This window comes from Lynx canadensis, chromosome B1 (genome assembly GCF_007474595.2).
Source record: "Lynx canadensis isolate LIC74 chromosome B1, mLynCan4.pri.v2, whole genome shotgun sequence".
In the NCBI taxonomy this organism is placed as follows: Eukaryota; Metazoa; Chordata; class Mammalia; order Carnivora; family Felidae; genus Lynx; species Lynx canadensis.
The window spans coordinates 143,618,165-143,906,522 of record NC_044306.2 but is presented as its reverse complement, the minus strand read 5'-3'; the positions used below and the strand labels follow the sequence as shown (position 1 = coordinate 143,906,522).

The following is a 288,358-nucleotide window of genomic DNA, read 5'->3' as shown; positions in this document are numbered from 1 at the left end:
ATTTCTAGCTGGAAGTTGCAGTTATACTGATGGCAATTAATAAGACGTAGGGGACTGTTCCATAATATTCTGACCATCATTTCATTCCTAAACTTCCACTGTAGGAAGTTGAAACAAGATTTGGTAAGAAATTTTACATTAGCTATTTTATTGAGCTGATTTAATGTTTATAGAAAACTAATCTAGAATAGAAGCCAGCCTCTTGCTGATGGTTCATGGTCACTTAATGAATAACCCACCACCATAAAATAAGTGGAGAGAGGTTGGCTGGAAGGCATGCCGCAAACAATTCCATTGGAGTCACTTGGTTATTACTGCTCCCCTACATCCATCTCCCTCCTTACAGCACAGAGTTTTGAGTGATTGAAGTCAGTTTGGGCAAGGATTCCAGACAGGGAAAAGCAAATACGTAAGTCAGAGGTCAGAAGCAAAGAATAGGCCAGAGGGGGTGGAAGAAATGCTGAGCTGATAATTGAAAGATAATGGATGTGGGGGTGGGTCACAGCAGCATAATAACAAGGGGAGTCAGACACCCCCATGCTTTCTCAGGCATCTGCATGAGGGCCAGTGTTACAACTCATCTCAAAAGAAGGTCTATGGAGCATGGATTTCTAAACATTTGGGCCACCCAGCATGGAATTTTGGGAAGTGACCCTGTTGAGTAAAGCCATTAACAAATTACTTTCCTTTCAGTTCCTTCCCTGGCAGGCCCTGCAGTTGATGCCTCCTTAGTAGCAACTGGAAGGAGTAAATCTGCTGACAAGCATCCATGTGTAGTGGACTACTTGTTGGAAATTTCATCTTGAAAAAATGATCCCAGATGATTAGTTGAAAGATTGCCAGGAATCCCTGGAATCTAACCCTCAGTTGAACACATAAGTTTCACTTGAGGGTACAGTCAAGGTGAAGAATTTACAAAAATAAGCCATATTGATTTCTTTACTTTTGCAAATATTTGAATTTTGTAACAGGCATCCCAGCTTGCTCTCAACCAAATAGGAAGCTAGAAATCTGTGATGCAGTAGACTGGTTTTGAGGTTAGATTTTTGATTGGACACTTAGCTCCACCATTTGCTAGACATTTATGAGAGATTATGACTTAATCCCTCTCTGCCTTTGTTATCTCATCTGTGAAATGGTTATATAATCATCCTCATCTCATAGGATGTGAGGATTCAACCAAATAGTAAAGCAACTAGACCCTGGCCTTTGGAGAACCTCTAAGTTTAAACATGCTTTTTCTTTTCTCTTCTCTCTTTTATTCCAAACTCCTTCCAATCCCATGCCAGCAATTTTCTAATTTAGAACAGTCTTTGCTAAACTTATGAATAATGTAGGAGACCTGAAGAAAGAGAGGGAATGAGTCAGGTGGCTACCTGGGAGAAAGTGCTCCAAACAAAACAACAAAACCATCAAGTGCAAAGACCATGCAGTAGATGTGTACTTGGGCAGTCAGGAAATCTTAGGGAAGCCAGGGTGGCTGAAGTAGAATAACCCCAAGGGAGAGTGACAGAAGAAAAGGTCAAGGAGATACAGAGGGGGCAGATTGTGTGATTGTGTAGGACCAAGAAAGCCATTAAGAGGACTTGAGTTATTGCCCTGAGTGGGTTGGGAAGCCATTAGATGGTTTAAAGCTGAGGAGTGACATGTTTGACTTGTTTCTTCTTTTTTAAGTTTATTTATTTTGAGAGACAGAGAGCACGTGCACACACAGAGCCTGTGCACACACATATGCACGTGTGAGCAGGGGAGGGGCAGAGAGAGAGAGAGAGAGAGAGAGAGAGAGAGAGAGAGAATCCTAAGCAGGCTCTACACAGTGCAGAGTCTGATGTGGGGCTCAATCTCAGTGAGATCATGATCTGGGCTGAGATCAAGAGTCCGATGCTTAACCAACTGAGCCACCCAGGTGCCCTTGTTTGACTTAGTTTTAGAAAGGTCACTCTGGCTACAGTGCTGAAAATACATTATGGGGCATGTATGAAACCATCATGTTGTGCCCCTTAAACTTATATATGTTATATGTCAATAATATCTCAATAAATCTGGAAAAAATTAAAAAGAGAGAAAGAATACACATTATGGGGTAGGGATGTGGAGTGAGTAGGAAGAACATATGGGCAGAAGCAGGAATACCAGTTTGGATCCCACTAAATATCCAGGTAGGAGATGATAGCAGGTCAGAGATCAGTTAGGGGGTGAGAAGTAGTCAGATTGTGAACATATTTTGAAGGTAGCAATTTAGGCTTTGCTGAAGGATTCAATGTGTAATGTGAGAGCAACTTCTTCAAGGTTTTTGATCCAAAAAATTGGAAGATAGTGATGCTATTTGCCATAAAAGAACACCATGAAGATTCAGGAAGAATACCAGGAGTTTAATTTTAGCCTTATAAAATTTGAGATGCCAAATAAATATCCATCAGTAAGCAATTGAATATGTTACCCTGGAGTTCAGATTAGATATAGGCCATATATGGAGAAAAGGAGTTATAGCTGGGTAAGGAGGTAGGATTGGGAGAATTTAAATTAGTTTAAGATGAAGAAATAATAGAATGTTTTCCAGCGGTGAGAATAATCCAATAGAATGGAAAAATGTGATAATGCCTGAGAGGGGACAATTGCTGGAATAGTATATTTAAACAGATGACAAAGGATGGGATCTTGTGCACAAACCAAAGCATTGCTATAGCTGGTCCATCCCTAGTAACAGAAAGGATGACAAAATATATGTAGATAGACTGAGTCATGTGGTGGTATGATTTTGAGGAGTCATCTTCTGACTGCATGTATTTTCTTGGTGAAACTGGAAGACAAAGTCAATGTGAGGGTGGTGATGAGGGGTTGAAGGTCTCGGGAGAACGACAAAGCCATGATTGACCAGGGGAGTGGAAGAATGAATGGATTTGGGATTGCCAACTGAATGCATTTAGAATTGCCAAGTAGCATTAAGAGCTGACTTGAGGTTGAAGGTCATGGATTTAAACTGAGAGCAGCCACTTTCATCTATGTAGATAAAAGTGTAGAGAAGATGGAGATCTCAATTTAACCAAGACTGGGGTTTTCCAGTTGACTATAAGGAAGGGAGAGAAGGGCAAAAGAGCTGAGGGTTTATGCAAATAACTAATGATAATGATAACTAATGATAATGATAATGATTAAGAGAGGTAAGGAAGGAAGTGAGCACATGAAATGGGTGAGAAGCAGTGAAAGAGCCAGAGGACCATAGGCAGGTCTTTATGGAATCAAAAACTGGAGTCAGAATATTAAAACAAATGAACCAAAAAAGAGAGGAGGGGGAAATGCAAATCAAAACCACAGTGAGATATCATTGTATCCATACTTACCAGGATGACTATAATAAAAGAGATAATAACAAGTGCTGAGGAGGTTGTTGAGAAATCGGAGTCCTCATTCATCGTGGGTAGGAGTACAAAATGGTGCAGTGACTGCAAAACAATCTGGCAGTTCCCCCGAAATGTTAAACATAGAATTACCACGTGATCCAGTGATTCCATTCCTAGGTACAGACCCCAGAGGAATGAAAGCATACCTCACATAAAAAGACGTACGCAGTGTTTATTGCAGCATTATTCATGGTAACCAAAAAGTGGAAACAACCCAAATGTCCATCAACTGATGAATGGATTAAAAAATATATATCCATATGATACAATATTATTTGGCAACAAAAAAGGAAGGAAATTCTGATACATGCTACGATTTGGATGTATCTCCGAAACATGCGAAGTGAAAGAAACCAGTTGGAAAAGGCCACGTCCTATGTAATGTGAAATATTCAGAGTAGACAAATATATAGAGACAGAAAGTAAATTGGTGGCTGCCTAGCACTAGAGCAATGGGAGAACTGAGAGGGGTGGTGAAGGCTAAAAGTTATGGTGGTTTTTTGGAGGGGGTCGGATTAAAATACTCTAAAGTTCCTTGTGGTAATGGTTGTACAACTCTGTGAATACACCAAAACCATTAAATTGTATACTTTAAAAGGGTGAATTTTATGGTATATGTAACTCATCACAATAAAGCTGATACAAAAAAAGAAAAGGAGGAGGTGGTCAGAGAATGGGGTGCTTGAAACTGGCATTATGGAGGGTTTGCATGTTGGTAATGACAGGAGCTAGGGTCTGTCCATGGAAGTGAGAAACCGGGATGATCTAGAGTCAGGAAGTCTCTGGGGTGCTGCCAGAGTGCTGGAGGAGCACCCACGAGATAATGGGCATCAAGTATGGTGGCAGGAGTAATGTCAGGGAGGAGTCTGACAGTCAGCTGGTGTGGGGGAAGATCTTCGGGGAATGAGGAGGACGACCTGAGGGTTTGCAAGTGACTACAACAAAGAAGTATCAAAGCTAGTGGAAATCTGATAGCAGGCAGTTCAAAGCTGGGGTGGGGTTAGAGGGAATATTCTGGAATTTGGGTATTTGTGAAGGACTTAAAATAGCCCGAAGTATTAAGCACTTACTGTACCTTTTCCTTTCTTCAATTATTCATTCATGCAACTCCTATTTATTCGTTTTCTGGCACCTTCCGTACTCATTTGGCTGCAGCCAAGCACAGGAGAGATGACTCAGGATGGCTGCAGTGTCCCTGCCCCTGCTGCTACAGGATAGTCTTTTTTCATTGGGCTTCCCTCGAACCTGTTGGCCACCAGCAGAGTAGAAGGCTGTGCTGAGCAGTATGTCACCATTCCTTGATCACAGGCATCATACTGGCTGTCACTAACACAGTGAATGGCTTTATTTTTTTGAAGGGGGTGGCTGCTGCCTGTTTTAGAGTTGGGTGGGAGAATGAATGATGGGCTTTGGCTTTGGATGGATCTGGGTTTGGATTGTGGCTCTGCTATTTATAACTGTAAGCTCACTGAGTCTAAGTTTTGTTGTTGACAAAAACCTACCTCGTAAGCATAGGTGAGAATGAAATGGCTTCATGCCTGTCACGCTCCTAGTAGACAGTAGGCATGGGCACAAATGTCCTGTTCTCTCCCTTTCTTTCCATCCTTTGCCTTGATGCTGATGACGCTCCTACTGTTTGATTTCCAGCTTCCAGCAGTTCCAATATCTGGCTTCTAATCAGAAGCCTTTTTCTAGGCTTCTTAAAGTATTTCATGAAATTTTCCTAATTTCAACCTTTAAAATAACCTGTGAGGTATAAAAAGGAGGTATTAGTGTTCCTAATTGATGGAAGACAATATAAGGTACTGACAGTAACTGACATTTACTGGCTATTTACTAACTGGCATTTTTCTAAACACTTTATGTGCATTAACTTAATCCTCACAATAATCCTATGAGGGGTATTATTAACCTTATCTCATGGAAAGGGAAACAGGCACAGAGAAGTCAAATATGTGACCTTGTTGAAGGTCACATAGTTTCTAAGCATGGAGGTAGGATTTGAACCTGGGCAGTCTGGTTCCAAAGCTTAAACACTATATGGCTCTGATAGAAGGTAAGTAAACAAATCATTGTTTAGAACTCCTGAGTGAAGAAATCCTTTTGCCAGTTACTGCTCAGGTATCTTTCTGGCCTCCGGAATGTCATGTGGCTTGAAAATGTTGGTAATTCACAACGGTGACTAATAGAATACTATTGTTACCTTATACAAGAGGAGAGCCTGTATGAGTTTTATTACCTGACTTCCTTCTAGCTCAGCCACCCCTGAGAATTCTTTTGTAGAGACAAAGAAGTCAGTCCCTCTAAGATAATAGCAGTACGAATAGTCACCCTTGTCACGTTAACAGTTCTGCTTGTTGAAAGCCCAACTTTTCTCAATATTATAAATCAAAAAACCTAGGGGAAACTTTGGAAAACTTTGGGAAACAAATAGTTCATAAAGCTAAATGAACCTCATAATGATTCTCTGGTTCAGGCGGACCTTTCCTTGGGAAGCAGAAGAGTATATGGTCTGAAACTGTACCATTGGGCACTCATGAAACTCGTCTCAGAACCACAGGACTAAAGTGTCATTACTAAGTGCTAGAGGTCTGATAGCTAAGGTGGCTTTTTTAGGAGTGGATGACCAAACATTCAAAACACTTAGAGATTTGTCATTTTTCTTCCTGCTGCCACTGATTTTAGTTTTTGATCACTAGGATTTCTCCCAAACTGGGAGTAGAGAAAAAAAGAGAAGATAAAACTAAAGCCTGATCATTTTAGCATGTCAGAAACTTTGATGTGAATTTGATGAAGGACAAGTTGGAAATGGTTATCTAAAATGAGATTAAGGTTATATATATTTTCATTGTGTGCGTATATGTGCATTTAACTATTGTCCTGTGATTCCTATTTCTATTTGGTAAGAAGAAGTGGACTTATTCTGCATACTTATAAAATACATGAGATCATATGTAATTTATAGATTTTATTTATTTTCCAAAGATCTGAGCTCTCCATTGATGTGGTTAATAAAAGTCCTCCTTCTCTTATTTATAAAATGGTTTATATATACATTCTCCATATATGTGCATTTTAATAGATGTCCTATACATATATGTATATTATACATAATATACTATCTTTCCATGGATAAATACAGCAGAATCAGTCTAATAAATGAAAACATTATGACTTGAATGGAAACGAATGAGACAAAGGGTCTTTCTTAGGAACATGACATAACCATGCTAACTGCGATGGCTAAAATTATTTGAAGAATGGAGTAAAATATAAATAAATGCCTTAAATGTAAAGAAATGCCCAAATCTTTAATCTAAATGGAGCAGAGGGGGGACTTGAGGCTACCTGGGGTTCATCTAGCCCTGGCCTCCTGTTCTCTAAAGAGAACTTCTCTTTGAAGTTTGGTGGAGTTCACTGGGATGGGTCACATAATGACTGTGGGGACTTGGGAATTCAGTGAGAGGGAAAGCAATACCAGTACCTGTTCTAAGGAGGCAAAGGTTCACAGATGTGGATTCACGCATGTGGGCACACACAGGCACACAGACCCAAGCTCCAGGAACTGGAGAATTTTGCCCTTATCACAGCCTAGGGGTTCCCGGGGCTCCTCCACACATTCAGGTGACTCTGAAAAACTTGTTTTGAGCTAGGACTATCTCATGAGCCTCTTTCTATGACATGAGAGCCCAGTAGCTGCCTGACAGAGTTCAAATACCAGAAGCTCAGAGAACTCAGCTTGGACTGCGGTAGTCTCCTGTCTGTTGGTCGTGTTTGCTGGACTTGCTCCTCCTTCTGTGTCTTGAAATAGGGGTTGGGCAAAGGAAGAATGGGGGGAAAGGTAGGAAGTCTCTATGATGGTGCTCGTTCTATTGCATGTAACAAGGACGGAGGATTGAGTGTATAGAACCTCTTTACCTACTTCCCCCTGTAAATGATGATAATGATGATAAAGGCTACCATTTGTTGATCCTTACTCTGTGTCAGGTATTGTGATAAGCTTTCCATTTATTATCATAATTTACTTTCATTCTCTCCATAATTCTCAGGAGTAGGGACTATTATTATCACCTTCCCTATTTTTCAGAGAAGTAAACAGAGTTTTAGAGGAAAGGAATAAATTGCCTAAGGTCACACAGCTAGTAAGTTATGGTAAGTAGAATACCATGCCCCCTCCACCACCACCAACCCCCCTGCCAAATGTCCACACCCTAATTCTTGGAACCTGTGAATGTATCACATGGCACAGGTGAATTAAGGTTGCAGATGGAATTAAGGTTACTAAGCAATGGACCTTGAGTTGAAGGGATTCTCCCAAATTATCTGGGTGGGCCCAATGTAATCACCAGGGTTCTCAAAAATGAAAGGGGGAGGCCGGAGTGTCAGTGTCAGAGTGATGCGCTGTGAGAAAGTCTCAATTGGCCATTGCTAGATTTGAATATGGAGATGAGGGGTCATGAGCCAAGGAATTCGAGCAGCCTCTAGAAACTGGAAAAGGCAAGAAAATGGATTCTCCCTTAGAGTCTCCAGAAAGAACATAGCTTTGATAAGACCAGGTGTTATCCCAGTGAGACCCATTTTGAGCTTCTGACCTCCAGAACTGCAAGATAATAATTTGTGTTGCTTTAAGCCACTAAGCAGTAATAGGAAACTAAAACAGCGATAAATCTGAGGTCTGAAGTCTGGCTCTGGAGGTGGGGCCCTCAACACCACCCTTATAGTGCAGAGCTATGGGGAGCCATAGGAACAAAGAGTAGCACAGGCCTTGGTAGAAGAGAATAAGCCACTGTACTTAGTAGCTCCACCAGAAAGCCCTGGGCTTGAAAAGACTGGAGAAACACCAACCAGACCATGAACACCTCAGGAATGGCAAATTATCTGTCCCCATCAAATAAGGGAATGGTGGGATGGGCTAAGGGTGGGGCGAATAAGTTCTCATCTCATTCGAACACTGAACCCTCGCAACCTCGGCATTACATCATTTACACTTACTCTTCAAACACAGACTGAATATCTGCTAAGAGTAGGCACTGCGTTAGGTGCAAAAGATACCAAAGCAAGGAAGTTGTGTCTGGTCTTTCGGGTGTAACAGTCTAGTGGGGGACACAGTCAAGTAAACAGACAATTACCTTTCAGTGGAGTAGTGCTGAGATGTTGTATATGGAAAAGCATAGGAAAGGCATGTGACTGGTTTCAGGGGTTCAGGGATGGCTCCCTGGAGAAGGTGATCACTGAACTATGTCTTGAAAGTTGACTTTGAGGGATATGGGGGAGCTGAGGGTTGGAGAGGAGACCGCTGCAGGTGGAAAGTACTGGAGGCATCTAGAATATGGGTTACCCAAAAGCCGTACACAGGTTTGCTACAGCCAAAGGTGAGAGAGTAGGAAAAATGAGGCAGGAGAGGCAGACAGAAACCAGGAAGAGCTTTGATGCTGAGCTCAGGAATTTGGATCATCCTATGAAAAATGTGGAGCCACTGTAGGGTTTTACACCTAGAAGTGCTACAGTCAGACTTGCAACAGTTAGACCTCTTTGGTGGCCTGTAGAGGAACAACAGTGGATCCAGTGGCAGGGCAGGGACTAGACAACTGTCAGGAAGAGCAGCCAAGAAGTTGCTGCAATGCCTCAGTCCACCCTCTCTGGTTCCCTAACAGGCAGCTACATATAGTGCAAAAAGGACTTGACTGAGGTATGTGAAGAAACCTCACTGAATTCTGACCCAGAACCTCTTGGATGAAACTAAGGAAGTATAAATAATAAAACTCTTTAAAAGCCTAGAACTCTATCTTTTCCAGGCTTGGGTCCGTTTCCTAGCCTTAATCCACAGGATACTGGCTCCCCTGGGCCTGGCCAAAACTCATTGCCCTCAGTTCCCTTACCGTGTGGGAAACCCTCCTGCCTAGGGTTCTAGTCCTGGGTTCACTGCTCAATTCCAAAATGAGTGAACTCTCACTTTACTTTTTCCATCCCCGACCTGAGATCTGCTCCTGGATTCAAGCCTCAGCACCTCTCTGCTCGGGTCCTGGTTTCTTGGAATTATTGTACACTCTTCTTCATGTGTGTTGTTCCCCCACTCTCTTGCTTTCAGGGTTCCCCACTTTTTCTAGTGTCCATTCTTGCAGCCATTCTTATTTTATTAGCTGTAGTTTCTCCCCAAACAGGCCGTCTTTCTTTTATCCCTGCTTCTATATTCCTTTTATGATTAGTAATTTTTCCCCCAGTTGTTAATGATAATCTTTCAGTTTATCTCACTTCAATAAAAATATTCCCATTTCTAAAGCTTAATATACATTAAAATTATTCACTATATATACGAAAAGTAGGGACTCTCAGGTCTGCATACATCTGGGTGAGATGTACCACAAAATAAAGGGAGAAAAATAGGCTAGAGTACACATCAGAGATCCAGGCTTGTTCCTGGACCTATCTTGCCCAAATTATCCAGAATGTCATTGTTGCTAGGTGGGATCTTTATTTAGGGATCTGAGCATCATATGCAACTTGTCTCCACACAACTTTGTTTCATTTTATATTTTCTATCACTGACAAGATGATCTTTGTATCAGTCAGTAGAGATTAGATTATGCTGCAGTAACAAACAACTCCCAAATCTTGGTGGCTTAAACCAGAGGTTTGTTTCTTACTCATTCTATAAACTCATGGTGTATCTTCAGGGTGGCAGCTCATTTCAGTTACTCAGGGACCCTTGCTGGCAGAGCAGTCACTGTCTCAAACATTGCCAGTCATTATGCCAAAGGGAAAGGAAATGTTAGAGGGCTTCTGCCTGGAGGTGACACATGTTTCTTCTGCTCAAAACACATTGATCAGAAATAGTTACATGGCTCCACTCAACTACAAGAGTCCCAGCCTAGCACTCAGAGAAAGAGAAGCAACTTCAACTGCAGTCAAGGTAGAGACCCAGGAACACTTGTTGAACAGCATTAATGACCATCACTGTTTTCATTAGCCATTTAGCCTATGACTCTGTTAAGCCAAGCACAAAGTAGTTTAGAAAGACTGGTCTCTACTTTCTTAGACCTCTTACTAGCCACTAAGGGTCTTAAGTCTTCTTCAGTAGGAGATTTCAGTACTGTCATCCCCAATGCTCCACAATGATTTCCTGTTTTTATATTAATAACCTATGACTTTTCTAACTATGTTTCCATTTTGTTTTTGCTACAAAGAGGCCGAGAGCCAAAAATGACACTATCCTATACTCCAGGTGGCTTTTATTATCTATAAACAATTGTATTAGATTATATATAGGGGGAGCCTGCGTGGCTCAGTCGGTTAAGCAGTGTCCGACTTCGGCTCAGGTCATGATCTCACACAGTTCATGAATTCGAGCCCCACATCAGGCTCTGTGCTGACAGCTCAGAGCCTGGAGCCTGCTTCGGATTCTGTGCCTCCCTCTCTCTCTCTGCCCCTCCCTTGTTCATGTTGTCTCTCAAAAATAAACATTGAAAAAAATTTTTTTTAATTTTTTTTCAGATTATATGTAGTTTTAAAATAAAACAAACAACTAGGGAAATAAGTTTATTCAACCTTTTTAAAAAAATTAAGTTACAACAGCAACCATGTGCTAATCTTCAGAATGAAGAATTAATTATGTTGACTTTTTTGGCCCTAATTTTCTCACAAAATTTTAAGATCGTGCAATGTTTTAACCTTTATACTCTGCCTCATTAGGAAGATAGTCAAGTTAACTATATTTGCATTTTATTTTACATCCTGCCTCTTTTGAAAGATATTCTGGTTAACTATGCAATTGATTTGCATTTTATTTGCTTGTTGTATTGATGATTTGCAACCTCACATGCAACCAGACTGCCAAAGACATTGATATAGTAGCAGGAGACAGGGGCTAGTGCTTAACTACTCGAGTGAGGCCTTAGTGTCTCTTCACTAGTGAATATTTTATTTATAAATTATGAAGACTTTGTCTCCCTCTGAAACCCTGTAACTGTGGAGACCTGAATAATGAATACCCAGATAATGAGAATCCTCATGTATGTGATGTATTTCTCAAGGTTCATCTTAATCTCGGCTTTGATTTTATTTTAGTTTTTTCTTTTTGCTTAGATTCCTTCAGCTATTTTCTTTATTCTTTTGTATTTACAAGGAGTTTTCTCAAATCTTTTGTAAGATGAGGCAGAGCATCTATCAACACACGGAAATAAACACTGACAACTTTTTTATTTTTATTCATTTATTTTTAATGTTTATTTTTGAGAGAGAGAGACAGAACACCAGTGGGGGAGGGGCAGAGAGAGAGGGAGACACAGAATCTGAAGCAGGCTCCAGGCTCTGAGCTGTCAGTACAAAGCCTGATGCGGGGCTCAAACCCACAAACTGTGAGATCATGACCTGAGCTGAAGTTGGATGCTTAGCCAACCGAGTCACCACTCAGGCACCCCTATAACTTAACTTCTTAATTACCACCAAACTTATGGAATCATCTGTGTTGGGGGAAATGAAGTCTGGAAAACTTTCTGCAGGCAATGAAGGAAGTTGAGTGGCTGAGGTGCCTTTGCTGAAGCCTGACTTTTATCCTACTTTGAGATTGGTTTCCTCCACTCAGTGGGCAGTAAATCAAGAATTATGGGCATGTCTTGGCTTTCTGGGGCTGCAGCTCATTTGGACGGTCCATAGTGTGTCACTGGGTAACTTCCTGCCCTGGAAACTTCCCTCCAAAGGAAAGACTGTCTTCTGTTTCATATATAATTCAAGTTAACTTATCCTTATTCTTTGACTTTAAGAAAATAACCTCTCTCTTCCTCTCAGTAAGTGTCTTCCCCTTGGTCTCTGCAGTTGCTAACACATGATTCTTGTGGTGGGAACAGTCAGAAAAGAATTAAACTTATTAATTAAACTACAAACCCCTGCAATTCACTTGTATGGAGGCCCTGCTATGTGTATGGAGACTTCCATGTGTTAGTTCATGGAATCTTCATACTAACTCTGTGTGGTGAGTCTTCTTGTTCTCATACTTAGGCTGAAGAAACGGATGCTCTGAGATGGCATGTATTTTGTCAGAGATCATCCAGTCCTGGGAGTGAGACTCCTACCCATGTTGTTCTGGCTGTAGAACGCTCAGTCTTTATACACCACACTGCCCTGCCTCCAGCTCAGGGCTGAATGAACCTTGCATGGGAAATAACATACTTCCTATTTAGAAGGTAACAAAAGAAAGTGATTATATAATTTTAATAGTAAGTGTTATATGTGAATTCCAATTTCAAGTAAAACTATGAGATTTTCCCTGTTGGTCATTTTAAGTATAAGAAATACATACTTCCATTTCTTTTTTTTTTTTAATTTTTTTTTCAATGTTTTTTATTTATTTTTGGGACAGAGAGAGACAGAGCATGAACGGGGGAGGGGCAGAGAGAGAGGGAGACACAGAATCGGAAACAGGCTCCAGGCTCCGAGCCATCAGCCCAGAGCCTGACGCGGGGCTCGAACTCACGGACCGCGAGATCGTGACCTGGCTGAAGTCGGACGCTTAACCGACTGCGCCACCCAGGCGCCCCCATACTTCCATTTCTAAGGCACTGTCTTATCGTAAATGCACAGCAAACAATGTCACATATATTTTATAAATAATAGACTCATCTGGGGCCCTACAGATAAAAAGGGCCAGAATCAGGATCAGAGCACAGGATTCCTGAGTCCTAACCTAGGGTTCTTTCTTCTACTAATACATACACAATTCTGTAATCCAAAAAGGAATTTCCAACAGTATATACCTAATTATTTGGGATTAGATGAGAAGCAGGTGGAGAGAATGGAGGGGACTCACATCTGTACCCTCATGCCACTCAGTACAATCATGGGAGGGTTTCTCTGTTTTGTTTAAAGTCCAGCAGTTGAAATCTAGTCCTGGGTTCCAAAGAACGCTTACTAATTTCATAGGACCTGAGAGCCAGATAAAGTTCCAGGGAGGAACTTTGATTGATTTGACTTTATTTCATTATTCCCACTTTACATATAGTTTAAAACCAAGCTGTGAGTAATGATAATCCCAGGTAAATAAAAAACAACACTCAAAAGCTTTGCTTTAGAGATTCTTTGTATGTATATATTTAAGTTTATTTGTTTATTTTGAGAGAGGAGTATGCACACACGCACACACATACAAGGGAGCAGGAGGGAGGCAGAGAGAGAGAATCCCAAGCAGGCTCCATGCTGTCAGCACAGAGCCTGATATGGGGCTCAAACTCACCAATAACATCATGACCTGCTGAAATCAAGAGTTGGACGCTTAACCAACTGAGCCCCCCAGGTGTCCCAATATATTTTTTAATCTACGTATCTTTTTCTTTCTTTATTTTGCTTATTGCTTTAGTACAGTTTTTGTACTTACAGAGAATATATTTCTCTTCAAAACAGCAACTGCACAAAACAGCAAACAAATTGTACGTCACCTTGCATTGACTGTGAATTATTCAATTATCCTTTCCTCCCTCTCTTCTACCTTGTCATCCTGGAATGAAAGCAGTCAGGAAAGGAACAAAAAAAATCATTCAAGAATTTAGACATTAAAATGCAGGTGAACTTCATTCAGTTGTGGTAGACTTGTACAGGACGGGCTCAATTTTAGTTACAACTCCAGACAGAAATGCACGTACATGGACCTCCTTACATGTCCAGTTTTATGTGGCAAGGCCATCTTCCTGCCCCAGCAGTGGTGCACACCAACTTTTTCTATGGGTAAGCTGCACTCTGTTGACTGCAGAGTTCCCATAATAGTTTCAGAGTTCTTAGCATCTCTGAAAGAGAAGGGTCAGAACACAGAAGTACAGGATGTCAGATTTCTCAGGCACTTGAAGTGTTTAGCAGACAAGTAAAGAAGTGTTAGTTTAGGGACAAACATCTGGGGATCCTCAGAGGCAGCAGGCTGGAGACTGAGGGCCCTGAAGTCAAAATCTTGAATTCCAGTCCCAGCTCTGTTGTTTTTTTGACTTTGCAAACTTGAACAAATCATCTGGCTCCTGTGAGCCCTAGTTTTGGCATTCATAGAAAAAGGAGATTTTGGGGTGCCTGGGTGGCTCCGTCAGTTAAGCGTCTGGCTCTTGATTTCAGCTCAGGTCATGATCTCGCGATTGTGAGATTGAGTGCCACATCACTTCTTGAGCTCTGCGCTGGGCTGGGTATGGAGCCTGCCTAAGAGTCTCTCTCTCTCCCTCTCCCTCTGCCCCTCCCCTGCTCATACACACTCTCACTCTCAAAAGGAAAAAAAAATTATAAAAGGGAGATAAATATTTTACTGAGTCGTTGTGACTTTTAAGATGGTGCGATAGTTACTGGAACACAGAAGGCACTCAACAAATATTAGCACGTCTATGTGCCTCATGCTATTATGTGCACTGGGAATACAGCAGTGGACAAGACAGACCCAAATCCCTTCCCTTAGGAAGCTGACATTCTAAGTGAGGAGATGGACAATAAACAAGAAGCATAACAGAAACCTATAGTGAGTTTCTAAAAGCTAAAGAAAAAAATAAGGACAGGAAGGGAGATAAGCAATATTAGGGGAGGCTGAAATTTTAGAGGAGTGGTCAGGAAGAGCCTCCCCCAGAAGTTGAATTTGTGTAAAGGCTTAGAGTAGGTGAGGAGGAAAAGCAAATGATTACCTGGGGGGCACAGCAGGTACAAGGGCTGAGATGGGTGTGTGCCTGGCAAACTCCACATGCCGTCAGGAGGTGAGGAGGTGGGTGCTGGTGTTGAGTACGCAAGGAGGAGGGCGGTAGGAAGTAGAAAGGTAAGGTGGCCAAATCCAACAGGGTCCTTGGTGCACAGATAGGGAGGATTTTGATTTCTACTCTGAGTGTGATGAGTAGAGTCATGCAAGAAAGAGGGGTGTGACCTGATCTAATCGAACTTGTAACAGGGTCACTAGGTCACTGCCAAAGGCGTGCTTATAATTATGGTAAAGCTGAAACCAATGACATAAGATGGAAAATAGGGCTGGGGAAGCGGAGAGATGGGGCATTTGGGTTTGGAGGGCACAAACCCAGGATCGAACACAGGACCAATCCATAATGGCGGTGTCCTGGGGCACCTGGGTGGCTCAGTCGGTTAAGCGTTCGACTTCAGCTCAGGTCATGATCTCACTGTTTTGTGAGTTTGAGCCCTGCATCAGACTCCGTGCTGACAGCTCAGAGCCTGGAGCCTGCTTTGGATTCTTTGTCTCCCTCTCTCTCTGCCCCTGCCCTGCTTGCTCTCTCTCTCTGTCTCGCATTCCCTCTCTCTCTCTTTCTCTCAAAAATAAACAAACATTTAAAAAAATTAACATCAGCAAATTGACAGTGTCCCTTTTCTTCATTTAGCCTGGGCTAGAGGGGTTAAGGGAGAGAGAAGGAGATCCAGCTACTGACCCTGGCACACTGAACTCCTGCATTTCTGCCCATACCTGTGTTTTGAATATATTTCTATCATATTACGTATCGTTCAGTCCTGTATTTTTTTCTTTAAAGCCAGCCCCTTCACATTTGTTTAACAAATGTTTATCAATCATCACTATGTGCAGGCACTATTTCAGGTGCTAAATTTACAGCAACGTGAAAGATTATAAATAATTCAAAAGCCAATCCCTCACATGGTCGTCAAAGAAAAATCAACTTAATCCTGTCAATGTGGACTCATTTAGGATTTGAGAAAGAAAACGGTATGCTAATTTTTCAGGGGTATGCTCACCTTCTCCCTACTTTGTTAGCCTAGGGATTTCCCACCAGCTGTACATGGTGTATTATCTGAAGTCATTTAACCTGTTGACAATCACATTCTTGGAATAAGTAAGTTCTCGGCAGGTGAAATTGGACAAACAATGCCAGTGACCTTTTTAGCTGCTCAAGTATTGGTCCAAAGGTTTAAAATAATAAGCTTCATTTTTCACTCGGTCTTGTTGACAGACAGTATCAGCAGGGCTTGGAGTTAGAAGAAGTATAATCCTCTTTGATGAATAGTTCAGGAAAATTATTGTTAAACCTTTTGTAAATGTTTTTCTAAAGTCATAATAGTTATTTTAGATAAACTGTGTGAATAATTGACATCAACTTAAGATTTATGCATTTAGTTAGCCTCAGAACATTGAAATCAATTATATCATTGCCGGTGCATCAGCCAAAGTACCTCAGTATCTCAATTTATCGTTCCTGATAATAAATGGAGACAACAATATAGATTAAGGTAATTCACAGCCTGGTTTTAGTCAATAGTTTCACCTTTCTTGGCAACCACTCAATTACCTGAGTGGTAACAGAAAATCCACAGACAGTGATGGTACCAAAAAGAAAGTCGGTAAAAGAGCCCGTAGCAGCAAAGGAGGAGAGGGGAATATGGGCGTCCTGAGTGTTCACAACAGGAGAGTGGCCCTTAATCCGGTCAGCTGAAACAAGTTAGACCAGGGGGCTACACTTTGTGCCCACTGGCTCAATTCAAGGCCTCACATGGTCCTACTTGATCTCTACCTTTTGGAGTAGAGCCCCTGGATGTATCCTAGCACAGAGCAAACCTCCCAGGGCTCCCCTGATTCCCCAGAAATTGCCTGACCTCCCGGAGAGAGTTCTTTACATGGGTAAATTTCAGCACCCTAAGAAAACAAAGAATCCAGCCTTGTTTTCCCGCAGGCTCTCTGACCTACCTCAGTGCATGTGTGTGTTGTTTCATACAAAGGTATGCAATAAATTAAAAATATACTAGAATGTAAACTCAGCAAAGGAGAGAATACTGTTTCCTTCATCGATGTTTCTCCAGTCCTAGAACAGTGTCTGACACAAGATAGCTGCTCACAAAATATTTGTGAATGAATATGTTCACTAAGTTTCTGATCTGAAGGAGTTTAAAACCTAGAAGAAGGTCATAATCAGAAATCCCCCCAGCAAAGGTTGGGATTGTGGGTTGTTTTTTTTTTTTTTTTTCAACGTTTATTTTTATTTTTGGGACAGAGAGAGACAGAGCATGAACGGGGGAGGGGCAGAGAGAGAGGGAGACACAGAATCGGAAACAGGCTCCAGGCTCCGAGCCATCAGCCCAGAGCCTGACGCGGGGCTCGAACTCACGGACCGCAAGATCGTGACCTGGCTGAAGTCGGACGCTTAACCGACTGCGCCACCCAGGCGCCCCATTTTGTGGGTTGTTTTAAGACAGGTAGAAATCATTTAGAGGACAGAGATTCTGTCTGGGTTGAAGAGAAGTTTTGTAATGAAGGAGGGGTAGTTGGGGGGAAAAGGGGGAAGAGGAAAAGAGAAACTGAAAACACAGGATAGGGACTTATGTAAAAGATTAATATCATAGTCGTTACATTAATAATAATTAGTATTATGTCATTATGATATTGAAGTCATCCCTGGTAATAATTAAAGCCCCAAGATAGCATGAATCACAAAGAAAGAGTATGGAGAAATTTGACAAAGTAGAAGAGAATCAAAGTGCCCAACTTAGGTTTGATAAATAAATACCATTTCAAAAAGTCATCCCAACCTCCACTTTTTCTCAATCTTATAAATAATTATATTGATTGACTTTTAAAAAGTGAGCATTTTAAACCTCAAAGTTCTGCGCCAAGTGAAGAGATTATGAGAAGTTCTCTGTAAATACAGAGGGTCATAAATATAGTCGGTGAGAGCAGTGAACGACAGTGAAACTCTTTATGACCTTATCCCTCCTGTTTGCTTTCACATAAATCAGTCACAAGATGGATATAATGTAAAATATACAAATGGGCTTCCTTGACATCCTTTCTTGTAAGAAATCAATCATTTCCTCGGCCTTGTTTCATTCTCATTTTATTGAAAATGCTGGCAAATCATACAGGGAGCATTTGGCTCCACAAACCATAACTTGAGCAGGACTGTGTCTGTGGTGCTCATCATTGTACCCACAGCCTTTAGCTCCATACCTGGCACTCAGTAGACGCTCAGTAGGTACTTGTTGGATGAATCGATATTTCTGGAGGGGTCCTACGTGCCAGGCTCTGGGGAGGTAAAGGAGGCACAAGTGAAGATGGAACCACGGTTCCCACCTTCAAAGAGTTCACAGCTCCAAGGGGTGGTGAGCTGGGGCCGTGGGCAGGGAACAGGCACAGGTAGAAAGGGCTCTGCAATCAGGAAGACAGGGCGTGAAAACGACAAGCAGCATGCGAAAGTGGTGTAAACATAATAAACTATTTAGATGCCACTTCACAGTTTGTGTATTACTTTACTCATCTGATTCTCTAAAAATGGGGGAAAACGGAGTTACTTCTTAAAGGACAGATTGCAAGGGTAAGGGAATTGGGTGGTATGGATGAGAGATCTGGAAAAGCTTTGAGGAGACAGGATTTGAACATGACCTCAAAGGATGGGTAGAAATTAGAGGTAACCTTCAGTGAATACATGCTGTGTGCCGGGCTTAAGCACTTTACTTGCTTTATCAGTAAATGAGGAACTCGCTCCTCATGACAGCCTCTGCGAAGAGCATGATTTTCGTACGAAGGAGGAAACTGGGGTACAATAAAGTTAAATAAGCTGCTCAAAGTCTCACAGCCAGGGATAGAACCACGCTCTCTGGTTCCAGCGCACCAGCTCTTAACCACAATGGCATAATGCAGTTTTCATAGGTGGCTCAAGGGTGCTACAGGTGTGGAGAGCGATCTAAGTTGGATTTCCAAGAAGCAAAACTGAACTGCTACACCAAACCGCTGGTGTAACCTTGTGTTTAGAGCATGCCCAATGTGCTTGGAAAAAAGCACATTTACAGAAGGTTGACAGGGAAGTTTAGTAGGATGAGAAAGGGAGAAAGGCAGGAGGAAATGATCAAGAGGGGATGGCTACATACACTGGGTTACATTCACACCATGATGTTACAGTAGAATATTTTATGAATGGAAAGATCTTCATGCTATATGAATTATGAAAACAATAGCTACCACTTTTTAAATCTTACCACAGGCCAGGGTCTGTGTTAACCCATTCATGTGGCTTATCTCATTAGTCCTCACTGCAGCTTTCTGGGGTGGGTATTATTATTGTCTCTCATTTCGCAGATGATCAATCTGAAGCTTAGAGTAAGTGACTTCCCCTTACTCAAGGTCTCTGTTTGACTCTTCAAACTCTTAACCACCTCACTTTAATGGCTCTCTGTTAAGTGCCAAAAGATGATGGAGGAGGTATGGGTAGTGTGATATTATTTTTGTAGAAAAAAGAAAAAGAAATGAAATTTATAAACTAAACTGTAAACAGTGGTTACCTTTAGAGAGTAACATGGAGGGAGCAGGGGGAAGACTCACTGTCCCTTTTCCTCTTATGTGCTTTCTTATTTTCATCCTTTCTAATAAATTAATGAACATGTGATTTAAGAGTAAACTCACGAATATCATTTTAAGTTAGTTAAAGCATCGGTTTTAGCATATATTAATAATTAAAAACAAAGGCCAGCAAGGGCCATACTTACAAATTCAGTATAGGAATTTGGTCCATTTTATATATGTTAAGACCGATTGAAGGTTTATGAAAATGTGGGCAATTCTAGTGAGTAATTATTGAAAAGAGATAAAATATGGGTCAGGTTTTGTTTATGTGTTTTTTGTTTTCTTTTATTTTTTCCTTTTTTAAATCTCTTTCATCATTATGGACATTCCACAAGCATCCATTGGCATCCGATGACTGGACCGAGCAATTATTTTGCTCTGTTAGTTTCCAAAAGACATCATCAACTTCTAATGTACTACATCAGTTACTTGTTTTTTATGTTTAGGGTTTGCCTCCCCACTTCTACCCTAACCACCAGAAGAGCAAGGGTTTCTGTTTTGTCCACTGTTACACCCTTAGCACCTAGAACAATTTCTTGCATAAAGCCAGTGTTGAATCCCTTTGTTGAATAAATTATAATATTTTTTATAGATTTCACTTATTACAGCAGTTTTTGGTTCACAGCAAAATTGAGTGGAGTAAAGTTCCCATATACCTCCTGGGATACCTCCCATACCCCCTCCCTTGGATAGCATCCCCCATTATCAACATCCCCTGCCAGGGTGGTACATTCGTTAGTCGATGAAACTATACTGACTCATCGTTATCCCCCAAAGTCTAGAGCTTACACTAGGGTTCAATCTTGGTGTTACACATCTATGGTATAATGTCATGTTATCAACCTGTCTACTCTCACACAGAGTAGTTTCAATGCCTTAAACTTACTCATCCCTCCCTTCCCCCTAATCCAGGCAACCACTGATCTTTCTACTGTTCCCATAGTTTTTCCCTTCTGGGAGGTCATGTAGTTGGAATTATGCAGTATGTAGCCTTTCAGATTGGCTTCTTTTGCTTAGTAATATGCATTTAAGTTTCCTCCATGTTTTTCCATGGCTTGACAGCTCATTTCTTTTTAGTGCTAAGTAACACTCCATTGTCTGGGTGTACCACAGCTTACTTATCCACTGAATTATAATTTTAGATTAAAAAACGAGATAAGAAGAACTCAACTTGTAAAGGAACAAAACAGTTGTTTTGAGTGGACTTGGGGAGTTGAAGCTGGAAAGGGGTGGGGATCAAGAGCGGAATGGGATGGCTGCTTTTGGATGGAAACTAGTTTCACCCCTTTGGCTAATGTTTCCGAGCGCCCTCTGTGGGCAGGCAGGGTGCTGGGTGCTAGAGGGTGTGGAAAACAGGAGGCAATCCCTACCTTCTCCCCCCCATACCCTCGGGTTGGCTACCAGTGGGGCGTGGTCATAACCGGTCTGTCTGCTCTGCAGAAGTCCAGCAGGGCCTGGGGCAGCTTACCTATGGTTCTCTCTTCTCTCTGAGCAGATCGAAGAAGGGGGCAAAGCTGACTCAGTGAGCTCCAAGCTGCGGGCTGGGGACGAGGTGGTGCACATCAACGAGGTTGTGTTGAGCAGCTCCAGGAGGGAGGCCGTTTCCCTGGTGAAAGGATCCTACAAGACCCTCAGGCTGCTGGTACGCAGGTAGGCTGAGCCGGTGCCCCCACCCTGACCGACCTCCCTGGAAGAGCTGGGTTCACTACCTTGTTTTTTAAACCTCCCTGTGTGGATCCTTATGCCTCCCTGCCTCCACCCCGTTTACCGCCCCCGCACCCGCCCTGGTTTTTTCCATGCCCATCTTGTGGCATGTGAGGAGGAAGTTGAGTAAAGACATTTCAGATACCACTTTCTTTTCAAACACTGGCTTTCCCAGCAAGTATTGGCTTGGTAGAGCTCTGCCTCACAGTACTTCCTAAATTTCTAGGTGTAATGAAAGGTGACTCTAATCCCCGAGGTGGTCAGAGCGCTACGAAGCCTTGTCTCATTGTGGAACTAGAGAAAGCAGTTAGCTTGGAGCTTTAGGTGCCATTCCACTAGCCTCACCTATACCACGGCAGTCATCAAAACAAGCAAATTCCTTCTTTTGTTTGTGTTGTCTTGTTTTCCTGTTTGCAATTGTGGTGGCTCTTTTCTTGGAAAAGGTATGGGTTGTGATTGGTTATAATGCCTTAAAATGAGATGTTTCCCACTCCTGGGAAGCCAGCATCTTGGTGGAGGGAAGTATTTATAAAAAGGGATAGGGGTTAAAAAAATTTTTTAGCACTGTTACAAACCAAGCGCTACTCCGGTGTTTTACGTACGTTAGCTCATTTAACCTCATAAGAATCTGGTGAGATAGCCATCACTAGCCCCACTTACAGGCAAGAGGTTACCTAAATTACTGAAGGCAGCAGAGCTGATAAGTGGAAGAACCAGAAGAGACTCCAAATGCCCCTGGTTCTGCTTCACCGCACCACTTGCGAGTCATTACCTTGTCCTATTAAGCCCTATGCCTGCACGTTTTGCTTATTTGGATATTTCTTCACTAATCAGGTTTTGGCTGCCTCATAGGGCAACTATATGTTATGATATTTGAGAATGTTCAAGTTGGCTGGAACTCTAGGAGTCATTCATCATGCTGCACTGTTTTCAGGATGTGAAAAGTTACCTAATCTTTTCATCACTCATAAGAGACCCTCTTATGGGACCATTCACTCCTACATTCATTCATTTTCCAAACTTTACTGAGTGAGCCCTTACATAGGGGAATAGAGCAGCAACTCCCAACCACAAAAACACAGCCCTGGGTGTGGTCTCACTATGTTAGTCTTCAGTGCTGGGCTGTGTTTGGTTTCTCTTAGGACCATCTAAGTAGCCATTGCTTCTCTGGTGGCCAGGGATGTAGAGTGGCTCAAAGCACAGAGTTAGATCAGGCCCAGGTTCAAATTCCCAGGGCTGTCATCCAGCTGTGTGACCTTGGGCAACTTAGTTAACCTCATTGAAGATTCAGTTTCCACATCTTTAAGTGGAGATTAAAAAAATCTACTTTATAGGGTGATTGGAAAGGTGAAATGAAATACTCTCCATACTCATGGTAATAACATGGTTGCAACAGATGCTGCTGCTCTTTACATTATTATTGGCTAACTGTAGGCATAGGCTAATTCCTTACAGGTCATGATTTGAGTAAAGCAAAAGCAGTCATCCCAAACATGATGGCTGATTTCTCAAACGGATGCATAGGAAGACTCAGAACCATGAGGCCTGTTCCATGTGTTCAGAAGAGTGTTGAAGGTTTTGAACTCGCTTTGGTATTGAAACCCAAAGCCCAACTTTAGAACCCTGGCATTCTATCTGTTTAGGACCAATAGCGGAATCCATAGGCTTGATTTGTTTTGATGGGACTCTAGGGATATATTAACTTCTGGAGAAGGCTGCTCTGTTTTTTGCTATGAAAAGTAGTCATGCTGGCCTCCTGTTCTGCCTTCCAGTGGATGATGCCATGAGATTTGAATTATGTGTTCTAGCAGAACAGGAACCAGTCTCAGGGCTGAAATCTGGCCTTGTCATTTGCAAGCTGCATGACCTTGGGCTTCTCTAAGCCTCAATTTTTTCATTTATAAAATAGAAATAGAAATTCTTGCCACAAAAGCACATTATGTGGATTTAATGAATAGAGTAATAAGTACATAGTAGGTATGCAATATTTGATCATTATTATTCTGGATTGGGTTAGAGGGGCATGTGGCAAAATGGAAGAGAATTGCCATATTGCCAAATATGCTGATTGCCTGGTTATCAAGAAGCCCTCCTTACCGCTCCTCCCCTCCCCCCCCCTCCTTTATTCCCTTGGTGAATTTACTATCATTAAGGGGCTGGTCACCAGCCTTACAGGTACAGAACTGGTCATGACAGTGCCCAGGAGTTCGTGAAATTTAGGAATGTTAATTTATGTTATCCAAACTCACGAGAAATTGAAGGATGTATACCACAATGTTAATGTATTAACTCATTTTGCAAAAGATGACTCTAAGTGGAACAAGTATCCCAAGTGGTCCAAGAGCCAGTACTTTATTTGACAGGAAAACTAAGAAGTCTGACCATGGTGAGGTGAGATGGTTGCACGGTGATCTCTGTCAGGGTGAAGGTACAGGCTCTGGGACCCCAGCAAGTGCTGACATCTGCTCTGATGGCCAGATGGCCCAGCTTCCACTAGGGACTCATCTGCCAGGTGGCCCAGATGCTCTCACTGGTGAGTGGGGACCCTTTCCCCTCTGGACGGCAGGGAGTCATGCTGCCTAAGCCCTGCTCTCCAGTCTCATTTCTTCCCTGTGCCTCCACACCAAATCCCCTTTCTGATTGACACATTCTTTCTTTAGATATGCTAATGTAATCGATAAGGTTACTGGAGAGTCCTTGCATTCCCTGCTTCTGGTGTGGGAAACATTTCGTCTCTCAGATGTCTTTTGAATATGTCTTATCTCATCTATTATGTGTCGATTTTTATAGTTGAACTCTCAGAGTTTAAGGAAAAGGAGGCTGTCTTTACTTCTCACACATACTTAGAGATGGAGATTATAAACATGCTTTGGTAGACATGGATGGACATTCCTTCGTGACCTTTCAGAGAACTGGGTAAATGCAAACCCCTTTGCTCTGGATCAATCTGACTTTGTATTGAGTAGCGCTATCATTTTCTTGAGAAGTCTTGCCTTTCTACCTAGGCACCTGTCATGTCCTGAGATTTCATCTCCTTCTATTCATTCATGATAGAGTGACTTGCGTATATCATTTATTAAATTTCCTTCTTTTCCTGAGTGATCTCTGTAAGTTTAAAAAAGTTTGAGGTGGCTTCCTGGAAACATAACTGGAGGCTCTGTTTTATAGAGAAATCATTTGTGTAGTGAAAATTTACATAGCAGCAGCTCTAACTGTACCTGCCTCTTTTTCCATTCAAGTTAGGTTTGGGTAGTTGAGGGCAACAGCTCACATCCATCATAAAAATGCCAAGAATGTTGAGCAGAGAAGTGGTGTTTATATACGTTTTGAGGGTGTCTTACCCAGTGAGCAGAAACAATCAAACGTAGAAACACCTTCTTTAAAGGCTACAGTGACAAGAGAAATGCAGTCTCGAGTGAGTTGTGAGTCAAAGACCTTACAAGATCTGCTGACCCATGAAGAAGGCAGAGTCAGTCCTCCAGGAACAGGGAGTGAAGGGGCAGTGTGCTTGCTGCAGGGGCAGAGAATGTATTGGGTGCTGGGTATATAAAGAGGGAAGGTCTACAGCTAGTGATGGATAAATGGGAAAAAAAATGATAAAGTAAGAAGGCAGCCCAAGAAAAGACCTTCCAAAAGGAAAACAAACATCTTAGCTGAAGGAAAACTGAAGAAGGAAAACCTTTGTGGAATGCAGAGCATTTAAATTAGGAAAGCAGACATGTACACAAGTAAGAGTCAATACTCCAAACCCTCTTTCAAATCAATAGAGACTTTATTTGACAGATATACGTAAAATACAAGTCTTAGAGCCAAGTTAACTGTTAAAGTGGAAACAAAGGAAAAGATCTTCAGGTTTAACATTCCTGAGGGTAGCCACATGGAAGTCAGACTCATTCTTTCTGAGAGGATGCATGAGATGATGATGAAGCTTTAAGGCTGCCTGGATATGAAGTCTGATGGCATTAGGTACTAGCTCTGTGACCCTGGGCAAGTCATTTAATCTATCTGAAGGTTGTGAGGTTTAAAAGAGAGATATGTATATGCAGTACATAGCATGGTGATTAAAGCATGAGCTCTCCTGGAAATATAATGCATATTTGTTAAGTAAATTTCCTCTTGTGAGAAGTCTACTCTAATCTCTAGAACACAGCATGTGATTGGAGGTCCCAGTTAATAAGAGGACCATCTCCTTCTGCGCATAGGAGGCAGTATGCCTGATTCAAAACAGTAAGAGAAGGGTGGGGAAAAGTGAGCCCCTTTTCAGAATGAAATCTTACTCCCAAACCTTCCCAGCATTTCTGGAAATTTGAATAAGCATTTTCCCTCCCCATTCATGATTCTATGAATTGATGGTGTTGGAAGGGAATGTTTTGTTGTTGTTGTTTTTGTTGTTGTTTTGACTGACTATATGTGTATATGTGAGAAGTAGGAGTCGATCACATTTTACTGAAAAAGAGGGACAAAGGAGAAAGGGGGGTGGAATTAGCAGAAAAACATAAGCATCTGCCTAGAATATGTGAACTGCCTGGTGTAGTAGGGCCAAAGTGAGAATCTAGGTTTTGTTACTTTCGGTCCATGGCTCTGCCTAGAGGAAGAAATGACACAACTGCTTCCAAAGATGTGTAGTGACTTGCCCAAGGCCAAATGCTAGTAGCCTAAGTGAGAAGCTTGGTCTCTGAGAACACAGGTCATGGGGCCTCACGTCACTGCTTTGTGCACCCAGGTTCTTCATCAGCCTCTGGAAATAAAACCATTTGTTGCTTTAGAGTTGCTTCCTCCCTCGGGGCACCTGGGTGGCTTAGTCGGTTGAGCCTCTGACTTTGGCTCAGGTCATGATTTCGCCGTTTGTGAGTTCGAGCCCCGCGTCAAGCTCTCTGCTGACAGCTTGGAGCCTGGAGCCTGCTTCAGATTCTGTGTCTCCCTCTCTGCCTGCCCCTCCCCTGCTCACACTCTGTCTCTCTCTCTCTCTCACACAAATAAACATTTAAAAAAAATAGAGTTGCTTCCTCCCTCTAACAAAAATGGGGATGGAATTAAGTTCACCACAGCCCTCAGGACCACACTCCCCCCGTCCCCCAAACCCATCCCACATATCTGAGGGTTAGCAGAATAGTTCTTTTTATAAACGGGTGAGATGACATTATTGGAATGGAATGGGATGGGTGGCTCACACACTTGCTACCTCTGTGTCAGATTTCTGTGACACAGAATTCTTTTTCGTGTCTAGATTGAGTTGTGAGATATAGCTCATTTAGGATTTGCAAGTCAGTGATCTCAAAAGAAGCATCTGGTAATGAACAGAATGCATTTTAAGGCCTTTTTGTTTTATTATTATCATTATTATTATTTATTTCAGAGAGAGAATGCACGCAACAGGGGGGAGAGGGGCAGAGGGAAAGTGAAAGAAGAGAGAGAGAGAGAATCTTAAGCAGGCTCCATGCTCAGTGTGGAGCCCAATGTGGGGCTCAATCCCACGACCCTAGGATCTGGGACTGTGACCTGAGCCAAAATCAAGTGTTGGGCACTCAACCAACTGAGCCACCCAGATGCTCCAAGAGTCTTAAAGGATACAAAAAAAAAATGAGCTCTATTAACTATTAATTAAAAAAAAAAAAAAGAAAAGGATTTTGCGAACAAGTTCCTTTTTCAACTCACGGTTATTATTTACAAAAGAAAATAATTTCTTGGGATATGATCACTCTCCATTCCCTTCTTCCTTCACACTATTTTGCTATCTCCCCTCCCCTCCCTACTACCTGCCTGAGTCTGTTCCCTTAAAAACGTCTATATTCTTAAAGCAACTTACTCTGATTAACCATCTGATGTCTCTTTTTAACTTTTTAAAGGTAGTTTAAGGAAAGAATTTATTAAGAGCTTTAAAAAGTACAGAAGTCCCTATTTTCAAAGCAACAAAGTTTGAAGGATGGGTTGAACTTTTCTAGAACGTAAAAAGCCTCTGTTTTGTCCTTATAAATTGACAATCTCTCAACCAGAGTATGCCAGCATACTCTCAGGTGCATGCCAAAGGGGAGTCCCTATCACTTGGATTCCAATCTCCCATGGTATCATGGGCACAAATCAATCTCTCTGAGATTAAGTTGCTTCTTAAAATGGAGAACAATAATAATGTCTTCCCTACTCAGTTGCTAGAAGGGTAAAATAAGACAGTATATTTGAAAATGCTTCACTGTAATAAAATGTCCAATCATTATTCCATGATTTTGTACGGTATATATTATACAGTTCCAGCTCATGAAAATTTACCTGACTGCATTCTGTTTTGATCTATTTTTTTTAATGTTTAATTATTTTTGAGGTGGCGGGGGAGAGGCTGAACGTGGGGGAGGAGGTGGAGAAAGAGAGGGAGACAGAGGATCTGAAGTGGGCTCCACGCTGACAGCAGTGACCCTGACGTGGGGCTCGAATTCACGAACCGGAGATCATGACCTGAGATGAAGTCGGACACTCAACCAACTGAGCCATCCAGGCGCCCCGATTTTTCTATTTAATGCACTGACTTGATTTATTCGTGCAAATGAGAATCTATGAATTTTAAAGATTCCGATTATAACTTTTTGCTAGAAGGAAATTTAATTTTAAAGGACAGTGTCAACGAGGCGCAAATTCAGAATGGGATTTTTTTTTTTTTTTTAAAGACCATCTTTCCTAAAGAACTTACGTAAAAAGAGTTCTGATTCTAAAACAAGTCAGCAGTTGTGGCTCACTGGCGGGAGGCTGAACTACAGGAAAGGGCCCTCAGGCTGCAGACTGGGCTTTCTAGGAAGTGACTTTCATCTGCCCATGCATCTTTGTTCCACTGAATTAAATGCTTAGGTTATATAAGCACACGTGGCACAGGCTGAACAATTTGAAAATGTAATGTTCTCTAGGCGGCACAGCATGTGGCCTTTGGGAAAATTAGGATGTCAAAAGATAACTCGCAAGTGGGCAGGCAGGAGGAGTTGAGGACGATTAGAAAAGGAGCAATGATCTTTTTAGAGACCGTTGCAAAACTGTTCTTGGAGCTCCAGATGCTTGCCTCGGTGCACAACACAGGTGCCTTCCTCCCCCTTACCTGGACACAGAAGCCAGATGAGAAAGATGTGTGTGCAAGTCCCAAGATTTGCCTCTCGAGACGTGAAAAAGGGCTCCATGCTGTGCTCTGCGGCTAAGTCCTCTGTGGAAGTGTAAGAAGGGGGTGTGTTACACCCACGCCCTCTCAGGAGACCATGCAGCTATAGTGGCGGCCAGGATGGCAGGCGGTATCACTCTTGTGCCGTCTGTCTTGGAAGCTTTCCATGTCTTCCATATGATACCTCCCACCCCCACCTCCCCCCCAGCACTTGTGATGCCCCTCGTCGCCGCCCCACGCCCATCCCACGCCCAGTGACCCTCACCATGACTTCACTTGTCCTTCTGGCTCTTTCGCCCTTTTCAGTTCTTAATTTGAGCAAAGGGCTGGCACATAGCTGGATGTGAATACAAACCCCCAAGCTGCAGTATAGTCCGAATCCCGTCTCGGGACCCAGGGTTAGGCTTCCCCAGAGGGGAAACCAGTATAACTGAGAACTGTGGTAACTTACCCTTGAAACATTTTTTCCACTTGAGCAAGTGGTGGAGAGGAGGGGAAGGAGGCAGCTGCAGTGGCCTTTGACCCCCAGAAACTTTTCCAAGAGGCCTGGCATCATGGGAATTTGCTCAGTATGCTTTGAGGAGGTATTTCAATCCTGCTGGGACCATACTCAGAGCAGTTTTTGGCTCCCCTGGAGTCCTAGGTTTGAATGTCACTGTCTAGAAGTATAGTATTTGATTTCCTAACCAGTTGTTCCTTCCCATGGAAAATTCATGTAACACATTATTAGGTTTCCTAAGAGTGCACAATAAGACTCCCTTACTGTAATGAGAAAAGGGACATTTTTTTTTCCTGTAGCCCATAATGATAACCACTATTTTTATTCAGTGGATTACATATGCTCACTGGCTATGCACTGAACGCTAGCCGCATGCAAAGGAATGCCGTACCGCTTCCCAACGAAGGAGGTTTGATGATGAAAGACCCGGTTTCATTCCTGGGATAACATGGCTTGACTTTGAACAAATGTATTCCAAGCGGGAGTCACCACTCCATGCCCAACTATTAAAGAATGGCACTCAAATATCCGTCTGAGCCTTTATGAAGGATATGAAGTCTGAGTTCTGAGATCACTCAGAAGTTATGGTGGCATCCTTTCCCCCGGTTCCAAATGTGGGTTTATCAGCTAGAACAGATAAGTCTGGGTGATTCCGATTTAGAATATGAACCAAACGTTTGTAAATCTGCACCCCTGATCCAAAATGGCTTAAAGCTGCCCCCTGTCAAACTTGGCTACACGTTGGGATTTATATAGGAAGTTAATAAAAAACAAACCAATGCCCGGGTCCCACGCCTAGAGTTCTAATTGAATTGGTATAGGGTGTAACCTGGCACCGAGCATTTTTAAAGCTGCCTGGGTGATTCTGTTGTGCAAAGTTTGAGAACCACCAGTTTAAGCTGTAAGTCAAAGTGATAAAGGGAAACAACAAGGAGGCAGGAACTGAGAGGTGGAAGACAGACCCACAGAGTGGAAGGGGACATTAGGACAGGAGCAGGAGGAGAATCAGGAAGCAGACCAGGGGAGGCAAGGGCGGACCAGAGCCTTGTTCACACAGGGAACTGAAGAGCAAACACAAAGACCCCTGCTTCAGAGATTTCAGGACTGTCTAAGGTCTAGAGAGGGGTCTGCCGGGGAAGGGCCACCCCACCAGTGGCTCCTGTTCCTTGCATTTCTGTGAGACCTGTTTCTCATTGCTGCCATATGGAGGTGGAATTTTCTTTAAAAGCTCATTAAGAGATGTTGCTACTGATAAGTGGGCGTGGGGGCAGGGGAGGGGTTGTCCCTGGGCAGCACTTGTTCTGCCATCCGCCCCGGCCCCCGCCCGTGAATGTCTGTGGCCTGAGCTGTTACCACATGTCATTGAGTCGGGAGCTCATTTTTGCCAGCAGGTGTGGGGGCCATCCAGCTGTTCTGAACGGGTAAAACCATACCCATCATGCCACAGTTGCCACGTTCAGTCTACGTGTCGTTTCTGGATGGTGCCCCCAGGAGACAAACCACGAAAGAAAGATGGCTTGCTCAGTGCCATTGAACTTACTCGATCTAATGGGACATGCTCCATGAAGACAATGTCAAGAAGTAGTAGAGTTGAACGAGCATGTGAGCATCTATCTGTCTTCATGGGATATTCACTTATTTTGTCAGTCCCTGTTTTTTTTTTTTTTTTTTTTTTTTTTTTAAACCACACTTTGTATAGCCTTAGCACAAATCCCACACTTCTTGGGAGTGATGGGTAGAGAAATGGTTTCCAGAAAGAATTGTTAAATGCCACCCATTGTTAAATACACTACATGTGTCCTCAATGGGAAATCCAAGCTTGGAAGGTCCTGGCAGTTTTGTCCCGTTCTGGGTAATTCCACTGTTTTACTGTCCACTTTCCTTCTAGATGATATATTTTTATGTCTTATTTAATTATCATGGCTCTAAGATCACAGGTGTCCTACTAAAGTCCCGGGGAAGAGGCTTAAAATACAGGTTTTGAAGCACTAAGAGCCCTATGCAGACTCTTAGCCTTCAAAAGGCAGAGAAACCCCTGGGTCTGGCTGAGTTGAGATGACCCCTCGGGATCCAAAGTGGGCTCTGCACTGACAGGCTGACAGCAGCAAGCCTAAGGCGGGGCTTGAACCCACGAACCCGGAGATCATGACCTGAGCCAAAGCCAGACGCTCCACTGACGGAGCCACCCAGGTGCCCCTTTGACCATTGCTATTTCAGGTGGTGACCCCAAATAGGTATTTGTTACCACCTCCTCATGGTTCTGTTGCCTCCGGAGTCCTCGCATGTGGCAGTCTTGAAGAGACTTTTTAGTCCTTAGTAAAATAACCGCTCTAAGGTCAGCCTCTTTGCACGTTTGCCTCTGTTACTAAAACGTTTGTTCAACTGCCTCACGGTTTAGAGGCTCACTCTCTGCTTCCTAGCTGCAGGACTGCTGTTGTAGCAGAGTCAACCCTTGAACAACACGGGTTTGAACTGCTCCGGTCCACTTATGCAAGGGTTTTTTGTTTTTTGTTTTTTAAATAAGTGTAGTACAGCACTGTACATGTATTTTCTCTTCCTTATGATTCCCTTTCCTTTTCTCTAGCTGACTTTATTTTAGCAATACAGTTTGTAATCCCTGTAACAGGCAAAATATGTCAATAGACTGTTCTCAGTAAGGCTTCCAGTCAACAGTGGGCGAGGAGTAGGTAAGCTTTTGGGGAGTCAAAAGTTATGCACAGATTTTTGACTGTGCAGTGGCGAATGCCCCTAAACCCCGGGATATTTAAGGGTCAACTGTAACAGTTTGTCAGTGCATTTGAAAAATGCAAAATTTCCACTCCCCCTTTATTCTGCTGTCCGACTTCCTGTCTGATGTTGTTTGCTTAGTGGGTAGGAGGTGTAAAATTATCCATCCTTGGGGGGATGGTTGCTTGGTTAGTGTGTTTATTGTCTATGTAGGAAGGTTGCTACATTGTTTCCATGAGGACTGTGGATCTAAGGAGCATTTTTAAAATTTAAAAAAAGTTTTTTTAAGTTTATTTATTTTGAGAGAGATAGCACAAGCAGGGGAGGGGCAGAGAGAGAGGGGGACAGAGGATCCAAAGCAGGCTCTATGCTGACAGCAGAGAGCCTGATGCGGGGCTTGAACCTGTGAACTGTGAGATCATGACCTGAGCTGAAGTCGGCCGCTCAACCGACTGAGCCACCCAGGCGCCCCTCTAAGGAGTATTTTTAAAAGGATTCTTTGGAATGTTTCTTTAAGGGGGTCTGTTAGGAATCAGCCATTTTTATCTGTCACTTGTGAATAAGCAGGGCCCATGAGCCCTGGACACCTAAAACAGTATTTCATGGTGTAGTCACGGGAGTGAGAGATTTTCGTAAGCTTTTGTCCTTCACCTGTATAACTTAAAGGAGCAAGTGGTGAAAGAGAATCATTGTTTTTTCACTAGTGGCTGCATGTTAGTTAAGTTTTTTATTATTTTTTTAAAGTTTTATTTAGTTAAGTAATCTCTAAATCCAACGTGGGGCTCGAACTCATGACCCCGAGATCAAGAGTCACCGGCTCTTCAATGGAACCACCAGGTACAACACTTACTTTTTTAAAAAATAATTTTAAAAATTATTTATTTAAAAAAATAAGTTAAGGGGCGCCTGGGTGGCGCAGTCGGTTGGGCGTCCGACTTCAGCCAGGTCACGATCTCGCGGTCCGTGAGTTCGAGCCCCGCGTCGGGCTCTGGGCTGATGGCTCAGAGCCTGGAGCCTGTTTCCGATTCTGTGTCTCCCTCTCTCTCTGCCCCTCCCCCGTTCATGCTCTGTCTCTCTCTGTCCCAAAAATAAATAAACGTGGAAAAAAAAATTAAAAAAAAAAAAATAAGTTAAAAAAGTTTTTATTATACCCCTTTGACTTGCCCCCTCACTTCCTTTAGGTATTTGCTCAAATGTCAGCCTTCCCTGTACAGCCAATTAAAAATTGCAGCCCCAGGCACCTGGGTGGCTCACTTGGTTGAGTGTCCACCTCTTGATTTCAGCTCAGGTCATGATCCCAGGGTCACGGGATCAAGCCCCACATCAGGCTCTGCGCTGAACGTGGAGCCTTGGGATTCTCTTTCTCTCCCCCTCTGCACCCTCTCTAAAATAAAAAACTTTTTTTTTAATAATTTAAAATAATAATTAAAAAAAATTGCAGCCCCTTTCCTGCTGTATCCCTAACACCCCTTATTTTTTTATTTTTTTACCTATGAGACATACGCGCAAAGTTACTCATTCTGCTTCCTTTCTTTAGAATATAAACTCCATACTAGTAGTGATTTTGTTCAGTGTGGTGTCTTCAGTGCCTGGAATGGTTCCTGGCACATGATATGTGCTCACTGGATATCTCTGAAATGAAAACAAAACTCTACCCAACAGCAGCCGGGTGGCATGGTGGTTATGAGTACAGGCTCTCAGCCAGTTTGTGTGACTTTGAATCCCAGCCTTACCATTTGCTGGTTGAGGACCTTAACCTCTACCTTAGTTTCGCTGTCTGCAGAAGGGACGTAATGGCAATATCTCCCTCGCTGGTAGAGTAAGTTGCCATATAAATAAATGTTGGCTGCTATGAATTATGTCGTTAGACAGGGTAGTCCTTTTTCATACATTAAAAGTTCACTGGATAGGTTGGACTCACCCTCACTGCTCTCTCTGTTCCCTCATGGTTAAGAACTGACCACTGCGGTCACTGAACTGGCCACACTTTTCACCTGTATCCTCCACCCAAGAAGGATTGTATTTGAAAGGATATGTCTCCCCTCTGTGAAACAAGATGGGCCTAATTCACTCCCCTGTGCCTCCTGTTAGTAAGGTAGCCTTCTGGGGCTCTTGCCTGGGAGTTAGGTCATGGGAACTCGGCTTTCAGAATGCTTCTGGTGGCTTTTCTCTGTCCCACAGCTCTGCCGGCCTCACTGGAATGCGGGCCTTGCAGCCACCTTGTCACGTGGAGATTTAGATTCCTTCCCCAAGCCCCCTACTCCAGCGGCAGTGCTGGGCAGTGGTTAGAGTTCTGGCTTTGAATCTGACCGACCTTGGTGTGCAACTCACTCCTAACTCTGAGTTCTGGCCCAACTGACTTTCCCCTCTTACTTCCCTTGTTTTTCCTCTGGGAAGTGAAGACAATTGTCCCTACTTTGTATTAAGGCTGTAATAATAAAGACAACATATGCCAAGGAAAACAGTACGTGGCCCTGGGTTTGGTGCAATCCTATCCAATCACTGAATAGTCACCCAATAGATGCTGCACCTGCTGCTTACTTACTTCTTGTTAGGGGGAGGCATTCCCATCCTTTTCTTTCTTTTTTTTTAAAGTTTATTTATTCTGAGAGAGGGTGAGAGAGAGAGGGAGAGAGAGAGGGAGAGAGAGAGAGAGAGGAAGAGAGAGAATTCCAAGGAGGCTCCACACTGTCAGCACAGTCTGATTCAGGGTTCGATCTCACAAACCATGAGATCATGACCTGAGTTGAGACCAAGAGTTGGATGCTTAACCGACTGAACCGCCCAGGCACCCTCCCCCCCATCTTTTTCAAAGAGAAGTGATTTCCTCCCTGCTTTTAGCCCAATTTTTCTGCCCCAGAGTCCAGAAGATGTAGGTGAGAGAGCAGGACGCAGGGTGGATGGGGGCTTGTGTTTCCTGCCAGTGAAAGTCAAACAAAACTGGACAGAAATCAATGTGTCAGGAAAAAAAAATCAAGGGGAACAGGTGACCTGCTTGTGACTGTAGATGTAGAAGAACTTTGGTCTAGGAGTGGACGAGCAGAGCCCCTCTTCTGACCCCCAAGAAGAGTCATTCTGGAGAAACTGCTGCCTACCTTCTGTAAGTTGACGGCCCCAGAAATGGAAGGACTCAGCCTTAGGTCACCGGGCTAGAAACACAGGCCGAGGAGGAGAAGCCAAGTTTCCTACCACCAAGCCAGCTGTGTCAGGGCATACATATGTAATGACTCCGATGCCAGGGCTCTGCTCTGCCTCAGTCGTATGGCTTTTCCTTTCTGATAGAAAAGAACTGATCCACTTGGTGTGTTCATGTTTTATTCGATGATTTTCGCTTCTCACTCTTCAGCATCTTGCATGCTTTCCTATCTTCTTCCTGTAGCAGGTTTTTCTCAGTGTGTGAACTTTAATGTTTTTTGTTTTGGGGGGACAGCATGAGTGGGGGAGGGGCAGAGAGAGCCGGGGCTAGAGCATCCGAAGCTGGCCCTGGGCTGAAAGCAGAGAGCCCGATGTGGGCCTCCAACTCGCAAACCCCGAGATCGTGATCTGAGCTGAAGTTGGATGCCTAACCGATAGAGCCACCCAGGCAACCCTCAAAGTGTGAACTTTAAGGGCCTCAAAATCACCTGTTTGCCTGTTTAACATGCAGATGTCTGTACTCTTCCTTAAATCAGACTCTCAGGATTAGGGGTTGGGGGGAGGCCTGCTTTTTAACAGACTTGCCAAGTAACTTTGCCGGTAGCTTTCCTCTGCTGCGTCGGCCATTCCTATGATCTTCCCTTGTCCCTTTAGCCCACAGAAGACCCAAAAGGATGGGATCCCCTGGTTATTCCTTGGAATAAAAGACTAGCTTCATGCCCCTTCTTGGCCATGATATATAAGTAAAATTCAAAATTCAGATTTTCAGCTTGAGAGATCGAGGATGGTTCTTCTCTTTACTCTTTGACAAACATTTCAGAACACAACCCAAATGCACAGAAATGTTCCAAAATAGCAAGAATGTGGGGCTTGCCTTCTTTCCAAGGGCAGAGCAGCTTGCGGCAGTTTCTAAAAATAGACCTTTCTGGTACAGGTCACTAGGCAGGAATGGCCTCCATGTCACTCTGTTTACATAGTTTCACATCTGACACCTTCATAAAAACAGTACTGACTTGGTGAGGCGTGAGGACCGACATTCGTCTGTGGGAATTCATGGTAAGTGCGTCCCAGGGCTGCAGACCCACGAACATTGAACAGCATCCCTACTGAGACCAGCAGTGTTTGGATTAAGGGCCCTTTCAACCTTTGCTTCTTGATTCGTCATCCCCTTTCCATCACTGTCTCAAAGTCAGGGGCAGAGGTCAAAAACTCCAGGTCATTTTACGAGATACTAACGGACAGAAAAATAAACTCATGTTCAGGAATTTAAGACCCACAGTATTTTGTTTTGTTTTATTTAATCCGTCTTGCATTTTTCCTCTTTACAAACATGTCAGTTTACAAGGCATCGTATTGTTGCAAATTTAAGTTTGAGACCTTTCTGTAAAATGTTCTGAAAAGGCTGACTTATCCTTAACCCTTTTGGAACAGCCCTCCAATAGTGAGAGGTCTTTTCTTTTTGTGTAATAATTCATGGACACCCCTGTCTTGTCCCCTAAATGCAGACGACGTGGGTGGTATTAGAATTAAATTTTCTTGGGATTAACATCCCAAAATTAAGGAAAGAGGATAAAAGAGTGGGGCACTTGACACTGAATTTACATGAGGTGGTTGAACTGGACCAACTGGGCAGCCACATCTGTAAGATTCATAGTAGGTTCTGAAGATGTGGATTAATTCAGATCAGATATAGGAATCAATTCTGCTTTACGAGTTTGCCTGCTGCCTTTAGATAAAAAATTCTAGAAAGCTCTCACTTGTTGGCTCTGACTGTTCCAAGCATTTCATCCTCCCATTTAATTCTTACAACAACCCATGAAATGGGTGTTATTATTACGCTACTTTATTTATTTATTTATTAAAAAAAAATTTTTTTTTCAACGTTTATTTTATTTTTGGGACAGAGAAAGACAGAGCATGAACGGGGGAGGGGCAGAGAGAGAGGGAGACACAGAATCGGAAACAGGCTCCAGGCTCTGAGCCATCAGCCCAGAGCCTGACTCGGGGCTCGAACTCACGGACCGTGAGATCGTGACCTGGCTGAAGTCGGACGCTTAACCGACTGCGCCACCCAGGCGCCCCCTATTACGCTACTTTAATTGGCCAGGAACCAGACTTTCCATCGTGCAGCCTGGCAAAGGGGGCACATCTATTAAGTGTGGATTTGAACTCCAGTCCATCTGACACAAGAGCCCCAACGTTTAAGCCAGTAGGTGTTCAGACGAGCTGGTTTTCGGTAATTGCTCAAACCCCTGAAACACTGTGGATTCTTTGGCCTCTGGGTGACCGCAGTTTGATTCTGCTGGTGCTTTTATTTGTTTTGCTTTAAGGACAGTCGCACACTGCTGCCTTTTGTTTGCCCTGCAGTGTTGATTCTCATTCCCTTAAATAAATTAACCTTCCCATCTTGTCTAACTCATTTGATGGGATCAAGTTCACATGCCAGTCAAGACGGAAATGGGAGAAACAACACAGCAAGAAGGGAGAAGTGATGGGGGGGTTTTATGGTTATTAAGAAATCAATAGAGGGGCGTCTGGGTGGCTCAGTTGCTTAAATGCCTGACACTTGATTTCATTAGGCTCAGGTCATGATCTCACGGTTCATGAGATGGAGCCCGCTTGGGATTCTCTCTCTCCCTCTCTCTCTGCCTCTCTCTCTCTCGCAAACTAAATAAATAAACTAAAAAAAAAAAAAAAAAATCAGTACAGCCCAACATTTTTATTTTCCCCCAAAACAACACACCCCACCACTTGATTCCGATCACAACTTGTTCTGTAATTTTTAAATGGTTATGACACTTGTCTAATATGGAAATGTTGGCACATTCATCATCTTGTAAGAGAGCATGGAGCATGTATCACTTCTTTCCCACATAGTAGATGGTGGAAAAATAATGCTGGGTTTAAGTGCTAGCTTTATGAGTACTGACACGTAGCCCTAGAAAACTCCATCCATTGCAGAGTGACTCAACTGAGGTCTGATCCAGCTTCTAGAGAAGACGAAATCTGTCTTTGTGCCCTGTTCTTGCCAGCACCCTAATGAATCTCCTTGTTTCAGGACCCACTGCTCTCTGCACATCCACCCCGTCTGGCTCAAATTTTTCCTCACCTAGGAATCGTTCCTCCACACCTCTTTCCTGGTTCCTCATTCGAACTTACCTTTCCCTTTCTCCCTTTCTCAGAACCTTGCTGGAGGTGAGCCAAGCCCTAAAGACATGGCTAAGAACAGCTGAAGTCTTTTGAGAACAATATAATCTTACCCTAATACCAAATAGCAGTAATAAAACTATTATTCATATTTTTAAAAGTGATTTTGCAGGTAATCAATATGATGTTATCTCTGTGACACATTGGCTGGAGCCATGGATAGATAGGTGGGTCTTCTCATTAGAAGCCTTCAAGTCATGGGCACAAGGTGACCTCAAACTCAAAAGGCTGACCTTGGTCATGTCAGCCTGTGTGGCTGACACAGCTCTGAGGAGTGGCCAGAAACTGTGCCCTGGAGCTGAGGGTTAGAGGATACATCGTATATCCTCACGGAATAGCTGAAATGCTTGCTCATTTCACAATTTTGGAAATCATTTACAGGTGTATTATAACAATTCAAATGTGAATGTCCGTGTTTGGATGGACATTCATCTAAATGAATGTTTCTTTTCACAGTGAAAAGAAAGCCATTGGTATGTCTCAGGTTGAATTTGCCCCTTTGTAGATTGTCTACAGGGGGAGTTTTATGCTCAGCTAGTTCTCTGCTACTCCACTGTTTCTGAAATAATAACACAAGCTTGAAACCCAGGATTCACAAATTGGGATTTAACTCTTTGGCAGTTGCCCTCAAGTGGTGCAATAATGAGACCGTGTAACGATTGAGATTTGTGGATTGAAGTAAGCAGTGGGGCAAGGGGATGTTCTAAAAGCCACGTGCATGCACATCGTAGTAGGTCATATGCAGGGCTGACACATTTAGCGAATCAAAATGCAGGATGCCCAGTTATATTTGAATTTCAGATAACAATTTTTTAGTAAAAGTATGTCCCTGATTTTACCTAACAACCCTAGTCAAATGATAACTTAGACATACAGGAAGAAAAAAAAAACACAAACACGGTTCTTGGGGCACCTGGGTCGCTCAGTTGGTTAAGTCTCCTACTTCAGCTCAGGTCATGATCTTACGGCTGGTGGGTTCAAGCCCCGCCTCAGGCTCTGTGCTGACAGCTCAGAGCCCGGAGCCTGCTTTCAGATTCTGTGTCTCCCCCTCTCTCTCTGCCCCTTCCCTGCTGATTCTCTCTCTCTCTCTTTCTCTCAAAAGTGAATAAACATTTAAAAAAAAAATTTTAAACTGTGATTCTTTGTCAGAACTTAATCTGGTCTTCCTCACAAACTCATACCTGCTGGTTAGCAAGGAAACAAAAAATATAAAGTTTCATCCCAGCCAAATTAGAAGCTAGGCTGGTCTAATGGTTGGAATAGTCCCTTGAGGTAATGCTCAGTCTCTTAACATACATTGCCCTCTTTCTCAGATGTCCTCTTTTGTTTCAACTGCCTGGCTCCTTTGCCAAAATAGTGTCTGAGGGCTTGGGGCAGTAATGAGTGCAGGTCTTTGAGCGCGCTGTCCCCTGGTGTCTTGGCTGTGACCATGGTCTTCCGGTCACTGTGTTCAGAGCTGGCGTGAGCCCTGCCCCTGGGGATTGCTAGCAACTCCCACTGGCAGACTCAGTCTGCTGTGTTCCCATTCGCTTCAGACACAGCGTCTGCCAAGTTCCCCATCTCAGCAACGCCCAGCCCAGGGGTCTGCCCCAGGATCATCTCACACCTTCATAGCCGCTCATTCCAAGTCTACCAGCTGGCATCTCACGTCTGCCTAAATTGAGGTGGGCCAGGCACTCCTCACGGTGACCTTTCCCTAGAGCCTCAAAGGGAGTGATGGAGCCAAGAGTCCCCAGCTTCCTAAATATCCCCCTCACCCACCTCCTGTGCTTGCCATCTTCTCCCTGAGGCCAGACAGGCGAAAGCAGATGTGGTCCCCACAGCTTTGTTCTGACTTGCCACGTTCTACGCTTCATTCCCACAATACCCTGGGATTGCAAGGACTGGACTTTCTCACTATTCTTACTCTGCTCTGTGCCTCCTATCTTAGGTGGGAGGCATAGCCTTCTTGCACTGTGGCAAATATTTGGTGTTGGAATCCTTCAGGTTTACCTCCCCCCCACCCCCAATAGGGTACAGCAGTTCTCTAAAGCGTGGTTCACTGACCAGGAACTCTTGTGAAATTCGAGGTCTTTGGCCCCACTCTAGATACTACTATACTATACCCGATATTCTAGGATTTGGGCTTAGCAGCCAGTGGTTTACCAAGCTTCCCAGGTGATTCTGATGCACCGTGAAGAACCACAGCTTTCAGCATTTCAACAAATTTTATCACCCCCTTCGCTTATGGTATCCAAGCCTAAAGTCTTATTAAATACACAAGTACTCCTCCTCCATCTAGTTGATTTATTAACTTGCTAGATAAACTGGAAACACTTTACAGTTAAAAACAAGGAGTTTGCAGTCTTAAAGACGATGAAATTCCATGCTGCAGCGTGGACGACCTTGAGGACGTTATTGCTAAATGAAACGAGCAGGCACAAAAAGACAAATACTGTCTGCTCCACTTATGGGAACAGTAGTCCACGTTCATAGATATGGAAAGTAGAATGGTGGTTGCCAGGGCCTGGAGGGTGGGGGAGAGGGGCCTGGGGAGTTATTGTTTTATGGTTACAGAGCTTCAGTTCTATAAGATGAAAGGAATCCTGAACAGGATGGTGGGCTGTACTTTGTACCACTGAACCGCATCCTCAAAGACGGTTAAGATGGTAAATTTCATGTTATGTGAATTTCACCACAATTAAAATATTTTACTTAAAAATAAAATTAAAAAAAGTACCACGACTAAAGCAAAAATTAAAGTCGTGGGTTAAAAATGGCTTAACAGGTATTGATTTGAGGAAAGGTCGCGAGGCTAACTCAGCAGGTTGCCTGTGGAACATAATCCTGGATCTGAGAGTTCAGATGTAAATTTTGGAACAGATGCTCTGGGGAAATCTCGGTGTTTTACCAGATCTTACTTGAGTTTCGGAGCTACCTGAAATGTAGGAAGAAGCGAGTCAAACAGGATAGTTGCTCTCAGTGTAGCTATTGAGATAAAAAGTAACATATACTTGAAATTTTTGCATATCTGAGGCTAAAATGCGTTGGGCGTAACGTAAATGAATCCCTAGTGGCCTATATCCGTGTAGCTAAAAAGTATTGGCAAGCCTTCAACTTCTTCCCATTTGCCGAAAGGATGAGCCACTGGGAAGGGCCTGGCAGTTCTGTCCACTGGTTTGAATAGAAGGCCTCGTAAGTCCTCTTACTGTTCTACTCTTCCAATCACTTGGTTTCAGGTGAATAAGCCTGCCTTCTCTACAGGCAGCCATGAACGGTTGGTATTGGCAGATGACGGGGCTTTAGATGCCCGCCCACCTCCCAAAAACATATACGTGAGTTGCGCACCCAGTAAAATAATATTCTTTGCTATAAACAATTCACGTTTTCTCAATCTTGTTAAAAAACTAATGAGAACCGCTCCTAAGTGAAAACAACGAGTCTGCTACGCAGAACACAGCTTCAAAACAAGTTCTCTGCAATTCCTTTGCAGTCCACTCATCACCAGGAAGCCCCTCTTATAGGAAGTTCTAATCCCATTTCCATGCTGCACAAATTTCCCAAGAGAAAAATCTTTAAACATCCAAATCTGCCTCCTGTCTCAGGACTACATTTGTACAAGACACTGTTCTCATGAGTCCCAGGAAATTAGGTAAATAAAGCTAGGTAGGACATATGCTAATAAAAGGTAGCTGATACACACACACACACACACACACACAAAATGTGTAATACACACACATTATATATACACATACATATTTACTTACTGTGTTCATTCAGTTGTTTTAAAAATAAAAGTATCTGTGGGGTTCCTGGCTGACTCGGTCCATAAAGCATGTGGGACCTACATGATAAACATTGGCTTTCAATATGTCTACAACCATTACCAATCTTTATAATGTGAAGCATGAATTCCTAGTCACATTCGAAATTGAATAAGGTTCATTATGCCCCTGGTTAAGAATTGGAGTGTATCACACTCTCAGGGAAGAGTTAAGAAAACACACCATTTACTAATTTTAAGGGAGGCTGTGTAGTCCGGTGGATAAATACCTGGGCTTTGTAACAGCCCTGCCTTTGTACTGGCCATGGATCTAGCTCAGAACCTACTGCAAGTCTGGTTTTCTTTAGCTGTACAGTAGGTATAGATTTTTTCTCAATTGTATCTCAGAGGATTTTTGTTATTCTTAAATGAGATACTCTGTACAGAGTGACAAGTACATACTTGGCGTATGGTATTCACATAGAAAATACTAGGTATTGGAAATAATAGATGTGTGAAACTTTTTTTTTCTAAATTTTTTTCTAATTTTTTTAATGTTTATTTATTTTTTTTAATTTTTTTAAATGTTTATTTATTTTTGAGACAGAGACAGAGCATGAATGGGGGAGGGGCAGAGAGAGAGGGAGACACAGAATCGGAAGCAGGCTCCAGGCTCTGAGCCATCAGCCCAGAGCCTGACGCGGGGCTCGAACTCACGGACTGTGAGATCGTGACCTGAGCTGAAGTCGGACGCTCAACCGACTGAGCCACCCAGGCGCCCCTAATGTTTATTTATTTCTGAGACAGAGAGAGACAGCATGAACAGGGGAGGGGCAGAGAGAGAGGGAGACACAGAATGTGAAGCAGGCTCCAGGCTCCGAGCTGTCAGCACAGAGCCTGATGCAGGGCTCGAACTCACAGACCGTGAGATCATGACCTGAGCTGAAGTCAGATGCTTAGCTGACTGAGCCACCCAGGCACCCCTAGATGTGTGGAACTTTAAGAAGCCCTTGGCTAAATTAGTGGACTCCTTGATTTGGGTTTACCATGATTCTTTTTGGTTGTACCTTCATTTGTTTAAATCCAGTTTTATTTTGTTCAGACCTGAAGCAACTAAATCTGTTATCAATTTCTTGTGATTAAGATTTGAACAAGGCAATAACAGAACAAGGCAATAACAAAACAAATTAATGATGGAAGTTGAAAGTGGAGGGCTAGGGGCGCCTGGGTGGCGCAGTCGGTTGGGCGTCCGACTTCAGCCAGGTCACGATCTTGCGGTCCGTGAGTTCGAGCCCCGCGTCGGGCTCTGGGCTGATGGCTCAGAGCCTGGAGCCTGTTTCCGATTCTGTGCCTCCCTCTCTCTCTGCCCCTCCCCCGTTCATGCTCTGTCTCTCTCTGTCCCAAAAAAAAAAAAAAAAAAAAAAAAAGAAAGTGGAGGGCTGGAAAATTCTAGAAGGAACCTTATGCAGAAGCTGGAAATATTCACTATCATTTTTACCATTTGTGTAAGATTAGTGCATGTTACACAACCTAGGTTATGTCTATGCTACACATCTTAATACAAATTTTAAAAATGATTTGAATGAGGGGTCCATAAGGGTCAGAAGGTCTACATATTCCAAATCTACTATGAAAGCAAATTTATTTTTAAAATGCTACTCAGTGAATTTAATTAAGTTCTTTGGCAGAGCTTGAAAACTACATGTTGTGGAAATATTTGGCCTGCAAACATTTGTTTCATCTGTGTTCAAAATCTGAATGTTTTACGTAAGAATCTGGCTTTCTGTCTTCTGGAAAAGCATCTGATCTGGAAGCAGTGGCTTGGAACTCTGTGTACCCATTTCGGGTGAGGTGGGGCCCCACAGCTTCCTATGATCTTACACCCGCCATTTTGCCCATTTACTCTGCCTGGCCCAGTAGGCATTTGAGTTTGCCAGCCTGGTACCCAAACCCAGGTTGGCTAGCTATCTTTTTCCATCTCCAGCCCCTTGTCCAGACTGAGTCTTTTCCAGGAGAGGGATGGTTGACACTTTCTAATACTAAACTAAGGCAGGGAATTATGGCGTCTTGCTCTTTCTGACCTCTCCAGTGCCCACTCTGGTGAGCCCTCATGAAATGTTTGCCAAGTGAGTGAAAACCCCTACATAAGGTGCTGACTGCCTGCTCCTGTGTGTCTCCTGTCACATTTCGTTTCAAGGCATGCGGGCTCACTAGCCTCACTGTGATCCAAACTGCCTCTTTGTACTATGGCACAAGATGGAGGATAGGAAAGAGAAAGGGAAAATGTTCTCCACACTGTCTGTTTAAATTATGATTTGAAGCCGGTTTTATTATACCAAATTATCGTCAGGCTAATTGCTTGACAGCCTCTCTCGTTACTGCTGGCTGGCGCCATTGAACTGATCTTCTCTGCTGATATCTGGCTGGGGGTGGTATGGCATATTCTCCCTAAGGAGAAATCTGCTGGCTGGAAAAACGTCCCAAATTCCTAAACATTGTACACATCGCGTTTCTAAGTCATAACGAGTCTAACATATACAGTAGTGTGTAAGTGCATATATTCTCAAGTCAGGCTGCCTGGGTTCAAATCCTGTTACCACCACTTGCTACTTTTGTGATCTTGGACAAGTCAAAAAAAATTTTTGTTTTAACTTTAATTTATTTTTGAGACAGAGAGCGACAGAGCATAAGCAGGGGAGGGGCAGAAAGAGAGGGAGGCACAGAATCCAAAGCAGGATCCAGGCTCTGAGCTGTCAGCACAGAGCCCGATGCGGGGCTCAAGCTCACGAACCCGGAGATCATGACCTGAGCGGAGGTCAGAGGCTCAACCAACTGAGCCACCCAGGTGCCCCGCCTTGAGCAAGTTTTTACTCTCTGTGCCTGAGACGCTTTAGCTCTAATGTAGGTATTATAATAATAGTACTTTCCAAGTAGGGTTGTTGGAAGTTAAAACAAAATATGTAAAGTACTTAGTATCCTTCCTGATACATAGTAAGCACCCTGCTGATAAACTAAGTACATATGTAAGTATGTAAATGTAACTGATATTTGCTGTCACCTTTACACCTCATTCATTTTTTACGTTAGCTGTGTAATTTTCCTAGAACTTGAAACGACTCATCAATAATGCTGTCATTTGTGTTCTACAATGCTGTTTCTTCTGAATTCTTTTCATCCCAACGGTAAAATGTGAACCCAAATGTAATTCCTCTACCTGTTATTCTTAGCACTAAATGTTCACTTGGGGTTCCCTATCTGGGGTGTTGGGACTTTGAAGGTGTGACTGAGCTTAAGGCCGTGCCTTGCTACCTTCTGGCCACTAACATTCTTGTGAGTAAATACCTAGGTTTCCCCAAAGAACCAGAGAATGGGAAGAGAGAAAAATGAACAGGACTGATAGGTTCCTTTGGCGTGTTAGACCCTAAGGTCAAAGGGAGCACAGGAGATTCAGAATTTACATTTAAAAGTGTGACTCGCATGATTAAGACCAGCAGTGAAAAAATGTCATGCCTTCTGATTTCTGGTTTATGTCTGTCCTACAATTACTATACCGGGAAGATATTGTGTATTAATACTTTGGACTTAACTGACATCTTTTATGACTCTCAGAGGCCTACAGGCATGATCTCATCAACCTTGATGTTGGTGTGCGGTCAGACTGGGATAAAAAATGTTGAAGTACAAAGTGAGCATGGCTCAGCTGGGGGCGTGTCCGCTTTCCTTAAAGTGTCCTCAAGGAGCTGACTCCTTTAGACACACATGGAGTTCTCCAGCAAAGATAATTTCCCATGAAATTAAACAAAAATGGGCTAGAAAAGAGAAACTGAGCTTATTAAGTTTCTTTTTAGGCTCCCTGCCCAGTTTTCTTGTAGCCTGCAACTTCTATGTGGGAACTTGCAGAGTTGAGCTTAACTAATTCTGAACTCCACAAAAGTTTACTTTTTCGCCTCATGCATCATCATCACCTTGGTCATCATAATTATCCTTGCCAGTGTGACCTAGTCTTCCTTCTAATGAAACAGTGTGAGTTCCTTTTTTTTTAAGAAGTTTTTTTCAATGTTTATTTATTTTTGAGAGAGAGAGAGAGAGACAGAGCACGAGCAGGGGAGGGGCAGCGAGAGAGGGAGACACAGAATCTGAAGCAGGCTCCAGATTCTAAGCTGTCACACAGAGCCCACTGTGGGGCTCGAACCCACAACCTGTGAGATCGTGACCTGAGCCAAAGTCGGACGCTTAACCAACTGAGCCATCCAGGCATCCTGAAAGAGTGTGACTTCTAAAAGTGAGATGTGCAGGGTACTAGTTCTACCTGAATTATTTATGTGACTTTATAAAGTTTAATTTATTTATTGAATATACACTATATGTCAGTCATTGCTCTAGATGCTTGGGAGTCAGCCACGATTAAAGCAAATGTCTCTCCCCTTGCAAAGCTGACATTCTTGTGACCAGAGGAAATGAACAATACATACGATATGTATATAAGTTATACAGTATGTTAGAAGGTGGTGAGTGCTCTGTGAAAAGAAAGCGGGCCAGAGGCCAAGAGATTGTTTCTATCGCCTCCATTCATAAAATTCTTTCAATTCCTCCTGGGAGTATTGAGGACAAGCTTTTAATTTTTAAAAACATACTCTGTGTAGCACAACATAGAGAGAAGTTGAATCACTGGGTTGTACACCTGAAACTAAGGTAACATTGTGTGTCAGCTGTGCTCAAATTAAAAGATTAAAAATAAAATAATATAAAAATGAAAGCATACTCTGTAAAAAGTACTTTGAGCTCTGGAGCATATCATAAAAATATAAGGCCTGGCAGCTAAGTGCCAGGCAATCAAATACCTTACACATGGATGAGTCTAACTTACACTTCTGGAGAACAGTGTAACTATGATCCATAGCCAAAAAGAAATTGAAAATAAGTAAGGAAACCACATTTTCTACTTTATGTTGTGAGGCTTTTTCTCCACAGATCCCCATTTCTAACCGCAAATCACACCCCACAGGGACATGTGCGAATCATTAAGGAAAAATACCAGTGGAAATCTGGCATTCTGAGATCAAGGCTCTCTATCTTGATTTATCAAGAGTAACATAAAACTCTCCTGCCTGTGGGCTTGTTTTTAAAAAGGTAAACAGAAGAAAATAGGGTGTCCCTGAGTAGATGTACTAGCTTTTAGAGAAAAGGAAAAATAAAAATCCCATATTCCTTTAAAATCTCATCTAGTATTCTTTTATTCTCTCTTTACCACAGACATTAGTGCTGGAAGGACACTTAGTGATGTCCTTAGGATTAGAGTGAGGACTAGAGCCCAGAGACGATAAGTGGCTTGTTCAAGGCCACTTAGCAGGTCAGTGGCAGAACCAGAAGGGAGAGCCCAACCTCCGCCTTCTGGGTTCCATAGCATTGCTTCTAGATTAGACCATCAATGTGTCTTCAAACGTGGATTGCATAACCCTGTACCGCTGATTGCCAAAGAAGCGAGGTAGGAAATGAATAAGAAGTCTAAGGTGTTTGTGAAAGGGTTTCAGATTCTCAACAGAAATCTGAAGTAGAGTAAGCAGGAAATAGAAGACGAGGCTGAGAGCAGACTTTACCAGGGGCGTCTGTGAGGGGCCGGCCTGGCGTGGGTGCTCTCTCTTCTAAATGAGGGGGAGCTGGTTTACGCTTTTGTGTGAAGAACTTCCTACACGCCGAAGTAATGTGTGCTGACTATGACAGGTGTCACTTCCAGACCGAAGGACCCCAGACTCCACTGTCTTTCTGCCCATGAGTGGCCATCGGACCATGGCAAAGGGTGATGGGGACACACCGTGTGCTGTCTCCCTTCTGGTCCTGGTGCAGGTGGGAGAGTGATCATCCCGCCCATACCACTACTATTAGGTAACATTTGAGCTCTTCCCGAGGGCCAGACACCGTGCTAAGTGCTTTACTTACATTAATTATTGTGTTTGGTCCTCACGTCAGATGGATTCTATTATCAGTCCTATTTCCAAGGAGAGGACACGGAGGCTTGGAGAACTTTAGTAACTGGTCCAGGGTCACGAAGCTAAGTGAATACCAAAATCAGAATTCAGATTCTCCTTTGCGGAGGTCGGTGGTTCAAAGCGTGGGCTCTGAAAAGTCACATTGCCACAGTGTGAATCCCAGCTCGGCTGCTTGCGAGCTGGACATTTTCAACATATTCCTCAACCTCCCCAAGCCCCCCGTTTCTTCATCTGTGAAGCTGTAACAATAATTATAGTATTTATGGAATTGTGGTGATGATTAGAGAATGCAACATAGTAACTATCGACTAGTTGTATAGTACTTAGCTGTAGTTCAACTACAGGTTGACTCACATGAAATTGCTATTGCAGTAGACCAAAAGTGGTCAAATATCAACAGTTTAATGTGGTTCAGTCTAGTACTACATAGGTTTCCATTCTTTGTAAATAGAACAGCAATTCCCTTATTCATCTCATAATTTGTGAAAAGGCAGGTGATTCAGTGCTTCAGTAATATTTTTTTCTTTTACTTGCTTGCTTGTTTTAGCTTCTGTAAAGAACCACATGAAGAAATCTTCTCTTCTAATGTAACAAAGCAGCCATGAAGACCTTACACAATGTCCACAGTCCCCCGGAGCCACTAACCTGTTGAGGATGTTGCCACAGCGAAGTTAGAGGACAGTGGGTTTGAAGTGAGCTGGGGTTGGGCAGAGCAGGACTAGAAGAAAAACCCTGGTGAAATGAAGAGGGAGGAGACATCTGGCTCGTTTAAACCATTGTTGAGTGTTCTGCCATTTGAGGGAATGGCATTCCCATATTAGATGGGTGATTGTGATAGACAGATGTCAAGAGTAGCCAGTTGTCATTCTGTGCTGCGGAGGCAAGCTCCTGGTCAGCGGCAGGAGGTCATTAAATTTGACACATTCAAAATGAATTTTGTGGCCCGGCTGCTCTTGACCTCTGGCTTTGTGGGGGTAGCCTAGGAAGGAAGGACGTGCAATTCAGTTGTGGTGTCTGGGGAGGTTATAGAGTAGGGGAGGAAAACAAAACCGGGATAAGGATTTTGCCTTCTTAAAAGGATAGCTGGCGACTTTGGGAAGAACGCATGTGGTACATGATCCAGTGGGATGTCTGTCTTCTGCAAGATGATTTTCTGCCCCATCCTGACCACCGTTCCCATCTTGCACTTGCCTCAATCCTATTTCCTTAGAATTCACAGTATAGATACGTAAATAGCTCTGGAATTCAAGTGGAACAGTCTGGAGAGACAGCCCTTCTTGTTAATACAGGAACTGTCTTTAAATAAAATTAGTCTCACCTTTGAAATGTAACAACACCTTCAGGGATTCTTTCGACTTTCTTGGTGTCTGGAATGGAGATTACTACTGTATTTAGACTGTAATGCTTTCTGTGATTTCAGACTTCTGTTGTTTGAGTGTGTGTGTGTGTGTGTGTGTGTGCGCGCACGTGCGTGTGCACGCGCAAGCAGGTCTCTGGGGGCATGCTCCCTTTCCCTCTTCTTTTTTTCCACACCTAAAAAATAATGTAAAAGTCTTCTTACGAGTTTGTAGCAAGGTTTACAGATTAGCTGTGGATCCTATAATTTGTTTTTTCCCACCACAGCAGCTGTAAACTGATGAAAATGCATTTACATACCCGCGCACTCAGACACACTTGAAGACTGGCTTTTTCCGTGTGCGCTATTCCTTTTCTCTCTCTTTGTGTCTATGGTTACTGTTAAGCTGACCCGTACAGTCTGGGGCAAATACCAAAACTTGAATCAAGCACTACTTCTCCATACAGCTGCAAAGGATTGTGGCCTCAGAGGCTCAGATGATAGATTCAAGCAAAATTCCTTTAGCTGGTTGTAGTTTAGGAAACCTGTTAGGACTCCATCCACAAAGGTGAACTCCATGGCACTTCACTTGTGCTGAATTTTAAAACGCAGTGCTGTAATGTCATTGTTTTGCTTTATAAGCACTGTGTTTATACGTTTTTCTGTCGGAGGTGATTTTTACAATATTGAATTTTATTGCTGGACACAAGAGCCGTGGAAAGATTTTTCTTCTTATTTGATTCTCCCTTGCCTTCTCCTAGTTTCTATGAGAAACTGTTGCTTGCACAAAGCATAACTAATTAAAAATTGAACTTATGCAGCTGCAGAGAAACCCTAGTGGAGAATCGCAAGGGGAGGGAGGGAGCAGACAGGGGCATTCAGTGGTTAAAGCTACCAAAGCCATTCATTCTTCCTTACCTTCACTTTGTACTCAGGGTGCGTGGTGTTTATAGGTCAAAGGACCTGGAGAGACACTCTTTGGGGAAGGGCAGGAGATGGCTTGCCAGTTACCACAAGCTCCCCTTACAACAGTCTGACAAACAGCTTCTCCAGCGTGCAGGGCGGGAGCGCACGCGGGACCTGGCCGCCGCCGTAGAAACCGGTTCTCAGGTTCTGGCCGCTTGTACTTCCCCTTACGACAGGGGGCCTGCTGCTGTCAGGCAGGCTGGCTGGCGATTGGTTGGGAGGAGGGTTGTAATCTGAACTGCCTTTTGTACTTGCCTAATCAGGGCAGCCGTTTGATTGCAGGTTCCGAGCAGAGGTGCCTCGGTGGTGTCAAACACCTGTGTCTTAGCTCTGGCCTTCCTGGGGCTGGTGCCCGTGGCTTCTTTCCGTGCCAGAATTGTGCCTCTAGGTCACCTTCCCCCCAAGCCACTGAGCCCCCTCGGCAGGCCAGCATGGCCCAGTGTCATGCTGGACAGAGGTGTTCAACAGATAACTGAGGACAACGGACCTGCCCGCCTAGACGTCCTTAAGGTAAGTCCATTTTAAACCAGATATTTCTCGACATTATTTCTACATTGATCTTGACAGAAGTGCCAGTATTGGGAAGGTAAATGAAAGAGAGGTAGGGTCGTTGTTTAGTTTAGACCTTTATGATAAATCACTATGTTATTCGGCTGTCAGAAGCGTTGGCAAAGTGATCCGAAGGCATAAATAAAGATCTAAATGGGGAGGGGGGTACTCGACAAGTTGTTGTGACCCTTGCAGGCAGTTGACACCTCACTGTGCACTCCTTCCTATTTGATGAGACGCCCAAGTGATGACAGAATAAAGTAACTTTTAATCAAGGCCAGCAAATACACATGCCAGCTCATGCAATAAGATAAAGTCAGTTTGACTATCTTGGCTCCTTTCAATGATGCAACCCCAGAATTTATAATCTGATTCTAATTACCACTTATTTTTAAAGCTGTCTTTAACTTTTCCTTTTGCGATAACGAAAGCAGTTTTTCTTTCTAAGGTTTGTTCAACATGGTAGAATTAGTGAATTTCACTTCCATGAGGGGTTTGATTGTATTGCTTGGCTCGCTTCGCCCATCCTGATGTTTGAGGAAAAGGCAGTTTCTAAATTCAAGCACCTAAATTCGAGCAACAGTGACATGCTTAGGAATATTAAGGTCTGTCCTGATTTCATTTGCCTTGTAAGTTGATTGACAGATACTTCAGGGACCGTCCTGTCTCCCCTCTTGGGCAGCTATCAGCATACATGTAATAATGCTCGGGTTTACTAATTCAAGGTTGGCAAAAAGGCTAGTGGCTTGGGACTAGTGTTTACCCCCTGGCCTGTTTTGTTGTGATAGGGAGGAAGTGATTTTCCCTTTGATTTTGATATTTTTAATGAGAAATTTCTACAAGTGGGTGAAGGTCCACTTATAAATCCAAAGAGGTTCTGAGACTACTTTTCCCACTGTATTAACTCCAAAGATATAAACACCGTCCATGAAACAAAGCTTTCTTAATTCACCAGCTCGGAATGATTTGTTCAAGTAGTAAACAATAATGGAGAGTACAGATAGAGGTGGTGGAAAAGCAGACAAGCATTCAGAAACCGTTCCCTCGCAAGCTACGTCAATTATCCTGAAATAAATCTTTTTCTTACCATGTTTGTAGCCAGTTGGAAATTTCCATCTTTCTCATCTGTTAGCTACCTTGTTTTTCTAAAAACACTTTCCTCTAATACATTCAGCACAGTAGTAATACTGAATATAAGTACTAAAAATGACTGCTTTGGTGAATGAAAGCATCAAGAATAACATTACCCATGGGGTGGGGTGTGGTCACCCTGTTTTAAATATTATGTGTGTGCAAATAGCACAGGTGATTGATGATAAGTGAAAAATTAGATTGGTTGGTAGGTAGGGGTAGATGCCAAGTAAATTTATAAATGTCGAGGGAGTTAAAGGAGAAATGGATGTTGGAAAGCTAAATAAATATTGTGTATTCAGCATCGATTTAAATTTCAAAAATCTACCCTCCCTTAGGAATTACAACCTAGAGTGTGTATAAACCAAAGATGATTTCCTGGGGCAAGGACAAGTCATTTTTGTATGGAGGAGGACAAATATTATCTTAGCTCTAATCATGATCTTTAAAAAAATCCCCACAAAACACTATTCATAAAAACCCCAGTGATTTAAAAAGGTACAGACAGGCAGACGGAGTTAGTCGAAAAACTTCTTTATTTCTGGTTAAAAATGAAGGCATGGAAATCCCACATTTCACATTCACATAGAAAGCCATTGTACATATCTGCACAGTATTCGGGGACCCCCAAATATGTAATTTAACACAGTTGTTAAGACACACACGCATACATTTCATCCCAAGAACAATAGCGTTAGAGAGTTAGATTGGGACAGGGAATTAATACCTTAAATTCATTTTTTCTCCGGTGACAATTTTTAAAAGTATCCCTTCTACAACTGTGGAATGCCTGCCTGACTCCCTCCAGTGCAGCTTGGTGAAGGTCCCTTCTGGTGTTGTGGACAACACACAATGGGACATAATAGAGCACACTCAGCCTCCCCCTCCCAGACACACATTGTGTGTCCCATTGGCTCCGCTTGAAACATTCAGTTATGCAAATGAAAGCTGCCTACGTCAGCCGCCTCTCTCCCTCCCCCTCTTGTTCTCTCCCTCCCTCCCTCCCTCTGAATGGCCCTGATCTCAGCCTTTTGCCCCTGACTTTGCTAAGCTGGGCAGGCCTGTGAGCTCAGAAGCCAGAACAGCTGGGTGAAAGTTCCCTTTGCTCAATGTGCTGTGGCCACAGCGACAGACAAACAAGCTGGGTCCTTAGCTCCAGACACATGGAAAAAGAAGCAGCTTTTCATGTCTACTCCTCTATAGGTAGCTTCATTTTAATTTTGATGTCTGGTTAATAGGAAAAAAATGGCCTTCCTTGTTAGGCCAAACCTCTAAAAGGCATATTAAAAAAAAAAAACCCAAAAAACAAAAAACACCTTTCCAGCAATCCTAATGTTCACATTTGGGAGACAAAGGGGAGACCATTCCTCAGGACAAATGGACGGTTTTGGAAGGCAGGAGCTTAAGCAGTGTCAGGCCTGTTAGTTGGGCAGACAGGACTAAAAAATAAATGTCAAATGATGGAGACCGTGTGGTATTTGTAGCTTATCATCTGATATCATTGGGCAAAAAGCTTTTAAAAAACTTCTGTGAACTGAAACTCGGGACTGCTCTGATGTTCTGTCAAGTGATCCAGTGAGCACTGGCATCAGATACTTTAAGTAGGACTTTTCTTGTACAGTCCAGACCCGGTTTTAAAGCGACAGCTCTGGGGATAGAATTTAAATGAGCCCCACCCTGAAAAGCTATGGCTGTTTAGAATCCTTGTTTTTTTCTAAGTACCAAAGCTCCTCAGTGACCAATAAAGCTACCAGGAGACTTTTTCCTCCAATAACTGTGGTCAGCATTCCAGACCAGACCTTCAGGGGGGTGGTCCCGGCACTCGGACCCCGAGGTCCGGTCTCCCAACTCCCTGCCTTATCTTTTCCCTGGCAGCAGTGGAGGCTGGTCTTACTGACCTGATATTTATGCAGTGGTTTCTAGGTTGTTTATTAAACACGCCTCATTAATCCGTCCATCTGATGCATGTAGGTCAGTATCATCATGGCAGTTGGGAAGAGAGAGAAAGGTGATGAAAGGGAATGATTTGTCCAATAGCACCAAGAAACTAGCGAGGATGTAGAAACTCAAATCCTATGCGCTGCACCTTCCTTTTCTGTCTTTCTGTCAAAAGAGAAATCAGAAAGCCCTAAACCTCTCGCTCAGCAGTTCTGTCTGGGCACTAAAAATGCTTCAGTCCAAAAATATGCTGCTGTCTTAACTGGATCACTCTGTGGCTGGGAGAGGGGGTCAGGGGCTTACAAACAAGGAAGTGAATGGGGCATGGGGGGTGGTGTGCGTGCATGTGCATGTGCACACATGTGTACATGTATTTGTGCACATGTATGTGTGCCCACGTGCTCACCCAAACAACTCACGACCCCAGGGATTTGTTGTTAATGTTTGTCCAAAGCTTAACAGAGAAGGACAGCAACCTCTCTGCTCTGGCCTTTTCCTAGAGAGGCCTGATCATTCGTTTACAACAGATTTCAGCCTGGGCCCCTTGAGAAGGGAGGCCAGCCCAGGAGCTGCGGGTGAGCCAGTCTGAGGGCGCTGGCCCGCATCGTCTCCAAAGGTATTTCAGGAATGTTAATGGTATGCCTGAGTGGAGGGCTTCACAGCCCAGAGCTCAGGGCTGAGAACCGCTCTGTGGCCATCTGTTGAGGCTCAGGAAGTCTCGTAGCAACAGCTTCTCAAGAATGGTGCCCCCCCTTTTTTTTTAATTAAAATTAACTAACACAAAACCCAAAACTGCTCCATTGCTCACGAAGAATCAGGACAGGATTCGGATTCTTTCTACAGAATGATGAGCTTTTAAGGAAGAAAAGCCCCCATGTCCTTAATTCCTGCTCTTTAAATGAGCAATTTGTACTTGGTTTTGAGGTCTTAATTTATTTTTTTATTTTTTTATTTTTTGCCTACGGTAGAATTCTTTTTGGAAAAAAGGTAGAGATGGAAACAAGTTTCCAAAGCCGTGGAGAAAAAATTGGCAAATACATGGTTCAGAAAAAAGTGGTCGGTGTTTTGAGATTTTCCTGGTGTTTGTTGCATTTAACGACCCTGTCGGCAGCTGCATTTTTCCCTCTGTAATAACGTGAGCTTTATAAGCCTGGCTGTTTAGTTAGTGAAATGAACTTCAGACAAAGGTGCTAGTTTTCCTGTGACCATATGTGTGTTCCAATATGAGTCTCTTGAATCTGTGTTAACAGTAGCCCTTTAAAAAAGACAGAGGGGAAGTAGTGTCTGTCGTTTGTTATTTTTCAATTGATGAGGCATTAAATTAGCCATCTACAAAAACCAAGTTTGTTCCTCCTGATGGGAGAGTCTGGAAAATGATGAACACCTGAAGCAGCTGTTTCCACAGGGGCAGGTACACCAGATAGAGACAAGAGAATTATATCCCAAGTTCTGGCACTTATGGGGCTATTTTAGGAAGGTAAGCAACCTCTTAGAGCATGTTCCTCATCTGCCAATTGGATTTCTGCATTGTGTGGAAGGTTAAATGTAATCACATAAAAGGCACTCGGGGAAACAATCCTTGAATGTGAATGGCATTTATGAAGGAGGATTACAGGCCGTCACTCTTGCCGTTGTACAACCCTGCGAAAATATTTTCATGAGAACTTTATATCCTCTTCCGTTTTCAGTTTGACGTTTTAAAATTTCCTTCCAGTCTTACCAAGTAAAATGTCCCAGGGGAGTCGCAAGATATTCCAACAGGCGTACGTATATGCCATTCTTGAATATAGAACATATGTAAAACACTTCTTTATATTCTTGATTGATGGTGTGTGTTTCGACTCATGAAGTATTATTCAGATCTGATATACTGCCCCTGATGGTCAAAGGAAACGGACATCTGGACTGTGGGTTCCTAAGAAGTCTTTCTTTCTATAAAAAGCCAGACCACTTACCCTCTCTGTGCCTATTGCCCCATGTAAAAAATTTAACCGGTAAATATTTATGGAGTACCTACCATGTGCCAGCTTTACTTCTAGATGCTGGGTTTAGGGTCATGAACAAATGTAGACAAAAATTTTTGCACACGTTCTGGTCAAGGGAGACAGGTAACAAACCCCCAAAAATGTGACTTGTGTTGAAGATTATAAAATGATAACTTTCATGGAAACACATAAAGCAGGGAAGTGTGATATATGATAGGCATATCATGGCAGAGAGGGATATTGCCGTTTCTTAGAGGGATGTTGGAGAAGACCCCACCAAGGTGACATTTGAAAAAAGGCTTGAAGGAGGGGAGAGAACGAGGCTTATGGTGAGCTGGGGAAGAGCACTGGAAACAGAGAGAACAGCAGGTGCAAAGGCCCTGGGAGGAAAGTATAAAGGACTTGTGTGAGGAAGAGGAGAGGCCAGTGTAAGGAGGGACAGAGGTCAAGGCCTTCTGGGCCACCAGAAGGCATTTGGCTTTTCCTCTGAATGAACCCTATGACTTACTTCACTGAGCTGTTCTGTTGACAGGTTTCAATGAAATCATTTGTGTAAAGCCTTTAGCAGAGTGCCAATGACATAGAAAATTTTCCATAATGGTTAGCAATTGTCCATTTGTTTATTATTACTGCTACCTGGGATTTAAATACAGGATGATGTGAGCACACAGAAGACAGCTTTGTTCAGATCAAAACCGATTGTTCTTAAGAGAATTAAACTCTCAAGCTTGGCTCCCTAAGTATTCAATTCTATCACCTAAAAAGGTCCCAATTCTATATCTTCACACATATAGAGGGAAAAGTGTACTTTTTAAAAACTGGCCTTAAAAAAATAAATAAATAAAAAATAAAAATTGGCCTTGTTTCAGCCAAACCATTGTTTCTATTATGAAAGTACAAAGTCCATACTCTCCAAGGACAGGTGTATTTTGAGACATTTGGCTTAAGTTTCAGCTACAAAATCCTATTGAATTCTACTGAATTCATATGCTATTGTAATGTACTCATGTTTGAGTTTTGATGTCAATACCCTTCTCTAGGCCACAGGATTTGAGGAGGGAAGGAATGTATTGCAGATATAATGAAAATGAGGAATCAGGGTCTTTTCCTTCTCTCCAGAGCCCAGAAGCAAGATTGGATTTCAAAGGCAGTTCAAGAACCCTCTCTCAAGATAACCTTCCCGGACACACCTTTGAGTGTCTAGATTCTATTGATGTCCTCCTTTGAACTTGAAGGATATGGGTCATAACTCATGTCAAGTGATGACTAGCTCAGAAATTAGAAAAGAGGGAAACCTTTTCTCCAGGCATTTGAAGACCACCATTTAGAATTGGGGCTATCCTTGCTCCAGAACCAAAATAAATGGTTTGGAAACAATTAAAGAAAAAACTTGACGGCAACTTGATGAGCAATAAAGAGAAAGGCTCTCTAAAAAATGTACATTCTCATCAATGGAAATGTTCCGGGAGAGGATGGGTAACCAACGGTCAGGGGGGTTGTCCAACATTTGGACTCCAGCTTGACTTCAAAAATTTCTTCCAAATTTGTGGTTCTCCTTTCTTCTAAGATCTGCTTATTGAAAACTGAACTCTGCAGGAAAGTCACCTTACATTCTCTCTTTAAAAAAAATTTTTTTTTAACATTCATTTTTGAGGGACAGAGAGAGAGATGGACAGAGCATGAGTGGGGGAGGGGCAGAGAGAGAGGGAGAGAGAGAATCCCAAGCAGGCTCTGTGCTGTCAACACAGAGCCTGCTGTGGGGCTTGATCCCACCAACCGTGAGATTATGACCTGAGCCAAAATCGAGTTGGAAGCTTAACTGACTGAGCACCCAGGCACCCCAAATTCTCTTTCACCAACATCTTAGTGTGGGGATTCTGAGAGCAAGAAACAACTGGTTGTAGAAGCTCTATTTTACTTTGGTAAGGGGTGGCCAGGCTGGTCAGACTCCTGCAGCGGTGCCCTGGTCCTGGCGTCTGGAGTCCCGGTCCTCCCCGGGGCTGACCATGCTATGTTCCATTTGCAGATTCTGAGGTTAGCATGTTGTCATAGCACTACTGCTTGCTGCAAAGTTGCTAAGTTATGATCAGTGGGTGGAACAGGCTACAGCTCATTTTTTCTATTGAACTAACACTTGTATTATACTTGTTCTGTTCTACATGATTTATTAAAATGCTGTCATAACTACCCTATGAACACAGCTACACTTTTAATCCCCATTTAATCGTTATATAATTGATATAACCAGTTCAGTAACTAATCTATCCAAGGTCACGCAGTGACAGAGCTGTGACTGAACCCAGGCAGTCGGCCGGCAGGGTCTGCACTCTTAACTCGTACATTGGATATGCCCACAAAATGTTCTGTCTGGTCCTGTGTGCCTTTTTCATTTGTCGTGGCTGTCCTCTGGATTAGAGAAACAAGTGATCTGGCATATCATTACACTTTATTGCCCTCTGTGAGGGCAGAGAATGTAACCTGTTGATACCCAGTGCCTAGCATAGTACCTGGGGCATGGCAGATACTCAAATATTTGTTGAATGAGTGAGGGAGTGAGGGTGTGACATGAATAAACAGTAGGAAGGCCATAGAAATGCCTTCCTGATCGCACGGAGCTACAGAGACATATGTGATTGTGGGCTGTCACTTAACACAAAAATTTTGAGGTTACAAAACAGATACAATTAGATGTGAGGGTTTAATAGGGCAGTTATTTGAACCAGCGTCAACAGTTGCATCCCTTGTCAGGTGTCCATTGACATTTTAGTAGTCACATCCCACTGGAAATAGTGCCCATAAAAGTGCGCTCCCCCAAAAAGTTGTGCCCTCAGACACACCTGCCACATGAGAATTGGGGAGGGGACAAACTAGGGAACCATGAATTCCCCTGACTCAGAGTTTTAATGTGGGATTTGGACTCAGTGCATCTAACATATGGATATTGAGACTCACAGACTTATTATGGGGTGGAGAAAGAAAGCCTGAGTCTGGCCAATGCCAGTGCCTGCGGGAATATTTGGGTACAGTGAACATAAACCCACTCATACCAGCTCGGATTAAAAAAAGGTTCTTTGGGGGTGCCTGGGTGGCTCAGTGGGTTGGGTGTCCAACTTATCTCAGGTCATGACCTTGCGGTGAGTCTGAGCCCTGCGTTGGGCTCTGTGCTGGCAGCTCGAAGCCTGGAGCCTGCTTTGGATTCTGTCTCCCTCTCTCTCTACCCCTCCCCTGCTTTCTTTCGCTCTGTCTCTCTCAAGAATAAAACATTAAAAATTTTTTTTAAAAAAGGGGTTCTTTGCACAGATATGAAAGAAGCTTATGGAAATCCAATTGTAGGAAGCCAGGAACTCTTCAGGTTTAACCAAATGATTCAGTCAGAAGGAGTCAGAAGCCTAGTGTGAGTTCCCCCCTTGGCATTGCTGAGTTTGTGACCGTGGATAAATTATTCACTATTTCTGGACCTTATCAAGTCACCTGAAAAGTAGGAAATAATGAAAGTATCTATTTGTTGCATTGTTGTATAGATTAAATGAGACCATACGTCTAAGGCACTTGGAACACTGCCTGACACATGGTAAGAGAACACTAACCATTAGCGTTTGTTATGATTTGGCAAGTAGGCAGCTATTCACTTTCTCACTGGATTGCATAGTCCCTCATTTTAGTTGACTTTAAACATCAGTTCCATTATTCTTCTTGCAGACTAGCTTCCTGGAAAACGTGGTTCCACGGTTAATCGAATGGCATAGTGATGTCGTCAAGGCTCCAGGCTCATCTCTTTCCATTCTACCATCTTTAGCATGATGATTTTCATCCCCAGATCTGCCCCCTCATGATTACAAGAAGGCTGCTGCAGCTCCAGGCATCATATACTCACACAATTTTGTCCAAGGGCAGGAAGGAGTCTCAGTTTTGTGTATTTTATCAAGAATGAAGAATGCTTTTCCAAAATCCCTCCTGCAAACTTTTCTTTGAGTCAGATCTCATTAGCTAGGGTTGTGTCCTATGCCCATGAATAGACTAATAACTGGCAATGAAGTCAGAATGCCATGATTGGTGTAGATCAAGAATGATTTATCTCTTGGGGCTATGGAAGGATACACCTTCCTGAATACATGGTCATCTGATATTGCAATTGAAACAGAATTATGTCTGTGAGGAAGAAGGGCGCGTGCACACACACACACACACACACACACACACTTAAGAATCCTATTTCTATAGAAAACATTTTATATATATATATATACATATATATATATACACATGTATATATGTGTGTGTGTGTGTGTGTGTGTGTGTGTGTGTGTGTGTGTATGATGGGGACCCACACACACACACACAGCGGTGGTACCTGATAGGGGAAGGGAAAAGCTGACAATAGTTTTTAATCCCTGAGGCCACCTCCATTCTTGCCCTTCCCAAGAAGTTCCCATTTGTGCTTCAATTTCTTTGTGGGTCCAATGTCACTTGTATCACTTTCAATAATAGCAACAAAATGCTGTCTGATGCATGTTCTCAGACTTGAGGGTTTCTGTTCTTCATATGGGCTTATGTGTGGCCCTGGCTCACCAAAGAGCTGTCACTGGATTCTACTCCAGATTCCCTCACAGATCTTGAGCTTTCTTCACCTGGTTAACTCAGCCTCTGGGCTCCAGTTCCAAGCACCACGGGCAACAAACTGGTAGCCAGGGGCGAGCTGGTCCAGCCTCATCCCTTCGGTGAAGGCTTGGGCAGGGCCATGTTCTCCTAGAATAGTTGCGAGCAAGGAGACAATATCATTTGTCTCAGACAAAAACACATGATAGCCCTGCCCGGTCCTTCCTAAAATGGCTCTGTATCCAATTGAAAAGTATATTTTTCATAAGCAAAATGGTTAGATTTCAGATATATAAGTGCCTTTGACAGGGAGTTAAAGTCTGGTGGCTCCACTCCCTTTGGCCTAATTTAAATAGGAGAAGAGAGAGAATTCTGGGTTCATATCAGGAGTGAAATAGTGAGAGATTTGAGGGGGAGGAGACTAGGGTTGCTGAGTGAAGTCATAAATGAAATCCGTGTGACCTGCCCCTGATGGCAATTGGGAGAACCAAGGAGGACTGATAAGGAAAATCCCAAGAAAGGCAGAAATGTAAGAGTCAAGCCTGTGGTTCAATGAGTATGGGTAAGTAGTTTTTCTTTTTTTTTAATGTTTATTTTTGAGAGAGAGAAAGAGAGAGGGAGAGAATGAGTGGGGGAGGGGCAGAGAGAGAGGGAGACACAGAATCCGAAGCAGGCTCCAGGCTCTGAGCTGTCAGCACAGAGCCCGATGCAGGGCTCAAACTCAAGAGCTGTGAGATCATGACCTGAGCCGAAGTCGGACACTTAACCGACTGAGCCAGCCAGCTGCCCTCTTTATTTTTTAATATTTATTTTTTTATTACAAAAATGTCCAAACATTTGTGAAAGTAGAGAGTACCACAAATTCCCATGCACCCCCCTATCTGGCTGGATGTTAAGTAGAACAAGTCTGGGAGAGGGAAGGGAAAGCTAAAGAAAGAAGCAGGATCCAGTGAAGGACTAAATAGTCAATGACAGGTGTATTAGTGAACTGTCAGAAGTGGACAAAAAGTTGAAATCCAAGATGTTTGTTCTTCTTAATCATAGGCTAATGAAATAATTACTAAATGAGATCTGCCTTCTTGTTCTTTGAGTAGGGATTATGTAATTTGAGGAAGCAGACCCCATGGCCTAATCTTCAAGTGGCTGGGGGTCTTACACGGTGACAGGACTAAGTAGCTGGGAGGAGGAGGCATCGTTCATTTGACGATCAGAACCGTTGGTCTGCACATTTGACATTCAGAACCGTTGGTCTGCACCAACCTAGGCACTGTGCTAGGCTTTACAGGCACGCAGGTCTGAAAGACAGCGTCCTTGCTTTCACAGAATGCAGCATCTCGGGGTGGGGAGGAATAGACAAGAAAATCCATAACAGGCATGCCATGGTAGCCTAGAGTTTTTCTGGCGGTGTAGAATAGGTGAAAGCTTCTTGTAGGAAGATGAGGGTCTTGTTTTCCAGAGGGGAGAATAGGAGTTAGGTAGATGGATTTAGTGGGTAAGGAAAGGCTTCTAGACAAGGTAAACAAAGAGGTACTTGAGCAGATCCTCAAGGCAGGGCTGTGGGTCCGACTGTCTGCTTGTGACCTACTGAAAGAGAGGCAGAGATGGGGTGGGAGCAGGGCTGCAATCCAGCCCAGGCCCTGCCCCCTGGAGCAGCGGCAACCACCTGGAAAAGAAGTTGTTTTGTCTGATTTGCACAAGGTGCCGCGTGGGCTGAATGTATTTGGTATTCTTTAGGGAGCATATGTGAGGATGCCCTTGAGTTTGAACAGGATCCGGAAGGTAATGGGGAGCTAGTGAAGGATTTAAAAGGCAGACCAGCAACAAAAATCAGATCTGTGTTTGAGAAAGACCATTCTGGCTGCATTTTGGAAGATGGCAATTCTGGAGGGAAAAAAAAAAAAAAAAAAACTAGTGAGAGAGGACTGGTCCAGATGAGCAGTCACGTAGGCTATGGTGGGGCAAGAAGAGTGGGTGGATTCGATATCCAGAAGGTAGAATAGGAAGACTTGATGACAAGTTGGCTCTTTGGGTGAGGGAGAGAGAGGCGGTTAGGATGATTCCCTGGTTTTTATCTTCAGCACCTCAATGGGAGGTTATAGCTTCCCCGCAAAGACTGATAAACCCAAGAACTTTGACATAGAGTTTGGTAAGGTGTTACTGACTGAATAACAATAAAAAGTTCCTTATATAAGCATTATGGTTAAAGATTAAAAGGAAGGCTTCAATAGTAGCTTGAGTAGTTGAGACAGAGGAAAAACACCCTGATCTTGAGCTGTGCCCCTTCAGAGAATAAGCAATTGATATTAAAAGAAATTGTCACTACCCTGTCCAAGTACAACAAAACCTCCTGCCGTAGACCATCAGTCCTTTCAAGACAGACACAGAGTAATGCCCAGCTGTAGAAAGCTAGTTCGTCACACTTATTCTTGCTTTAAAGAGTAAAATGATAGAAGCCTAGAGAACCCCAAACCTTTTCCCATTCTTTTGGAGAAAGCAGGGTTTTGTTTCTTTTGTTGCTGATGGCAGACATTCCAGCAGCATTCTTTCTGTCCCCCCGTGCTTCCCATGATGGTAGAGTAGCTCAGGCTTTGGAGATGAACGGTTTCTGGGTTTGAATTCCAAGTTCATCGCCTTCTATCGCTTGGGGCAGGACACATCTCTATGAACCTCATCTACAGCATGGGGGGGAATAGGACCTACCTCACAGTGCTGTTATGAAGGTTAAGGGACAATGAAAGTGGAGGGCTTGGCATAGGGTCTGGCTATGTGGTGGTGGTAGAGGTGGCCGTTGTTGCTGTTGTTCTTGTTTTGTTTATTTATTTTTTTTAACATGTATTCATTTTTGAGAGACAGAGGGAGACAGAGTGTGAGTGGCGGAGGGGCAGACAGAGGGAGACACAGAATCTGAAGCAGGCTCCAGGCTCTGAGCTGTCAGCAAAGAACCCGACGCGGGGCTTGAACTCACGGACCACACGAGATTGTGACCTGAGGTGTAGTCAGACACTTAACCGACTGAGCCACCCAGGTGCCCCGCTGTTGTTCTTTTTTTAATGCCGATTTCACACATTAAGAAAAGATACAACTTGATTTTGCAGACTTTAATTAGTTCTTGGGCCTGCATCTGTTAGGTAGAGACTACACGCCATGTTGTCTTCTTCATGAATTGGCCCCAGGAACAAGAGGTGCACGCCATGATGCCATGTGAGTCAGAGGGCAGGTGACATACACTGATTGCTCCTTCCCGACGTGCCTTGGGATATCGGGCTAATTATATTCAGGCTAAAGGAGCACACTATTATACTATAGAAACCACTAGAAAGAATGCAGAGAACTCTGGTACTTTTGGCTTTCACATGACCAGCTTCAGGCTACTGAAGCTACCCTTGGTATTACATTTAATAATTCAACAAAGAATATTTATCGTTAACTCCCAGCATGAGGCTTCAGCGGCCGGTTGCACCCAAGGAAAATGTGCTTAACTTTCTTATCAAGAAATAGTCTCGATAAGACATTGGCGACTGTAACTTTGGTCATTGCTCTGGAATGTCCCCGTTGGTACCGCCAGTTTTCATTGCCCACAGGTGTGATGTTTTCGTAAGTGCCTTCATTTATGCTTTTACAGATTGAAAATGTTTTTATGCCACTCTGGAATTGAAAACAAACAACTAGTGTCCTTCTATCTCTCCTGCAAAAAGAGGAATAATGAGAATTCAGGAGTTAATATTGTTAAAGGGCCTAGGATAAGAACTCCGTGTTTAAGCATGAAGTATTATTGTTCTTGGTTGCCCCCGAATCCTTGTGAAGCAACACGAGGATCAAACTGAGTCTGAAAACCAAACAGAGAAAAGTGGAAAGTCTGTTTTCCATACTACTCTGAAATCTGTTATGCCTTTGAGTAAGAAATGAAAAAGATTTCAAAGTGTTTCAAATTAGCCATCCAGGGCACCTGGGTGGCTCAGCCAGTTATATGTCCAACTCTTGATTTCGGTTCGGGTCATGATCTCACGGTTTGTTAGATCAAGCCCCGTGTCGGTCTTAGTGCTGACAGCACAGAGCCCCCTTGAGATTCTCTCCCTCCTTCTCTCTCTGCCCCTCCCCTGCTCTCTCTCTCTCTCTCTCCTTGCCTCTCTTAAAATAAACAAATGAACATTTCTTTAAAAAATTAACCATCCATAATTGTTTGCTATAAAAGAGAAAGAAGAAAATTCAGTGACAGTTAAACATTTAAACCAGTAGTCCTCAACTGAGGTGATCTTATCCCCCAGGGGACATTTAACAAAATCTGAAGACACTTTTGGTCGCCACAGCCGAGGGGGTGTACTACCGGCCTCCAGCGGACAGTGGTCAGGGATGCTACTGAACAGCTCGCACTGCACAGGATGGTCCACATAACGAAGGCTTGTCTGGACCAACTGGCTGAGAAACCCTGAGTTCACTGATGGCTGTTTGGACTGTCTCTTTCAGCAAGAGATAAGCCTTCTCATTGCTTTCTAAGAATTGAAATTATTTTCCTCAGTTCATATAAGGGAAAAAACTGCTATACCTTCTTTTAGGCTCAGACTGGGCTGTCCTCTTTGTACGTAACTCTCACATCGTCAGGCAGTTCAGTCCCCAAGCCATCGGGCCAGTGGCAGGGGCGATTGTGGGTGGGAGAAAACAACAACCGGGCTGACTAAAACATTCACTTTTCAAACTGGTTGGTTTATCACTCTGTGGACACACAGCTGTTTTGTGGTCATAAAGGGTGGAGTAGAGGAGAGAGGTGAGGAAATGCCTTCACATTTCAGTGCTCTCCTTTAAGGAAAAGAAAGGTGGCTTTTCAAATGCTTGCCAAGTGTGAAGCCATCCAGGGGTGGGCACAGAAACTTCCTTTTGTTTTTTCTTCTCTGTCCTCTTTGATTGTTGTTCTTTCACAAACTATTTATTGAGTACTTTCCAACCCAATTCCTGTTGTAAGTACTGCTCGTGATGCAAAAAACTCATATGGTTCTAATAACAGCTAAAATAAAATTACAAAGCCCTACAGATAACCATGTTATCTCAAAAGGGAAAAGTTGGACAAAGGACTTCTCTCCCAGATATTATGTATTTATATCTTACAAGTTTAATTATAAGATTAACCCACATTTTGCTATGCCTTATTGTGCCTTATTGAACACTTTAAAAACATATACATTCATGACAAGTGACTGCGATAGCCATGTCAGTTTTCTTGATTTACTCTCTGTGGAAAGCTTTTGCTTTATCTCTGAAAGATTACCCAGGTCTGGGGCTTACTAATGGACATGTATTGGGAAATAGGAGGCAAGAGTAAAATTGACTACAATACATAAATTTATTTATAGGAAATAATTTTAAAGTCAAATCTCTCTTAGTCTGTAGGAAGTCAAATTACTTTTCATTATGATGAATGTTAGTACATCTTCAGATACTTCAGTAGAACTCACTGCACAGAGACACCTGGGTGGCTGAGTCGTGTAAGTGTCTGACTCTCACTTGGGTCATGATCTCAAAGGGTTGGGCTCTGTGCTGACCCTGCTTGGGATTCCCTCTCTCTCTCTCTCTCTCTCTCTCTCTCTCTCTCTCTGCCCCTTCCCTGATGGCACTCTCTCTCTCAAAAATAAATAAATTGATACAATTGAATGAATGAATGAATGAATGAATAAATAAATAAATAAATAAAACTCACTGCACAAACATGATGTAAGAGTGAAAGGGAAGAGTCTGAAGCCGGATGGCTTGCATTCAGATCCTGGCTCTGACACTGACTCTCTGAGACCACTGAACTTTGAAGTCTTTTTTTTTCATCTTCAAAATAAGGATAATAGTATTTTCTTCAGAGGATGATTATAAGGATTAAATGAGCTAATGCAAGTAACTAACACAAAGTGCTCAATCTGTGTTATTTTTGCCGTCATCATTATCACATCGCATCATATTTTATTATTCCGTGTTTGTACTAAGCAGGAGACTATAGATGAGCCCACTGCAGCTTGCCCAAATCCAACATGGTGTATATGCACCTTTCGTTGATCATCTTGAGTTCCTTGAGACAGTTATCTTTGAAAAATGCATACTTTGAAATCTTTAAAGGACTGTGATGTATTAATTTATAACTGAATCCTGTGACTTTCTGTACAGTAACACCATATGAAATACTGGAATAAAATCCTAAGGCTCAAATACATTCCAGTCTTCAGGCAACAGGGGCCATATATTAGAATTTGGGCTTGTGATTGCCTTAGAAGAGGATGCTTTCAACCCTTCTTGCCTGTGTAGTACCAGGGAGTGTGGATAACTGCTCTAAGGGATATGGATATCAAATATATACCATATCAAATTTGACATAAGTGTCAAATTGCTGACATATTTCTATTGTCCCTAAAGCAGGATAGAATTAAAATGCTGAGCACAAATAGGTGGAGATGATTTTACAGCTTTGGTTTTTCAATTTTATTTCCTAAGTGAAGACACATGATTGCTTCTGAGCTTTGTCATTTAAGTATATGCCTCCTACTTAGCGTCTTGTCAGCATCTAAATTGCCTGTGTGTTATTTCAGTAAACAAAGCGGTTGATCAGAATGATCTCTTCAGAGTCTGAATTTTCTTGTTAAAATGTTAAAGTGAGAATCATCCATGTGAGGAATGCCTTGGAAATTTTAGAAATCACTGTTTTTGCAAAGATCGAGGTTAGTAATTGTGAGTGTCAGTAACTTTTGAAATCATAGCCACCTAAAGCAGTATGGACAGGGGAGAAGAAGGAGGTGTAGAAACACTGCAGTTGTAAGTTTTGTGAGACAAAAGTGATATTGTACTCAGAGAAAGAGATCTGGGAATTATATTCTATTCATTCTAGATAGAAGTTTGAATAAATGACTAATTATTTGTGTCCATAAAGTTAGGGATTTACTCGTCTATAAAACCAAAAATGTGAACTAGTTGATGTCTAAGGTAATTTCATCTCTAACATGTGAAAATCAATCTAATGTGACTTTTGGACTGAATTCCTCAAGGGGCAAATAGGTGCACATTTAATTCAGTGCTGAATGAAGCCTTAATAGTAAACATTAAACTGGTTTTGATTTAAATACCCTCTTCTACAACATTGTAGAAGATTTAAATATCCTCGTTTACAACGTTGGCTGTAAAAGCCCTCTGTTGATGAGTTTCAGTATGGGGGTACATGTGAAGAACTTGCTAGAGGAAGATAGACTGGTTCTATTTCACCCTGACTTTAACAGTGTGGACACAGCAGGGGAAATGATGGCTTTGATGGCAACTTTAATGAAAAACAAGAGTGGAAATTTACCCAGAGAACAACAGTGTGTCAGTGATCGTCAGCCCAGAAGAGAGATTTTGAAGAACCATTTTATTGCACATCAGTGGGAGAGAATAATTCCTATTATAGAGATCCTAAGGAAAGTTGGAAAAAATAAATTAGATTTGAATTTGACTGGCACTGTATCCCTTTAGCTATTCCATATCCCTTTAAACTACTGATATGCTGTCAGAGAGCGAGTAAGTGTGACCCGTCCCTCTAACATGGGTAAAAAAAAATTATAATTATCCTATTTAAGATATAAATAGCAAAAGGAAGAAGTAATAAAGAAATGGTCAAAAGGAACTGCCCAAGTGGATGAGAGCACTGTGCACTTCAGCTAAGTGACACCTATAGGGAAAATCTAGTGGAATCGATGAAAAAGGAAAAAATGTATTTTCAGTGGCATAAATCCCAGGGCAAAGAAAAAAAAAAAAAAAAGGAAAAGATGTAGGCTTTAAACAGATGGAAAACTCCTTGTTTTCTAGATGTATCTTTAAAGACATTGGTAGAAATTCTAATAGCTACAGTTAAATTTCTTTCTAACAATGCAATTTTAGGTGCAGAATTATTCTTTATCATTTCAAATTTCTAAAAATTTGTTAAAGGCGCAATGCACTATGTTTTAAACAAACAAGTATTTTGAAATACCCTGCTTGCTCCTGACTTTGCTGCATACTCACATAATGCAAGGTAATCACTCTGAATCTGTTTATCAGGAAAATGGGGGTAAAAAGCTCTACCTACAGAGTTACCCGGTTACTAATTTCATACATATACATTAAATTACATATACAGTATTGCACTGGGTAGCTGGCAGGAGTCCAATAAATGCTATAGGGGCATATGGGTAGTGGTCTTGGTATGTCACATTGTACCCAGACGGACACAATTTGCATATGTTCTACCCAATCAGTTTACTAAACATCAATTTCAAAATATGCAAAAATAATGGGAAAACTCAAGTGTGTGTGTGTGTGTGTGTGTGTGTGTGTGTGTGTGTCTGTGAAACATTTGAGATTTGCGATCTACTAATAAAACATCTTAGAGGAAAACGATGCCACTCCGTTATAAATGATTACTTGTCATTTCCCCCAGTTTTGTTGACTAAAAAAATCCATTGCAACATCTCATCATAGTTTTTGGGTCTCATCATTTCTGATTTTTCTGTTTTATAAAATTAAAATGTGATCCAAGCCATGTTTTGTGGTCTTTCTGGATCTAGAAGATGAACAGGCCAAACTGGAAATAAACAAAGCCAGGAATCTTAAGCAAGAGTGTAGAGATCTATTCACTCCCACTCTCTGAGGAATTTATGACCAGTAAAGTTCTCTAATGAGCACAGAAGGAGAGCGTTGCATCTTCTCTTAATTAGTTTGACAGATATTCATTTAAATTTGAAAAGATTCCCAGGCTTGGGATAGCAAAGGAAGGTTCTGAATTCCTTTTACGTCTTAATTCTGTTTTTGTTGTGGTGGCTCTGGGGAATGTCAACATCTGAAGACGAATAAAGCCCATGTCTTCATCCAGAGACCTCCACATTTTCTATGTATAAGTGCCGTGAACCACCACACTTTGGCTTGCAGCTGTGGAATCCAACACAAAGAACCAGGTTCTGCAAGAATACTGTTTGCGCTTGATTTCTATGGATTTTTATCTCATGCCTGTTAAGGAATAGGCGGGCCTTAAAGGGCCAGCTTTACATCAGAATAGGTCGCTAATTTGATGTGCTGGTACGCACCGAAATTGATGAATTCACTAAACTATGAATTGTGTTTACTCTCAGCACATAAAACCATCATGGATATTAAGTTAACACCAGCTTTTGGCTATCCATGGAAATGACTAACCAGGAGGCCATATATATCTCTATATAATACAGATACGTGTGTGTATATGTATGTGTATGTTTATGGCCATATATACCCTTTAACCAGTAGTTACACTAATTTTTATCAGGGTTGTTAAAGTATAGCAACAGTGGCACTGACTCTCTACCTTATCACACCTTCCTCTAGCTGCTCACTGGATCGTGCCCAGTTAAAGAGCGCACAGGTGCCGAAACCCACCCACCCTCGCTGACCTGGCCAAGCACGGCGGGCCTGGCTGCATAGGTCCTGAGAAGCGCCCATGACACTTTTCACCATGATGCAAAGAAAGGCCCTTATAGACTAGCTCCGGTCCTGACTGGTTACTGCTATCAGAGAAATGTCTAAACACAGACAGCTTTGGGGGGAAGCACAAGATCTGCCTAGTCGACCAAAGCTAAACATTTAGCCCTTGAGCGAGTTCATTCATCAGGTCAGTCTGGTCTATGGTTCTTCGGCAGCATGTCCCATCCACACCTCCCACCACCATCATTTTCCCCATTGACTTAAAGCAGATCCCTTTGCTTTCTCAATTCACATTAACAAAGCCAGAACATAGCATCCAATGAAAGGAGTCCAGAAACTTTAGGCCTGATTTAAAGGAAGAGAGACAGAACTTGCAAAGCATCAACTGTTCTCTCAAGTCCATTGACTTGGTCATTAGACCATATTCTCTGTGGACCTTTTTTGACTAATTGTGGCAGAGATGGTGTAGTGTGGTGCCAGCTCAGCACAAGGTGAAAGTCCCTGCTTTATGACTTCTTAGTGGAAAACCTGGAGCAAGCTTTACCTCTTTGAGCATTCGTTTCCATTCCTGTAAAACAGGAATGATAATGTGAGGCTTAGCTGAGATAATATGTGTAACACGCTTCACAATATTGCTGCGGAGAGCAGTTTCTCAAAGTGGGCCTCTGGGCCATCAGTGTAAGTTAGGAACTTGTTAGAAATGCAAAATCTCAGGCTCCAAATAAAAAACTCAGGGATGGGAGAAAGTACTTGCAAATTATGTATCTGATAAGGGGTTAATATCTGGAATATATGAAACTCAACAACAAAACAAACAACCTGATTATAAAAAAGGGCAAGAACTTGAATAGACATTTCTCCTAAGATGATATACAGATGTCCAATAAGTATATGAGAAGATGCTCAACATCACTAGTAATTAGGGAAATGCAAATCAAAACCACAATAAGATACCACCTCATACCCACCACTAGATGGTTACTATCACAAACAAACAAACAAACAAACAAAAACACGGGCACCTGGGTGGCTCAGTTGGTTAAATGTCTGACTTCGGCTAAGGTTATGATCTCATGGTTCAGGGGTTCAAGCCCCGCATCGGGCTCTGTGCTGACAGTTCGGAGACTGGAGCCTGCTTCAGATTCTATGCCTCCCTCTTTCTCTCCCCCTCCCCCACTCATACTGTTTCTCTCTCCCTCTCCAAAATAAAATAAAAACATTAAAAAAAATAGACATTGGAGAGGATGTGGAGAAGTTGGAACCCTGGTGCATCGTTAGTGGAAGTACTATGGAAAACAATGTGGTGGTTCCTCAAAAAATTAAATATAGGATTGGGGTGCCTGGGTGGCTCAGTCAGTTGAGCATCCAACTCAGTTTTGGCTTGGGTCATGGTGTCGTGGTCTTATGGTTCATGGGATCAAGCCCTGCATTGGGCTCTGTGCTGGCAGTGCAGAGCCTGCTTGGGATTCTCTCTTCCCCTCTCTCTCTCTCAAAATAAAGAAATAAACATTTTAAAAAATGAAACATAAGATTAACAATTTCACTTCTGGGTATAGACTCCAAATAATTTAAAACAGGGTCTCTAAGAGGTATTTGTACACCCAGTTTCATAGCAGTATTATTCATAATATTCAAGACTATTGCTTAAGTCAAAAGCAACTTAAGTGTCCATCCATAATAAATGCATAAACAAAATGTGGTCTAGCCAAACAGGGGAATATTATTCAGTCTTAGAAAGGGAGGAATTTCTGACACATGTTACAATGTGGATGAACCTGGAGGACATTATACTACGTGAAATAAGCTAGTCACACAAAGATAAATTCTGTGCTTCTACTTACATGATGTACCTAGAGCAGTGTAATTTATAGAGACAGAAAGTAGATAGGTGTGAGATAAAAAGTACAGCACAGGGAATAATACTAGTTGCACAACAGTATAAATGCACTTGACATTACTGAACTGTACAGTTAAAAATGGTTAAAAGTAAAAAATCTTATGTGTATTTTACCATAACTTTTTAAAAATTCAAGGGTGGAACTCGGTAGTATGAGTTTCAGTAAGCACTCTGAGTAGTTCTGATGCTTGTTCAAGATTGAGAAACTCCGATATAGAGCAAGCATTTAATGAATGGTGGCTGTTTTAATAATAATATTGTTATACATGTATCAGTAAGTTATAAATGATGTTCAGTATAGTTTAAAGTGTACTTGAGGGGCACATAGTTGCTCAATTGGCTAAGCACCTGACTTTTTTTTTAATGAAATTTATTGTCAAATTGGTTTCCATACAATACCCAGTGCTCATCCCAACAGAGCACCTGACTCTTGATTTTGGCTTAGGTCATGATGTCATGTTTCGTGAGTTCGAGCCCCATGCCGGGGCCATGCTATCAGCCATGCTATCAGCACAGAACTTGCTTGGAATTCTCTCTCTCTCTCCCTCTCTTTCTGCCCCTCTCCCACTCATGCATGTACTCTCTCAAAATAAATAAATAAACATTTAAAAACATAAAATGTACTTGATATTCTAATTTTTAAAAATTAGTGAGTTGTATTTGGAAAATCCTGCTAAGTGAATTTGGTATATACAATTATCAGGAACCTTCCTCTTCCTAACAATTTTATATTTTGGAAAGCTTGTATATGTTTCTAATTTCCTGATAGCTGAATGGAGAAAAACAGCTATTTAATTTCTAGAGTGTACATTTCAGCCTTGTAAAGCCAAGTAATCATCTCAGGACTTCATAGTCTATACAGAACATTTCTAGAATCTGTTTCTGACCAATATTGCCTTCAGGAACACAGTCCTACATTTTTGTTTAATATGTGAAAAGCCAAATAATGTAGCAAACTTTTCCTTTCAAATGGCCCCCTTAGAATCAGAACAGATGTCAAGAACAGTGTTAGAATATAGCTTTGTGTCCATCTACAACTTTCCAACACTCAACTAAATGGACAATGTAGTGTTATCATATACCCTCACCATTTGAGATTCTGACTGAAGTTAACAGCAGAGGCAGCATTAATTCACTTTTTCAGTAGATACTCCTGAATTGTAAACATCTTATTAGCCTTCAGTTTAGATTATCAAACTTGTTTCAGGAGGTTCTTGCCACCTGGTACACATTTTGCTTTGTTTTTATTTATCTTTTGGAGGGCAAAGGGCGAAGGGCTTTGAAGAATCCCCTAGACAAGCAAAGAGAAGCATTTCTTCAAGGAAAACTGATGGTATGTTATTTTCCTTTACAAAGGGCAATGTGGATATAATCTCAGTGCTGCACTTGACCATCATCTGTCAAATCAAAGCAAACAAGCCAGTGCCAGTCTTTCTTTATTGTAAAATCAGGACAGAGAGTAACCACCATGTGGTGTGTCTAGCCAAAGAAAACCACCCTCATTTCAGAGAATGTTTACTTTCCTGCTCTCAGTGAGTGATGTGCCATCAAGGTATGAGTTAAGTTACTGCGTTTGTGGAAAGGTTCTATTTGTTTAGCTAGACCACGGCTGTTAATTTTTGGTAATTTTGACTTTCTGGAAAGAAGAGAATGGGTTCGGGGGAGTTTTCTGCTTTGAAAATGAGAAAATACACACACACACACACACACACACACACACACACACACACGCATGCACAAAAGCCAAGTGGTTAGCATTATATGTATTAATGTGAAATTTGGAGGTTACACCTCCTCTTTTGCAGAAATAACTATACCCCTTTGTTTTATACCATTCACTTTTATATATTTTTCAAACGGCCACGTATCTTTTTTTTTTTTTTTTGAAGTTTATTTATTTTGACAGAGCGTGTGTGAGAGCAGGGGAGGGGCAGAGAGAGAGGGACAGAGAGAATCCCAAGCCTCGGGCTCACAAACTGTGAAATCGTGACCTGAGACGAAATCAACCATCGGTCATTTAACGGACTGAGCCACCTAGGCGTCCCACATATCTTGATACACTCTTGTAGTGATTCTTGTTTGGTTTGTATGTGTATTTCTTCCAGTGGGATGCCCCCTGAGAACCCATCCCTAACTTGTCCATGTTTTCCTCTGTAATCTGGGGTTTCATTGTAAAATGCTACTGGCCTCTCTGTGGAAGGATCCGCAGCCAGATCTCCCTGCAAGCCAAATCTTGATTCTCTCCCTCTCCCCACATGCAACTTCTCACTAATGGACAAGCTCTCTGCAGATCCAGCTAAGGTGGGGTTAGGATTCTGGGGATTGGTGATGAGAGGTGTTGATTTCGCTTGAGTGCAGTAGTCCTTTTTCAAATGAGAAACGGAAACCGTTCGGAGGTTTAACCATCTCAATCTATTTGTCTTCCACTGTCGGTGGGGATGGGAGGACCTGCTTGAAGCATTGGTTATAAGGTGATTTTCCCTCATTAAAAAACATTGTGGTAAAGTATGCTGACATAGATGGCATATGTGTCCCTCTACCCCAAATGTGTATGTTGAAATCTAATCCCCAGTGTGTTGGTGGGTGTCTTTAGGGGGTGATTAGTAATATGGGTGGAGCCCTCATAATGGGATTAGTGTTCTTACAAGAGAGACCCCAGAGAGTTCTCTCACACCTTCTGCCGTGTGAGGCAGAAGCCAACAGACAGTTAATCTATGAACCAGGAAGGGGGCTCTCACCAGACACAATCTGCTGGTGCCTTGATCTTGGACTTCCAGGCTCCAGATCTATGAAAAATAATTTTCTCTTGTTTATAAGCCACTCAGTCTATGGTATTTTATAATGGCAGTGCAAACAGACTAAGACATATATGCAACGTAAAATCGACCGTTTTAACCGCTTTTAAGTGTATCATTCAGTGGCATTAAGTACATTCTCGTTGTTGTGCAACCACCACCACCGCCCATCTCCAGAATTTCAAGGTGATTTTTTATTCATTTCTGGCCTCACTTATCAGATTCTAGTTGACTCCGTGCCCTCTCTCTGTCTCTCAAAGTCTGTTCCTTTCCTGATTATTTAACTTGGAGAGTGGAAGGCTTTTTCTTTCTTTCTTTTTTTTTTTTTTTTTAACACTGCATGATGAATTGGTTTCAGTGGAATTCAAACGATCTTGTTTTGGTTATTTCTTATCAGGAATGCTGAATTTTTTCCTAAGAGAGATGGCAGAGGTGAAGGGGAGAAGGGGAAGCATCTCTCGTGAGTCACTTTAGCAAAAAAAGGAAATGATATGAGATGATATTAAATTATTCCTGGAAATATGTTGGGGGTGCTAAAGGGGCATGTTGGCAGAGGGTACTCTCAACGAACAAAGACTCCCAGTTTTTACCCGGGAAACCTTCTGGCTGTACCTTAGGGCAAGCTCCTTACTGTTTTTATATTTGCTGTCCATTGATAAGAGCTTCTTAAGGTCATGGTGCCCTTGGGTTCCCATTAAGCTGGATGGAGGAAGTTCTTTAATATTTACTTAATGTGCACAGCATACCAGGAACTCTACCACAGCCACATGGAACTGCCCAGCCTCTAGCTCAGCCTGGTGAGGGAAGACGTCCCTGGAGGCGTACCCTCTGCTGGTTCCTGGGTTTCTGGGGGATAGCCCAAGGGATTATAGCCATCTTCACCCGGTGTCTAGATCACCTGCCAGGCAAGTGTGTTTGTACAATACTGACTGAATCAGTCACATGTTGAAAAAGATACACGTTACTTCTTGGACAATTCCTGGAGCAGTTTAATTGCATTTTGCCCAAAGAGAAACTTACTCAGACGCATTTCTTTTTGATCCACACCTTGCCCTCCTCCTCCAACCCCCATTGTTATAAACCCCACGTGTTTCTATTCCTGTGCTCTAAACTCTCTCTGGGAAAATTCTGCATTAAAAAAAAATGTTTATTTACTTATTTTTGAGGGAGATAGTGGGGGGAGGGGCAGAGAGAGAGGAAGACAGAGGGCTGTCGGTACGGAGCCCAATGCAGGGCTCTACCTCACAAACCATAAAATCATGACCTGAGCTGAGATCAAGAGTCACACACTAGACCAACTGAGCCACCCAGGCACCCTGGGAAAATCTTGCATTTTGTTTTGGAGGTATTCTTTTCTTCCAGATATGGCAATGTCCAGGAATATTTTATCAAACACAAGTAGCAAAATTTTAGTCTATGGGCATCTCTTGCATATCTTGTGTCACCTAAGGAAGGATTTTCTAGTTAAAGCTCTGGCTAATTGACAATAATATTGGGATGTGGAACTAGTTTATTTAGCCAAACAAGATAAATAGGAGTGGAAGTGGTCCTCATAATATAGGAATACTTAAAACTTTGTGGAGACAAACTGAAAACCTAATGGTGTATTAGCCAGTAGATTGTAATTTCCTCTATAATTGCTAATAAATCCCAGGGCACTACTTGTGAGATACTAAGTAGCCTCAAAAGAGGTTTTCGTCAGGGTTAAATTTGTTTCCTTTTAGCCAGAACTTTAGTGGTCCTCATATTTTGTACTAGTTGCTATTATTATTAAATTTTCTATACTGAAAAATAATTTAGTTTCATAATGACATTTATTTCAGGCAAGATTCAGTCACATGTCACAAATACTCTGAAAAGTACAAAGTTATGAATTTAGGTTCTTCTTAAACATTATTGAATAACCAAGATAGAGCCAAAGCCATATAATATCCATCATCCTACCTTCTTGCGTGGGGGGTATACATGAAGTTACTGGACTTCTAAGTTACAGAAAGAACAAAAAACAAGGAGAAGGGAGAATTCCCAGAATGTGAAGCTGGAGGGGGTGTTATAGGATGGTCCTCTGTTACTTCCATACTTCCCTAGCCCTCACCCCACCACTGTGTCCAATGCAGGAAGTTCCTGTATGATACGTAGCACAGAGGCTCACCAGTTTCTCTTGGCACGGTTTCAGGGTCACGGAGCTCTGTACCTGACAGGTCAGCTCATTCCTTATTTGTGTGCCTCCAATTGTAAGAAGGTTGAATCCAAGAGTCCTGAACTCCTTTAAGTAACCACTGACCATACTTTTTGCCAAGGCAAAGTGTTATTTTATGCCGTCAAATTTTATGAATGTATGTGCATAGCTCACACAAAGTGTTTTCCATAGACTTGTTAGTATTTTAGCAGAGTTGTTATTCTGCAAGGAGTTAGGTAGCAATGTTACATGGGAAAGGTCTTATCTTTTTCATCAACATCTCCTTCCTTTGCTTTGATGAAAAGCTCCCAGGTAGTCCTGGGAACATGCTACAGATGGGCAGATTAGTGTAGGAGTTGAAAAACCTTCAAACCTGAACTTCATTTTCAACTTCCGTTCGGCTTCTCTTGTTGTTGCCAAGGAAGAGAGGGTCCTACCCAGGTTCAAGTAAAAGTATAGTTGAGGGGCACCTGGGTGGCTCAGTCGGCGGAGCGTCCGACTTCAGTTCAGGTCATGATCTTGCAGCTCGTGAGTTTGAGCCCCACGTTGGGCTCTGTGCTGACAGCTTGGAGCCTGGAGCCCGCTTCGGATTCTGTGTCTCCCTCTCTCTGTCCCTTCCCTGCTCATGCTCTGTCTCTCAAAAATGAATAAACATTAAAAAAAAGGTTTTTTTTTTTAAGTGTAGTTGAGAGGAGGGCTAGAGGAGTAGGAAGTCACTCAGTCATGGCTGTCATTCGCTGTGCTGTTTCCTCTTTTTCACTCCTGAGGAAATGGGACCAAAAACAGCACGGTATCACTTTTGCTTGGTAAGCCACTAAATCATATATATAATCATGGAGCTAGAAGGCCAGTATTTTACAGATAGGAAAATTGATATAATAGTCTTTCATAGAACATCTGCCAGGCTTGCAAACTTAGATGGCTATAAGACCAGGGAAGAAACACAAATGAATGAAGTGGGCAAGGTACAAAATGTAAACTGCCCTTCATCCAAGAACACGATGGGGAGTGGTGAGGACTGAAGCAAACTGGAAGGCTAACGCCCCCTCTCAGGAAGGCAGGGGACTCTCAGCGCCAGTAGATTATTATTATGAAGGCATACAGTCCCAGTGTTGCCAGAAGTCTGGATTTTTGTGTGAATGATCCCAAATGATTAAATGTTCAAGCTGAAAGCACTGTGTGGACCAACACAATGCAGGCCAACCCAATCAAGCCTGTGAGCCAAATTCTGTTTGCAGATGCTATTCCAGCATTCGGGAAGCTCGTGGGTGGGTTGTGTCCCGAGGAAGGGCATTACAGAGTGGGACTGTGAGTGGATCCAGATGGTTTTCTGCAGTTGGCCTTTGCCACCCCCTCCCCCTTCTTCAGCAAAGATGGAGTTAAGCTCTGCATCACCCGCAGAGAAATGCCTGGTTGCCCTCTGAGATCACTTGACCTTATCAGGGTGCAAAGGAGGAAGCTAGTTGAGAATGTGAGCGTGGGGAATGAATACACAAAATAGGCAAGAAAAGAGCAGGAACACAGAGCCACAGAAAGGTCAAGCCCATTTGAAAACATGTCTAAACTTGTGGTGTTAAAAACTCAAAATTTTGTTTCTCTTTCCTGAAAAAGTCCCGTTACTTAGTCCACAGTCCAAGTACCACCTTCAACCCAAAGCACAGTTGATCGATTTGAAATCAGTGCTCTTTAGTCTTGCGGGATACGGTGATGGACTAGTTACCTATAATTTCTACCAACGTGTGCTCTTTGGGGGATCAGACAGATAAGGTGCCTGGCAGGAATGCTGGGGAAATTCCGCCCTGATTGGAAACAAATGATTTATGCCAACGGATGCTAAAATGCAGTATGTTTTCATTTAAGAGGACCTGCTGGAGGAATGCAGCTCCAGTGCCTCTCCTCATTTATCAAGATGTTTACAAATCCTGGCTGAAGTTGAAAGTAAATCATCATCCTGCTGCTTCACGGCTGTTTTACAGCTAAGAATTTTAGAGGGGACCGAGAGTGAACTCACCGATGGAGTCATGTGAGGGAGTGAAGCAAAAGGGGTCTGTGGCCTGTACGACATTTAGCCTAGAAAGGTGCCGAAAGTGCTTCTTCTACCTGTAATTCTTGTCCCTGTTGAATGCGGAGGTGGTGCAGAATTGGGTGGCATCTGGAGTTTTGATTGGGTTTAAGGATCAAGGGACAGTCCATCCAGTCCCTCAGTTTCAAACATATATATATATATAATGTGAGCAGTACATCAAGGGAGGGAGAGAAAGCCTTCACTTTGTGGACTCTCAGGCTGATCTAAATCTCAAGCTTCGTGGTCATCAGATCTGGGCATATTAGAAGACGCAGATGGCTTGTGTCTTCCCTTCAATATGTCAAAAATGTGAAAGCAAGACTAGGCTTCAGATGGCAGAATTAGGACCAGTGGCCTGAAGTTAAAGGGAAGCAGGAGTCAGATTTGACTTTAGGAAGAATTTTCTAGGAATTAGAGCTGTTTGAAAATAGAAGAGGTCTTGGGTCAGGGTTGAACAGTGGCCTGGTGTTGGGTATTCTAAAAGACATTCAGGTCTTTTACCTAGGTCCATCGGGGCCTAGGTAACATGGAGTCCCCGTTCTTAAGTAGCCCTAGACATACTATGATTCTAATAATCTGGCTTGGAATTCTGAAAGGATCAACCCTCCTGCGCTTCCTGCTTCCTGGGTCGTAAATCATGTTTTAAAAACAATAATCCAGCTTCTTTGTCTACCATATGGGTTTCCCTAATGCAGAAATTAACATGCACCTGATAGTGAAGTTAAGCAGGTTATATAGGCAATATGAAATGGGAGGAAGGCTCAGAAGTCAAAGGTAAGCAAATGTGTGTTTAAAAATCAACTTACTTCACACATGAAAGCTGAGTCAGAGTGGTTTGCATTTTATCCAAATAAATACAACTGGCGATGAAGAGCCTAGACCCCAGAGCCAGACTGCCTGTGTTCAGGTCCTAGCTCTGTCTCAGACTAGACCTTGAGCAAATCACTCGGCTTTTCAGTGCCTCAGTTTTGTCATCTGTGAAATGGAGTTAATGATAATTCCTGCCTCATAGCATTGGTAGGAAGAGTAAGAAGATTGAGGGCAAATAAAATATGTGGAACTGAGCATTGCACACAGTAGGAGATTGATAGGTATCGTTATGCAGAATGATAGGCTGTGTTTGGACTAAATTCTACTTTTCTTCCCTAGACAATTTATTTCCTTCAAATAACAGCCCATGTTGGGGTTTGAATGGTATATGCTTTAACTGAATGTTTTCCTATCCAACGTTACAAAGACTCTTTGTCAGAATGATGATACATTTGATGAAAGGATTTGAAGGAAGTTTTTGGTAACTGAGGAAATTTACCTTTGATCGCAGCTGGGTATTTTTCAGACTTAGAGACCTTTAGCCTTACAGACCTACACTAATATGTGTTACATTGCATTACAGAAATGTAACTTAACCATTTAAGGGTATTTTGCTTATTAATCATCGAAGAATTTAATTTTCTAAGATGTAGTTTCAGCCTGATGATATATTCTGAGTTCTAGAAATTGGCCACTCTTATTTTATTTGACCAAGAATTAACACAGAGTATCTTAATTAAAATGTAAAAGCCGGGGTGCCTGGGTGGCTCAGTCGATTAAGCGTCCGGCTTTGGCTCAGGTCATGGTCTCACAGCTCATGAGTTTGAGCCCCGCATCGGGCTCTGTGCCAACAGCTCAGAGCCTGGAGCCTGCTTCAAATTCTGGGTCTCCCTCTCTCTCTCTCTACCCCTCCTCCACTCATGCTCTGTCTCTCTCGGTCTCAAAAATAAATAACATTAATATATATATATATATATATATATATACACATACATATATATACATATATGTATGTGTGTGTGTGTGTGTGTGTGTGTGTGTGTGTGTATATATATATGCCAAACTTAAGATGTCTGGGTAGTCCTATAGAAAGTTAATTCTTTAGCATTAAAATATGAACTGTTGGAATGACAATTTGAAACTAACAAACACAATCGTGTTTGAATACATATATTGTATTTTGCATATACTACACGTATTTGTACACATATTTTTTGTAGTATGGAATCCTCAAATTTATCCTCATATTACTCTAATCCGAGCTGAGTTTAGGAACAAGATGTCAGAAAGCATGGAAAGTTGAATGTCATGAACACAAATGTTACATAAGCAGGTATTAAACTAAAGGTTCACGCAGTGGACATTCATTCCTCCGATACTGTTTGATTTTCTGCAATATGCAGGGCCTCCCTGCAGATCATTAGTACAGATACAAGGACTTACTTTTGTTTCAGTCCTTTAACTTTTTATTTGAAAATAATTTAAAAATTAAAGAAAAGTTGCAAGAATATGAACAGCACATAGGACACCCCCGTATCCTTTACCTGGATTCACGTATTACCTACCCTTTACCTTATTTTCTTTATCATAAGTGCTTTCTCTCTATGATACTTTTTTAACCACTTGTAGGCAAGTTATAGCGTGACTCTTCTAAATACTTCCACATGTGTTTCCTAAGAATAGGGATATTCAGTTCCCAACTCTGGTGATTTGAACATGGATGCAACACGTTAAACTTTACTTTTATCCACTGACACAACAATGTCCTTTATAGCCTTTTTTTCCCTCCCAGTACAGGATCCAGCCCTGGGCCAGGTATTGTAGGTAGTTATCATGTCTTTTTTAGCCTCTTTTAGTCTGGAACATGTGCACAGCCTTTCTTTGTCTTTAACAAGATTGGTCATTTTTGAAGAACACAATCTACCTTTTTTTTTTTCAATAGAATGCTGAGGACACTTCATTTGACCTTCTGACTTACAATGTGTTTGAAAGAAGGATGATATATTCTGATGAGTTCTCAGGCTGAGCCCTGTGATCACTCGGTGACTCCCTGTGTCATGGTGCTTAGACCTGATATGAGTTTGCTATATGCACCAATCCCTTCATGAGAGAGCAGCCTGCCCTCGAGGAGATTTAATGAAACCATTGACCACCTGTCCTCACATCTTCGTGAAATTTGTGAACATACCAGTATTTGCTTATTTTTAGAATTTCCAAAACACCAAATAAATAATTCAGTGATCTCTTGTTCATTTACTTTCATAGGCGTGTGAGAGCAAGGGGTGACTTCCCTGAAGTAAGTAGAAAGAAGCTCAGTGGAGACTGGGGGATTCCTATTCTTCCAGAAAAGCAGTGAGAGGGCGAGCTGGTGTTTTTGCTGTAAGAGAAACACATGGAACAGTTCAGGGAGGAGGTAATGAAGACCTGAATTAGGGCAGTGATATCGAAATGAGGGGCCACAGTGATCAGCAGGCTCAAAGAAGCAATAGGGTTTGACCACTAATTGTTAGGGAAGGATGTTTAAAACCCATTGACTTGTGGGATTGTGTATTCATAGAAACAGGCCATTCAGGACGGTGAATCTGGGTCTCTCTTGATGGGAAAAAAATGATGCTTTTGATCTTGGACTGGTCTTTGGCTTTGTTCATGAAGGTGCCCAACAGGCAGTTGGAAATGAAGAACGAAGCTGGAGAAGGCACCTGAAGCAGTGGTATAGATTTGGGAAATATCTCCATAGAGGTGACCATTAAAGATGAGATCCCCTGAGGTGCTGGGTGGCTCAGTTGGTTAAGCATCTAACTTTGGCTCAGGTCCTGATCTCCCAGTTTGTGGGTTACAGCCCCGCATCTGGCTCTGTGCTGACAGCTCAGAGCCTGGAGCCTGTTTCAGATTCTGTGTCTCCCTCTCTCTCTGCCCCTCCATTGCCCAAGCATGCTCTCTCTCTCTTTCTCTCTCTCTCTCTCTCTCAAAAAATAAAACATTAAAAAAAAATGAGATCCCTGAGGAAGAGAGCAGAAGCAGCAAAGAGAGAAGAGCCTTGTACATCGGTACTTACAGGAAGAAAAAGTAGAGCAAAAGGGACATAAGGAGGAATAAGAACACGCTGTCCTGGAAACTAAGGGGAAGAGTTTTAAGGGGAGGGAGGGGGTTAACAATGCCAACATCAAAGAGGGGAGGGGTGGACCCTGAGAAGGGCCCGCCAGATTTGACAATCGAGAGGGAGAAGTTTGGACAACCATGAGCTCCAAAGCCTAACTGTGGAGCCTTAATAAATGTCAGTGGAGTAGAAGGCAGGCGCTGAAAGGACAGGAATGCTTTGGAGATGTCCAACTGTAGGACCAGTGAGAGGAAGGGGGTGCGGGTCTCCAGGTTAGGGGACCCCACAACTATCTTCCTTTGTGACTCTTGTCTTTCACTGTAGCCTAGAGGCATTCTCCACTCTTTAATGCATCTTTAAAATAATTCAACAGTCACTCGTATCCCAGAAGCAGATGAATGAATGAAGGGGTGTTTGCCCTGGGCTAGCCCTCTGGCCTCAGAGCTCAGGTTCTGCCAGAGAGCAGCACTTTATGTGCACGTTAGGTGATATGGATGGTCCTGGATCACCCAAATCAAAATCCTCAGCCCTCTCGAGGGAATGCAAAAACACAAAAGCAGCCCCCTGTGATTGAAAAAGTTTGGAAAAGTGAGGCTGACTTCGATGGATTTTTGTGGTTTTCTCCTTCGTTTTTCTGCTTCCTTCTCCAAGAGCCTCTTATTGCCAGATTAAAAAAAAAAGTCTCTATCAATCAAGGGCAGAGTCTAAGCACTGCTGGGAGCCTCCCACTTGGCCAACACGGTCACCAGGAAGTTACACCCACCAGTGCAGGCTCAGGTGATCTGCCGGTTACAGGTTGTCTGAGAACGTCACTGATGCTCCAGAAGGATCACTGCAGAGAAGCTGAGCTGACTTTCACTGACGAAGGCAAAGCACAAATAGCACAAAGAAGGATTTCTAATAAGAATGACTTTATATGCTTTCCTAATCCCCAAATCACCACATGTGTACCGAAGCAAACTTGGGACATTGACCCTTGGAGGTTATGTTATGCCCAGAATTCGTGATCCCCAAAGACCACTAGGGAGCCGAGTCCGATGCAAAAGCAAAGAGCCTTTATTTGAGATAGCTCGAGCTCAATCCCCTACCTGCACCGACGCAGCGGTGAGATACCAGGGAAAGAGAGCGTTTCGAAAGGACAAAGGTTTTATTGGGGCCTGGGGGCAGTTGGTGAGGTAATGGCTATGGCCTCAGCCGATTGGCTGGGGAAGGGTCCTGGGGAAGGGTCCGAGTCCTGTTAGGCAGGTGAGGGGGCGTTTACTCAAGGGGAGGAGGTGTGGTCAAGGTGAAGGACACAGAACATGATGGAGTCGGCCGGCGTAGGCCCGCCCTTTCAGTTATTTATACAGTGGTTTGGGCAAAGCTTTATTTTCTCTTCCCCATCCTTTCTTTTCCCTTAGATGAGATGCGGGTCCCAGTTGCATAAAAAATACAGCTCTTGGGGCAGCTGTGTGGCTCAGTCAGTGAAGTGGCTGACTCGTTTTCAGCTCAGGTCATGATCTCATGGTTTGTGAGTTCAAGCCCCACATTGGGCTCTGCACCGACAGTGTGGAGCCTACTTGGGAGTCTCTCTCTCTGCGTGTGTGTGTGTGTGTGTGTGTGTGTGTGTGTGTGTGTATGTGTGTGTGTCTCAAAATAAATAAATAAACTTTAAAAATATAGATATGTAGTTCCACTTGTTTGGTTTTCTATTTTTCCAATTCTCATGTAATTTGGATTTTCTTCTATTCTTTATAACTTATTTAGTTTGGGCAATTGGATGAGTAGACTGATGAGTTTTCATAGGAACGCTCCTGTATTTGATATTAAAATTGTGCTTCTCCCCACCCCCCAGAGATTTCTTCTTTGTGAGTTTGTCACTTAGTGGATAGCCACAGCGGATGAACTCATCTACTACAATGTAGTTCCTAAGCTCACTCCTGTCCTCTTTTCCTGGACTCAGTTCTTAGTTGAATGTCAATAAAATGGTAGCTCTCAGCAAGGGAACATTCTTGATTCCTGAGGCAGGGAACGAAGCCAGGCACTTGTTACATTTGTTTTCAAATGAACTGGTTCTTATGTTGTAAATATTTAACTATTCACCATAGTATTCCTCCCAAAGTTTCCATTAGGATTCCAACTAATTCTATTTCCCACAGGCAGATAAAGCTTCTTTTGCTTTCCAGAACCCTCTTTAAGCAAAGAGAGATTATATTCCATGGAGTTTGGTTTGAGAAGGAACAAAAAGTAGGATCTGAAAGGCATATTTTTCCCTTGGTTGAGGCAAGGAGGCCATGGGGAACTAAGTCTGCCAGCAAAGAATAATGAATGCAATGGTAAATCTTATTGAAGGCCATGAATATTTTTATTGTTCCCTAGGCTGTCTTTGCTTAAATTGTGGGCGGTGATGGCTAAAAGCAAAGGGGTTTTTTCTTCTCAGTTTATAGTTTTGAGAATTAGATGGAGGGACATTAGCTATTAAAGCTACTGAAGAGGGCCAGGTGATCTTATCTCTCTAATGAAAATGACTTGAGTCAGCTTTCTTTTGACCTCTGAGTTGTCTGGGCTCCTGAACACCCATTTCTGACTGGCATTTGCTCTCAGGAAGAAACTCTAGGAATGCATTAGGTAGAAGATTTTGATTTACAACTCACCTCTGTTTACTCTTTTAGTGATATATTTGTTTATTTTAGGAAAAGGAGCTCCTTAAAAGACATATTTTATGCTTTTGACTTCTTTTATGACTCTTAAGTTTGAGATATTTTGTCTTCAGGAAATGTATTTTGATTTTTTTCTTGCCCCTTCCTTCCTTCCTTCCTTCCTTCCTTCCTTCCTTCCTTCCTTCCTTCCTTCCTTCCTCCCTCCCTCCCTCCCTCCCTCCCTCCCTCTCTCCCTCCCTCCCTTCTTTCTTTCCTTCTTCCCTTTCTCTCTTCCTCCCTTTCTTCCTTTCTTTCTGCCTCCCTTCTTTCCTTCCTTCCCTCCTTCCTCCCTACAACATGCATCTCCTGCTGTCCCAATACTGTAGACAGCAAGGCAAGAAGTCACCTTAAGTCTGAAGTTCCAAGCTTATCACTCAGTGTACCACCTTTCAGAACTTCGAGTGGCACTTGGACCACAAATGACTGTTAAGGTCAAAGACCTATCATAAGCAAGAGTCAAATTGAAAACATTACCTTGCAGAGCCAGTCTGTCTGTCTGGTCACTTAGCAGTTTATAAAACTTGACTCCCGGCTAGAAAGCTAATTGCCAGAGGGCTCAAGGAAAGCATCAGGCTCTCACTCAGAACCCTTCATTGGTCCAAATGATGGTCTGGACTTTTCAAGGAGTTAGTAAGAACATTTTCTATTTTCCTCATCTAATTGACACAAATATTTCTTTTAAGAAAGGTGACAACAGTAATAAGAATTTTAAAAATTATTAGTCAATTCAATATTTCTTAAAGTCCTTTTTTACCCTGTAACTAACAAAACTACTTCTTTGAAGATTATTACGCATCAATCTTTTTCTGCCCCTTTCCTGTTTCGGTTCCATATTTACGTGAAACACCAAAGGGTTTTTCAGCAGTGTGAGCTGAGTGTGGGACTAAAAGAAAAAGAACACTCTTGGAATTTGAAATAAGAGACCATGGTGGGGGGGGGGGCGGGGAGGAGTAAATAAATTCCCTGTGCTCTCAGATGGACCATAAGTGAGGATTCTGCATTTCCTTTCTAAAGCATTTAGTGGAGAGAGTATAAGTCTGAAACTTGTATTTAGCTCTGTTTGGCTTATAATCCCCAGCATGATAGTATTTGTAATTTATGTGCATGCATTTTAAATTCAGATTATTTCAATTTTTCTAATCAAATATTTTTCGAGAATATTCATTTCTGTTGGAGTGAAATAGACATTCTAAAAGAGCTATTTCTAGTACATCAATAAAATTATCATAAAACCTTCACATTTCCCCTTTATTTCTCATTAAAATGCCAGAGTGACAAACGGCGGCGGGCATGCCCTGCTTTCAGACATTTCGGCGTGTCGCCCTTCTGTCCTCCTCTCGTCCCGGGCCACCTATCTGTGATCACTGTTTTGTGCTTGCTGATAGAGGTTTTGTGCCTGCTCTTGGTCTTGTGGCTTTGACACTGAAGCACTGTTGTCTGCAAAAGACAGTATATTACAGCTCCAGGGTTCACTCAGCTGCCTGCTTTGCCGCTGGAACTTCATTCTTGGGAAGTTTCTGAGTTTCCCAGGAGATGGAGCATGAGCAGCATTTGCTCCAGCCTGAGTAATTTCAGAGGGCCTGGAGTCCTGTTTTGTTCTGCAGGTTTCCAAGAGTGGGTGCGGGGCATGAGAATTCCCAGCAAGGGCCATTACCACTTCTTGTTAAAAATTGGGGCCATGCATTCCTCCTCTGTCACAGTTTTCTACCGAGTGGTTATTGTGGTGTTTTAAAAGTTAGGCCGGGCTTGAAGAAGCCGGACAGAAATTAGACTGAAATGTTTGAAGTGAGTCCGTGTGTTAAAAGCACCCCTGAACTACTAGGGGGTAAGCGTGTGTGTTGCATCTTCCAGAACAGCCTCAAATCCTTTTTAGATTTAATAATAATCTTGAGCACTGGAAAGACTGAATTAAAGCCGATGAGACTTGCCATATTTGCAAACATTTTTGAGGCAGTCTGTAACGGATTTTAATACTTTTCTGAGTTAGAAGGAACCGTAGCATACGATTTATAATTTTTACCTTTATGAGCTATTGTTCCCTTATTAACCCCACTGCCATGATATCACATACTATGATATTATTGGAAGCGAAAAGGTCCTTATGTGCAGAGCTAATATGTAAGCCTTTCTCGGTAATTCAGGTACCCTTGAATTGTATAAAAAGAGCAGAAATATTTTAATGTCCGACTCGTCGTTTATTCACAGCTTTTAGGGTGCAGTTCCTGGATTAGCCTGGAGATGATTGGCCAAATCTTTGCTTCTCCTGGAAGCCAGAATAATTTCCAGGCTACAGTGGCAGTGGGGTTACAGGTTCAGCTTCGTCATACCCCCATTAATTCTAGTAGGTACTACGAAACATATAGTTTAAAATTTTCTAATGGGGGTGCCTAGGTGGCTCAGTCAGTTAAGTGTCCAACTCTTGATTTCAGTTCAGGTCGTGATCTCACAGTTTGTGAGATCAAGTCCCGCGACAGGTTCTGTGCTGACAGCACCCCCCCCACCCGGCCTGCTTGACATTCTCTCTCCCTCTCTCTTTCTCTCAAAAATAAATAAACATTAGAAAACGTTTTTATTTTTCCTAATGAAAAGCTGGGAGCCTTCAACTTTTTGTTTTTAATTTTTTTTACCTAACCCCACGAAGCAGCTACTTGGTTATGCAACTATGCCAAAATGAAACACAAGAGAAGTCTTCTTTTGTTTTTTTTTTTAAATTTTTTTTTCCAACGTTTATTTATTTTTGGGACAGAGAGAGACAGAGCATGAACAGGGGAGGGGCAGAGAGAGAGGGAGACACAGAATCGGAAACAGGCTCCAGGCTCTGAGCCATCAGCCCAGAGCCTGACACGGGGCTCGAACTCACGGACCGCGAGATTGTGACCTGGCTGAAGTTGGACGCTTAACCGACTGCGCCACCCAGGCGCCCCGAGAATTCTTCTTTTGTAAGACAAATGTGTCCATTTTCAACAATGATTCCCTCTTTCTCTCTCTCCTCCTCCCTTCTCCCTTTCTCTTTCTCTCCCTTCCTTCCTCCCTCTATCTCTTCTCTCTTGAATTACTGAAGGCCCTAATTGCTCAGCACTGCCTTCATGATAAGGTCAGGAATTATAGTCTGTATGCAAGGTTTTTCTCTCCAGCCTCACAGCTGACCAGGGAAGACTTGCTTCCCTCCCTGCTTCACACTCCAATCACTGAACCACTCCCAGTGCCTGAGCGTACCATGCTTATTCTCTCCCTTGCCCTGGCATGCGTTACTTCTCTAGAATGTTCATCCTCCCCTCCCTAAAGCCGGTGAGTATTCTCATAATATCCTGTCTTCATTTACCCGTATAACCAACTACATCGTATGGTAAACTATTTGTCTTCCCTTCTAGACTCTAAGTGACTTGTAAGCAAGACTGTGTTTATTTTGTTCACCATTGCACCCCTAGAGTTCCTCACGGTGCCTGGTATATAGTAGGCTTTCGGTGAATTTTTGTCAAAGGCTCAATTGAGTCTGGATGTCACTCAGCTTGCTTTACATGCAGAGAAGTAACTTGACCTTTCAGCTTACTCCTGGAGAGAGGAGCAGAGGGGCAGAATGTACCTGGAGTGCTTCATAAGTCTGCAGGAGTCAGCTCTTTTCTGGTTGCAGGGTAGGAATGGCATTATACAGATTTCAAGCTGACGCACAATAGGGCTGTGATGAGGAAGCATGTAGGGGCACTACATCGGGCTTGCCCTAAATCACGTAATTATTATCTTAATATCAAGATTATTTTAAATTTGCCCTTTATCTTTAGTGAATTACAAGAGGATTGCCTGCTACGTTAGAAGTAACCTATCTGCCAGAACATGAACTGTTGGTATTTAAATAAAATAGGTTGAGCCTAACCAATGCTCCTTACTATTGCGTTTCTACTATAAAGGTGACTTAAAATTTTTCTTCCTTAAACTATTCATTGTTAAGTGTACATACCCACTGTCTATCTCAAATATTGCTTACCATCTCCATGTTGCCTGAATAATAAAAATGTCTGATAATGATGTTTGTACATAAGAAATTGCTGGGATTAATGGGGCGCCTGGGTGGCTCAGTCGGTTGGGCGTCTGACTTCGGCTCAGGTCATGATCTCGAGGTTCGTGGGTTCGAGCCCCGCGTTAGACTCTGTGCTGACAGCTCGGAGCCTGGAGCCTGCTTCCGATTCTGTGTCTCCCTCTCTCTCTGACCCTCCCCTGTTCATGCTCTGTCTCTCTCTCTGTCTCAAAAATAAACAAACATTAAAAAAAAAATTGCTGGGATTAAGAAATATAATCTTAGGTTAGTGTGGGTGGAATTACATAAAGTAAATACCACTGTGCAGAGTCAATGCCGGGCATTTTATCTACATCATCTTTGATCATCCCAGCAACCGTGATAAGTGGGTGCTATCATCCCTCTTTACAGATGAAAGAATTGAGGCACAGAGGTGAAATGCCTTGACATGATCACTTAGTATGTATGTGGCAGATCTGGGGTTTGAAATTTGGTTGGTGTGCCCCACAGCCCCTGTTCTTTACTGTATATTTTTCTTCATGATGAAAGCACTATTGTTTTCTTAGGCATTGGATGTTGGTGCATATCATTGTTGAATACTATTGTTGAATGCACAATGATGACACAGTGGCTGATGGGAGCATTCTCTCATTATCCTTGAATTTGTGACCACAGACAGTGTTTGGAGAACTTTGGGATTTTAATTCAAACTGTTGGGAGTCTGCCACAAAAGCTCAAGTGATTAGCAGTTGCCAGGCTGATGAGTCTTTGATTGTTTCCCAGAATTCTATAGACATGTCAAGATACATAGGCTATGTTCGCCCATGTTATATTATTTATTAAGATCACACCACTTTGGGGGACACTAATACAGGCGTTTTCTCTAACACTTTTAGCGGACTTTCTCCCAACTTCCTGACTAGTCCGAGGAGGTGAATCCAGGAACTTCTGGAATGTAGCCTGCAGGGGTAAGATCCTAGGGTCCACGTAAAGCTTAAGAAACAGTCTCAAACCGGGGCGCCTGGGTGGCGCAGTCGGTTGGGCGTCCGACTTCAGCCAGGTCACGATCTCGCGGTCCGGGAGTTCGAGCCCCGCGTCGGGCTCTGGGCTGATGGCTCAGAGCCTGGAGCCTGTTTCCGATTCTGTGTCTCCCTCTCTCTCTGCCCCTCCCCCGTTCATGCTCTGTCTCTCTCTGTCCCAAAAATAAATAAACGTTGAAAAAAAAAATTTAAAAAAGAAACAGTCTCAAACCTGGAGACTGAGTCAGATTCTCTAGACCTGCGGTTTTATTTCTCAGAATGAGATATAACCCAACAGCCATTTCTTTAGGGACTTGTGGCTGAATTAGTCCTAATGTTTTAAGAAACCTAAGTTTTCAAGTCTTTTACAATTATTCCACTTGAAATGTCCACTTGATAGTGGATTCTATCCAGTGTAGTGTCTCTATTATTTATATTCTGTATATGATGATGGAGGTGACAAGGATTTGGGGACATTGCCTGTTTTAAGCTGCCTGAAAGTCAACTACCAATAAAACCAGCAATCTTCCTAAGATTATCCACAAAGTCTGTGATTATCATGGGTTTAAGCACATACACATTACTCTGCTTTGCAGAAGTCTTACTGTTGCTTTTCAATGACAAAGGTGATTCAGAAGTTGGGGTATTGACTCCAACTTATAGATTGGTGACTATTAGAACCAAGTGAATTACTATAATTTGACACTAACACCCTCCCCTTTGATGGAAATTTCCTTTTAGATGATTCCACTCTCCTTCTCTCTGTTGGATTACCAAATGGGGCTATTGGAATTAGAAATCCTGCTTAATGATATTTGAGCAGACTATCAAGTCTGTATGCAAGGGTATTGAAAATACAGGTATGATTTCCCCAAAGAATGTAGAAATGACCTTAAAAATTATAGAAGGTGAGATTTTAAAAAAATTATAGAGTTCAAGTTGATGTTAGGAAAGTAGTCGAGGAAGGGAAACTAAATCTTATATTAGAAGGATATTTGGGTATTCCTTTCACTATTAGCATATTAGTTGATTGTGGATCACTGGGTTTTCTCTATTTCTAAAATCCATGGTTCAATGGAGAAAATAGTCTTAAAATCAAAGAAAGCAGGGGTGTCTGGGTGGCTTAGTTGGTTAAGCAGCAGACTCTTGATTTTGGCTCAGTTCATGATCTCACAGTGGTTGTGAGATCTAGCCCCCAGGCAAGCCTCCACGTTGGCCCCACTCATGTGTGTGGTCTCTCTCTCTCTCTCTGTCTCTCAAAATAAATAAATAAGCTTAAAAACTAAAATCAAAGAAAGCAAGAATCATCTTTATGTGCTATTATGGTTCAGTTAGCACATTTTATCTCATGAGAGATTCTTGATAGGATGGGAGCAATTAAGAGGGAATTTGGACAATACTCTGTGAACCTTGCACAAGCTTTTCTAGGAACTGCGTGCACTGGCGGTGGTGGTGGTGGGGGGCACAGATGTTGGAATACTCCTCACTAATGGTGATACTCATTCTTCACGTAACTCAGCAAATACTTATGGAATGGCTATTTGTACTAGACACAAAATATACCCAAATCCCTGCTTTTATTGAGATTATATTCAGAGCAGGGGTATAGACAATGAAAATTCAACATAATACATAACTGCATTATAATGAATATTATATTAGCGCATGGAAAAAAATGGGATAGGGGGTCAGGAATTCTACAAGGGGGACAGGTTGTCATTTTAAACAGGCTTATCAGGGTAGGCCACAATGCAAAAGTTATATTTGAAGGAGGCAAAAGAGGTAGCCATGGGTACACTTAAATAAGGAAATTTTCTGTGCAAAGGCCCTAAGGCAGGAGTAGGTGTGTTTGAGAATAGCAAGGAGGTCACCGTGGCTGGAGTAGAGTGAGAGGGGGAGAGCAGTAGCAGATCACGACAAAGGAGTCACCGGTGAGTGGGGAAAGGTAGACCACTTGTGGACTTGCAGATCATCGTAAGGACTCTAGTTAGCCTTCATTCTGAGTGAAATAAGGATACATTGCAGAGTTTTGAGCAGACATGACTGACTAGTGTTCTAAAAGAATTGTTTTGGTGGGGGGATAGGCTAAATGGGTGAGGGGCATTAAGGAGGGCACTTGTTGGGATGAGCACTGGGTGTCATATGTAAGTGATGAATCACTCAATTCTACTCCTGAAACCAATATTGCATTATATGTTAACTACCTTGGATTTAAATTAAAAAATAAATAAAAATAAATAAAAGAATTGTTTTGGCTGTGAAAGGCTGGAGCAGGCAGGCAAGGGCAAAAGGAATTCCAGCGAGACATCTGGTATTCAAAATTGAAGATGGGTCTGGAGATGTACATTTGGAGTATTTGGCACCTCTACGGTACCTAAGACCATGAAATATCCCATGGGAAGTCACTGATTCCTGGAAGCTCCATTTCTAGAAGCTGCAGCCCATGGCATAGGATGTGTTCCAATCCTCGGGCCAAGTTGACCCCACCTTCTATTGTTTTTTGAGGATAGCAGGATAGCATCAGTCATAACCCGCTACACCAATTAGTTTAATCATTCCGTGTTTCCTGGACACAAATATTTCCACACCATGCACAGTTAGAGCTAGAGGTCATCTACTAAACGTTTCTCATCTTACAGATAAAAAGAGAGGCTCAGAGAGGTTAAATGATTTCACCAAAATTGTAGTGAGGGTAACGGTGGACCTGGGAGTAAAATGACCTTCTAGCTCAGTACCGTTCTTTATGCCATCTGGAGCACTTACAATTTTATTAAATGGAACAAGAAAGGTGATAACAGAGAGGTAAAGTCAAGGATCACTTCTGCCACCAACTGTTTCCTTCAGAAAAAAGTCTACACAGGAGAGCTCTCTTAATGCAGTAATTTTGGCTGCACTTGCATCCCATAGTGTAAAAAGCCACAGAGTGAACTTCAGCTGACCCACTCTCAAAGGGAGAGCTGGAAGGCACCTTCAGAGTTGTGCAGGCCAGGTTTTGAATCAACTGGGGAATGATTTTTGAATTCTAGAAAGGTGGGTGAATAAGGAATAATTTCTTTTATCTAATCAGTCACAATAAATTATTCTTTTCCTCTTAGACTTGGAAACTAGAGAAGGCAAGAGAAGAAAGAGAATGTGGGTAACTCTGCCATCAGCTTTTGATGATTCTTTTTTTTTTTTTTTTTACATTTATTTACTTTTGAGAGGCAGAGAGAGACAGAGTGTGAGTGGGGGAGGGACAGAGAGAGAGGGAGACACAGAATCCAAGACAGGCTCCAGGCTCTGAGCTCTCAGCTCAAAGCCCGACGCAGGGCACGAACCCACGAACCATGAGATTATGACGTGAGCCAAAGTCAGACGCTCAACCGACTGAGCCACCCAGGCACCCCTTGATGATTCTTGATGATGATTTGGAGAAAGCTGGAAAGAGCTAAATCGGCATACAATTGAACATCATTTTTACTTGACTATAGATTGCAATCAGACATATGCTCCACTTCAATTTGTCCCTGGTTCTAGTCCTTTCTTAGCTATTGGTGAGTTATTTGGATTAGCTAATGAGTTCCAATGGGTTATTATATATAGTTTGCAAACCGATATTATATTTGGAGACAGTTCTTTCATTCAACAGATGTTTATGGAGTATCCACTACTATATGGCAGGCATGAGAAATGCAGTGGTCAAGACAGGTAAGGTATATGTTTTCACAGAACTTACATTGTCACGGGGTTACATAGACAATAAACAAGAAACTAAATAAGTGAACAAGATAAATCCAGATAGTCGTAAGTGCTATGAAGGAAACAACACTGTCAAGAGATGGAGAGAGCTTAGGTGAGCTACCTTAAATAGGTGGGTCAGGAGACTTTTGGACTAAAAATCTAAATAATAAGAAGCAACCTGCTGCATGGAAGTGTGAGGCATTCCAGGCAAAGGGAAAGTTTAAGAGCAAGGGCCTTGAGGTGAGAACAGTCCTGGGATGTTGGAGGTAATGAAAGCAAGTCAGTATGGTTGAAGCATAGTGAACAGAGTAGGCTAGGCTCACATCGGGTAGGACCTCATAGACCATAGGGAGGAACCAAATTGTAGCCTAAGTGTAGCAGGAGGCCACTAGAGGATCTTAAGCAAAGGAACAATATTATCAATTTATTTATTTGCAATAACACTGAGATTCCTTTTTGAAGAATAGGGTATAGGAGAGCAAGAGTAGGAGCAAGGAGACCCATCAGGAAGCTAATATACTGATCTAAGGAGTTAATAGTAGGTCACTCTGGGATGGTAGCAGTGGAGATGGCTAATGTGATAGGATTTGAGACAGATTTCTGAGATAGTGTCAACTGGCTGATGACTGAATAAAACATAAGGGAAAGAACAATGAAGGTGACCGCGGGTTTGGGGCTGTACAGTTAGGATGATGATGGAGCTATTGGGTAAGATGGGGAAAACCAGAGAACCATGAGTCTGGAGGGCAGGGGTTGGGGTGGAAGGTGCTCATGAATAGCAGAAGTGAGAGTTCCTTTCAAACATATTATGTCTAATATACCAATCAGCTATCTGGAGAGGTAGCTGTACAAAAGAGTTTGGAATCCAAGGGGGTGATGAGAGCTAGACAGAGAAAGTTGAGAGTCATCAACATATAAATAGTATTTAAGGGCACAGGACCTGATTCGCTCACCTGCAAGAATTTCCAGAGAGGAGAGAAAAGCTGTGAAGACCAAAGCCTGGGCACATCAACCTTGAGAGCAGGCCGACCCAGCAAAGGAAACTAACTGAGAAGCAACTTCAGTGAGTTGGGGGAGGGCTTAGTGTTGTGCAACTCCAGAAAGGAAAAGATTTCTTAGGAGGGAATAGTCATCTGTGATGAAAACTGCTGCAAGGGATCCCAGGAGATGATCCCAAACCACTGACCTTGGCAAACAGAGTGTGGTGACCTTGATAAGAGCAAGTGCAAAGGAATGACGTGGTGAAAGTTGGACTGTAGGGGTTGAAGAGAACAGGTGATGATGGCATGGAGACAAGTGCAGACAATTTATTTATATCTGTGGTTTCTTTCACCATTTCAGATAGGGATGCAGTGATGAGGTAGGACTGTAACCAGTATTGTTAGAAAAGTGCTAATATTAGGGGTTTAAAAAAATTTTTTTTAATGTTTATCCCTTTTTCAAAGAGAGAGAGAGAGAGAAAGAGAGAGAGGGAACGGGGGAGGGCAGAGAGAAAGGGAGACAGAATCTGAAGCAGGCTTCATGCTCTGAGCTGTCAGCACAGAGCCCGACGCGGGGCTCGAACTCCCAAATCGTAAGATCATGATCTGAGCTGAAGTTGGACGCTTAACCAACTGAGTCACCAGGTGTCCCTAATCTTAGGTGTTTGGTGAATTAAAACTAATATGGGGCACCTGGGTGGCTCGGTTGGTTAAGCGTCCGACTTCAGCTCAGGTCACCATCTCTCGGTCCGTGGGTTCCAGCCCCGCATCGGGCTCTGGGCTGATGGCTCAGAGCCTGGAGCCTGCTTCCGATTCTGTGTATCCCTCTCTCTCTGCCCCTCCCCCATTCATGCTCTGTCTCTCTCTGTCTCAAAAATAAAAAAACTTAAAAAAAAAAAAAAGCTGCTGAGGATTCAACTCAGTTTAAAAAAAAAAAAACAGGGGCACCTGGGTGGCGCAGTTGGTTAAGCGTCCGACTTCAGCCAGGTCACGATCTCGCGGTCCGTGAGTTCGAGCCCCGCGTCAGGCTCTGGGCTGATGGCTCCGAGCCTGGAGCCTGTTTCCGATTCTGTGTCTCCCTCTCTCTTTGTCCCTCCCCCGTTCATGCTCCGTCTCTCTCTGTCCCAAAAATAAATAAAAACGTTGAAAAAAAAAAAACAAAAACAAAAACAAAAAAAAACAAAAAAAACCCAAAAAACTAATCTACATTCATAGGACATTTGATCTCCTGTGTGTAGTTGGGCGGATTAAGCTTTCATGGAGTCCCCTTGATGTTTATACATGCAGTTCTAATCATTCTTTGACACTAGTTTCTTGGGGCTGTTTTCTGCAGCAATCCCCAAATAGAACAAAGGGCAAAAATAATAAAAGCCAGCATTTATGGAGCACTTAGTGTGCTGTTTAGTGGTGATTAGTTCATTTAATACTTACTTCAAATGGTAGGGGCTATTTAATCCCTTTCTGATAAGATCACATGGCCTCCTCTAAAATCCAGGTAGTTAATTTATAATTGAAATCTTGCAACACAGCTTGAACTTAACTTGGGAAATGCTTGTATTTCAACAAAATTATTTATTTTATCTTTTTCCTTTTCCTCTCACCCAAATACCCCTAACCATGCTTATACAGCAGTGTGGGATTGGAACCCAGGCAATCTGGGAGCTCCAGCCCCCTGCTGCTTAATGAACATCCTTTATCTCAAGGCACATGGAAAGGAGACTCCAGAAAGGAAAAGCAGATGGCATTTGATAAAATCAGTGTTGCTACAAAATTGCATACCAGTAATAATGAATTGAGCTAGAAATGAAAATTTTATTCTGGAAACCTCTGAGTGGTGTTTAAAAAAGAAAAAAAAATCTGCATACCAATAGAGACTGCATTTACAGAATGCTAGTCCTGTAACATTACTCAACATTCTCCCTCCAAAACTCATTTTCACCTTGATAATGAATTGCCCCTGAAAATCGAGATAGACTGTCATGCATACACATTTTTCTTTTGAAAGTGTTTTGGCATTTTCCTACCTGACAGCTAGTAAAACAGATGATTGATTGGATACTTTTACTATCTCTAAGACTGATTCTTATTATGGGTGGGGTTATAATGAAAATAAGGGCATTTCCTGAGGAGTAACAAGCCCATAGGAGGAGTCTTTATCCTCTAAATTAGAAAAGCCTAGCACTCATTGGTGCCCAGGAAGTGCCCTAGACTGGCATTGTCTTGTTGTTCTAATCTGAAAATGACAGCATAGAACACAGCCGAAGGCATGAAGCATTTTATTATGGGTGATGCAGCTTTAATTGGTATGTGGAAGGCATGTTTGTGGAATTAGTCCTCAGAATACTGGCCAACCAGATCACTTTCAACATTTCCCAGTGTTTAGTTTCGTCTTATAATTAAGTAACAACGATCATTTCCTGACAGCTAATAACTAGCTAAAGGAGTTAGAAGCCTCATTAGGTTTATAATTTATCAAATTCTAAGCTCTTCATTTGCAGTGTTGCAAAAAGAGAAAGCATCCTCCAATTCCAAACTGATTAAAGACAATCTCTCCAAGCATATTTCATATGTGAGTGTTAATTTGTTCATCAAAGGCTGACTTTGTTATTTTCCAAGTTTTTTTGAAATAACAATTATTACATAAGCAGGAAAAAATGTTTATGTGGCTTTAATAGAGATGTATTGAACTGTGTACACACACACACACACACACACACACACACGTGTGCCTACTAAAACAAAAGTAAAATCAATAGGCCATGTATCCTTTAAGGCTCTTTTTGTGACAATTCCACACGCTTTCCTGAGAGCATGCTTGACTATCCATTAATTCCAGAAATAGCATCGTTACATGTACTGCACAAATATTGATTGAGCACCTACTTTGTGCTAGGCACTATTCTAAATGTTGAGGATACAGCAAGGAGACAAAAACTCCTGTCCTTACTGGGCTTGGAACCCAATCTTAATAATTTCTGTCTTCAAGATTACCCAGAAGATTATGTAGGCCTGGAAGACCACACATTAAATGTCTTCAAAGCGGTCCAGCTAAAGGTAGGAAAGGGTCCTTGCTGGATCATCTTGGCCACCATACCTCTGACTGTCTTCTCATCAATATGGCATTGCATAGTGGCCTCAGGTTTTTCTGGTTCAAAAATCACTCCCTGATCAACCATACTCTTGAGATCATAATCTTCCTGCTAGTGGGAAAAAATACAATCTTTTCTCTTACGGGACCTAGTGCTTTCCTCTTCATTTTGGAACCTGGCATGAGCTGGTCACAAAATGACTTCTAATCCCTTGATGAAAACATTCATTTCTACAGTTTGATGTGGGGACAGTCAGACCTATAATTTAGGCTCTGGAATTCTAGAAATATGGAGCTCAAGTTACCACGATTCTTCTAAGTGACTTCCATCCTGCCCAGACCACATTGAAAAGACCTCTAGAGAAATGGAACAGTATCTTTCTAATGGTACTTACTCTGAGACTTCCATCAGAGTTCCTGTTGGGAATCCCTCAAATATCTTTCCCTTCCATATTCTAATGCATCCTTGGAGCACAGTAACCCTAGGTGCTCAAAGAAACTCCATTATATCTTCTGCCATAGGAGCAACTCAAGACATGAGATCTTCTGGGATCTTCAGCGTTGGCCAAAATGCAAAGCAGAACCCCAGGAAGGCTTCTGGCATTTGGTTAGTGTTAACACACCAGTCCTGGATTTCAGCATCAGAGATGTCCATCATTGTCCTGCATAGAATATGTGGACATTGGCCCTGGCACCTTACATGAAAATTATCCTTCTGGTGTTCCAACTGCTTCTCTTGGTTCTAGACTATCTGAAACTAAGAGTTGGGACTACCCAGTTCTCATGTTGCTAAATCCAATTCTTCAATATGTGTTCCTGGGAACTCTTCTTGCCCTGAGTATATTTAATAAACAGGCAGAATGAGTGGTTGATGCCCCCTTTATTTTATTTGAAGATTGTTTTTTCTGAATTTCTATAGAAATTCAGAAATTTCAACATGTTCTTCATTACTTTAAGTGCCATGGGATAAATATTTGAAGGAACGGGGTGCCTGGCTAGCTTAGTTGGTAGAGCATGAGATTCTTGATCTCAGGGTTATAAGTTCAAGCCCCATGTTGGGTATATAAATTACTTAATAATAAAATCTTAAAAAAATTTTTTTGAAGGAACATTCAGCTATTTTAAATCATTCGGCGGACTTAACAGTGCAGAAACAAACATACATCTCTACTCATTCGACAGATACTCCAATCATTAGGAACCCAAGGGGAAACAAGTTGGTAATTAATGGACATGCTATGTGACTATTCTCACATAAAGTATAGGGACTCAGAAGCAGGCTTTCACTTCATCCCTGAAATTACTACTGATTTAAAGTCACTTTTCCTAATGTGCCTGGCAATCCCGTTTGCCTATAATTTCTGAAGAGTTACAGTCTTTGAATTCAGTCCTGAATGGGAGGAGAGATAGTTCTATGCAATATACACATTTATTTAAGTAATTAGAAGTTTTCACAAGAAAGAAAATTTTACAGTGCTTTTCTGAATGGGCATACTCTGTCATGGAAAGATGGGCCTGGAGGGGTGAACCAAAACACCGTGGATGCCATAGGGAGGGGCTCTCTATTTCACATTGTTTTTCTAGGTCTAGTGAAAACATAAGGATCGAAGGCTGGGCCTCACCCTGGTGATATAATCAGGAATGGAAGCTTGGTAGCAAATAATGAGGACAAGAGAAGAACCATTATGTTTAGAGAAGGAAAGGTCTCAAAAAGAGAGAGAGAGAGAGAGAGAGAGAGAGAGAGAGAGACTACTCCAAATAATTCAGGCTCCTTTTCTCTTTTTCTTGTGTGAAATGGAATGTTTCCATTCTCTGTTTAGCCTTTACAGGTGGTGATATCATTTTGAGAAGATACGCTTAGGGGCTTTAGAAGCCAAAGACAACCTCAGAGTCACTGGCTTCTCTGGGCAATGGGAATCTCGCCACAGGAGAAACAAAGTATGAAAGTAGAAAATTCTACCCTGAATGACAAATCTATATGTTCTAAGGATGAATCCAAACTTCAGAAGGTGTGGGACTGTCCTCAGTCAGAAGTGAAACTCTTTCAATTGCTTGCATTGGGGAAACACCCTTGTCTCTAGGTTTGGGGATCATGAGTCAAAGCCAAGGACTGGAACCTCGCTAAGTCTGTATGTGTTGGGCCTTGAAAGGGAGTGTGCTAGGTTCTGGGATTGGCACCTCTTCTGTAATGCTTTTCCCCTCCCAGGCCTCCAGGTCAGGTCTGGCAGGATTTAATGACTCTGAATCTCTGCAATGAGTGGCATCTGGATAGCCCAGGGGGACTGGCAACAGCACAAAATTGGCACAGGGGTTGGAGAGCAGGTGGAGGGATAGAGAGCTGGATGGCTAAAAGGTGGTCTTTTGGGGGAGGTCAAAGAAATCTTTTGCCAAGCCTGTTAGGTGAGTCACCAGGAGAACCGAATCTCAACTGTTGTCCATTCTAAATTTTTTTCAAAAATAGCACTGAATGTATAGAAACTTCTGAAATGAATTGTCTGATACTGTATACTTCTATTTACCCCTAAAAAGAGAAAGTTAGATGGTTGGTTGATAGGTTGTTAGTTATTTTCAATGCATGGACTGTCTTTAAACTCCAGGTATTAGTGTTAAACAAATCAAAAATATTTTTAGTCAAAAAATATTTTTAGTCAAATTTGTCTAGGATGCAGTGGGACCCGGCCAAGTGGGTTCAACACCTTAAAGAGCATGAGTCATCCATGAAGATCATCCCTTCTCATTTTCTTTTGAGTCATCATCTGCACAGCTTTAAAATTACCTTCAGGAATAAGGCAACATAGCTGACTTTTTTTAAAGCAAATTTAGAAAGACAGAAATCTTTCATGTCTGTTTCCCCTGAAGTATGGTCTTAGAGAAGGAGTCCTCCAGGGATCATATCCAGAGAGATGGCGTGTTCACCACCTCTGAAGACTCTAAAGCTTTTGTCAAACCTCAAAGTGACCTAAGCTCTTCAGGAGGGAGGGACATTTTAGGTCATGAATAACATAGACAAACCCAGAACTCTCATGGATCTATAAGCTCTTGCCTCTGTAGAAACCAGAGTGGGCTTTGGGGAGGGAGGAGTCATCATCCCGCACACACATTTGTAAGGCAGTCCCCTGGAAGCAGCCAGAAGCCAGATCTTTGAGAGGTCTCAGAACCTACCTTAACTTGGGTTTCAAAGAACTGCTAACACCTTTGGCTGGCAACCCTAAGCAGGCTTGGTTCTGGTTACAGAGAGACCTTCTAAACAACCCCAGAAAGTAGCTACTTACTGAGTCCCTAATAAATCCAAATGGAACTCCAAAATCCCTGCTATTGAGGGATGTGCATTTCGTTGAAGTGCCCCTGGTATCACAAGGCCCCCCTTGAAATGAGTGTTTTCTCTGAGGAGTGTTTGGGTTCTCTTGTTTGTTTTCTGCTGTTGGCCCTTTCTGCCATGTCCAGCTCTCTTCCTTTTCATGGGCACAGCAGAGCCTATTACTGCAAATTGGTGATGAGGCAAGGTGGCTGGGAGGTGCTCCCGCATGGGGGAGTTCTGTTGTTTTTATAACCGGTGCCAGCTCTGAGTAGATGGTGAGTAAGAGCCTCTTCCTCTTCCCTCTGGGCTGCCCTCGTCTCCCATGCCAATCTTGTTGCTGGCCTGTTTCGGATATGGTGCTAAGCAAGGGCGGCTGCCTGGCTCTGATGCTCCCCAGGCTCAGGACTCAAAACTCGAGAAGGCAGCAAAATCCGTAAGTGAGGGCTGCATTGGCCTGTGTTTCCTATTAGCCAGTATTCCTGCATGAGGGCTTCTGGGGAGAAGTGGCAAATGCGAAGGCAGTCAAAGAGCGTTTGTCACTCCTACTTCCTCCATTAGGTAAATTGAAAGTGCTCGCTTGGCACACAAGAGCAAAATGGATGGTGAATGCACCTTCCAGTGACTTTTGGGCTGATTTTAGGTTAGATGGCCTTTTCTGCAAAAGAATCTTAATTCTGGCAAGTTTCTTTCTTTCTTTCTTTTCTTCTTTCTTTCTTTTTTCTTCCTTTCTCTTTTTTTTAAACAGAAATAACATCTGTTTGTTCATTCTTATGTTTGAACATTACGATATAAGAGCAATTATGGTTATCCATACTTTATACTCCATACATTGATTTGCCATTTTCCATTCTGGTTTTGAGAATAATGTTTGTTTTGGATTTTAGTTGCTCTTTTGTGTGCCTCACTAACTTGTTTGCCGGCTGCCAGATTATTACAAGCAGATATAAAGGGGAGTTTTCTTCTGGAGAAACCTCCACAGTTCATGCTCGAAGGATATGTTTGTATACCCTACAGAGGAAGAAAGTAATTCATTAGTATCTTTGTGTGTGTGTGTGTGTCTATGGTTTCTTTCTTTCTTTACTTTTCTTCTTCTTTTTCTTTTTTTTTTTTTTTTTGGTAGCTGTAATCCGCAGTTTCTGCATCTTTTAGCATAAATATCAGTTTCTCATTTTGTAACATGATTTCTTTCCAAACTTGGAGTTTAATTGAATCTAGCTTTGAGTGACACTTTAAAAAATGCTCTCCCGCATCAGAAGCATTTCTCCAAACCAGGTGCTCTTCATGCTCACCTGCTGGCAGTGTTTGATTAGCAGCCAGCTACAACGGGTGTTCGTATTTGTGCCAAGTCCATTCTATACATGGCGGTCTGTGCTTGAGAAGATGAGTCATGCTAATTACTCAGACCCCTTCCTTGGAGGTAATGTGCCAAAATCACAGAGCAGAAAAGCCAGAAACAGTATGAGCCTTGGTATTGATGGACCATAAAATCAGAATTTCATCTCCTAAGATTGCTTTGTTCTCAGATACATCACCCTTTCCAGCTATGAGCTCACCAACCCTTGCTCTATCTCTGGGCCAGTTGGCATCACTGCCATTCTACAGACGCAGAATGGGAGATGCAGCTGGGCAAGCCAAATTGCCCCAAAGCCAGGTGATCTAGCTAGAACGGGGAGCCAACTCCCTTGACTTCTCTCCAGCCCCTTGCTGTCTCAGACAACGCGGCTTAGCAGAGAGACCCGGAGGCTCAGTTGAAACTGCAGTGTTGCCTGAAAGTGATCTGTATGTGAATTATCAGTCAGAAGCCAGGAGAAACTGGATCAAACAGTGGATGCACAAATGGAGATTGGGAGAAGGCAGCAGGGAATGAGGCTAAAAATGAGGGAATCTGGGATGTAAGTCCAAGAATGTAGGGAATATCCTTTTTATGCAGGCCACGATGCCTCTCTTAACTGTGGGCTGAAATATGCTAGATAATATATGTCATACAGCAAATACAGAATATCCTCCAGTAGGAAATGGTAGTCAAAGGAAAGCTAATGCATAAACTTAAATCATTAATTTAGTAAATATTTATTTATTGAGTGTCTCCCATGAGCTGAATCCTATGAAATTCATCTTTATAACCTCACTGCCTGTCACATGGTAGATAGATTAGATGAATGGATGGATTGATGGATAGGTGGACACACGTTGTCCATGAAATTTTCTTTTAAGGACTTCCTGTCTTCTCCCCGCTCTTCCTCCCTTGGGAGGGCCCATGCAGTTCAACAGAGACTCCTGCCTCACCCCTCCCAGAACCACCCACTCGAAGGAAGGAGAATTTCCTTAATGAAGGCCAGTGAACATGGGCTGTGTGCCCACAGGGAGGAAGGCTTTATATACTTTTACCCAGATTGAATCTGGGAAAACCATGTCAGGAAGAAGGCCACACCCTAGCCAACTCAGGGGAGTAGCATTTGCATGTTATAGCCTTCACTGCAGCAAACCCAACACAGGTGTATACTCTCTGGGTCAGGCAATCAGAGGGAATTTGCCTCCCAGGTCTCCAGAGGTCCACCACCCTTCATCCACTATCTCTTGAGCTTGCCTCCTGGATCCCAGCTTCATCTCAGACGTATGCAGCCAGGATCTAGGAAAGGCACACCAGGCACCATTATTTATTGAATGCCCTCAATGCATTGGCCTCAAACCAAATGCAGAATTAGATTACTATACCTGACCAGTTGGTTCACATTTTAAACAAATAAATAGGCAGATAGAGGTGAACTAAGTGGAAGGGAAGGTGGAAATATACTCCAGGGAGAGGCTGGTGCCAGAGAGGGAAAACCGGTCAGAGCCTGTCATTTTGAGAGCTTAAGTAGGACGGATCTTAAAATATTTCAGATCCAGCTCCATGTTTTTGATCAGCCAGAGAACAGGCAAACTTGGGTGGGAGAGGGAAAAATGAGTCACACACTTCGTGCATTTAATGTTAATTCATTCCTTTGTGGTTGTTTCTGTCTTTGGGCTACCCCTGTGCCTTGTATGTGCCTCTGACAAAGCACGTGGCCAGCCATTACCAAGCAATTGTTTGTTTACTCTCCATCTCCTCCAATGGAACAGGAACTCAATGAGGGCAGGGACTTTGTCTTCTTCACCTCTGAATTCCCAAAGCCTGATCAATAAATGCTTCCTGAATTTACATATGATACCCACCTCAGTGACTATAGCTGAATTTCCAATGAGAACTTGGGCCAGGATGTTAGAAGCTCTAGGAATTCAAAACAGAGGTAACTATGGATTGGAGGGGTCTGACAGCTTTCTTGAATATAGTATTATTCTCTGGGATCTGAGATGATGGGATTGAGAGTGGGAGGTGGGCAATTGCCTGAGGCAAAGGCTCAGAATTGGGGGTACTCTTGTGGTTCCCAGGGAACGATGAATGGGCCAGTGTGGCTGAAGCAGAGGGTTCCTGTTTGAAATGCTGGTGTCACGTACAAAAAAGGCAGGGTGAGGCCAGTGTGTGAAGGGACAAATAAAATTGTTTGCAATTGAAATTTTCAACAGTGGGAATCACAGAAGCCATTTGAGCTAGGCTTTAAAAGATAAAAGGAGAGCTCAGAAGAGCTGAACCCAGCAATGCCCCAGCCATGCCAGGCAAGACAGCTTGGAGCATTAGGTGCTAGAGGCAAGGAGCCTACGTCAGAAGGGACAGCAGCAATCTATGAGTTAAGTGATCAAATTATGATCTTAGAAAGGTGACAGTGGGAATGATTTTCCAGATTTGGTGGGGAGACTGTTTTGAGACAAGTGTATCATTTGTATTCACAATTTTCTGTAAATAAGGATTCAAATAATGATGGCTGAACTCTTAGTGCTTAATCTATGCCAGTCACTATTAGCATTTTTACATAGTATCTCAATATACCCTCACAACACCTCTTTGAGGTATTATTATTATTAGCCCTGTTTGACAGATAAATTAACTGAGGCATGGAGATTAAGAAACGTGCCCAAGATCATACAGTGAGCGAGACATAGAGCCAGGATTCAAAACAGGTTGTAAGACTGCATACCTCAAAGTGTTCACCACAAATACTTAAACAAGTTCATGGGAGGGTTTATGTATGATGGAGGAGGCTCTAAAATGTGATGTGTGTTATCACCATTTCGAAAGGAGAATAGAGAAGCATTTCTTACATTAGTTTATCTATCATCATTATTAGTTGCCTACTGTGGTTTATACTGATCAGTATTCATTAAAATTTAGAATCTGTAACAGGATAATATGCTTCTTTTTAAACATTGATTTTCCTAATTTAAAAATTAATAATATTCACAATAGGGGCACCTGGGTAGCTCAGTTGGTTAAGCATCTGACTTCAGCTCAGGTCATGATCTCGCGGTCTGTGAGTTCAAGCCCCACGTCGGGCTCTGTGCTGACAGCTCAGAGCCTGGAGCCTGCTTCGGATTCTGTGTCTCCCTCTCTCTCTGCCCCTCCCCCGCTCATGCTCTGCCCCTCTCTCTCTCAAAAATAAATAAGCATTAAAAAAATAATATTCACAATAAACATCAAAATATTCCAGAAATAGCAGATATAAAGTGAATATCCTGAGCAATCCTAATTGCTCCTTAAATCATCCTCCATTGTTGTGTGAAAATTCCTCCAGCCTTTTTCTTTTATATATGCTTATATCATGTCATCATATTATCCTCATTCTCATCATTTATGTTAATAATAATCCTTTTGCTCAGAGGTAATCACTCTGTTTTGTAATATGCTTTTTTATTTAATGTATTTTGTACATCTTTCCGTGTGAGGACACACAGTTTTCTTGCCTTTAAAAGTTACACAGGGATTCACAGTCACTTTCAACATGACCTCCAGTCTGGATTCATGTTCTTTTCCGATCAACAGAGCAATACGTCTGACATGACCTAGATTCTTACCTCAATGCCCCTTTGTTCGTTCTGTGTCTGGGATACAGGGCTCAAGGAGAAGCAAGCTCGAGTGGGACTCAGTTTTCTGTTTCTGGGAAAATAACAGAAGCTGGCGTTTCTCTAGTATCCCTATGATCCAGCAACTATTCCTAGCCCCACTTTATAGATGGGGAAACTAGAGAGATTAAGTAACTTATACTTGTGCAAGGTCATACAGTTAGACATTAGAGAGTCAGAACCTGAACCCAGGCTCTTGTGCCTACAAAGCCTGTTTATTTAGCACCACCCTTTCCCTTTATCTCTTTTTACAAGTCTTTTACTTGAGTAATAGGAAGGGGGTTCCATAGCATCATATTGCAGTCAGCTGCAGAGGAAAAGTTAGTCAATAAAGGTGAGCTCTGCTATTTCTCATTAAGGCACACTTCACAAATACCTGCACGGAAAGGGGGTGTTGTCTAAAGAAGCACATCCCCTCCCTGTGGGTCACTAGTTAGTGTGGAATGTGACCCACTATCTCCCAGCAGTCCCAGGGGACACTTCCTAGGACTCGAACCTCGTTCAGTGTCTCTCCTGCTGGTGGAGGCCAGGGAAGGGGAGTCTCAAAGGTTCCTTGGGTGAAGCGGAGTTCCCCACTTTCCAATCGAGTGACATGACAGCAGCAGCAAGGCTCTATCTATCCACCCAGTACAACCCACACACAAATTTCAAAAGGGACAATTTAAGTGGATAAGCGTAGATAAACAATCTTGGTGGAGCGTCCTTACAAGGACTTTGTTCTTTTGTTTTTGTTTTGTTTTGTTTTGTCTAAGTGAACTAGACTGGTTTAACAAACAGCCCCCTTTAATGGAATAAAGTAACTCCTTTGCTTTGTGCTAGGAGAGCCTAGCTAGGACATATAAAATTATCAAATTATTTCTTCCCAAGTAGCATTTTCACAGCGCTTCAGCATCAGAAGGGAACTGAAAAGTTAAGCAGTTCAGATTCTTGTCTTGTATGTTTTTTTTTTTCTTTTTAAATTTTTTTTTCAACCTTTATTTATTTTTTTTGGGACAGAGAGAGACAGAGCATGAACGGGGGAGGGGCAGAGAGAGAGGGAGACACAGAATCGGAAACAGGCTCCAGGCTCTGAGCCATCAGCTCAGAGCCTGACGCGGGGCTCGAACTCCCGGACCGCGAGATCGTGACCTGGTTGAAGTCGGACGCTTAACCGACTGCGCCACCCAGGTGCCCCTTGTCTCGTATGTTTTACAACAGCCCCCTGAAGTAGGCAAGGAGCTTCCATTTGAATACTGTCAGGGAAAGTGAACTCACTAAGTACAGAAACAGACTGTCTCAGGGCACCTGGGTGGCTCAGTTGGTTAAGCGTCTGACTCTTGGTTTTGGCTCAGGTCGTGATCTCATGTTCTTGGGTTCGAGCCCCGCATCGGGCTCCTTAGTGTGCAGGGGGGGGCTGCTTGGGATTCTCTCTTTCCGGCTCTCTCTGCCCCTCCCCTGCTTGAGCTGTCTCCTACCTTCATCCTTCTTGGACCAAACAGAAGCCATTGAATGGTTTTTCCACTTCACCACCTTGCAACCTTTTGAGCACAGTTACCATTTCCCTGCCAAATCTTGTCTTTTTAGGTTCTTGAATTCCTTCACCCACCATTCCCGTGTCATGATCTAGAGTCCTGGGTGCTAAGGTTTTTCTTCCTTGATTGTGTTCCAGATTGTCCGTGACCCTTTCAGATGGGTGACATGTAACACAGAACACAGTGCTTCAGGGAGGACCGGATGAGGCAAATTGCTTACCTTGTTCTTGATGGTCTACTTCGATCAGGTGCATTAAACGTAGGACTTTGCCCAATTCTTCAAAACAAGGGGAAACCAAGGAACTTTATTCTGGAAAGTTTGTAAATAAATCAATTCACCAATTTATTTTTCTTCAAGCAATAATATAGGGAAAAGAAACCTATGGACCTAGATTTTTCATTTGGTGTATTTTAGCATCTTTCTGATATGCCACTTTTTGTCATAATATTCATCCATGGTCCATCTATACGCTAGGAATTGTGTGGAAAAACGGTGCTTAAATTTCATTAGTGTTAAGTCATGACTCCTGGGGCTTCTTAAAAGTGTCTTAAAAATTAAAGAGATAAAATATTGTAGAGTATTTCTGGATGCCAGTGATTCTTTGAAGTGGAGAGCTAGCCTCTTAAAGACCAGGATATTTTGTTAGCAGCTCCCCTCCCCACCCCACCACCACCTTACTGCTGCTGCCTTGATGGAATCAAGTTTCTGTGAACTCTTTCAGATTGCCTTGAAAGGTTTACTACTTCCCTCCTCTACCACAGGATTTAGGTCCCCACTCCAGATCCAGATTAGTTTTTGTAACACGAGAAGAAAGTAAAATAATAGAGTAGGTTTCCCTCAAAAAGCTTTCTTTGATTATAAACTGTGTCCATGTACATGTAAGATTTGATTACACCTTAGACTTCTCTGGAAAAATTAGTGTTGGGATATAAAAGAAAATGTGTAGTGAGGGTATATGAAGGTGGGGGTACATTAGACGCTCTTGTACCATTTTCTAAGAAGTGTATGATTGGGGGTCTGTACAGAAAAATGTCATCAAAAGTCAGTACATATAAGGAAACCACTGTCAAAATTAACACTGTTCTTCAGCCATTTGCTAAATAAGAAAAGAAGGGCAAAATCTTTTTTTTTTTTTTCCGCTTACTATAGTATCTTTAATATCTCTCTAAACAAAGAGCACTGTCCAACGTGGAAAGGAAGGGCAAAATCTTAAAGACAAATGAATTTTAAATAAACAACAACTAATTATAGCAGGGAATGTGTTGGAAAGAGTGGTTATATGTAATTATATAGTAATTATATTGAAAATGTAATCACATGCCACCTAAACATTTGCTGGGGAATAAATCCACCCCCTGCAACCATCCCCTTCTGATCTCAAAGACCTACATTGACTTTGTAAAATGTGTGATATGGTTTCCACTCTGAAAAGGGTGACCTTTTCCAGAGCAATTAAAAGGTGCTGCTTTGAGGATATTGGAACCCATGCTCAAAGGGATAAAAGGAAATTGAAACTTCTATTAAAAGGAGCTAATGATGCCTAGAGCAGTTGGGATTAAAAAAGAACAAAGTCAATTTTAAAAAAGATCTCCAAATCAAAGAGCAGCTTTTCTCATCAAATAGCAAGAGAAAGCAAAATGATTTTTGATGAAAAATGGGGCAATGGAATCAGCCTTTCGCCTACATCCTGGGGCTTCAGTCAAAAGTGGTAAGAAGTTTTGAGCAAAATCCTTTGAACTTTTTGGGAGGAATGTGCTACATGTATTTACGATAATGTCATGAAAGATAAACTAGCTTGTCTCTCAAATTAGGTACATATTGAAAGGATAACAATAAAATATAGTGTGTATAAGATTGATTTATAATTGATTCCCCATCTGACAAAATAATTCCAGAGTTAAAAAGCTAGCATTTTAAAACATAGAAATATAGTTGATGTATATAACATTATACCAGTTTTAGGTGTACGAAATAATGATTTGATATGTCTATACATTGCAAAATGATTACCACGGTAAGTTTAGTTAACATCCAGTGCCACCCCTAGTTATGATTTTTTTCCTTGTGATAAGAAGATACATCCTTCTTATCTGTGATAGAAGACTGTTAAGATTTACTCTCTTAGCAACTTCCAAATATACAATACAGTATTGTTAACTCTGGTTACCATATTACACATTTCATCCCCAGCACTTACTTATTTTATGTCTGGAAGTGTGTACCATTTGACTACCCGTCACCCATTGTGCCTACCCCCCACCCCCTGCCTCTGGCAAACACCAATCTGTTCTCTGTATCTGTGAGGTTTTTTTTATTGTTGTTGTCGTTTTAGATTCCACATATAAATGAGATCATTTAGTATTTGTTTTTCTCTGTCTTACATATTTCACCTCACATAATGCCCTCAAGGTCCATTCATCTTGTTGTAAATGGCCGCATTTCTTTCTTTACGTGGCCAAATAATATTCCATTGTATATATATACCACAACTTCTTTATCCATTTATTTATCGATAGACACTTGGGTTGTTTCCATGTCTTTCTATTGGAAATAATGCTACAATGAACATGGAAGAGCAAGTGAGTATCTTTGTTTTCCTCAGATAAATACCCACAAGTGGAATTACTGGATCATATGGTAATTGTAGTTTTAACTTTTTGAGGAATCCCCATAGGGTCTTCTACAGTGGCTGTACCAATTTACATTCCTACCAACAGTGCCCAAGGGTTCCCTTTTCTCCACATCCTCACCAATACTTGTTATTTCTTATCTTTTTGATAATCATTCTAACACTCATGAAGTGAAGCCTCATTGCAGTTCTGGGTTGCAGTTGCCTGATGATGTGTGATGTTGAGCATTGTCATGTACCTGTTAGCCCTTGTTATGTCTTCTTTGAAAAAAATATCTATTCATTCCCTTTACCCATTTTTAACTTGAATTCTTAAAAATTATCTTTGCTCTTCAACTGTATGAGTGCCTTACATATTTTAGATATTAACCACTTATTAGAAATATGATTTGCAAATGTTTTCTCCCCTTCTAGAGGCCACCTTTTCATTTTGTTGATGGTTTCCTTTGCGTGCAGAAGACTTTAGTTTGATGCAGTCCCACTTGTTTATTTTTGCTTATGTTGCTTTTGGTATAAAAATCCAAAAAATCGTCACCAAGACCAATATCAAAGAGCTTACTTCCTATGTTTTGTTCTAGGAGCTTTATGGTTTCAGGTCTTATGTTCTAGTCTTTAATCCATTTTGAGTTAATTTTTGCATATGGTATAAGATGCCGGTACAGTTTCCTTGTTTCGCGTACAGCTCTGTAGCTCTCCCAATGCCATCTGCTGAAGAGACTCTCCTTTCTCCATTGTATATTCATGGGTCTTTTCTCATAAATGAATTGACCATATATGCGTGGGTTTATTTCTGGGCTCTCTATTGTGTTGCATTGATCTGTGGGTCTGTTTTTATGTCAGCACCACCCTGTTCTGTTTACTACAGCTTTGAAGTATAGTTTGAAATCAGGAAGTGTGATAGTTCTGGCTATGTTCTTCTTCTCAAGACTGCTTTGGCTTTTTGTGGCCTTTTATGGTTCCATACAAGTCTTAGTATTGTTCGCTCTATTTCCATGAAAAAAATGCCACTGGAATTTTGATAGGGCTTACACTGAATCTGTAGGTTGCTTTGGGTAGTATGGACATTTGAACGATATTTTTCCCATTCATGAGCGTGGGATATCTTACCATTTATTTATGTCTTCTTCAACTTCTTTCACCAATGTCTTATAGTTTTCAGTGCACAGCTCTTTCCCCTCCTTGGCTAAATTCATTCCTGGGTATTTTATTTTTTGATGCAATTGTAAGTGGGATTGTTTTCTTAATTTCCAAAACCTAGCATTTTGATGACCTGTGATGCACACAGTGACAACTGTTAGATGATTGCTGTGATGGTAATTATTATAACCTTGGTATGCGGCTCACTCCTGAATACAGTTGATAGTAACCATCTATGCTAGTCTGCTCAGTCTGCCATAATAGAATACCACAGACTGCATGGCTTAAACAGCAATTTATTTTCTCACAGTTCTGGAGGCTGGAAATTCCAAGGTCAAGGTTCTAGCATGATTTGGTTTCTGGTGAGAGCTTTCTTCCTGGTTTGCAGATGGCCACCTTCTCTCTATGTCCTCATGTGGCTTTTCCCTGGTACATACAACAGTGCATACAGAAAGAGGGCAGGAAGTGAGCTGTCTGGTGTTTCTTATGAGGACACTAATATTCTTAGTTCAGGGCCCCACCCTTATGACCTCATTTATCCTTAATTACTTCTTAGAGGCTCTCATTACTGAATATAGCCCACACTTGGGGGTGGGGGTGGGGGTGGGGATGGGGCATAGGTTAGGCCTTCAACATATAAATTTTGTAGAGAGGACACAAACATTCAGTCTATAACACATACAATAGTAATGAAGAAGTCAGGGACTTTCTGGGATTGTGCTTCCTACCACACTTGCACACCAATGAGTAATGCCTTTGCCACTTACACTAAAGGAGTGTCTAACAAGTCATCAGGAAACCTACGAGCAGGCTAGTGCTTCATTTTCTGTTTAAATAATAAATGAACTAAATTGCTCAAGCCAACAGGTACCACATCCTTGACATAACTAACAGAAGTCTCTTCATTACAAATTTGCTTTAACTTCCTTGAGATTTGTCCAATGGCATGATAGTCCATGGGAAATTCTCTATCATAAGCTATCACTTTTGGACATTGGTTATCTATCCAGCAAATCAGGTCATTAGCAAAGAAAGCCTCACAGAGTCCAACTTACTACTGCTGAATTTTGACCTGGCTATGGTTTTAAAAGTGGATAAAACCATTATTTTAGAATTAAAAAGGTTTTCTAGATTTTTTTCTTAATTTCTTTAATTTCTAAATTTCTTTATTTATTGTTGAGAGACAGAGACACAGCATGAGCACGGGAGGGGCAGAGAGGGGGGAGACGCAGAATCTGAAGCAGGCTCCAGGATCTGAGCTGTCAGCACAGATCTTGATGCGGGGCTCGAACCCACGGACAGTGAGATCATGACCTGAGCCCAAGTCAGACGTTTAACCTACTGAGCCACCTAGGCGCCCCTAAAAAGGTTTTCTAGAATAAAGCAGGTCACTCCTACTTATACTGGGACTCAAAGCTACCTTAAAGGGCCCAGGATGCCTCATCTTGGCTTGGAAATTCTAGGATGAATTGTGTTAAATTCAATTACAAAAAAGAAATGCACAGCCACTTCTGTACCAATGTGTATTAAGCAGAGGCAAACATTTTCAGTGTTGGCAGTCAGTTTTGGTGGTTTAATAATTTGAGCTAGATAAAGAGAAAAGGGAGTTGTTGAGACAAGAAATATGGCTTTTCTCAAAAGCAGAAGACATCCGGGCTGATAAAAGGGCAACTGAAAGGGGAGCTAAAGATAACCAGGAGAAACTGATCATAAATTTGCCGCACGGTTCAGACAGAGGGTCACGCAGCTGAATTACAAGCAGGGGTTACTGTGGTGAATTTAGAACCTGTGTCCTAGCTTTGATACCTTCAGGCAGCCTCTTCACCATGCGCCTCATCTCCAAACATTAGGCGGTGGGATATGCATAGATGAAAAGAATTGCCCAGTATGAACATGTGTTAGAGGTTATGCATCATTGATGGGACTACAAAGTCCCGGAAAAGTAGGTCAGCCTGTGTCCTGTGTCACAGGCTACTGCCTCAGCTGTGCCATGTCAAACAGCTAATAAAAAAAATAAAAAAAAACTCACCTGACAACTTAAAATTGTTTAATCTTTCATTTCCTTAAGATCCCAGGGAAGCCAGGCCTTCCTGGAGAGGGCATTCCAGATTATGAGTTCACACAGGGTATGAAATGCACTTGAATACGCGCGCGCGTGCACACACACACACACACACACACACACACACACACATTTGAACAACATCATAGCTGATGAGCTAATACAGGTTTATCCCTATGGTCCAGGTATTCAAGCTGGTTGTTCGGGGATGTGGGCCTGGAGCAGATACATGGTGTGTGTGTGCTGGGAGAGAAGTAGGAGAGAGACTCATGCATCATACTCCATTGATCCCTCTGAGTAGGACCTAACTTTGCTTTCTTTATTTAAAGAATAATTATAAAAGTAGAACGGAACTCCCTTAGGTCTAATGCTGTGAAATGAGCTAATATCATGAAGGACTGCTCAATAAATTTAAAACAGTATACCATATAATTATATGATTTACATCAAGCATGATTATCATTTCTGCCACTAGCTGCCAAGGTTAGGAATCCTATATTGAGGTCTTCCATGTGCCAGACCCTGTCCTAGGCCAGTATTTTTCAATCTTGGCTCTTACTAACATTTTGGCCTGAATAATTCTTTGTTGTGGGGGGTGGGGTGGGGCCGTCCTGGTCACTGTGGGACGCTTGGCTGCAACCCTGACCTCTACCCACTAGATGCTAGAAGCACATGCCCTCCACCCCCAGTTGTGACAACTCAAATGTCTCTAGACATTGTGAAATGTCCTCTGGGAGCAAAATTGCCTCTGGTTGTGAACCACTGTTCTAGATACATGATATGTTGGAGATATGAGGTGTATACAAAGAGCATGAGCTGGGAGTCACGTTGCTGGCTTAAGTCCTTCATTTACTTTTTCTACTGGCCTTTGCTGTGTGCCAGGAACTGTACCAGCTAATGGGGATACAAGGATGAATAAGACATTTTGTCTTAGAGAAAAGAGCCTCGTAAGAGAGAAAAACTCATGTATAAATAAATTACCAATCAGTGTATTAAATGCAGTGAGCTAGACATGCACAGGAGGTGGGGGTAGAAAGCGCCTCACTTAGTTTGGAAGTTGGAGCCGGGGCATCAAAAAAGGTTGTCCTGAGCTGCCTGGTCTGAGCTGAGTCTAAAAAAATAAGTAAATGGATGAGGTGAGAACACTGAACAGAGGCACACAAAGGCAATAATGAAACATAAAACAAGACCTGGGGAGGAAAACAAGCCTAGTGTGTGTTGCATGTTGGGCAGGGAATGCTAAAAGTCTGAGGGGTAGACAGGATGACCTGTTGACCATTCTTAGAGCTTGTGCTTTATTGCAGGAGTTGCGGAGCCACGGAGAGGTTTTAAGTGACATGTTTTTGTTTAAACCAATTGCTTTGGTCAGTATGTAGAGAATGATTTAAGGGGCACAGAAATCAGGGGGAACAACTTAGGAGGCCAAGAGATAATGAGGCCCAAACTAGGGCAGTGGAAGTAGAAGAGAGACTCGAGAAATAGTTCAGAGATAAAATGGCATGACTTGGTGACTCTTTGAGGATGTGAGATGAGAAAGAGGGAACAATAGAGGGTTGCTGCCTGTCAAACTTGTTGTCAGGTACTACTCTTGGTATCTAGCATATAAGAAATACTCAGTGAGGTAGCCATTGAATTATGTTATCATACCAACTTTTTCTTGTCCCTATTTTGCAAATGAGAAAATTGAAGCTTCCAGGAAAGCTCAAATTCACACAGCTAGTGAACAGAGGAGCTATGATTCGAACTCTATTTGAATGTCTGACTTCCACCCTATCCTATCCTACTACATGGCTTTGACCAAGTGTGGATGAAACTGATGAATATGAATTTACTCAGAAAGAAATGGACTTGGTCACCAATGGCTTTTATGTTTGGCAGGTGCTCAGTATTTACTGAATAGAGGAATGATTGATTTTCATGAAAATGATACCAATATATTTACTTATAATTTTCATGCATTCCAAATTGTTGAGGGGATAAAGAAGTATCTTGCCAAGTATCACATGCAAATATCACCCACCTGAGTGGCAGCTTTAGTTTCTTCTCAGGTTCCTGGCACCTACCAGTGAAGTCATGAGACCCCATAGTCCATTGTTCTGCCCATTTGTTTAAATGCTCACTGACACAGAGCCAGGGACATAGGTATAACAAGTACTTGTTCTATGATTTGATAATTTGCATTATTTTTTTAGCATTACCATTAAGTTCTAGAGGTCCAGCAAGAGGACCTCCACTCCCCTTGTCATTTCTATATGCAGATATTAAATGTGACTGAGAATGACTGTTGGGTGGGAAAAAGGGGAAGATGGCCACTGGGCTACGAGTTGAATTTTATGGATGTGGTTAAAATAAACACAAAGAAATTTCAGTGCTACTTCTCTCTAGGATTTCTCCCTTCACCTTTCCTTCTCCAAATCTAGTCTTCAAAGCTCCTAGGAGAAACAAGACACAAAAGTGTAGGATTAGTTGCCTAATTTACTTATATGTTAAGCAAGTGTCCAAAAAGGCCAGTTAAGCCTGTCTGACAGCAGTGACAGTTCTCATCATCAGAAAATTTAAGACTGATTATAGCCTGTGACCTGTGACATCTGTAACGCCTGTTAAGAATTGCCAGGGAATGTCACTGGTATTTGTCTCTAGGGATCATCTTCCTTCACTGCCAGAGAAAGAAATTTCTGAACTGGGATAGAAGAAGATTACCTATCGCTGCTTACATTTGCTAGCTGTGCATGTGAGGATTTGGACCAGAGCTGAATATGGAGACACATTCATGATTTTGTACTTCTAGAAATTATAATATAGAGATTCAGGCCAGGGCCCTCTGCAGTGGCTTGTTCTTAACCCTGCAGAATTAGGGATTCTCTGGTCCTGGGGTCAGGGCCTCAGGAGAGCACATTCCCCATTCTTTATTCCTACTGCTCCTGCTTGGGTTCCAATGACAAGACAACCCAGGGAGATATTCCTTATGCATTTGTGGTACCAGAGTCCCAAGGCAGGGCTTGACATTCCACCCCAAGCACGGCCTTATACTATGGTTCTCTTTAGAAACTATTGCTAGGCAATAACTTCTTATTTAGAGCTCACACTCAGTCCAAGTTAAAAAAAAAAAAATCTTGGTTGGGTTTAAATTGTAGGTAACAGTAATGTTCCTCCACTATATGCTGAGGCGCTGGATATCCCTCCAGGTAAAACACCCTTGATCTATATTCCCCTTGGCCCCACCATACTTGACTCATGCTTCATATCTCAACTTAGATGTGATTTCCTCCAGGCTTTCTCTACTCTCTCGATTCAATAGCACCTGCCAAGAGCCCTTCTCACTCTGTGTTGTAATACAATTGTCAACAATTGCCTAAGAGTTTCTTTGGGGCAGAGATGGTACCATAGTCATTGTGGTATCTCCAATAATGAAGACACAGTGGGCTATTAGACAAGGTTTGGACTGAACTGGAGCACGTGGGGATGTGCAGAAGCTTTGTGGCTGGCAGATGTGGGCTCACAGCCGTGCTGTCACTTACCAGCTGTATAACTGGAAATGTAGCTTACTCCTACCGAACCCCAATTTCCCCATATGAAAAAATGGAAATAATAATACTTACCTGAAAGAGTTGTATAAAGTCTATCACAGTATGCCTGACATAGAGCTCGTGCCTAATAAATATATTTATTCCTTTGGTTTTTGCACTAAGTTGAGGATTAGAAAGTCCTTCCAAATGTTTGTGCTGGGCCATCGATATGGTGAGAGATCTCACTCTAAGTATCAGCATACGTATTTTTAAATACTTTTGCTCATGATCTAATTGTGAAAACAGTCATGTAAAGTGGAAGAAACATAATATCTGAAGCCAGAGGGCTTAGTTGGATTCATTTTGTTATCTTTTCCCCTGATAAGTGACATACACATTCATATGTACCTACTCACTCTGCTCAAAGCTGTTTGCCTTAACTTGAACGATGTGCCTTAACCCAAATGTACCTTCTCCTTACTAGCTCCAAAATTAGCAGTGAAATATTAATTACCATCCCACTTACAAATAGTTTTCCTAGGGGAGCCTGGGTGGCGCAGTCGGTTGGGCGTCCGACTTCAGCCAGGTCACGATCTCGCGGTCCATGAGTTCGAGCCCCGCGTCAGGCTCTGGGCTGATGGCTCGGAGCCTGGAGCCTGTTTCCAATTCTGTGTCTCCCTCTCTCTCTGCCCCTCCCCCGTTCATGCTGTCTCTCTCTGTCCCAAAACTAAATAAACGTTGAAAAAAAAATTAAAAAAAAAAAAACAGATAGTTTTCCTATTGTGCAAGGTGTGCTCTGCTCTGTACCAAATAGAAAATGTACTGCCATTCAAGGTCCCCTTGGGACTGGGATTCTTTTTCTGTGGTGCAACAGTGACATCCATTGGCCTGTTGTGCCAATTATGGAGCAAACCTGCTTCTCGGCTCTGTGACTATTGGGTTTCCTGGTGAAGAAAAAGAGAGCATTCTCTGGGGCCAGCAAGTTAAGATAGGTCAGCACCTGGTCCCCTGCAAAGTGGGCTGGTTTTAGGACCTTCCCCAGGACACGCGTTCTCAGATCAGTGCCACCAGGTATTCCCTTGTGGTCATGTGGGGCAGTTCTGGAATTGGTCCTCTCTTTATGGAGTTCAGTAAATTCATAGGACTATGGGGAAAATACTGGTTTGGGGTTCAGATATGCTCTTGAATGCATAGGCCAGGGCAAATCACTTCCACCTCTGAGCCTTTTCTACACTAGTAACACGAAACTGATAACAGTACCTGTCTTGCATTTACCAAGGGCTTTTCTGTATATTTTATAGTAAGTTCCCACAACCCCATGGCTATTGCTGTGGAAATTAAGAAAGCACAAATCACATCCTTTTACCATCCACCAGATTGTAAGGATGGGAAGCTGAGCACAAAATCACAGGTTTCCAAACCATAAGCCTTAGTGACTTATGTTCACTGCCCTAGTTGGAATTAACCAGGTCACTCAGAAACCCCTTCATTTCTGGAGGAATGGGGAAAGTTCCTAAAGATAGGAAATCAAAGGAAAGTTTATATGGCTAGATATGAGATTGAGCAATGAGTGAGTGTCTGCATGTAGAAAGAGATATACAGTGCTGGTTTTCATCTCCATGGAGAACATAACAGGAAATAGCAAGACCAAAAATATTTCCACCTACTATGTGATAGATACTCTGTTAACCATTAAGCATGAAAGATAAATAAGACAGACCATTGCATACCCTCAAGTACCTCATTTTTCAAGTGAAGGATACAAACCAGGAACAGCGAATTATAATAATGTGGTAAGTATTATGTCCTGCAGCGTGCTGTGGGAACACCCCCAGCGTGTGTGTGTGTGTGTGTGTGTGTGTGTGTGTGTGTGATTGACAGGACCCAAGTAGTGGCTAACGAAGGCACCTTTGGATGGAAAAACAGTGGATAGTCTCAGTTCCACATGAAGCCAAAATATCAAACACTTCTCAGTATCAAAATCGAGCAGGCTGCAAACTGACAGTCAAATACCTAACACTTCCATAAGAAACAAGACCCACGGGGGCACCTGGGCGGCTCACTCGGTTAAGCATCTGACTTCAGCTCAGGTCATGATCTCACGGTTTGTGAGTTCAAGCCCACATCAGGCTCGCTGCTGTCAGCACAGAGCCTGGAGCCTGCTTCAAATCCTCTGTCCCCCTCTCTCTGCCCCTCCCCTGCTCACACTCTCTCAAAAATAAGTAAAACATTAAAAAACAAAAACCCAGCGGATTCAATTACACTCTGTATCATTTCCTAGTGAAGCCTTTCTCTTTTTTGGGGAAATAATTAGGGAATTTGTAACTACATCGTGGTGTGTGTGTAGCCAGATCCATTACTGACTCACTGGTACAGTTTCTTCAAATCGTTGTTATGGTTAAACAAACCAAAAAAAACCCAAAGACTCATCTAAAAATCTCATTCAGATTCCATTCTTCCCTCCCTGGTTGGCCAGGAAAGCTTGGTTCCAATGTCCCCTCTAGTTAGATTGTCTCACTTTAACTCTCATTGTAAATACTCAATATCCTTTAGGCCACCTCTCAGCTCCCTAGCAACAGCTGCCCCACGTGAACCTACTACTTCGCATTTACAGGTGGGGCTTTCTGCAGACAGAGGCCAAGACACCTGCCAAATGGGTTGGCCCCATGACTATGAGTTCTTTTACTTCTTCCCTCCACACTCTCCAACTATTAGGACTTCTTGGAAAAATCAGAGCCCACACTGTAAAACATCACTTCTCATATTGGTCATTTTCGTTTAGAACCACGTGTGTGTGTTCGTGTCACTGAGAACATTTTAGCCAACAGTTGTTGGCTGTGTTTAGAAACCTTTCCACATGGTGGTGCCTGGGTGGCTCAGTAGGTTGAGCCTCCAACTTTAGCTCAGGTCATGATCTCAGGGTTCCTGAGTTCGAGCCCCATGTCGGGCTCTGTGCTGACAGCTCAAAGCGTCGAGCCTGCTTAGGATTCTGTGTCTCCTCTCTCTGCCCTTCCCCCACTCATGCGCGCTCTCTCTCTCTCTCTCTCTCTCTCTCTCTCTCAAAAATAAACATTAAAAAAAATTTTTTTTAAACAGGTTTTACTGGGGCACCTGGGTGGCTCAGTCTGTTAAGCATACAACTTCAGCTCAGGTCATGATCTCACAGTTTGTGGGTTTGAGCCCCATGTCCAGCTCTGTGCTGACAGCTCAGAGTCTGGAGCCTGCTTCTGATTCTGTCTCCCTCTCTCTCTGCCCCTCCCCGACTCTTGCTCTGTCTCTCTCTCTCAGAAATAAACATTAAAAAAGAAGAAGAAACTTTCACATGAACCAAAGTATAAGTCTGAGGAATCTCTGTGAAATTTCTATGGGCTTTGAGAAGCCTCTTTCACAAAATAAGAAAAGATGAGTTCATTTTAACCAAGAGAACCCATCCAAAATACATATATTCCCCAATATGTTAATACTAAAGAAACCAAGAATGAAGCTGCTTGATAATGTCCCCAGAGCCCTTCAGTGCTCAGTATGCTAAGTGTTGTTGTCCCTCAGTTGCTGTCCCTCAGCCATCTCCCTCACACAGCGGGTGGGGGAGGGGGGGCTCAGAAAACTGTCACTTATCTCTGTGCACCCCACTCCCTTCCAGAGCCTTCCGGCTTTGGGTAGCTTCAGCACCATGGCATCTTCACATTCAGCCTTCAGCATTTTGGAATTGGGCATAAAAGAAACCCATACTAGTCCTTTGTAGGACTATTCAGTTAAATCCGTGGAGAGGTCTGCATCCTCTAGATAGGTCTCACTGTCCCCAAATCTTTCACCCAGCTGCTTAGGGCCCCATATGCCTCTATGGGGACTAGTCTCTTTGGTTTCACTCTTGCTCTGTCTCTTATAAATGGATACCCCTAGGAGAGAGTCATTAACACTTTAATGATAACCAGTTTGTCACATATAGGCTTAAATTATTTTTTAATTTGGTTCAAAATATATTTTTATTAAGAGATAAGTTACAAACTGAAATATATAAATCCTAAGTGTTATGTTTCCAAGAATCTTGGCAAATGTATCACACTGGTGTAATCCATTCCTCTATCAAGATATAGACTATTTTCACCACCTTGAAAAGTTTCCTTGTGCCTCTTCGGGTCCATCCCCTACATCTAAGCATCCACTGTTCTGATTTATTTCAGCATAGATTAGTTTTGCCTGTTCTATAACTTCTTATAAATGAAATAACACAGTATGTACTCTTCTGTGTTGGTATTTGTTACTCAACATAATGTTTTTGAACTTCATTCATGTTGTTGCTTTTATTAGCAGCTCATTTTTTATCCAATCTCCTGTTGATGGACATTTGTGCTATGCTCAGTTTGGGGCTAGTACAAATAAAGCTGCTGTGGATATTAGTGTATAAGTCTTTTTTTTTTTTTTTAAAGTTTATTTATATATAGAGAGAGAGAAAGCGGGGGAGGGGAAGAGAGAGAGAGAGAATTCCAAGCAGGCTCTGAACTGTCAGCGTGGAGCCCGATTCGGGGCTCAAACTCATGAACTGTGAGCTCATGACCCGAGCCAAAATCAAGAGTTGGACACTTAACCAACTGAGCCACCCAGGTGCCACTATGCATACAAGTCTTTTTGTAGACATATGTTTTCACTTCTGTTGGGTAAATACCTAGGAGTGAAACTCTGGATCATACAGTGGATGTATTTTTGACTTTATAAGAAACTTTCATACCATTTTCCAAAGTGGTTCTATTGCTTTACAACCCAGTAACAGTTGCTCCAGAACTTTCTCAACATTTGGTTGTAGCAGTTGTGTTCCTTTTCTAATGCATTGTAACAAATCACCGCAAAACATAGCATCTTAAAGCAGCATTCGCTCACAGTTCTCTAGATCAGAAATCCCGTAAGACTCTGTGGACTCTTCTGCTTCTGGTCACAAGGCTGAAATGAAGATGCCACCTGGGCGGGGCTCTTATCTGGATTCTCTTGGGAGAATCCATGTCCAAGCTCATTCGGATTGTTGGTTGAATTCAGTTCTCACTGTGGGCAGCTCTCTGCGTATAGAGACTGGCTGCGTTTCTTCTCCCGCGGCCCCCTCCATCTTCAAGACTGTAAGACCTGTTGAATCCCCCTCATGCTTTGAATGTGTCTGACTTCTTATTCTGCTATTGTCCAGGGAAAACACTTTTAAAAGGCTCACCTGGGGGTGCCTGGGTGACTCAGTTGGTTGAACATCTGCCTTTGGCTCAGGTCATGGCCTCACAGTTTGTGAGTTGGAGCCCCACATCCAGTTCGCCGCTGTCAGTGCAGAGCTCACTTCAGGTGCTCTATCCCCCTCTTTCTGGCCCTCCCCGACTTGCATGAGCTCTCTCTCTCAAAAATAAATAAACATTAAAAAAAAAAAAGGCTCACCTGTTTGGGTCAGACTTAGTAAATAATCTCTGTATCTTAAGGGCAGTTGACTTGGGACTTGAATTGCATCTGCAAACTCCCTTCACAACAGTACCCAAATTAAGGTTTGATTGAATAACCAGGGGACAGAAATCTCGGGGCCATCTTTAGAATTCTGCCTACCATAGCACTCCATGGTGAAACCTTAAAACAAACATCATTTTCCATTATCCAGCTGCTTTTAAAGCTAGAGATTTCAAATATATTTTTCTCCTAAAGAATCATGCCTACCGTGGTTTTAATAATTATCCCTTATCATTTGTAGTCTGTGCATTTATAAAACTTACTACATTTGAAAGCATCTAAGTGCTTCTCCAATGTTGAGTTTGACAGTCCCATTCAAAATGATCAAGTTAAGTAACTAGCAATATTAACACTAGACAATCGAGACACAGGTTAAAGTGCTTTAACCAAGTGATTTGTGTCATGTCTTGGTGTTTACAGAATTGAAAACTAATATTTTAATTTGGTAACTAGAATAATAGGATCTAAGGATGAAAAGTCCCAAAATCTTTACAGTCTAGCTAAAGATCAGAGAAATTGATTCGTACAGTTGGTTACTTAGAGATGAGCCCAGAGCCATGGCTCTATATTCCCCGGGCTAGAATACACTTGAATTATCCACCACACTTGAATGCCTCCTTGTTTCTAGAGAGGTGTCTGATCCTGCAAAGGGACTTTGAGATTTGTTGATTTAGGTCACCATATAAATCTCTGGCAACCTAGAAAACATTGAAAATTATGCATAGATTATAGTGTTTTCCTTAGTTCCAAACCACGAATTTTAAACTTGCTAAATCCATTCCAAGAAAAGTTATCTTTTGTCAGCTTGAAACTAGCTAAGGGAGGAAATGAGCCAGTGGAGTTGACCTTCTCCTGTTTAGATGCTATGGTCTTCGGAGTCCTTAATTCTGTGCTTGAAATCTCACCGGACATGGGCACTTTGCATTTCCTCCAACAGGGAATAAAGGAATTGTATGCCCGACTTTTCAAGAAACTCTTAGCCCCCTGGTTTTGAAGATGGATTCTAAAGAAGGTGGTTGCAATGTCACAAGACTTGGCAAGTTAAGATTAGCTTTACACCAGAGGTAATCACTAGCAGCAAACCAGCCCAATCTCTCTTGAAGTTGTGTTTTATTTGGCCCGCAGAATGGTAGTGTTGCTTATTTGAATTAATTTCCAACATATAAAAGCCAAAAAATTTCACATACAAGCCCGGATGTCCACTTTTCTTTTCCTGAGAATAGTGCACCCACTTTCTGCAAGTAGACAGGGCATGGGTGCTACATGTGCCCCCATTTCCCTGGTTCACTTCATCCATTTTCCTTCTTGGTTTCTACAGAAATCTGAGTCATAACACCGACTTCACTCTAAGCTACAGTTTTGAGACACCTTGTCTAACTGTTCAAACAATTTCTTATCTGGGTTATACATACCAACTGTGTTGGGCTCTTATTTCCTAGCAGTTGAAGAGAATGAGCCAGATATTTAAAACAGGTGGGCTACTCCTTGACATTAATTCTGGCCACTTAAAAGAGCATTTTCTTGGGGCTTAGTCACTGAGCTTCTGACTCTTGGTTTTGGCTCAGGTCATGATCTATGGGTCATGGGATGGAGCCCTGTGTCAGGCTCTGTGTGGAGTATGGAGCCTGCTTGAGAATCTCTCTCTCTCTCTCTCTCTCTCTGTCTCTCCTCTCTGCCCCTCTCCCCTGTTCACGCTGTCTTCCATAAATACATACATACATACATACATACATACATACATACATACATAAAACAGAATTTTCTCTGTAGGCCCATAGTTACTATCTGGAGTGTTCAGCATTCGTATAATTTCAAAAAATACCTTTTTTAATGGGCTATTCTGAAAATTGAGTTTAAGTAAATAAAACGTTTGGTACTTGTGAAGCCAAAGGGTTTATTTAGGAAAAGCACCTTCTCATCTAAAGAACTTCTGTTGGGGCACCTGGGTGGCTCAGTCGGTTAAGCGTCCGACTTCAGCTCAGGTCATGATCTCATGGTCCGTGCTTCAGATTCTGTGTCTCCCTCTTTCTCTGCCCCTCCCCTGCTCGTGCTCTGTCTCAAAAATAAATAAAAACATTTTTTAAAAATTTAAAAAAATAAAAATAAAGAACTTCTCTTATGGGCTGCGTTTTGTACCCTCCCACATTCATATTGTTAGAGTCCCAAACTCCAGGAGCTCAAAATGTGACTGTATTTAGAGACAGAGTCCTTTAAGAGGTGATTAAGTGGAAATGAGGCCCTTAGGGTGGGCCCTAATCCAGTCTGACTCATGTCTTTATAAAAGGAAGAAATTTGAACACACAAAGAGGCGGTAGAGATGCACACAGAGGAAAGACTGTACGAGGACACAGTGACACTGTACGAGACACACCTGCCTGCCAAGGAGAGAGGCCTCAGGAGAAACCAAACCTGTTGCCATCTTGATCTTGAACACTCAGCCTCCAGAACTTGGAGAAGACTAATTTCTGTTGTTTCAGCCACCTCGTTTTTGGTATTTTGTTATGGCGGCCCTAGCTAACTTATCCAGCTTCCTAAGTTGTGTTTCTTTGGAAGAAGCTCTGTATCGCCTTATGAAATATGTGCAGTTGTTAATGGATAATTCTTCAGTTTCTGCAGCTAGAATCCCTAGCTGACTGACAGCTGTGATTATGGATTTCGGTTGCACATGAGCATCATTTGGAGAGTTTTAAAAAATAACAGTGCCTGGGATCATTACCTAAAATTCTGACTCCTTTGGTTGGGGTTGGTCTTGGGCTTCTGGTTTTAAGGGCGTCCTAGGGACGCCTGGGTGGCTCAGGCAGTTGAACTTCTGACTTTAGCTCAGGTCATGATCTTGTGGTTTGTGAGTTTGAGCCCCGCGTCGGGCTCTGTGCTGACAGCTCAGAGCCTGGAGCGTGCTTCGGATTCTGTGTCTCCCTCTCTCTCTCTCTCTGCCTCTCCCCTGTTCATGCTCTGTCTCTCTTAAAAATGAATAAACATTAAAAAATAATAATAAAAATAAATAATAAAGGCATCCAAGGTGGTTCAGAGGTGCAGCCTGAAGTAAGAACCATTGATGTAGAGAGAAGGGTGTCCCTCCCTAAAAGGGACTAAGGCTTCTACATTTGTCACCCGGGTTTTCCTCAGCTGACAATGAAATCCAGAAATTGATGGGATATGTTTGTTGCCTGTGTAACAGGACTTCTGAAGGCCTTGAGTAAAAATGAACCACTTCAGGTCTGCAGAAAAGCCACAGCTCTGCCTATGAGGCACTTACTTACTCATGCAGTGTGGTGACCTGGCTGGGATCCTGGGTGGTTTTTTTTGTTTTGTTTTGTTTTTAAATCTCCTATGTCCCTGCCCCTGATATCTTGTGTTTAATTTCTTGTCCCACCCTCCATACCAGTTGAGGGTGGGGCACTAGGAAGGTTTTGGCCTTCCCTCAGTACCCTGGGCCTAGAGCTTAGAGACTGACAGAAGAAAGAGCCATTGGGAGGAGAGTACCATTAAGGCCTAGATCCATACAGTTTACCTTCCCTAGCAGCCGAGAGAGCCAGGGCCTTGCTGGAGTGTTGGACTCTCCTGTGGACTGGGCTGCTTTTTGCCACATCTCTTACAATTAAAATGGCATTTTCTTTCTTTTTTTTTTATTTTTTTTATTTTTAAAAAAAAATTTTTTTTTTCAACGTTTATTTATTTTTTGGGACAGAGAGAGACAGAGCATGAACGGGGGAGGGGCAGAGAGAGAGGGAGACACAGAATCGGAAACAGGCTCCAGGCTCTGAGCCATCAGCCCAGAGCCTGACGCGGGGCTCGAACTCACGGACCGCGAGATCGTGACCTGGCTGAAGTCGGACGCTTAACCGACTGCGCCACCTAGGCGCCCCTCTTTTTTTTTTTTTTTAATTTAAAGTTTATTTATCTCGAGAAAAACAAAGCAAGTGGGGGAGGGACAGAGAGAGAGAGAGAGAGAGAGAGAATCCCAAGAAGACTCTGCATTGTCATCAAGGAGCCCAGTGAGGGGCTCAAACTCACCAACTGTGAGATCATGACCTGAACTGACACCAAGAGTTGGACGCTTAACGGACCGAGCTACCCAGACACCCCTAAAATGGTGTTTTCTGATGTTGATGGCTATCTAAGCTTGCTGATTTTATTAGCTTAATTCCTGGCAATTTTCATTAGTCTCCCATGAGCCTGGTGGAATGAAAACATTGCCCCGTTCTAGTATTTTCCACGAACTGCCTGCCCTATTCATGTACGGAGAGTGTGGCGTTTTTGAGAGACAGATACAAGTTAACTGAGCCGGGACAGTGCTTGCCCCTTCCTTCAGAACCTCTGCCTGGTGTTTGCTATGTCTAATCTTTCTCTCTGACATCTGGCATGACATCCTGATCCCATGTCATAACTCCATTCCCTGTTAAGTGCTGTCCTGGTGAATTCGACTGTATCAGCTCAGACCTGCCTGACCTGACATACCACAGAAAACTTTAAGTGCATTCGGAAATTCCCACCGAACGCTTTATCACACAACCAAACGGAAGTGGGTCTTTTTCAGGACCCTAAGGATTATGGGTAAAAGCAAGAGTTTTATAAGGGATTTCCTTTTGGGCTAAAATAGTATCGCCAAAATCCTAAAAAAGAAAAAAAAGAAAAAAGAGAGAGCAGATTGCTGCATTTTGGGTCTGGAGGTTAGGAAAAGTCCGGTAATTCCCAGTGTCTCTTAAAGCTGGAAAAGGTGGGGCGCCTGGGTGGCTCAGTCGGTTAAGCGTCTGACTTCGGCTCAGGTCATGATCTCACGGTCCATGAGTTCAAGCCCCGAGTCAGGCTCTGTGCTGACAGCTCAGAGACTGGAGCCTGCTTCGGATTCTGTGACCCCCTCTTTCTCTGACCCCCCCCCCCCCGCCGTTCGTGTCTGTCTCTCTCTGTCTCAAAAATAAACATTAAAAAAAATTAAAAAAAAAAAAAGCTGGAAAAGGTTCTGGCCTCACTCAGTACAGATGGATATTTGTAATTATAATTTTGAACTGGTCATGTGATCACCTATTATTTCAAGTGATGGTGTATTACAGCTTGCCTGAGTTAAAGTATGATGATCTTTCAACTCTCATATCTTTTAATTCCTTGAATGGACATGCTAAGGAAGCAGGGACCCAAAGAGATATCTTTGTAGCAGTATTATTTACATTACTCAAAAGAGAGGGGCGCCTGGGTGGCTCAGTTGGTTAAGCATCTGACCTCGATTCAGGTCATGATCTTGCAGTTTGTGAGTTTGAGCCCTGTGTCGGGCTCTGTGCTGACAGCTCGGAGCCTGGAGCCTGTTTCAGATTCTGTGTCTCCCTCTCTCTCTACCCCTCCCCCACACATTCTCTCTGTCTCTCACTCTCTCTCTCAAAAAGGAATAAACATTTAAAGAAAAAAAAAATGATAGAAGCGACCCATGTAAGTGTCCAGTGACAGATGAATGGATAAGCAAAACGTGTTACATACATGGAACAGAATATTGTTCAGCCTCAAAAAGGAAGGAAATCTTCCACATGCTACAACAGGGATGAGCCTTGACATGTAAGTGAAGCAAGCCAGTCACAAGAACAGATATTGTATGCTTCCATTTATACGATGTATCCAAAGTGGCTAAATTCATAGACACGGAAAGTGCAATGGTGCTTGCTAGGGGATGGGGGGACAGGGAAATGGGGGTTGGTGTTTAATCAGTGCAGTTTCCAAGCAGGCTCCGCACTGTCATCAAGGAGCCCAATGCACGCGGGGCTCGTGAGATCATGACCTGAGCCGAAACCAGGAGTCGGACGCGTAACCGACTCTTGGGAAGACGAGAGCCTTCTGGAGAAGGATGGTGGGATGGAGGCACAACAGCATGAACGTACCTCGGGCCCCTAAACTGCTCACATAAACATGGTTAAGGTGGCAAGCTGTATACTGTGCATTTTACCACAATTTTCAAAAAGGAAATGCCGAGCAAGTAGAAGATGTTATTATAATTATTATGCAAACCAAAGTGAGCATGCGATGTGTCTTTACGAATTTCTTCTTTGGTCAGGTTGATATAGAGAAGAGCCTAAGTTCCAGAGAAGTGCTTTTATGATGACTGAGAAATAAATCTTTTTTTACATTTTATTTTAAGTTTATTTACTTATTTGTTTTGAGAGAGACAGAGAGAGAGCAGGGGAAGGGCAGAGAGAGAGAGAGAGAGAGAGAAAGAGAGAGAGAGAGAATCCCAAGCAGGTTCCACACTGTCACCGCAGAGCCCGACGTGGGGCTTGGATTCAGGAACCGTGAGAGCATGACCTGAGCTGAAACCAAGAGTCAAATGCTTAACCGACTGAGCCACCCTGGTGCCCGTGCCAGAGAAATAAATCTGAAACGTGCAACACGACGTTCAAAAAATGGTCCCTTGTTAGACATTAGTTTGAGCACACTCACCTTCCAAATCTATGTGCCCACCTGCCTGCGGGGGATATCCACTCCTGTCTCAGAGGCCATTGCCCCAAACCGAGGCCACTTTCCCATCACAGCTGCTCCACGTCTGCTCCCCCCCCCCCGTTTCAGTGTGTTGCAGTGTCACCCGTGCAGTTGCCCCAGCCTGAAATCTGGGTGTCTTCCTCGACCCCTCCATTTTTCTCACCAAGTCCTGCATCTAATCCAAACAAACAAGGCCCCTGTCCTCTCAAAGACTTGTGCACAAATATTCACAGCAGCGCTATTCCTAATAGAGAAAATGTGCAGACAGTCCAAACGTCTGTCACCTGGGAAATGAGTCAGCAAAGTATGGCATCTTTATAATGGAAAACTATTTAACAGTAAAAAGGAATGAACTATTGAAACAAGCCACGACATGCATGAGCCTCAAAAACATGCCAAGTGAAAGAAGCCAGACACAGAAGATAACATAGCTTATGTTTGCACTTATTTGAAATCGTTAGGAAAGGCAAATCTATAAAACAAACAGATCAATAGTTGCTAGAGGTTGGGAGTGGGGGCAGGGGTTAGGCACAAGTGAACTTCCTGAGGTGTAGAAATGTCCTAAAACTGGATTATGGTGATGGCTGCACAACTGTATACATTTATTAAACATCATTGATTTGTACACTTTTATTAAAGTTAGCATTTTATTTGGGAAAAACACATAGCTATTGAATCGTAGATTTATCATTTTTCTCTCCGTGTGCCTCTCCCTTTACTCTTCTCCAACATTACCCTACGCCAGCCATTTAATTGTTTGTTCAACAAATCTTTGAGCACCTACTATGTGCCACACACCAGGTGCCTGAGTTAGAGTGAAGTAAACCAAGCAAAAAGCCCTGCCCTCCTGGAGCTTACATTCTAGGGTGGAGAGAATACATCGCCTCCAGGCGGTACTCCCGCAGCTATGTCCTGACTGGGCTCTGGCCTTGTCCCTTTCCCACCAGTGGCACTGCAGGCAAGGTGATCCTTTTAAAACACAGATGTGACCCCGTCCCTCTGCTTCAAGTGTTCCAATGCTTTCCCATTGCGTTTTGGTTAAGCTTCAAACTCCTAACCGGGACCTGACCTACACGTCCAGGGCCGGCTCAAGCCTCGGGCTCTGTCCACCGCCTTAGCCACTTCCTCCTTTGGGCTCCTCTCCAGCCGCACTGATTTCGTCCCATTCCTGGGTCTTCCTGAGCTCTCCTCCCTCCATTCTCTTTGCCCAGCTAACTCCCATTCACTCTCTCGACCTCAGCTGAGAGTCCTTTCCCATTTCATCAGTTCTGGTTTAGGATGCCTTCCTACAGTCCTCCAGCCTGCCAGACAGATTCCATCACACGGCACCCACGGCCTAGTAGCTGCTCAATAAAACATGTGTGCTAGATGGATAAACACCCAGAAAGAAAAATCTGTAGAGAGACAGGTTTAACTGGTATTGACTTTGTTATTTATGTGATTCTATGCCTCCACGCTTAAGGGAAAGAGTATTTCTCAGAGTTCTGATATAGGAAATGGGAGCTCGATGTAGTAAGGATACATTGAGAAAGTCAAGATTATTTATCCCTCTTTGAAAAAAAATGAACATTAACAAGACTCTCTGTTCTAATTGCATGCATGGGACAAATATTAATGAAGTGATGTTCATACAAAGCTCGGAGTTCATTTGCCTAAAGTAAACTAAGGTAATATATTTTCAGAGAGAAATAAAACAGAAAAAAAATCTGTCCCTACTGTTGGCATTTAAGGTGATCGCGTTAGCAGTCATTTGTCTTAAATATTTTGATCAGATTCTTCTTACTGTAAATTCTGTTACTTCAAGTCAGGGACTTAAAAAAAAAAAAAAGGAAGAGAGAGAGAGAGAGAGAAAATACCCTGTTTACCTCCCTTCCCAGCTTGTATTGATAGGAACAGTAAGCTCAAACTGTGTGGGATGTTTCTTGCTTCAAAATTTATTTACTCCCTTAAGAAAAGCTACTTTTATTTCATTATTTTTTTTTTAGCATACATGGGTTTTAATCTGGTGAGAAAATATCCTCGCCATTAAGAGGATTCTGCCTCATTACCTCTTATAAAAAAAACCCTCCTCCTTCCCAAATTTGCAAAACTAAAGGAAACATAAATTAAAACAACAGTTGTTGCTTGTTGCTTTGATCAACAAACACTTATCTCCAAAAGAAAAAACTCTAAACTAGGATAGATTTTAAAAACAGTTCCTTCCCTAAAATAAATCAGTCAATATAAACTAGTGTCCCAACTGGATAAGAAAGAACAAATGGGATGGGGTGGGGATAGGAAGAGAATTTGAAAGGAAATTGGGTTGGGATTCTTATGTTCTTTATTTTGCCTGTTGGCATGACTGTCCTGTTAGCTCCCGGGATCTCTCTCAGACTTGTGATCTGGAATCCAGCAGCAAGAACCCAATTAGTCTGTTGTGTAGACTTCAAAAATGTCTTCAGCCAAAAGAGGTTAGAGAGGGAGGGAGCCAAAGCATAAGAGACTCTTAAAAAACTGAGAATAAACTGAGGGTTGATGGGGGCTGGGAGGGCGGGGAGGGTGGGTGATGGGCATTGAAGAGGGCACCTGTTGGCATGAACACTGGGTGTTGTATGGAAACCAATTTGACAATAAATTTGATATTAAAAAAAAAACTTGTGAAAAAAAGTTTATCTAAAATTTAAAAAAACATGTCTTCTGCCATAACCCATTATACATACGTAATTTTTAAAACATCCAATTGGCTGGTGGTTCAGAAAGAGACATTTCTCCACAGCCTTCCTCTCTGCGTCTGCAAACTCTTACATCTTTCTCTTTTTTTCCCTCTTTTGTCCACATAAAGACAAAGGATATTGATGTGTAACTGTGAGGCAGCTTGGTAAGAGAAAGAAAAGGGCAGGGATGGGGAAGAAATAGCAGCCAAAGGAGCAGTAATGTATTTTCCTCTTCAGAATGTATTTGGCTACTTTCTTCTTTTTCTTATTTATCCTTTAATTTTTTTTTAAGTTTATAAAAATTTCTAGTCGTGGTAAAAACACATGACATTCACCATCTTTCCCATTAAAAAAAAATTTTTTTTTTAATGTTTATTTATTTTTGAGAGAGAGAGAGAAAGAGAGACAGAGCACGAGCAGGGGAGGGGCAGAGAGAGAGGGAGACACAGAATCAGAAACAGACTCCAGGCTCTGAGCTGTCAGCACAGAGCCCGACGCGGGGCTCGAACCCACGAACCGTGAGATCGTGACCTGAGCTGAAGTCGGGCTCTCAACCGACTGAGCCACCAGGTGCCCCACCATCTTTCCCATTTTAAAGTGTGCCACTCAGCAATGTTAAATACACTCCCATTGTTATGCAGCAGATCTCCAGAACCTTCCATCTCCTTAAATTGAAACTGTGATGCTTGTTGAACAGTATCTCATTTCCCCCTTTACTGTTGCTTTTATTTATTTTTTATGTTTTATTTTAGAGAGAAAGAGAGAGTGTGTGTGAGAGGGGGAGAGGAAGAGAAAAAGAAAATCTTTTTTTTTTTTTAATTTTTTTTCAACGTTTATTTATTTTTGGAACAGAGAGAGACAGAGCATGAACGGGGGAGGGGCAGAGAGAGAGGGAGACACAGAATTGGAAACAGGCTCCAGGCTCTGAGCCATCAGCCCAGAGCCCGACGCGGGGCTCGAACTCACGGACCGCGAGATCGTGACCTGGCTGAAGTCGGACGCTTAACCGACTGCGCCACCCAGGCGCCCCGAGAAAAAGAAAATCTTAAGCAGGTTCCACGCTCAGCGCAGAGCGTGACGCGGGGCTGGATCCCACCTGGGATCATGACCTGAGCCGAAATCAAGAGTCAGACACTTAACTGACTGAGCCACCCAGGCACCCCCACTATTGTTTTTAAATTAGAACTAAAAAGATGGATTCTTCTGATTCTGTATAATGTTCTCATGACCTCACATGTCAGGAAGTAAAAAAATTAAATGTTTATGAAAAATAAAAGATACCTGTTTTCCATGAACTGTGATCACTTCTCCACATTTCTCTAGGTAACTTATCTTTTCCCTTCTCCTACACATTCTGAGATAGGCGAAGGAGGAAACGAATCCTATCCTTGAACCTTTAGCAGACTGGTCTCTGGCTGTCTGTCTAACAGAGTGATCAAGGGTGAGTTGTCTTCTAATCAGACAGAATTATACTCCTTCCCAGGAGCACACATCAAACTTCCAGAAGACGTTTTCTCCCTCCCGCGCAAACCTCCGCATTTCCCCCCACTCTCCAGCAGCCATGACTTGCTGGTCTCTGGTGTCACATTTCACACCAGCTGCCAGGGTCCCCACTTGGGTTGGCTCCAGTTTTCTGAAGGCTGGCAGTTAGTTAATAAGAAAACCAGGGATGTAAATCACAGGCTCAGACAGTTTCCTGTGGGGGAGCTTTTAGGTTCTGATCAGATCTTTTCATTCCAGCACATGGAGAGGAGACCATTGCTCCCTTCAGAGACGAACACAAACATAGACCAGAGATGAGCAAGGTGGGATGCAGACGGGGAGCATGTTGGGAAGCTCAGCGTCAGGGCACACAGGTTTTCATTCTTTTGCCTAAAGCACATTCATTTACTGAAGAGTGGGGATCTCATGCTGGATTTAAGGAAAAATAGCCAAATTCTTAATCTGGCAGTTCCAGTACAGACAGAGGAAGAGTTCTCACTTGATAGGAATATGGAATTAAACACTGGTATTTCTAAAACTAGGTTTTAAACCACTGTTTGTTTTGTGAGCTATGTAGCTCCAAAACTCTGATGGAGGGGTGCCCGGCTGGCTCCGTCAGAAGAGCGGGTCACTTGGGCACCTGGGTCGCTCAGTCAGTTAAGCGTCCGACTTCGGCTCAGGTTATGATTCTCACAGTTTGTGAGTTGGAGCCCCTCATCGGGCTCTGCACTGACAGCTCAGAGCCTGGAGCCTGCTTCGGATTCTGTGTCTCCCTCTCTCTCTGTCCCTCCCCTGCTCACACTCTCTCTCTCTGTCTCTCAAAAATAAATTAACATTAAAAAAAAATTTAAACAAAAAAAGAAAAACAGGTGACTCCTGACCTCAGAGTTATGAGTTCAAGCCCCACATTGGGTGTAGAGATTACTTAAAAATAAATAAATAAACTTTAAAAAAACAAACAACTCCTAATCCAAGACAAAGGAAATGGAAAAAAAAAAAAACTGCAATGGAATATTTTTGGGGGATCTATTCTCTATCATGCATGGCACTAGACACTGTAAGTTCCCAGATGAGTAGAAAAGATGTGGTCCCTGCCCTCCAGAATCTCACCATCCAGTCATCAACCCCCTGGACGGTATTACAGTAAAGAAGGCTGAGGGCTGATGCAAGCTGAGGAACAAAGCCAGGGGACCCCAGTGTTCTATCAGGGATATGATAAGGTAAATGAAGCCCTCAGCAGAATGCATGAGAATAGCATTCAATAAATCAAAGTCATTAATAACAACAGTGATAATCCCATCATCCAGATAGACATTGGCCCCAGGAGTAGCTCTAATTGGGAATACAGGGCATACACATAATAAAACAAACAATGCTTCAAAGCAGTATATAATAAGCACCAAAAATTTAGTTCATAAATTTGGGGTGGGAAATGGTTAAAGCAGTTGGGGAAAGATCTTGAAAGAATATGACTTATAAACAAAGGGGGACAAGAAAAACCTGGTCTCAAAAAGGAGATGATGGCCATGTGTATAATGGTCTAGGAACATTAATTTACCCAATACCGACACATGCTGCACACCATGGGCATCAGACAATCCGTGCTCCCGAAACGCTATTAGTCTAGGAGGGGAGATTTCTGTTTTAATGGCACCAATAGCTGTATTCAAGGTAAAATGTGATAAAGGCAATAGTTGATGATTAAATTATGTATTTTTGAACATTCAGAGGAGAGAGAAATTGCTTTTGGTTAAGGATCAGAGAAGTTTCATTGTGAAATAAACATACTTCTGGTCCTGGGAGGTTGGCTAGAATTCCTTAGAAGAGAGATTGGAGTTGAGGAAGGAATCTCACCCCAACCCAGAGAGGGAGCGGGCGGGGGGGGGGGGTAGGTAAATAAAATTCCAGAGAGGGAAACCAAAGCATGCTTGCAAAAATGGTAATTACTGGATTCATTAAAGGTAGTTAGCAAAACTCTCCCTTATAGCTGAGTTAATAAGGAGGGAATCAGGCAAAGTTAAGTGACCTTCATTTGGGAAAAGGCATCATTTTTATTTTCAACGTTTTTTATTTATTTTTGGGACAGAGAGAGACAGAGCATGAACGGGGGAGGGGCAGAGAGAGAGGGAGACACAGAATCGGAAACAGGCTCCAGGCTCCGAGCCATCAGCCCAGAGCCTGACGCGGGGCTCGAACTCACGGACCGCGAGATCGTGACCTGGCTGAAGTCGGACGCTTAACCGACTGCGCCACCCAGGCGCCCCAAAGGCATCATTTTTAAAGGAAAAGAAAGTAACTTTCCATTTACCAAGAGGAAAAAAAGATCATTCTAGAAATGGCCCTTTGTTTATCCTCCATTAGACTCATAAGGCAAATGGGTTTTTTTCTAAGTAGTTTTCTTTTTCTTGGTGCTCTGAATGCCAATAAAAACTTTCCCTGTAGAGAATGGATATGTTCACTTTCCTTCACCCCCTAGGAGAAAACAAAACCTGTCCTATTATTAAAGCAGTTTAACCTGCAGTGTTATCTTGGTCATCCAGGATGGTTATAAGGACAAGGCATGGGCTTTAGAGTCAGATTCTTCATTCTGTCCCCGAGATGCTGTTGCACTTTGGCAAGTTACTTAAAATCTGAGCTTCATTTCTAGTCTTTAAAATGGGACTGGTGATAACCTCGAGGTATTATTGTAAAAGTTAGAACTAAGGTATATAAAGCCTGAGGCATGGTGCAGGACTAGTACTAGGCACAAAATGAAGGGTGCTCTTACTATAACTGATAGGCTGTGGCTCAGCTCTTTCTGGTCTACCAGCAAAAAATGGCAGCCAACAGTCTACCGAGATCTGCCCAGGACGCTGTTATCTTCTCACCTTTGGTCAGTATAAGCACACTCCAGACACCTCCCAAAGGTGCTGATTACAAGAACTTTAAACGTAAGTTTTCTCTCCCATCTTATTTTCTGGTTCCTAGGCAAGAGCACTAAAGTATGTGAAATAACACTGACATCCGGCTTGGAGTAGAACAGTTTCCTGAACACCTACTGGGAGAAAGTTGGGCTTAAAAACAAATCAGCTGGAGAGTAAAGAAAAATTTTTTTCATCGCCTGAATCTACATGTGAAAGTACAACATAAAACTGTGGGACTTGAGGGAAATGAAAGAGATCTTAGAAAATGAACTATTAGCGTGATGCTCAGTGGCTAGAATCCTTTTTAAAAGCACATTGCTTGTGGGTTTTTAAAGAATAAGGGGAGATGAATTGGCTTCTTTAAGTCAATAAAGTGAGACTGCCAAAAAAGTAAACAGGAGCTACATTTAATTTCTCTGTTTTTCTTTTGGGAGCCAGAGAAGTTAATACTTCAAGACCAGTGAAGCTGCCAACTAGCTAGTGGAAAATTTTATTTTCAAAAATAAGCTTACAAATGAAGATAAGGTGACTTTTTTTTAAACCTAAAGCACCAAAGAGGATTTAAGCCCTTTTGAAAAACATGTAGACATCAAATACCATATTGTCTAAACCTTAGTAGCAGTAAATCATCAAAGTGAGTCATCTACATTTCAAAAATTCCAATTGGTTTTCCCTAGCAACTTACCCCAGCAACTTGTTTTTGTCTCTTGAAGTTACACTTCTATAGCACCTTGGGTTGTTCTTAAAGCAGTATATGGCAATGTTGATGAAATTTAAGTGTTTAAAATATTTATATGTGGTCAAGATTTCATATAACACAGTCTTAGGAAGAAAGACTGGCCAGTGGAACAGGTGTCTTGATGCTTTGAATAAAATTAAGACATCCTTGGGGCGCCTGGGTGGCGCAGTCGGTTGAGCGTCCGACTTCAGCCAGGTCACGATCTCGCGGTCCGGGAGTTCGAGCCCCGCGTCGGGCTCTGGGCTGATGGCTCAGAGCCTGGAGCCTGTTTCCGATTCTGTGTCTCCCTCTCTCTCTGCCCCTCCCCCGTTCATGCTCTGTCTCTCTCTGTCCCAAAAATAAATAAACGTTGAAAAAAAAAAATTAAAAAAAAAAAAATTAAGACATCCTTTTTGAAAGGCTAAGATTCTGATACAAGGCAAAGACAAAAAGTGCCAAATCATTGAACAATTCTTTTAAAAAGTGATTTGTGGTGAGGGTGGGGGTGGGTAATGACTCAGTCGGTTAAGTGTCCGACTCTTCAGCTCAGGTCATGATCTCATGGTTCACGGGTTCAAGACCCACATCGGGCTCTGCACTGGCAGTGTGGAGCCTGCTTGGGACCCTCTGTCTCTCCCCCCCTCTCTCTCAAAAAATGAATAAATAAGCTTTAAAAAAAAGTTTGTAGGGGCGCCTGGGTGGCTCAGTCCGTTAAGCGGCCGACTTCGGCTCAGGTCATGATCTCGCTGTCCGTGAGTTCGAGTCCCACGTCGGGCTCTGTGCTGACAGCTCAGAGCCTGGAGCCTGTTTCAGATTCTGTGTCTCCCTCTCTCTGACCCTCCCCTGTTCATGCTTTGTCTCTCTCTGTCTCAAAAATAAACAAACGTTAAAAAAAATTTAAAAAAGTTTGTAGATGATTTCCATTGTTATAAAGAAACCATTGTTGGTGATGCTGATGAACTCTCTTGGTCAGGGAAGCAGCTCTTTAACAAAAAATAAATCAGAGGTTAGCACGTAGTGGAATAACATACTTTTAGTCATTAAAACAGATTTCTATAAATCAGCTGTTCAGTTTGTATGCCAACTTAAAACATCACACCAGTCTCCATTTCCACACCTACTCTCTCCTTAGGTATCACCCGTGATCAGATTCAGGTACTTGCTTTAAAGCTCTCCACCTACCGCCCTCCGGGCATGCAGGTGTTTTCCACCCCAGGTCTGCCCTTCGCTCAGTCTTTCTTAGCTCCTGCACAGTCTCAGTAGCACTCACTCCCCACCAATCATCATGTGGGTTCGCAGAGAAGCAGTTTCTGCCCAAATACAAAGTGCAAACCATGACAGGAATTGCACTGAACTCCATCTCCAAATGGGTTATGCTTCTTCCTCCTCAGATTTCCCCCCAAATCCTTATTTATCTTTATCTATATCTTCAGAAACATATGAACATTTTTCTGGAAAGAAAAGTTTTGTGTTTAAAAAAAAATTTTTTTTTTAATGTTTATTCATTTTTTGAGAGACAGAGGCTGTGAGCAGGGAAGGGGCAGAGAGAGGGAGACACAGAATCCGAAGCGGGCTCCAGGCTCTGAGCTGTCAGCACAGAGCCCAATGCAGGGCTTGAAGTCACGGACCATGAGATCATGACCTGAGCCGAAGTCGCACCCTCGACCGACTGAGCCACCCAGGCGCCCCTGGAAAGAGAAAATGTTTAAAGCTTCCATTGGAACATTTCGGATCATGTCCCAGAAAAGATTCTAATCCTCAGTTCTGACGCTTCTTGGACATCAACTGAAATACTTGCTTTCCTTGACAGAAGATCATGTTGGCGCTTCTGCTCAGGCACTGGTTAGGTTGAGAATGCTGACTGGCTCAGCCTTGTCTGCCCTTGCCCGCACCGCCTCCCCCCTTCCCCCGTGTACATTCTCCCCAGTGACAAGGGCACGCCAGTGTTTGCACTCCCGATGAACCCGGGCTGTTAACGACCTGTCACTTGTGGAGTTTTACCTTTCAGGATTCTGGGCCATCAGTACTCAGTGTCACCTCTATCACATGCCTTTTCCTAAGAGTCAAATGCCCTTCACATACCAAGCGCACTTCACCTTGCTCTAGGAGGTTGCTTCCGCTAACAGGAGGTAGCAGCTGTTAGCAGTTCACATCAACCCTGTTAGAGCTTCGGAGCTGAAAAGGATAAACACCTATGCCAGCACAAACAACTGTAATCACTAGTGCGGGCTAGTCTGAATTGCAGCCTGACCTGTGCCTTTTATAAGTAAATTTACAAGGAAGATGTTCTTCCTGAAGTTTTGCTTGGTGACCAACATTTAAATGAATACCAGGAGTTGAAGATTTTACCATAATTATCCACCATAATCATCATTTGCCCATATAAAGCTAATCATGATTTTATGTGCAGCTTAATTAATAAGAGCTAAAATGCAATAAGCATTTACTTTATGTCAGGCTCCATTCTACGTGCTTCATGGGGAGTTATTACCACGAAACCTCCAGCAATCCTGTGAATCAGGTTCAGTTTTTAAGCTCTCATTTTATAGATGAGGAATTTGCCTCATGGGGCAGGTAATGACCAGCCCAAGGTCACATAGTAGAGCCTGAGGCCAGAATTCCAGTTCAAGTATTCTGCTTCTAGAGACTGTACTCTGAACCATGATGCAATGCTGGCCTCACAGGACTGGGATTCTCCCTTAGGCCTTATGGTCAAAATCTGTGAGGCCTGCACCTCCCATTCAGCCTTCCTCCATTACTGTGACTCCATTCACCATCAGTGTGACTTCTTAAAGGTGCCGATCTGGTCATGACACTGGTGTAAAACTTTTAGTGACTTCTCATGGCCTACGAGATAAAGTGTAAGTCCTGAAGATAGCTCAGAAGGCTTCACTCCCATCATCCACCTCTCCATCTACACTGTTTGTCACCTGCCCCCTGCCTAGCCGTGTTACTTGCTGACCCCCAGTTGGCTTCAGGACCTTCAAACTTTCTGAGCTGACCTTTTTCTCCCCTCCTGTTATGCCAGTCAGCCCATGCACGTGCTTCAGGACCTCTCTCAAACATCTCTGTACCCTTCCCTGCCGTACATAGCCTCTCCTCTGCTGCCAGTACATAGATTAATCAAAATAAAAAATAGCTATCATTTTTTTTTTTTTTTAGCTGTCACATATTAGCCACACAGTGCTGCTTATTTTATATGTTTGGTGGGTAGAAATTTTTTTTTTGAAAATTTTTTAATGTTTATTTATTTTTGACAGAGAGAGAAAGAGTCAGCAAGCAGGGAAGGGGCAGAGACAGAGGGAGACAGAGAATCTAAAGCAGACTCCAGGCTCTGAGCTGTCAGCACAGAGCCTGATGTGGGGCTCGAACTCACAAGCTGTGAGATCATAACCTGAGCCTAAATTGGACACTTAACCGACTGAGCCACCCAGGCAAATGTTTTGTTTTTTTTTTTTACATATTTTTTTTTAGTGTTTATTTATTTTTGAGAGAGGGAGTGAGAGAAGAGTGGGGGGGGGGGACAGAGAGAGAGGGAGAGAGAGAATCCCAAGCAGGCTCTGCACAGTCAGCACAGAGCCCAGCATGGGGCTTGATCCTACGAACCATGAGATCATGACCTGAGCCTCAATCAAGAGTCAGACGCCTAACTGACTGAGCCCTCAGGCACCCCTGGTGGGTACAAATCCTGAGCCACAAACACAGTTATGGAAGAAGGTAACCAAATCCTGAGCCACAAACACAGTTATGGAAGAAGGTAACCGTTTCTTTTTTAGAAACTGACTGTAATTTCTCTTTTGGGACCTCATTCATCAGAGAGAAACTTAGTATCAGCTAATTCCGAGTCTCCTCCTGTTTCTGGGGCTGCTGGAGAGTTGTCAGGGCCTTAGGCAGGTACGTGTGTGTGTCATAGGGAGGCTAAGTGAAATTGCACCTTTGGCCTCCATGTCACCATCTCCCTATGCTTGTGTCTGATGTGTCTGCTGACCATCCAAGCTGGGACAGTGGTATCTACAGCTTCCTCAGATCCATCCAGCATCTATGCTGTCTTGGCCTTACCAGAAACATTCTGCCTCTCTTGGACCACTCTTGATTGGGAGGACTGGTGGGAAGCATGAAGCTCTCTCCTGACTAAGCACACCACACAGACATTTCTTTGTGACTCCTACTCCTGACCGAGTTTCCAACGACTCTGGGACTAAGCCAGATCTCCAGACTCTTGCTTGGGGTCAGGGCCCACATGCTTTCTGCTCTCAAATCTCTAAGCCTTTCTGGAGCTACCATCTTGCCCCACATAGGACCCAGAGGTGCTCTAGCTTCTAATTCCCCTTCACTTCTCTCCGACTCGCCTTGCCCTTCTTTGTTAGTCCTAGAAAGCTATAATGTCTGTGGTGGAGGGAAAACTGGCTCTAATTGAGTGTTCTCAAAAATCTTAAGACTTGTGCCTGGTTGCCTTTGTTCTATGAGTTTTGCTCAGTCACCCTTTCTTTGGTCAATGGATGGCACTGGCTGGGAGGAAAGACAGGACTATAACGAACAGTTATTCCCACCCCCCAGACACACACTCAATAACTATCTCATGTTATCTTCACAAAAAACTATGGGAGGTATAATTATTCTTACTTAGAGGAAAAAACTAAGGCTTAGTAAGATCAATTAACCTTCCACACAGCTAGCAAGCTCTTTAATCCAGCCCATACTTTTGATAACCACACTCTCTTCTTATCTTGTGGTACTGAAATAATTTCTTTAGATCTCTGAGTTTCTGATGAGCACCTTGAAGTCAAGGCTAGGACCTCATCCAACTTGATATCCTCAAAGCCTGGCACTCTGCAGGCACTCAGCCGGTGGTATCGGAAATGAAATGGGTCAAAGAGAGAGAAAGAAAGAGAAGGAGATGGGGGGGGGGAAGTCAATGGGAAAATCTTATCTTAGGCTGTCCCGAAACTTCCCAAATGATATTCTGTCAATCAAAATATAAGTGGAATTTGCTGGTATCATCTAAATCATGTCCAGAAGAGGACTCTCTGTACATTGTACTCTCAGATTATTCAAGGCATAGAAATTATTTCCTTATAGAAATAAGAAAAGGGTGTAATGTCATTGGTGACACAGCGATAACAAATGATGATCATATGCATATATGAGCAGTACGACCAGAACTAGTGACAGTTGTTATCAGTCAATGCAGTCCTAGTTGACATTTATTGACTTTCTAGACATTGTCATCCAAGACGCTGGTGGTGTATAAATCTGATAACTTCTTGAATTTCACAACTTTCTATTAAATTTTTGTCTGAAAACTCGTTACCCCGCATTACATAAATCCCTCCGATAACAAATATCCTATTTATTAGACTATGCATCTAGGTGAAGGGTTAAAGCTTCAGGCTGTGACATGCCCAAGTTACAATCAAAGGCAGGTTTGCTGGATGATTTTCCTCCTTCTTCATAATTGCTTATTTACGATGTGCCTTATTTTTAAATGTTTTCTTATTTGATGTTATTGGGGCATCTGGCTGGCTCAGTCAGTGGAGCACATGACTCTTGATCTTGGGGTCGTGAGTTTGAGACCCATGCTGGGGGTAGAGTTTACTTTTAAAAAATGTTATTATTTGATGTTATGGCAAATCCTATGACACAATAAAAGTAAAGCAATAAAGTTAACATTCTCCCATGCTACCTCTTTCTGGTAACTTCCATCAAAGGCTGGTGTATGTTCTTCCCTGTGTGTTTAACATATGTGTTCCAGCACATCTTCATGTTTCTAGGAGCTAGATGTTCCTTTTTCTATCCTCCCTCCTGCGCTCCCCCCTTGTCTTTTATCCTCCAGCTACCATCTCTCATTCCTCCCCTCTTCCTTTCTCCATCCCTTCTCTTCCGCTATCTTCCCTCCTCTCTATTTTTCATCATCCACGTTTTCCTCTCTTATTCCCTCTTAGCCTTGCAGTACCCAGGCTCTAGGAAATTGAGTTTTCACCGTCAAGATGTGGCAGCTCCGTCTGAGCTTGGGGGATGGACTTTATTCCTTGGGTTGCCTGCTGTCTTGCAAAGCCTCAGCCTGAGAAAGTGGGGAGCACGTGTGGGAAGAAATAAAATATTCAGTTTATCAAAATTAGCTTATTTGGCTGAAATATTTCAGAACACATAATTATTACAATATCGTAAACATTCAATTCAAAGAGTAAATTATACTTACTGTTTTAAAATTATACTTATTGTTTTAAAAATGCCCCAATTCTCTAGAAATGTTAAAAGCAAAAGGTAAATTTAGGGGTGTCTGACTGGCTCAGTCAGAAGAGCATGTGATTCTTGGTCTCAGGGTCATGAGTTCAAGTCCCATAATGGGTGTAGAGATTACTTAAAAATAAACAAATAAGGAGTGCCTCAGTCAGTTAAGCATCAAACTCTTGATCTCACAGTCCGTGGGATTGAGCCCTGTGTGGGGCTGTGTGGTGACAGGGGAAACCTGCTCAGGATTCTTTCTCTCTCCCTCGCTCTCTGCCCCTCCCCCTCTCCTCCCCAACACCCCCCTCTCTCTCACACAATAAATAAGTAAGCTTTAGGGGCAACTGGGTGGCTTGTCGGCTAAGCATCTGACTTCAGCTCAGGTCATGACTTGCAGTTTGTGAGTTCGAGCCCCACATTGGGCTATGTGATGACAGCTCAGAGCCTAGAGCCTGCTTCTCTCTCTTCCCCTCCCCCGCTCATGCTCTGCCTCTCTCTCTCTCTCTCAAAAATAAAATTTAAAAAAACCTTTACATAAATAAATAAAAATTTTTTAAAGGTACATTTATATTTATCCCCTGCCCCCACTCTAGAAATAGTTTAGTATTCACTTTCAGATGTTTTTCTAGACTTTTGTAAAGCATGATAAATGTTGTATATACTGTGTATATAGCTTTGTCATTTAACTACATGGAAATCTCTGGATACTACATATAGGTCTACCTCTTGTAAATGCTGCATTATATGCTTCAGAATTAACCATTGTCGGTATGAACACTTATGTTGCTTCCAATTTCCAGGAGGCAATTCTAATCTTTCAATCAAGACTTTCCCAGGAGAATGCTGTCCATCCTTGTCTCCTTAGTGACCTGAGGCTGCTGACATGAGTGACTGTTACTTAACCAGTGACCCCCCCCCATAACATTGAAAATGTCCTTTGTCTCTTACATGTCCATGAAGCAATCCCTTCCAGTCTCATCTGCTAATTTTGTTCTGTTCTTCCTTTTGGCTTCCATTTAGACCTATGCAGGTTTGATGCAGGATCCCAGATCTGACCCCCTAAGCTATGCACATGGCAGTTGGGTGCCATACTAACAAAAATTGTAGTGGCACACATAATGAGTGAACTTTTACCTACCTAGGCCTATCCTATCTTTTCCTTGGGTTCTGACCTCTGTAAGATTCTAAGTAGCTTTGCAGGTGACAGCCAGGTTTCATAAAGGCCTTTGCTTGAGACCCTAATCCTAGGGTTACAAAAAATGCTTTGGATTCTAGTGTGAAAGTATGATTCCTGATTACAGTCTTAATAGGAACGAAAAGACAGCATGACTTTACAGAGGCCATCTTTAATAGTTGTCTTAGAGTTTACCCATACATATACTTGACATGTGTAACTGTTTCATGGTCGTTTACAAGTTATGCTTTGTGAAGGAAGGGATGGATCATTCTGCAGGAGCACTGAGAGGGAACTCCAGGTGAGGCGCCAGGTGAGGGAACTTACCTCTAGCTTGTGCAGAGAGACGTTAGCATAATTTTGTATTGCTGCAGAGATTTCTTCATTTCCAGTCTCAGCTTTGATCCCATGAGATAGGTTGTTTTCCTTTCATCTACAAATATCTGACAATGCCTCTGAGTTACAGATACAACTGTACAATGGAAGCCCAGGGTCTCTCACCATAGTGATGGATTTCACTGATATAATACAGGCTGCATGGGAGGTAAGATTTGGACCCAAAGTATGGCTTTAATCACCAATTTAAAGTGATATTTCATATAAGAATAGAGGGATCTTTCCACACTCATGAGATTTCACCTGACCCTGAGCACTGAGAAAACAAGATAAAGAAGCCACAGGTCTTATCTGTTCTTCCCGCAGAGCTCCTGGCTGAGTCTTCTAGCTAATACTTGCTATTTCCTCAACATGGTGGCAGACGCAATGTGCTGTCTATACTGAAGGGCTGGTCACTTATTTAAAGCTTAAGCTGTGAACATCACCTTCACCCTAAACTAGATTTCCACAGGACATTACACACAGGGCAGGCACACATTAGCCTTCCTGCTTCCAACACTTAGCAACAGTGTATATGTGTACCCTGTTGACTGCATGATAGGTGTGGATGTGTTTGTGCATGTTTGTAATATCATTTTGAAGACAAAATCCAGTTTTAAGGGGGATAATACCTTTTTGGAAGTGGGAAGGAAGCCTGTCCATAAAGATTTCAGTAAAGAGGTTTATTCAGTGGTTGCTGTGGTAGCTAATGCTTCTAATAACAAAGAATACAGCCAAGTAAAGACAAATGGTATCAACCCTCCTGGAACCGAGGCTTCTAGTTCCTACTTAATTAGGCATTCTCTTCTCTGTGTCTGTATCTATATATTTACTGCCTTAAATATAGAACCTGAAATTTTAACAACAGGGATTCTGCTTGAGTGAGAAGAAATAAAACCAATTTCAGACCTTTTTCTTAATCTCTGACGATAACATGTGAAAGCAATTAAGAAAGGTGCTCTAAGAAAAAACTCTTATCTCCATTGAAAGAGGCTGGAAGAGCCTTTGAAGAAAGATGAAACTAAACACCCCACCTTCCTTACGACTATCAACTGGGCACTTGTATCATAAAAGCAAAACAAATGCAAATGTGTATATTGTCTAAAACCCAAGAGTTTGCAAAGCTGAATCCAAGCTCCCGATAGATAACAGCCATAACTACTGGAATAATCACCTGTCTCTCATGTAGAGATGATGCTCATGGAAACAAAAAGGGACTGGGAAGGGAGGTTTCAACAGCATTAGCCGGTCGGCAACAACCTGGATCTCTCCGGTTGACTTCTACTGAAGAGGACATACGAAGAAAAAGGATGGTTATTTTCCTTGTAATGTGAGCTTTTTTTTTTTTCCTTCCAAGCTGTGAACTTTTTACCTTGCTTCATTCATGCTTCATTTGATCAATTACTAACTGTATGGCCCCTGAAAAGCGAGCGCGGGCTTCTTAAAGTTGGTATTTTGCTCTCGGATTCCTTCTCATTTCAAAATGGGGCGGGGTGGGGGGAGGTAAGCCACCTTTCTGAGGGTGAGCTGAGAAAGGAGACACGGGGAGCATGTGTGTCGGTCCCCTTAATACCACGAGGACCAGAGGACGTAGCCCGCGGAGGGGCGAGGGCAGCCTGACTCTTCCATCCCGGAATCCGTTTTCAAACCTTGGGGAGCCTTTTCTGCCATTGAAATGCAAATCCTGTCTTGAGCGCCCGGGCCAATCCGGGAGGCTTCCTGTGGGATTACCTGGTGGCGAGCGCGGAGCGAGCGCGGCCCCTCCGGCGCGGCCCCAGAGGCCCGGAGGCGTGGTCGTCGGGCGCCCCCGCACCCCCCGCCCCCGGGTCCCCCGCGCCGAGATTCGGCCCCTGGAGCCGCGCGCCCCGGGCTCGCCGCGCCGCAGCTGCAGTAGCCGGGGCGCGGCGGCGCAGGGCGCGGCCGAGCCGCCCATTGTTGAGCGCGGCCGAAACCCCCGGCGATGCCCTGCGCCGCCTGCTTGGAGCGGCGGCGAGGTTTGAACTTGGCGTCGGCCTGGAGTCCTGTACCGCCCGGGAGGCGGCGGCGCACCCGCGAGCGGCGATGGTGAGTGCTGGGCTCGGGTCCGCTCCCCCTGGCCGGCGGTGGGTGCGGCCGGGGCGCACTGCTGTCTTTGAAGGAGGGGGCGGGCGTGCCCCGCCGTCTGCTTTCTAAAGGGTGTCTATTTCAGTCCCTTCGGCGACTGTGGAAAAACCCTTTCTGTGGGGATGGGTCCCGGGGCTGGCCAGGTGGGGGGAGGGGGGCGGCGCTCTCCAAAGGTCTCCTGACACTCCTGGGCCTTGGCTTTTTTTTTTTTTTTTTTTTTAATGGAGGCAGGAACTGCCACTCCAAGAGGAAAATAATTGCAGATTATTGACAGCGTGAAAACTTTTCAGAAGAAATGATCTGTGAAATATTTTAATTTTGATAAATCGCTCCGCACAAGGGCCCCTACTGGGTTTAGAAAGACTTCTCTTTCGTAATTTTACTGGATTGGTTTCTGTAGGAAAGGTCTCAAATGTGCTTTGAGGAGCACCCCCCGCCCCCGACTTGTTCCAGATCTTAAGGCAGTTTTTAAAAAGGTGTGTTCTCCGGTCTGTAGCAGAAATTAAATCAAGGAATTAAATTATACCTGACACACGCTCTACTCTGAATTGCCAGAGGGATAAAAGTGCTTTGCCGAAGGGAAAGCTTAAAAAATTTCAATACTGGGAGCATGGGGGTGGGGGGGGGGGGGGGATGTTTGTCTCTTTCTCTGCGATGTATTACTTTTTTTTTTTTTTTTTTTTTAATCATAGTGGTGTAGTGAACTTCTGTGCAGGGAGGCTTTTGGGCTGGGAGTGAACGAGCACCCACATGCGTATAATCTCCATGGAGAGATTAGCACAGAGGCTTCTAAAGATTGTTCTGTGCGTTTTCTGTTTCTAGTTATTTAATATTTAAGGACTAGTTATCAAAGGCGTGTTAGACGTATAGCTAAATCCCACCCCCAAATGATTTCACCAGAAGTTGGTTTCCATTTTAATTAATTTCGATGGTTATTTTTGTCTTTTAAAATCTTTTTTTTTTCCTGATTGTGAAAGTATTACATGGTCATTGCAGAAAAGGTGGATCATACAGAACTGAAAAAGAAGTAAACGGTTATTCACAACAATGTTTATATTGTAGGTTAAGGCTTGTGTTTCATAAAAGCTTAGTCATTTGAAAACTTTGCAGACATTTTTTTAATTTCTCACAAATCTGGTTTAGGAACTAAAACTAGGAAATGACCAGGAAATAACCTTGTACTTTAAAAAAGGTTGTAACCAACAATAACTTCTTCACAGAGTTCATGGAGCAGAATTTATTGTGGCAATTTCTCTTGAATCAGCTTCCCACATCTGCTCCTGACAAATGGTTTCTGTTTGTATAGCCTGTTTTGTAAATACATCTCTACCATTAAGGCAAAGTGCCCAAACACATATCCCTTACCAGTGCTTGTAGCTAGGCTGGTAGAGTTAATATTTTTATTGGTTTCTACATCAGAACTTCTTCACTGTATGCTTGATAAAACCCTGGAGAAGGTTACCAAGGGATGTTGTAGAGAATTTAATTCCCTGGCGGTTTTAAGAATAGGATAAACATCCATCTGCCTTCAGTGCGGTACTGTCTGGATAAAGGAAGACTGGGTCACATCTCCAAACCCCAAATCGAGGAATTCTAATTATATTTCAGCCTTCAATAACCTGGGACCAAAGAGTATAAAGATCCCCCACCCCCAAAGCACCTGAGTCCAGTAAGAGGTGAAGCCCTGTTTGCATTTACATAAAATGAAAATCCTCCTTTGATAAGGAAGATTTATAATTACTCCTAGGACTTGCCAATTCTTTTCTGTTGATGGATACAAAAATCAGCAATGATTTAATTGCTGTCTAGGAAGTTACAGAAGTTGAATACAGCATAAGTTGTGTGGTTTGAAGTAAATGAATGGGTTGATTCACAGGAATTAAAAGTTCTGCCTGAAAGGTGGGGGAGGGGTACATGTGTCCTAAAACTCTCAACTAAAGATGGTGTCCTTGGGAGCTCTCTTCACTCTGGATCCAACTTTCTCTTCAGGATTCCTATTTTGTATGTTAAATCTGATGACATCTTTACGTCAACATTACGTTTTACTTTATTCCTCAAAATGTGTTCTTGTGTAGCGCTTTTGTCCAGACCACGTATTCCTGTAACTTCTGTTGGAGGCTGTTCCCCTGGGCCAGCAGTGCTGCTGGTTTGTGGTTTCTTTCAGAAGGTCAGGATTTCATGGGTTGCTGCTTCCTCTCCTCTCCCGTTTGACAGAAGTATCCTGTAATTCTAACCACTGTGTGACCTCAATTGCAGCGACACCTTCCTCCCTTTCTGTCACGTCACTGGATCAGGAGCAGCCACCACGCTTTCTCCCCCCAGGATCACTGGGAGGGGTTCACTTTCTAGGAAAGGTCACCTCAAGAGGAAAATGGGGAAGTCAAGAGTCTCCTGGCTGGGCGGTTTTTCACTTTGCTTGAATGAGCAGTGCCTCCCCTCCACACCCGCCAGCTTGTCATATTTCTCCATGCATGCCAAGCATGTTTTCTTATGCTATAGTAACGCCCAAAGAAGGAACAGGAGTGTAACAATGGTCTTTCATTTGTTCAGCAAACATTTACTATGTGGGAGGCAGCCCTGGAAATGGAGATGGGTTCTTTGCCCTCTGGGTTCTTGTCCTGTAAGAGGAGAAATCAGATGTTCATAAGCTAATGCCATTGTGAGGGAGGATAGGGGTTAAGAACTTAGGTTTATTGTAAGTTAAACATATCCCAACCCTATGACCCAACATTTCCATGCCTAGCTATTTACCCAAGATAGATGAAAACAAATGTCCACAAAAAGTCTTGTACAGAATGTTCATAGCAACTTTATTAATAATTGCCAACAGCTGGAGACAACCCTGTGTCCACTAAGAGAATGGATACACTGTGGTACATCCATACAATGACCTACTTCTCAGCAATCAAAAAGAATGAACTCCTGATATATACAACCAGCTGGATGAATCTCAGAACCATTATGTTAAAGAAGCCAGTCACAGGTGGGGCATCTGGGTGGCTCAGTCGATTGAGCATCTGACCTTGGCTCAGGTCATGATTTCACGGTTCGTGGGTTTGAGCCCTACCTAGGGCTCACTGCTGTCAGTGCAGAGCCTGCTTCAGAGCCTCTGCCCTCCTCTCTCTGTGCCCCTTCTTCCCCGTACTCTCAAAAATGAATAAATCTAAAAAAAAAAAAAAAAAACAGACAAGAGAATACAAAAGCAATTCTATTTATGAAGAACAAGAACAGACAAAACTAATCTATGGTGGCAGGTGTTAGTGGCTGCCTCTTGAGGGGTGGAGAGAGTGACTGGAAAGAGGTAAGAAGAACCTCTCTGGAGCAATGGAAAGGTTCTAGGTCTTGTTTCGAGAGATGGTTGCATAGATCTACACAATTTTCAAGCTCCGTCAAATTGAACACTTAAGGACTTACACATTTTACTGTATGCAAAACATTAGTTCAATCAGGAGAAGAAAAACCTAGATTCTGGAGATAGACCAGATGGAGTACACATCCCATCTCTGCCTCTAGGTATATATTGCCTTGAGCAAATTATTAAATGCCTCTGAATCTGAAAGCTTTGGACAATAATGAAGCTTCTTCATAGAGTTGTTGTGTGGATTGAGTTAATGAAAGTATTTAGCTTAGCGAGGGCTCAGTAAATGTCAGCTAATAATCCCATGCGCTGTGATAAATATAAATGTGGTATTGGTGCATATAAAATTATTTGTACTTTTTGTAAAAGCCATCTCATTTAAGATTATCAAGGATCCTGTAACCTATTAACTGATATCCTTAGCATTCTATGTATCTTTTTTTTTTTTTTTTTAATGAGTTCTGTTTTTGAGGTTATGGGGAATTTAAAGTTCTTGCCTACAACCTTACTTGTTCAGAGTACCAGTGTGGCTTTTCTTTGCCACCAGAGGTGAACCCTGGAGAGGAAATACCTACTAGGCAAACCCCTCTGTGTTAAAGGACTGATTTTATGAAATTTGTTGAAGCTGAACTCCCAGACTAGGTTCATAGCTTCCTCTGGGAATCCAGGTGAAAAGGTTACATTTTACATGTCTTTCTAAAGATGTGGGGGGAGGGGGCAATGAAAGGCTTGAACTCTGTATCAAACTGATACTGTGCTGCTTTTTATTTTATTTTAAAATGTTATTCTGATGTTTATTTTTGAGAGAGACAGAGTGTGAGCAGGGAAGGGGCAGAGAGAGAAGGAGACACAGAATCTGAAGCAGGCTCCAGGCTCTGAGCTGTCAGCACAGAGCCCGACGTGAGGCTCGAACTCACGAACTGTGAGATCATGACCTGAGCCCTAGTTGGACGCTTAACCAACTGAGCCACCCAGGCATCCCTGTGCTTCTTTTGAAAGAGACAGACTATATAACTTCAATTTTCAGTAAAATACCTTGGAGTGGTCAATATGATAATAGTTTATTTAATCTATTAAGCTTTAATTATTTCAGTTCAACAAAGTGTTTGAGAAAGATGTTCTGTGCTTTGCCAACTCCGGCAGAGGCATTTTGTTGTTGGGTTGGTATTCATTCAGTAAACATTTATCATGCATTTACTGAGAACATATTAGCCCTGGGAATTCAATCATGACTGATAAGACATTTCACACTCAAGGGTTCATAGATGCCCCGACTCTTTTTTTTTTTTTTTAATGTTTTTTTTTTTTTTTTTATTTATTTTTGAGACAGAGAGAGACAGAGCATGAACGGGGCAGGGGCAGAGAGAGAGGGAGACACAGAATCGGAAGCAGGCTCCAGGCTCTGAGCCATCAGCCCAGAGCCCGACGCGGGGCTCGAACTCATGGACCGTGAGATCGTGACCTGAGCTGAAGTCGGACGCTCAACCGACTGAGCCACCCAGGCGCCCCGATGCCCCGACTCTTAAGTGTGAATGTGTATCCATTTTTCTGGGAATTTTTTTCAGAGCAAAGGGCTCCGTCTTAGGCTAGTCTTGTTTTTTGTTTGTTTGTTTTATAAAGCCTCTTGCTTGAGGAAGTTTAAATCCTGTCCCCTCCCCATTCCTACCCCCATTAAACACCAGAGTTTTTTCCTAAGGTTTTCTCTTTTTATCTTCCTAAAAATAAGAATAACAAGATATTCTTGTGTAAAAAGGCAGTGTAGTGAAAAGGTCCTAAGACTGTGGAGACAGAGCACCCTACGTCTGAATCTGAGCTCTGCTATCTGCTAGTGGTTTAGGGCAAGTTCCTAATTGTTTAAGCCTTAGTTTCCTCATCTGCAGAACTGTGATGATAATACCTTGAAAGAGGTGTCAATAGTATCAGATTCAGGCAGTTCTAACAATTCAATGACAAAGTACATGTAAAAGTAAATAGCCTGGCACCTTGGTGGGTGTTAATTTCTGAAATTGATTGAGTACTTGCTAAGAGTGGAGCACTACCTGAAAGTCTTCTATCTTCTTCACACTCCTGTGAGGTAGGCATTGTTCTCCCCCTTTAGAGGTGAGGAAACCCAAACACAAAGAGATTAAACAGCTTGCTGAGGGCGTGATGGTGCCAGGGTTGAAGCTCCACAAGATCCTGCTCCTCTACTGAGGAGTCTCGGAATGGAGGTCAGTCGCTTTTCCCTTTTAGGTAAAATTATTTTTAAGATTTAATTACTACAGGGAGAAAGTAACACCAATAAGTGGCACTGGTGCCACCATTATGGATGGCACACAAGTGAACACGGGTGATGAGGAATTAGTTGACCAAGGGATGGGGGGCAGGGGGGTGCTAATGAACACTTCAGATTCTTTCCCCAGACTCTCAAAACTCTGCCTGTCAGTGACACTCTCTGACCCTGTCCTTCACCCTCCTACCACCCCAATGGCTCCGACTAAGAAGTCAGTTTGGGAGAGGCACCAGGGTCTCTCAGTTAAGAGTCTGACTCTTGATTTTGGCTCAGGTCATGATCTCACTGTTCTTGAGTTTGAGCCCTGCATAAGGCTCTGCACTGACAGTGTGGAGCCTGCTTGGAATTCTTTCTCCCTCTCTCTGCCCCTCCCCTGCTTGTGCTCACGCATGCTCTCTCTCTCTCTCAAAATAAATAAGCTTTAAAAAAAATCAATTTGGGAATAAAGACATACGGAGAACTAGGCCACCTGTTAGGATTTGGTCTAGGCTGTGTGAAGCCCTTGCAAGGATTGACATAGATTACCTTGGTCCAAGAGGGAAGGCCAGGTGAAAGATGGTCTCTAGAGCCCTGTCATAGTAAGAGGAAAAGTAAACTGACCTGGGATGTTGGTATTCCCTATTTCCATTGGCATTTCCTCAATACATGCAGAAGAACCTGAGCTAGAACTTTAAAAAAATGAAAGCCAAGGGGCGCCTGGGTGGCTCAGTCGGTTAAGTGGCCGACTTCGGCTCAGGTCACGATCTCACACTCCGTGAGTTCGAGCCCCGTGTCGGGCTCTGTGCTGACCGCTCAGAGCCTGGAGCCTGTTTCAGATTCTGTGTCTCTCTCTCTCTCTGACCCTCCCCCGTTCATGCTCTGTCTCTCTCTGTCTCAAAAATAAATAAACGTTAAAAAAAATTTTTTTTTAAATGAAAACCAAGTGCAGGTTGAGAACCCTACTGATTTAATGAAGACTTAAGAGTTACATTGGCCAATTAAAATAATGTGTGGTGGAGCGCCTGGGTGGCTCAGTCGGTGAAGCTTCCAACTTTGGCTCAGGTCATGATCTCACAGTTCGTGAGTTCGAGCCTCACGTCGGGCTCTGTGCTGACAGCTCTGAGCCTGTTTCAGATTCTGTGTCTCTCTCTCTCTCTCTGACCCTCCCCCGTTCATGCTCTGTCTCTCTCTGTCTCAAAAATAAATAAATGTTAAAAAAAAAAAATTTAAAAAAATGAAAGCCAAGTGCAGGTTGAGAACCCTACTGATTTAATGAAGACTTAAGAGTTACATTGGCCGGGGCGCCTGGGTGGCGCAGTCAGTTAGGCGTCCGACTTCAGCCAGGTCACGATCTCGCGGTCCGTGAGTTCGAGCTCCGCGTCAGGCTCTGGGCTGATGGCTTAGAGCCTGGAGCCTGTTTCCGATTCTGTGTCTCCCTCTCTCTCTGCCCCTCCCCCGTTCATGCTCTGTCTCTCTCTGTCCCAAAAATAAATAAAACGTTGAAAAAAAAAATTAAAAAAAAAAAAAAAAGAGTTACATTGGCCAATTAAAATAATGTGTGGTGGAGCGCCTGGGTGGCTCAGTCGGTGAAGCTTCCAACTTTGGCTCAGGTCATGATCTCACAGTTTGTGAGTTCGAGCCTCACGTCGGGCTCTGTGCTGACAGCTCTGAGCCTGCTTCAGATTCTGTGTCTCCTTCTCTCTCTGCCCCTTCCCTGCTCACACTCTGTCTCTCTCAAGAATAAACATTATTTTATTATTTTTTAATTTTTTTAATGTGTGGAGGTCTAGGGGAGAAATGTAGTTACAGAAATTATAGATCTGATTTCCTGTGTAGATAAGAGCCTTTGCACTGGAGTAGCCTCCTGCTTCTGCAAGTCCCCGTTGTTGTACAAGGTGCTCTGTGTTAGTGTTCTCAACATCCAAGCCTCTCCTTTGCAGTGCAGCTAAACAGCCAGAATCTCAGGACTTTTTCCTCAACTACCCAAATGGTGCCAAGTCTACTTACGGACCCTCCAGAGAGGTTCCCCAGCACATGCTGGAAGTCCCCCTGAAAGCAGTGGGCTGAAGCTGGGGGTGTGAGGAGGACTCCCATTAGGAAGTGTTGCTTGCAGCCTTGTATTTGAAGGCTATTGTGTACCAGTTGTGTCCACCCACCCATCTGCAACACTCCTGGCAGATGAAACCCTGAGGTTTCTGCTCTCTGAAGGGGAGAGAAGCAATCTGGAGGAAGAACCTGCAAGGATCTTTGCTCTCTGGCTGTCCCTGACCCTTCAAGCCTGCTGTGCCGTGTGCAAGTTCCACTTGTCTTTGAGTGTGACTCACAATAGATGTGCATGGCTAACGTGAGGAGAGTTGCAGGGCTGTCTCTTGAAGTCCCTCTTTGCTTCTTCACCGTTGCTTCCAGCCTCTGCCCCTCAACTTTAAGCCCTTTGTGTCGGTTCCCATGGTTACCTCTTCACCGCTAGCAGCTGGAATGCTAGTGAGAAAAGGCCGCCTTCCCTACTGAGCCAGGTCTGGCTGGGCGGAGGCCACCCTTCTATCCGTGGGTTCGTGACGTGGGGTCACAGTCCAGTACCTTCCCTTTGTCATGGGTGCTGTACCTTTTCCAGGCTTGGCAAGTTGGGGTTGCAGTGGGAGGGGAGATGAGGGGTGATATACAGGGTGTTTCTTGCCCTGGGCTGGCCTGGCTGCCCCATCCACGACCTGCCAAACTCCAGCCTGATGCCATCTCCTTCTGTGTGTTAGTGCCAGGTGGAGAGGGGAAGGACCTGCTCTGCCCAGTCAGATAAAAACGACCCCTCACTTCCCTGTCTCCCTTTGGCTTTTGTTCCCAATACCATCTGTTTATGGCTTAGTCAACAATAGTAAGTCCAGACTGTGTTCTTGAAGGAATTGGTGTCAAAAGCAAATTTCTAGGGCACCTGGGTGGCTTAGTCAGTTGAACATCTGGCTCTTGATTTCAGCTCAGGTCATGATCCCAGGGCCATGGGATCAAACCTCGAATCAGGCTTCACAGCCCTGCTGTGAACCTCTGCCCCTCCCCTGCTTGCGTGCTCACTCTCTCTCAAAATAAAAAAAAAAAAATTTTTAAAAACAGGTTTCCATCCAGCTTGGAAGATCAGGCAGGCACTGGAAACTGGGGTGTAGCCCAGGGACTTGAGGCTCAAGATGAGAATGTACTTGAAGCTCAGAATTTGTCTTGAAGCTCTCTCCTGAGATTCTCCTTTGGAGTCCAGCTGGCCTCAGAGTCAAGATAGAACTTGTAACTACAGGTGGAAATTAAACAGCCTTGATAGTGAAGGGAAGGAAAGGTAGTTACCAGTTAGAAACCACCAGAAATCGTCACTTCCGAGGAAGACCATACTGGATGAATTGTTATGCTCTTCCTAGGGCAAGGCTACCCTGTTTTCTAGAGACCCATCAGCCTGCAGATAATCTAACTGAGCTGTAGGCGACATGACTGTTATAAAAGGTGGTTAAGGCCACGCTTTGGAGCCTTATAATCTGTTGGGTCCTGGCTTTACCACTTTCTTTGTGATCTCAAGCAACTTAAAAGCATACCTCAGATACTGCAGGTTCACCTCCAGACCACTGCCAGAAAGTGAGTCAGATGACCTTTTTGGTTTCCCAATGCGTATAAACTTAGGTTTATCCTACGCTGTAGTCTTTTAAGTGGGCAATAACATCATGTCTAAAAAAAAAAACCCAGTGTATATCCTTTACTTAAAAAAAAAAAAATTGCCAAAAATCCTAACCATCATCTGACCTTTCAGCAAGTTGTAATCACTGATCACAGATTACCGTAACAAATGTTATAATACTGAAAAAGTTTGAAATGTTGGCAAGAATTACCAAAATGTGCCACAGAGACAGGAAGTGAGCAAATGCTGTTGGAAAAATGCTGCTAATAGGCTTGCTCAATGCAGGGTTGCCACAAACCTTTGTTTTGTAAAAAAAAAACACAATGTCTGTGAAGCACAATAAAATGAGGTGTGCCTTATTTAAACTACCTGTGCCTCAGGGTGCCTGGGTGGCTCAGTCAGTTAAGCATCTGACTCATGATCTCAGCTCAGGTCATGATATCATGGTTTGTAGGAATGAGCCTCATGTCTGGCTCTGTGGCCAACAGCACAGAACCTGCTTGGGATTCTGTTACTCCCTCTCACTCTGCCCCTCCCCTGCTCATGTGCATGTGTGTGCTCTCTCTCTTTCTCTCAAGATAGACATTTAAAAAAATTACCTGTGCCTCAGTTTTCACTTCTGTGAAAGGGGGCCATGTCTCACGGGGTTGTTATAAGAATTAAATTTGTCATGTAAAAATACTTTCTAAATTATAAAGCCTAACACAGGTGCCAATTTGTAATATTTTTAAATGATGTTTTGAGAATGCTATGCTAAACTCAAGACAGATTTTGTCAGGTCAGTCCCACTCTTGTGTGACATATGTTCGTGGGTCCAGAATTCCCCTGAAGAGGATAGGACAGTGTTGGAGTGAGTAGGGACATACAGGATTTAAAAGAAATAAAATTTCTAGACTGTATTACATCAATCCTATAGTAACCAAAGGAAAGGAAAAATGATGGGGCTAAGTTGAAACTCAGCCTGTTGACCATAGTGACAAACACCTTGGAAAGGTATATTGTAAATGGCAAATGATTACTTTTCCACAAATTGTCTATACCTTGGTACCTTGGCTTCCATTCAGACTTGCTTCCCAAGAATATAAAGCAACAGCTGTGGGAAAGCTTGGGAGACAGTGTCCTGCATTGGGTGATAGCAAAGGTTGGAAACATTCAGGTTTGTGATTCAGAGGCATTAAAATAGCCTGGAATGTCTATTATCTCCCCTAAACAGCAGAACGAATCTTGGATACTGTGGACACAAATGCAGTTGGCACGAGCTTAAAAAAAGTGCATGCAAGCTTCCTTCTAACACCCAATAATCCTCTTGGGCAAAGTGAGGATTAGGCCTTCCTCACAAACAAGGGGGTGAGTTCATTTTTTCTAAGATTCCTCAGCTGATGCTAAATTGAGCAAGGGACCTATTTTCTCTCAATGAATGACGGTCTCCATTTCCAGTTTTAAGGTCCACCCCTCTTCTCTAGGCAGGTTTAGGACAGGAGTGACTTAGTTTGCATGTAGATGGAGAGTGAAACCCTGGCTCCCACTGACTACATTGCAACCCCAGGAACCTTCCAGAGCCAGGAGGAGGGGAGGGATGTCTCGCTCCGAGCCTGATGTGGGAGGACTCCAGGGACTCAAAAAAAAAACAAAAAAAAAACAAAACCACCCTGGGCCCAAAGTCATGTTTTTAACATATCCATGCACATACATTCCCTGAAGTGCCATTTCTGTCCGGTGCCTGGGGCTCCTCTGATGAGAGGAGGCCCCTGGAAGAGCTCCTTAGGCTAATTCTGTCATCCTTGTGCTTGAGGAACTATTTCTTTCATACCAGCTGCTAGGTCCTCTGTGTTCGTCCCTTCCCAAGGGGCCTTCCTCATGCTCCATATTTCTTGCTAATTATGTGCAAAAAATCCTCCACCCTGGAGTTAAATATTTATATCCCTCCCTAAATGCTTTGGACATTTGCAGTTTTCCTGTTTTGAGGAATTAAAGAGCCTGTCATTATACCAACCATGCGGTCACACCCCTTGATGACTTATCCTGTTCGTCTCTCTCACGTAGACCACTGTGATCATGTGATCGTGGCTGTGTCTGGTAGTGGTTCCCACGAGCCAGTCTCCCTGGATCTCACAGCCTTGCCACAAGGCAGATAATACTCTGTCCCCTTTTTTATACATGAGGTCCTGAGGGTCAGAATCATGGCCAGGGACTGGCCGAGCTCAGATGCAACCCAGGTCAATCTGATCCAAATCGTGTGTGTATGTGTCTTCAGCGAGACTGGAGATCAGAAATTGTCTTTTATTCCACACAGATTCTAGCTTGGAACCTGCATGTAGAAAGCACTCATCACTTAATGGATGAAGGTACTCAGAAATTGTGTTTTCTCACTCAGGATTGTTACTTATGCCCTTTTTTTTCTCACCTCGGTTCATAGACCATTACAGGTAGAAGAAACCCTATAGCTCACCTGTCCTAACCCAGTGCAGGTCTCCCGGCTGCCGGTCCAGTATTATCTCCCTCTATGTTAGTGTGTGCACATATGGCCATTTTGGGTGTTCCGCTTAATCATCCCAACTGCTTTTTCCTAATGTGTGGAAAGAAGGGAGGAAGTGTTACCAAATGTTTTCCTATGTTACTTCTACCACATTGCTGCTTATTCTCTCTCTCTTGCTCCTCTCACCTCAAGTGGATCCTTTCTTAATTTTTTTTTTTTTTACATTTATTTTGTTTTTGAGAAACAGAGACAGAGTGTGAGCAGGGGAGGGGCAGAGAGAGAAAGGGAGACACAGAATCAGAAGCAGGCTCCAGTCTCCGAGCTGTCAGCACAGAGCTCGATGCGGGGCTCGAACCCACGAACCGTGAGTTTGTGACCTGAGCCAAAGTTGGATGCTTAACCGACTGAGCCACCCAGGTGCCCCTCAAGTAGATCCTTTCTAACACACTGTCCTAGTGGTCATCGCTGGGACTATGCCATGCACTGTGGTCTGGGAGAGGGAAGCCATAGGAATTTGGACTGGGACATTTTGTATTTGGCTCCAACCTTACCCTCCCATGATGTAGGATGTCAAGATTGTTTCCTGTGTTCTTTGCTGTGTCAGCTGAGGTTCTGGGGGCTGATTGCATTATATTCTGTGCATCCCTCCCCACCTGCCTCATGAGACCAAAAACATACCTGTCTGGTCCAAGTAGGGCATCAGCAACAAAACTTCCCTCCGGGAAGACAGCAGTGCCCATCCACGTGAGACAGAGTGGGCAACTGCAGGGAGCCCACCAGGAAGCTGGCCAAATGTCCACTCGGAGCATAGTTTTATTAAATATTCATTGGGCGTCATCTCTTAGAAGAGCACCTTACCTGGCCAAGGAAGAAAAGAGAAACTAAGACTGTTGCATGGGGGTGAGGAGCACAGGCTTTGTCATCAGCCAGATCTGGATTTAATTTTTGTTCCAGTAGAGCGTGTTCAATTTTCTCTGCTTCTCTGAGCTTCCTTTTCCTCATCTGGAAAGTGGAGATGTAACAGCATAAAAGTACCTGCCTTAGAGACTGGTTGTGAGGATTACATTAGGCTGTGCAGGTAATGATTATGGCCTGGCTCGGAGCACTCCATAGGGTAATTGCAGCATTACTTGCTGCAGTATTGCTTTGATAACCTGCCCTCCTTGAAGCATATGACCAGGGGAAACAAGCATATATATAGATAATGAAAGAGAGGGAATGGAAAGGAGAGGAAGGTGTGCTGAGTGTGGACTACTCTTGTGGTCTCATGTACTCTCTCTCTAGAGCTTTCCATGGTTTGTCATTGTATATTTGTACAGTTGTCTTGCCTGTCTTCCCATTAGTTTGTAATTTCACAGGAGGGGTCCACTCAACTGCCATTGCAAGCCCAGGGCCTAATCCATTGTGTGGTCCATTGTGGACCTTAGTGATTGTTGATGGAGGGGTTGGATGATTGGGCAGGGTATAGAAGTGGCCTCTGAGTCTTGGCATGAAACACGTGCTGTGTGTTTTCAGCAGCATGACCAGTGTTAGGAAGTTCTGAGTCAAAAACAGGAATGCAGTTTTGGCGGCAGAGGTAAGGATGAGGAGTCCTTCAAAATCTGACCTCATCATCTCTCTAGATCTAGGGACATTTAGGCTAGGGCTGGAGAGGGTCCCGTTTGGATTTCAGTAGCTTTCTATTTTCTTCCAAAGAAGCTTTCCCTTTGAAGAAGTCTTGGTATTAAATGTTTGTCACCTGTATCAATGGACTCTTAGGACTGTAGGATCCAAAAGTAATATGAAATGAGAGAGGGTGAGAGTTGGAGTTAGGGGCCGTGGCTTCATATGCCAGTTGTGTATCTTACAAGTCCTGCACTAGGGCAAGTTAGTGTCTCTCTCTGAGGCTGTGAACGTAGATCTGTTCAGTGGGGCTGAATAGTACCCATTCTATTATGTAGGATTATTTTGAAGGCCAAAAGGAATAATGTATGGAAGGTACTTTTAAGCTATAATGGGTGAGAATAAAGTAAGGAATTATTACAGTTCAGTGTAGAGATTTGCATGGTTCTTTGGGAATGCATGAGAGGGGGTGTTGGGAAAGAAAGATGGAGGCTGAATTTTCTCAGGAAGCGTTCATTTCTCTACTGATACTAGCTTCCCAGAAATTCTGCTTCCTCCTCCAACAAGGATTTTCAGTGGTTGCTAGAGCTCCCAAAGTAAACCTGCCACGAGTGTAGTCTTTCCACTGCCCAGATTTCCTCCCAGGAGAGATCTATCCACTTTCATTCCCTGACTGAGATTTCCCTTTAAAAATATGGAGAAACCAGACTCTTAGACTCATTTTAGTTAGGAAAAAAATAAGGCTAATTTACTTTTTCTGGTAATTATACTGTTAATTGTAAACAATTTGCAAGATACAGAAAAAGAAAAATATCATCTATAATCACCCAGTAGTAACATTCTGGTATATTTGCTAGTCTTTTGTTTTCATGCATATCTTTTTGTCTCCTATAAGTAGCAAAAGGGTGATGTGGAAGAAATGCCAGGCATGCATGGCTTAACATGTGGCAATGCTTAAGAAAAGAGTATTCAGGGGCGCCTGGGTGGCTCAGTCGGTTGAGTGTCCAACTTCGGCTCAAGTCATGATCTCATGGTTTGTGGGTTCGAGCCCCGCTTCGGGCTCTGTGCTGACAGCTCAGAGCCTGGAGCCTGCTTCTGATTCTGTGTTTCTCTCTCTCTCTCTCTCTCTCTGCCCCTCCCCTGTTCTCGCTGTGTGTGTGTCTCTCTCTCTCCTTGTCAAAAGTAAATATTAAAAAAAAAAAAAAATTACAAAAAAAAAAGGAAAAGAGTATTCAAAGCCAGTGATCTCAGGGGCATTTAACGAGGGGTGACATGGAGGAGAGGGTGTGGCCTTCAGCCATTCCCGTTTCTACTTGTTTTATTTCATTTTGCTTTCTTTATCTGTAATGAGGATCATCACTGTTTCACATGATAAGAAAATTCACTGAATAGCTGTTTTTAAAGTCCAGTATCGGATACATACCATGTGCCCAATAAATGTAAGTTTCTATTCTAAGTTAACATTTATTGCCAGGCTGTGTTCTAAGTGCTTTAGGCATATCAACTTGTTTAAGCCTCACAACTACCCTTTGGTGTAGGTGCTATTATTATCCTGTTTCGTAGCAGAGGAAACTGAGGCATAAGAGGTTATAAGTGATCTGCCAAAGGTCGAACACCTATTAGGTAATAGAGCCCAAATAAGAATGTGAGCAGCTGGCTCCAGAATCCACATTAATCCATATTACACAGCCTGCCACTTATCAGAGTTGATTTAAGGTCAGGCTCTGAGTATTTGAGGGGAGGACTGTACTCCTCCAGTGGTAAAGATATCATCAATTTAACTATAGGGCCTTGCATGAGTGCCCTTGGTTTTCTTACGCACTTGCTCTGGGCTGCCTGTGCATAGGCTTCAGTGGGTGGAGGGATTACAGTCAAAGGTAAATCTGAAGTGATTAAATATTTATTAGGTAGGTGAAAAGATCTGGCCAGTCATCTGGCTTTTTCCCCTACCCACCCTTTTCTATTCCTTGTGCAAGGTCAACATAGAAGTCATTACCTGAGATCTAGATATGGTTAAGCTTACTATGGTTTCAAACATCATCAGAAATACATTGAATGCCGGTGGTACAAATTGTACACGTGGATCCATTGGGAGGTTTCAAGGGATATGAAGTGAGAAAAAGCAGCAGCAAGAGCAGGAGGTACAGACGGACACGGTCTGAGGCCTACCGATCACGACAATGCCTGACTGAAGGGTTATGCGTGGCCTTCCTGGAGTGAGCAAGCTGCCAAATGAGGGTGCATGAGCAGAAAGAAGAGGTTTGTTTTTTTTTTTTTTTAAGTTTTTTTTTTAAGTTTATTTATTTTGAGAGAGAGGTAGAGAACGAGCAGGGGAGGGGCAGAGAGAGAGGGGGGGACAGAGGATCTGAAGCAGGCTTGTGCTAACAGAGAGCCCAATGCGGTCTCGAACTCACAAACTGTGAGATCATGACCTGAGCCAAAGTCAGGCACTTAACCGACTGAGCCACAGCAGGTGCCCCAGAAAGAAGAGGTTTTTAAATACAAATCAGTGACATCGCTATGATGGAGAGCACCAGATAGGGTTTAGGCCTGAGAGAATACAGAGCGAGCTTCCTAGGTGGGTAAATAGTGATTTTAAAAGCAAAAAATAAAATTAAAAAAAGAGAGTAATGGAGGGACTCTGACCCAGAAGGCTAAGTCTAAATACATAGGAACCAAAAGGAACGGGGGGCTTTTAAAGAAAGGACAGTTCACTGAGGATGTCTGAAAACTTTGATAAATGGCTCAATCATCCAAGAATGGAGAACAGCTATATTAGGCTAAGAATAGAAATCTGTTCCCAATGGCATCAATTCTTCCACTCTTCTTCCAGACACTGGAGAAACCAAGAGTCCAGGCTTTTTACCCCCTCCAGGAGACAGAGGAGAAATGTGTGGGAAGCCTTTAGTAATGACCCTCAAACCTGCTACCGAGAGAGACCTGGTAATTAGGCCAGCTTCACGCATGATGGACATGGAACAGGACAAAACAAACAAACACACAGGAAACCAAGAACACGACTTTTAATAAGGCAAATTATGAAAATGAGCACACAGTGGCATCCAGCATAAGTCCACAGGAATTTCTCCAGTGGGCTCTGAGGACAGGCTCAGGCCTATATAAATGCACTTCTGTCTGCTTAATCTGAGAAAGCATTCTGGCTGCTTCAAAACATCAGGCAGCGAAACTGCACCAGGCCGTGCCAACTGTTTGTTTGGAAGGCTCGGCCAAGGTCCCTCAACACCGGTCCTCCCCACCCCACAAACCCTGCTGCTAATGAGATGGACCAATAGGGCCAAACTGTGCTTTCTCAAAGAAATTGGCTGACAGTCTTGTAGAGGAAGCAACTGAAAGAAGAGAGAACCACCTTCCCCAAAACACGTGCAGTAAAGAACTTAATACCTTTAAGAGTTGACAGGCAGAGAGCTCCATTCTGGATGCATCCCAACTAGTCCTTTTACAGTCTCCTGTGATCCATTCAACAAATCTGTATTATGTGCCTACTGTGAACCACTCAATGTGCTAGGCCCGAGGTGTGTAGTGGCTTAAAAAAACAAAATTGGAGACAGACCAGCCAGGGGCCCAGACCTCACTGAGCTTGCCATTTAGTAGAGAAAATAAACCATGTGCCAGTGAATAATCACAGGCGGCCAGTAGTGCCATGAAAGAAAAGACCAGGTGCCAGGAAAGAGACTTTGGCAGTAGATGGGGTGATGTTCGACCTGGGACCAGAAGGCTAAGGAGGAGCCAGCCAAGTGAAGAAATTGGGAGGAAGACTGTTCCGGGCAGTGGGAACAGCATGTGTGAAGGTGAAGAGGTTGGTGGGATGGGAGCTTAAGGCTGGCCTGTGAGGTCAGGGCGAAGTAGGTGGGTGATGTGTAAGGGAGGACTGGAAGCCAGGTCACTTGGGCCTCAACAGCCAACTTAAGGAACTTGAATTCTATCTGAAGTGCAGGGGGTAGATACACAGGGTTTTATTAGAAAGTGACATGAGCCATTTGCATTTTTTTATTTTTTTTTTTATTTATTTTTTTTTTTTATTTATTTTTAAAAAAAAATTTTTTTTTTTTCAACTTTTTAATTTATTTTTGGGACAGAGAGAGACAGAGCATGAACGGGGGAGGGGCAGAGAGAGAGGGAGACACAGAATCGGAAACAGGCTCCAGGCTCTGAGCCATCAGCCCAGAGCCCGACGCGGGGCTCGAACTCACGGACCGCAAGATCGTGACCTGGCTGAAGTCGGACGCTTAACCGACTGCGCCACCCAGGCGCCCCATTTGCATTTTTTTAATTTATTTTTTATTTTTAAATTTTTAAAAAGAAATTTTAGAGTGTGAACAGGGAAGAGAGAGAGAGTGAGTGAGTGAGAGAGAGAGAGAGAGAGAGAGAGAGAGAGAGAGAATCTCAAGCAGTCACCAGGCTCCTCAAAGAGCTCAACGAGGAGCTCGATCCCATGACCTGAGCTAAAATCAAGAGACGGATGCTCAACTGACCAAGCCACCCAGGTGCCCTGAGCCATGTACATTTTTTAAAAGTGTCACTGGCTGCTGGGTAGACGCTGGATTGAAGGGGGACAGGAGTGGAAGCAGCCAGTGAGGAAGCTCTTCCCTGTTGGATGAAACACCACCAAAAGGGAGGAATTGCTGCATTTCCCTAATGTTGTAACAGTCCCTGCCAAGGAGAGATGATTCTTTGCCACTCTGCCCCAAGACAAAATAAAAGTATTTAAACTCAGTAGAAAGCAGGAATCTAAAGGGATCTGGAAAGACCATTTAAAATGTCTGGCTCAGTTCCTCACAGCTCTTACTCCAGCTTCTCCAGGCCTCCCCCCAATTTTCATGCTGTTCAGGAGAGCCACAGGGAACAGAATGATCTGGAACTTCTGATGTTGGCTGACACTCAGTTCAGAAAGCAGTGAATAACTCTACTAAAATATCAAATAGTAAAGTAGCCAGTGTATATTCATGAGTTAGGAATATTGGGGGTGGTGGGGGAGAGGGTGGACAAAATATGAGTGTAATCATCACAGGGAGTAGAAATGGAGGCATTTGGCCTGGATTTCTTGTTTCTTAACTGTCTGGGGAAGAAAGATGACAAGAGGATTGTGGTTCACAATTTTGTTTTTAGCTCCTCCTAAACCTTGATCTTGAGACTGGGGAAGAGCAAGAAGCAATATACAAACAGTTCCCCCCGCCCCCGCAACCCTCATTAGCTTTGCCAGCCAGTTAAGTGAACAAAAAGGAGATGGGAAGGAAGACACGTTACAGATCTGTTGAACATTTGGCAATATTTCGTTCATGTAACAAATGATTATCAAGCGACTCAGTGTGCCAGGCAGCAAGCTGGTCTGCTTGCCTTTCTAAGCATGTAGAGAAAGACAGACCAGCAAACAGGTGGTCAGAAGACAGTGTGCATTGCGCTTTGAAATGCACACCTATAGCTAGCACGGGGCGCAGTACCTCATGCCAACTTGCACCCGGAGGAGATGATGTCCAAACCGAAACCTGAAGGGCAAGTATGGATAAGCCAGGAGAATGTGGTGCCTTTTGGGATCTGGAAGTAGCTCCTTAAGGCTGGAGAGGCATATGGTTTACCACTGTATTTTTTCACTTGAACTTGTTTCATTGAGTCTAAGGCTTCTGCAGTGTATCTGTGGGTGTCTACCTTTGAGTATCTTTTAACTAAAAAATAAGCTCATTTGGCAACATGTTTAATTAAAGTCCCCACCATCACCATCTCCACCCATTCTGACCAAATCTGGGTGTACTTCGAAGGCCTACAGAATTTGTGGTATAAACTAAACAAGTTTGAAGCTTTTACACTGAAAGGAAGAAGAGTAACTGATGGTTGGTGATTTTTATCCCGCGTGAGTGTGATTCCATGTATGGTTTGAGCCAAGATATACAACCTGTCTGTCTCGGCATATTCATCTGGAAGATGGGGCTCAAACAATTAAGTTTTGCCTTTATAGAGAAGTTGTGAGAATGACTCCTGATATATGGGAAAGCACACATCTCCTTCTATAGGAAAGACTTGGAATAATCTGTCCCGGGCGTGTGGAATCACAGTAGCACCAGTGGGGCACGAGATCAGAGCACATTGTAGGCTTTGCCAGTTCCACTCTGCTGAGAGGCCGGAAGCATAGTAACCTTAGGTGGGTGGGAAAATGTGCATTGCAGAGACAGGCCAAGTTCAAGGTGCAGATAAGATAACTGGCGAGGGGATTAAAAGGCGAAATGAGGAGTCCAACGGGGAGGTCTTTGGGGTAATAGGCTTCCCAACACTCATTCCATGACTAATTTAGGTCTAGATTCATCATGGATTTTTTTTTTCATTAGAACATATAAATGTTTTAAATGTTTGTCGTCCAGATGATTCTAGAAAGAGTTTAAGGCAGAAAAGCTGTGTTCTAAGTGCTGGCGATTCTTCCTGCATTCTCTCTAGCCTCTTTTCTAGTTTGTATGATACATCCAGAAAGGCCACTCACAGAGTGCCAGGACCTCCATCTGGCCTCTGGAGCCAGCCCATCCAGGGTGGGGGGAGGCGTAGATTAGCAGGGAGGCCGTGCTGTGGTTTAGCAAGGGGGGGGAGTGGGGGGACCGCAGTCAGCAACAAGCTACATGAGTTCCATGAACCCTCACACCCAGTTGCTGACCTCAGTCGGTCTCCTGGAGGTGGCAGGTGACCAGACAGCCAGTGGCCTGGAGAGCAATGCTGGGGTGCCGGTCTCTGCTTTCCTAGGGTTGCGAGGAATCCTGTATCGAAAGTCCTTGAAAGGATGAGATCATCTCCTGTTCCTTGTGCTTCCATCTCTTTCCCATTTGCCTGTCCTTCCTGCCAGCCCTTCCCCGTGACAGTGCCCTCCTGGACCTTCCATCACCTGGCACCTCCCAGGAAGGGGGAGTGGGCGAGGAAAGAGGAAAGGGCTTCGCTGTGGTGCAGAAAGGACAGAGCCAGCAATTGTGGTTCAGGCCCCAAATGAGGAAGGTATTAAACGCCACAGAGGTTTTATGAAAGCTCAGGCTTGGCCTTTGCTCTCCACTAGCAGACACATAGGCATCTAGAGGAGACTAGAAAGGAAAGCTTGCTGTCAGAATGGATTATACCGGTGAGTGGTCCTGGGTGACGCACATGTAATCTTTACATTCACACATCTGATGGTGAGATACCCTTGAGTCTGTTTTCCGCCCCTGGTTTAAGCCAGGTGGTGTTGGTGCCTCTGAGGGTTGTAGGAGTAATCCTAATTGGGGACCACGGATGAATTCTGCAAAAGGCTTTGACATATTAACTCTCTGGCCAAAGCTCTTCCTGCGATTATTCCCAGCATAGATTCGGTCTTTTTAGTGGTGTCTGTTTCGTAGAACATCTTTGCTGAAAGGACCTCTAACATGGAGGTACTGCAGTAAAATGATTGTGAAAATAATTCAAATACCACCTGTAGGCAGTGTGCTAGACAGGTAACAGACATCATTTAGAAGACTTAGCAGCAATTTCGCAAGATGGGCATGATAATATTGGCTAATTTGCTGAGTACTGAGTATGTGCCAGGCTCTATCCTAAGTGCTTCATCTGAATTAGCTTCAGCTTCTCAACAGCTCTATGAAAAACAGTGTTCTTTTACGCCCCTATCAGAGATGAGACAGCCGGGACACAGAGGGGTCAGAGTCACAGAGCTAGTCAGTAGGAAGAGTCAGGACTCCAAATCAGAGAGGCTGCCTACGGAACCAGCCCCCTAGTCATGCTGTGCCCTGCCTCTTATATTTATATTACAGATGTGGGGCCTAGGTTCAGAGGGCATTTGCCCAATGTCTTTCATTTAAGTGACAGAACCTCAACTGAGCCTTCAGACTTCAAGCCTAGACTTATATTGACCATACTCAACTCCAGGAATCCTAAATTTGATGAGAAAAAGTAATGTACAGAAAGGGGTAAGGGTACTTAGCTAAGGAAGCATATCTTAGAAATGGAAACTCCTTGGTCATCTCCCTCTGTGTCCTGAAATAGAAGAAATTGACATCCGTTTGATAATCCCACCTCTTCTCAGCCAAGGCTCACACAGAGGAGAAGCTGCATGCATTTGCCTCTTCTCCGATTCCTGCTCACAGGACATGTGTGGGGGCCACCGGTAGGCTCTCCTAGTCTCAGAATGATCCTCAAAGACCCACACTGAAAACACATCACTGGTACCCAGCAGAGCAGAATAATGACAAAACTGCTTCAGAGCCTGATGCAGGCGACTGTCTGATCAAGAGGAGGCCTTCAAGTTAGGCATTTGGAAATTCAGAAGCTGAGAGTCTCCTAAGGGGAAGAAATACACCTGTTCTTGTGGCAGAATGTGTGCCACATATTGGTCACGCAGGGCTTAAAATTTTCTCTGACTGCCTGGGACTGGGGAGGAAAAGAGAATGGTGTTAGGGACCTGGGGGGTGGGAGGGTGGACTTAAATGGACACATAAAAGGCTTGCCTCCAGCACGGTGGAATCTAGACAATCTGAAACAGCTAAGGCTTAAGAGTTGGCATGCTCTTCTGAGCTGCCACTCACTGAACAGAGGAGGCCTGCTCCCCTTGGGGGTCACTCTCCTTATAATGAATTGAGAAGGGAGGCAGTGGTCTGGGGTGCCTGGGTGGCTCAGTCGGGTAAACGTCCGACTCTTGATTTCCGCTCTGGTCACAGTTTGTGAGATCAAGCTCCATTTCGGGCTCTGCTCTGATGGCACGGAGCCTGCTTGGGACTCTCTCTGTCTGTCTGTCTGTCTGTCTCTCTCCTCCTCCTCCTCCTCCTCCTCCTCCTCCTCTTCACGCAAACGCACTCTCTCTCAAAATAAACATTAAAAAAAAGAAGGGAGGCAGTGGGGACTGGGTTTCAGGGACGTTGCCTGGCCATTTGCTTTAGTGAGTCCAGTTTCTCACTTATTTACTGATGGAGGCTGAAATATAGGGGGAGTTCACCTTCATTGTAGTGTCTCTTCCCCCTTGGTTGGAAAACCTGGTATTTTAAACTGGGAAGTCTACTTTAGTGCTGCACAGAAACATAGATGGGAAAGGATGAAGCCCCGCAGGCATGGGCCTGCCTTCTTTGGAGCAGAGCACTTCAGTGGGTGCAGGCTGAGAACTCTGCACTCAGCCTGCAGTTCTGCTTTAACCCCTCCGTTAATTTTCATGCATTTTTCTTGTTGATTCATTAGTGCGCCCTTCCCATGAACACCATCATATTTTCCCGTTTTCCCATTCTTTTGTTTTGCCAGAGATGCGTGTGCAGACCCAGGCCCTGCAGGTACCAGTACCTCTGACTCCCTCAGCCCAGAGCCCCTCACCTCGGACCCCCAGCACAGGAAAGCAGCATGGTCAGGAGGAGTTAAGCTTCGGCCGAAGCACAGGTAAGAGACACAGAGTCTGTGCCAAGCAGTTCAGAAAAGGAATTCGGCTGCTGGAAGAAAAGGGACTGGGGCAAGGCTGGTCAAGATACAGGTAGGAGGGGCTGAACAAGGAGGTCTGATAGCAGCTCAGAGTACAATATTGATGGTTTTAAAAATAGGTTCTGAAGAACCCTAAAGTTCCCGGGAGGTAGTCTGGGGCTCCCTCAAATCATTTGAGTCAGATCTCTCTCTTTTTTCTTTTTGTATGTTTGTTTATTTTTGAGAGAGAGAGAGAGAGAGAGAGAGAGAGAGAGAGAGAGAGAGACATAGTGTGAGGAGGGGAGGGGAAGAGAGAGAGGGAGACACAGAATGTGAAGCAGGCTCCAGGCTCTGAGCTGTCAGCACAGAGCCCGACGCGAGGCTCGAACTCATGAACCGCGAGATCATGACCTGAGCTGAAGTCAGAAGCTTTACCAGCTGAGCCACCCAGGCACCCCTGATTCAGATATCTTTTTAAAAAACACATCTGTAACTGTTTTTGAAACTACAATGAAAAACACTCACAGCAATATACCAACCAAGGTCTTACACTTTGGAAATGACAAATGTGTTAAATTGTATAGCAAGATTAATTTGTCTTTGAACTGATGATCATATAAAACTCTTGTCCTCTGTTAACTGAGGAGTGTCCTGATATTGTAAAGTTAGCCTAAAAAACATTTGCAGCTACTCATCTGTGCATCCTCTGTGCTCCTGTGTGCTCCCACAGCTGTGGGAATTCGGTTACTGGTAGAGGACAGGTGAGATTTGCAGAAGGTGCTGGCTACAAGGGAGCCAGCTGGCAAAGGCTGTTCTGGGGCCAGCCTGAAGAGGCAGAGCCCTGAGAACTATGTCCTTTAGCCTCCTTGGATTGTCAATGTAGAGAACCAGAGCCTTCTACTTGGGAAGACTCCACTGGGCTGTGTAGGTTGGTGTGCCATCAGCACTAATGTGCTCAAGGCCAGAGGTTGTAGTTAAGAAGTTACTGCGATAGCCTGGGAAGGAAATGATCAGGATTGAACTACACAAGCGGTGATGGGACAAGAGAGGACACATGATTCGAGATGAATTTAGGAAGCAGATCGATAGCAGATGAGGATGGGAGAAGGGAGAAGACAGATTAAAGAGTGTGACTTCCACGCTGCTGCCAGTGGGGCCCTTGGGAATAAGTGTGGGACCATTAGGCTGATGAAGGCAGGAAGAGCATAGATTGACTGAAGCCGTACTTGAGCACTGGAATCACACAGACCTGAGTTTGAGCTTGAAACAATGAAAAGATTTTATAAATCGATCTTTAACAGTTGGATGAAACAAATGAACCTGATTGTATACCTGGATGGTGTCCTATCCATGAAGAGACAGTCTTTAAAATGAGCCGGGGTTGGGGCACCTGGGTGGCTCAGTTGGTTAGGTGACTGACTTCGGCTCAGATCATGATCTCACGGTCTGTGGGTTCAAGTCCCATGTTGGGCTCTGTGCTGACAGCTCAGAGCCTGGAGCCTACTTCAGATTCTGTGTCTCCCCTCTCTCTACCCCTCCCCTGCTCACGCTCTGTGTCTCTCTGTCTCAATAATAAATAAACGTTAAAAAAAATTTGGGGGGTTGCCTTCATCAGCATGGTCAAAGCTGGCCATCAGTGGCCTGTCTGTGTGAAGGGGGACAGGAAGGGAGTGGATGGGCAAGCAACTTCCTTTTTAAAAAGGATACATTGCTCCCACGCATATCCCTTTAACTCCGTATACTCTAGGAATTTCACGTGTGTGTCTTGACTCCACAACTATATTTATTGTAAGCCCCTGCAATAGCTGGCTTCCTCTTTCCTAGAGGAAGAGATCTCTGTATCCCAAGTGTTACTGATGTAGGACTGAACTTGGAAATGGGAGTGGTTCTCATCCAATTATACTCCGATCCTAAATCCTGCCCATTTTGGGTTTTACTTTTTATTTCAAAATAATTTTAGAGTCATAAAAAAGTTGCAAAAATAGTACAGAGATTTCCAGTACACCCATCACCTAGCTCTCCCTAATGTTTACATCTTTTATTATCATAATCCAAATATCAAAACTAAGAAATTGCTACTGGGACCTTATGAAGATAAAAAGCTTCTGCACAGCAAAGGAAACAACCAACAAAACTAAAAGGCAACCAACGGAATGGGAAAAGATATTTGCAAATGACATATCGGACAAAGGGCTAGTATCCAAAATCTATAAAGAGCTCACCAAACTCCACACCCGAAAAACAAATAACCCAGAAATGGGCAGAAAACATGAATAGACACTTCTCTATAGAAGACATCCAGATGGCCAACAGGCACATGAAAAGATGCTCAATGTCGCTCCTTATCAGGGAAATACAAATCAAAACCACACTCAGATATCACCTCATGCCAGTCAGAGTGGCCAAAATGAACAAATCAGGAGACTATAGATGCTGGAGAGGATGTGGAGAAACGGGAACCCTCTTGCACTGTTGGTGGGAATGCAAATTGGTGCAGCCACTCTGGAAAACAGTGTGGAGGTTCCTCAGAAAATTAAAAATAGACCTACCCTATGACCCAGCAATAGCACTGCTGGGAATTTACCCAAGGGATATAGGAGTACTGATGCATAGGGGCACTTGTACCCCAATGTTTATAGCAGCACTCTCAACAATAGCCAAATTATGGAAAGAGCCTAAATGTCCATCAACTGATGAATGGATAAAGAAATTGTGGTTTATATACACAATGGAGTACTACATGGCAATGAGAAAGAATGAAATACGGCCCTTTGTAGCAACGTGGATGGAACTGGAGAGTGTGATGCTAAGTGAAATAAGCCATACAGAGAAAGACAGATACCATATGGTTTCACTCTTATGTGGATCCTGAGAAACTTAACAGAAACCCATGGGGGAGGGGAAGGAAAAAAAAAAAAAAGAGGTTAGAGTGGAAGAGAGCCAGAGCGTAAGAGACTCTTAAAAACTGAGAACAAACCGAGGGTTGATGGGGGGTGGGAGGGATGGGAGGGTGGGTGAGGGGTATTGAGGAGGGCACCTTTTGGGATGAGCACTGGGTGTTGTATGGAAACCAATTTGACAATAAATTTCATATATTGAAAAACAACTAAGAAATTGCTATTGATAAAATGCTATTAACTACAGGCTATATACAGAAGACTTTATTCAGTTTTTATCATTTTTCCCCCTATGAATATCCCTTTTTTGTTCCAGGATTCTATATTGTATTTGGCATGTTTCCTTAGTTTCCTCTAATCTGATATTTCCTTAGTTTTTCCTTGTCTTTCCCAACCTTGACACACTGAAAGAGTATGGGCGAGTTATTTTGTAGAATGCCTTCTTTTTGGGTTTGTTTGATATTGTCTCATGATTAGATTGAAGCTATACATTTTTGGCAAGAATACCACAGAAGTGATGGCGTCCGGGTTGCATGTCCTATCAGGGATTACGTTATGTCCATATGTTTTACTCCTGGTGATGTCAACCTTGATGACTGGGTTGAGGTAAAGTCTGCCAGGTTTCTCTACCATACAGTTATTCATCTCTTTGTAATTAATATCTTGGCAGAGATAACTTTGAGACTATGTGAATATCCTATTTGTCCTCAGACTTTCTCCATTGGTGGATATAGTCCCTGCAACAGTGATTACTATAATGTTCTAAGGTGATTCCATATTTTCTTCATTCCTTCTGTATTTATTAGTTGGAATTCTTCTGTAAGGAAGAGCTGTCTCTTTCCCTACTTATTTTAACTGTATCAGTAAGGACTCCTTCATGTTTATTTTCTTCTCTGTGTTGTAATCCAATGCACTTTTGCCCTTACATTATTTTCATTGCTTACATTATTCCAGCTTTGGTCATTGTTTCTGTTTCAGGCTGGCTCTGGTCTAAATCCTGTCTTGAAATATGGAAAGGGGTGAGGTGCTGATGTCCTGGTCTTCCACTTTGGGCAGAAACGATGTGCTTATCAGCTTCTTAGGAGTCTTCTAAGTGTCGAGTTGGTAGGTTAGTAGTGGCCATTGAGCAAGTCTACTTTGTGATAAGTCGCAACTCTTGGAATTGGAAAGTGCTGGGGCTACTTCATGAGCCAATTCCAAGTGCACTGGGTCAGAGTTATAGATAGTTCCTTTTTCATGGAGCAAATAGCCAGGAAGGATTTTTCTCATTTACGCATAAGAAAAACAAGAGTAAGAGCAAGAAACTCCATCCTCCCCCAGATGTAGACAGCGACCAGCCAAGCAACCAGATTTAGAGAGAGAAACTCTTTCTGGCCCAGGGCTTAATATTCTCACAGATCCAATCCCATCCTTCCCTTCCTGCTGAGACCCCTGAATGCTCTCTTATCTAACTCTGTCAGTAGGAATCCTGTGATCTCATTATCTTAACAGAAACATCTCCGTAAAACCTGTCAAGCCTTCGGCCAGGCTAGTTCAGTGAGTTGGTAAAGGAGACAAAATGTTCTAGCTTGAAATTCAGTATTTCCTGAACCAGTGCTTTCCTCCACAAACCTCTCCCCCCACCCCCACCAGTCGTACCATCATTATAATAACTGCCTCATTTACTCACTAAGCATTTACCACATGGTGGTCTGTGCTCTGTAAAATAAATCAAGACAAACAGATAACACAAGCTCAGGGTTTCACTCCTAATTCTCAGCGGAGCAACACAGTTAGTTCAGCTGGGACTTTGTACGTCCCTTGGCAGTGAGTTTTGTCCCGGGGCTGCTGACTTCGTGTTCTCCGGACAGTGTGTCTAGCAGGTCTCAGGGGATGTTGATTTGGACCCCTGCCTCAGTAGCCTCCCAAACTGGGAAGCTTAAAGCAATTAACACACACTTTTGCAGACAGTGGCATTTTTGCATGTGGAGGAGGCTGAGGGTTTGGCAGAGATCATCCAAGGGAACTTCCTGATTCCAGTTGGATGCATTTTATCAGCAGATGGTTTTCCTTGCTTCCCTCCTCCTCCTGCCCACAAAATGGAATTCTAGCATTTCTGAGCTGCACGCTATTGTCTAAGGTGCTGGCTCTTGCCGGAAAAGTTACCAAGGGTCACCTTCTCTTCTTCCCTCTTATTTGGCAGGAATTGAATTTTAATTGGCCGTTTTGCAGAGGTGACTGGGAATGTGAGTCCCACCCAGCTAGCTGCATGCTTAGCGAGTTCCGGGTGGTTCGGGCGGTGTGACGGGAGGTGCAGGGGACCGTTGGGAAGCCTTTGCAACCCCGACAGGAGCAGAGAGGGCAGTAGTTGGGAGAGATGGCTTTTTATCCCAGCCCTGAATATGACATGCAGTTGGCCAGAGGGCTGTTATCTAGGATGCTTCTGTTTGCCACAAGGTAAGTCCACTACTATGTGAGAGTGAGAGTTCGCGCTTTCATTGCAGCGTTCACAACTGACAAGCCTTTCACAGGTGTCTTTTTGATGTTGTGTTGTACCTGTTTATAAAAAAAAAAAAACAACTGCACGCTTAAGTTTCTCATTATATGTGCATTCATGTAATTCAGTACTATTAGTATTTCTGCATAGGAATGTTTATTCTCTCCTGTGTATGCAGTCATATTTCCTTTTTTTAAGTTTCTTTTTTTTTTTTTAATGTTATTTATTTTTGAGAGAGAGAGAGAGAGAGAGAGAGAGCGAGCGAGCAAGGGAGGGGCAGAGAGAGAGGGAGACAGAGGATCCGAAGCAGGCTCTGCACTGACATCAGAGAGCCTGATGCAGGGCTCAAACTCAGGAACCGTGAGATCACGACCTGAGCCCAAACCTAGAGTCGGATGCTTAACTGACTGAGCCCCCCAGGTGCCGCACAGTCACCATATGTCTTAGGATGCACGTGCGTATTTGGAGTGGCTTTTTATCTCCTTCAAATTAGCAATTGCTTTGTGTTGTGTACTTCATGGCTTTGCTTCCCCATTTCCCTGGGGAATTCCTAGATGACTGTTTCCATTTCTCACAAGGAATGGCTGTCTGTGTCCTAGCAGCCAAGTTCTTCTCTGTTCTCATTGCCAACATTTGTTGGAAGAGAAGGAACCTGTGACTGTGTTCTCAATGTTAGAGGAAAGGTGGGTCTCCTCATTCAACTTTAAAGTTACATGAAAAGAAGTGGTTACTGAGATTGCCGGCTGTACATTATGTAACCCCATCACAGCTGAAGGTATAAATGCTTGATTATCTTTTCCCCATTCCCACTCATTTGAATCCGCTTTTATTCTTATATAATCTTGATTCAAAGTTTTTGCTCAGAGGTCCGCTTAATGCGAGTGCTTGCTTCTAGGGAATACTGTCACTTAAGAGAACATATGGCATGGGAAAGAACAGGTGGGTGCAGCAGTCATGGTCATGTTCTAGATCTCAAGGTGATTGGAGTATTGATTACTATGGAGATTCCTCTGATCATCAGACTATGTAAAAGGTAAAACTGAAAATATGAACTGCTTATTTTATCCAACACAGAGAAGGATCACAGGGCTGGTTTTTCAAGTTTTATTTGGCATTCTTTCATTTGAAAGTGAATAAGAGGGAAGCATTCTTCTGAGCTGTATTATTTTCTCCTCCACCGGTGTCAGGTTATGTGTGAGTGGTGGTAGGGGTGGCTGGTGGTGGTTAAACGCCTGGTGTAAAATTTATTATGAAGATACAGGTAGGTAGGAACAGAGGGGCTGGAGCAAGTATTCTTAAAGTTTTTAGCTTCTCTGTCATCTTTTCAATCAGGTTTCAATGATCTTTAAAAGTTTTTTTTTAGTGAGCGATCCCTTTCTGGTATGATTTTTAAATGTAGATTCTTTTGACCACTGTTGGAAGTTTTTCTCTAAAAATGAATGCTTTCTGTCCTTTCCTTTGTTTTCTTGTTGCCTTTAATTGCTTATTTGTGGCCTCTTTCTCTAAATGACAAGCAGGTGAAATAAAGAAGAGAAAAACAGTGGGATGCATCAGACTTATCCCAAAAGAGCCAGTGTCTTTAGTGTTGGAGGTTTGGGGGCCATCTATTTGTTTTTGTTTAATGGAGTGGTGTTTGGAAAAAAGTCCCTCCCAAAAGATAAGGCTTTTGCCTCACACACACAAAAACCCTTCCTTCGCCTGTTTTGGCAAATGAAAAGCAATGTATACTTTGGCATTGTATGAAAATTAATTAGCTTAATTTTGAAATATCTTGGTTGGTATTTGGCCTCCTTTAAACTCTCCAAGGACAGTCTTGTGTGGGTTTATATATTAAGGAGGAGTGTTTCCAGCTGCTGTGGTAGATACCCTTCCCCTCCCGCCCCGAAGCCCACTGGGTGGAGGGAACGAGCCATACACACCTTTATTGTGCCCTGCTGAACTGCTTCTAACTTATCTAATGGGAGTCCTCTGGCAGACCTCTAAGCAACTTCTCTGTCAAGGGGAGCAGTAATTCAGGGACACACAACGATATTTCCAGTTCTCTGCAACTATCTTACCATGAGATCCATGAGGGTACGTTTATTCCATCTGTGTGTGGAAGATAAAAACAAACCAGCACAGAAGTTATTTCTCCTATATGAGCTCTAGCAACACATTCTATGGCACACGGAAGTAGAGAAGAAAATCCTAAAATCATAATATGTGATATCTAAAGAAATTGGTGAAAGCCAATCTCTCCTTCTTCCTCCAACAAATAAAATATCCGATTGCAAATTGAGATTTGAGAAGAAGAAATTATCAATAATTAGAACTTATGCTTCTCTATTTATGCTATGCTATTTATCGTAATTGGATTTTGAAAGTCCAAGATGAAAGACAAGATGAATGCTGTTAGAGATCAGAGATGGTAGAATGTCTGTGTCAACTTCTGTCATGGCTTGGATGCAAATGTTGAAGTGTGGGAAGGAGAGTTGACTTTTCTGCTTCCTCAGAGTTGAGAGGAGGAGGATAGAAAGAGAGGGATATTGAGAAAAAGACATTTCAATGCCATCATCCATTGGTGACTAAGTGAAAGACGCCCACCCCATTGGTGGTCCCTCTCCTGTAGGATAATAGCTTTGTTTGGACATTAATAAAATTTAAATCTTAAAAAAAAATATGTCAGAATAGAGAGTGGGGAGGAGATAAACCACTAGTGAAAGGACATTGGGACAGGTGTGAGAAGTGGGGTAAAGCATCTTACTTGAAAAGGTTTTTCATCTTTTATGCAAATTTTAGGTGTTAGAGTCTTATGTCTATCTGTTAGCACACTTCACTCTTACTTATGATTCACTCCTCAAAGCCAAACGTCCCCAGGGCGTATTATCAGGATGTGACATTTAAAAAGAACTTCTCTTTCCAGAAAGGACTGTGTGTTGCTATGGGGTTATATTACCTAATGCATACCTTTCTACCCACCGAACCACTTGTTTAAGACACAGATGTTGGTGAGGCAATTATAAAAGCCTTAGAAAACTTTGCTTGGATTTTTCTGTGAATCTCAAAAGTCTGAAATACAGTCTTGAAGAGTCCTGTAGTCCTAGAAACTAGAGGTTAGCGATGCTGTAAAGGGGAGGTAAAGGATTTCTCAAGAACAATGTCTTTGCCAATAGTGTTATGGGACAATTACCACCTTTTTTCTTTCCTTTTCTTTTCTCTTTTCTTTTCTTGTCTTTTCTTTTGTATCTTGGAAGATAATGGGCTTTTTCAACCCTTTAAAAATTTTAGGAGCTTTTCTGCCTCCTGTGAACATGTAGAAAACCTATCTCAATGTGGGGTAATTTTTATTCCAGAGAGAGTTCGATGGGGATCTATGGAATAAAACAGTGTTATGAGTACAGCTCAGTGTAGCTTGACTCAGTCATGGTTTTCACTTGCTGTATATTTTTGTCATCAGTATTTGGGGCCTATCATTTTCCTGTAAACAGCAAATGCCTAAAAAAGGCATTGTTGTTCAAATACAGATCATCTGTTCCACTATACTAAAGATATAATTTCCTTCACCCTCCCCCCAAATTACTTGTACAGTGACGCTTAATTGTTCATACTGAATTTGTTTCCTCTTTAAAGTGTGAAAGGGGCAATTTAGCTTTAACTATCAAAATCACAAGTGCCTATTTTGAGCCAACAATTCTACTTCTGGGAATTTTTGCTGCAATAAGTCTGCATAGATAGAAATCAGTGTATGGGCATGGTTATTCACTGAAGCATTATTTGTAATAGCAAGAGACTAGAAATCAAAAAGTATCTACAGAAAGGGTCTGGTGAGTAAATATGATGTATGCATTCAAGGGAATACCAGGCAGCTAAAAGGAAAAAATGGTATGAAGAGGCTTTCTAAATACTGAAGAGAAATGGGGGGAGTGGGCTAGGAAATGTGGAGAGTAAGACTTCTCAATGGCTTTGATCTTTTTTTAAGAAAAAAACTATATGAATTCAAAAGAGTACCTATACCTATTCAAAAGAGTACCTCAAATAAAACGGGGAAAATAATGAAGATTTGATTAATCTTGGTGATGTGGTGATCTTTATATTAATTTGAATACATTTATATATGTTTGAAGGACTTTATAATTTTAAAAATAGATTAGGAGAAAAAGGGGAAAATAGCAGTGACACACAAAAGGAACCTTAGGAAACATATTTTATCCTGGGCCAAGCATATGGTGTTCAGTAAGTCTATCAGGAAGACCCTCAACCCACATCCATGACACGTTAACTCAGACCTGATTTACAGAATATATTAATATATTGTTTTGGGGGGTCAAAAGTGGGGGGTTAAGACCGGAATCTTGTTAAGTTGGACTTGGTCATCTATTGTTTTTTTGTTTTGTTTTATTCAAGTTCGTTAACGTACAGTGTAGTATTAGTTTCAGGAGTAGAATTTAGTGATTCATCACTTACATATAACACCCAGTGCTCAACACAAGTGCCCTCCTTAATGCCCATCACCCATTTAGCCCAACCACTCCCCCCCCCATCTCCCCTCCAGCAACCCTCATTTTGTTCTCTGTATTTAAGAGTCTTTTATGGGGCGCCTGGGTGGCGCAGTCGGTTAAGCGTCCGACTTCAGCCAGGTCACGATCTCGCGGTCCGTGAGTTCGAGCCCCGCGTCGGGCTCTGGGCTGATGGCTCAGAGCCTGGAGCCTGCTTCCGATTCTGTGTCTCCCTCTCTCTCTGCCCCTCCCCCGTTCATGCTCTGTCTCTCTCTGTCCCAAAAATAAATAAACGTTAAAAAAAAAAAAAAATTTTTAATAAAAAAAAAAAAAAGAGTCTTTTATGGTTTGCCTGGACTTGGTCATCTATTAAAGCATATTGTGTACTAAACAGATGATGGGTGGGCAGGTAGGTGGGTTAGTAAGTGGATTAGAAAACAGGATGTTTTATTTGGTAGTGCAGGTAGTCTATCTTGTATTCTTACATATTCAGCTCATGTCTGGTTGATAACTGGCAAGGTTTTATAATGTTCGCGCACCCAGAAGAGTCAACTCAAAGTGTCAGTCATAATAGCTCATTGAAGCACAGCATCAACAAAAAACTGAACTCTAGCTCTTGGAATTTTTTATGTTCCAAGTTGTGGTTGTTACCTTCTTGATTTATGCAAAGCATACCGATCCTTCAAGGTCATCTGAAGTCCCGCTCTATTTCTAGACCTTTTGGCCAGCTTCAGACCCTATTCCTGATCATGGGCAGCATGTGAAATGTTTGATGCTTACATCCAAAGTCCCTCTAGAGCTTACGTGGCCCAGTACCATTTGATGACTTCTCCTACCATCTGCTTTTTGCTCCTAAGGCTTCAGTCACACTGTTGTGCTTCTTGAAAACCCCAGATTTATTCCCACATCAAGGCCTTTGCATTTCATTGTTCCTTCCATCCTGAACACTCTGCCCCCAACTCTTTGCATGGTTTATCATCATCATTTAGGTCTCTGTTCAAATGCCCCTCTCAAAGATGCTGTCCAAAAGCAGGACCCTCATCTCACTCTCACATTACCCAGTTTTATTTCCTTCAGAACCCTTAGAACTGTGTGAAAATATCCTGTTTATCTGTTTACTGTCTGTCTTCCTACTCTGCCCACCCCACCTCATTTACACTGCTCGTTGCTTAGATGGTAAGAGCACAAGCTCTGGGGCCAGATGTGTGAGTTTAAATATCAGCTCTTCGGGGGGTGCCTGGGTGGCTCAGTCTGTTAAGCGTCCGACTTCGGCTCAGGTCATGATCTCACGGTCTGTGGGTTCGAGCCCCTCGTCGAGCTCTGTGCTGACAGCTCAGAGCCTGGAGCCTGCTTCGGATTCTGTCCCCTTCTCTCTGCTCCTCCCCTGCTCGTACTCTGTCTCTCTCTTTCAAAAATAAATAGACATTTAAAAAAACTTTTTTAAATAAAAATAAATATCAACTGTGCTTACTACCCTTGTGACTGTGGACAAGTTGCTTAATTTTTCTTATTTACCTCATTTCCTCATTAATAGCCCTGCACGTAAAGATAGGACAAAGAGTAAATGAGAAAATAGGCATCAAGTGTCTAGAATGGTGCTTGGCACTCAGCAGGCACTCAGGTATTTTTTGAATGAATGATTAAGTCTGATTCTGTTTAACACTTTTTCTTGCATCTAAGACTCCCCAGCAAGATTGTAAGCTCCTTGTGGCCATCTCAGAACTCCCAACTAGAATTCATTGGAGTAGAAGGCACACAGTAGGTGATCAACGAAAACTGCTTGAAATACCTGAACTTCTTTATTATAGATTTCTCAGAAATATGCTCTGCATTCCTGACTCTGTGTTAGGACAAAATCATCTAAGAAGGACACCATGTCACTTGCTAGTTCCAGTTTCATCAGCCTACCCATCCCACGCAGTTAAGCTTCCTTGTTTGTGGTTAGGAATGCAACAAAAGGGCTTTGTTTGAATTACACCCACACACAAAACTCAGTCTGCTCAAATTTTAAAATTAAATTGTCTTCTGACCCTTATTGATATGCTCATGATGTAATGCCCTTTAGGAAAGTATTTCCTTATCTTCTTAAAGATCAAAGTGATCCCAAAATATGAAAGCATGCTGTGCTCTTTAGGAATGTTTATTAAATTATTTGCATCATTGAAAAAGTCAGTAAACAGCTGTTTGACTTTTTTTTTTGGTTATCTCCAGCTATTTTTAAAATGCTGTGCTTTTAAATAGGTAATAGAAGTGCATGATACACAATTCAAAGGTTACAAAAGGAAATAACAGTGAAAAAAATAAGTTTTCCTGCCCAGAGTCACTCATTTTCCTAGTTTCACAGGCATCACTCCAGAAATATTCTTTCCTCTAAGACCTGTTAGGGGTTACGTATATTTTCTCTTGCATACTGCATCATACTGTACTCACAACCTTATAGTTGTCATAGATTTTGGAGATCTTTTCATATCAATATGTATAGAGCTACTCCATTCTTTTAATGGCCACAAAAGTATTCTGTTTTATGGATGTACTGCAAAGATTTAACTGGTCTGCTACTGATGAGCATTTAGCTTGTTTTTCAATCTTTTGATAGAAGTGTTATTTAAAAATTTTTTTTCGGGGTGCCTGGGTGGCTCAATCGGTTGAGCTTCCAACTTCGGCTCAGGTCATGATCTCGCGGTTCGTGAGTTCGAGCCCCGCGTCGGGCTCTGTGCTGATAGCTCAGAGCCTGAAGCCTGCTTCAGATTCTGTGCCCCCCTCTCTCTACGCGCCACCCCTGCTTGTGTTCTCTGTGTTTCAAAAATGAAGAAACATAAAAATTTTTTTTTTTTCTAGGGGTGCGTGGGTGGCTCAGTCAGTTAAGCATCCGACTTCAACTCAGGTCATGATCTCGCGGTTTGTGGGTTTGAGCCTCGCATCGGGCTCTGTGCTGACAACCTGGAGCCTGCTTCAGATTCTGTGTCTCCCTCTCTCTCTCTGCCCCTCCCCTGTTCATGCTCTCTCTCTCTCTCTCTCTCTCTCTTTCAAAAATAAACATTTTTAAAAAATTAAAAAAAATTTTTTTTTCTAGATGTTGCCAGACTGCTCTTTCTTCAGGTTGTGCTGATGTATACTTCCCCTAGCAAAGCTAAGAGTCACTGGGCTCCATTCTGGTCCTCGTTTTTATTGTTCTTTTCCCTCATTTCATCACTTCACTGCCCACGTGGAAGAATCTTATGAAAAAAGAACTTCTCTCTGAAGCCTTCTCCCAACAGACGCATTTTTGTTTTTTAAGACCTTTTGTTTGTTTGTTTCAAGATCACTCTGTTCTTAATGTCTTAGACCTGTGGTGAGACCTGACACCCACCCAAGGGCCAATAGTTACCTGTCCAAGCTCCAGAGAGAAAAATCTCTCCAAGTTGGGTTTCCTGCCTTGGCATTACAAGTCTTGGACATATATTTTATCTTTACTGTAGGAATTATTTCTTTGTGACGTATTATTTACTGTAGGAATTCCTTCTTTTGGTCTCCCTACCAGGATGTAAGCTCCTTAAGGGCAGGACCATATCTTAGTATTAATTCTTAGTTATTAACTCTTAGTTATAAATGCTCATCAAATTTTAGCTCTTCTGGTCTCACTGTTATGTGCCTTGAGCCCCGACCTGCCACATCAACCCCCTCATGTTTCCCTCTTCTGGCATCATCATAATGAAAATAGAGGACATTGGGTGTGAAATCTCCCTGACTTGCCTCCCATCTGCCCTCTTTCATACTTAGGAGCATCAACATCTTACCTCCTACTTTCTTATTTCAGTGGAACTGCCTTTACGCATACATAAATGAGGTATACTGCCCACATGTACTGTAGAATGCCATCCCTTCCTACTTTCTCATGAGTCTTGAGGAGTGTCCTCTTTGTCCTGTATCCTTAGCTCCCTGTCTCACATAAACTTGCTTATACTTATCTTTGTTTAAAATAGGGGTCCCCGGGAGGCTCAGTTGGTTAAGCATCTGACTTTGGCTCTGGTCATGATCTCATGGTTCATGAGTTCAAGCCCCGCCATTGGGCTCCATGCACAAGCAACTGAGCCACCCAGGTGCCCCATGATCGGTTATCTCTTTAAGTTCACTGCCACTGCCTTAAGTGCCAGACCCTCATTATCTTTTACCCTGGCCAAGAGAAAAGCCTCCAGTCTTGTCTCTCTCAAATGTATTCTCCTTGTCATTGTCAGGCTCTTACTGAAACCCATATTTGAACATGCTCCTCCCTGGCTAAGGTTCTTTGGTGGCTTCCAAATCCACAGGACACTGTCCAGACTCTCTAGTGAGGCCTGTTAAGATCTGGCCCCTCCTACCTCATCACCTTTATCTACTGTTCTTCCCTTTACTCATCGTCTCCTCTCCAGCTTCTTTGTGTTGTTTTACCATATTCTTGTACATCTCCATGCATTAGTCATGCTATTCTAGCTAGATGGCCTTCCTTTCCCTACCCTCTTCCATCTGGAAAACCTTCCTTTCCCCACCCTCTTCCATCTGGAAAACCTTTCATGATCTAGGTTAAAGTGAAGCTTTCTCACAGTGTTAGTGAGTCCCTCCCCTGTGTTTACCAAGCATCTTGTATGGGTCTCAATCATGGAGCCCATCGCATCCCAGGTTACTTGGCCATCCTCCTCTATACTGTGAATTATGTGGGTCTACTGATCCTTTGTTGCTCTTTGTATCCCCACTGCCAGCATAGTGACTAGGATATAGAAAGTCTCCCTGGATGTCTCCTGAATGAATGGGAAAGAAACCAAAGAAAGGTTTCATGGGTTACATTTTTTTGAAAAGCCTTGCTCTTGCCTCCAAAGCACAAGGAGAAATTTTCTTCCCTTAATGTAGGTGAAACAGCTCCACTTGTCTTCACTGTTCTGTGCACAGCCTCCTTGTACACCTCAGTCTGATTCAGAACTTTCAGTGGGATGTCTGACCCTTCATGAATGTGCTATACTAACTGATATACAAAGTCTGGGTGAGTAGATTGCACTTCAGGGCACCTCCTCTCTTTTTTCCTTTGAGATTTCAGACTAGAGGGCTTCTCTGGAACTCCTGAAATTATTATTGGAAAACAGTAGCTCACGCCTCATCTCCTTGACTAGAAGCGAGATGTTTCTGTAGAGCCTTTTGAGTTTATCAGGGCCTGTCCATTTCTCTTGGGCAGGGAAGGCTTCTTGGCACCAGTGTTTTTAGGTAGGCGTGGTCAGATACCGCTGGTAGATGAAGCTGCTGAAGGGTCATCCCTAGGATTACCACCCTCAGGTGCCGGGCCAACCTCACTCTGCAGCTATATCCATTGGCTTCTCAAAGTCCCTAGTCACAGGTCCTGCCAACTCCTCTCCCTAGGTAACCAGACATGAGGTGGGAAGATGACAGTTTATTCTTTCTCCGTATGTATTTTGGACCCATTTGGATCATTTGAACCCATATGAAATGTCTCCAGGTGCCTCGTGCAAAAAAGAGACTATATTTTTTCAGCAAGTTCTCAGTTTTTCCTTTATGGTTATTCAGTAACATCTCTTGAGTGTCTGAAGTCATAGGCAACTGGGTTTCAATCCTGACTGTGGGACTTAGGGCTGTGTGATTTGAGCCAGCCTCTGAGGGGCTTGGGGCACCAGAAAGGATTTCTAATCCCTGGATGGAACTGGAAGACAAAGCAGGAAATCTAAGTCAGTGAGGAATTGAGGTTCCAGGGAGGTAGCCTGGCTTTGAGGAGCTAGGTGAGGATCCAGTTCCTGGGGGGCTGTGTGTCCAAGGTCAGAGGGAAGCTAGCAGCAAGAATGGCAAACTGTGGAGACACTGAGCCATTAACCTGGGGCTCCCAGATGGCCCCTCTGAGAAGAGGGCAGGTTCAACTTTGGGGCAGAGGGTATGGGTTGCCTGGGACCTGTTAGGGGGATTAGAGAGGTATGGGGGCAAAGAGCCAGACAGTTGTAATATTTTGCCTTCCGCTGTTGATCTCCTGACTTTGCACCCTACGTCCTCTCTTTTGCCCCAAGACTGTGCTATTACTTGCTTTCATTCTTTCCTAGCTTCCAGGTGGGCAAGGTCTGTTCCCTGTTGGCCGGTGTTTACTTCCCTAACTAGAGGTCATGGCCACTGCCCTGGCAGCTCCCTGCTTCACCACTGTGGCTAGGGTCCTCCAGGCTGTGAGCACCATAACTCTCTGCTGTAATGATCTCTTAGGACCTTCCTGGGGAGCTCAGATGTGGGTGACTTCTGCGCCATCAGTGGTTCCTGCACATTCCCCTCGCCATTCACTCCGGGCTTCTCTCACCCCTTTCCTGTCCTGCATTGTAGATCTCTCTGATGGGGTTGTCTCCCTACCCTCTAGTCTTTACCAATTCTTTAATAATGAATGATGGAAGATAATCATACTTAACATTCGTTGAGCTCTACTATGTGCCGGTACATGACCTCATTTTTAATCTTACAAAACCCTATGAATAGGTTCTGTTATAATCTGCCTTTTACAGATGAGGTAGCTCAGAATGGTTAAGAAATTTACCACCAGTTTTTAGCTTTTGGATTTGAGGTATCAGCATTAGAATCCAGGTCTATCTGATCCCAGAGCTGATAACCTTGCCACATTCCACCTTCTGTCTATCCCCAGTGTTGTATCAAGAGAGATTTCCATTTTTCTCACTTTCCTTGGCCCATGTGGCAACACAGATGTTAGCATATGACTATACGTTCCTCAGTTCAATCAGCATTTATTGACTGACAGCTAAAAATCTTGTGTGTCTGTATCTCTTGCTTCACAGAAGACCATTTTCCTATCCTTTCCTATTTTTCTTCAGAAAAAAATATGTGCACTTTTGGGAAGTCATTATCTCTCTTGCAGTCCTCCCTACACTCTTACAGATTTTAAAAGTTATTTCAGATTAAAATGAGGCTAATACAGCCTCTTTGATTAATGTCTTCATTTTTTTTTACATGAACAAAGGCTCAGAGAGGGAAAGTAACTTATACAGAGTCATACAGCAAGTTAATAAAGTCAGGGTAAGAACCCATGTCTTGACACCTGGCCTAATATTATTCTGATATACTTAACACTTTTGAAATTTGACTCATATTGGGGGAACGGTTTTTTTCATTTAATTTAGCAAATGCCAATTTATCGTTTCATAGAAAAGAAACAGGTGTGTGTACTTTCAGCTTTATTTTCAGTGTATCAAAATGCACTCCTGGATCTCATACACGTGTTTCTAAACTGCAGAAAAATGCCCCTGTGTTCCTACAGTTCAAATGTTTTCAGCATGAGATACCCTAGCACACCTCACTTTTTTGCCAAAAGTACGGCACAGCCCCTCTCTCCTGACTCTGACCTTCTATAGCAGTGTAATCCTTACCAAATTTATTCTTCAGTATCATAGCTAAAGGACACCCATTTTTTTCCGTTTGGCTTTGTCAGCTCTTTGTGTTATAAAGGCAGGATATTTAAAAGTTGAAGTCCGGGGCGCCTGGGTGGTGCAGTCGGTTAAGCGTCCGACTTCAGCCAGGTCACGATCTCGCGGCCCGTGAGTTCGAGCCCCGCGTCGGGCTCTGGGCTGATGGCTCAGAGCCTGGAGTCTGTTTCCGGTTCTGTGTCTCCCTCTCTCTCTCTGCCCCTCCCCCGTTCATGCTCTGTCTCTCTCTGTCCCAAAAATAAATAAACGTTGATAAAAGTTGAAGTCCTTGACTTGCAAAATGAAAAACTATTTTCGAGAACATCTTGCCGTTTAGACCATGTAGCTTAGAGCAGTGTTAACCCTGAGGTAGCTGCTAATTTTTATGTAGTTCTTACCAAGAAATTAAAATAATGTAATTTATCCAGCATCAGGATAGGACAGAGGACTTCAAAATCACCAGAAAGCTTTTTACCATACAGCCACACAAAGTCCCTTGGGAGGTGGCAAGGAATTACTGCTCCCATTTTCATATATGGATAAGCGGAGACCAACAAACAGCAAGGCACCTCTGTGTGCTTTAAATTAATAAAGCATAAAATGTTAACATACAAGGAATCTAGGTGAATGTGAAATTCATTCTTTTTTTTCTTCCAGTTTTTATTGGGATATAATTAGTGTGTAACATTGTGTAAGTTTAAGGTGTACAATATACTGGTTTGATACATTTATAAATTAAAGAATGATTCCCTCTATAGTATTAGCCACTCGTCCATCCTGTCACGTAGTTACAATTTCTTTTTTGTCTGAGAACATTTAAGATCTAATCTCTTAGTAACGCGCAAGTGTATGATACAGTATTATTAGTTATAATCACCATGCTGTACATTAGATCCCCAAACCTGTAAATCTTATAACTTAAAGTTTGTGGTCCTTAACCAAATCTTCCCCTTTCTCCCATCTCCCCAGCCTCTAGTTAACAATACTCTATTATTCTGAGTTGTCTTTTTAATTTTTTTATTTTTTTAATATTTTTTAAATGTTGACTCATTTTTTAGAGAGAGAGACAGAGACAGAGTGCAAGCAGGGGAGGGACAGAGAGAGAGACACAGAATCAGAAGCAGGCTCCAGGCTCCCAGCTGTCAGCACAGAGCCCAATGTGGGGCTCGAACTCACAAACCACGGGATCATGATCTGAGCCGTAATTGGACGCTCATCTGACTGAGCCACCCAGGTGCCCCTGAGTTTGTCTTTTTTAAAAAGATTCCACATAGAAGTAAGATTGTACGGTATTTATCTTTGTCTGCCTCATTTCACTTAGCGTTATGCCCTCAAGGTCCATCCAAGTTGTTGCAAACGGCAGGATCTGCTACTTTGTCATGGCTGAGTAATATTCCACCGTGTGTGTGTGTGTGGGTGTGTATCTCACCTCCATTCATCAGGTGATAGACACTTGGATTGTTTCCATATATTGGCTCTTGTGAGTAATGCTGCAGTGAACCTAGGAGAGTAGATATCTCTATAGATCCTGATTTCAGTTTCTTTGGATATACACCCAGAAGTGGGGTTGCTGGATCATATGGTAGATCATTTAATTTTTTAAAGGAATCTCCATACTGTTTTTCATAGTGACTACCAATTTGCATTCACATAGTGCACTAGAGTTTGTGTGGGAATTCTTTATACTAAGTTACAACATTTTTAGGTAAGTCTGAAGTCATGTCAAAATGAAAGTAAAAATATTATAAAGCAGAGAGGAGCGATGGTTAGTAAGAGAAATAAGCAGTAAGCTCTACTTTCCAGTATTTACTTAATTATTTTTTATCTCTAAGGCTACAGCAGACTCTGCTTTTCAATCAGTAAATCACATCAGTGACGAGACTCCGCTGAGAATGCTCCTGATGTTGAGAGGTCTCTCTCCCATGTCTCCTCAGGCGCAGCGACCCTGCAGGCCGACCTCACTCTTGGCATTTAACCAAATTGGGGGAGAACCAACCAGAGGGCAGCATGATGCAAATCACTCCGGGCACGATCGGCAGTCCTTGGCCCCAAAGATACCATTCCAGGTAAGTGACCCAGCCGAGATGCAGGGCTTTGCTTCTTTCAGAGCTCTTGTTCCCAGAAAAGGTGTTCTTCTGTTTTGAGAACATTTCCTTACACTCAACCTGAGGATCAAACCTCTCTATCCACCACCTTCCTCTTCCTCTTCCTCTTCCTCTTCAAACTCTTAATGTATACGTCACCTTCATACCCTGGGCTAGACTGGCAGGAAGGGAGGCCATGTGAGATCATTGCAGGGTCTGCTCATTCTCAGTCGGACCTTTCTCAATTGCACATTGTAGCACTTCACTAGAAAAACTGACAAACTTCTTTCCTCAGTGCTTAATGTCCTTCTCAACCCAGTATGTGTCTGCTTTTTATGGAGTGATTTTATTCATGTATTTGAACTCCTTACTTGCTTTATATCCTTCTGTTAAGGCTAGTTATCCAACTTAGCTCCAACCAAGAAAACGAGCACACTTAGGGCTACTCAGTGTGCACTCCTGTGATTATCTCCTGTGATACACACCTTCATCTCCACCTTTAAATCAGATACAGTGTTTTTATTTTTTTTATTGTTTACTTATTTTTGAAGGAGAGCGAGAGAGCGAGCGAGCGTGCGCATTAGCGGGGGAGGGGCAGAGAGAGAGGGAGACACAGAATCTGAAGCAGGTTCCAGGCTCCGAGGTGGCAGCACAGAACCCGATGCGGGGCTCGAACCCAGGAGCCGTGAGGTCATGACCTGAGCCGAAGTCAGACGTTTAACCGACTGAGCCACCCAGGTGCCTCTAAAACAGATACGTTATTCTTAACCCCATTTTACAGAACCTGAAATTGAAGCTTCGAGAGACAAACTTGTCCAAAGTCAAACAATTGATCAGGACCTGAGTCCAGACTCAAGTCCAAGCCAGGTGTCAGAGCCCTTGTGCATAACCGAGTTATACTTCCTCTGCTTTTCTAGTCATTGTGTCAGTCAAGGTTCAGTCAGAAAAAGGCAAGGCCACCACCGGTGTCATGGGAGAAAGGATTTATTGTAGTCATCAGATCTTACACAACTGAGAGGGACTGGGGAGAAGGAAGCCAAACTTGACCATCCAGACATATTAAAGTACTCAGTCGGGACTCCCCTACATTTATGACAAACTCAGAATCCATGCAAATTAGAATCCATTTTCTGATGCCAGGGAGTTAGACTCTCGCTTAGGACTTTTTGAAAGTGCTTGGATAAGGGTAACGGCAGAGAGGTGGGACGGTCAAGAGAATATGGGTCCTACATACAAATGAGATACAAGTGCTGATGAGTCAGGTGGGGGAGGGGGTGACTTCTGGAAGGATTACTTAACTGACAGATGGTGGCTCTGCATTTAGCAAGGACAGGACTCAGAGCCCTTAACACTCAGGTCTGGTCAAATCAAGAGCCAATTCCTAGACTTCTCATGGATAGACATGGCTCTTAGCACATCTGGGTAGGTTTCAGGTCATAGAAAAGAATTTCCTGGTGACCCTCCTTGTTACAGACACTCCTCTCCCTTGCCCATGTCCCTCCCAGTAACCTTGAAAAAATTTATTCTTGCCATCTAAGCTCAGAGAACAGGGCCCACCAGCAGGGTGCTGTTGGTACCCAGGCACAGCGTTTTCACTCTCTGGGCCTTTAGAAGAATAGGGGCTCCTGCGTGGCTCAGTTGGTTAAGTGTCCAACTTCAGCACAGGTTATGATCTCGTGGTTCGTGAGTTCGAGCCCTGTATCCAGCTCTGCGCTGACAGCTCAGAGCCTGGAGCCTGCTTCAGATTCTGTGTCTCCCTCTCTCTCAGCCCCTCCCCAGCTTGTGCTCTCTCTCTCTCTCAAAAATAAATAAATATTAAAAAAAAAATCAGAAGGTTAGATGTGGAGGGCCTTGCAGTGTGAAGGAAAGAAGGCACGGTGATACGGTACTTGGGCTTTTAAGTCAAACCTAGGTTTAAATCCCAACTTCACCACCTACTGGATGAGCTTGAGCAAATCATTTAACCTCTTTGATCTTGTTTTTCTTGTCTATAAGATGAAATTAATAATATGTATCCCATTCGATCACAGTGAGGATTAAACAGAACATGTAAAACATTTAGTGCAGTTCCTGCAACATAATAAGCATTCAGTAATTTTGACAATGATAATAATTAGGCTGAAGACTTACCAGAGGCACAGTGAAACCTGATAATAAATGTTAAGGTTAATGGCATAAACCAGCATGCACATAAAATGCAACTGTGCATTACCAGAGTGTCCCTAAAGAGTGGAGCCCTGTGGGGCCTCCTCACGCCTACGCCGCACCAGAGCCTCTAAATCTGGTCATACTGTGACCTGAAAAACATGGGCCGAAGTTAAGACTACTGTAGCCAGCGCTCAGAAGAGCTGCGTGCAGGAACTGTGGTGAGCTCTAGGAGGCCGCTAGAGAATGGCAGAGCGGGCTTCAGAAGGGCAGTAGCTCCGAAGAATGCATTTCTGCATGTCCTGCTTCCTCCTTCCTGTCCAGCCTCCAGAGGGGCTTCAGTAGGTCGATCTATCGCCGTGCCCCTCTAATACAAGCTTCAGGACAGATCCCCCCGACCGTCTGCACAAAGCACTGTGTGGGCTACAAAGGAAGAAAGGCAAGCTTGCATTACCCACAGCGCTACAGACCTAGGTATGCTCTTTTTCCCCGGCACGGGTCACCCTGTGGTCTGGTGTGTCTGGTCCACACCTCAGGCTTGCAGCTGTGCTGAGGGCTTCACCCCAACTCTGTTCCCCTCAGAGGGCCTGAGGTTGGTGGCTGTCGATGGAGAAGTGCTTCCGGCGTGTTTCCAAGGAGCACAGTGGCATCTAGTGGTCTGGTGTGCCGAACCAGTTGGGTGGCATCCCTCTGGTAGCCCTCCTTTAGTTCTAGAAACCCAATCTCAGTCCTAAGTTTATGGATCCGTTTGTCATTAAGAAGCGGGAGAATCAGGGAGCTTGGGGCAGAGGGAAGCACAGGACAAGTAATTTTAACTGCCTGAGAGCTGGTTTAGATCTGAATTTCACTGAAACTGTATTGCAGCTGCTTCCTCTCAGACCCAAGTCACTGTCTTTTTGCTGTTTTACAGAAACCACACGATGGTCCTAAGTAGTTAAAGTACTTCAGAAGAGATCTTGAAAAGTCAGGTAATCCAGGCCCCTCACAGGAGGCTGAAGTAACAGTATCAAAATGCTAAAGAACCAGTACTGTGTCTCAGATGGTATAATGCTGAATGAAACATAAAAAGCCCCCACCCTGTAATATTTGTGTACCAAGGTCTGTTCCATGGAATGATAATCCATTTAGATGCTTTTTGGAAAAAAGTTTCTAGGACCAACAGAGACTGTAAGATCATGACCTGAGCCGAAATCAAGAGATGGACGCTTAACCAACTGAGCCACCCAGGCGTCCCTAGAAAATACTTTCAAACACACACAATAAAGAGTAATATTATAAGAACACATGGATCTACCACAGAATTAACATCTTGTCATATTTGCTTCAGATCTTAAGCAGTACAGACACAACTGAAGTCTCTTTCATACAATGAAAGGAATAAAAGGTAACCTTGAGTAGTGGCAAGTGCTGTGAAGGAAGTAAGCAGACTAACGGGGAAGAATGGAGGAGATGCTCTTTAGATAGTTCCAGGAAATCTTCCCTCAAGTAGAGACTTGAATAAAGGGAAGAAGTGAGCCAGGAGAAGAGCATAGTGTGTGGCGGGAACGGTGGGTACAAAGGCCCTGAGACATGGGGATGCCTTTCATGGGTCTGAGTTACAGTAAAGAGGCCATTGCACTGGAATGCAGTGATCGAGAGGAGTCTAATAGAAAATGAGGTTGAGAGCTAGCCAGACCACAGTAAGAAGCTTGACATACTTATCTTGACAGTAAGGCTGTCTCTGTGGGCTGGAACCGTTGCAGGGAATGAAGACCTCATTCCAAGTTGTTCTTCCCCACTATTAAAAGTACCATCTTGGGGGGTGCCTGGGTGGCTCAGTTGGTTAGCATCCGACTTTGGCTCAGGTCATGATCTCACAGTTCATGGATTCCAGCCCCACACAAGGCTCTGTGCTGACAGCTCAGAACCTGGAGCTTCAGATTCTGTGTGTGTGTGTGTGTGTGTGTGTGTGTGTGTGTGTGTGTCCCTCCCCCACTTGCGTTCTATCTCTCTGTCTCTCTCAAAACTAAACACTAAAAAAAATTTTTTTTAAAGTGCCATCTTGGAAGCAGGAATGGCAAAGGTAGTCAAAATGACTACTTCCAGAAAGTGGCAGAAGAACTTTGCAGAGGGTGATGTCAGCACACTTGTGGCATAGCATACCGATTGGTCATACTCCCCGCGCAGCTTGGGAAGGGAGATTCCAAAGGGGTGGAGCTCTCCCCGAGTAGCAAAGAGCATGTTGCAGTCCTCACATGGTGCATTCCACCTGAGGTGTGGTGGCTTAAGTTTCCTTGAGCTCTGTAACCCATTCTGCCCTTGCTCTGCCTAGAGATAGTTCTACCAGTGATTTTGTATTTCTAGACATCATCTACATTTTGAGATAGGTTAGTGATGACCCTTGTTCCCGCTCAGTAGTGAGAGTTTCAGTTATTCAGTTTATTCTCTTTGACTTTTTGTGTGTTCCCAAGTAGATGTGAATTATCCTTTCAGTGAAAGACTGCTAAAACTCTCAGCAGTTTGGAGGGGGATTGAGTAGTGCCTACCACCTGCATGGAATTGGTGAGCAAAACAGCCATTATGGATATACGGCTTCCATTTCCATTAGAAGTGTTAGCTCTGAATCTCTCTTAGAGGAGATAAAGGGAAGCATAAGTGGGTCATGTGGGATTATCCCCAGCTGAGCTGTCATGTACATTTTTAACACAATCTCTTCATTTCAAAGAGCTGGGAAGGGAGGGAGGAGGGGTAAAATCTGGCAGTGACATATGCCATGCCATTGAGTGCCAGGACTGATATCTGTAATCTGGCTGGCTCGTGAGCTGTTCCTTCCTGTCTCCCTTGAATCTCTACCTGTTCCTCCCAAAGTAGGGTGCTCCATTCAGTAAACTGACTTTCTCTAAAAAAGAAGAGTTACATTCTTGAGGTGAGTTGCTGAAAATGTACTCTTCCTTGAATTCCGGTGCCAGTTTTGAGTCAGAATATGATCCTTTTAGTCTCTTGCCATAGACCCTGGATTTAGGCCAGCCACAAAGCCAATAAGGCACTTCCTTAGCCAATAAAACACTGTATTTACTTACATAAGATCTAGAAATATAGTAATAACCCCATGAATTGTAACAGTACTTAAATGCCAACTCATTTAAAAGTAGAAAAGCTTAGGGGCACCTGGGTGGTTCAGTTGGTTAAGCGTCCAACTTTGGTTCAGGTCATGATCTCATGGTTCATGCGTTCGAGCCCCGTGTTGGGCTCTGTGCTGACAGCTGAGAGCCTGGAGCCTGCTTCGGATTCTGTGCCTCCCTCTCTCTCTCTCTCTCTGCTCCTCCCCAGCTTGCACTCTGTGTCTTTCTCTCTCTCAAAAATAAAGAAAAACCTTTAAAAAAATGTTTTAAGAAAATAAAAATAGAAAAGCTTAGCAAAAACTTTGAGTGATTTATCCTTCAGTAGAAAGCAGTAAGTCACAAACATTTGAACAGTTTTGAGATTATTGTTTGACTTCTGGACCCTATATTCCTTCCTTATTTATTTTTATTTTATTTTATGTTTCATGTTTATTTATTTATTTTGAGAGAGAGACAGAGCAAGAGCCGGGAAAGGGCAGAGAGAGAGGGAGGGAGAGAATCCCACATTGATAGCTAGAGCCCAACACAAGGCTTGAACTCACGAACTGCAAGATCATGACCTGAGCTGAAATCAAGAGTCAGATGCCCAAGTGACTGAGCCACCCAGGTGCCCCCACTTACTTCTTCCTGTATGCCCTCACTTCCCCAACATGCTGGGTGAAGTATATCTTGAGTTTATAACTAAAGCTAATTATAAGTAAGTTTGTTTTGAGGCAACTTTTTGGGGTATGCCATGCCAGGATTGAAAGTCATTCCCCCTCTTGCTGGCAGAGGATTTTGTAAAGGAGAAAGGCTTACCTTTCTGAGTGTATGAAGAAGGCTTTGCTCAGGCTTTGGGAAGTCATTCATAGGGATGGACTCCCGCGATTAAGACTTCTTAGTAAGCTTCCCTCTCCTGTTAGCCTTCTCTGACTCCCATTTCTCTGTATTTCTCTCATTCAGCTTTGTGTTTAGCTTTCTCACTACAAACAAATTGTCTCTAGTACAGTCGAGATTCCAGGAAGATTGCCAAGGTGTAGCCCTTCAATTCCATAAAAAGGAAAGATATTAACTAAAAACATACACACGTGCACACTGAGTCTCCCTCACCCAGTTCACATGCCTGGTCTCTTAGTGAGCTCTTCCTCTTCTTCCCACAAACAGCCCCAAGGGACACAAAATTGCAGTGTCTCTCACCCCTCCTCCTCTTCCTCTCTCCTTTCCTCCCCCACCTCTCTCCTTTCTTGGCACATGTAGAATGTCATTTGTAGCACGGAGCAAATCACATCAATGTGATTTGGTCACATGGCTTCCTCTCTGCTCCCTGTTCCTCCCCTTGCAAGCCTGGGTGATTAATTAGAGCCACATAGGTTACACTGTCGGGCAATTACTCCTAGTAACAACATACAAGGAGGCCGAGCAAGGCCCAAATATGGCCCTTTTCACCCACCCTTCCAAAAACGAAACATCTTGCACAAGAGTACGTTTATAAGCTGGGTCCTGTGCCTGTAAGCCTACCAAACGGTAGCGGCTCATGGTGCTGACTGCTGTGTCTCCCTTTCTTCCAGCTCCTCTACCAGTGACCTCTCCAGCTATGACCACGCGTACCTGAGGCGAAGCCCTGACCACTGCAGCTCCCAGGGGAGCATGGAGAGCCTGGAGCCCAGTGGGGGATACCCACCCTGCCATCTTCTCTCCCCTGCCAAGTCCACCAGCAGCATTGACCAGCTCAGCCACCTCCACAACAAGAGAGACTCGGCGTACAGCTCCTTCTCCACCAGCTCTAGCATCCTCGAGTATCCGCCCCCCGGCATCTCTAGCCGGGAGCGTTCAGGCTCCGTGGACACCACTTCTGCCCGGGGCGGCCTCCTAGAAGGGATGAGGCAGGCAGACATTCGCTATGTCAAGACAGTCTATGATCCCCGGAGGGGGGTCTCAGCAGAGTATGAGGTGAACTCTTCAGCCCTGCTTCTCCAAGGGAGGGAGGCCCGAGCATCAGCAGATGGCCAGGGCTATGATAAATGGCACAGTGTTCCTCGGGGCAAGGGGGCGCCCCCCCCATCCTGGAGCCAGCAATGCCCCGGTTCCTTGGAGACGGCCACTTCCAACCTGGCTCCTAAAGCGGCCGCACCGCTGCCCCCAGCTCGGAGCGACAGTTATGCAGCCTTTCGGCAACGAGAACGGCCCAACTCTTGGTCTAGCCTTGATCAGAAGCGGTTCTGTCGGCCTCAGGCAAACGTCGCAGCCTCCCTGAAATCTCCCTTCATAGAGGAACAGCTGCATACTGTGCTAGAGAAGAGTCCAGAGAACAGCCCCCCAGCGAAGCCCAAGCATAATTATCCCCAGAAGGCCCAACCCGGCCAACCTCTACTGCCAACTGGCATCTACCCGGTACCTTCTCTGGAGCCACACTTTGCCCAGGTGCCCCAGCCTTCTGTGAGTGGTAATGGCACGCTCTACCCAGCACTGGCCAAGGAGAGTGGGTATACAGCTCCCCACGGAGCTTGTGACAAAATGGCTACCTTTGACGAGAATGGGAACCAAAATGGATCTAGCAGGCCTGGGTTCGCCTTCTACCAGCCTCTAGAACCTGATTCAATGTCCCTGGTAGAGAGGAAACCTGAAACTTCAGCCAAATGTGTCCCCTACAGAGTCCATTTCCCTTCAGTACCTGAAAATGAGGAGGATACCTCACTGGAGAGACAGCTCGCCCCTCTCCACGGCAGCAGCCCACATCCCAATGAGAGAAAGAGCACCCACAGCAACAAACCATATTCTAATCACCACAGCCTCAAAGTGGGTGAAGACAAGAGATCTTCCAGGCCCTCAGAGCCCTGGGAGGGTGATTTACACGCAGACCACAATGCCAACCTGCAGCACAGGCTGGAGAGGGAGAGCCTCCAGAGCCCGCCGAACAACTTTGGCAGGACCAAGTCAGCCTTCTCCTCTCTCCAGAACATTCCTGAGAATCTAAGAAGGCAGAGCAGCGTGGAGCCAGGAAGAGGAGCCCAGGACGGCTACCAGGATGGCAGGTCCACCTGTGTAGTCAACAGCAAGGGGGAGGGCTCTGGCAGGAAAGCTGTTCCCGATCACAGGAGCCACCTGGACAGGCCAGTTTCCTATCCAAGGCCCGAGGCGAGAACCAGTGCCTTGGCCTCTTTCCCAAGTTCAGACCCAAGGTACGAGGACCCTCCCTCTCCACCCCACCAGCAGACATCCAGTCTGGGCCGGAGGCGGCTCAGCTCCAGCAGCGCCTCGGCTCTGCAAGGCTTTCAGTATGGGAAGCCTCACTGCTCCGTGCTAGAGAAGGTTTCCAAGATAGAGCAGCGAGAACAAGGGAGCCAGAGACCCCTAAGTGTGGGCAGCTCTCATTATGGCCATAACTACAGGCCCAACAGGACGGTTCCAAATTCTCATCCTTTTGGGAAGGACTTTGAGGAGACAAAAGGCAATATCCGTTTTTCCGACCCCACTGAACCCATAGGCAATGGGGAGCAGCAGCACTTCAAAAAGGAGGAGCCAAAGCTGGAAGAGGTTACCCGGCAGCCACACGGTCAGCAGTTGAGGAGGGGTGCGGATGGCGGCCGTGGCCCCCAGCTCCAAGGCAGCGAGCCCCCGAGGCGGGACACGCACCTGCTCCGCAGCCAGAGCACCTTTCAGCTCTTTGGCGAGACGGAGCAGGAGCCCGTGTGGCTGGACGACAGGCCCAGCACGCCCGAGTCACCGGTGCTGGATGCCCCCTTCAGCCGTGCCTACCGGAACAGCATCAAGGACGCGCAGTCCCGTGTCCTGGGGGCCACCTCCTTTCGACGCCGGGACCTCGAGCCGGGGACACCCACGGCTTCGAGAGCCTGGCGTCCAAGGCCCGCCTCGGCCCACGTGGGGCTGCGGAGCCCGGAGGCTGCGGCTTCCGCCTCCCCGCACACCCCTCGTGAGCGGCACAGCGTGACCCCGGCCGAGGGCGACCCTGCCCGACCCGCGCTCCCTGCCACCCGAAGGGGGCCGCGCCGTCGCCTGACCCCCGAGCAGAAGAAGCGCTCCTATTCGGAGCCCGAGAAGATGAACGAGGTGGGGATCTCGGAGGAGGCCGAGCCGGCGCCCTCTAGCGCGCAGAAGAAGGGGCTGCGTTTCGCCGAGAGCACGGTGGCAGACCGGCGCCGCATCTTCGAGCGCGACGGCAAGGCCTGCTCGACGCTCAGCCTGTCGGGCCCCGAGCTGAAGCAGTTCCAGCAGAGCGCCCTGGCCGACTACATCCAGCGCAAGACCGGCAAGCGGCCCTCCTCCGCCGCCTGCAGCCTCCAGGAGCCCGGGCCACCGCGGGAGCGCTCCCAGAGCACCTACCTACAGCCCGGCCCCGCGGCGTCCGAGGGTCCCGGCCTCACCTCGGCCTCCAGCCTCTGCTCGCTGCGGGAACCGAGCCTGCAGCTCCGCAGGGAGGCTGCCCTCCTGCCCGCCGCAGCAGCGGGGGACGTGGGGGAGTCCCCACGGGCCCCCAGAGATCGCAGCAGCTCCTTCGCTGGTGGCCATGTCTTTGGGGAACTGCGACGTGGGGACCAAGCCCCGAGGGAGCTGCTCGCTGGAGCTAACTATGGGCCGAAGGGCACCCAGAGGGTGGACAGGACCCCTGGGGAGCCCTCCTCGTGGGGGGCCGCAGCCAGGAGGGCTGGGAAGTCCATGTCTGCTGAGGACCTGCTGGAGCGCTCAGACGTCCTGGCGGTTCCTGTCCATGTGAGATCACGGTCCTCTCCCACTGCAGACAAGCGTCAGGTAGGTGCAACCAGAGGGTCCTAGGATGGGGCCCTTCTGGCCCTGGAGCTTTAGTGAGGCTCCCCTTTAATTTTCCTTTGACATGCAAAAGGGTAGCATTTGTTTTCATGGGGTGATTTCTTTCTGGGTGCCCGGTACCCTTACAGAGATCTAGAGATTAATATGTAGATATATAGAGTTGTATAGGTATCTTATATAGACCCATACATCTTACATAGAGGTACGCATACATATAGATTGTGTGTACACGTACACACTTCATTTTAGGAAGTCACCATCTCTCAGTGCAAGAATGCATGGTTAGGAAAAGTTAGTGATTTTCTTTTTTACTGTGTCCCCCCCCCCCCCCCCCCCCCGTGGAATACAAACTGTGTCTTGGAATTTTAAAGATTTTGGCTTTGCATCCTCTATTAGACTTATGCATTTATAAAACATGTAGAATTACTGACTTTAATAGTTATAGTTATTGAAGTCCTGGCCCTCAGCTAAGTATGCTTTACATTTTTTATCTCATTGATTCTCACAATCATCCTGTGTAGTTATATTACCCACACCAAACCTATGTCTCCCTGCTCCCATCTGGATCCTTTCTGTGCACTGTCTTGAGGAGATAGGAGAATCATACGCTTTCAAATTCTCTCATAAAAGAATGTTCTCATAAAGGTTTCAAACTACTCAAAGTTTATCAAGTGCTTTCCACTGGAAATTTCAGCACAGTTCGCAATAGAACCCGAGCACTAAGTCCCAGGAGTGTATTAATTTCCCTAATTCTCAGTGGCTCCTCGCTGTGCAGGCCCTGCAGATCAAAGGCTCACCTCATAGTTCCCTTCCCACCAAAGATGATATCAGGAACTAATATATATATTAGGCATTCATATTTATGTTAGCTCAGGGGAACACGCCTCCATTGTCCCTTCTCAAATTCTGTTTTCCCCAGCAGAGAAGTCCACCATTTAGCAAGCATCTGTAGAACACGTGTTGTATGAAAAGCACTGTATTAGAAGGTTGAAAGAAACACAAAACAAAATAAGGTTCATGCCTTTCTGGGGTTCACAACTGAACAAGGACTTGAACTTAACTATAAATAACTAACATGACTAGTGAATGCTTTGGGAGCAGTGATAAATAATATGCTATAGAGGGGAGAGTTATTAATTCTAACTGAGGGGATCTCAGGGCTTCTCTTGAAGAAGATGGGGTTTTTTGATCGTTTCTAAATTTTTTTATTTATCTTTTTAATATGAAATTTATTGTCAAATTGGTTTCCATACAACACCCAGTGCTGACCCCAACAGGTGCCCTCCTCAATGCCCATCACCCACCCTCCTGTCCCTCCCACCTCCCATCAGCCCTCAGTTTATTCTCAGTTTTTAAGAGTCTCTTATGGTTTGCCTCCCTCCCTCCCTCTCTTTTTTTTTTCCTTCCCCTCCCCCATGGTCTTCTGTTAAGTTTCTCAGGATCCACATACGAGTGAAAACATACGGAATCTCTTTCTCTGACTGACTTATTTCACTAGCATAACACTCTCCAGTTCCATCCACGTTGCTACAAAAGGCCATATTTCATTCTTTCTCATTGCCACATAGTATTCCATTGTGTATATAAACCACAATTTCTTTATCCATTCATCAGTTGATGGACATTTAGGCTCTTTCCATGATTTGGCTATTGTTGAAAGTGCTGCTATAAACATTGGGGTACAAGTGCCCTTATGCATCAGCACTCCTGTATCCCTTGGGTAAATTCCTAGCAGTGCTATTGCTGGGTCATAGGGTAGATCTATTTTTAATCTTTTGAGGAACCTCCACACTGTTTTCCAAAGTGGCTGCACCAGTTTGCATTCCCACCAACAGTGCAAGAGGGTCCCCGTTTCTCCACATCCTCTCCAGCATCTATAGTCTCCTGATTTGTTCATTTTAGCCACTCTGACTGGTGTGAGGTGATATCTCAGTGTGGTGAAGGAGATGGTCTTTGAACCAGGCTGTGAAGGATGGGGCAGGAGGTTTATAAAGGATTGGGGGTTGTGTGGGGGGAGGCATTAGTTGGTAGAAACAGCTTCAAAAAAAGAAAGATTCAGACATTACTGCCTGAGAAGTACTTTGCTGCACCATTTCTGAAACAAAATTCTGTACCCATCGAGATATTTTCTGTTTCAAAATATCCAGAAACATTTTTCTCCCCAGTATAAACCCACAAGAAAATTGTATAGAGGCAATCCTCCATAAGCATTCCCTAACCATTTTCCTCCCCTCAGAAGGAAAAACAGAGCTAATTTCTACTCCTTATCCTACAACTAAAACACTTAAAACCCACGTATGTAACATAAAATTTCAGCGAGTTTGATGGGCTTCAGGAGCATAGTAATCCAAACATCTTCTTAATTTTTCTTCCCATATTCTACAGAAAGCAAATGTTTAGGTGAAAACTAAATCGTCTTCTGCTATTTATTTCTTATGAGATGTCCTCCTTCTCCCTTGGGGAATTGATTGGATGGCTGTGAATGTTCCTTTGCTTTCTCCCCAAATACCTCTCAAGCCTGGTAAACTGGGAAATAAAGCTAAGACATAGGTGGTATAGAGAAGTGATGAAATTCTTCTAAATCCCAGCTAAATATGTTATTTGAAAAACTTTTTCAAAAGACAAATACAGAACATTATTTACATCCTCTGCAATAGAGTACCATATTTAGATATTATTTAATTTGGGGACTGTGATGCCAGAGGGGGGAAACACTTCAAAATCAAAGAGTTTATCTGTGCTGCCTTGCTCCTATAAATTCTGTAAATAGAATATCATCCCCCAGATTGTAACGGAGCCAGGACTGTGCTCCTGACCTTCCTTCTCCCGTTCTCCCACCCAGCACCAGACCTTGCCAGCCTGGAGACCAGGTCCATGGCAAGGTCTGCTCCTTGATTCTTCTTCATACAGCCATCATCTACCCTATTTGTAGAACTAGTTAACAAAAAAACAAAACTAGGCTCCACACAATTATTGTGGTTATTATTTTAGGATATTTTATTGGTTTTTTATCTGCATAAATTCGAGAAACTTTACCATTATTATTAAGCTTTAATGAAGGTATTCAGTAGGAATTTGTCTCAATCCGAGCTTTAGAGAACTCTGAGAAATTAAGGAACCCTGTGGAAACTGTCTGCCTCAGTTAAACCCAAAATATGGAGTCTATTTATGGTCCTGAACACATGCTGCTTGTTCCCGCCAGCCAGATGCTAGAGCAGGATTTTACAAGCTTTTGACAAGGATTCCATTCCTTTTCAAAAATCCATTATCGAGGATTGTTTCTGCTTCTAAAACAAGGTCAGCATAGACATCAACTCTTCCAAGGGGCGCCTGGGTGGCTCAGTTGGTTAAGCATCTGACTTTGGCTCAGGTCATGATCTCACAATTTGTGAGTTCGAGCCCCGCGTCGGGCTCTGTGCTGACAGCTCAGAGCCTGGAGCCTGCTTCGGATTCTGTCACCTTCTCTCTCTCTCTGCCCCTCCCCCACTTGTACTCTGTCTCTCAATCTCTCTCTAAAATAAACATCTAAAAAAAATTAAAGTATCTTAAAAAATCAGTTCTTCTGTTAATAAAAATTGATCACTCTTGGGCCTAAATAACTACAGAAGGCCGCCACCACTTGTAGACTGAGACCTGCTCAGTCAGCAGCCCTGGACCTCTCGTTAGCCAGCCATGGGCCTCTCTAGAACATGCAGCCTCTTATTACTTCTCCTTTACCTTCTCTTCGTTTGAAAAGTATAATTACAGAACAGTGGATATTAGTGATGGAGCTGAAGGGCACACCAAATTCTTACCTATTTCCTACTTTCTATGAAGCTTTAGAAAATTTAACCTTTTTAAAGTGGATGTGCCCTGCAAAGCTGCCAGAGAACATCCAAGTAATTCTGCTTGGGAGATGGAAATTTACACCTATTCATCGCATAGATTTAAAATACAGCAAAGGCTATAAAAAGAAGCCTTTGGAGAAATAAGATTCCTGGCTGGGAGTTGTTTTTCCAGATGCTGAGTTAGAGGCTTCTCTCCTTCTGCCTGTTTTCTCAAAGACCCTGGTTCCTGATATATAAGATGTTCACCATGTGATGGTGTGACAAACATCATTTAACTACTGAGGAAACTGCTTAGTGCATCCTACCATGTCGGATGTAGGCTTGATTCTGTAGAATGCAGCTTGTAACTCATTTTGGCACCCCTTCAGTAAGCACCCGTTCAAGCTTGTGCATAAACAGAATCACCTTTCCACCAAAGGGAAAGTTGCAAATAGCTAATAATAAATGTTTACTATGTATGTACCAGTTGTCGTACTACATGTTTTAGAAGCATAAAAATAATCCTTACATCTGTGCAAAGTAGATACTGTTGTTATCTCTGTATTACAGAAGGGGGATATGAGCACAGAAAGGATGGGAAATTTGCCCCAGGTGGTGGGAGCAAGGTTTTGACCCCATGTTGTTGGACACCAGATTCTGCAAATCCCTATACCATGCTCCCTCCCTGAATAAAAAAGTTTGGGAAAAGGAGGAAGCTAGCGTTAAATATCTATCTGAAAACTTCAGTCAATGAATTGATTTCATTTTAACATCTACTGATTACTGTTATTTACATTTAAAAAAAATTTTAAGATTTCTCAAGTGGATTTGATTCATTTTAGCAGATACTTGAAACTGGTATTCCAAAGTAGATGAATACTATTGTCTTCATATTTTATTGGCTATGAAGACACTAAGTAACTCAAAACCCAAAGCAAGAGTGAGGATCGGGACTCCATAGACTTTAGGTTTGCAATTTTAAGTTTGCTATTCCTAATGAAGAATAAGAACTGGGGTATTTTGAGGTCCATCATCAAAAATCAGATAACTAATAGACACAAATAGACACTTGTCCAAGTGTCTACTAGAATAACTCAATACCTTGTATTTCTCCCAGAGCCATTGCTTTTTCCTAAATTGCCCTAAGTACTTTATACTTCTTAACAGGTTATAGAAAATAAAGTCTTCTTTGGCAGTGAATGTATGTCCAAATCATAGCAAGTAAATGCAACAGAAATTGAGCCTCCTTGGGCTTGTACTAGGCTGGACTTCTGTCCAAATGGTATTGTCAGCAACAGGAAGTTTAGAGAGTTCTCTCAATGGCCTGTAAGTGGGTCTCACTTCCTTTATTTTATTTATTTATTTATTTATTTATTTATTTATTTATTTATTTATTTTGGTGTTTTGCTATCCTATGAAGTCTTTTTTTTTCTTCCTTTATCTTATGCACACCCACATAAATATCAACTTAAGCACCTTATTCTGAGGGCCAACTCATGTGACTACAGAAGTTAAACTCATACTGAAATTCAAAGGAAATAAGAAAAATGGAAAAATATACCTAATTGTTAGTGGGGAAAGAGCTTAAAGGGGAGATAGAAGCGTTCCCACTTAATTATTGGCAAAGCTGTACATTCTTGTCAAGAGGGGTTGGAACAGGGAAAGACCTCAGAAGGACCAGAAGGTTTTGTGGAGAGCAGGAATTCCCATTCCCTCTACCAATATTTGAGCAAATAAGAGACACATGGAACCCCTTTCTCTCAAAGCATCGAAATCTCATTGCATCCAGCACAACCTCTACTCACCTGGAAGATTCCAAGGAAAAATCTGGAGCTTTGAAGAGATGATGGTTTGAATCCTCCCTCCTCCACTTTAACTGTGGGCAAAATACTTAACCTCTCTGAGCTGCAGTTACCTCCCTGCTCCCTCTTATTATAGGTTAACTTACAGAAGGACAGTCAGGGGCCTGATACAATTCCAGACACATAATTTGAGCATTGTAAGGTACTTAGCAGAGTGGCACTCAGTAAATGCAATAAGGGATCACTGCTATTAATATTCAGGTGTTTGTTTTCCCTTCAGACCTACTACTGCCTTTGGCTCTTTCCTGTTGCCTTTGAGTACCTCTACCACTGACTGGGCCAAAAAAAAAAGATTGGAAAGCAATTAGCCCATTGGAGAGAGTAAATGGTGAAATGAGTTGCTAAAACTAAGTGGAAGATCATATATGGATTTAATTTCTCTGTTTTCTGCCTGTCGCCTGTTATAAATAATTGAAATAATTATATTCAATAAATTTTCAATTTATAATTGAAAATTAAATATATTATCAATAGCAATATCATTGTCTTCATCAGGGACCTGTTCACATGGGCCAAATTTTATACTATCGAAAACTCACACAAACCAAACAAATCTCACCTACCACCCTTTTGGGAAACCAATATATACCCTTACTAAAACCAAAAACACAGGTGCCTGGGTGGCTTAGTCATGAAGCATCTGACTTTGGCAGAGGTCACGATCTTACGGTTCGTGAGCTTGAGCCCCACTTCTCTCCACCCCCCACTTCTCTCCCTCTTCCCCTCCTGGGATTCTTTCTCTCTCTGCCTCTTGCACCCTCTAAGATAGATAGATAGATAGATAGATAGATAGATAGATAGATAGATAGATATAGATAGATAGAACCAAAAGAAAATCCCTGAAAAGTTACCAGAGTTACTGATAGTACATGTGGGTGAGATGTTTTTCCTGGAGAGAACATACTTCAACCTGATTACAAGCCAGATACTTACCGTTTTTCTAATTATACATCAGAACATTTGAGATTTTTGTTAAATTCAATAAACTATCCTTTTCTTGTCATCTCCCATATTTCCCTATTGCTGGTTCAAAAGTTTGGCCCTTTGAATTAATTTTCATCGTTCTGTTTCAAGTCCAGTGGTTATTTTGAACCCTGGAGATAACTGCTATCAGACTTCTGCTTAGAAAATGTCCTTGTTAGGAGAGGCACCCGGCGAGACAGACTGAGGTGCAAATCCTGGCTCTGCCACTTGTGACCTTGCGACAGTTAAGTGCTTTGGATCTGTGTCTTCCTCAATGCACCAGGGTTCACAACACTTCCTGGGGCACTGAGGATGAGGAGGGGTAGTATGTAACAGTCCTGCATTGGTACCTGACCGTAAAGAGTAGGCATCCAATAAAGGTTCCTTCTCCTTTCTACCTCCACCTTCTTGGTAAATTTCAGTGCCTGTTTTTTGGGAATAACGCTGTGCCTTTCTTGTGTTTCAAGGATGTGGTTTTGGGGGAAAACAACAGCTTTGGCCCTGTGAAGGATCCGTGTTATTTGGCTGGCCCTGGGTCCAGGTATGTATGTGTATTTATGATGCCCTCTGCCTTAGGAATGCCGCCGGAGTTCAGATTCTGTGTCTCCCTCTCTCTCTCTCAGAAATGAATAAACTTAAAAAAATTTAAAAAAATGTTTCTATTCTTCTCTCCAAGGAAGGGAAACGTGACATTAAGATGTTTCATAGGACTGTGTGCTGCCTCTGCCATTTGTCTGTACCATAGGGACCTTCTACGTTTTTTATTTACAGATGACTTCCTTTAAGGATGAGACTTCTTCAAAATAGATTTAGAATGTGTACTGTTGAAGCAGTGGTTGACTTTAAATAAGTGTAGCCTCAGAATAGTTCATGGAGGTGCTCCATGCATATCCTATGATGGCTGTCACACATGGGGCCTCTTTGTGTGGCTGTCTTCCAGTCTTGTGCACAAAGGGTCAGGTCTGGTGACTAGAACACTAGAGGAGGAGTGACCATTTCATGAACAGCTTCACAGAGCAAGACAAACTTACAGGAAGCACACAAAATAAAAAGTAAAGCTCCCAAATCATAATTTTTAGGCATTTAGGGATAAAAAAAAATAGCAGGAAAGTTAAAAATTGTCATCAAAATCATTTCTCCTAAGTAGAAACATATAATGGATACTTGTTTAGACTTTGAATTTTTGAGCTATTCACATGGAGCTTAAGTAGAAATTTCCAAGGAATTTCTCCTGACGCATGTGCCTGTATGTGGTTTTAAGGCAACATCATAGGGCTATCTACTATAATTTGTAGTATGCATTTACATCTTCCCTCCTACCTTCCATGTTTTTTGAAGCCAGTTTCTTTTTTCTTACATTTAATTCAATCCTTGTTTCTCTTTTTTTCTGTGCTGTATTCACCTTCTCAGTAGCTCAGCCTAATACTGCCACCTAAAAGCAGCCTATGTGGTATCAGGAGGTGGGTATTAAGTTACCTTCTTTATGGCCAAGAGCAGACGTCCACGGTTATGTGCTCTTGCTCCCGTAGCTGTGCCTAAAGTGAAGAAAATATTCAAGGTGAGGCTGAGAACTTTGGTTAGTTTGGGTGCATTGCTTACAAGCTAGAAACAAGGGAAAAGTAACAGTGACCTAATGTACTGCCAAAAGAGAACTGTCTGAAGTCAATGGCGAAAGTAACTCAACCAAAAAAAAAAATCAAATGCCTCAGTTACCAAAAAGATTTGAGGGGCGCCTGGGTGGCTCAGTTGGTTAAGCATCTGACTTGATCTCAGCTGAGGTCTTGATCTCAGGGTTGTGAGTTCAAGCCCCAAGGTGGGCTCTACACTGGGCATAAAGCCTACTTTTTTTTAAGTTTATTTATTTATTTTGAGAGAGAGAGAGAGAAAGAGAGAGAGAGAGAGAGAGAGACACACACACCAAGCAGAGGAGGGGCAGAGAGAGGGAGAGAGAATCCCAAGCCTGAGGCGGGGCTCGATCCCACAAACCATAAGATCATGATTTGAGCCAAAACAAAGAGTCAGACACTTAACTAACTGAGCCACCCAGGTACCCCAAGCCTACTTAAAAAACAAACGTGCGCCTGGGTGGCTCAAGTTGGTTAAGTGTCCCACTTCAGCTCAAGTCATGATCCCACAGTTCATGAGTTTGAGCCCCGTGTTGGGTTCTGTGCTGACAGCTCAGAGCCTGGAGCCTGCTTTGGATTCTGTGTCTCCCTCTCTGCTCCTCCTCTGCTCATGCTCTGTCTCAAAAATAAACAAACACTAAAAAAAATTTTTTTAAACAGAACTTGACGAGACATTTCTCCAAAGATGATAAAAAATGCCCAACAAGCAGATGAAAAGGTGCTTCACATCACTAATGATGAGAGAAACACAAATCAAAACCATAATAAGATACCACCTCATACCCATTTGGGTGGCTACTATCAGATATATCGAAAGGGATGTGGAGACGTTGGTCCCCTTGTGCAAACATGACTACTAGGCTCCTGCCACCTCTAATTTATAGCTCAGTAATAAATGTCTTTCCCTCCACCAAAAATAATTGTTGGTGAGATTGCAAAATAGTCTCCATTGCTTTGGGAAACAGTATGTCAGTTCCTCAAAAAAATTAAAAGTCTACCATATCTGAGCATACATCCTTAAGAGTTGAAAGCAGTATCTCAAAGAGCTATTTTCACACCCGTGTTCATAGCATCACTACTCACAATAGCAAAGAGGTGAAGCAGCCCAAATGCCCATCAATAGATACAAATGTGGTATATACATATACTGGGATATTATTTAGTCTTAAAAAGGGAGTCTGACACATGCTACAACATGGATGAACCTTGAGGACATTATGCTAAGTGAAACAGGCTGGACACAAAAGGACAAATACTCTGATTCCATTTACATAAGGCATCTATAAACTAGTGAAATGCATAGAAACAGAAAGTAGAGGTTTCAGGGCTAGGGGAAGGGAAAAGAGTTGTTGCTTAGGTATCGAGTTTTGGATTTACAGGTAGAGAAAGTTCTGGAAATCTGTTGCACAGCAATATGGATATACTTAACACTACCAGACTGAACATTTAAAAATACAGTCATAGGGGTACCTGGGTAGCTCAGTAGGTTAATTAGTGGCCTACTCTTGATCTCAGCTCAGGTCATGATTTCACGGTTCATGAGTTCAAGCTCTTCATCGGGCTCTGTGCTGACAGTGTGGAACCTGCTTGGGATCCTCTCTCTCTCCCTCTCCCTCTGTCCCTTCCTTGTTGGCTCTCTCGCACGTGTGTGCTCTCTCAAAATAAATAAACTTAAAAAATAGAATAGTAAATTTTCTGTGTTTATCACATTTTAAAAAAAGCTATGAAGGAAAAAAAGAAGACTAATTGCTTTCAAACTCCATTCTTGAATGTTAGGATTCCTGGATACCTGTGAACAGATGTTTGCCTCTCACACTCTAGTATAAAAGAGACTCAAACATCTCTTTCACCCTATCTTTTGTTCTTGAAAAAATACAAAACAATCCCCTAGGAGAAGCATTCTCAACTAGACTAAGCATTTAACTCCAATATTACCTTCAAAAATATACAACTGAAGTATGGCTGCTATAAACTAAGAAGATTCAACATAAACTAAAAATATATGAAAGATTAGAGGTGCCTGGGTGTCTCAGTCGGTTAGGTGTCCGACTTCTGCTCAGGTTGTGATCTCTCGGTTTGTGAGTTCAAGCCCCACATCAGGCTCTGCACTGTCAGTGCAGATCTTCTGTCTCCATTTTTCTCTGCCCCTCCCCCGCTCTCTCAAAAATAAATAAACATTGGGGCGCCTGGGTGGCGCAGTCGGTCAAGCGTCCGACTTCAGCCAGGTCACGATCTCGCGGTCCGGGAGTTCGAGCCCCGCGTCGGGCTCTGGGCTGATGGCTCGGAGCCTGGAGCCTGTTTCCGATTCTGTGTCTCCCTCTCTCTCTGCCCCTCCCCCGTTCATGCTCTGTCTCTCTCTGTCCCAAAAATAAATAAACGTTGAAAAAAAAAAAATTTAAAAAAAAAAATAAATAAATAAACATTAAAATATATATCTCAAAGTTTATTTGGGCTTTAAATAAAGGATAAATATTATATTTTGTGGGGGTTTTTTTTAGATTTTTAAAAAATCTCAAGATACAAATATAATAAAATGAAGGTACCCAGGTTAGTCATTAAAACTGATTCCAGTTATTCTGTGTCCTATTAGAGGGTATGGAGTTTGAAAAGAGTTTATATCCTACAGTCTAAACTGCAGTTGGGCAGAGTTGTTCAACAGACATTTACTGAGAGAGCCCTTTTTTTCTTAAGTTCATTTATTTATTTTGAGAGAGAGAGAGCACGTGAGCATGAGTAGGGGAAGCAGAGAGAGGGGAGACAGAGAATCTGAACCAGGCTCCACAATGTCAGCACAGAGCCCGATGCAAGGCTTGAACTCATGAACTGCGAGATCATGACCTGAGCTGAAGAGTCAGAAGCTTAAGTGACTGAGCCACCCAGGCGCCCCCAAGACAGGACTTTGTACCAGGTACTGAGGATACCAACATGAGTAAGACATGAGAGAAAAGCCCCCCAGCGAATTTCCTGCCTCTGGGTTTTCAGTACCCCCATTTGGGAACCCACCAAGAAGTACAAAGTAGCCAATCTTAGATATTGAGACTTTCCTGGTAAAGATACTGCCTCTGAATGAAAAGGATATCTGAGGGGAAGGGAGGGGCTGCATCCGAGAGAGAGATGGGCCCCTTAGCCATCTGCATTTATAATACAGAAAAAATAACATCCCGAGAAGAGCTAATTTGGTTCTTTGCAGTCTTCTCCTTCCATATGCTGCATTATCCTTGCCTGGCACTTGGATGGTTTTGTGGCAGGCCTGGGCTGGGGTTCTCCTGGGGACTGAGCCACAGCTTCCCTCGGGACTCAGATCTGCAAAATGAGAAGTTCCATCTGCTCTCCAGATTCACTTGCATACGAGTCAAGGAGCGCCAAATGTGGAATTTTCAAATTAGGGTGGTTTGCCGGCGCTTTGTTTTTTCCCCACATTAACTCTTGGGTGGCAGCAGGCAGTGCTACAGATTTCTGTTTTGTTTTCCTTTCTTCCTTTAGAGCATAATGACAAAAGTATTGGAAGTTGTTGGGTTTTTCCTCAGAGCCTAGATAGAGGACAGGTGTTTAACTCACCACGTACCCCATTTGCCCATTGCTATTGCTCTCTTTCTCCAGAGATGATTGCTTATTAGCTCCTTGGGGAGACTCCCCTCCCCCTCCTGACCTTCCATTGTAAAAAGTGAAAACAGGAGGAAACTGAGGGAAAACTGTAAATAAAACCGTCAAGTTCACAGCCCACACAGGTGCTTTCCAAACAGACCTCTCCCATGGGGATCACACTGGGACTACTTTCCCGAAGTAGTCCTGAAAGGGGCAGAAGAAATGTACCTGTTTCCTTTATACCCCAAAGCCTGCCCCGAAAAGCTGCCTTATGTGGGATGTGTAGAGGGGGTGGGGAGGTCAGTGAGAGAGAGCTAATAAAAGGAAATGCCTTATGACCCCCATGTCTACCATCTGACATTTCCTGTAGGACTGTATGTCTGGAATCTCTTTTTTTAAAATTTTTTTTAACGTTTATTTATTATTGAGAGACAGACACAGAGCGTGAGCAGGGGAGGGGTAGAGAGAGGGGGAGACATAGAATCCGAAGCAGGCTCCAGGCTCTGAGCTGTCAGCACAGAGCCCGATGCGGGACTTGAACCCACGAACTGTGAGATCATGACCTGAGCTGAAGTCCGTCACCTAACCAACTGAGCCACCCAGGAGCCCCTGGAATCTTTTTTTGTTTTTTAATGTTTACTATTTATTTCTAAGAGGGAAAAAAGGGAGGGAGACACAGAATCTGAGGCACACTGCAGGCTCCAGGCTCTAAGCTGTCAGCACAGACCCTCATGCGGGGCTTGAACCCATGAGCCGCAAGATCATGACCTGAGCAGAAGTTGGACACCTAACCAACTGTGCACCAGGCGTCCTTTTTAAACTTGGTTCTTTGTGTGAGCAGCCTGAGGGACAGTGTGTGGCTCCTCTGAGGCCCTGCTTCCTAAATGCTTTTCCCGTCTGTGTAATGAACTTAGGATTCAGAGTTTGCCCCTTCTGAGCTGTAACCCTTGTGTTTGTATATCCTGCTCCAGGTCCGTCAGTTGTTCAGAAAGAGGCCACGAAGACATGCTGTTGCTCAAACACCATCCTAGCCTTCGTTGGGGTGGTTCAGGCTGCAAAGCAGTTGGTGATTCCTCTGTACCCAGCGAATGTCCTGGACCCCTGGACCATCAGAGGCAGGCCAGCAGAACAACGCCTTGCCCCAGGCTGTTGCCCACAGGAATGCAAGGGCATCTCACAGACACTAGGGCTGCATCCCTGACCCCGCTCAGCTCAGCTCTGCCTTCCCCTGTTCCCTCCAGCTCCCAGGCTGCGACCGATCAGCTGACTGGAAGGGACTGTCAGACAGGGCAACAGCCTCTTCCTCCATACACCCCAGCAGTGACCCACAGAAGCAATGGTCACAGCCTGGTCCAGCCTGCCAGTCCAAGAGGCCACGAGCCCAACAGCCCAGAGCATGGGCTAGAAGAGGCAACAAGGAAGCGGGTCTCGTTGCCTCAGCGGCCTGCCCCACCTCGGGTGAAGTGGGCCCACACGGTCAGAGAGGACAGCCTCCCTGAAGAATCCTCGTCACCTGATCTTGGAGACCTGAAGCACTACAAAACACAGCAGACTCCTCCAAGCTCAGGCAGCACTCTAGACTCGCCTCTTGGGGCCCCAAGCACTCCAGGGAGGATCTCCCTCCGAATATCTGAGTCGGTCCTGCTGGCCTCCCCACCACCTCGGGAAGATGATGATGATGAGGTGTTTGTGAAGGACTTGTACCCCAACGCCGCTTCCAGCCCCACATTTGAACTTCCCCCACCCCCACCGCCTCCGCTGAGCCAGGACACCCCAGTGAATAGCTTGGATGACTTTCCTCCACCTCCTCCCCACGCTCTGTATGAGGCAGAGCTGGACAGTGAGGATCACAAGGAGCCCTGTACCAGGTAAGTGAGCAGACTCTGGATAGGACAAGCCCCCAGCTGAGGAACAAAAGGGTGCCCCTCTCCAGTAAGAGTTTTACCCTGCAGGCTCCCCGGATCCTCCTTTCATTGGCCACAGGAGAGCCCTGTTGTGGACATTTTCTACAGAAGCTTAAGTCGCGCGACTGGCAGAATGGTTTCGTTTGTTTACCTTGGCAGGCTGTGGCCCTAGTACCCCATACTAGCATCGGGAACAGAGGAACAAGAGTAGTGAAAATGGACACCAAAGCCCAAAAGGCATAGTTCACTTCTGTGGACACGATAAGTTCAAAGGGTCTTCAATAAATAGCATCCCTCATTCCTGCTTGAGTTCTGAATCAATTAAGAAATAAGACAAAGGAGGAAGACATATAGAAGACAAAAGTAGCGCTCTTGTTACTGATAGAGCTGATACTGGAAAATATGGCTCCTCTCTTGAGTGTAAGCGAGCCTCCTGATGGTGAACCCCAAACAGGTTTACCTACCTAGTCTCAGGCCATGCTAGATACACACTGGTGTGTGTGTGTGTGTGTGTGTGTGTGTGTGTGTGTGTGTGTATGGAGGGAGAGAGAGAGAGGTGTAGATTAGCCTAGAGGTAGCCTCACTCTCAAAAGAAAGAGAAGAAGCTGGATTATGGACAGGATATGGTCAGCTTTCTTTCCACAGTCACTCCGTGTCCATTGGAAAGGATAAAGAACAGAGCTAAAGGTCAGTAATGTTGAGAGAAAACCTCTCGGAAGCCAGAAGAATAGAGAAGAAGCATTTCCCAACAAATACTTCCCAGGACAAGCAGTCTCTAAACACCAAGAGAACACGTTGCCTTTGCGATTAACTCCTTCTGTTCACCTGGACCTTTCAGAAAGCTCTAGAATCTCACAGCAACATTCACCAAAATTGAATTCCTACTAGATCCCTTAAAAAGTTACACACTCCCATGTGACCAACTGCTGGGGTGAGGAGAAAGCCCTCAGGACCTTGCAATTTGTGGGGAATGATAACCTCAGGGCATGACTACCTTGCCCCCACCCCACCACTCCTCATGTGGGAAGCCACAGCCCTGATGTGGAAAACTTCTCCTTCAGGCTTCCTACCCTTCTGTTGACTCCTCTCTTACCCTCTCTTTTTTAATATCCCTAGCAGCTCCAGCAAATTTGCCAAGGTGACGGTTGCCAAGGAAAGGCCCATGCCTGGTACAGTCCATTTGGTTGGCAGTCAGATACCAGCTTCCAGATCGCAAACTTCTATCAAGGGTTCAGAAGCCAACGAGACCAACCCACCCTCCACCATGGGCACTCTGCCCCAACTTGCTGGGGCTCTTGCCAAGCAGCCAGGCCCCGGGCAGCCATCTCCCATCCACAACCCAGTCAGTGGGACTCAGAGTTTAGAAAAGAATGTTAGTTCTGGTCCTCAGAAGACCTCAGAAGACATCAGAACAGAGGTTCTGGCAAAGGAAATTGTCCACCAAGACAAATCTCTGGCAGACATTTTGGATCCAGACTCCAGAATGAAGACAACTATGGACCTGATGGAAGGTTTGTTTCCCCGAGATGTAAACTTGTTGAAGGAGAACAGCATAAAGAGAAAGGCCATGCAAAGAACTGTCAACTGTGCAGGATATGAAAGCAAGAGGTAAGTCCCTGGTAATGCCCTCAAAGAGACTTATATTTAACCTCCTTCCATGGGGGTGGTAATAGGTCTAGGACAACTTGTGTGACATTTTCCTGCTTCCAAAGATTCTGACCCAAGAATGACATGCCATCTCAGCCTTAGCAGAATGGGTGTGAGGAGTAGAAAGTGGGGCAGACTGACCTTGAGTTACTAGGCACTTGCCCAACAGCAAAAATAGTAATAGTGGTGACAATTGCCATTAAAACCATTAATATTGTTGATGTCTTTGTGTTAGCCCTTGTAGTAATTTTTTATATAAACATTATCTCACTGAATCTTCACAAGAACCTCCTGAGGTTGTGACCAATCTTACCTCCCTTTTACAAGTGAGGTCACTGAAACACAGAGAAATTAAGACTGCCCAACCAAAGCCCCAGAACATGTGAGTGATGGCGTCTGGATTTGAGCTTGGCCCGGTGACTGTGCCTGCTCTCATAATGATTTCACAGTGCCCCTAACTCAATAAGCAACAGAGTCACCTTTGCAGACAGCACCACAGGGGTCAGTGCTGAGTGGCAGGGAGAAGTGGTGAGCAGAGCAGAGGCCTCCTCAAGGTGGAGGTGAGCACAGACTTCTAAGAAGGAAGAGAGCCCAGGGCGCCTGGGTGGTTCAGTTGGTTAAGCATCTGACTTTGGCTCAGGCTGTGATCTCACGGTTTGTGAGTTTGAGCCCCCCATTAGGTGAGCTCAAGCCCCATTTTGGGTGAGCCCTGCTTCTTTCTCTACCCCTTTCTCTCCCCACCTCCCCCTCTCTACCCCTTGCTCACTTGCACCCTATCTCTCTCAGAAAAAAAAAAAAAAAAAGCAAGCCCAGACAAATGGATTTACTACACTGACATTCGCCCTTTTCAAGAGTTAGGTGGATGTTGTGTAACCCTAAAAATCAAGAGAGATCTGAACGTGGATGCAGTCTCACGGTGTTGTTCAGCCAGCGAGCCTCTGCTCCTGAAGCTCCCTGATGGCACGTGTTTACAGTCGTGCAGTGCGTCCAAGCCCCCAGCCACAGGGGTGAAAGGACCCTGAGCAATCTGTATTTTTCATTCTTTTTATTTCTCCTGGGTGATCGCATATTTTCTTGTATGTTTGATTTCCTTAAAGGACTACTATGGGAAAGGTTCAGAGTGGTTTTTGTTTTCTTTTTAATTTTCATTGAAAACTATGTGGATTGATGGATTGGTACTCCACAGTTAGTGGCTTCTAGACTAAATAAAAACAGAGCTTTTTGTCTAAATTTGGGCTTGCCTTTAGAAATTTCCAACTGATCCTAACTAAATTACCAACAGGAATACTATGTTTTGATTTGGGGGAGGGGGAGAGAGGAAAGAGCGATGGAGTCCTTACAAGCTCTTTGATAGGTTGTGGAGACTCTCCTAATACAAGGCCTGAACTGTCACCTTGTCCGTCCCCTTCTTCAGATTTAGCAGACAGAGACTTACTGAGGTGAAGTGACTTATCCAGGGTCAGGTGGTTAGCACACATTTACTGAGTACCCACAATGCGCAAGACAATCAATCCACTGGGTTCCACGAAGGACCCAAAGATGGGTTTCTCTGGGTGTGTCAGTTCCCCGTGGGTAGGTGTCATAGATCAGTTAGGGGCTTCCATTCATTCTGTTCTCTGACCACTTGCTGTAAAAAGGCCAAGGCAACTTACAAATACATCCTTAGCAAAGTATTTCCTAGCATTATCACTGAGAACATTCGTTCTCTCCATTTAGAAATGGAATAGTCATGTAGCTTTTGCAGCACGGAGACCTGGAGGAATTTCAAAAGGCTGGCATGCGCCATCTCCTGGTGAAAATAAGCAATGTCCTATTGTGCATGAGACTAGCCATTGTGAGGTTTAGTCAGTCAAAAGCCTGAGAAGCATTTGTAACGCTATGAATATATGGGGGGGGAGCATATCAGAAGACTTTTTTCCTATATTTTCAATTAACTGAATTAAATGTAACCATATTGCTTAGAAGAATAGTCCTATCAAACAGAAAATGAGTAAAAATGACTTCTTCTGTGGCTCTTTATTCCATAGTAAAATGATGGCCTAGATGTTAAAAATAAAGTCACAAGATTGAAATACCTCTCCAAGAGAACCTCACCTACTTCCATAGAGTCATTTATTCAGTTAGTAGGCTCTGACCTCTACTCGAAAGACAGCTTGGTGATAGTCAAGCAGAGAACACTAGACATCAGGTTTCTCAATTCCTAGTTTGTTCCCCGGCCTCGAAACCCCTGCTGTGTACCTAAGGAGTAGACTTCACATCTCGTGGCCATTGACCAGAAAGCTGTAGATTTCTTAGGCTTATCTGGGCTGTCATGCTTATATGAGAAGGAAACATGGCCAAGTGTCCATGCAACAATCATAGTAGGCATCAGAAAGATGACGGGTAACCCTGGAAGAGTAGGAAATAACCCACAACTGGAGATGGTGCAGCACCTTCAAAATACCCTCACACTCAGGGACTCATACTTTTTATATACAATTTATTGTCAAATTGGCTTCCATACAACACCCAGTGCTCATCCCAGCAGGTGCCCTCCTCAATGCCCATCACCCACTTCCCCTCCCCCACCCCCCATCAACCCTCAGTTTGTTCTCAGTATTTAAGAGTCTCTTATGGTTTGGCTCCCTCCCTCTCTGTAACTTTTTTCCCCCTTCGCCTCCCCCCTGGTCTTCTGTTGAGTTTCTCAGGATCCACATATGAGTGAAAACATAACGGTATCTGTCTTTCTCTGACTGACTTATTTCACTAGCGTAACACTCTCCAGTTCCATCTATGTTGTCACAAATGGCCAGATTTCATTCTTTCTCATTGCCAAGTAGTATTTCATTGTATATATAAACCACATCTTCTTTATCCATTCATCAGTTGATGGACATTTAGGATCTTTCCATAATTTGGCTATTGTTGAAAGTGCTGCTATAAACATTGGGGTACAAGTGCCCCCATGCATCAGCACTCCTCTATCTCAGGAACTCATATTTATCACACAAGGAGAAACACATAGGGAGGTCAAATGTCTTATCCAGAGTCATCTAGCAAATCCACAGGCCTGATGTCCAGTCTCCTTCCCAGCACTCCCTTTGGTGTTTTCCAGCCCAGGTCTGCCTGGCTTCCAAGAGCCCTATACATAGTAATCACTCTTTGGTAAGTATTTGTTCATCCTAATTTCTGGGAAGGGAATGAATAGCATTTTTTACACCTTTCTGAATGCGCAGACATGTGGTAAAATGAAGCTTCTGGAATGTGCTATGTACTTTTTTGTTCTTTATGCCTCAGGAGTGAAGACAAGGAGGCAGTGGGCATGCTGGTGAACTGTCCTGCCTACTACAGTGTGTCTGCTCCCAAGGCTGAGCTTCTGAACAAGATCAAGGATATGCCAGAGGAGGTGAATGAGGAAGAGGAGCAGGTGGATGTCAATGAAAAGAAGGTAAAGGAAGAATTGAGACCTGTGTTCTGCTCTCTCCAAAAAGAGAGTCAAGGTCCGAGCAAGGATACTGGCTCCTTAGGGCAGGAGAGGAAGAAAGGTCTGTCACATCACCAACCTTGCCCATATGGTCCTTGGACTCCTGACTCACATGGCACTTTGAGTGACTTCCTCATAGCTTTCCTGTCATTTTCATCTTTACAGATGACAAAAGTGAAAGTCATTACAGGGAATAAGTTACTTCCTAAAAGTCTCATAGCTGAGACTAAAACCCAGGTGCCCTACCTTCACTTAGACCAACACAGAGACCCCAGCTCTCTTCTCCGAGCTGACCAGCCAATGCCCGCAGTCGGTAATTTTCCTTTCATGCTTCATTGCCAAAAGGCAAACCAGAAAATATAGAAACTTTAAGGAAAAAGACCAATTGTCAAAAGACACTTCTGAGAGGTGGTAATGTTAATCTTTACGTTCCCCCAACTCTGTCTGCAGCGCCCCAGTGAATAGCTTGGAAGCACAGCACTGAAATTTAGTTAGCATTTGATACTCCTACAGAAATTTTACATGTAAGACATTTAAAAAATGACACCATGATGCCGCTGCTGTCTTCCCACATACCCTGAAGATCTAAGCCCAGCTGTGCCTGCCGGGGAGAGAGTTCTTGCCATTCCGCCTTCCCTACAGCCCCGGAAGGGCCACCTGCCACTGAGTTTTCAGTTCTTCATACAAGCCAGGCCCGTACACTGAAAAAGGACTCTCTGTTCAAACGCTTGTCTTTTGCTGAGCCTGGAATGTAAGTGGTTCTCAGTGGTACCAATCCCAGGAGAAGCCTTCTTAGGTGATTCTATTTCATTTACTCCATGTGTCCCAGGCTCTCTTGTTTGTGTGTGGAACGAGACCACAGGACACAGACCCTCGAGCAGGGAGTAACGGGGCAGGAGGATTTGGGGATTTTAGAAGCACCTCTGTCAGGGGTGTTCTTCTCCCTCCCACTGCTCCTGGCTCCGTGGACGCACAAGCGCACGGCTGGCACTGTAGTACTGAGCTCTCCCAGCCCAAGGTTTTCCCATTTAAACACCTGCTTCATGGCATCCTACTTCTGGCATATCCCTACTTCAAATGCCGCCGAATGCCTCCATTTAACGGGTCCTCCGATGAGGGAAAAAAACGACGTGCTCTAGTCTCTACTTATCCCAAAGAGGGAGCTATATAAACACCATTCATTACAGGTACCAAGTTGCCATGGTGCCTTTCACTGAATATTTTACACTTTTTTGTTTCATTTTTTTTTGCATGTAGAGATACCTTATTTGATAGTAGCAGTGTGACAAATTACTCATTGCTTTTAAAAAAAAAAAATGCTTTCCCATCAGTTTATTATCAGCCTCTCACTCTGATGATTATATGGCAAAAGTATTTTTAGATTGAGAGTATAAAGGCACAGAGGATTAATCCTCACAGGAAATAACATTAGGTACAATGTGCTGAGCACTTCTTACCTTGTTAAGTGTGGGCTGTGTTTTTCATACTGCTATATTCTCTTTATTTCCACAAAACTGCTCTGATACCTATACTGCCACATTTTACACCGAAGTAATCAGAATGAGTCAGAAGGAGTCAGGGCAAGAGAAGAACATCAGGCATTCAAGACAAAGGGACTGGCCTGGGTAAAGACCCAGAGATGTGGAAAAACACAGGGAGTGTCTGTACTGAAGAAGGGTATCGCCAGCAGTTTGATACTTTGGAACGCCAAACAAAAAGGCTCATGCCTCAGTTAGAAATGACCAAATCTAGAGGATCACACAGGAAGGCAATGGATCCCAGAAGATAAGGCTGGGAGGCTCCACAGGGGCCAGAAAGTCATGGAGCTCACATAGGGCTTTGTTTGAAATCCTGAAGAGTTCAGATCTTCCTGCACGGCACTAGAGAATCCTAGGAGATGTTTTTAATGAACTGCAAGCTTATTCGTGCGTAATAGAATTTTCATTAGCGTCATTTGTGTTTATATTCCTGACTTAAAAACAGAAAATATGGAGCGCCTGGGTAGCTCAGTCAGTTACTCATCCAACTTCGGCTCAGGTCATGGTCTCGCGGTCCGTGAGTTCGAGCCCTGTGTCAGGCTCTGTGCTGACAGCCCAGAGCCTGGAGCCTGCTTCAGATTCTGTGTCTCCCTCTGTCTCTTGCCCTCCCCACTCATGTGTTCGCTCTCTCTCTCTCAAAAATAAACATTAAAAAAATTTAAAAACAGAAAATAAAAAGGGGCGCCTGGGTGGTGCAGTCAGTTAAGCGTCCGACTGTTGATCTTGGCTCTGGTCATGATCTCGTGGTTTGTGAGTTTGAGCCCCACATCCGGCTCTCTGCTGATGGTGTGCAGCCTTCTTGAGATTCTGTCTCTCCTTCTCTTTTGCCCCTCCCCAGCTTGTGTGCTCTCTCTCAAAATAAGTAAACTTAAAAAAAATTTTTTTTTAAGAAACAGAAAATATGGAGAGGGGCAGAGAGAGGGAGAGACTCCCAAGCAGACTCTGTGCTGTCAGCACACTGCCTAACTTGGGGCTCGAACTCATGAACCGTGAGATCACGACCTGAGCTGAAATCAGGAGTTGGACGTTTAACTGAGTGAGCCATCCAGGTACCCCAAAAATATGTGAGTTTTAAATGATGTTGTAGAAGGCATCTATTAATATTTGCAGCATAGAGTTGAAAATGCAGTCCCCTTCCTGATATACAGCAAGCTTTTCTAAGGGTGATTTTAAAAAATTATGCTTCATCAAGATTGTTCCAAGGCAGAGACTAGCCTCCCACCAACCTTCCCAAAGAAATAACTTATTACCTGATATTTAAAGTTACTAGTAACCTAAGATACGTCGCTAGTCATGAAATTCACTAAGACTCAATGGAAACCAGAGTCCCAATTAATAAATATTTTTAAAAATTGAAATTAGCCTTTTAAACCAATTCTACTTTAATATATTTTCTATGTATACATCATACATGACGAATTATAATGTTCCAAGTAAACAGAAGTTTGAAACACTTTCATTGTCTGAACTATCTGAACAAAAAATCTAAAGACAGTCTAATAATTAGAGCTTTAAGTTCTTTGCCTAACCCAGCTATGTCTATTAGGCAAAAATCTGCTTCAACAGGTCCCATGACTCTTTGTTCTGAAGGCCAAAGGGCTTTGGCTTAGAGACTTAGTGGAATATTTCAGAAGGCAAAAATAATCTGTTGTGCCGCCGAATTGGCTTTCCCCAGGAGATCATTAGTGACCCAGATGGTTCTCAGCTGCCCATTTTTGTTGCTCTTCCTTCATTCCTCAAGTTCCAGATTTCTCTGTGGTCTTTCTTCCTTTCAGCCTGAAAAACCTCAGTCTTCCTTCCTTCCATTTCTTTTAAAATAGGTCTACTGGTGACGGTTTCTCTTAGTTTTCCTTCATCTAAGAATGTCATTATTCTGCTGTCATGCCTGAAGGATATTCTCACTGGATATGGAATTGGGGGTTGACTGTTCTTTTTCTTTTAGCACTTTAAAGTTGTCATTCCGCCTTCTTGCTCCCATGGTTTCTGACAAAAACTGCACAGTCATTTAAATATTGATTCTCCTGTATGCAATGTGTTGTTTTTCTCTGGCTGCTTTCAATTTTTTTTTTTTCTTGGTCTTCAATTTTCACCAGCTTGATTATGACGTACATGAGCCTGATTTTCTTTGGTGATTCCTATTTGGCATTTACTGACTTCTTGATTTAGGTCTTCCACCAAATTCAGGGAAGTTCTCAGCCATAATGTCTTCAAATATTTTTTATGCACTAATCTTTCTTCTGCTTTTGAGACTCGAGTACCACAAATATTAGACCTTTTGATGTTGCCTCACAAGTCCCTGAAGCCCTAGTTCATTTTTAAGAATCTGTTTTCTGTCAGTTCTTCAGATTGGATAATTTCTGTAGGACTGTCTTCATTCCACCAGTAATTCTCTTAATTTCAAATATAGTTTTGAGTTCCAAAATTTCCATTGACTCAGTTTTTTGTAGTGTCTGTTTCTTTGCCAAAGACTTCTGTGTTCAAGAGTGTTTACTTTTACCATGGAGGAAGGTTATAAAAGTCATTTTAAAGGCTTTGGAAATCCCAGCACTGGGGTTTCCTCAGGATTGTCTTCCCCTGAGAATTGCTCATGTTTTACTGTTTTTTTGTTTTGTTTTTTTTAATATTGGGTAATTTTGTGTTGTATTCTGAACATTTTGAGTATTACGTTTTGAGCCTCTGGGTTCTGTTAAAATCCTCTACAGAATGTTGATTTTTTTGTTTTCATTTTAGCAAGTAATCTATTCAGCTTGACTACAAGTTCTTTTTGTGTTTAAAGTTTATTTTATTTATTTTGAGGAAGAATAGACTTATTTATTTTGAGGAAGAAATAGAGCAGGGGAGGGGCAGAGAGAGAGGGAGAGAGAGAATCCCAAGCAGGCTCTGTACTGTCAGCACTGAGCCAGATGCAGAACTTGATATCATACACTGTGAGATCACAACCTGAGCCGAAATTAAGAGTCAGACGCTTGACTGAGCCACCCAGGTGCCCCTTGACTATAAGTTCTGTCCCACCTTCAGGTGCCAATTCCAACATCATTTCGGTTTTCAGAGCCTTTGCTGTGTTGCACAGATCCTTCCCAAACATGCACCATTCAGAGGTTAGTCTGGGACTTGATTAGTGCTTCTATCATAGTTCAGTTCTCAGAGTCTTTGTTGTGCTGCTTTGGGTCTACTTGAGCGTGAGCCTAGGACTTCTGTCAGTTCATACACAGAATTAGGGGATCTTCTTTCTGGCTGTTCCGTGCAGTATTCCCCCCCCCCCCCCCCCCCCCCCCCCCCCGCCCAATACTGTCTGGCTCCCAGCCACCCCTCTTCCTGGGCCTCTGGCTAGAAAGACCAGTTCTCATGACTATAGCAGCCTGGGCTGCTATGCTGTTCTGCATGGCTGGGACCTCCCTCAATAAAAGAGAAAGAAAAAAGAGTGGGAATTCCCCTCACACCGTTTGGACCACTTCCTCTGACCATAAAGAAGACTTGTTTTTGTTTTCGCTTCTCTCTCTCGGGGTTTTCAGTGCCTGTTGCCCCCACTGCGAGTGCAGCTCAGGGAGTAGAGCTACTCTTGGGAGCCAGGGCTAGGGGAAGAAAACAAGGAGGGTTAAAAACAGGATTTTCCCCACACGTTTTAGCTCGCGGAGGCCCCTCTTTTTGGTCCTTTGTTCGAAAGGCAGGACTTTTCTCAGAGTTTTGCTGCCACTCTCTGCGTGCACTTCAGAGCTAGAACACAGAAGGGGGAGGCAGGCAACTAACCCCCATTCCGGGTCATACTTCACATTTGGCTCCCCGTCCCGACACGCTGCCATCCTTCACTTTACAGAGTCCCCTTCAGAGTCCAGGGATGTTAGTTGTGGTAAGTGGGGCCGGAGGCGGTAGGGGGCGTATACCATGTTGGCTAACACCAGGAGTCCCTCACCCTTCCTCCACCCTGGGGTTTACCAGCAGGGAGAGAGCTGACAGGCATTTTAGAAAAGTCTCTCTGGCAGCTGTGGAGGCAGAGGCGGCAGTTGGGAAGGTGTTACAGGGAGAGTGACGGTACCTGTGTAAAGGCAGTGCAGTAGGGGCTGTGAGACACAGGTGGATTTAAAAAAAAGGTGGGGGGGAAGCAGAGTGGACAGCACGTGGGGACAGATTAGATGTGGAGCATGGTAGAGAGGAAAGGGTCAAGGATGAGTCTCGAGCTCCTGGCCTTACATGGCTGTCATAACTGAAATAGGGAAACAGAGGTCATTTAGGGAGGGAGGATGATGGGTTTAGTTGAATTAAAAAAAAATTTTTTTTAATGTTTTATTTATTTTTGAAGGAGAGAGAGAGCGTGAGCAGGGGAAGGGCAGAGCAAGAGGGAGACACAGAATCTGAAGCAGGCTCCAGGCTCTAAGCTGTCAGCACAGAGCCCAATGCGGGGCTCAAGCTCAAAAGCCATGAGATCATGACCTGGGCCAAATTCGACACTTAACTGAGCCACCCAGGCGCCCCTGGGCTTAGCTGAATTTAAAGAAATTTAATACTGATTCTTGTCAGAGAGTCCTGATACCCAGAACCAAGAGACGGTACTAAGTAAATAGGACAGCGTTCTGATCACAAGCCTTCCTGAAAGGAAGTGAATGGTAAAGAGCCACTCTTGCCAGAGAATGTGCCAGAGAATATTTGAAATGGTAGCTGAGTCCCCAAGACCTGTTTTCGTTGAGGTCCCACAACATGGGATGGAGGTTTGATCCCATTTCTGTCACTGGGACAAAAATCACCCCTGACTTTTCTCCTGGATGAAGTTCAGCTGTGAAAACAACCATGTACTACTGCCTGATCCTCCCATTTAAAACCAAAGAAACAACAAAGCCTGTGGTTGAAGTGTCTTTATCTTCATCATTTTTACTAGCAGGAGCCTGAACTCCACTCTGCCCCTGAATTCCAGCCATGCAGCTAGGAGTCCTGAATTACTCTTCTTTGAGTTGAAGATGATCCGTCAGCACAGGCCAGCCGTGTTATTAGCAACGTGATTGGGAACATGGTCAGCACAGATCCCTGAGCAGAAGGCAAAGTGCCATGGTCACGTGGGGGAGACGTTGAGTATTCCTCTAGAGGTGCGCCCTAAAATGAGTGTTCCCCAGACTATTGCTGAATCTTAATGATAGCACAAGTAGCAATAACTTGAATGTGTATAATACTTTTATATTTCCCAGAATGCTCGCACAAGCTTTATTATAGTTGAGCCTCAGAACATTCCAATGAGCTATTTTAACGTAGTGACTAAAACCCTGATCCCTGAAGCCAGACGACCTGGCTCTCGCAAGTTAAATAACTTCTAGCCACCTCACTTTGTGCAGCAGTAAAACCGGGATAATAATATACTACCTGTCTCATCAGGTTATTGGGAGTAGTAATTGAATAGTAAAATATTTAAGTGGTTCCCGGCACAGAGAAAGAGCTTAATATTCAAACATTATTAGTTTTAGGCAGATATTATTATCCCCTGGCTATGAGTGAGAAAATGGAGGCACCAAAGGTCAAGTGGTTTGATGGGGGGTGAGTTTTCTATCAGAGCCTAGGTTCCTGACTCCTGGAGGCAGTGAGGAGGCCGGAAGGGGCCCAGCAGGGTTGCTGCAAGCAAATGGTGAGGTGGGAGGGGGAGGGTCTGTTAAACTATATTTAGAGGAAAAAAAACCCTATAAATTGCATCGCACACAGGGTGACGTAACAGTTCGCACCAGATGAGAAGTGAAAAAATGTGAATGACTTTGCAAATTAAGTAGCTCCTGAGAGACTAGTATGTTATTGAAACAAAACCCCTCAAAAGACCTGTTGTCCCTCCCACAGTGAATTCTGCAGCTAGAAGTTGGTAGGGTTTGGTTTTTTGTTTTTGTTTTTTGAGTTTTTTTTGAAGAGGTCTGCCTGGCAGAGAAATGGTTGTTTGGTATAGCCAACTTTCCCTTGTTGCCTTCAGTTACTCACATCCCTTTTAACTGCAGTTTTAAATCCAAATTTCCATCACTTAAATGTGGAAGCATTTTAAAAAATCAAATACCATCCAAATATGTACCATTTAGGCCAGGAGTGACGGATGAGACTGCTCAGTAACTTCTATATCACAGCGTGGCCATACGTGCTAACACATCACCTTATGGCCCAGCAAATAGCTTTCAGAAACCAGAGTGCCACGAAATGTGCCCTGGTTCTTCCCACCAAATCCTCCCTGCATCACTCCCGGACATTTCCGTCTCCTTCTATTCTTCCTTCTACCCTGAAGCCCACAGTACACATCAGCTCCTGCACAGAGAGGCTGTGGTTCTGCCCGGCGTCTGGGTCTTTGAAAACCCAAACAGGCTGTGCAGAGGACAGACTGAGAGGATTAGGCTGCCGAGCCTGATCTCCCATTGCTGTTCTGCTGTGTCACTTCTTTGCCTGCTGCCCGCCCACTGGACCAGGCCTGCCTGGGGGCTGCCCTTTCGGCACTACTGACCTGAGTAGGAGCCCCGAGCCGAGTCCAGAAGAAACTCTGCCCAACACGTGAGGACGGACGTATCCTTCCTGGTCTCTGCTCATTCACACATTCAGAGTCTCCTGTCCCTTCAAATACCAGCTTCTGAGGCCATGATGAGAGTTTGTTTTTTAATGATATCAAATAAACTATCAACAAAAGTGCTTTGAGTTCCAGAAGTGATGACACAGTATTAGTTTCAAAAGAAGTCCTAATGAGAAGAATGAAAAACGCAAGGCCGTTACCTTCTTTTCCATCTCCTAGTTCTGTTTCAAGACTTTTCTAGAAACTATACTTCTCAAGACAAGAGGCTGAAATGGATCCCACATTTGAATAATCAGAGAGGCTGGAGTATAGAAATGCTGCGTAGTCATCTGCCCCTTTGGATTTGGTGTGACTGTGAGAAGGTATCGTCCGGTGACAGAGCGGTGAGCCTAGGGAATGCAGGCAGCAAGATGAAAACCTCCTGGCCTGACTTCATGGAGATGTCAGAGTCTCTCACTGTCTACCTGAAAAGCAGCTGTGATGACATTTGACTTCTCTGAACCTTGTCTGGTGGGAATGCTGGAAGCTGTAACAGCAGGCAGGGTTTATTTTTCCTACTGCTTTCCATCCGTCTCCTTGCTGTTCTCTTCGTAAGAACGGATAACACCACGCAGGATCGTCACACCCTGCTGGGCGTGTCTCTGGAGCTGCCTAGCAGGCTGGGTAGCAGGCAAATACCAGAAATGCCAGCCACAATTGGTGGGGGTTTTCTGGAAAATCTGTTTTCCAGGAGAACATAAGGAATATTAAACAATATTCTCTGCCACCTGCATTTTTTCTGGGTTTAGACTCCTCGGTTGGGGAGTGATATAGACTGTACGGGTTTTTCCTCTACTGAAAGTATCCTTGCATTGACTTTGTCTTAACTACACAGCTTGAGGAAAGCCAAAGATTATAACCTATGACGAGGCAGTGCAGCAGATGAGAATTGTGTTAGTCACTGTTTAGCCTTTGGGCTTCGGCGAGTCGAGAAGACAAGTTGTCACCGTGAAGGCCAAAACGTAGACATTTCAAGGACACTCTGAACCTTAGATTGGAAGATAGAGTACCTCTGATGGTCCAGCTCCAAGATGAGCACAACATGGAGAAATATTTCCCCATATCATTGTAATTGTTGTATTTTCTGGTGATGAAGAAATAGTACCAAAAATCCTCAGGACCCTTCAGTTCTGTTAGTCAAAATTATTTCTATTTTTCCCCTTTTCCTTCCTTTAAAAATGAAGATTTTACTCTAACATCAAAATTGTGATCCTTTCTTACCAAGTTTCCAATTGAAGCCACATGGCTTCATTTTATATATATGCATAAAAAAAATTTTTTTTTGAGCTGGAACTGTTTTAGTGGTAAAGAAATAGGTTTTAACCAAAAAAAGATTATGTCCTTTTTCCATCTGGCTACCTTAGGCTGAGAGAAAAACAAAAGACTAATTAAAAATCATGAAGTTTAATTTCTCTTGTAGCAAACTAGTAGACATTTAGTATAAGTGTAATCAAACTGGAAACCACTAAGACCTTTACTTCATTCCTTCAGTTAAATATATTGGATACTTGTGTAACTGTTTCATATGCATAGACATTTGCAATAAAAATGGCAAATTATATAACTCAGGCAAGTGGAGATAGTGGAGCACGATGGAAAGATCACACGGCTGACTTCTGATAAAGGTCTCGGTGAATATTTATGATGACTGTATAAGGCTAGTTCCTGAATCAAGCTGACTTGAGTTCAAGGCAGCCCCGCTTAATGGTATGTGTGTCTTGGGCCATCACCTCACCGGAGTCTGTTTCTTCACCTGCTGTATATGTATGATTGTTGGGAAGACTAAATGAGATAATCCATGTAGAGTTTATTGCACAGTGTCTGGCACATAGTAACTGCTCTGTTGAATGGTAACTATCTTCAATACTCCACTCAGCTCTCTGACCTTGGGTAAGTCCCTTCGTTCCTTTAACTCTTGGCTTCTCTATTTGTAAAACAAGAAATCTATACCCTACCTGCCTGTGGTATCGTTATGAGGACCAAAAGAGAGCATATCTTGAAAAGCCTTATAAAAGTGAGTAAATGGGGCATCTGGGTGGCTCAGTCGGTTGAGGTCCGACTTGGGCTCAGGTCATGATCTCACAGTTTGTGGATTTGAGCCTCGCATCGCACTTTGAGCTGACAGCGGGGATCCTGCTTTGGAGTCTGTCTCCCTCTCTTGCTGCCCCTCACCTGCTCATGTGCACTCTCTCTCTCTCTCAAAAAATTGAACTAAAAAAAAAAAATAATAGTAAAATAAAAGTGAGTTGACAAGCCAGTTGGGAAAACTGAGCTGTACAGAGCATGACTCAATTGGGAAACATTACAAGGCGATGATGTGTAATCAAGTGTTGGCCTGTGAAGACTGAATAGGCTCAGAGAAAGGCAGTTGTAGACATTCAGGGAAAGGAAAGAATATTGTGGCGTCATGTTGAGAGGCAGTCCAGACAGAGTAGGGGACCTTCAGCTTAGCCTTGAAAAGACAGGATGTGCCTGGGAGAAATGAATCCTCTTTCCATTGACAATTCCGCTGGCTAACGTTTGCTGTGTGTCTTCTCTGGGGTTACAGGCCGAGCTCATTGGAAGCCTCACCCACAAGCTTGAGACCCTGCAGGAAGCAAAAGGGAGTCTGCTGATGGACATCAAGCTCAATAATGCCTTGGGGGAAGAGGTGGAGGCTTTGATCAGTGAGCTCTGCAAGCCGAATGAGTTTGACAAGTACAAGATGTTCATCGGGGACTTGGACAAGGTGGTAAACCTGCTGCTCTCCCTCTCAGGGCGCCTGGCCCGTGTGGAAAACGTCCTTAGCGGCCTCGGTGAAGATGCCAGTAATGAAGAAAGGGTAGGTGGACTAGCGATTTAGTTCAACGGCTTTTCCCTCTGAACCCACGTACATAGGTGCAATTGAACATGACCCCTTCTCTGGAGAAGATTATGATCTCTGGGGCAGGGAGGGCGGTCCAACGTATAGATTACTGGGAAACACCAAAGAAGTCACTTGCATGCCAAGAGGTAATGCTGGCACTTCAGGCTCAGGGAATACTTAGGAAAGTAAAAACACAGGTACCAGAGTTTTCTTTCCTAACTTTCTTTCCCAGGAAAAGGAAGAGACAGAAGCATGGTGGGAGGGTGACATTAGAAAGGGAGAGAGGGACAAAAAGAAAAAAAAAACTGCTGGGGCTGAGGAGAGTTCCCACGTGGGAATGTGGACTCAAGCTCCAGGGAATCTGTGAGCGAGGGTCTGCAGGCACTTGGGGACGATGTACCCAGGTGTCTCCACTGCGCCCTCTACTGGAAGAAAGAGGACAGGTAGTAACAGCGGTAGCAACACTGGATAACATTCAAGTCCTTTCCTCTTGGCCCAGCACTGGGCTTGCTGGATCCTCACAACAAGCCAGCAAGTGATGGAACCAGGATCTGAGGGGTCCTGCTGCAGACCCCAAGTTTTATTCTCTATGATGAACATAATTCCAGAGCTGCATAGCATTCTTCACCTACTCATCAGTACAGCAACTATTTGCTGGGATGCATGAGGCTCATGAACAAAGCAGACAGATCCCTGCCTTCAGGGACCCTATCAAGACAAATCAGACAATAAACATACCTGTAACTATTGTACATAGATATTTGTGCTAGAAGGTGATGAGCACTCTAGCCACTAAGAGACTCCTTTGCTTTCTGGCTCCTCCTATCTATAGCTCTTTCTTTCGGGGCTATCAGGGATTTCCCAGTTATTTCTCCTAATGTATTAAATTAAAAGGGAAGATGTCATTTTTTGAAATAGAAAAAGTCTAGATGGTATTCTGAATGTGCTTGGGCATCCAAAAACTTTCTGCAGCTCCTGTCCCCTTCCGGTGAGTGCCCTCCTCATGCAAATGTGCTGAGTCTTTGCTTCCTCTTCTAGAAATCGTCTAGAAGTGCCTGCCTCAAAAGTATCATCCTTTCCTCCTTCCCTCCGCTCATCAAACAAGCCCCTACCAAATGTCTGGTGCTGCGCATTCTGGGGATGAACACCAGCCAAAACACAGGCCCCGCCCTCAAGGAACTCACCGTGTAGTGAGGAAAACCAGTATGGAAGCAGCAAGTGCATCCACAATGCTGCAGCACAGCGACAGACGCAGCCACGAAATGCTTCTCAGGTGGTGGGGGGAGGCCAGGAAAGACTTGGCACAGGTGACACTTGACCAGGGTATAGAAGAATTTCTTAATTCTACGTGGAGGGCTTCACCGTTTAGAAGCAATGTCATGGACAAAGTCAAGAACGACCATGGCATGTTCAAGAACCATACATGGTTGCTTGGTTTTTAAAAATCGTGGATTGCAGGAAATATTAAAAAAAAGTGTACAGTCAGGAAATTGACAGGAAATAGAGGGCTCATTCAAAAGGGATAAACAATGTTCAGTGAAGGTGTGGGAAGGGGTGAGGAAGAAGGGATAATGAAGCTTCCCTGTCCCCCCAAGGTTAGCATCACTTGGAGGAGGAAGAGAGCCCTTATCAGAATTCTAACTGTGTCTGTCCTACAGCCCTGAGGCCATGGTGAGCAAATGTAGTCCCCACTACCTGGCAAGGAAGGAGCCAGGGATAGATGCCCCAGGCTCTTCCTCCTGCGCCCTCCCTCCAGTCTCCTGCCCATGACACCCATGATCAAGCCCAGAGGGAGAGGACACCAGTTGATGCAGCCTTCACCATTCAGCTTCCTTAGGCCCAGGGCATGGCTGAGAAAAGTGGATCTAGAGGCACAGGCAGTATCCAGCACAGAAAATAGTCACAGAGACCTTGTGGGTCACACTTTACAGACTTAGGACTTTAGCCTGGAGGCCAGGAAGAGCCATAAACTAATTTCATCACCTAATTAGCCTGGAGAGTGGTGGGGCTTAGGCTAAGAGTCTACCAAGAAGGAGTTAGGCCATTCACTTAGGCAACTACCACAGGGGTACAGACTAGGGAGTGAGAGAATGAGTTTGAAATAGTAAGGCAAGCTGGACGAGAGGTAGGGCAGAGCGGAAGCTAACTTTAAGTTTCCTGTTTGGCCGCTGGGATGGATGCCACAGGTCTGTGAGAGAAGAAACAGTGAGCAGTTTTCGTTAGGGGAAGAGGAGTTGTTCCAGAATGGAACTCCGCTCAATGTTTAAATGTACACACACACCCTCGAATACAGATGTGTGCTTGCTCACATGCATAATACATCCATACTCATTTTTTTTTAATTTTTTTTTTCAACATTTATTTATTTTTGGGACAGAGAGAGACAGAGCATGAACGGGGGAGGGGCAGAGAGAGAGGGAGACACAGAATCGGAAACAGGCTCCAGGCTCCGAGCCATCAGCCCAGAGCCCGATGCGGGGCTCGAACTCACGGACCGCGAGATCGTGACCTGGCTGAAGTCGGACGCTTAACCGACTGCGCCACCCAGGCGCCCCACCATACTCATTTATATCACGATTAGTCTTCATTAAGAAACCCAGTATAAATAGAAATTTGAAGGAAGAAGAAGTGGTTCAACAAATGCAAACTGTAGAATGGTCACCAGTGGGGCGAAGGGGAATATATGTAAGGCTTCAACTGAATCTCTAGTTTTTGCTTTTAATCTGAAGCAAATATGATAAATGCCCCTGTTAAGAATTGGCATGGCTAATGATGGGCACACAGGTATTATTCTCTATTTCTCATGTTTAAAATACTTGCTACTTTTTTAAAGGTGAGAAAAGAGGTTTTCACTTTTTCTTTACAGCATTTTGAAAGGTGTCTTCATTCAAATTCAGTCCCTAAAGGTATTTAAGGTGTTTTGTTTTTTTTTTTAAATTCCAGTTAACATGCAGTTTAATGTTAGTTCCAGGTGTACAATATAGTGATTCAACACCTCCAAACATCATCCTGTGCTCGTCACAGGAAGTGCACTCTGTATCCCCATCCACCCGCCCCTCCACCCACCTCCCCAGTTTGCTCTCTATATTTAAGAGTCTCTTTTTTGGTTTGCCTCTTTCTCTTTTTTTCCCTGTGCTCATTTGCTTTGTTTCTTAAATTCCACATACGAACAAAATCATATGGTATTTGTCTTTCTCTGACATATTTCACTTAGCATCATTCTCTCTAGCTTTGTCCATGTCATTGCAAATGGCCAGATTTCATTCTTTTTGATGGCTAATACTCCATAGTATATATAGCACATCTTCCTTATCCACTCGTCTATTGATGGACACTTGTGCTGCTTCCATAATTTGGCTATCATAGATAACGCTGCTATAAACATTGGGGTGCATGTGTCCCTAAGGGCTTTTTAAAAAAAAAATTTTTTTTCCAAATTTTTATTTAAATTCTAGTTAACATGCAGTATAATATTGGTTTCAGGAGAAGAATTTAGTGATACATCACTTACATACAACACCCAGTGCTCCTTACAAGTTCCCTCCTTAATGCCCATCATCACCCATCTAGCACATCCCCCACCCACCTCTCTCCATCAACCCTCAGTTTGTTCTCTATCATTAAGAATCTCTTAAAAAAAAAAAATTAAAAATTAAAAAAAAAAAGGGGGCGCCTGGGTGGTGCAGTCGGTTAAGCGTCCGACTTCAGCCAGGTCACGATCTCGCGGTCCGTGGGTTCAAGCCCCGCGTCGGGCTCTGGGCTGATGGCTCGGAGCCTGGAGCCTGTTTCCGATTCTGTGTCTCCCTCTCTCTCTGCCCCTCCCCCGTTCATGCTCTGTCTCTCTCTGTCCCAAAAATAAATAAACGTTGAAAAAAAAAATTTTTTTAAAAAGAATCTCTTATGGTTTGTTTCCCTCTGTTTTTCCCCCCTTCCCATATGTTCATCTGTATTGTCTGCTAAAACTCCACGAGTGAAAGCATATGGTATGTGTCTTTCTCTGATTGACCTACTTCGCTTAGCATCATACACTCTAGCTGCATCCATGTCGTTGCAAATGGCAAAATTTCATTAAAGATTTTTAAGCAATCTCTACACCCAATGTGGAGCTCTAACTCGTAACCCCGAGATCAAGAGTTACATACTCCACTGAGTGAGCCAGCCAGGCCCCTCACCTAAGGGTTTTTTGTTGTTGTTGTTGTTGTTGTTGTTGTTTTAGATGTGTTTTTCTTATTAGGGGAAGGAAGCCATGAAAATGGAGATATTTGTAAGATAAACCTAAAACTTTGTACTTTCCCCCCTGGGCATTATTTTGTAAGATCTGACATGCTAGTTCAAGGGAAGATAAGGCACATGGCCTGTGAGCCTTTCATAAGCCTACATAGCCAATTTATATTGAAATAAAATTACAGATCTACCTTGTAATTAGATTTTCATTTTAATATTTCTCAATGACTTTGGCCTGAAAAATTTAAATGATTAAACATAAAATGAAAAAAAAAAAAAGATTCATTATATGTCAACATGATGAGTAAAAAGCCATGTTAAAGATTTTTATAAAGAAAATTAGCCTACACATGCTGTCTTACCATTGGGTTTGTGTAAGAAACGCTCAGAATATGAAACTACCATCATCGTTAAACAGAACTTCTCTCATAGTAGATTCAAAGGCGTAAAAATTGGTAACAGATTTCTTTCGATAAGGAAAATCTGATGTTCCCATGGTTTGTGGATCAGAGCGGAGGTTCTCAAACTTCAGCTGTGGAACAATCGCCTGGAAGGCTTATTAAACCACAGATTTCTGGGCCCCAGCTCCCAAGCTGTGGATTCAGTAGATCAAATTTGCATTTCTAACAAGTTCCCAGGAGATGTGCCACTGCTGGTCCACACTTTGAGAACCGCTATCAGTGTAAATACTTGTACCGTGAAGATTGGCCTTTCTTTCCCCCCTTTCAGTTAATTTTTTTTTAATGTTTATTTTTGAGAGAGAGAGAGAGAACAAGGGGGTGGGGAGGGGCAGAGAGGGAGACACAGAATCGGAAGCAGGCTCCAGGCTCTGAGCCGTCAGCACAGAGCCGGATGTGGGGCTTGAACCCACAAACCGTGAGATCATGACCTGAGCCAAAGTTGGATGCTTAACCGACTGAGCCACCCAGGTGCACCATGCCCCCTTTAGTTTTCTATCATGATAAACTACATATAACCTAAAATTTGCTGCCTTAACCATTTTAAAGTATTCAGTAGTGATAAGTATGTTCACATTGTTGTGCAACAGATCTCTAGAACTTTTTCTTGTAAAACTGAAACTTTATATCCATTAAACGAGTCCATATACACCCCTTCCCCCCAGCTCCTGGCAACCACCATTCTACTTTGTATCTCTATGTTTTTGATTACTCATATAGATACATGCAACCTTTAATACTTCATGTGAGTGGAATCACTGATTGTCCTTTTGAATCTAGAAGCCTAGAGCCGAGCTTTTACCCCAGCCAGTTTAATGTAATCTCTCTTAAAGCTGCCACATAATTTGACAAGTTAGAGAACTATATACATGCAACAGAAGGGTAATAAACTGATTTTCCAAAAAGTAAGCCTCCTTACTCTAGAGCAACAGTTGAAATACACCCTTGGAGATTTCACAGTCCTGTAAAAGGTGTTTTTGCAGTTTCCTTCCTTGCCCTTGCCCTCTGCTGATCTCTTGGTTTTGCCCTGGCAGAGCTCCCTCAACGAGAAGAGGAAGGTCCTGGCTGGGCAGCACGAGGATGCCCGGGAGCTCAAGGAGAACCTGGATCGGAGGGAGCGTGTAGTGTTGGACATCCTGGCCAACTACCTGTCAGAGGAGCAGCTCCAGGATTACCAGCATTTCGTGAAAATGAAGTCAACACTCCTCATTGAGCAGCGAAAGCTGGACGACAAGATCAAGCTAGGCCAGGAACAAGTCAAGTGTCTGCTGGAGAGCCTCCCGTCTGATTTCATTCCCAAGGCAGGGGCCTTGGTTCTGCCCCCAAACCTTGAGAGTGAAACGGCTCCTGTTGGGGGGTGTACTTTAAGTGGTATTTTTCCAACATTAACCTCCCCACTTTAACCTCTTCTAAAACACCCAACCAAAAGATCACCCTTTCTCTCAACACTATTTAATCTGAAAAATGTTTCAGTACAAACCACCATTTAAACTCTATGGGTTATTGGGGTTTTTCTGGATGAAAGGAAAACAAACAAACAAACTATCCAGGAAAAAGCCTGTTTCTTCCTTCTCACCCTACATGATTGATCTGAGAGCTTGAATGCTGCTGGGAACTTACTCCTTTCTATGATCACTTTCTAGTAGAAGGAAAATTAATGAAACTGTGAGAACCGATGGGAGGGCGTTCGATTTAGTTTTTAACAGGCTGAGGCAACATGATGAGTGTCATCCTCAGGAATGTATTCACAGTGGCCTTCCTTGCTTGTGGGTGGTATATCTTGACAACAGGTATAAGAACTCATTAATGAAGGGTCTGCAACATAAAGCCTTAAAGAGAAACACCCACAGAAGAAAACTGTAAAACCTTGAACATTGTCGTTATTTATATTTTTTAAAATGAGAAAGATCATTATGTTTGTGCGCTAACCACTTATTTGATTCTGTTTTGTGGTGGACATAGGCAGTTATGTTTGAGCTTTGTACTTTGTGAAAACCTTAATGAAATGAAGAATTCCAAAGATAATCACATTGAGCGTGGAGACTTTTTTCTTAAGCCCTTGGCTTGTCTGCCTGATTTGTACCTTTTTCGTTTGTGTTAGAATGGGTACGGGGGAATCCCAGTTTCTGCTGACAGTCATCGCTGCTTCACTTCCGGAACCAACAGGACCACCCCCTTCCCCGGGAAGGAGGTTTTGTGCCACATGGCTGTCACATCATTTCCTAGTGCTTCACTGCATGATCGCTGGGGCGGGGAGACAGAGCTAAATTTTACCAACAAGGACGACAGCTAATCTGTGTAAGAGGAAAGTCAGCAACCAAATCAATTCCACTGAAGTCATGCAGTGCTTCTGCAGGGGATTTGGGCTAAATGTAGCCTACATTAAGAGATCTATTCTTAGGCTGTTTTAATGATGCTTTTTAAAAAGTTTTCCTAAATTCTTAAGCCTATCAACCACCATCAAAAACTGCCTCCTTAATATCCAAAGAGTGATTTTGCACTATCCATTTGGAATTTGGACGGGGCATCTGAAGACTGTGATTTTGCTTCAAAGTTACGACTTTTTGGAGGGTACTCTAGAGCCCAAGTTATAAGTCTATTCAAACAGACCGGGAGGTGGCAGGAGGTGAGGACCAGCGGCCAGGCTGTGCTAATGGCTGCCGGAGATGGCCTAGTACTTTAAGCAGGTGGTGCAACCTAGGCTTTTAGTTTTTTTTTGTTGTTTTCACATGTGCTTGACCCGTGGCTGGTGGCCAGTTCCGCTCATTTGAGCTGCAAGTACTAGAGAGAATTGGGAGAATAAAATTTGTTCAAGAGACCAAATGCCCTCTTCTGTCCTAGACATTTTAATTACTTAATGAAATGTATCTCCTGGTTTTAAGAACTTGAAAACTATAGTTTTGGTCCCCAATATAGATGTCTTTTGAGGAGCTTGAACGAACAGGCCACCCAGAAGTTTCTTGTGAGCCATCAACACCAAAGCCAAAGCTTTCCTTTTTTGGAGGCTATATGCTGACTCCATCAGTACAGAAAGAGAGCACCTCTGTTTCCCAGGAATGTCGTCAAAGCTTCTCTCTTACATCCAGAGTTCCCATTTCCCAGGGACTCCGTGGAACCAGTGACAGTGTTCAGCAGCCACACCTCATGGCTCTTGAGGTAGAGAAATAGAGTGCATCTGACATTTCCTCAGACTTAGGCCAACACAGGAGCCCCAAATCAACTCGTTGGTAATTAGCTGTGGCTCCCTGCATTAGACCAGGTGGAAGCCAGCCAGTAAATGTCTTCAGCTGCTCTTAGTCAAATTCCTCAAGGGGATTCTGGGGGCTCCCAGTTCCTAACACTCTCGAAAATTATTCCTCTGAAGGATTTGACTGGATACACTTTGCACAGTCTTTTTTCAATCACTTTTCTGATCTATACATGTCAAAATAAGCGGCCTTCAGAGTAACATGCTTGTCATGACATAAACACCTGAAAGCATAGGACCTGCCAGGATATCACTCCCTCCTCTGCTACACTGAACTGTTGTCTGTTGTTACATGGAATGAGGGAGGTTTTACATGCAACTCTGAAAATGAATTCTCAGGTGGGTGTGATCCCTACTGTAGCAAAACTTGACCCTTGCTTGGTGAGAAGAGACCGCTAACTTCACCATTAACTTTCAAATACCTTTAGGCCCAACAGTAAGCCTGTTCTCTATCCCTTTCCTATTTTCCATTCTCTTCCCACTATTAAAAACAATCCTCTACAGTGGAGGCCATCCTTTTTCCTCCCAGCAATATCCTCAGCCAAGATCATGAGCAAATCAGTTGTAAGCATGTTGTTGGTCAAGACTTCAAGGATGTTTGTTCAGTCGGTACTGTGGACGTGATCATTTCTGAAATGCCATGTCCCGTCAGAAGTGGTGGATGTGAGGTGGCCTCACAATAATCCAAATGCTGACACTCAAGAAACCTGTGAAGTTCTAAGAAAGGACGAGGTCTTGTGACAACTGGGAGGTCTCCCAACTTCCTGGGCCACTTGAGAAGTTCTGGGCATGTTGCTACATGCTGGCTGACTCAGGGCTTCCTCCTGCTGTTTTGTTTCTTGTGGTGGCTGCTTAACCCCAAAGAATGCAGGGAGGTTCCATAGTGAAAGTGTCTGAGTTTTTCCAAGAGACACTGTAGAAACCAAAACTTTTTCCTCCTCTCCAGGAGAACATTTTAGGTTCTGTTTTGCACAACTGATTTCCAAACTTGAAGATTAGCAAGCGTGGGTCAACCCCTAAGAATCAGAAGCTATCTGTTGAAGTGAGGGCCTTTGAGGCATACAAGAGAGAACCCAGCCTGCGACATCCCAGTTTTCCTATTATTCCACTGTTAACATCTGATCTAAAATCACTTCTGAGTGTAAAAGATCACAGTTGTTCCTAATACGAGCACTACCTTAAGTTCATATTTTACTCAAGCATCTTTTACCAAGATATTGGGTGTTTCGGGTTTTTTTCTGGATACTGGGAAAACATGGGCTTTTTATTCTTTGATTGTTCCAAATGCCTTTAATTTTCCATGTTACTGGCTTTATTCTGTTGGGTTGAAATTATTTTTTGTTTCTTTAGAAGAGCACGAGTCTTATGCACCTTATTACTGGCAAGAAAAAGGGAGAACTTTCAGCCTTAAGTAACTTCTCCATCTCTGGCAAATTATAAAATGATCAGACAAACGTGAAGGTGCTGTTCTACACAGAAATAGTACATTGGGGACAAGATATTCATTGTTGCCTTAACTCTGGGATGAAGAATGGGATAAAATGATAAAGACCATTTTAAAATCAGAAAGGAACACATGAACGGTTTGGGTTTTTTTTTTAAATTCTTATTTCTAAATAGAAACCTCACCTTTTTTCTGGAAGCTCATTCAGACACCAGCTAATGCATGGTTTCTCAAAAATACCATGCATGAGAATCATGGGAGTGCTTGTTAAAAATGCCCATCGTTGGGGTGCCTGGGTGGCTCAGCTGGTTAAGCATCCAGCTTTGGCTCTGTTCACGATCTCACAGTTTGTGGGTTTGAGCCCCAAATCAGGCTCCGGGCTGACAGTGTGGAGCCTGCTTGGGATTCTCTTTTCTTCTCTCTCTGTCCCTCCCCTACTTGTGCTTTCTCTCTCAAAAATAAATACATAAACTTAAAAAAAAAAAAAATGCCCGGGGCGCCTGGGTGGCTCAGTCGGTTAAGCGGCCGACTTCGGCTCAGGTCACGATCTCACGGTCTGTGAGTTCGAGCCCCGCGTCGGGCTCTGGGCTGATGGCTCAGAGCCTGGATCCTGCTTCCGATTCTGTGTCTCCCTCTCTCTCTGCCCCTCCCCTGTTCATGCTCTGTCTCTCTCTGTCTCAAAAATAAATAAAAAACGTTAAAAAAAATAAAAAAAAAATGCCCATTGTTGAGACACCACCAAGGGGGCTAGGAATCTGCATCTCTAAGTTCCCTGGGTTATCCTGATATACTTCACTGTTTGAGGGCCACTGATACCAATCATTGTACAGTCTTTATTAATATCACAGAAAGACTAACATGAATTTATGTAATAACAACTCATTATGAGTTAATATTGTCCCATTTTTGTGCAATCCCCAGGTTATGATATGGGTGTTTTTCCCTGCTCACTTTCTCCCAGATCTGCTTTAAATTTGAACAAGCTAAGCACATCTTGAGGCTCAACTGCACTATTTTTCCTCAAAAGGAATCAACCTGTCACACAATGTCAGTAATCTGAAGTTCTGCCATGAGATCTGCACTAACCTGAAATCATGACTGACCTTTTCAGTGGGGACCTTACTTAGATTTCTGTTGCCCCATCCCAAGTCTCAGGTACACAGGAGTTAGAATTTCTCTCAGCATGGATTGGACAGTCTAGCTTAGGACACAAAAATGTCAAATTTCCAAACCCTAAAATCAGAATTAGGTAAGAAAAAAGCTGCAAATGAAGAAACCGGCTCATTTATTCCTACTTCATTCTATAAATTCCTCTCTAATATTCTATCAGTGGAAAAACAACTCTGTTTCTTGCTAAAACATCAGTATTGCCACCCCTTGACACAGCGGGTTGAACAGGGTAAGTTTAATATAAAGAATTACTTAATTCTGATGAGTGCCTATAGGATATAAGGAAATTTGATACCCTGAGCTAAGGGAGAGTACCTAAGGAAAGACAATCTGGGAAAGGGTCCCCTTCCCCAAGGCTTGGGTTCAGACCTCACTGGAGAACTTAGTGCACCCTCAGCAGAAGAATGTGTTGGTTTACCCAGGCCAGAGCTGGTCTGCAATCCCTGGGCAAGCAGGAAGCAACCCTCCAGAGCACAAGCTGGGTACAGTCTGTCAGCAGCCAATGGCAAGGATGTTCACAAGCAGTGGGGACCTGCGGGGGGGGGGGGGGGGCAGCCTCTCAGTGGAAACCATCTGAGTCGCAGGTGATCTGCATGGTGGAGCAGATGTTGGCAGAATCACCGATGCAAAGCATGAATCCTTCAGGGAACAGGCTTCTCGTCCACAGGGCCGGGAGATGGCTATCGCCTGTTAAGGCTGCAAGGTCATCAAGACAATCCATGGTTGGGGCAGAACTCCATCAGATGTCCCATACACACACTACTCATTCACCAGCCAAATCAGCAGGACAGTCCTTTCCTTCCCTCCTGCTCCTCCAGTGCCCTCGGCTGAGAAAGCCTAACATCACAGTCACCGTAATGGAGATCGAAGCGATCTGTCCACTACTGCAGAACATACATTCAAGAGTAGACATGGAGCGAAGACGCAGTAAGGTGATAACTGACACGGATTTCTCCTTCTGGGTTATCACCCTAGCGTCATCTTCTGGCATCATAAAGAATTCTGTAGTTCTTAATTCTTTAAGAACTACTTCCATGACAACAAAGAAAAACTAGTGACTTCAGACCTCTTGAAGGAGAAGGGATCAGAAGGAAAGCAAGTTCTCAAACGAGCTTCCTACGCCCTTATTCCTCAAAGTGCCTAAAGCAACAGATTTAGACTTAGGCCTATTTAGGAACATACATAACTTCTGTATCTGTTCATCTCTGCCTTGCTCTGCTTCCACGTCCTTCTACGTCTCCTGGTGTGTCCAGGGGGGTAAGCCTCTGTCTCTGCGTGTGCTTTGCTCCACCTCACCCTCTACACGCGTCATCGTCCTGCCCGTCCACTCCCAAAGGGAGTCCAATTATATCCTTTCCTTCTTTTTCTTTCCGGTGACTTACAAAGGATCAAGTGGGAATGAGTAAAGAACTAAAGCAAAGACCTGTGAGTAAAGTTAAAAACATGCATTTTTTTCATTTTCAAGAAAAAAAATCCAAGCTAAAAAAAAAAAAGATACCTAAAGGAATATTTTGCAATATGTTTAAATGTGTATAAGAATGAAAGAGAGTAATGTCCCTTCCTAATTAGAACAGAATACAGGATTTGACTATATTATGTGACAACAGGAGCTGAGTTGATAAGAAGGAACAACCCAGCAAAGAGGGTTCAGAGCACTGGAATGAGAATTTAAAATACCAATCTTCCTTTCTGACACTTAAAAGAAAAAAAAGAACACAGATCCATGTGGTATCACATGGATTTATTAAAGGGCAAGAAGACAGTCTGATGTCCATCCAGGACTAGGATTCTGTGCCAATAGACAGGTAGAAAAGGAACTTCAGCTTAGGATAGAAACACATTTTCAAAGTTTACTCCAGAAGTTTAATAATGAAGTTAATAATAAACTCAGTTTAATAATGTATCACTGAATGTGTTTTGATGTTATTATGTAAAACTCCAAAGAAACTTCCCCCTAATCAAGGAATAATTTTTGTAAGTTTACTTATTTTGAGAGAGACATGGACAGTGTGAGTGTGGGAGGGTGAGAGAGAGGAGACAGGGAATCCCAAGCAGGCTCCACACTGCCAACACAGAGCCCAACATAGGGCTTGAACCCATGAAATCGTGAGATCATGACCTGAGCTGAAACCAAGAGTCAGACGCTCAACTGACTGAGCCACCCAAGTGCCCCCAAGGATAATCATTTTAATCTGAGTTTAAAACCCTGAGCAGTCATATATTGTCGCGTTGAGAATGCAACTCCTCTTATTCCTCCATTTTTCCTTCTTTTAAAAATGGATTCCTTGACCTTTTCCACAAATCTTACTGAAGACTTGTTTTTGAATACATTTTGAAAATGATATAACAGGGTTTAAGAACAAATTGTAGGGTGCCTGGGCGACTCAGTTGAACGTCTGGCTCTTGATTTCAGCTCAGGCCATGATCCCAAGGTGGCGGAATCAAGCCCCACGTTGGGCTCTGTGCTGAGCGTGGAGCCTGCTTGGGATTCTCTCACTTTCCCTCTGGCCCTCTCCCCTGCTCGTGTGCTCTTTCTCTCTCAAAAAAAAAAAAAAAAGTAAACAAAATAAAATAATAAAATAAAAAAATAAAAATGTGCCTCCACAGGTAGATAAGAGAGTAGCATCTTTGAAGGGCACAGTGGGAAACGTGCATCCTCATCATCACTCTGGATACTTAAGTTTGCACACTGGCCCAGCTAATTTTGAAGATATAGGAGTTGCCTGCTAAGAAAAGTAGAACCACAGCTCTTCAGATCAAATTGATCAGAAGTCAGTGGGAGGTAGCTTACAAAAAGTCTTCTGTCCATAATGCATAAATGCAAATATGCATGACACATGAATATAAATCAGCAACAAAAACAATCCAAGTTTTTAAAGCTTGGCAAAAGAAGTAGACATTTCACAAAGGAAGATATATTGTTGGTCAAGAAGCACATGAAAAGGTGAGGAACATATTTAAATCATCAGAGAAATATAAATTCAAACCACAAAAGATTCCATTACCCACTCGCTAGAGTGACTAAACTCAAGTGTTGGTGGGTCTGTGGAGCAAATGAGGTTCTTATGCTTTGCCGGTGAGTGTGTAACACACTAGAAAACTGGTAGGTTTTTACAAAATTATACATATATTTACTCTACAGTGTAGCAACTCCCCTTTTTTTCTTTTTGAGAGAAAGGGTACAAGTGAGTGAGGGACAGAGAGAGAGAGAATCCTGGGAGAGGGGGAGAGGAAGAGGAGGAGAGGGAGAAAGGAAGAGGAGGAGAGAGAGAGGGAGAGAGGAGGAGAGGGAGAGAGGAGGAGAGGGAGAGAGGCTGAGTCGTGGAGTAGATTAGTAGATTCTATTCTTTTATATGGAGACTACTTATTCGTATTTCTATTATTTTAGGAGGAGAGGGAGAAGCAGGGCTCACACAAAACAGGGCTCCAGCTCACTCGATGTGGGACCAGAACTCACTAATCATGAAATCATGACCTGAGCTGAAGTCAGATGTTTAATGACTGAGCCACCCAGGCGCCCCAGTAATTCCACTTTTAGATAATTACTCTGGAGAAATGAATATATCTCCATAAAAAGACTTGTAGAAGAATGTTAATAGAAGCTTGAATCACAATAGTCAAAAAACTCAAAACAGCTCAAATCTCCATCAACAGGTTAACAAATTACCATTAGCAGTACATTAATACAGTGAAATAGTATTCATCAGTAAAAAACAACTATTGGGACGTCTGGGCAGCTCAGTCAGCTGAGCATCTAACACTTGATTTCTGCTGAGGCCATGATCTCACCATTTATGGGATTGAGCCCTGCATTGGGTTCTGCGCTAACAGTGTGGAGCCTGCTTGGGATTCTCTCTCTCTTCTCTCTCTCTCTGCCCCTCCCATGCTTGAATGTGCATGCGTTTTCCCTCCCTCTCCCTCTCTTTCAAAATAAATAAACTTAAGGGGCACCTGGGTGGCTCAGTTGGTTAAGCATCTGACTTCAGCTCAGGTCATGATCTCGCAGTTCACGGGTTCAAGCCCTGCATCAGGCTCTGTGCTGACAGCTCAGAGCCTGGAGCCTGCTTCAGATTCTGTCTCCCTCACTCTCTGCCCCTCCCCCACTCACGTTCTGTCTCTCTGTCTCTCAAAAATAAACATTTAAAAAAAATTTTTAAATAAATAAACTTAAAAAAATAGAAAGTAGGGGCATCTGGGTGGCTCAGTAGATTCAGCATCTGATTTCAGCTCAGGTCATGATCTCATGGTTTGTGGGTTTGGGCCCCTCATCAGTCTCTGTGCTGACAGCTCAGAGCCTGGAGCCTGCTTCAGATTCTGTCTCCCTCTCTCTCTCTGCCCCTTCCCCACTCGTGCCCTGTTTCTCTGTCTCTCAAAAATAAATATTAAAAAAATTTGTTTTAATAAAAATAAATAAATAAATACAAAGTAAAAAACAACTATTGATATACATGTAACAACGTCAATGAAAACCATTATGTTAATTAATCAAAAGAAGTGACAAAAAGTTCGTACCGTATGATTCCACATATCAATTTCTAGAACTGGCAAAACTAATCTATAATGATAGAAATGAGAAAGTGGTTGCCTGGGAATGGGGGGAAGCTAATTGACTGAAATGGAATGCAAGAGAACCTTCTAGAATGATGGAAATAATCTGTTGTATCTTCCTTTCAGTGGTAGTTACATGAGTATATAAAAATTGTCAAAATTCATCAAAATGAACATTTAAGACCTATGTATTATATTGACTGTGGGTTATACCTCAACTTTAAAAAACAGTGGAGAAACAAGTGAGAAACTAAAGCAAATTAGTTATCTGTTATTGACTAAATGGGTAACTGGGTTTTATCCTTCATGCAGTTATTAGAGATCCTGAAGACAGACACTTCCAGGAATTTTTATCATAGCTATGTGTAGTTTAAGCTGCTGTAACAAAGAGATTTTTTTTTTTTTAATTTATTTTTGGGACAGAGAGAGACAGAGCATGAACAGGGGAGGGGCAGAGAGAGAGGGAGACACAGAATCGGAAGCAGGCTCCAGGCTCTGAGCCATCAGCCCAGAGCTGGACGCGGGGCTCGAACTCACGGACCGCGAGATCGTGACCTGGCTGAAGTCGGACGCTTAACCGACTGCGCCACCCAGGCGCCCCACAAAGAGATTTTTAAAAAGAAATACAGAGTGTGGTTCAAGATGATGACATAGAGGCTTCAGGCTCACTTCCTCCCATGGACACACTGAACCACACCTACATATGGAACAATTCCCTCTGGGTTGGGGGGGGGGGGGGCGGAAATCCAGAAACTAGCTGAACTACTCCTATACGTCAGGTAAATGAGAAATGGCGGGGGTGGGAGACCCATATCAGAACAGGTAGGAGAGGATAAGACACAATCTCACAAAACTCCACCCCAGGCATAACAACACACAAGCAGGAGGGAACCCACAACTCCCAGCTTCTCCTTGAGGAGTGAAAAGATTTGAACACATATCTGTCACCCCAACTTTTAAGATTTCCAACTAAGAGACAGCCCCCAAAACATCCAGCTCTGAAAGACAATGGGGCTTTCATACACAAGCCCCACAAGGGTATCACAAACTAAGAAACTGTTCTTAATGGATTCACACAGACTCACTGCACCTATTTCCCCAGGACCCAGTGCAGGGGCAGCAGACTGAAAAACAGGTCTTTCTGTGAAAGAGGCCTATTTGCACATCTTAAAAGCTGTGGCCTGAAGGCCAGGTTGTAGGTTCGAGCCCCATATTGGGTGCAGAAATTACTTAAAAATAAAATCTTAAAAAAAAGTCAACAGATACATGAAAAGGTGCTCAACATCACAAATCATCAGGGAAATGCAAATCAAAATGACAATAAAGTACTACCTCACACCTGTTAGAATGTCCATGTATCAAAAAGACAAGAAAACAACAAGTGTTGGTGAGGATGTGGAAGAAAGAGAACCCTTGTGCATTGTTGGTGGGAATGTAAATTAGTACAATCACTATGGAAAATAATATGGAGGTTTCTCAAAAAGTTAAAAATAGAACTACCACATGATTCAGCAATTCTACTTCTGGGTATTTATGTGAAGTAAACAAAATCACTATCTCAAAAAGATATCAGCATTCCCATGTTCATGCAACATTATTTACAATAGCCAAGAGATGGAAACCACCCAAGTGTCCATCAATAGATGAGTGGGTGAATGAGGTGGGTGAAATGGGTGAACGTTTCCAGAAAATACAAACTTTCACTTATAAGATAAATAGGTCCTAGGGATACAATGCAGAGGGTTGACTATAGTTAACAGGGCAACATTATGACTAGATTGCATTATGTATTCCAAAGTTGCTAGGAAAATAGATCTTAAGAGTTCTCATCACAAGACAAAAAATTACAACTCAACATGAAAAGAAAAAAAAAAGCACACACACACACACACACACACACACACACAATTCAGTTAAAAGAAGGCAGAAAACATGAATAGACATTTCTCCAAAGAAGACATACAGATGGCCAACAGACACATGAACAGACGCTAAACATCACTCATCATCAGGGAAATGCAAATCAAAACCACAATGAGATATCACCTCACACCTGTCAGAATGGCTAAAATCAAAAGCTCAAGAAACAACAAATGTTGCTAAGGATTTGGAGAAAAAGGAACACTCCTGCACTGTTGGTGGGAATGCAAACTGCTGCAGCCACTGTGGAAGACAGTATGGAGGTTCCTCAAAAAATTAAAAACAGAACCACCCTACAATCCAGTAACTGCACTACTGGGTATTTACCCAAAGAATACGATAACACTAATTCAAAAGGATATATATAGCACTATGTTTATTGCAGCATTATTTACAAGAGGCAAATTATGGAAGCAGCCCAGGTGTCCATCAATAGATGTATAGATAAAAAAGATGTAGTGTATATATACAATGGAATATTATTTGGCCGTAAAAAGAATGAAATCTTGTCATTTGCAACAATATGGATGGATCTAGACAGTATAATGCTAAACGAAACAAGACAGAGAAAGACAAATACCATAAGATTTCACTCATATGTGAAATTTAAAAAACAAATGAACAAAGGGTAAAAAAAAAAAGAGACAAACCAAAAAAAGACTCTTAACTCTAGAGAACAAACAGATGGCTACCAGAGGTGGGAAGGGGGATGGGTGAAATAGGTGAAGGGGATTAAGAGCACACTTATCATGATGAACACTACTAATGTATGGAATTGGTGAATCACTACATTGTACACCCAAAATGAATATCACACTGTATGTTAACTACACTGGAATTAAAATAAAATAAAAATTAGGGACACCTGGGTGGCACAGTCTGTTAGGTGTCTCACTCTTGATTTCAGTTCAGGTCATGATCTCATGTTTCGTGGGTTCAAGCTCCACGTTGGGATCCTTGCTGACAGTGTGGAGCCTGCTTGGGATTCTCTTTCTCCATCTCTCTCTGCCCTTCCCTTATTCTCTCTCTCAAATAAACTCAAAAAAAAAGAAAAGAAAAGAAAAGAAAAATTAAAAGAAAAAACCAGTGTTTTTAAAATAATATTTTCAACTGTATTTGAGTCAGCAAAATAATTAGAAATCTATATATAAAAGAGATAGAAAACTCTGCATAATTCTAAATTGTTAATGCCAGAAGTCTCCAGTAGAGAAAAAGAACTGTAACTTACTGTGGTCTATACAGCTTTAAAATGTACTCAAAATATTCCCGCTTTTAGGGGTGTCTGGGTAGCTCAGTCGGTTAAGCGTCCTACTTCGGCTCAGGTCATGATCTCGTGGTTCGTGAGTTTGAGCCCTGTGTTGGGCTCTGTGCTGACAGCTCAGAGCCTGGAGCCTGTTTCCGATTCTGTGTCTCCCTCTCTCTGCCCCTCCCCCACTCGTACTCTGTCTCTATCTCAAAAACAAATAAAACATTTTTAAAAATATTCCCACTTTTATTTAATTTTTTCATCTATTATTCTATTTGGATGCCTACATAGGGAAAGTGTGTAGAGCACAAATACCATGTAACTTAAGAATTATCTGTATTTTTATGTGATATAATAGCATTTTCAAACATTAGGTTCTACTCCTTCTTATTACTGAATGAATTAAGAACACAGTATGTGCTTGTGGCAGACATTCAGTGACTATCTTAGTCACTGCCTCCTTACAGTTTGTTGGCAGTTTGAGTGTCAATTTCCCATCACAGGACAGGGAATAAACACAGATCAGTTTCTGTCATTAATGATAATCCTTTTCTCATTGCTAGCAATTGGTTTAGACTGCTCATAGGACCCAATTCTAGACAGATAAACAAAAGATGTATCTGACAAATTATTTCTGGAAAAGATTTCCTCAAAGATTCAAGAAACCATGCAGGGTGAAATGGAATCTTAATCTTTTTTTGGACACCTCCTTGTCTGGAGGTAATGTCTCGTTATGTCTTTCAAAAACGAATTACGACTTAAGTTCAGGTAAGAAGGCTACTCATGCCACTAGGGCTTCAGCAGGTGGTAGATACATGCTTCCAGAAGCAAAGCGTCATTGATGGCATCCAAACCTATGCCTGGCTTCTGATAACCATCATGACACCAGGAAGAAAGCTTAGAGCAGTTCCACACACCAGCCCACCAGAGACTATCAGCATCCTGCTTCCTTGGCTCCACCAGCTCCTGAAATGCTCTCAGTGCTGTCAAACTCTGCTGACACTGGTCTCCATTCGCACCGTACTCCAAGACCTCCTTGAGCCAGGCAATTGCCTCCCCTGTCTCTGGATGGTCCATTCCATCCTCAGCACCGTGACAATCTGGAAGAAGTGCTAGATGAAATTCTGCTATCCTTTAGCTTTTCCTACAGAGTTCCTATCAGGCTGAGATCAGCCAGACCCTGACCTCATCACAGCCCCCCAGAGCAATGGGGATCTTGGCAGATTCACTGCAAAGAGGTACAAATCTATTGTCAAGCACAAGACAGCTTTCTACTCCCTCTATCTTCCTGTACTGCTGCCACGTATGTGGCGTGCACGGACGAAGAGAAAGAACATGCCAATGCCAATAAGATCCTGAGATGGGGGAGTTCTTTCAGATTCAGGATGATTATCTTGATGTCTTTGGGGACCCAGTGTGACAGGTAAGATGGGCACTGACATCCAGGACAACAAATGCAGCTGGCTGATAGTTTAGTGTCCGCAGCGGGCCTCTCCAGAACAGCACTGGGTCCTTCAGGAGAATTATGGCCGAGGATGTACCCCGGGTGAAGGCACTATATGAGGAGCTGAACCTGCCAGTTGTGTTCACACAGTGTGAAGACAGCTAAAGCCACCCTATGAGCCTCATCGAGCAGTAGGCCATGCCCCCACCTCTAGCCATCTTCCTGGGGCTAGCACACAAGATCTATAAGAGGAAAAAGTGACCTAGAGATTGTGAGGGTAGGAGAGGGAGGCTCTCAGTAAACTATCTAAACTTCAAAAAAAAAAAAAAAAAAAAAAAAAAGAACCTGTTACCTGAATGTTGTTACTGAGACACTGAACCAACCAGTCTTGTAGCCATTCTGCCTCTGGACTGTTGTTTTTTTTTGTAAAGGACACCTCTGGACTATTACTTTTGTGAAGGACTAAATTTATCCTTAAGACAGTTGATTTAGGGTGCTCTGTTAGTAATAATGGAAGGTACAAATTTCAATTTTTGTAGGAGTTATGTAATTCAGATGTAGACTTTAAGTAGATCATTTATTTTGATGTATTGATATAGAGATCTGTTTTCTGTACATTTTGACATACATAGTTTGAACATTATAAATCAGCAAGAAACAAATGGGTACACTTTCTTAAATTGCTGTATCACTGACTTAAGAAATTAACTTTTGAACCTGATATAATGGCAGTATGCCTTCCTTTTTATAATGCTTAACATAAATTCTGTTGAGTTAATTTAATTTACATTATTATTCATGAATCATTGCTACAATGCTAGTTGACAATATTTGGTATGACGTAAGGGTATACTTTTATTTGCATTCAAATGATTGTCTGGTAGGCTCTATTATTGAATAATTTTCCCCCTTTCTACTGAGCTGAAATATCAATTTTTTTCATGTATTAAAAACACCCATGGCTCCCGTTAAAAATAAATGAACAAAAATAAAGATATAATAACCATAAATACCTTGGAATAAACCTAACCAAAGAGGTGAAAAATCTATACACTGAAAACTATAGAAACCTTATAAAAGAAATTGAAGAAGACACACACACACACAAATGGAAAAATATTCCATGCTCATGGAATGGAATAACGTTGTTAAAATGTTGATACTACCCAAAGCAATCTACATATTCAATGCAATCTCTATCAAAATGACACCAGCATTCTTCACAAAGCTACAACAATCTTAACTAATCTTAAACTAATCTTAAATCTTAAATCTTAGTTAATCTTTTAACTAATCTTAAAATTAGAACGGAACCAGAAAAGGCCCCAAAATAGCCAAAGCAATCTTGAAAAAGAAAACCAAAGCTGAAGGCATCACAATTTCAAATTTTAAGATGTATTACAACGCTGTAAACATCAAGACAGTATGGTACTGGCACAAAAACAGACACATAGATCAATGGAACAGAATAGAGAACCCAGAAATGGACCCACAAACATATGGACAACCAATCTTTGACAAAGCAGGAAAGAATATCCAATGGAATAAAGACAATCTCTTCAGCAAGTGGTGCTGGGAAAACTGGACAGTGCAGTCCAGATGTGCAGAAGTACAGTGCAGTGCAGACGTGCAGAAGAATGAACCTGGACCACTTTCTTACACCATACACAAAAATAAACTCAAAATGGATGAAAGACCTCAATGTAAGATAGGAAGCCATCAAAATCCTCGAGGAAAAAGCCAGCAAAAACCTCTTTGACCTTGGCTGCAGCAACTTCTTACTCAACATGTCTCCAGAGGCCAGGGAAACAAAAGCAAAAATGAACTATTGGGACCTCATCAAGATAAAAAGCTTCTGAAAGCAAAGGAAACAATTAGCAAAACTAAAAGGCAACCGATGGAATAGAAGATATTTGCAAATGATATATCAGATAAAGGGTTAGTATCCAAAATCTATAGAGAACTTATCAAACTCAACCCTCAAAAAACAAATAATCCAGTGAAGAAATGGGCAAAAGACATGAATAGACACTTTTCTAAAGAAGACATCCAGATTGCTAACAAACACATGAAAAAATGCTCAACATCACTCATCATCAGGGAAATACAAATTAAAACTACAATGAGATACCACTTCACACTGGTCAGACTGGCTAAAATTAACAACTCAGGCAATGACAGATGTTGGCAAGGTTGTGGAGAAAGAGGAACCCTTTTGCACTGCCAGTGGGAATGCAAGCTGGTGCAGCCACTCTGGAAAACAGTATGGAGGTTCCTCAAAAAACTAAAAATAGAATTACCCTACGACCCAGCAATTGCACTACTAGGTATTTATCCAAGGGATACAGGTGTGCAGTTTCGAAGGGACATATGTACCCCAATGTTTATAGCAGCACTATCAACAATAGCCAAAGTATGGAAAGAGCCCAAATCTCCACCGATGGATGAATGGATGAAGAAGATGTCGTATATATAAATACAATGGAGTATTACTTGGCAATCAAAAAGAATGAAATCTTGCCATTTGCAACAATGTAGATAGAACTAGATTGTATTATGTGAAGTGAAATTAGTCAGAGAATGACATACCATATGACTTCACTCATGTGTAATTTAAAATACAAAACAGATGAACATAGGGGAAGGGAGGCAAAAATAATATAAAAACAGGGAGGGGGACAAAACATAAGAGACTTAAATACAGAAAATAAGCTGAGGGTTGCTGGAGGGGGTGTGGGTGGGGGAAAGGGCTAAATGGGCAAGGGGCATTAAGGAAGACACTTGTTGGGATGAGCACGGGTGTTATATGTAGGGGATGAATCACAGGATTCTGCTCCTGAAATCATTATTGCACTATATGCTAACTTGGATATAAATTTTAAAGGTTAATAAATTTAAAAAATAAATAAATAAAGATATAATAATTAAACTGAAATTTGAGTTGTCCCAAAGATAGAGCTTGAGATTTAATTCCAACTTCATGGTCTATCAAAACAAAAATATCAAAACTCTTTGGAGAAATATATAACAGAATACAGAGTTTCCAGGATATACTATTCACATCATCCAGGTTAGAATCCAAAATTACTTGACATAGGAAAAAGAAGCAATTTGTGACCCAATCTCAAGAGAAAAGGTAATCAGCAAAGAGCAGCCCTGAGATGACCCACAGGCTAGAATTGGCACAAAAAAATTTTAAACCACAAAAGATTTTAAACCATTTTAAACTACTATAAATATGCTCAGTGAGACAAAGGAAAATGTTTGTTAATGAAGGTGCATAGTGAATCAAAGAGATAGGAAATCTCAAGATAAATAAAAACTATACAAAGGAAACCAAGTAAAATTATCAGGTAAACATATAATACCTGAGATGAAAAATACACTGGATGGATTTAAAAGCAAAACAGAAGTGATAAAGGAAAGCATCAGTGAACTTCAGAATAGATCAATAGGCATTATCCAATTTGAAGAACAGAAAAAAATAAGGATTTTAAAAAACTACAAAGAATCAAGACCTGTAATTGTAATCCTTAAGCTATCAAGTTAAAAATGCAAAAACTTGGGGCACCTGGTGGCTCAGTCGGTTAAACACATGACACTCAGGTCATGATCTTACAGGTTCATGGGGGCAGGTCATGATCTTATGGTTGGTAGGATCAAGCCTCACGTCTGGCTCTGGGCTGGCAGCACTGAGCCTGCTTGGAATTCTCCCTCTGTGCCCTTCCCCGACTCATGCTCACACTCTCGCTCACTCTATCAAAATAAATAAATAAACTTTAAAAAAATTAAAAAATAAAAAATTTAAAAAATGCAAAAAACTCTAACATAGCCAATTCGTAAATTAAAATGGAATTTTAAAAAATGCTAAATCCAAAATAAGGCATGAAAGGAAGAATAGAGAAACAGAAAACAGAAACAAAGAGAAAACAGTGTTGTCGCCCTATAACCTTATGAATAATTACATTATATTTTAATGGCCTAAACACTCCAATTTAAAAGTGGAAACTGTCTAAATAAATTATAAAAATCAAGATCCAAGTGTATATTTTCTACAAGACACATTTATATATATAAAGAAACTGATAGATTGAAAGTAAATAGATGAGAAAAGATAAACGAAGCAAACACTAGTCATAAAACTGAAGTGGTTAAATTAATATCAGATTAAATAGACTTCAAGATGAAAAGTATTACCACAGATAAAGAGGGACGTTTAATAATGACAGAAGTGTCAATTCTTCAGAGAGATATAGCAGTCATAAATATCTATGTACTTAATAAAAGAACTTCAAAATTAACAAAGCAAAAATGGACAAAACTGAGGACAGAACACAAATCCATGATTTGTAACATCTCTCCCTCATCAACTGACAGAAAAACCAGACAAAAAAAAATCTCAGTAAGAACACAAATAATTTGACCACTATTCCAAACCACCTTGACCTAAATGATATTTATAGAACATTACAGCCAACAATAGAAGAATACAATCATTGTCATTACATATAATATGTACCAAGATAGACTATATGCATGGCCATAAAATAAGTCTTAATAAAAAGGATTGAAGCATATTGATTATAAGCACACTGATTGAACATACAGATTATGTTCTTTGTGGAATTAAATTAGAAATACCAGCAAGATACTTAGAAAAACCCCAAATATTTGGAAATTAAACCACTATTCTATAACATACCTGGATCAAAATACAAATCATAAGTAAAATCAGAAAATATTTTAAACTGGTATGAAACATACCAACAATTGTGTGATATACTTACAAAAATGAATAGAAGGAAATTGATAGCTTTAGACACTTATATTAGGAAAGAACACTCTAAAATCAATACTTAAGTTTCAACTTCAAAAAGCTAAAGAAAGAGCAATGTATGCCCAAAGTAAGGAGAAATAAGGAAATAATAAGGGCAAAAGTGGAAATTAACAAAATAAAAAAGATAAGAAATTAACAAAGGCAAAAGGCAACAAAATTGATAAATCCTAAGGTATCTAATCCAGAAAGAAAAGCAAGAACACAAATATCCTATATCAGGAAGGATCTACAAAATGTATCAATATTAAAAGGGTAATAAGAGTCTCCATGAAATACAGCCAGACCAACACTAAACCATCCTACACACATAGAAAACTGATCTGAGGATTAACACAACAATCTACACAAGCTGAACCACAGAATTCAGCAGGAATTCACCCCAAAAGAAAGAGCAGGAAGAAACGACAGCCAGGGACTTAACCAACACAGACACAAGCAAGATGTCTGAACCAGAATTAGAATCACAATAAGAAGAATACTAGCAAAATAGATTAGAATCCCTTTTGTGGATATAAAAGAAGTAAAAGCTAATCAGAATGAAATAAAAAAATTCTATAACTGAGCTGCAATCTCGAATGGCTGCCGCAGCAGCAAGGATGGATGAGGCAGAACAGAGAATCAGCGATAGAGAGGACAAATTTATGGAGAATAATGAAGCAGAAAAAAAAGAGGGAGATTAAGGGAAAAGAGCACAATTTAAGAATTAGAGAAATCAGTGACTCATTAAAAAGGTACAACATCAGAATCATAGGGGTCCCAGAAGAGGAAGAGAGAGAAATAGGGGTAGAAGGGTTATGTGAGCAAATAATAGCGGAAAACTTTCCTAACCTGGGGAAAGACACAGACTTCAAAATCCAGGAAACACAGAGGACTCCCATTAGATTCAACAAAAACCGACCATCAACAAGGCATATCATAGTCAAATTCACAAAATACTCAGGCAAGGAGAGAATCATGAAAGCAGCAAGGGAAAAAAGTCCTTAACCTACAAGGGAAGACAGATCAGGTTTGCAGCAGACCTATCCACAGAAACTTGGCAGGCCAGAAAGAGTGGCAGGATATATTCAATATGCTGAATCAGAAAAATATGCAGCCAAGAATTCTTTATCCAGCAAGAGTGTCATTCAAAATAGAAGGAGAGATAAAAAGTTTCCCAGACAAGCAAAAATTAAAGGAGTTTGTGACCACTAAACCAGCCCTGCAAGAAACTTTAAGGGCGACTCTCTGAGGGGAGAAAAGATAGATAGATAGATAGATAGATAGATACATACATACATACATACATACATACATACATACTAAAAGCAACAAAGATTAGAAAGGACCAGAGAACACCACCAGAAACTCTAACTCTACAAGCAACTTAATGGCAATAAATTCATATCTTTCAGTACTCACTCTAAATGTCAATGGACTAAATGCTCCAATCAAAAGACATAGGGTAACAGAATGGGTAAGAAAACAAAATCCATCTATATGCTGTTTATAAGAGACCCACTTTAGACCTAAAGACATGTTCAGATTGAAAATAAGGGGATGGAGAACCATCTATCATGCTAATTGTCAGCAAAAGAAAGTCGGAGTAGCCATACTTATATCAGACAATCTAGACTTTAAAATAAAGACTGTATCAAGAGATGCAGAAGGGCATTATATCATAATTAAGGGGTCTATCCACCAAGAAGACCTAACAATTGTAAACATTTATGTGCCAAATGTGGATGCACCCAAATATATATATCAATTAATCACAAACATAAAGAAACTCATCAATAGTAATACCCTAAGAGTAGGAGATTTCAACACCCCATTCACAGCAATGGACAGATCATCTAATCAAAAAGTCAACAAGGAAACAATGGCTTTGAATGACACACTGGACCAGATGTACTTAACAGATATATCCAGAACATTTCATCCTAAAGCAGAAGATACATTCTTCTCCAGTGTACATAGAATGTTCTCCAGAATAGACCACATACTGGGACACAAATCAGCCCTGAGCAAGTACAAAAAGATCGAGATCATACTGTGCATATTTTCAGACCACAACACTGAAACTCGACATCAACCACAAGAAAAAATTTGGAAAGGTAACAAATACTTGGAGACTAAAGAACATACTACTAAAGAACGAAAGGGCTAACCAAGAAGTTAAAGAGGAAATTAAAAAGTATACAGAAGCCAATGAAAATGATAACACCACAACCCCAAACCTCTGGGACGCAGCAAAGGTGGTCATTAAGAGGAAAGTATATAGCAATCCAGGCCTTCTTAAAGAAGGAAGAAAGATCTCAGATACACAGCCTAACCTTATGCCTTAAAGAGCTGGAAAAAGACCAGCAAATAAAACCCAAAACCAGCAGAAGATTGCAAATAATAAAGATTAGAGCAGAAATTAATGCTATCAAAACAAAAAAACAGTAGAACAAACAGATCAATGAAACCAGAAGCTTGTTCTTTGAAGGAATTAACAAAATTGATAAACCACTAGCCAGTTTGATCAGAAAGAAAAAGGAAAAGACCCAAATAAATAAAATCAAGAATGAAAGAGAGATCACAACCAACACAGCAGAAATAAAAACAATAATAAGAGAATATTATGACCAATTATATGCCAATAAAATGGGCAATCTGGAAGAAATGGACAAATTCCTAGAAACATATATACTACCAAAACTGAAACAGGAAGAAATAGAAAATTCGAACAGACCCATAACCAGTAAAGAAATTGAATCAGTAATCAAAAATCTCCCAAAAAAATAGGAGTCCAGGGCCAGATGGCTTTCCAGGGGAATTCTACTAAACATTTAAGGAAGAGTTAACACCTATTCTCTTGAAGCTGTTCCAAAAAAATAGAAATGGAAGGAAAACTCCCAAACTCTTTCTATGAGGCCAGCATTATCTTGATTCCAAAACCAGACAAAGACCCCACTAAAAAGGAGAACTATAGACCAACTTCCCTGGTGAACATGGATGCAAAAATCCTCAACAAGATATTAGCCAGCTGGATCCAACAATACATTAAAAAAATTATTCACCACGACCAAGTGGGATTTATACCTGGGATGCAGGGCTGGTTCAATATCCACAAAACAATTAATGTGATTCATCACATCAATAAAAGAAAGGACAAGAACCATATGATCCTCTCAATAGATGCAGAGAAAGCATTTGACAAAATACAGCATCCTTTCTTGATAAAAACTCTCAAGAAAGTGGGGATAGAAGGATCATGCCTCGAGATCATAAAAACCATATATGAATGACCCAACGCTAATATCATCCTCAATGGGGAAAAACTGAGAGCTTTCCCCCTAAGGTCAGGAACAAGACAGGGATGTCCACTCTCGCCACTGTTATTCAACATAGTATTGGAAGTCTTAGCCTCTGCAATCAGACAACATAAAGAAATAAAAGGCATCCAAACTGGCCAGGAGGAGGTCAAACTTTCACTCTTTGCAGATGACATGATACTCTATATGTAAAACCCAAAAGATTCCACCAAAACACTGCTAGAACTGATTCATGAATTCAGCAAAGTTGCAGGATATGAAATCAATGCACAGAAATTGGTTGCATTCCTATTCACCAACAATGAAGCTATAGAAAGAGAAATCAAGGAATCGATCCCATTTATAATTGCACCAAAAACCATAAGATACCTAGGAATAAATCTAACCAAAGAGGTGAAAAATCTATACACTGAGAACTATAGAAACCTTATGAAAGAAACTGAAGAAGACACAAAAAAATGGAAAAATATTCCATGCTCCTGGATAGGAAGAACAAATATTGTTAAAATGTAGATACTACCCAAAGCAGTCTATATATTCAATTCAATCCCTATCAAAATAACACCAGCATTCTTCACAGAACTAGAACAAATAATCCTAAAATTTGTATGGAACCAGTAAAGAGCCCAAATAGCCAAAGCAATCTTGAAAAAGAAAACCAAAGCAGGAGGCATCACAATCCCAGAATTCAAGCTATACTACAAAGTTGTAATCATCAAGATAGTATGGTACTGGCACAAAAACAGACACTCAAATCAATGGAACAGAATAGAGAACCCAGAAATGGACCCACAAACACATGGCCAACTAATCTTTGACAAAGCAGGAAAGAATATCCAATGGAATAAAGAAAGTCTCTTTGGCAAGTGGTGCTGGGGAAACTGGACAGTGACATGAAGAAAAATGAACCTGGACCACTTTCTTACACCATACACAAAAATAAACTCAAAATGGATGAAAGACCTCAATGTAAGACAGGAAGCCATCAAAATCCTCGAGGAGAAAGCAGGCAAAACCTCTTTGATCTTGGCCGCAGCAACTTACTCAAAAGTCTTCAGAGGCAAGGGAAACAAAAGCAAAAGTGAACTACTGGGACCTCATCAAGATAAAAAGCTTCTGCACAGCAAAGGAAACAATCAGCAAAACTAAAAGGCAACCGACAGAATGGGAGAAGATATTTGCAAACGACATAGCAGATAAAGGATTAGTATCCAAAATCTATAGAGAACTTATCAACCTCAATACCCAAAACACAAATAATCCAGTGAAGAAATGGGCAAAAGACATGAATAGACACTTCTCCAAAGAAGACATTCAGATGGCCAACAGACACATGAAAAAATGCTCAACATCACTCAACATCAGGGAAATACAAATCAAAACCACAATGAGATATCACCTTACACCTGTCAGAATGGCTAACATTAACAACTTAGTCAACAACAGATGTTGGCAAGAATGCAGAGAAAGAGGATCTCTTTTGTATTGTTGGTGGGCATGCAAGCTGGTGCAGCCACTCTGGAAAACAGTATGGAGGTTCCTCAAAAAACTAAAAATAGAACTACTCTATGACCCAGCAATTGCACTACTAGGTATTTATCCAAGGGATACAGATGTGTTGTTTCGAAGGGACATATGTACCCCAATGTTTTTAGCAGCACTATCAACAATCCAAAGTATGGAAAGAGCCCAAATCTCCACCAATGGATGAATGGATAAAGAAGATGTTGGAAATATAAATACAGTGGAGTATTACTCGGCAATCAAAAAGAATGAAATCTTGCCATTTGCATCTATGTGGATGGAACTGGAGGGTACTATGCTAAGCAAAATTAGTCAGAGAAAGACAAATATCATATAACTTCACTCATAGGAGGACTTTAAGAGACAAAACAGATGAACATAAGAGAAGGGAAACAAAAATAATATAAAAACATGGAAGGGGACAAAACATAAGAGATTCTTACATATGGAGAACAAACAGAGGGTTACTGGAGGGATTGTGGGGAGAGAGGTGGGCTAAATGGGTAAGGGGCACTAAGGAATCTACTCCTGAAATCATTGTTGCACTATATGCTAACTAATTTGGATGTAAATTTAAAACAATAAAATGTTTTAAAAGGGTAATAAGAGAATATTATAAACAACTTTATTCCAAAAAATTAAACAATATAAATGAAATCAACACTTCCTAGAAAAATACAACTAACCCAAACACTAATAATTAGCATCATACTTAATGATAAAATATTGAATGTTCCCTCCTAAAACTAGGATCGAGGCAAGGATATCCAATGTAACGACTTCTATTTCAGATTCTACTGGAGGTCCTAGCCTTTGCCATAAGGCAGAAAGAAAAGAAAAGAGGCAAAAGTTTGCAAAGGAAGAAGTAAAACTATCTCTTTGCATATGGCAAAATTGTTTACCAAAAAAATTCCTAAGTAACCTACAAACAACTGTTAAAATAATAAGTGAAATTAATAGGGATTCAGGATACATGGTAATAGACAAAAATAATTAGGTTCTTATATACTAGCAGCAAACAATTGAAAATTGAACTAGAACCAGTAGATAAGTCCTGAAGATCTAATGCACAGTATAGTAATTACAGACAATAATAGTGTTATAAATGAGCTTGCTAAGAAACTAGATCTTAATTATTCCCACCACAAAGTAATAAATGATAATTATGTAATGTGATGGAAGTGTTAGCTAAGGCTACAATGGCAATCATATTGCATTCTATAAATATATCAAATCAACATATTATACACCATAAACTTAACATGTCACATGTCAATTTTAACTCAATTTTAAAAAGAAAATTGAACTAGAAACTTAATTTATAATTATATAAAAAAACATAAAACATTTAGGAATACATTTAGCCAAAGACATGCAAGAACTCTATACTTACAATGAAAAACATTGTTGAAGGAAATTCAGTAAGTTTAAATAAGTGGAAAGATAACAGTTTTCCCCAAATGGATAATAGATTCCTTGTACTCTAATCATAGTCTAAGGAGACTTTTTTCACTGACAAACATTCAAAAATTAGTACAGAAATTCAAAGAATCTAGGCAGGATACCTGAAGTATTTTGGAAAATAACAACAAATTTAGAATACTTACATCATTTACAGACTTCAAGATTTACTATAAAACTAAATTCATCAAAAAAGTGAGGTCCTGGCTTAAGGATCAATAATAGATCTGCGGAACAGAATAGAGCCCAGAAATAGGCTGGCACTTATATGGTCATTTGAAAAAAAAAAAAAAAAAGTCGCCAAAGCAGTTAAATAGGGGAAAAAGTTCTTTCAACAAATAAAGCTGTAATAACTAGATGTTCATATGAGAAAATATGAATCTGGCCCCTTCTTCTTCACCATACAAAAAAAAAGTTAATATTAAATGAGTTATAGACCTAAAGTAAAAGCTAAAATCATAAAGTTTTTAGAGGAAAACGAGAGAATATCTTTGACTTGGGAGTAGGCAAAGTTTTGGCAAACTGCTCACAAAAAATTTAACTTCATCAAAATTAAAAGCTGCTCATCACAAGCTATCATTAAGCTAACAAATTCATAAGCTGCTGATTGGGAGAAAATATTCACAAATCATATATCTGACAAAGAACTGGTACTGAGAACATACAAAAAACTACAATATAATAAGAAAAAGAGAGGGGTACTTGGCTGGCTCTCCTAAGAGCCATTCAACTCAATCTCGGGGTTGTGAGTTCGAGCCCCATGTTGAGTATAAAGATTACTTAAAATCCTTAAAATTAATAATCAGAAGAAAAAGACAATCAAGCAATTTTTAAAATGGGCAAAAGAGCTGAGCAAATACTTCACATAAGATAGACAAATGGCCAATCACCAAATAAAAAAGTGCTCACTATCCTTAATCATCAGGGAAATCCAAATTTAAAACACCATGAGTTACCACTATACACCCACAAAAATGGCTAAAATTACAAAGACGGACAATTCCAAATGTTGGTAAGTATGTGGAGCAACCAGAACTTTAAGACACCATCCACATGAGTGCGAAATAGTACAACATTAGAGAAATCATTGGACAATTTTTTTAGAAAACTACACACAGACTACCCTTAACACCCAGCAATTCCAATATGTCCACAAAAAGAATATGAGAATGTTTATAGCAGTTTTACTCATTATACTCCCAAACTGTAAATAGCCCAGGTATCCACCAATAGAATAACCATTTGGTATTTCATATAATGGCTTACTACTCGGTAATAAAAAGACATGAACTACTGACATAAGCAGTAACATGAATGGATCTCAAAAAATATTATGCTGTGGGACAGAAGCCTTTCACAAAAAAAGTACATGCTTTATGGTTCTATTTGCAAATTGAACCTACGGTGGAAAAAATTTAAAATGTGATAGTCTCTGGGGAAAGAGAGGACAGAGATTGAGTGGGAAAGAGCATGAGGGAACTTTCTGAGGTGACAGTAATGTTCCATGTCTTAAAAAGGGTTTGAGATATACAGGTATGTGCATTTGTTGAGAGTCAGCAAAGGTACCCTTTAAGACTTGTGCATTTTACTACATGTCAATTTTACATCAAAAGAAAGAAAACTGAACACAGGTTTAGCTCTGATTTCTGGTATGCATGCTGAAGTATTGGGGAGAAGGAAAGTTTCTGCAATGCCTCATAAATTAGGTGGATTAATGGATAGAGAAACACATGACTGAATAGACTATGCTAAAACAAATCAAAGAAAATGCTAATCATGAAACTAGGTGGTGAGTATACAAGGGATCACTATAAAATTCTTTCAACTTTTTTGTATATTTGGAAAACTTTTATAACGAAATGTTTGGGGACAAACTCGGCTTATACTATGAAGATGGGTGCATTTTATTGTATTTAAATTTTACATCAAAAGAAAAAAATAGGGGCACCTGGGTGGCTCAGTTGGTTAAGTGTTTCTTAATTTCAGCTCAGGTCATGATCTCATGGTTTGTGGTGCTATCTCTGCCCCACCCTCCCTTGCAAAAACCCACTCTCTCTCTCACTCTCTCTCTCTCTCAAAATAAATAAATATTAAAAAAAAATAAGTACTAAATTCTGGTTATTAACAAGCATGCTAAAGAATTTAGGAGTTTCTGCAATTATCTTTGAAATGTGTCAAAAATTTAAATGGATTGAAGGGTGAGTAGAGGGATAGAATGGATTGATAAAAATTAACAAAAAGAAGAGTAAAATATCAGTAGAATCTAGGTAGTGGGTCAATATGTTCATGCTGCAAAATTCTTTTATTTTTGTTGTATGTTTGAAATTTTGCAAAGTGAATTGTTGAGGGTAAAAACTCAGTGAGGGAAAAGTTTCTTTATTACTAAATGAAGCAATTTAAAATAGATATTGGAAACGACAGCACGCCTCCGTAGATAATGTTTACCAGCTGTCTGAGGTGGCCCATTCCCTTCCATCCCACCTTCCCAGTGAGTTAAACTGCGTCCTTAGAGAGGCATGCCTTTAACTAAAATTAAGCCTTGTTGAGATTCAAATAGCCTGATTGTTTCTTATTGTCTCCTTTGGCCTTGTTTCCTGTATGCCCCAGACCCCTATCCCTAACTGATATATTCATTCCATAACATTCACTACCAGCATGCATCTGGCTCCTAAACCCAGCACTGACCTCCTGTCTTGAAGCTCCACTCCCAAGCATCCAGCTGATTTGCACTCAGGTCCTGGGAACTATACCCCTGTTACCTCAAAGCGAGTATTTTCAAAACCAAAACTATCTTCCCTCCTAAACCCTTTTTACTTCCTGTCTCTATTTCAGTTATCAGCATTACCATCCTTCCCAGGGCATACATTTACCTTATTCATTCATTTATTCAACAAACAGTTTTGAAGTTTTACTTTGAAATGCTTCTGCTAGGGGTATTGAGCAAAAAAGACATGATCCCTATTTTTAAGTTTATTTATTTACTTTGAGAGAGAGTGAGAGCAAAGGAGGGGCAGAGAGAGAGGGGCAAAGTCCCAAGCAGGCTCCACACTGTCAGCGAGGAGCCAGACAGGGGGCTCAAACTCACCAAACATGAGGTCATGACCTGATCCGAAATCAAGTCAGCTGCTTAGCTTACTGGGCCACCCAGGTGCCTCACGATCCCTGTTCTTGAGAGGCGCATAGCGTATTACCATGTAGTTGTTCCTTCTCCCTTTTTCCCTTTCCAGGTTTAATGATATTCATTTTACCTTGATGGCATGCAGGCCCACTCCCCACTCCCAGCATCACCCAGAGATGTGCCAAGGCCCCCCAGGGCTTAGGCAGTGCTGAGACTTGGGGTTGGGGAAGCGCACCACCAATTAAGTATCACCCAGGTTATCACTGGGACATCCACCGATTTCTCCTATTTACAGGCCCCTTCGGGCCCAGGGGCTCCATCCTTCTGTGCTCTGCTTAGGGCATTCAAGTCTTTTCTGAGGCAGCCTGTGTTCCCAGTTTACCTGGGACAGTCCTGCTTTATGCTTAGTGCCCCAGTGTAATGGTCCTCGTTCGGTCAATAAATTAGGAGAGGGTGGCTATCTTCTCCTAAACCACACACAGCCATTTCTAATCTGAGTACTTACTACTTCCTAACATAAGCCGGCAGAAGGGCCCCATTTCCAGAATCTCTTTCTCATCTAGGGGTTAAGAATCAGCACCACTCCTCTATTCTTCTAAGAGGGATTGTTTGTCCTAGGGCATTTCCTTTTCTTAAGAGTTTGGACTTTTAGATATAAAAGCCAAAAAGAGGAGCAGTCTCCTTCCAGTGTCCCCAGTCAGCCATAACCCTTGCCCTAGGTCAGGAGGAAGAAAAGAACACAGAGAGGAAAAAGACCTGACTTATCTAAAAATCTTACCCCAGATTTAGAACCCAATTATTTGTGTATGTGCTTTATCTCCTGTCCTGACTAAAAGCTCTTTAAGAACAAAGATTTGTCTTTTTTTTCCCTAAACTCATACTCATTCCTCCCCTTTCCCACATAGGAAATAAGGCCTTGAAAATTTACAAACATGCAACAAAAATAAAAGAATTTTATCGTAAAAACACATATACTCACTACCTAGATTCTACCAACATTTTCCTTTTCCTGTCTTAATCTATTTTAAAAAAAATTTTTTAATGTTTATTTATTTTTGAGACAGAGATGGAGTGCAAGTGGGGGAGGGGTAGAAAGAGAGGGAGACAAAGAATCCAAAGCAGGCTCCGGGCTCTGAGCTGTTAGCACAGAACCTGACATGGGGCTTGAACTCGGGAATCCCGAGATCATGACCAGAGCTGAAGTTGGACACTTAAGCCACTGAGTCGCCCAGGTGCCCCCTAATCTATCTATTCACCTACCTATCTTGCAGGGTAGGCTCTTTCAATAAATGCCTATTCGAGATATAAATGTTATTAGTCATTTTCACCTTGGTGTGAATGAATTTCTCTTCTTTTTCCAGGTACAGGTCTAGACAGAAAGAAAAAGTTGACTTTCTAAGAGTTAAGATCTAGGTGGGAAAATGTAGACCACTCAGACAAAATTCGTTCCATTCACATTTATCCAGCTGAATATGGCCCCACCTCTTCACTTTCTCACAGAATATTTTTTAAAAATTCTGTACAAAGGTACTAGAATTTCATTTTCCCCTTGTGATCACTGTCTCCCTGCACCATGAGCAATAATGTCTGTGCCTCAGAACTCAGGTAATTGGCCCAACTCCTAATGAACTGCAGTGAATGCAAAATATGAGCAAGACTTTTAGGGTGCCCTACTCTCAAGTGTCTAAAGAGCAGAAAGGTGAAAATAAAAGATCCCCCCAGCCCCCAAAAGCCCTCCCATGTCTCCTAGTCATTCTTTAAGTCCTGAATGAAATGCTTCCTCATCTCTGAAGGCTTTAGATTCTCCAGCGCAAATCAATTTTTCATTTCAAAATATCTCATTTCAAATGATCTCTTATTTACAGGATGGTGATGAAAAACATTAGTTTTGTAGCCAGCCAGCCTACATTCCAGATTCAAACCCAGATTCACCATGCCACCTTGCACAAGCTGCTTGATTATCTCATGCCTTAGTTTGCTCGTCTGTAAAATGAGGCATCTGTACACACACAGGCACACTTTACATATAACTTTACATACATATAACTTTACATTATACATATATGTACATATAATAAATATCTCATAAACACTTAGTCAATGGACGCTCTCATTACATTTGCCAGGACTTACTCTAGGTGAGAGTGAGGGAGCAGTGAACAATACAAACACCCTCGGTTGCTGCCGGCCCCCATTTGCACCCCAAATAACAATAAACATTAAATTATTGTAACAACACTGACTTAACTCACGCCGGGCCCTGACTGCGCCTTGTGAATACCGTCTAGAATATCCACATTAGCACCCACCACTCCGTCTTCTAATTCACTTCCCCCTTGGCTGAGGGCCCCGCTGCGCACAGAGAGCAGAGGCGGCTTGTTCCTTACCTTGGCACCCGGTGGCCCTCCCAGGCCCTGGCGACTATCCTTGTTGACCACAAGAGTCGGGGGGCCATGCTGGGGCAGTGACACCACACGCGAAGGGGGTGCTCAGCCCTAAGGGCCTGCTCAGAGCCTTGTCAGTCCTTCCGCCCCGCGGGCCTCAGTCTCCCCCCCAGGTGATCCTCCACAGCCAGCAGCCCAGCGTCCTCTCTCTCTGGATCCCTTCCTCTCTCCTCTCCATTTGCTCTCAGGAATCCCAAAGGGGGGAAAGCCGCTAATTAAAGTCTCAGACCTGGTTTTTCTCCTTGATTTGCCCTCATTTGCTCCCCTCGGTGCATTTACATCCAATCCCGGGCCCGCATGATGGCGCCTCCTTCCCCTATGCCCCCCAGCTGAGATTCCCCCGCTAGAAGGCGCCTCGCTTCCAAGGGCAAATTAGGTTTTCTTTTAGCAATAAGCGTCCGTCTGGTGACACTGTGCGGGCAGGAGGGAGCAGGGTGAGCAGACCCCACACTGCCGGGCTCTCCGGGCCCTGAGGATGGAGTCTCAGGGCGTCCAGAGAACAGCGTGGGCCCCTGTCTGCGTGCGCCCCGTGTCTGCTGGGCGCCCGCACAGGCCGCAGACGGTGGAGGGCGCCGGTGGAGATGGGTGGAGAGAGGGAGTCTTTCTGGAGACCCTGCATGATAGATTCTGCCATCTTCCCCCGGGCTTCTTAGAGAGGCGGACCACTGCATGCGAAGAACCTCTACCCTCCATTCCTCAACCCTGACGCTGTGTAACCGAAAGGCTACGTAGCGTGTGTGCCTTTGAGAACTCTGCGCTCAGGTCTCCGAAGGTGCAAGAGGCCTCTCCGTTTTGAGGCTCTGAACGTATCTTTAAAATGAAGAAGACACGCCAGGGGCACCTGGGTGGCTAAGTCAGTTAAACATCCGACTTCAGCTCAGGTCATGATCTCACCGTTCCTGGGTTCGGGCCCTGCATCAGGCTCTGTGCTCGCAGCTAGCTCAGAGCCTGGAGCCTGTCTTCAGATTCTGTGTCTGCCCCTCCCCTGCTCATGATGTCTCTCTCTCAAAAATAAATAAAACATGAAAAAAAAGTTTAAATGAAGACACGCCAAAACAAGTTACAGACATTTTAATTGTGGTATATTTTAAAGATCCTTTCATGGCACGCATGCGCCGGTATGACTGCGTGCAGAGAAGCTCGTCTGATTCTGCCAGAGGCCATATGTGAGGCTCTGGATGTACATGAAGCCAGAACCGAATGGCCTTTCTGCTCCTCTGCCACCCCTGATGTTGGCTTTGTGCCTACAAATGCTCAGGAAAGGGAGAGGAAGTAGCTTCAAAGCGGGGGTGGGGGACACAGGGGCTGGGAATTAAGCCTGTACTAGAGGTAGTGAGGTCTTAAGAGAAGCCTCCTTGAGAACCAGGTTCGTGTTGGATTCCAGCTTGGATGCTTCACCTTCTTCATGCCTCATTGCCTATCTATCAGCTGAAGAATGTTGAAAGAGGCTATAAGGAGAACAAAGATAAAAACAGAGTTCTAAGGAAGAAAGATGCATGGACTCGGGAGGCAGGAATGCATTACTAAATGCACCCTAAAGATGTTTCCTCCCTCCCTCCCTCCCTCCCCTCCTTCCTGACTTGGAATCAAAATGCTTTAACAGGCAGTTGGCAAAGAGCATCATTCATCCCAAAGAAGTAGTTTTTCCCTGTGTTTGCTGTTTATTGCAACCTTGGAATTTCATGCCTCATCCACATTTCCGTGTAGCTGGTCTTCGTGCATAAACATCCAAAAGGATGCAGCTTGTTACATAAAGGTGTTCGACCGCAAAAGCCTAACATGTGTTGTTGATTCATTACAGAGAGCCCCGCACAGCTTAAAGTCGATCAAATTAACTAGGCGGTACAAATTAAAAATAGTTTCAAAATGTTATTAATAATTATTGCTGTAATAAAATCACATTATTTTTAGATTTCTGGCAATGTATTTCTGAGTTATTGCCATTGCACATGCTTACCACACTTGCTACTAGAAAGGAGAAAGAACATTCTCTTGGTCTATCCACACCCTCTCCTGCACATACTGCGTGCTGACTCACAGGCAGAGGAAACCATCATGACTGCATATTGTTTAGCTCCCTAACCTTCAGCTGTGTGAACTGCTTCTTGGGCACCACAGTTGCTGGTCATTTAACCTGCCTGGATGAATGAGCTCATTAACGAACCGCCCTAGAGGCCTTCTCTATTGGCTATTCTCCCAGACCCTAGTTGTCCTTCCCCACCCTACAGCCTGTCACTGCCATGGTCAACAAGCCTTCCCAGCCTGGCCAAGCAAGTCCTCACACCCTCTCATTGTGCACCCTTCTGCCTCCTGGAGGAGTACTCAGGGTGGTTGGGAGGAGTCATCCCAAGCATCCAGCTGAACCGGCACTTTTCACAAAGGCCACCTTTTCTCCAGGACATCACCAACTCAGCAATGCCTCCCCTACCCCCACTCCCCGGGTTTCTAGGGAAGGAGGGTGGACCTCGTCAGCAATTCTGACTGCGTGCTTTACCAAGGGGTTGCTTCCAATCTGGTCAGTGCATGCTTGGTAGGAAACCCCGAATTCCTTCATTGTTCCCCCTTACTGGGAAGCTGGACAGCCCAGGGAGGGGGTGGAGAGCCCTCTGGGATCTAATTGAGAGGGCTCTGGTGTGTGTGTGTGGGGGGGGGGAGATGGGTGCCTCAGGGTATTCCTTTTCCTTTAGGGCAGAAATTCCCTTTTCCATTTGTCTGTGCTGTGGTGAGCATCCGCCTAGAAATCTCTAGGGCAGGCATCGTGGGACTTGCTTTCAAGGTTTTACAGATTTAATTACTAGGATTCCACCTTTTGGGCCTTGGTTTCTCCTAGGAAAGTTGAAGACATTTGGATTAAATAAAAGCTAAGTTCAGATTTCCTTTCATGGACCCCAAGAGCGTGGTGCACTCCCCTTTCTCACACTTCCAGTCTCAGTCTGTCTGCCACATCTCTCTCCTGTTTTTTCCTTCTTGCTGCCTCTCCAGCCAAATGTTCCCCTGTCACCAGTGACTTCTTTGTCTTTTTTCCTTTTTTGCCACTCTTGGACCCAATTGTAACCTTGGCACTCTTTCCACCAGCGTCAGACAGGAGCCCCTCATGATGAAAAGTGGGGACAACACTGAAGACCTCAACTTTTTCTGAATCCCAACCTCCACCAGTCTTTCAGGGGTCAAGAGCATCCCAGGGAACTTCCATTTGCTGAGGTTCCCAGAATACCTTTTATTTTTTTTTTTATTTTTTTTTAATGTTTATTTATTTTTGAGGCAGAGAGAGACAGAGCAGGAACAGGGGAGGGTCAGAGAGAGAGGGAGACACAAAATCAGAAGCAGGCTCCAAGCTCTGAGCTGTCAGCACAGAGACCAACGCGGTGCTCGAACTCACAGACCATGAGATCATGACCTGAGCCGAAGTCGGAAGCTCAACAGACTGAGCCACCCAGGCGCCCCCCAGAATACCTTTTAAAGAAATTGATAAATGCCAGTAAAGTCACAAGAGCGAAATATTCTAGATGTTTACATTAAACAAATTAATCCCTAACACACACTCACAAAACAATATAGTTGGACTGTTTCTGAAGGATATCATGTAAAGTCTAGATACAGGTCACTGTGAATTTAGGGCTCCAGTCAAAACCTTTATCTGCTTCCCTTCAAAGAAACTTCTGGTCGAATTCTTCTTCTTTTCAAGCTTTCAACCAGCTTCTGATGAATTTGAGCAGAAAAGGGAAAGGGTTTTTGATTCTCCTCCACCCCCAAGCTGTCAGCCCCCCCCCCCCCAAGGCAGTCTGGGTCCTCTTCCTCCCTGCTCCCTGATAACAACATGGAGAGGAAACTAATGATCACACAGTGATTCCTGTCTTTAGGTGTTCACTAATGACCAGATGGTAGCTGTTACTGTCATTCTTTTAAAAAGCATGACTGGTTTTGCAATGTCACACCCAAGGGTATTTTTAAATTAACTTAATTGTTGGCATCATTTGAAAGAAGAACAGAAGAATGTTGGTAACTATTGGAACTGGGTGATAGGTACTCAGGGAATCCGTGCACTGATCTCTCTACTTGTGTGTAGATTTGAATTTTCTATAATAAAATAGAACAAAAACAAGTAAATATTCTTGATTCTATATTTGCTCTAAATACTAGCATTTAGAGTAAAATAGTCTGAATTTCCCTTTGTAAGTCAAGAACATGACATTTTACCTCTTCCTATTTTCTGGTTTTGTTTTGTTTTGTTTTGTTTTTTAATTATCTTGCTTTGTGGTCGTGTGTGTGTGTTTTTTTCTTTCCAATATAATCTGAGGTTTAAGACCTACTTTATTATTAAATTATGATTTTTACATTGGAAATATTGTTTTAAATCATTTGACTCTTGAAAAACATTTATTAAAACTTATGAAGACACAAACTTCCAGTTATCAAATGCCATGGAAATGGAAACGTATAGCATGATCACTACAGGTGATAATACTGTGTTGTGGGAGCACCTGGGTGGCTCAGTCAGTTAAGCATCTAACTCTTGGTTTGGGCTCAGGTCACGATCTTGAAGTCATGAGACGGAGCCCTGCATAGGACTCTGTGCTGACATCAGGAAGCCTGTTTCAGATTCTCCTTCTCCCCACATGCTTGAGTGCGTGCTCTCTCTCTCTCTCAAATCAATCAATCAATCAATAAAAATAATACTGTGTTGCATATTTGAGAGTTGCTAAGAGAGAAGATCTTAAAAGTCCTTATTACAAGAAAAAATTCCTAACTATGTATGGTGATGGACGTTAACCAGACTTACTGTGACCATTTTTGCAATATATACAATATTGAATCATTATGTTGTACACTTGAAACTCATGTTACATGTCAATTATACCTTTAGACAAACAAACAAAAAAAAGACTTACTAAATGCCTCACTGAGGATGCAGCAAGTAGGGTGAGAAGAAAAAATCAACTTGTCAGTAAGTGTGGAGTAGAGCTATCTGGTAAGTACCAAGAAAAGCTCCGAAGAAGCAGCAGCCTGTCTGTGGAAGGGGCAATAAGAAAGGTTCTCAGAAAGGCTGGCTTTTCAACTGGAACTTGAGGAGTAAAAGGAATTTCACCAGAGTGAGTAAGTGGGAAGAAGCGGAAGTGGAGTTATTCTGAGAAGGAATTGTGTGAATTCAGGTACAAGGGTAAGGGGCCAGCATATTCCAAGTATGCCCAACGCCTCTGTGTGCATCTGCAGTGTGCGTACTTGTGTGCAGGGGGCAGCAAGTGCAATGGAGAGGACCAGCCAAGGTGAAGTTAGGGGAGCAAAGGCGAAATTAGGAGGAACCTCATAAACCATGCTAAGTTCAAGCTTTATTAAGTCTAAGATGTGGCTCAGGACTCCGCATTTTAACAAGTACTGTAGGTAATTTTGATGCAGGTGGTCCAAGGATCCCAGAGGACACGTGACATGTACTTTGGAGGCAAATAGACCTGACTTCTGGTTTTGCTCTGCCGTGTACTGGCTGGCTTATCTGTGGCAGGTTACCTATGTCTAAATCTCAATTTTCTCACCTATAAAATGGGAATAATAAAGACACTTGCTTTCTAAGGTTATTGTAAGGATTAAGTGAGCTACTTAGCACAGTGCTTGGAACATTGGAAGGGCTCAAAATATATTCGTTGCCATTGTTATTTTGCTTAAAAATCTAACTCTGGCAGCTCTGTGGTAGGCAAACAGAATTTGGAGAAAGTGACAGAAGACCTGTATTCATAAAATGTCAGGCATGGTATTAGATGCGAAGTACTAAAGACACCTAAGGCTTGAAACTAACCCTCACACACAACATGGGCTGCTAAGAGTTATTAGGGCCATAAGTATGGTTGTGCAGGTTGCACACTGCACCACAACACTGCATCTATAAAGGTACCATTCACATTTTAGACATCATAGATTTGCATACTTACTGTGATAATTTTTTGGAGATGGCAGCCAAGTGTCTTATATTAATAAAATGAATATACTACAACCAGTTTTCAACAGATGAAAATAAAGTGTCCTGAGGAAGGAAATGGCAGATTGTTATATTAATGGCTCCAATGAATCATGTGTTCTGGTATCCACACCTTTGTGTAGTCCACTGCCATACTGACTCTGAGCGCGGCTTTAGCCTTCAGGACATCAGCAAATTGACACAAGCAGAACTTGCAGAATTCCCATCAGCGCCAGAATCTCTGTGATTTTCTAGGACTTTCCTTCATCATCCAAAGATGGTGGCTGCAGATCCAAAGCAGTTATAGGCTTCTCGTCTTCATTCAAAGCAGGAGGAAACGAAGAGATGGAGACAATGCCAACCAAAGTTTCTTTTATTAGAAAAGGAAAAAAAAAATTTCAGCCACATTTGAACAGACTTTCATCTATATCTTTGGCCACATCTGTGTGATGGCCCTTCTTAGCTGCCAGGGAGTCGAGAAAGTGGAACATTTAGTTTTGCCAGCCTCCTCAGTAAAATAGGACAAGTGAATAGGACTTGGGAAAGGTTGTTGGTCAGCTAAGTAGCAATAACTGTCATAGGACTTTTGAAAAATTTTTTATCTTCTTTATAATTTTTTTTTCTTTAGAGAGAGAGAGAGAGCACATGCAGGGTAGGGGCAGAGGGAGAAGGAGAGAGAGAATCTCAAGCAGGCTCCATGCCCAGCACTGAGCCCAACATGGGACTTGATCTTACAACCCTGAGATCATGACCTGGACCCAATCAAAAGTCAGATGTTTAACCAGCAGAGCCATTTAAGCCCAACTTGTCATAAGACTTTTAACCATGGATCCCATATGCAGCCATTCTCCTATGAGTACAACAAGGTCATACAACATAAAGACATAAGACATTAACCGTTTTTCATGTATGATCCATAAAACTTTTTAAAGCTGGTTAATGGTCTTTGAGGCCGGGCTCAATTCATTTCTTTTTTTAAATTTTATTTTAATCTTTATTTATTTTTGAGAGAGAGAGACAGAGTGCGAGCAGGGGAGGAACAGAGGGAGGGAGACACAGAATCTGAAGCAGGGCTCCAGGCTCTGAGCTGTCAGCACAGGGCCCAATGCAGGGCTCAAATTCTTGAACCATGAGATCATGACCTAAGCTGAAGTCAGATGCTTAACTGACTGAGCCACCCAGGTGCCCTAGGCTCAATTCATTTCTATTGAACATTTGTAATAATGCCTCTACAAAGAAATCAGAAAGCTTATTTTAATCAAAGTGCTCCTGGTTAGGGGTTGGGTGGGGGGTGGAAAAGCCTAAATTATCTATCACCAACTCCCAAGTCATTGACTGTCAAAGCTTATGGACTGAGATTCATTAGTAAGAATTTTATTTTACATCATAATCCAGGATACACGTACACGCATATGTGTTTCATAAAAACAATACCCATCCTTATTTTATGGTATAGTCTAATATTTCTATTATATTTAAGTTCTTCTTTTAAAAAATTGGTTATGACCCACTAAATTAATTTTACCACCCACTAATTGGTTATGACCTGTAATTTGAAAAGCACCATCATAAGCTGAGGCCAGGAACATTTTTCTAGCCAAAGGGAAGAGCAGATGCTCTCAACACCTAAGAAGGCCAGCAAGGCTACAGCCTATTGGATGGGAAATGAGGTGGGAAACATCAGCAGGGGTCTGTCATGAAATCTGCAGGCTGCAGCAGGAAGTTCAGGATTTATTTTTATTCTAATGGGAGCTCCCAGTGGTTTCAAGCAGGGGAGTGACATGATATGATCTATTTTCTAAAATAGTTTCTCCTGACCTCATGCTCGGTCCAAAGGATGATTCCAGAATGACCTAATTTTCTCTAAATTTAAAACAAGCTTGGAATGACTTTAAGACCCTCCTTAGAGGATACTCTTACTCCCCCCCACATTCAGTCAGTTAAACTCATTTCCTGGTTCCTTTCCTTACACATGGGCTCGGACCCTCTGCGGAGCTCCTCTGGAGACCAGTCCTGCAGAAATACTGAAGTTTTAAAATTCTCCGCCTATCAAGTTCAGTACCTTTATCATCCTTTGTCACTAAATATCCACATATTTGCTGGCCACACCATCCTGCTGACCGGAGTCATGTACACCAGTGATTTTTTTTTTTCCTGATTTGCAATGTTGACATTTGAAGGACATCTTTTAAGTTCTGGCAACGGGCTCCCTGCAGCTTGAAAGCACGTATTCTCTCCCAGTGGGGGGTCCCTGTGTCTGCTGGGATATCTGCACCGCTTGCTGTGGGGAACTGCCACGAATGATTAGAATCCTTGGGTTACACAGACTGAAAAGGAAGCTGGGAGGGGGGGTGTGCATAACAGGAGGCGAGCAGATTTCCCAGGGCCTGGGCCTCCTTCTTGGACCTTCCCCAGGAGATGAGTTCCAGCTGCTTTTCTTTTCTTAATCTTCCTCCTCTCCCCAGCCCCCTTTCCGGCTGGGCCCCCAATCCCTCCCTCCTCTGGCCAACCCCCAGCCATGCTAGATTTCGGGTGGAAAACATCACTGTCGAAAGGAGGAGTCCAGGGGACTGGGAAGCTGAAAGGAGCAGGGGTGGGGGCGTGGAGGGGAGGCAGAACCTCTCCATTGGGAGATGTATTCCATGGATCTGTCCACTCCTGTCTGGGTGAAGACAAAGAGGTACAGCAAACAGTCCAAAGTGTTTACCTTCCGCCAGTCAGCCCCCCCCCTCCCCTCCCTCTGCCTCCAGCTTCCCACCCCACACTCAAGACTTGCCCCAAGCTTGTGGAGAGCATCCGACCAGGTTTCTTTTATTTACTTGTGGTTTCCAAAATAGACACTTTCAGAGGCCTGAGGGTAAAGATGCTTTTAGGGAAGGGATGGAGGAGGCGGAGGAGAAAAGGAAGTTGCTTTGAAAAATGGAGAGCTAGTGAGTTAGGAAATTGTAGTGGTTAAGGGCGGAGGCTCCAGATTCACATCAAACATGGTTGACAACCCGTCTCTGCCACTTGTTCACGGTTGTGAATTAGACTTGGCTGTTTTAACCTCTCTGAGCCTCTGTTTCCTCCACCTGTAAAATAGGCATATTTGTACCCGCTTTCAAGGCTGAGAACTAAGTGAGATTTTTTTTTTTTAAGTTTATATATTTATTCTGGGAGAGATAGAGAAGGAAAGAGTCAGAGAGACAGAGAGAGGAGAGAGAGAGGAGGAGAGAGAGAGAGAGAGACGAGAGAATCTGAAGCAGGGCTGTCCCCGCAGAGCCCGATGCAGGGCTTGAACTCATGAACTGTGAGATCATGACCTGAGCCAAAACCAAGAGTAGGATGCTTAACCAACTGAGCCACCCAGACATCCCAATGGGATTCTTAATGTAATTATTATCTGCTCCAGGAAGTGCTCGATTAATGGAGTTTTATTATAATTAATATTACTCATGTAAAAGAACACTAAAATGGGAGCTGGCAGTTTCTTTTGAAAAAACAACAACAAAAAAATAGGAGTGTAAGCTGCTGAGGGAGCTTCAGAACAGAGCTGTAAGTTTAACACTATATATATTTTTTAACAAATCAGATTTGGTCATTTCCCATCGGCTCTTATATCCCTTATCAATCACAGTCTTTACAAGTGTGTGAAGCATGAAAGATGAGTAGATATGTTAATCCCCATTTCACAGATGAAGAAATTAAGGTCCAGGAGGTGATAAGAAGATAATGAATGTAAAAGCACTCAGTATACCACAGCATAGCACACAAAAACAAGACTGTTTCTGGGTTTTTGTTGTAACACAAACTGATAAGCAAAGGGACAGTGCCCAAAGGTCATTGTCCCATGTCTTTCTTCAGAAGAAGGAAAACTCAAAAGAAGGCTAGCGTGTAGAGAAAGACAGTCCCAAGTTCAGGCAGAAGGAGAAAGGTATGAGTTTGCTGACTGCTGTAGTTGAATCCACAAGCCTGGGAGGGCTGGCAGAGGGAGGGGACAGGCTGGACAGGCTGAGGCCAGTTCAGTGCTCCCAGAACTTAATGTCTGAAGATTGCAGCTGGAGTGATAGTAGGTGTAGAATGGGAGCTCAACACTAATAATCTAAAAAATAAAGCAAATTAAATAATAGAAACATCTCCCCAATGAAAATGCTTCTGAAGGGAAGTCAAGCTCAGAAACAGAGACAGCAAGGGCAATGACACACTATTAAGGATGCATTTTAAACCAAAACCAACGGGGTTTTGCCACTTCCTTTCAGCACTGGGAATGATGATGGTTTTGGATGTCACACATGCTTCTGGATCCCAATCAGTGTCTTCACTAAGAAGAACCAAAGAAGCAAAATGAGTGTGGGTTACTGGCTGAAAATAAACATAAATCAGAAACCAGACTTGCACAAAATTAGCAAGCTGTACATCTGGTCCTATAGTCCCTTTGGAAGGTCTCTAAACACCACTTTTTTTCTTTCTTTCTTTCTTTCTTTCTTTCTTTCTTTTCTTTCTTTCTTTCTTCTTTTTTCTTTTTAAATCTCAATCTGCTCTCCTCCTAGTGTATCCTTCTTTGCCTTTGCTGTATAAAATTAAAACCAATATTTCCTTTAGGGTAACTGGCTACTCCAATGTATCATAAGAACCTTCAACTCGGCATATCCAAAAGTGGAAAAGGGAACGCATGGGTTTCCCCAAAAACACATTCTTCCCTGTGTATGCCACATTTCAGGAGTGGCGCTTCCCATCCACCCAGTCACCAGACTGGAAATCTGGGCATCCTCTGTGGGTGCCTTTTCCTTCATGCTAACTGAGCTCTATCAAACCTTGTCTGATCCCTACACTTCCCTCCCTCTCCTCTTGCCCCCTTCATTCACACCCTCATCCTCACTCACCCGGATGGCTAAGATAGCAGGACAGGCATCAGACCTCAGCTTCTAAGCCCCAGACTACCTGCACTTGCTCCAGTCCAGACCTCAGCAAACTGCACCACACGCACAGGATTCCCACCTTACCCCGGAGCAACAGAGCTACTCTTCCAGGCGGCTCCTGGCCTCCTAACGGCCCCCACAGGCCCACGCTGAAGACCAAGAGATGGGAAGGCTTTGAGACCCACCAAGGAAAAGGAACTGAGCAGATGGGCAAAGGTCATATCAGCGACCGAATAGATGACCAGGCCAGTGCCTCTATTCTGCTTGCCTCTTAGCAATTATAGCCTTTTTAAGGGTAAAGTTCTGTGACTTTAATACATTCACACACTTGTGCAAATACCACACCACTATCTCCAGACTTTTCAATCTTCCCAAACTGAAACTCTTGTGCCCATTAAACACTATGCTCCCTTCTTCCAGGTCCCAGCAACAACCATTCTATTCTCAGTCTCTATGAAGCCGGCTCTTCTAGGTGGCTCATATTAGTGGCATCATACAATATGTCTCCTTTTGTGTGTGGCTTACTTCACTTAGAATAAGCCTTCAAGATTCACGCATGTTGTAGCATGTATCAGCATTTCATTCCTTATGAAGGTTGAATAATATTCCATTGTATGTATACGCCACATTTTGTTATCCATTCATCCATCAGTGGATACTTGGGTGGTTTCCACACTTTGGCTATTGTGAACATGCTGCTATGAACATTAGACATGGTTCAAGTCCATGCTTTCAATCCTTCTGGCTATATGACTCAGAAGTGTAATTGCTGAGTCATATGGTGTAGCTGTCGTTCAATTTCTTATCTCTCTAATAAGACTTGTGAAACTCTTAAGAGAAAGACGGAGTCTTGACACAAATATTTGTTAAATAACTGATCATTAACCCCAGCCAAAAAGATTTTGCAAGAGACAAAGTTAAGAAGATAAAGGATTGGAGGGGTTGGGGGCCTTCAGAAGGGTCAGATCCTGGCTAAATTTACAAAGCTTTGATTAAGATCTTAAACAGGTGAGAGGGCGGGAGGAGAGTTCCCCGGGAAGCTTTATCACTAGCAGTTAAGCTCACAGGCCTGTTCCCAGACCACCTGGATCCAGAGTTTCTGTTACTTCCTAGCTAGGAGAGCTTTGGCACATTACTTAAACTTTCTCTGTAAAATGGGGATAGTAAATGTTAGTTCATAGGATTGTCATGAAGTTAAAACACACAAAACACTTAGAATAGTGCCTAGCACATAGTACGCTCTTAGTAAGTTCTGGCCTTTTTAACAAAATCAGAATTGGATCAGAGTATGGGTAAAGTTTGGAATATCTGAAGAAAGTGCTCATTTCACTAGGGGTTCCCACTTTCACACAGCCCATTTGGTTGGGAAAGTAGTTAACATTTGTTTTAAGTACCTACTTTGTGTTGGGCCTGATTATTATTATTATTATTATTATTATGTTTTATTATAGATTATTAACATTTCAGAGGTATGGAAAATGAGCTGCAGAGATGTTCAACCACTTGGCCAAGATGACATGTTCACCAAGTGCCTGAGCCTAGTTTTAAATCTCTCTCAAAGGAAAACAGTCAAGGTGTGAAGTAGAGGGATGAAATATTCCTGTTGCATTCAGAAGAGATCCTAGGGTGAGAGTGGGGGCCTTCCAGGGGGTAGGGCAAAGTCTTGTGAACCATTCTTATGGGGAGTGGGGGGAGCTACTAACTCCCAGGACAGCACTTTACATAGGCCTGTTACCAGGCAGAACTTGCCTGGGAGACACTGACAAGCCCCAGCTCCCCACCCACCATCCACACCTATCCTAACACTCAGGGGCCGGTATTGGGACCCTGTGCCCTTATGGCAGAGATAGCTACTTGCTATCCTTGTATTCATTCTTCCTCTCCTTTTGGTAATCCAACTGTGGTTTCTAATCTGGGCACATGATCACCTGGAATCAAGACATACATCTCCAGCCTCTTCTGAAGCCTGGTCACCATGGTTATGTTCTGGTGATGAAATATTAGTTAAAGAGTTCTTGGGGCGCCTGGGTGGCTCAGTTCGTTGACCGTCTGACTTCAGCTCAGGTCATGATCTCATGGTTTGTGGGTTTGAGCCCTGCGTCAGGCTCTGTACTGACAGCTCAGAGCCTGGAGCCTGCTTCAGATTCAGTGTCCCTTCTCTCTCTGCTCCTCCCCCAATCATGCTCTGTCTCTCTCTCAAAAATAAATAAACTAAAAAAAAAGTAAAAAAAAAAAAAAAAAGAGGTTCTTTGCCAGGGCGCCTCGGTGGCTCAGTTGGTTAAGGTCTGACCTCAGCTTGGGACATTATCTCATGGTTAGTGGGTTTTCAACCCCGCATCAGGGTCTGTGCTGACAGCTCAGGGCCTGGAGCCTGCTTCAGATTCTGCTTCTCCTTCTCTCTCTATCCCTCCCCTTCTTGCGCTCTATCTCTCTCTCTCAAAAATAAACATAAAAAAAAATTAAAAACAAAAGAGTTCTTTGCCATCTTCAAGAAACTTATAAGGAAGTGGTTTGAGCTTTTTGCCTCCTTCCTGTCCCTCCAATCAGGTGGCTGGGTTTCCAGCTGCCATCTTGGAAACTGGAGGACCACACCCCTTGGAATGGAGCACAGAGCTGAAAGGAACCTATACCATGGAGCTATTCTTGCCCTGCACTATCTTCATCTGGAGCTGTTTTATGTGAGGAAGAAATGAACTTTATCTTGCTTAAATACTATTAGTTCAGATTTCTGTCACATTTTCTATTAATGAGGTCAACACTCATGCCCTGTTTAGTAGAACCCCACTTCTGACAGTGTACCCGTGGGCCTTCCTGTGCTCAGACCCAGGTTTGAAAGACCAGCATCCTGAAACTGTAGTCCCACCCCTTCCTCCACCACCCAGAGGGAGAGGAGAACATACACAGTTTCTAAAAATACTTCTTAGCCTTCTATATCATTCAGCATCTTCTTTTAGACAAAGATTGGTAACCATGGGACCAACAGCTTCATCAGTCTGTCTAGTTAGCAGAAAAAAAATAAAACACTGTTTTCCAGATGCCATGTCTATTAGAAAGAAACCAACTATCAAAACCCATCATTCTAGCTCTGTTGATTGAACAGTGATATTATAAGATGTTATTCATAAAACTGAAAAAATATTAATAAAGGAGTATAATTCTTTTAGCTTCATTCTATACTTCATTTTCCCCCTTGAAAAAAAAATGTAATTTGCTTGAGGAACAATTGTTATAGCCAGCCCTGTAACCATGTTTTGTGCATTTATTCATAATTCATCTCAAATATACTCATTCCCCTTCTTTCATTCAAAAACACTTGTTAGTATTTCAAAGGAAAAGTTAAAAAAACATGAAAAACTTAAGTAGAACTCCTTGCCAATCCAGCTAAGTATTTGAGGAACAGAAATGCAGAAACCTCAGCCCCTGACAGTCCAAGGAATGTACAGGTTAGTTGAGAAGAGAAAAATCATACCCAGGAAGGAACTGGAACTTATGGTCCAGGCTGGGCTGAGACTTTCCTGCTAAGGTCTGTCCAAATACAGGACATTTTACATACATGAATAGGAAGCCTAAGTGAACAAAGTGGCTGCTGTGGGGGAAGAAAAAGGAGAGCCAATGGGTTGGGCTAGAGGGAACGGGCCTTCACAAACTCACCTCCAAGTGACCATCTTGCCAAAAATTCTTGCCATTTTAATGTCTCCTGCTTCCAGTGTCTCCTGGATGCCCACTCCACCTCCTCAGCTAGAGGTTAAGCCCTAGGTTGCTTTGCTTCCAAAAGCATAAAATTAGGAGCGGGTTGGCTAAATAGTATCTTTTTTTTTTTTTTTTTTTTTTTTTTTTTTTTTTTTTTAGAGACCGAGACAGAGGCATGAGCAGGGGAAGGGCAGAGAGTGAGAAGGAGACGCAGAATACAAGCAGGCTCCAGGCTCTGAGCTGTCAGCACAGAGCCCACTGCAGGGCTCAAACTCATGAACCATGCGATCATGACCTGAGCCAAAGTCAGATGCTTAACTAATGAGCCACCAGGAGCCCTGGCTAAATAACTTGTAAAATCCCCCAAGGCTGATGATCTAAAATTCACAAGAATGACTACCATTTATTTGAGATTTATTAATATGTCAGATATTTATCTTCATTGTCTCATTTGATTCCTTAAAACTGTAAGAGATATACAGATAATGAAATAGAGACATGGAGAATTCAATGTCATGATCACAAGGTCACTCAAGACTATCAGACTGTAAAGCCCATGTTTGTAATGCCTGTGTATTAACGACAAGTAACACTTCCTTTTTTTGTTTTGTTTTGTTTTGTTTTGTTTTTTGAGAGACAGAGAGACAGAGAGAGAGAGAGAGTCAGAGAGAGCATGAGCAGGGGAGAAGCAGAGGAGAGAGGACAGAGAGAGAGAGGGAGAGAGACAGAATCCCAAGCTGACAGCATGGAGGCCCGCTACGGGGCTCAAACTCACAAACTGTGAGATCATGACTTTGAGCCAAAACAAGAGTCAGATTGCCTTAACCAATTGAGCCACCAAGGCACTCCAACAGGCAACACTTTCTAATTAGCTTCTTCCACCTCTCTGTCTCAGGGAATTGGGAGCCCCTACACCACACCCATTCTCCTTGTGTATAACCATTTATATACAATGTCTTTCCAAAATATGAGTTCCTTGGGAGCGGGAATGTGTCATGATCATTTTTGTACCATGTCTGCCTAGAACACAGGATGTGGCACACAGTAGGTGCCTAAATATTTAGTTAAATAACTATATCAGTCACCAAAAACTTAACAATCACAAGCACACCACATACTCATTAAGTGTGCATGAAAAAAAAAGGTGCATGAAGATTTTGCACCTTTCTCCTGCTCTGCCATGTACTGTTAAAGTATGTGTCTCTGAATAGAACATACTTCTTCACATTTACTGAGCACTTTCTAAAAGCCAAGTGCCTATGCCAGGTCATTTAAAGCATCCAAAGATAATTAAGAGGGACAGTTGCTATCCTTTCTGGAGCCTATAGTTTACAGGACAAGATAGACACATTAAACAAATGGGTTGGCTGCAACGCTGATGCAATAGGGGTTAGAGCAGAGATGTGAATATAACATTTCATTGCATTTGATGCCATTGATTGGACGATGCATCATTAAGAAGTACTAAAAAAAAAAGTTGCTGCTAGTTAACATATGCACAGCATTGCTTTGAAGATGCATCCTTATTTCAGAGATGTTATAATGCTTTTAAACTGTGCCTCTTCGATGAAATACTACTGATGCAACTAACACATGGATGAATCTTGAAACACCTATTCTATGTGGCAGAAGAATCAGTCACAAAGGACCACATATAGTGTGATTTATATATGCAATGTCCTGACCACGCCAAATCTATAGAGATAGAAAGTAGATCAGTGGTTGCTTAGTGCTGGAGAAGATCGGGGGCAGGGAGCAGATTGATGTCTAGAGAGGATGGAATTGGGTTATGGGATGATGAAAATATTCTAGAACTGATTGTGGGCTGGTTGTACAACTCTGTGATTATGCTAAAAGCCATTGAATTGCAACATTTTAAATGGATGCATTTGAGTGGTACCTGAATTATATCTCAGTACAGCTGTATCAATGTGGCTATGTCTCAAAATAGCAGGTTGCCGGACATCTGGGTGGCTTGGTCGGCTAAGCATCTGACTTCAGGTCAGGTCATGAGCTCACAGTTTGTGGATTCGAGCCCCACATTGGGCTCTGTGCTGATAGCTAAGAGCCGGAGCTTGCTTCCGATCTGTGTCTCCCTCTTTCTCTTTGCTCAACCCCCACTTGTGCTTTGTCTGTCTCTCTCTCAAAAGTAAGTAAACATTAAAAAAATTCTTTAAAATAGCAGGTTGGGAGGGGCAGGGTCTGGTGTGTGGCGGGGGGGGGGGGAGAGCTAAATCAGATGCAGTGAGATCTGGGGAAGCTTTCTGGAATGGACATTGACACTTAGAATATGGGTGGAAATTGCACCATGCAGAAATCGAAAACAGGCTGGGGGGGAGGTGATCCAGGCAGACGTAAACAGCTTAAGCAAAGTCCAGGAGGCCAGGGTACTGGATTATAAAGTACAAGTAGAAGCAAAAAGAAAGTAGTGGTGATTGGAGGAAAGGTTCGAAGGCAAGCTAGCCCACAGGAGGAGGGCACTGAATGCCAGACTAAGGGTGGTCTTTCAAGATGTAAAAAGAAGGCTTGAAATTTTCTCCAACTGCTAATCTTTAAAATTCAGCAACTCTGTACCACAACACAAAAAAATGTATTATTAGGCTTTTTCTTCCAGCCACAGGGCAACATTATTGACCCTGACAGGCAGTAAAATCCCCTTGGAACTCGGGAGCCTGACAAAAAGGTTGGAAAGGCAAAGGGCATGATCCGGAAGAACGGTGTTTAAACAGAATGCGGGAAGAACCAGGGTTTCTGGCAGGGAGCCATGAAATTCCAAAGGTCACGCGTGATAGCAGAGCCAGGAAGCTGAAAGCAAAGACTCATCACCATGCTAGGAATCACCCAGGAGGAATTAGAATCGCACTTCTCTTCCAAAGGGATTGAAAATTGAGAACAAAATAAAATGAGGAGGAGGAAGTAGGCAGAGTTAGGGAAAGAACGCCGCTGGTGTCCCAGGCCAAGGGGAGCCAACTAATTGAAGAATGAGCTCCTGGGCTCAGATACTGTCTTGCCTGAGTTTGCCTGCCCTGAGTGGCATGAGCTTGGGGCCACAGAGGACACCAGGTTACCATGGAGACACAGACCAGGGTTGGAAAGGCATGTTCACTGGCGCTTCCCCTGGGCAGCCATGTGTGCCTCCTCCTGAACCTGATCTTGGGAAGGGGACTCCAGGCAGCCCTGCTAATTGAGTCCATCTCAGAAGAGGGAGGTGGAGGCAATGGTTAGGTGGAGGACTGCACAGCAGCCAGGGCCCCAACTTGGTGTCCCAGGTCTTCCGACAACAGGCATCTGCACTAACAAGCAGAGAAGGAAAACGACAAGGCCCACCTGGGCGTGTCTGCCGATTAGTTATTTTCTACTTCTGGTAGAGCGTTGTATGTTTCAAGTGAATCTTGATTCAATTTAAAGAATAAAACAGCACGGTCCACTTTTACCCTTCTCAAAAAATGCTAACGCAATTCCAAGGTGTGAGGAGGACCATGAACTCAGAAAAGCTGCTGTAGCGGACTACCAGCAGGTCAGGCTTTCTTCCTCAGAGGAAACAGCCTTTAATTTAAGAATAATAGTGTTCAGGCTACTCCATGCGGAGCGCCGTGGCAGGCAAAAAAAAAAATGTAAGCTATTGGCAATGTGTGCGAAATGGAAGTGTTTATTTACCTGCAGTGTAAACCCGCCCACCACTACAAAGGATGGGAGGCCACTGATTGCATTTTGTGTCTGTTAGTACTCAGTGCGCTTGGAGATTAAGTGCTGACAGACGTCATGCAGTCTGGGTTTTTCCAAACAAAATCCGAAAGCCTCTCTCTTGGTCTGTACCTATGTACCCAATTAAGAACAGGACAGGAAGAACTACTTGGACAATTCTGTGGATCTGATAAGGCTCTCGCTTTCTTCCTCGGGTCAAGAGAGCCTGTACCCTGCCCCCCTTCTGGATCCATGATCAGCTCTACTCTTCTCAGCCCAGAGGCTGTGACACCTTGCCTCTGGTTCCAGCCACAGCCGTAAAGGTGGGGCAGAGCAGAAGAATCTTAGTCTTCTGGAAGGGCTACAAGGTTTTTATTGTAATGCGACCGGAAGTGGGCCTTCCTGTCAAAATGATAGGCAGAGCTGAATGTAGGCTTGGAGAACATCTCACAATCTGCTTGGGCTGAGCCCCAGACAAAAAGGCTAAGGACCTACTCCCTCTGAGATTCTGATTCTATCAGTCTGGGACCAGTGCTGAAATCTTCATGTTTAAAAAGCATCCCAGACCACACTTTCAGAAACACTGAAATAGAAACTATGACATCTTCACAATGCCTGAAACTCACCTTTACCCTTTGCAGAAGGCATTCCCCCTGTATAAGTTGCCCAAACCTACCACGGACCCACTGCTCAACCTGACATCACATGGACTTTTACTGCATCCTTAACACACAATCTGAAGCATCTCATAGACACAAAAGACATACCCACCATGCTCTTTCCAGGGTGTAATACCCTCCACCTCCCTGTAGTGTCAGACCCTCTGTCTTTCCATTTATCAAAATCCTACCTGGGGCACCTGGGTGACCCAGTCAGTTGAGTGTTAGACTTTGGCTCAGGTCATGATCTCACTGGTTGTGAGTTTGAGCCCCACATTGGGCTCACTGCTGTCAGCCTGTGAGCACTGAGCCCCCTTGGGATTCTCTGCACCCTCTCTCTGCCCTTCCCCTGCTTGTGCTTTCCCACCCACCCCTCTCCCCCCAAAATCCTACCTATCCTTCAGGGCTCAAAGTCTACCTCTTCCATGAAGCCTTCCTTTATCTTTTCACACTACACTAATCCTCTTTCCTTTAAACTTACAGAACTCCCATTTGCCCTCTATACTGAATTCACATGATGTTTGCTTGTTGGGTTATTTGTTTGTTTGTGGTGGTCATTTGTGCACACTCTCCCTACTAGACTGAGATCCTAGATGGCATAATGTCATCCATTCTACCACTTTTTGGACATATGTGGCACAAAGGAGAATAATCCCCCTAGAAATTGGAGAGAAGATACATTCAGGTTGCCTCTTCAGTGAATACTTCTTGGTTTTGCCTACATGAACCCATCCCCCTTCTTCGGTAACAACATCGTTGTGATACACTCACTCTCCATCCATGCACAAAAACAGATCTCAGGAGTAGCCACGTAACCAAGGTCTAGGACAATCCATGAATTCTGTCCCCCTAAACACCATGGTTCAGCAATGGGCACGTAACCCAAGCCAGACCAGTTCAATTTAGTTGCAGGAGTTTTTTAGTGAACTATTGAGAAAAAGAGAAGCTTTTTTCCAACTGGACTTGAAACTATAAGCATGTGAACCCGGAGCCATTGGAGGCCCACCACGTGGCAAGAGCCTATTTAAAGATGAAGCCACATCCAGCAGAGCACATCCAAAGGACCGGGTTGATGACATTGTCTGAACCCATTGGATGCAGCTGTGCCAGAAACTTTGAAATTACATAAACCAAGAGGTTTGAGTTGGGGTTTTCATTTGCTTGTAATTAAAAGAAACACTGCCTCATGAGTCCTCTGAAATTTCCAATCTGTATAACCTACACGATCAAAGCTATCTTCCTCTCAAAGTGTGATGGAAGAATTTGATTATACTCCAACTTCAACAAAGAAGAAAATGGATATTTCTAGGGAGTTGGAACCACAATATCACGGTAATTTCATAAGTAGAAAACATAATGAATTATATAGTGGCCTGAATTCTGGCCTATTGTGTGAACACAAGAAGATGGAGCAGGGAACCCCCAAAGTCAGCAATTAGCAATGTCCATTTGGGCTCAGATAAGGAGAACAAGTACCCTGGCTTAAGGACTCAGGTGCCTCTGGCAGGTCTATACCTGCTAACCACAGGCTCTTGTACAGAGTCCAATGTTCACAAGCAACTTTGTGATGATAACTTCCCCTTAAAATGGTGTCCAGGTAGCAAATATGTTATCCTATTAATATCAAAGCTGCCTGGTGGTTTGAGATCTCATTGTAAACAAGTAATGTGGCTTTCTGGCTTATAACCAGGCTCCATAAGCTTGAGTAATTTGAGCTTTCCTTTTTTTTTTTTTAAACTTTTATTTATTTTTGAGAGAGAGAGAGTGAGAGCACACACAAGCGAGGGAGGGGCAGAGAGAGTGAGACAGAAGATCAGAAGCTGACTCCACACTGGCAGAGAGCCTGATGAGGGGCTCGAACTTATGAACCCAACTGCAAGATCATGATCTGAGCTGAAGATGGATGCTTAACCGACTGAGCCACCCAGGCGCCCCTTGAGCTTTCCTTTTGTGGTATAAAGACAAAATTAAATGTTGGGCCTGGGAAACTGATGGTCAGATCCCAGATGATGTTGAGTTTATCCTGTGAGTCACCTTTGTGCACAGGTGTTCTAGCACCTGTGATTTATTTTAAAACGTGTATTTGTTAGGTGAAGCCCAAACCCTGGAACTAATCAAGAAAGCACAGTGAAGGGACAGCAGCTACATTCCATCAGAAAGTACCCTGCTCCAGGGGCGCCTGGGTGGCACAGTCGGTTGAGCGTCCGACTTCAGCCAGGTCACGATCTCGCAGTCCGGGAGTTCGAGCCCCGCGTCGGGCTCTGGGCTGATGGCTCAGAGCCTGGAGCCTGTTTCTGATTCTGTGTCTCCCTCTCTCTCTGCCCCTCCCCCGTTCATGCTCTGTCTCTCTCTGTCCCAAAAATGAATAAACGTTGAAAAAAAAAATTAAAAAAAAAAAAAAAGAAAGTACCCTGCTCCAGAGTCAGTCTTTGATTTACTACACCTCAACCAATAACCAGTAGGTTTCCAATTAGTATACTCAGTGTCCAAAATAGGGCTTTATTGAGAAAATAGTGATGATTAATATGCATGACTAATGTTAGAAATTGGCCTTCAGTGGTGAAATTAAAGGCATTTGAGGTAGGTAGAGTTGCTAGAAAATACTGCAGAGGTCCTCTCACATTTACAAGGTGTAAAAATATGCTGAGGCATGAATCTTTAGTGATGGTGCCTGAGGCTTGTTCGTTAACAAGTTCCATGATGAATTATTGATTTATGAGGATGTCTTTCTTTTTTTTTTTTTTTAAGAGAGAGAGAGTGCACCCAGAAGGGCAGAGAGAGAGAGAGAGAGAGAGAGAATCTCAAGCTGAGTGTGGAGCCCGACTCACAACTTGGTCCCATGACCCTGGGATCATGACCTGAGCTTCAAAATCAAGAGTCAGATGCTCAACTGACTGAGCCGCCCAGGTGCCACGGGGATTTCTGATTGTCTGATACCCATTAGAAGTGATAGCAACCTACCTTGAAAGAACCTTTCATGTGGAGTCTGAGGGAAGCATCTAAAAGGGCTTAGATCTAGGACTTGGGCTCCCTGAGCAGTTGTATGAACTGTGTTGTGTCTGCTAGCTAATGAATATTTATCTAATAATGTCTGTATGTGTGACAGGATTTGGTCTAAAACTTGCTTTTATTATAACCTGGTAGTGAGGTGTGAGGAAGTGGCCAATCATTACTTTCCCCAAAACTTCTTTGGGGGTTACCTTTATCTATGACAAGAATCGAGAGATTGGGGCACCGGGGTGGCTTAGTCAGTTAAGCGCCAGACTTCAGCTCAGGTCATGATCGCATGGTTCATGGGTTCGAACCCCACGTTGAGCTCTGTGCTGACAGCGCATAGCCTGGAGCCTCCTGCTTCCGTTTCTGGGTCTCCCACTCTCTCTGCCCTTCCCCCGTTCACTCTCTGTCTCTGTCTCTCTCTCAAAAATAAACATTAACAAAAATTAAAAAAAAAAAAAAAAAAGGAATCGAGAGGTTGCCTTGACCAAAGTGGCTTATTTCAGATCTCACCACGAGACCATAATTCCCACTCCATACCATGACCACAATACCTCAGGCGTTTCCTAGTCAAAGTTACTGGCTGGGACATGAAAAGGCCCTTAGAAATATTGCTTCATGAATTTGGTGAGTTAATAAATGAATAAACTGGTTAAGCGGATGAATGGGTGCAACTGGAAAGTAGTAATCATTATAGTTACTGAGAGTCTCCTATCCAGCTTCTTTCATAAAGCTCTCCTTTCCTAATCTGCTTCCCCCGATGACAAACTGGTGGAAAAGTACCCTGCGGGTTAGATCATTTTAAATCTTCTGGGACATAAACTCTTCAAAGGAAGAACTCACATATTTCTGTTTTCTATTTACAAAACCCAATATGCCAAACAGAATGTATTTCATGAGAATTGATTGATAGTGTGAGCCTAACAAAGACAGTAATAAAAATAGCTAATAATATTAAGCATCTACTCAATGCTAGACACTATTCAAGTGCTTTATAAGTGCTAGGTCATTGAATCCACACAATATTCCCATATATAAAGCATTATTATTTCCATTTGACCAGTGAAAATTCCAAGAAATTACATTTCTTGCCCAGAGCTCATCAATTCCAGGGCCTGTGTAACCCCAAGCCCATGTCCTGGTCATTGTGGTTGTGGAACCTCTGGCCACAGACGTTAACCAGAACAGCAGGTCTGGACTCTAGATCAGCTGTTCTACTCTGCCTTAAGGAGGTAGTCAGTCCCTTCCCAGATTCTTCAAGGCTTTAAAAGTACATTCCTACTTCTCTCCCTTCATTGGAGAACTCCAATTTTCTCATGAAGATCAGAGTTCATAGATTCTGCCAGAACATCAGTCTGCATGATCTTTAAATATTGGCAATGTTGGGATCCCTCAGGACCCCAAGGTTCAGGAA

General features: G+C 43.0%; 1 protein-coding gene and 1 pseudogene across 3 annotated transcripts; both read left to right on the top strand.

The window, feature by feature from the left end:
* The first annotated feature begins 50,413 nt into the window (after positions 1-50,413).
* On the top strand, positions 50,414-235,398 carry SHROOM3 (shroom family member 3). Of its 3 annotated transcripts, none has more exons than XM_032592966.1 (10): positions 50,414-50,640; positions 169,403-169,534; positions 188,741-188,872; positions 195,684-198,882; positions 205,999-206,072; positions 211,713-212,609; positions 213,765-214,253; positions 217,569-217,719; positions 228,395-228,667; positions 234,408-235,398. In XM_032592966.1, exons 3-10 carry the CDS (start codon positions 188,814-188,816, stop codon positions 234,774-234,776), a joined length of 5,511 nt encoding a protein of 1,836 aa, XP_032448857.1. In that variant the 5' UTR covers positions 50,414-50,640; positions 169,403-169,534; positions 188,741-188,813; the 3' UTR covers positions 234,777-235,398. The 3 variants fall into 3 exon arrangements, with proteins under 3 accessions (XP_032448857.1, XP_032448855.1, XP_032448856.1); XM_032592964.1 differs by having other exon boundaries at positions 213,762-214,253; XM_032592965.1 differs by lacking the exon at positions 50,414-50,640 and adding an exon at positions 146,737-146,787 and having other exon boundaries at positions 213,762-214,253.
* A 4,693-nt stretch (positions 235,399-240,091) lies between these two features.
* On the top strand, positions 240,092-248,653 carry LOC115513043 (annotated as a pseudogene).
* Positions 248,654-288,358: the final 39,705 nt, after the last annotated feature.

What these genes read in the sequence shown, in the direction of transcription:
- SHROOM3 (XM_032592964.1), top strand. Translation starts at nt 188,814, where the DNA reads ATGATGCAAATCACTCCGGGCACGATCGGCAGTCCTTGGCCCCAAAGA. An exon ending in TTGGCTGGCCCTGGGTCCAG is followed by an intron (nt 206,073 to 211,712) that starts GTATGTATGTGT and finishes ATCCTGCTCCAG; the next exon opens with GTCCGTCAGTTGTTCAGAAA. An exon ending in ATGCCAGTAATGAAGAAAGG is followed by an intron (nt 228,668 to 234,407) that starts GTAGGTGGACTA and finishes TTGCCCTGGCAG; the next exon opens with AGCTCCCTCAACGAGAAGAG.